At 41.9% G+C, this 288,358-nt stretch overlaps 3 protein-coding genes across 10 annotated transcripts; 2 read left to right on the top strand and 1 right to left on the bottom strand.

Annotated features, from left to right (window-relative positions):
- The first annotated feature begins 45,032 nt into the window (after positions 1 to 45,032).
- INPP5F (inositol polyphosphate-5-phosphatase F) lies at positions 45,033 to 124,913 on the top strand. 2 transcript variants are annotated; one of them, XM_054984112.1, is made up of 20 exons: positions 45,033 to 45,202; positions 75,991 to 76,071; positions 83,318 to 83,454; positions 84,695 to 84,823; positions 85,895 to 86,062; positions 86,277 to 86,333; positions 87,992 to 88,190; positions 88,369 to 88,548; positions 96,313 to 96,380; positions 98,816 to 98,940; positions 99,337 to 99,414; positions 102,453 to 102,573; positions 104,942 to 105,070; positions 106,524 to 106,641; positions 107,113 to 107,311; positions 108,297 to 108,368; positions 108,499 to 108,572; positions 108,763 to 108,891; positions 121,445 to 121,532; positions 122,383 to 124,913. In XM_054984112.1, exons 1-20 carry the CDS (start codon positions 45,106 to 45,108, stop codon positions 123,539 to 123,541), a joined length of 3,408 nt encoding a protein of 1,135 aa, XP_054840087.1. In that variant the 5' UTR covers positions 45,033 to 45,105; the 3' UTR covers positions 123,542 to 124,913. The 2 variants fall into 2 exon arrangements, with proteins under 2 accessions (XP_054840087.1, XP_054840089.1); XM_054984114.1 differs by lacking the exons at positions 121,445 to 121,532; positions 122,383 to 124,913 and adding an exon at positions 112,797 to 112,873.
- Positions 124,914 to 124,960: 47 nt separating this feature from the next.
- On the bottom strand, positions 124,961 to 156,618 carry MCMBP (minichromosome maintenance complex binding protein). Of its 2 annotated transcripts, none has more exons than XM_054984115.1 (16): positions 156,398 to 156,618; positions 153,361 to 153,455; positions 150,681 to 150,821; positions 148,764 to 148,805; positions 147,557 to 147,658; positions 146,331 to 146,460; positions 144,772 to 144,917; positions 143,461 to 143,561; positions 141,933 to 142,108; positions 138,463 to 138,586; positions 137,087 to 137,204; positions 136,133 to 136,298; positions 132,802 to 132,935; positions 132,122 to 132,286; positions 130,367 to 130,455; positions 124,961 to 126,071 (listed from the first exon to the last, which is right to left on the bottom strand). In XM_054984115.1, exons 1-16 carry the CDS (start codon positions 156,453 to 156,455, stop codon positions 125,945 to 125,947), a joined length of 1,914 nt encoding a protein of 637 aa, XP_054840090.1. In that variant the 5' UTR covers positions 156,456 to 156,618; the 3' UTR covers positions 124,961 to 125,944. The 2 variants fall into 2 exon arrangements, with proteins under 2 accessions (XP_054840090.1, XP_054840091.1); XM_054984116.1 differs by having other exon boundaries at positions 124,963 to 126,071; positions 153,361 to 153,446.
- An 89-nt stretch (positions 156,619 to 156,707) lies between these two features.
- Positions 156,708 to 204,640, top strand: SEC23IP (SEC23 interacting protein). 6 transcript variants are annotated; one of them, XM_054982472.1, is made up of 19 exons: positions 156,708 to 156,925; positions 161,442 to 161,980; positions 163,346 to 163,532; positions 165,264 to 165,457; positions 165,959 to 166,048; positions 167,488 to 167,608; positions 167,975 to 168,064; positions 168,774 to 168,915; positions 171,060 to 171,268; positions 171,773 to 171,891; positions 172,348 to 172,518; positions 174,106 to 174,201; positions 175,343 to 175,558; positions 176,128 to 176,283; positions 177,613 to 177,715; positions 180,103 to 180,288; positions 181,265 to 181,424; positions 188,781 to 188,889; positions 204,450 to 204,640. In XM_054982472.1, the coding sequence occupies exons 1-18, from the start codon at positions 156,745 to 156,747 to the stop codon at positions 188,860 to 188,862; spliced, it is 3,042 nt and encodes a 1,013-aa protein (XP_054838447.1). In that variant the 5' UTR covers positions 156,708 to 156,744; the 3' UTR covers positions 188,863 to 188,889; positions 204,450 to 204,640. The 6 variants fall into 6 exon arrangements, with proteins under 6 accessions (XP_054838447.1, XP_054838448.1, XP_054838449.1 ...); XM_054982473.1 differs by having other exon boundaries at positions 204,453 to 204,640; XM_054982474.1 differs by lacking the exon at positions 204,450 to 204,640 and adding an exon at positions 203,185 to 203,540.
- Positions 204,641 to 288,358: the final 83,718 nt, after the last annotated feature.

Genomic DNA, 288,358 nt, shown 5'->3' on the forward strand with positions numbered 1-288,358 from the left:
GGGTAAACTTGAGTGGAGTATAGGTTGCTGTCCTGCATTCTGGATACTTTAGTAGTATTGTATTTGGGAAGTGAGGTGTAAACACAAGCCACATGAGAATCCCCATGGGTGCAATTTTTAACATGTTAAGGAAAAAACAAAACTAAACAGCAACTGCTATTGGATTGCATCGTTTCTCTTCAGGACAGGACTTTTTTTTCTCCAGGCAGATAGCAACCGTGTCAGAAGACCAGAGGTGCAACCTAATACCTCCATCAAGCACAACAATAAAACAGGAGTCCATGGGTACCTTAAAGACCAGAAAAATATACATCATATAAAGCATACACTTTCATAAGAGCTCACTTCATCCAGATATATGGCACGTACATCCAGTACAATGCTGTAGCCAACAAAAAGGGATGAGATGTTACAAAAAGAGCTCCAATCAAAAAGAAACCAATCCACTCAGAGTGGGTCAGGACTATTCCCAACTGTTGACAGGCAAAGAAGGATTAACATAAAATAAATCTAATGCAGAGTTAAAATATTTTAGAAGTACCTTTTTATTTATTTAATTAAACCTGCCCAACACGTTGCATAGAATACAGACAAGAGGCTTTAAATCAGGGTCTGAAACATCTGCTCTCCACCCTCCCTTTTATTAATATTCAGCCCATTGAAGAGTTCTGGGGGGGGGTGGGGTGGAGAAAGGTTGTACGCTATTTTGTGTTGGTGTGGATAGTCCTAATAAAAGTTACTTCTGTCTTTCTACATATCACATTTCTATCCCACACTTCATCCAAGATGCTCAGGGCAGTATACATACACCTTCCTTCCCCCGTTTTATCTCCACACCAATCCTGTGAGGTAGACTGATGGTGTGTGATTGGCTCAAGGCCACCCAGTAAGCTTCCACAGCAGTATGAGGATCGGAATCTGGGTCTCCCAGATCCTAGTCCCGACACTCCCACCACCTTGGTTCTCTTTGTCACATGGCTTTTGATTTTGCTTTAGACTAACTCCGCTGGCTGCCTGCAGCCTCTGTCAATTCAGTACCAGGATTCGTTGCTGTGGCTTCTGTGCAGTCCCACATGGGATCTGGACATGCACAGGCCAACCGCAGACATTGCAAAGCTCCTAGAGGCATGAGACACTCAACCTTTCTTTTTGCATGCTTCCGCCCCACCCCAGGGGGTGCCTATAAAAGGACAGGCAAGCAGTTTCCTCCCTCAGTTCCCCTTTTGCTGCTGCTGAGGAAGGACCTTCTCTCCTCTCTTTGGTTCCTATTCCCTTTCAGATGCAAACTGCAGCCTTCAGGTCCATGATGTGGAAGGTAGTTTTCAAGAAATGCTCCCATTGCAGGATGACAATGGCCCTGTAATGATTTCAAGAAATGGGTGCATGTGTCTTTAAATGTTTGGTGAGATAGGTGAAGAGTGGGGGTGAAAGAGAGAGATGAGTGAGTGATATGATTGGTTGATGACAGACAGTGGGCGGAGTGAAGGCATTTTTAAGTTACTGAGGGAGAGAAAAAGATTCAGTTAGGGCAAGAGAGGCGAGCTGTGTGCAGCCTGAGGGTATTCATGTATTTGTGAAGGAAAGGCAACCTGAGTGGAAGCCTGAACTGAGTGTGTCTGTGAGACTATATATTCATTCTATTTGAAGCAGGCAAACTGTGTGTGCACCTGAGAGAGAAAGGATTGAGAGTGAAAAGAAAACATGCTAGCTGTGTGCTGTCTGAGGAGTTCTCTGTGAGAGAAATACAGAGCCTAGAGAAAGAGGCTAACTGTGTGTGAAGCCTTACAAGAGATCTGTGTGAATGAGTTTGGATGAAGCAACTAGAAGAACTAAGAACTACTTTTATGTAACCAATACGCTTCTTAAAAAATAAACTTTTATTTTGTTTTGTTATATCCCAGCGTAGCAGTCATTGTTATCTCCCATTCCTATCCTCAGGGCCACATAGAACCACAAAGGAGCCTGACGCATAAACACGTTACCAAAGGGAAAACTTAAATAAAATATATTGGAATTTAATATTCCTGGTGGCAGCTAACTACCCAGAGGGTGTGAAGGGAAAGATTAAAGCAAAATCCACCCTAAAGAAAGTGAAGATCATAACAGGCCCAATCTGGTAACCATAATAAAATGCCTAGTGTGTTTAGGTGAGGCACACAACACCATGGGGAGTATTGTATGCAAACAATTCATGCTGAAAGCACACCATGAAAGGGCATCATAGCTCAAAGCTGTTTTATGGGAGTTGGCCCTCAGAAGTTCCACCCCATTGAATCCAGAAGCCACTGACAAGAAAAAGGAGCATCCTGGATGCGCGTCTTCTGTTCCTCCAATGGCCCCAGCACCTGAGACTGGTTCCAAAGATGCTTCATCCTCCGTTCCATCCAGGAGTCAATGAGAGCTACCTGGTAAAAAAGCACAGATGAAAACAAAATATCTTGAGAAGCCTCATCCACCCACTGCAGCCCTGGCTCTTAGGAAGAAAGGGTCTTCTTCCTTGGCTCTGATTCACACTGTTCCATCAGATCCAACTGCTGTTCCGAGAACACCATCTCTGACTCCGAAATGCTAGTTGGCATCTCCACCCTCTCTATCTGAAGATGAGATCCCCAAACTTATAGAGATATCTACAACTTTGTCTCTGCTCCCTCTTTCTCCAGGTCCTATCTCAGGTGTCCGGAAAGAGTCAACGGCACTGGTCAGCGCTGACAAATGGTTGGAGCTGTTGCATCCTCACAGACACCATCATCGGTTCCAGTACTCCTTGTGCACCTCTTCCTATCATCAATACGATGCATACTGGTATGAAGAAACCACATGTTTATGCTCATCACTTTTTTTTATTATGAGGAAGATCCTTTTCTACCTTCCCACTCAGAACCGAGACGCAGATCAAAGTTTGCAACAATTCCATCTACAGCACCCGAGACCGTTGCCATCCGTAACCTGCCCTTAGCTCCATCGGTTCAGTTCAATGATGATTCCAACATCAGTTCTGATGTAGCCTCTGAACCATCACCACCTGACGTGCTCACAGAGGCACTGTATCACCCAGCCAAGACCTTGGCATATGTACAGAACAGATGGTGAGAATGGCAAGGTCACTGGCAATTGAAGTCACTTGTTCAGCTCCAATATCATTGGATCCGGTGTCCAGAATCCTGCATTCTGAAGCTGCAGGTCCTGTAGCATTTTCCACCATGCAGGGCATGCTTGATATAACAAAAGACATCTGGATTAGACTGGCCTCGACTTTTGCTACTTCAGAAGAGTGTGATAACATGTTGAAAACCAGACAAGAACCATCAGGATTACTTTTCACTCATCCTCCTGCCAACTGGGAGAGAAGGCAGCATGGTATAGCCTGATTTCATCAGATCTCGGAAGCTAAGCAGAGTCAGTACATGGATGGGTGACCACCAAAGAAGACTCTGCAAAGGAAGGCACTGGCAAACCACCTCTGCTTCTTACTTGCCTTGAAAGCCCCTTGCTGGTGTCACCATAAGTCAGTCCCCTGCCCCCAGTCTCTTCCCCCTACTGCCTCTTACCTGGCTGGCAGGGGGAAGAAAGGTGCAAGGCTGAGAGAGTGACTGTCCCCAAGGTCACTCAGTGTGAAGGTTGGAGTTTTAAATACCGTGTAAACAGCAGCAGTATGCTATGTAGTTTGACCAGAGTAATCTCTACTCCAACCTGTGGCCTTCAAAGTGCAGTTAACAGGAAAACAGGATAAAAATTAGTAACTTTTATTTACTACCAGGAATAGGAGCAACAAGAATGTTCTATAAAAAGGTTTAAAACTATTTGCAGATGACACAGATAATGCTTTTTGTGAACTCATTAAGTTATAATGCTTCATTTGTTCGCTCTTGGGTGCACAGAACAGTGATCAGCCAACCTTTTATTCTTGAAGTGAACACTGGCCTTATCTTAACCTCAGGATTCTTACAGGGTAAATGTGAGCTCCTTCCAGAAACTGATCTTTAGCCAGTTTCTCTAAACTCTCCCTAAAGCATTTGCCATACTAGCCTGCTTAATCACAAAAGACAGAGTCTGAGACATCCAAGGTCTCCTATTTATTTATTTATTTATTTATTTACTTACTTACTTACTTACTTACTTACTTACTTACTTACTTACTTACTTACTTACTTACTTATACACTGCCCTTCCTGCGTAAGGGCTCAGGGCAGCTTCCAATGATATTTTAATAAATACAATAAAAACATTAAAACCACTTAATCCAAGGCCGATTCCACATTACCTTATCTCCCGTTTTTCTTGTGCAATGATTGCACAGTCCCTTATGGCGCGTTTCTCACTCGGTCGTCCACATCAGCCTTCTAAAAGCAGCTCTCTCACGCAAAACTATGTTCACATCCCCCTAATCAGCACCTCTACCATGCAAAACAATGATCACATCCCCATTTCAAAAGACGGGATAAGGGGCGGGGAAAACCCGACCAGTTCTGGGTTTTTCTTTTCTTTTTTTTTAAAAAGGGGAAAAGGACGATATATCGACGTGCAATTATCTTGATTTAATGAAGACACGTTCCCTCCCTCGATGGTCATTGGTCAGATTGTCCCTATTACCACAGGATAATTAACGGCCAGCGTGAAGCGTGAAATATCCAGGGGAAAGGGGGTTCGGTAAGGATGCCCTGCGGCAGGATGCCAGAGCTGAGCTTCATAATTTCTTTGCAAACTTGGGAGCAACGAAAAGATCGGCAGCACATTCCGTGTTGTCCATCACCAGAGAATTGATTTCGCTGACCTGTGAATGATCAAAGTTACTACTGTGCTATTAGAGTTCTAGGTAGTACCTGAAAATGAAAGCAATATAATGAGATGTCGACCTATCGACACCATACATTTTTTTTAAAAAAAAAGAGTTGGACAAGGGCGGGGCGGAAAGTTGATCCTTAATTTGGAGGCGGGTCAGGAGAAGATTTGAAATCTACGGGGGGGGGGAGGTTCTTACTCGAAAGAAAAAAACCGGTGACAAAAGTGCAATAGGCTGGGGCGACGCAATGACGATTTAATGGCGACTTCAAAGACGACGCGTGTGAACTGATCAGGGAATGACGTGGCAGAGGCGAAAAACTGACGCGAGATCTAAGGTGGTGTGGAATCGGCCCAAATAAAAAGATTCAGGAGCCACTGATCAAACCAAGCTACTATAAAATCACAACAAGCCACAGATTAGTCGAAAGGATGTTCAGCCTACACCACTGAAGTCAGAACTCTATCTGGTCTGAGATGACAGTAATAACTTTTTCTCTCTCACTCCCCCTCCCCCAATCTGGCTACCTCAGCCATCAAGTCTTGACTGGCTGTTAGCTAGAGATGGGCACGATCCCCCAAAAATTAACGATCCAGCTGATCGTGGATCGGCGCTGGCGATGATCCCGAATTAACGATCCACACTGATAATCTCCCGTTCCCGAACCGTGGATCATGGATCATGGAGGCCAAAGTGGGGGGCACACTGCTATTCCCAGCTGTGTGGGAAGGTGGGTGGCGGCGGCGGCTGCCAGGCCTGGTGGGCACGAAGAGGCAGCGATGAGCTGCCTCCCCTCAGGTCCCATTCAGCAACACAGGAGGTCTGTGTTTGGCCGTCAGAACTGCCTATCAGGGTTTGCAGGGATGAGATTAGAGTGCCCATGGCTACAGAACACCCCCTTCCCCCTCCCTCCCCTGAGTGTCTTCTCCCAACTTGTGACTGCTTTGCTGCTCCGTGGTTGGAAGGAAGCCCTGCTGATCAAGGAAAGCTGGGCTTCCATTCGGATTTCCAGGGTGAAGGAGGGCAAACAGAGCTCAGGCTTTCCCCTGGCTCCGTTGCCAGGGGAATAGATTGCTGGCGCCTGAGTGTCTAGATCCCCGATCCGAGCCCGAACGCAACGATCCAGGCCTCTCCCGATTGCTGGATCATTGGCCATGGACGATCACGATCCGCCGGGTCACGATCGCGCGATCGCCATTATCGTGGTTTTTTTTCGATTGTAATGCAGATTGTGCCCATCTCTACTGTTAGCTGCTCTGTACACACACTGAACAGGCATATGAGATATTAGCCACTGACAGAAAAGGGCAGGACCACTGTCCATGCATCGCATCCAGTGAGCTTCCACTGCAGAGTGGGGATACAAAGCCTGGGTCTCCTATATCCTAGTTTGACACTCTAGGCAGTTGACACTACATTAAATAAGAAGATAGCTCTTGTAATGGATGGGGAAAGTTTTAAAATTTAAAAAATGATAGGAATAAATTTATCTTTTTCCAACGGAAAAAAGTAACAAGTGAGTCCCACATGGGTTTGTACTGAGATTATTATAGTTTAACTTTCATAAAAGTTAATAAATGCCAAAGAACACTCAGTAGGACAAAACACATGGTATTAGTATCGAGACACATATAAGTGCCAAACTGGTTGCATTTGCTTTCTTAAGGTCCTAGCTGAAATCTCTGAAAACATCAGCCTGAAGTGCTGTAGTAATAAAGGTAAATGAGATGTTAAGGATCCTAAGAAAACTTAGATAACTTATTTTTTTTAAAAAAATGTATTCTGTTTTGTTCCTTAATTCAAATGTATGAAAATTGTTTTATTACTCTAGCCTCAGATGTGTAATTAATTTTTATATAGATATTTACATCCTGCTTTTCTCCCCAGTGGGGAGGACCCAAATCAGCATACAGTATCATTCGCCTCTCCTTCGTTTTATCCTCACAACAACCCTGCGTGAGGCTGAGAGAGAGAGAGTGACTGGCTCAAGATCAACCAGCGAGGTTCCAGTGGTGATTCAAACCTGGGTTTACCAGATCCCAGCTCCTGTAGCCACTGCACCATGCTGGCAGACAGCACAGCATGCCTTGTTCAAACAGAACAGAATAAACAGCTATGTATGTTTTTCTAGCATGTAAAAAGTTAATAATAATAACACAAAGATGTCTAGATACTGCAGTGGTAGGTGCGTGGGAAATATTTCAGGTGGAATGTACATAAGCAGAGTCCTGATGATTTAAAGAGAGGATACAGTACTTAGTTGGAATACAAGAATGATGGTAACAATTACATTGTTTTTTCAGATTAATACTCAGAAGCCTGAGGCTTCTCGTATGCTAAGTATTGTATAAACATGCATGAGGTCAGACTGTTCCCTTGATATCTTAGAATCTTACAAAAAAACATTAGGCAAGGGTGTGTGCCTAATGATATTTATGAGAAAAAATTGAAGAGATCTGAGTTCTAGTCCTACCAGCTCAAATGCTTTTAAAATGTAGGCTGCAGTCTGAAACACACTTACTAGATTATGCCCCACTGGGATGAATTGGACTTACTTCTGAGTAAACATGCTTAGAATTGAATTATTAACCTGTTTCATGGCTGTCTAAATGTATTAACATCTTTATTGGTGCACATGGTTAGATCAGATTAGACTTTGGATAAAGAATCTATTTTATACTGATCTACACAAATGGTATACCTAATCAACCCTTTGGGTTCCCACTGTGGATAAAGGCAGTATATAAATAAAATGGATTGATGAATATAGATGAAGATGGAGAGCAGATAAAAGGTAAGTTGTTTAATAGGTTTGAAGGGAGGAAATACAGAGAAAGGAGAAGGGAAAGAGGAAATAGTGTGAGGAAGGGGATGCAGGGAAAAGTGAAGTACCCCACACAATTCTTTGCAGGTTCCCCACCAAGCAACTGGGCCATAGGGGAGAGGCAGCCTGAGGTGGAAAGGTGAAAATGGGGACAGACAACAGTGGGTGGGAAGGAGAGAGAGAAGCAGGAAAAGAGAAGAAGCTATGGAGGCAGAAAAGGGAAAGGGGACGTGGTGCAGGAGGGGAACATGATGAGATGCCCTTGCAAGTCCTTGTGCGTCCCCACTTGTACTCTCTTTATCCACCTACTGAAGTTCCTTAAAGGCATGGATTGCTAAAGTGGAAACTTTTAAGGTATGGTCTTCATGTAATCAAGGTGTTGCCCTGACTCTTCTGAGAATTGCTGATGTTGATCCTTTAAGGTAAGAGTCACTAACTTTTAATGAGCCACTTCTGAGTAATGAAAAATATCCCAGGCTACTCCTTCTCACCTGTTACTAAGTTTGTTCTATCCTAGCAACACAATATGGACTAGGAAGAGCAGCAGAAATGAAGCTTTTGGCTAAGTAGCATAGAGCATATGGAATAAAAGCTTTTTAAAAAAGAAAAGGAGCCCAGAACATATTTTTGAGATCTTTTCCTTCTAGGGCATATACAAACTACTCTTCAGTAGCCAGTGAGCTACTGGTGAATTAAACAAGCTACCAGTTGAAGACTCCTGCTTTAAGAGATGCTGTAGTTCAGGGATTAAGTGGGTGGGTTGCGAATAAGCAACTTGCTGGTTCGACTCTCACTACTGCCATGAGCTCAGCTGGTGGCCTTGAGTAATCCTCTCAACCCCAGCTATATTGTGGGGATAATAATTACACTGACTTTGTTCTGAACGTGGCATTAATCTGTCCAGAAGGACAGTAGATAAGCACACTCTTGTTGTTGTTATAGGTTCTAACAAGAGGTTGATAAAAAGGCAATTTATTATAGCCAGCAGGAGCAAAGTAGGCCTGTCCTTCGTTGTCCAAAAATTCTAGATAATGGGTCATCTTTTGGAGTGTTTCCTAGTTTGCCTGCTGAATTTAGTGTCCATGATCAGGAGGCATAGGCATAGTACTGCCCAGCTTCTCTATTTTGAGAAAATTCAGAGGTGTTAGGACTCTGTTCTATGATACTCCCACAACTATCTTGCACACAGTCAATACAATACCAATGGATGTGCTTTCTAGGGGAAGGAGAGCATTTTTACAGATTCTAAATACTTAACAATGCCCTTCCTGTTCAGTCATTGCAACAAAAATGCAGCATCATGGAAAGACACTAGGACTGCATGCAACAAATGGTTAACTACGGTGCTAAAAATTATTGCCAGAAAAGACTGTACAACTTGTACTATACCTATTCATTTCAACGCACTGACCATAATCGGTGAATATTGTACCTATCAGCCCACTGATCATCAAATATGAGGCAATCTAAGAGCTCCGACATATGTGGCAAGGAATTGAGCTTTAGAACAGCCTACGGACGAAGGTGGAAAACTTTTTAAAGAGTGGTGTGGTAGCCACACAATGAAGGCATGGTTCATTTAATGAACAGGGCACTTTTGTGGGCAGGTGCTTAAGTAGAAATTAAAATGTCTTTAAATATAGGCATCCTAGTTGGAAAATTCTAGCCTCGCCCTTCTATTCTCCTTTCAACTTTTCAAAAATGGAAATTACAATTATTGCACCATGGAGGTGGTGTAACACTTAATTGATGCTTGGAAAAATGTTTTAGGATTTAAGGGTGAAAGATGCTGTAGAAGATCAGACTTTATTAATTCTGTCTTAAATTAACACCTTCCCCTCAAGTCTAAAACCACCATTTCCTAGATACTACTCCTTTGAGTTGTTAGGAATAATAGTTGTGTTTCCTTTAGGGTACAATTACACAGTGCTAGATCCTGTTGTCAGATGTACTACTACACCAATTCTTTCCACCTAATCCTGTTTGGTCAGCACATTATATGTCAATAAAAGACTGGGAAAAGACTATGGTTTTCCTAACTACACAAGGTAATAAGTTGGTTTCTATTGACTTTTTATTTTGTACATCAACTAAAATGAGTCTCCACTCTCCAGCATCGTTAATACAAAGTTTACCATGTTCTTCCTCTGCTTTCAGCTGTCTATGAGGTCTGTGTGTCCTGCCTTGTAGAGAGCCATTCTTTCAACTGCTGGTTGTTGATATTCAATGGGATGCTTCCATTTTTTCTCCCCCAGCATGTCAGGGGCACAATCTGATACCTGCTAGCCGCCCTCTGTGCCCACTGACGTCAGCTAAATATCCCACAGACATCCTATGGGGATGCAGACAAAGAGGCCTTAATATCATGGCCTGAGAGATACTGCCCCCCCACCCTGTTTTTAACATCCAGCCTGATGAAGAACTCTGGAGAATTAAAAAGCTTTCATACTGTTTTGTGTCATTTGATTGATTCTGATAAAAAGTATTGCAGGACATTTGTCCAGACCAGTTCAGCTACCTATTCCCTCCATAAAGACTTGGTAAACTACTGATTAAGGAAGCAGATAGTTCATGATCTGGGGGAAGGGAAACCCTATTCATTATGATATCGGCTGAAAGAACAAATCTAATTTTGGACTAGTTAGAACCTGAAGATAAACCAAGTTGGTGAGATAATGCTAATCTTAGTGATAACACATTTTTAAAATGCACATTACAGTAAGAGCTGTAGAAAACTCAAAATGTTGTAGAGGGTCACAAATGCATAGTAACCAATGGTCTGTCTAAGATGGCGATCTATTTAATTTACACCTCTTGTTGTGTGAACACTAGAAAATTGAGGTCTCTGTGGGGGGGAGGGGTTGTAAAAGGAAATTGTCACGTTTGACCCATTTCAAAACCTAATAATGAACACCTTATTTAAAGAACTAGGATAGTGTCAGAATAAGAAGAGCAGCAACAAAATCCACATCTATTACAAGTGTCCAGTTGTTAAACGTAGTCAGAAAATCTACAGAACTCAGCTATTGTCTATATTTTGTATATATGACACTTTTAAAAATCATGTGTCCTGTAAGACCAGTTTGCACACTAGCACAATACATTTTAATTAGCTACAACTTTCTAACTACAATATGCACACAAAAAACAGAGTCTTGTTGTTCTGTATCCTAAATGTTTTGAAGAGAGTATGAACTCTTGAAGCTAGGTTTCCACAAGATTTTCTGTAGGACTGTAGTCTTCAGAAGCAGGCAGCATACCTGCAGTAACAGCTGGATGATACAATCCAACCATAATCTTGCTCTACTGGAAAATCAGAGGCATGTAAACAAATAAAGTTTCAAAAGAAGGCGTGCCTATTTTGCGAGGCGTGCATCAAGGTAGATGGGGAAAGAGCTGCACCAAAGCCTGTACTTTCAGCTTTCTCATGCAGAGTTCCTGGGGAAACCAAGGCAGTGTCTAAAGCTTCTCTCCTAAACTGCTGGAGGAAGTTGATAGTTGAATCCCTTTGTTGATAGATAACCCTTTAGGTTATCTGAGCCAGTATATTTCTGCAGAGTGACTGTGCTTTGGTTTTAAATGAATGTACAATTACCTGTGAGAATAAAGCATGCTGCAGTTCTGAACTGGAGCCAACTTGAAAGCACTACCTTAGCACAATTGCTGATGTGATTGTGTTCGTAGTCCTTTCATACCTGTGGGAGTGGTGCCCCTGGATTATCCTGACTCACTCACCTCCTTATTGTAGCAATATTAAGTATTTCATAACTCTTCCTTCCTCAGCAGAGAAAGGAAAGATATAGGAACAAGTGGAGCCTCTACCTCAGCTGCCCTGAGCAAAGCTTCATCAGGGCCGATTCCAGACGGCCCCCTGCCTTGCGAAACGTCGCGCGTCGTTGCGCGTCGTTGCGCAGAAAACGTGAAATATCGCGTTTTCTCGCGCGAGTTTTGCGCGACGTCGCGCAAAACTCGTGCGAGAAAACGCGATATTTCGCGTTTTCTGCGCAACGACGCGCAACGACGCGCGACGTTTCGCAAGGCAGGGGGCCGTCTGGAATCGGCCCTTGTGAGTCTATGTTGTCGTCCGTTGTCTGCTGTTAAGCTTAGCTCATTCTGATCTGGTGTGTATGAGCAAATAATTGGAGTTCTAAGAATTAAAACCAATACTAGATAATTAGGTCTGGTGGTTGTGTAAAAATTTCTGTTATTCCTATAAGTACCCTTAAGCACGTGCAACAGAAGTACTTGTACCAAGCCATACAATAAGACGAGCAGCTACAGGAAAAATGACTATCACTAAAACAAATGTAATAGTGTATTTAGCTTTAAGATGGGTAGCCATGTTAGTCTGTCTGTAGCAGTAGAAAAGAGCAAGAGTCCAGTACCACCTGTAAGACTAGCAAACTTTGTGGTAGGGTATGAGTTTTCATGAGTCACAGCTTGGTATCTGAAGAAGTGAGCTGTGACTCACAAAAGCTCATACCCTACCACAAATTTTGGTAGTCTTACAGGTGGTACTGGACTCTTGCTCTTTTCTACTGTATTTAACTTTATTGACCTAACCGCCCCTTTATTTTAACACAAAAATGTATATCTTATTTTAAATATTAAAATAACCTTACCTGCCATTTTGGAAGATGGCAGCTACAGGACAAAGTCCCCAAATTGGAATGTCTACCCCAGAAAATGTTAACCCAATAGTGCCCAGAAACACACAAACAATAAAATTCTGTATACACACATATTTTGTTGGGGTCTGTTATGGATCCTGGACTATGTGCTTTCCCCTCACTAAGATTTTAGAATTCTTTTTCCACAGAGGATAGTAAATAGTAAACTCCATGTAACCTTACCATGCCCCCCTTCCAACACAGCTCATCAACAAGAGAACAGCTGCACACACAGAGATTAAAATTGAGATTTAAAAGGAGGGAGGGAGGTGGGAAGCAGTAATATGGACCCAGCTAAGCAATGGGTGGAGAAGGTGAGTAGAGTTGCTAACCCCCAGGAAGGACTTGGAGATCTCCTGGAATTAGATCTTCAGACTACTGAAATCTGGAGAAAATGGCAACTTTTGGGGGTGGATTTTATGGGATTACACCCCACTGAGGTCCCTCCCCTCACCAAACCCCATCTATCCACGTTCCACCCCACATCTCCAGGAATCCCACAACCCAGAGCTGGCAACCGAAAGGAGAGGCATCACTGCTCAAATAAATACAAAAAAATCTTGCCAGATGGAGGTGAAGGTCTCAAGAGCTTCTTGTCTGATGTATGTTATTCTCTCCCTTATACAGCGTTCTAACATATCATTCACAAAGGGAGGAATACAAGATTCTTAGTGCTGTAAGATAATTTGTACCCTGTTCTGCATAGTCCAGGCAGGCCTGATCTCATCAGATCTTGGAAGCTAAGCTGAGTTGACTTTAGTTAGTAATTGGATGGGAGACCTCCAAGGAAGATGTGTTAGCAGTCATACCCCTTCACCTTATTGAAAAGGCAGCTTATGAATATGACACGTCATATTTATAAAATGAATAGGACAGATGTCAACCCCGACTGGAGTTGAAAATTTACTAGAAGGTGAGTCAGGCTGACTAACTGCCCCTCTAGGCCTCAAAGAAGCACTTAAGTAAAAGAAAGAAGTCTTCCAGAAGCTCCTGCTTGATCTCATCAACACCCTTTCATAACTTCCTCACCCACCTTTCCTAATCTGGGCTATTCAGAGACATGATAAACCCATCTGACAACCACGGGACATCAAACACCTTTCTCACCTATAGTCCCTCCCAGATATGTACAATCAAGCCTTTCCCACTTGTTATTTCACCTCTGGACAAGCCATCAAGTATTGTTTCAGGGGCAGAAGATGTAATTCTGCCCCAGGGTACATTTTGCTCTATAACTAAATAGCACCCTCCCGTATGCTATGTGTGTGTCTTTAGATCCTCACCCTCAGACACATATCTGAGCCTTCTTCCTGCCACGAAGCGCTGGTCACTCAAGCTGCTGTCTTTACAGATGTCCTCTCTCTCCTAGACTGGTAAATATTGCTGTACCCTGTGTCTCTCTCCCTCTTCTTCCCTGATTTTCTAGTTAGTCCTGTGTGTATGCTGTGTGTGATTTTCAGTGTGTTTACCATTAGAGCTCCTTTAATAAATACCATTCCTGTTGAGCACCCACCTGGTTCATTCAGAGAGTTTGCTAAGGGAACAATCCAGGTATACATTGGTGGAGATATCCTGGTTACCTCCTCTCGCTGCATCTCCTTGAATGCTAATTCCTCCAACTCACAAAGAGACCCCTCCCATTTAGGGTAACATACCAGGGTTGCTACGCAGAGGCAGGCAACAACAAACCACCTCTGTTAGACTCTTGCCTTGAAAACCCCAGCAGGGGGAGGCCACCATAAGTCATCTATGACTTGATGGCATTTTCCTCCACCAAGATAATTTGCTGCACTATCTTGTCCCCTTGTAATCCCCTTTTGCCATTGTTCATGGTATGTCATGCCTTAGATAGTTTTCTGTTTGCCCTCTTTTCCAGTTCTATAATCTGAGCCCTAGTCTGTTGACTTGTTTATTGAATGTTTTATGCTATCTGATTGTTTTTATATTTTGTAATCTGCCTTGGTTGCATTTTACCCGCATACATACATACTTGTTTCAAATTACTGTCATCCTCAGAATGGGTCTGAAAGAGTGCGCAAACAGGGCCTGCCGCCATCACGTTACAGCATCACATCTTCCATGTGATGCATATGAGGGTGAGAACATTGATCCTGCATGTAATGGATGAGCTTGTGAAGCCTCCCATTGTCTTGTTTTCAATTGTTTTAGTATTCACACAAAATATTCTTTCTAAAAGTACATGTATTTGATTTTAACTCTATGCTTGGAAGAAATATGCATTGTTTTAACCAGCAGAGGGCAGTTCAATACCATTTATACACAGAATGAGCTGCTGTAGTTTCTCTTCAAGACTGCTCCTTCCTGCATCTTTTTCTGCCTTGGCTCTCTACCAATGATGATGACTTGATAACAGGATTGCCAGCCTCCAGGTGGGGTCTAGAGATCTCCAGGAATTACAGTGGATCTCCCAACTACAGCTTTGGAGGGTGGACAATATGGCCTCACATCCCTGGGGAGCTCCTTCCCCCTCCCCAAACCCCACCTTTCTCAGGTTCGAGCCCCAAATCTCCAGGAATTTCCAAACACAGAGCTGGTAAGTCAATTTGTTAATAGAATGTCAATTGCTGTGCCACTCTTTTTGTTAGCATTAGATACTCACTTTGTGATATAGTTAGGAAATGTGCTTGATACTGATTGTACCACTCTCACACCATGTAATCCACCTTAAGTCTCAGTGAGAAAAGCGGACTATGAATGACATAAATAAATATAATAATAACAGTGTGCTTATATACCGTCTTTCTGGACAGATTAATGCTGCACTCAGAGCAGTGAACAAAGTCAGTGCATTATTATCCCCACAATACAGCTGGGGAGCTAGGGCTGAGAGGAATGCGTTACTCAAGACCACCTGCAGCGTTCTTGGCAGTAGTGGGAGTCGAACTAGCAGATGCTGATTTGCAGCCCAGCCACTTAACCACTGTGCTACACAAGAAAAAAAATGTGTTTTATACATCTGTTCTTCTCTTTTGAAAATGTAGTATCCTGCAGCCCCAAACGCTTGGACTTAAATTCCATCTCTTTTATTATCAGAACAAAGATTATTTCTCACTAACCCACATGATTTCCAAAACGCCAGCAGATGCTCCCATAGGTCACTCCCATAAATTCAAATGCATTTGTATGCATGGCAATTTCCAAGAAAATCCAGAAGCAACTTGGAATATTAAAGGATCCAAAAGCATATTGTGAATTAAAGCGAGACAGAGCCCTTACATCACATTCATTCATTTCCCTGGTGCAGAAGAGCAATGATGGTGCTAGTCAAAAGCAGGTTTAAATTGGAGGCAACAATAGCAGTGAAGGCCAGACCTGAGGAAGAAATATACAGTCAAGACCAAACAACAGTCTTCTTGGAAGCTCTGATTAGTGGGTAGTTCTTCTCTCCTTGCAAGTAATAAAATCTGGCTATACTGAAGCAGAAACAATAAAAGGAACACCCTGACAATATCAAACGTTTTGTAATTCAGAATGCAAATAGAATTTTCAGAGGCAGACAAATTATTGAATGCTTTTATGACCATAGTGGTTGGCTAGGTTTGTAATAGAGTAGGCAGTCCTTCAGGTCGGTTGGTCCCAAGCCATAGAGGGCTTTAAACCACCTCGAATTGTACACAGACTGAAAGCTAGCATAAATGGGCCACAACTGGAGTGATATGGTCTGTATGACCTACTTCAATCTACATTCTGACTGCAGCCTTCTACACTAATTGAAGTCCGCCTCTCCCCCCACCCCCGGTCCCCGCCCAGTGTTTTTCTAACACTTTGGGGATGACTAATTGTCAGTAAGAACAGGATGTTATTTTTTTCTTGTGGGTTTTGCTGTAAACTACTTTAAAAAAAGATTTTCATTCATTGTTGATTGTTTTTAAGCAGTTCTCAGGACTTAAATAACCATGCTTTCTTAAACAGAATAAGTGGATTTGTTTAGGAGTGCATTATAAAGCTGAACTGAACAAACACCATTTTTCCAGGAACAGACAGTTTTCTGTGCCAGCCTTTCTATACTTAGGAAGGAATTGAAAAGACACAGTCCAGAGGAGGTCCCCCCCCCGCCCCCCAACCATTCAAATATCATTTAAAAACCTGAAATTTGTTTTGTATTTGTCAGAGACAACATGGCAGTCCTTGCACTGTAGAAGCTTTCAATCCTCGCCTATTAGTTGTGCCATTCAGATACGGATGCAGAACAAACAGATGATGGCTTCTTTCTTACTAACTGGGATTCTTGATTATGGTTTAATCCTTGTTAAGAATCCTGGTTACTGAGTAAGAAAAAGTCCTCTAGGTTCTTCTACAAGGGAATTTTTCCCCCAGTGAAGAACACCACACCACTATGTTCTTAAGGACGGCTGAATCCACACTTACTGGCACATTACTAAACAGGCGGAGTGAGAGCGTCTTTCTGGCACGTTTTCTGACATCATCGCACCATGATGCCGCTCCCGTGGCGCGATGACATCATAAAACGCTCCAGAAAGGGGTCAAAAGAAAACCTCTTTTCATTCAATTTAAAGAGGCTAATGTGGGATGGCCTAGATGGAGGTTTAGTTCACACCCGATCTGGAGAGAGGGTGGAATACCTAAAAAATTAGAGGAGCTAAGCTTTGCATCCTCCACTTATCCCTTTCTTCCTGATATTTTGAGTGCTGTGGCTCAGCTGTGAGTATATTTATTTAAAACATTTATTAGCCACCTTTCCAATTTAAAGAATTCATGATGGTTTACAGTATAAACAGAACAAACATAAAAATATATCAAAAACACAGTTTAAGATCACAATGGCCGTTTTCATGCTGTCTATAAATTGCGCGAGACTCACGGAAGGCTGCTGGCTTTCTCTGGCGATTTTGGACGCCATCTGTTTACAAAATGCCACAAACAGTGATTTATGGTGTTTTGTAATCGGATGGTGTTAAAAATCGCGAGAGGATCTCGCACGATTTATAGACAGTGTGAAAACGGCCAATTTAAAACTACCAATACATTAAACTAGATTGACTAATGCCCAAGTGGGGATTGCTGGGCTGTAGAGGGGGCTGCACAGCTATCATTCTGTCAGTGCTTCTGTGCTGAAGCAAAGAAGGGAAAGAGGAGGGGAAGGTGGAGGTGCCAACAGCAGCAAATGGGGCGGGGCAGCCCCTCGCATACCACATACTGCTGTTTCCACAGCAGGAACACCTTTTTGTGCCTGCATGTGGAAGCAGCGGATGTCTGTTTAGAACCGTTTATGCTTCTGTGGCAGCTGTACCACTGTCTACCAAAGTCACATAGCCAGGAAGAAAACTCAGATTTCTTGACTGCAAGCCTCTACGAGGAATAAAAAACAATTGCTCTCCCAAGGTTATAGGAATGACATATATAATAGTACACACAAAGGCAGAAGTAAACATTTTTAACTTTCACATGATAGTGATCAGTGATTCCAGTTGGCAGAGGAATATTCTAACCATGAAATCCTAATCAGAGTTAGAGATGGGCATGAACAGCAATCCGAACATAAAAAAGCCACAAACAGCCCAATCTGCTGTTTGCAAACAAGCTGTTTGTGAAGCCCCATTCTAAATGAACAGGTGGTCATAGCAAGCCTCGTTTGTTGCTGTTCATCAAGCCAGACAGTCTGACACCCGCAATCAATTCCCTTGGCAATTTAGGCAGGGATTGTCTGAACTCTGTCTGAATTTCTGCTGTTGCCCTGGAAACCCCAATCTAAGCCCAATCTAGCTTGATAGGTAGGTCCTCCTTTCAAGTGTGGAGCTTCAAATTTGTTACAAGGGAGCAAAGACCAAGGGGGAGGGCGGCTCCCAGCTCTGGCTTTGCAGACAATGGAGAGGGAGAGACAGCTGCTGTTGGCATTTTGATAGAGTGCATTGGAGCTTGAATTTTCTTTGTGTGTGGTGGGATAGGGATCTACCCCTTCAAGTTCCAGGGCTGCTGCCAGGCTCTGGGCCAAGCTATTATTTATTATTAGTACCTTTCCTGGTGCCTGCTGAGGTCAGGTTTCTGGGAGTGGTGCGGTAGGGATCTACCCCTTCAAGTTCCAGGGCTGCTGCCAGGCTCTAGGGCCAAGCTATTATGTATTATTGGTACCTTTCCTGGTGCCTGCTCAGGTCAGGTTTCTGGGAGTGGTGCAGTAGGGATCTTGACCAAATGTGGATGATGGCTGGAGGAGAGCCTGCAGGCCACGAACATCCAACCACAAACATGTTCGTGAACAGGGCCTTATTCGTGGTTGTTTGTGAGTCCCTGTTCGTGGATGGCAATGAACAACGAACATCATGGTTGTTGTGGGTTTTCCGGGCTGTATTGCTGTGCAATACAGCCCGGAAAACCCACAACAACCATCGTTCTCCGGCCGTGAAAGCCTTCGACAATACAACGAACATCATGTTTGGTTTTTTTTCTGTTTGTGCCCATCTCTCATCAGAGTTACTCCAGTCTAAGCCCATTGATTTCAGCTAGGGAGGAAGACTCTGTTACCCTATGAAGTCTTCTTGCAAATTGGGAGAATTAGAGTGCAAGGAGAGACACCTTTTTGTCATTCAGTCCTGCACATTCCTGGAGTGGGGGCTGAAGCTAGTCTGATCTCATATTCCAGTAGTTTTCCATCTTAGCCAGGCAGCCTGCTTGGGTTTAAAGCACATGAGGAAAAGGACATATGATATTCCATATTCTTAAATCTTCTTAATAACATGAGGGCAGGTCTGATTGCTAACAACCCAGCTGATTGCACTGTTTGTTTTAAGAGTAGAATGTGGTTTTCCCAAAACAATGTGACAGGAACTAAAGTTCCTAGAAGATGTTGAGGCAATAATAATTTGTGAGGCCTAGTGCACCAAGGTTATCCATAGTTTTACAAAACAGATGCCCGTAATGATTTAGAACATTTCTCCCGCGCCTTTACAGTGGCGAAGAATATATCTTCACACCAGTCAGTCATTCATGCTTCTAGATTCATTACAACCTCAATATGCCTTATGTAATGACTTGTGGATTCCTTTCAGTGCAATAGATTGAGCTGAAATGCCTAGATACTTCTTCAGCTGTCAGTATGTAAGATTACAGTTTTTCAAAAGCAGATTTCAGGTAGCTACACTGATACAAAGAAAAAGAAAAAGCCATAAAAAACTTTCAAGGAACAAACCAAGTAACACAAAATATGTGCAAGCTTTCAAGTTCTCCAGAACTCTTCATTGAACTGGATTTTTTTTTAAAGCGGGGAGAGAAAAATTTGTTTAATATTCTATTTAGGATGCTTACAAAAGGCCATCTCCCCCCCCCCCCCCAGTTCATGGACTATATCTGGAGTAAAATATTATGCACTGTAAATAGTATTGTAATTTGTGTTAAATATATCCTCACTCTGCATAATGTTAGACTTTTCTACATTTTTAAATTCCAGTTTCCATATAGATTAAGAATATGACTGCAGAAAAATGCATATATTTATTATATTCATTTCCAGAAATATAACAAAGCACTTAGAAACAATTTTATGTCATATGTAGTTAAACATGAGAATTTTGCTTTGGAGGACAGCATGGAGAAAAGGAATGGAAGCTGGACAAGAATATCTTGGTATTTTGTAGGTTTCAATGATACTCTGCCAGTGATTCTTTTATTCTGGACATGAATTAGGTCATTTCGGGCCTTGGCATCCAGCAGCCATGTAAACACTAAATAAAGGGTCTGTAACGATGCTGCAGCCTTTGGCAAACTTTCCTCTCCTTTGTGAAAGGGATGGTGCCAATTCACAGCAGAACTTTCTATGCTTAGGCAGGATTTTTCTGCCAAGAAAGGAAAAGCACACATTGTTTTCTATTTATGGCCCATTGTACTACCCTGCAGCTCTTCTGTAACAAGAGCGATTTATAGCTTAAGGTGCTGAAAGCAATATTTACCAGATAAACAGATGCTCTACAGCATGAAAGAGTTCAAAGAAAATAACTAGAAAGAGTGAACAGGCAATGTCATGAGACAAGACTTCAAACAGTCATTCATTGGCTTGAGCAGCAGGACTGATTACTTAAACAAGCTTCATGATGCTGATTCCCACCCCCCACCCCCACCCCAGCCATACTGCTTGGTAATGTGCAAGGAAGATGCTAAGTAGAGATGGGCATGAACCGCGAAAAAACCAAACCGTGTGGTTCGTGGTTCATGGCATTTTCACGAACCAGGAACCACAAACTCCCACGAACTGGGGCAGGGAAAGGAGCATTTAAACCCCCAGATCAGCTGCTTGTTGAGGAGATCCCCGACAAGCAGCTAATCGTTTAAACAGTGGGGCTGTTTATATGGCCACTCCCAGCAGTGGGAAAATGGCCATTTAAACTGTGGGCCAGCCAGCCAAACCCCACCTACAGTTTAAATGGCTCTGAGCGGCAGGGAAATGGCCATTTAAAGAGTGGGTGGGGCTTGGCTGGCAGGCCAGGAACTCCCAGCCGGCCAGCCAAGCCTCACCCACTCTTTAAATGGGGAAATGGACATTTAAACTGTGGGTGGGGCTTGGCTAGCCGGCCGGAAACTCCTGGCCCAGCAGCCAAGCCCTGCCGTTTAAATGATCAGCTGTTTGTTGGGGATCTCCCCGACAAGCAGCTGATCCACAGGTTTAAATGCCCCTTTCCCTGCCGCCTTGCAGCGGCACAGAAAGGGGCATTGCTGTTTAAAATGAAGCAAATGAACCAGTAGACCAGTTCATGGAAGTTCGTGGAGACGAGCTTCCATGAACCACTGGTTCGTGAACCATGAACTGGGCTGGTTCGTGGGTTTTTTTTGGTTCGTATTGCGGTTCATGCCCATCTCTAATACTAACTTGAGCTAAAGTGGTGTGGTGGTTAGAATATCAGATTAGGATTTGGAAGACCCAAATTCAAATTTCTTCCCTCTGCAATGGAATCTCACTGGGTGATCTTAGGCGATTTACACCTTATAATTTCATCCTACTTTTACAGGGTTGTTGTTGGGAGGACAAAATGGAACCAGGAGAATGACAATGTATGCAGCTTTGAGGAGAACAATGGAGTATAAATATATACACAGATAGGTGCCAATTGCTTTTTGCTCCACTTGCTGTGCTTTCACCACAGGAAAAGTAGCTCAATTCTTTTTTCCAGCAGTGTGTTATTCAAATGAATACTTTCTCCTGTATGTATTAGCTGCTTCTATTTTCATATACAGCTTCAGCCACAGTGGCACAAATAATGATTTACACAGCTGCAGGCGAGCTTCCCTGCCTAGTAAAGGAAATGGGGCTGGTCAGCTGCTCTGCCCTGCTGGCCAGGATCCTGCCTGCTTATATTTTCCCACTGTGGCTTCTGTGAACTACAATGCTGCAGTAACAGCAGGAGAAGACTTTGCTTTCTTTCTTCTCTGCTCCTTTCCAAGAAGTAATGGTATTTCTACAGGAAAGCAGGAGTTATAACGGAGCTAACCATTTATACTGCCTAGTTCCGTGAACTTCGTTGTTCACTTTACTGTATGTGGTTGGCTGCTCATCAACTGTATGAGTTAGAACATTTTCAGAGAGACCATTTGGAAAAGAATTTCAGGGGCAATCGGAAAACTGACTCCAAGGCAGATAATCACACAACTAATAAAAGGTGAAAACAACAACTAGCATTCCCATTGTAATTACATTGCTAAAGTTATCCTGCTGAAACATACCACAGAACATCTACCTATCAACCACTTCATATCAGATTTCAGGGTCCAATTAAACAATGCAAAATAGTCAGAAAGAAGCAGCTAAGCAGATAAGGCTCTTGTAAACGACTGGCTATGTAGACGATGTCATCTGGAAAGACTCAGTTTCTTTGACCTCAGTCTGTGCTTTTGTGATGAAGTGCTTCTGTCAGGATGTTTTGTACCTCAGGAAGGTAGGAAAAACATGTTTGGCAAGAGCCTCCGAAACCTGATAAGGGCTTTAAACTAAATCCTGTGACTGAGGGAGACAAAAACACAAAACCTTGTATGATGTTAATTACTGATGAGCACTAATGATGAGTGGGGAGGGGCACATATGCATTCATTTGCAGCTGAGGACAAAAATGAAGCTGTCAGGACACATAAAGCATGGGTTCCTATGTCTCTACACTAATGTGCAGAATATGGGAAACAAACAGGAGGAACTCAGAGACTCCAGTTGGTGCAAAACGCTGTAGCTCAGTTATTATTGGGAGCTAGGAGAAGAATGGATATTACTCCCATTCTGCAGTCACTCCACTAGCTATCTATCAGTTACCAGGCTCAATTCAAGGTATTGGCTATTAACTACAAAGCTCTCCATGGCATTGGTCCATCATATATACGGGACCACCTCTCTATGTTCTCCCACAGCAGCTTTGCTAATCTGAACAGGGCCTTCTGCAGATGCCACCTTGCAGATGGGTAACATCAACAGCTGCCCATACATTTGCATTCTCCGTGGTAGCCTCCGACTTATGTAATGGCCTATCTGAATACCCTATTAAATTGTTTATTAAATTTCTTTGAAATTGACTGTACTAACTCCAACTCACCTGGCTTTCTACAAACTGTGCAAAACTGAATTATTCAAGAGGGCTTTTTACTCAGAAGGGCTTCAGAAGGATGCATCAGTAGAGGGACTAGGACCATAGACTTGATGACTATGTGATACTGTGTACTATTTATTGCTTTGTGTATGATCTATTGGCTAGTTCTGTTGTTTAATGTATCTGTCTTAGGATTGCTTATGCTCTGTTTTAGCATTTATTTAACTCTGTATTGGATTTCTGCTGGTTTTAAATCCTGCACATTTGCATTTATAGACCCTATTATATTGTTTATTTAAATGTCCTTGAAATTGGCTGTACTAACTCACCCTGTGTAATCCACCTTGAGTCTCGAGTGAGAAAGGTGGAGTATAAATAACATAAATAAGTAAATAAAAAAATAAATAGAACTTGAAGTCATCTACACGCTACCCCCAGGAAACTGGGTACTCATTTTACCGACCTCAGAAGGCTGGAAGGCTGAGTCAACCTTAAGCCAGCTACTTGAACCCGGCTTCCACCAGGATCGAACTCAGGTCCTGAGCAGAGCTTGGGCTGCAGTACTGCAGCTTATCACTCTGCACCATGGGGCTCCTTACTACTACCCTGGGTAGTAGTTACAATATAATTTTGGAATGTAAGATTCTGGATAAGGGGAAAACTGAACATAGACGGACATATAGGTTGGACTTTAGAAAAGCTAATTTTAACATGCTTAGAATTATGCTGGGTCAGAAATACTCAAGGAGAAGGGAGTTCAAGATGGGTGGGAGTTTTTTAAGAAGTGAGATATTGAAGGGACAATCGCAAACTATTCCAATGAGAAGGAAAAATGGGAGGAACCTAAAGAAGCCAAGTGGCTCCATAATCAGCTTTCTACAGATCTGAAAATGTAAAAAGACACATTTAGGAAATGGAAGGAGAGCCCTATAATCAGGGCTTTTTTTCAGCAGGAACGTCGTGGAACGGAATGCCGGCACCTCTTGAAAATTGTCACATGGCCGGTGGCCCCGCCCCCTGATCTCCAGACGGGGAGGAGTTTAGATTGCCAGCGGTGTGGAGGGCAATCTAAACTCCCCTCTGTCTGGAGATCAGGGGGCGGGGCCACTGGCCATGTGACCATTTTCACCAAGGGTGATTTAAACTTGTTCCAGCTGACCCAAAGTGACGTCATTGTGCAGTCCTGAGTTCCACCATCTCTTTCCCCAGAAAAAAGCCCTGCCTATAATCAAGGATGGATATAAACAAATAACCAGTATTTGTAGGGAAAGTGTTAGAAAGGCTAGATTTCAGTGTGAGCTTAGGTTAATAAGAGATGCTAAACACAACAACAAAGGGTTCTTTGGTTAAGTTCAGAGCAAGAAAAAGAACAAGCAAGTGGTAGGCCAACTGCAGGGAAAGGAATGGGGAATTTTAACAGGTGATAAAGTGAGAGCAAAACTACTCAATTCCTACTTTGCCTCAGTCTTCTCTTGCAAAGGAAACTGCTCAACCTGGCAAAAATAGAATACATTATGGAGTTACACCCTAGGAATGACATGAGGCAGTATATAATCACCTGGCTTCTTTAAGTGAAATCAAATCCTCAGGGCCAGATGAATTGTATCCTAGGGTAGTAAAGGAACTTGCTGATGTAATTTTGGAGCCCCTGTCTATCATTTTAGAGAATTCTTGGAGAATAGGTGAGGTTCCAGAAGATTGGAGGCAGGCAAATATTTTCATCTTCAAGAAGGGTAAAAGGAGGATCCAGGTAACTATTGACCCATCAAGGATGGGTCTATAAGCTTGATGTCTATACCTGGAAAGATTTTAAAAGAAGTAAACAGTCAGTCCTTGAACATTTAGAAAAGAAGTGTGATTACTAAGAGCCAGCATGGATTCCTCAAGAATAAGTCATGTCAAACTAATCTCATTTTTAGAGAGAATTACTACTTTGTTGGATGAGGAGAATGCTGTGGATATTGTTTATCTTGATTTCAGTAAGCTTTTTAAAAAATAAGGTTACACATAATATCATCATCATCATCATCATCATCATCATCATTTCATATTTATATCCTGCCCTCCCCGCAAGTGGGCTCAAGGCGACTGACAACATTTAAAAACAATTTAAAACATTACAACTGAATAAATATTAAATATGAAAACACCATTTAAAACAGTGACATTTTGTACTGTGCGGCAGCAGCATCAGGAAGACTTCAACTCTGTCTTGCAGGCCCAGCAGAAAGACAATAAATCCCGCCGGGCCCTGGTCTCAGTAGACAGAGTGTTCCACCAGGTAGAAGCCAGGACCGAGAAAGCCCTGGATCTCGTCGTGGCCAGGTGGGCCTCCTTGGGACTAGGGACCACTAATAGCTGTTTTTCTCCTGGTTGGAGAGTCCTCTGGGGAATATATTGGGAGAGATGGTTGACAAGTTGGTAAAATGTGGTTTGGATCCTATTACTGTTAAGTGAATTTGTAACTGGTTCCTCATCCTCTTGGAGAGGAGTGACAAATGGAGTGCCTCAGGGATCTCTCCTGGGTTCTGAATTGTTAAGCATTTTAATAAATGACTTGAATGAAGGAATACAGGGAATGCTCATAAAATTTGCAAATGATACTAAAGACTGGTAGCAGTTGCAATAGAGGACAGAATCAAGATTCAGGATGATCTTGACAGGCCAGAAAACAGGACTAAAACTAAAATTTCAACAGAGATAAGTGTAAAGTTCTGCATTTAGGTAGGAAAAATCAAAAGCATAATTTATTTATTTATTTATTTATTTATTTAATCGCATTTCTAGACCACCCTCCCCGTCAGACGGGCTCAGGGCGGTTTAACAGCAGCTTAAAACAATAAAAACATTATAAAAACATTAAAACATCATATCAAACAATTAAAATTGGCGGGTATAAAATATTAAAGTACAGCATTGTCCTGCATGGGTGGTGGAAGGGCTTCAGTGGTATGGCTGGTGAGAGGACAGCCTAGCCCCCACCAAATGCCTGGTGGAACATCTCCGTCTTGCAGGCCCGGCGGAAAGATAACAAATCCTGCCGGGCCCTAGTTTCCTCAGACAGAGAGTTCCACCAGGTCGGAGCCAGAACTGAGAAGGCCCTGGCTCTGGTAGAGGCCAGGCGGGCCTCCCTGGGGCCCGGGACCATCAGCAAGTTCTTAGTAGCTGATCGAAGCGACCTCCGGGGAACATATGGGGAGATGCGGTCCCAAAGGTATGCTGGGCCCTGTCCGCATAGGGCTTTATAGGTCAACACCAAAACCTTGAACCGGACCCGGTACTCAACCGGTAACCAGTGCAGCTGATGGAGGATAGGTGTTATATGAGCCATGATTGGTGCTCTGGCAACCACCCGTGCAGCTGCATTCTGAACCAGCTGCAGTTTCCAGATCAAGCCCAAGGGAAGCCCTGCGTAGAGTGAGTTGCAGTAGTCTAATCTGGAGGTGACCGTTGCCTGGATCACTGTTGTAAGGTCATGGGTTGATAGGTAGGGGACAAGTTGTCGAGCCTGTCTTAAATAGAAGAAAGAGGATCTAACAACTGCTGCGACCTGTGCCTCCATAGACAAGGAAGCAGCCAGGACCACCCCCAGGCTCCTCACTCTCGACACCGGCATAAGTGGCGCTCTGTCGAGAGCAGGGAGCCGGATTCCCGCACCCATGGACCCTAGACCCACATGCAGGACCTCCGTCTTCAAGGGATTCAATCTCAGCCGACTCTGCTTCAACCATCCAGTCACAGCTCCGAAGGCACGTTCCAGGACATCTGGGGCAGAGCCAGGCCGGCCGTCCATCATCAGATACAGTTGGGTGTCATATGCGTATTGATGGCACCCAAGTCCGAAATTCCGTACCAGCTGGGCGTGGGGGCGCATATATATGTTAAATAGCAGGGGGGAGAGTATTGCCCCTTGAGGGACACCACACACCAACGGGTGGCGGGATGACAACTTCTCCCCTAGTACCACCCTCTGTCCCCAACTGTGGAGAAAAGAGACAAACCACTGCAGAGCTGTCCCTCGAATCCTCACATCGGCAAGGTGGTGGACCAACAGGTCATGATTGACCGTGTCGAATGCTGCTGATAGATCTAACAATATCAGCAGCACCGACCCGCCTTGATCCAGCTGTCTATGGAGATCGTCCATCAGGGCAATCAGCAATGTCTCCATCCCATGTCCCGGACGGAAGCCCGACTGGAAAGGATCTAGGGATGAGGAATCATTCAGGAAGACCTGCAGCTGCTCTACCATTATAATTATAAGATGGGCGAGACTTGTCTTGGCAGTAGTACATGGGGAAAGGAACTAGGGGTCTTAGTAGATCATACATTGAATGCGAGTCAATAGTGTGATGTGGTAGCTAAAAAGGCAAATGAGATTTTGGGCTACATCACTTTATTCTGCTCTGGTTAAATCTCACTTGGGGTACTGTGTTCACATTTGGGCACCACAGTTTAAGAAGGATATTGACAAGCTGGAATGTGTCCAAAGGTGGGCAACAAAGATGGTGAGGGGTCTGGAGACCAAGTCCTTTGAGGAAGGTTGAAGGAGCTTGGTATGTTTAGCCTGGAAAGGACTGAGAGGCAATATGATGGCCATCTTCAAGTATTTGAAGGACTGTTATGTAGAGGATGGGGCGGAATTGTTTTCTGTTGCCCCAGAGTGTTGGACCAGAATGAACGGATTAAAATTAAATCAATAGAGTTTTTGCCTAAACATTAGGAAGAATTTCCTGACAGTTAGAGCAGTTCCTCAGCCAAACAGGTTTCTCCAGGAAGTGATGGGATCGACTTCTTTGGAGGCTTTAAGGAGAAACTAGATAGCCACTTGACAGCAATTATGATTCTATGACCCAATATGAATGTATGCAGATCAAAAGAGGGAGGGCAGGAAGGGATGAGCTGGTACTAGGTTCTTGTGGCCCTTTCTTATATGTCCATGGTAATGCTGATTGCCACTTTAGGGTCAGGAAGAAATTTTTCTCTCGGCCAGATTTGCCCAGGGACCCTGGAGGGGTTTTTTTTTTGCCTTCCTCTGGACACAGAGCATAAAGCAGTGGTCAACAGGGGAGTGGCAGGGGAGGTAACTGAATTTCTTGCATTGTGCAGAGGGTTAGACTATATGACTGTTGGGGAAACTTCCAGCTCTATGTTTCTATGTGCATGCCTGGATGGGAATTCTATAAGTTCCTGTTTGAATTCCAATATGGTCTAAAGGCAGGCTATAAAGGTAATAATTAAGAGCAAGACTGAAATGTTTATTCCTTGATTTTTGTGTCATTAATAGACATGGGCACGAACAGTATTACGAACAGAAAAAACCCACAAACAGCCTAATCTGCTGTTCTCGAACAAGCTGTTTGTGAGGCCCCATCCTAAACGAACAGGTGGTCGTTGCAAGCCTCCTTCGTTGCCTACGGCAGCCTTCGTCAAGCAAGACAGTCTGGAACCTGCAATCAGTCCCCTTGGCAACCGGAGGTAGGGAGGGACTGAACTCTGTCTGACTTTCCTTCTGGCTTTCCTTCTGGTTTTAACCCTTCAAAGTACTTCCAGCAGAGAGTCCCGTTTTTGCCACTGTGAAGAGAAAATGACAACCAACAGGGAGACCCGTGGATCATGCCTTTCCTGGGGTGCAATCTCTCTGAAACTTGGGGGGGGGGGTCTTCAGAGGACAGTGAGGACTATGTCCCCTGCAAATTTGGTGAGTATTGGACATTGGGAAGGTCAATTTTGTAACCCCTCAAACTAGCTGCCAGCAGACACTGCTGTTTTTGCCAGGACAGGGACCTTTAAATTATCAGCTGGCAGGCGGCAGGGGGGAATCCCCCCCTGCTGCCTGGCAGCTGATAGTTTAAAGGGATCTTTAAAGGGCCAGGTAAGTGGGTTTGAGGGGAGTGGGGGCTAAGTGGGGTGGTTGGGTGGGGTGGTTCTGGCCCCTACGAACAATGAACATGTCCGGGAACAGTTCATGTTTGTCCATGTTCGTTGTTCGTGGATGGCAACGAACGACGAACAGGGTGTTCGGGTTTTTTTTCCATTCATGCACATGTCTAGTCATTAATAGATCTAGAATTTCCTTACTTATGCTTTAATTCCGAAAGGTTTCATTTATGTGTTTGGCATTATGCTAATTTTCAAATTTGCACCTACCATACCCTATTGTATCCCTTTTCATTAAATATCCTGTTGATCATATTGTATTTTTGCTCTGTGAATGTCCTAGCTATTGATTATATTGTATTCACTTGCAGTATGTAATCCACCTTAGATCTCATCAATAAAGGTGGACTAGAAACAACAATAATTGCAAGTTTCAATATGTGCCTCATAGGTCCCACAATCCAGCCAAGACATCCTTTGGCAGCCTGTAAGGAGACACTTGAGCATCAGGAAAGACTTGCTCTTCCACCCATTTTCCTACTCTAAATCGTGTTATAGTGCAAGGACTGTGCAGTCCACAATCATGCTCTAGTTCCAGGCTCCTTTTCTTGCCACAGTGTCCTGTTGTTCTTCACAGTGGTCTGCCTCTCCCATATGAAGTTCCACATGAAGTGTAGAAAGAAGGGCTTGATCCACTCCTGGTACTCCTATAGCACCTGTCATGTAGAAGAGGAAACAGAATGTGAGATTGTATTGATTTACACTGTATAATGCACCTTGAGTCCCAATGAATGAATGAATGAATTTATTTGCAATTGGATCAGAGATTGCATGCAGCACCCTAAATGAAAAAGCATTGTTCCCCCCCCAAATGTATAACATTTTCTAAATGGATCACACAGTGCATTGTTGACCTATTATTTTACAGCTGTCCCTATTCTACTGTTTACCAAAGCCACCTGACAGAAACAAATTAATGTACCAAATAGATGCTTTCCTTGGTTGCTTTGAGCCTGCTGGATTGTTGGGAAGATGCATGGCGTTTATCGCTCCTCTGTCTGCCAGCCTGACTCCCAAAGCCAAACATGCTTGTTTTCATCCAGTGTTCTAAATCGGGTGACATACACTTTGCATGTTCTCACACTGCTGCCAGTTTTTAAACTGCACCCTCTCATTGTCCCTTTAAAGTCAGTTCAATCTGCAAGCAGTTATAAAGGTGATGTTATATAACTTTGTTCCATAAAAAGCTTCAGTTGCCCATTTCTACTCCTTAAATCTCTGTTGAAAGGATAGACGATGCCTGCCTCCCCCCATCCATTTGGCAAACTTATTCTTGACTGGGGATTGTAATTTGCAGAAATAAATTCTGAACACAGTGAATACCATTGACTGATGAATGCCTGGCCTGCTGTTATCCTGTGTGGTCAGGAGGTTGTGTGTACTTAGGGTTTGTGTGAATGAGGCCCCGATTCCAGTTAGGTTCTCATTTCACACATAAGGCTTTCTTTTTGCTACCTCTCATTCCTAGGAGGTGCTGGCTTATGCTCTGCACTTGATTTAAGGGAATACATGATGTACCCACATTAGCAGTGATCATGATCTCTGTACCTCCCCGGCTGATTTCTGCATTTTATCCTATCCTATCTATTCTATTTCTCCTGGCCTTTTGGCAACTCTAACTTCTTTCTCCCAGAGAGAAAAGAAGCTCTTTGCTCATCTTAACATATGCAGATTTAATAGTTACACATTGCCAGACACTGAGATTAAGCACTTGGCCTAGCAAAATAAAAATTCATGCAAGGTGGTTTAAGACTGAGTGACAACTTTAGCACTGTTATTGGGAAATATTGAACATTTATAGTTAAATACATCTTTCTGTAGATATATTTATGCAACTCCACTAAAGATTAGTTTAACAGAGCTAACAAATGTGCATCTTTTATACAAATGATGTCTAAGGAACTCAGAATATTAAATGTTTGGAAAGGTACTCCCAATATGGAAAACTTGGTTATTATAGAATGACCATCAGTTTTATCTGACCCAAGTGATGAAGGCAGGGCCTGATCTAGCGCTCCCGGCGCCCGGGGCAACGCTTGCCGGCCCTCGCGCGCGCACAGCGCGCGCACGCTCCCGACGCGGCGTGATGACGTCATCAAGATGCTTCAGAAGCGAATGGCGCGGTTGGCTTTGCAGCTCCCCACGCTGTCTTTCGCCTGCCCCTTTCGCCAGCCGCTCCCTGTCCCGCGGGGCAAGCAAAAGGCAGCGCGGGAGCCTGTGAGGCTGCCCGCGCCATGCACCTGCCCCACGGGACAGGGGGTGGCCGGCTGCCCCCTCTCCTGCAGGGCAAGTGAATGGCGTGGGCGGCCGCGCTGTCCTTTTCCTGCCCTGCAGGACAGGGGGTGCGCGGCAAGCCAGCTGCCCCCTGTCCCGCGGGGCAAGCAAAAGGCAGCACGGCTGCCCATGCTGCTGCCTGCGCACTCTGGGAGCTGCTTCCGGCACCCCCTCCCTGGCGGCGCTGGGGGCAGACTACCCCCCTGCCCCCCCTCTAGATCCGGCCCTGGATGAAGGGATCTATGAGTTGATGACGGGATCTCAATTTCTAGCAATTTAAGAGTTAACTTGCTACCTCATTCTCTCTTCTCTCTCTCACACACACATATACAATGTCCTTCGCACAGGTGTCCAAGGCAGAATAACAAGCCAGGTTCCAGAATAGACTCCTGCTGAAGGTCACTGAGGGACAAAGTGACCCAAGCCTCTCAGTTTACCAGGTGGTTTTATATTTCCTGTGAAAAATACTGCTGACTATTGAGATTGCTTTGAATGCACTTTGTTGCATATGTCCTGGAGGACAATCAACACCTCAAAGCATTATAATTGCTTTGGGCCAGCTGCTCCACATTGTAAAATGGTGAGGATAATACACCAAAATTGTTAGCAGTATTAGGGTATCTTACCCTGAACTGTGGTTACCATGTTCTTTTGCATACCACAGGAAAGAACCACAGTGAGGCTTCTACAGAGCACCGCACATTCAGAGGCAAATAGGACTATCTATGGACAGGCAGATAACAATTTTGGGGGGACATTTCTATAATGAATTCAGCCTCTCAGACATCCTCTTGCAGCCCATTCACTGAATTCACGTGATGTGATAGACCCTGTGTGTTCTTTTGTTGGTCCAGTACAGGGCCCAAGTTTTGTGACACTGGAGAGTATGCTAGTTTTGACAACACTAGCAGAGAGAGCCTTTGTAAAATTATATTGCAGGAAAGAGCATGCTTTTAGTAGGATTGCCAAACTTCTTTTACTGCCCTGCTCCATGTATCTGCTGGGTAAAGCAGATACCCAGATGAGTAGCAAGTCAGGCTGACATGTAAGGTGACTGAGATAGGTTCACATGATTAATTTCTTAGTGTCAGGCTCCTGTTACAGATACAGGATCACAGCCAGTAAAAAAAAATCAATCTTATTGCACCTGTGCAGCCCAACTTACGCTCTTGCCTCTAGCCCCTGCTTCAACAAAAGGAAGTAAGACTACTGGTAAAAAACAACAGGGTTTAACACCAATTAATCAAAAGAGGCATCTGTACAAAAGTAAGGCTGAACCATATCTCCGGTGGAGGCTTTTTAAAGGGATTGAGTTCTCATGCCCTTAATATGTCTGTGAAATGTAGACATTTAACAGTGGCATTTTCTCCATACAGGGTCCTGTACAAGCCCTTAGCAGCAGTCTGATACATAGACATTTAGCAGGTGATTCTTTTTCTGGCATTTAGGAAAAGCTTTGCTTGTTTAATTTCTGCTAGTCAGTCTTCAGGAGCAAGACAAGTTTTAAAAAGATGACAACCCTATATCCATAGAGCGCCGTTTCCCACTCTATTGTAGAGTGAAACAGACTTTTCTTTCTGAATTAAAACTGGAGAAACATGAAAGAAAAGAAAAAAGTACTGACACTACGCTTATCTCATTTGATTTATACCACTCTCAATTTAAACTATAGCAGGAAGATTAGAGGCCCTTTTAGGTATCCCACAGGAAATCTCCTTCAAAGAACTATTCAGGTTGCTGTCAAGCACTTAGATGGATGCCACCCCCCACCCAAATTGAATGTAAGCATGGATATTGTTCTGGGTATTAATATTTTAAAGGAAAGTAACAAATTCTTTAGAGAGGCTTCAAAGATGTGTTTCAAAGATATAACCTAAATGCCTGGCAGTACTTTAACAAATCTCTTTTCCATCTACGTGATTGTCAGCTGGGATAGCTCTTAGACTGTTACTTTTTGAAGCTGGGTGATTATTTCTGCACAAAAAAGGACAAGGGAGCTATCCCTTGATCACTATGTACTTAATTATCTTTAAAATAGAGGTGGGTGCCTGTCCTTCTCAAGTGATTGAAATCAGAAAGCCAATAAGGTGGCTCAATACTCAGTTAAAAAGATATAGTGACAGGTGATCTAAGCTAAGGGTCAGAGGTGCAGCAGCATGTAGTGTCACTGTTTCACTGCGAGAGCGTTCTTTTTAGTGATGATCTTACAGGAGGGTTCTGTCATGGTCTGAGATGCACTCCTGTGAATTGCTCCCTGTGTTCTATTTTTTAAGCCCCACAACAACAATGGACGTGTCCAGAAGTAGATGGAAGCCTTTTGTTATGGAAGAATTGAATACCTCGCCTCAAGATTCCACCTTATTTTAAATCTGAGTATTCTACCTTATTTTAAACTCTAGTTTAAACTTTTAAACTATAAGATTCTACCTTATTTTAAACTCTGAAATCTTATCCTGTTAGCAAATGTCAACATATCTTTATTTGCAAATATTTCTAAGAGCTATCCAGTACCTGAAAAATGCTACCTGGGTTGCACATGCTTAGTGTGCCACAAAACCAACTAGCTCACATGAGTGGATCCTGAATCCTCCTGACCCCCTCACTGAGGAACAACTTCTAGCATCCTTTTCCTTTAGTGAGATGAACAGTGTAATCATAAGAATATTTCCTGGGACTAAGATCCATTGAGGAAACTTCTGAGTTGTCCTGTTTAGCATTGTACAGTAATTCCGAAGTCTCTTGAGCTGTGATCCCCAAAGCTGCCAGGTTTATCGAACATGGACCACAAATCTCTTCTTACCTGCCACATGATAAAGTGTGCAGGCTTTTACCTATTTGCTGGCTTTGTATTTGAATAAATGAAGTGCAGCAGCTTTTGGAAATACCAAGGCACTTGGATGTTGCTTTTGCCAAAAGTGAGAGAAGCTACTACCATGTCCACTTTTGTCAGAAATCATATTCATGTCTGCTTGTCACAATTATATCTCTCTCTGGAATGAGTGAGGCTAAACCTGGGGCTGCCTTCCCTGCATAAACTAATCCTTCAGCATCCTCCGCATATGAATAGCTTATAAACAGAGGTTTTACAGTGGCTGTTGGTCATCTGTCTGGAATTCTTCAGCACTGGAAAACTACAACCCCATATAAATAATTTACATTCTTGTTGCCATGTTACATCACTCATAAAATATGTGGAGAAACTAGGGTGTCAAAGACAGCTGAATTTTTATTTACAAGCACTTGGAGGAAAATCTCACTGAAGTTTCTGAGTAAACAAGCATAAGATTGGTTGAAGTGATCGTGCAAACCATCTTTTGATTTCACAGAGGGAAAAAGTCACTAAGAAAGGTTCCAGTAGTGATGAAGTAATTTAGGATTTTTTAAAAAAATGGTTAGGATGTACGGCACAATGATTTGCCTGTCAATACCACTTTAAACATAGAAACATTTATTTTCATTGATAGAGGTGAGAGTGTGTATAAAATAATGATCCCACAGTTAGATGCTAAGTAGCTCCCACTTAAATGCCAACAATAGCTTCCTATCCAGTGCCATATGTAACACAAAGTCCTTGTTTTTATCTTCAACACCCCCGCCTCTGTGATATCTCTTTAGCTTAGTAATACCCACTCCTGCAGCTTGTGGAAAGCCACATTTGCAATGACCATCAAGCAAAAAAGCCAATTACTACCGTGTGCCCTGTGTGCCAACTAACCAAACACACATATACAATAATAAATCTGTTAACATTAAAATATAACAATAACCTTGTTAAATTACCAGATGAATTCTAAACGTGTAGGGTTGTCCGTCCTTATTGCTGCTGAACCTTAAGCAGTCCTTATTCATTTGGAGTGAGCGGAAGGGCTTCCCTCTCTGCCTTCCCAGTATCTCCTCAGCATGAGCAGCAAGAGAGAGACTGCCAATCCTCCTCAGGGAGAGCCAGCTTGCCATGGATAAAGAGGATAAAACCATCACTAACCCACTGTGGCTGGCTTTCTCCACTCCCAACAGTTGCCCGGGTGCAGGGATGAGAGTGCAGAGGGTGTGGGAGTGCTGGAGAGGATAGGCCCTTTCCTTCCATCTCTCCTACGAGACCTGAAGCTCCTAACTTACTCATCCTCCAGTTCCTGCAATGGCAGCTATTTCAAAATGTGAATCACTTGCCAACCCAAGCCTTACAGAGCAAGGGCACTGTTTACTTGGAACATGAGGCATGCGCTATATTGGGGATCAGTGCCCTGCTACGTTTGTCTTCTCAAACTTCTCTTTCCCACTGTCAAAATGTGTAAGCTCAATGGTGCAACGATCTGACCATTTCTCTTATGGGTAGGATCCAGCCATCTTTTCCACTGGTGTGACAATGAAAGCCTCCAGGAGGCTTTCACCAACCAATCACCACTCAGCAGTGAACTAGCCAAAGAGGAAAGTGGTGGAGGGAGGACATAAGTGGAAGCAGACAGTTACATTGCCAGATAGGGTGGGGTAAGGGGAAAAAAAGAGTAAAATGGAATCATGAAATCGGGATCTGTCTAAAAATTCCTGACACCAAGAAGAGAATTAGAAGGATATCATAAACCCATTCTAATAAGTCTCAAGCTCTTAATGAGATACTTTGGCTGAAAGCCAAGTCTAAAGGGTACAGTTACTGAATGGTCACTGTTATCTTCTTAGCTTGCGTTGCACAGTTCAGAGCCAGTGCTGGTGAACTAGGGATCCCAGGTCCCCTGATGGGGATGAGGATCCCCTGCTCTCACCCTCTGCCTCCCCCCCACTCACCTGGGCGGGGAGGGAGGTGCAGGAGCACTGTCCTGAGAATGCTCCCACACTTCGCAGAGGGCTGATTTGGGCCACAAACAGGCTGAATTAGACCCATTTGGGGCCCAAATTGACCAGTTGCGAAGTACATGTGAGCAACAAGGTGAGTGCCGCTCCCTCCCCTTGCTGGGAGGGTATGGGGACCCGGCAACCCTAGGTAAACCAATAAGATTTTTTAAAACCTTTCTGAGTCGATCAAAATAAATCTTCTTCAGGAATAAGCTGCAACCTATGTTTAACTCACTAAGCACAATATATCAAATTAAAGGAACCCTCAGATATGCTGTTAAAAAATCTGCTCTTTTATCACATTACCATTTTATCTACAATTACAGAACCTTAATAAACTAGAAAGGGGCACTGAAATTACTTGGCATTTTGGCCTATATCCCACTCCTATCCTCAGAGAATAAATATAATAGAGGTGTCATATTTTACCAGCTAGGGTTGCCAACTCTAGTTTGGGAAATTTCTGGAGATTTGGAGGTGGTGCCTATGAAGGTCAAAATTTTGGGGGGATTTCACCTAGATTCTATGGTTTACTATAAAATTTGTCCTTTGAAGCTGCCATTTTCTCTGAAGGAACTGATCTCTTGAGTCTGAAGACCAGCTGTAATTCTGAGAGCTCTCAAGGCCCCACCTGGAGGGTGGCAACTCTGTTTGCTGCCTAAAAGGCCTCTTACCCAAACCTTCCTACACAATTGGATGGGGATGAGCCTGAGGGAACTGCTTTCTAACCACTGCAAGTTAGAAAGCAATAACAAGGCAGAAAGACTGCTGGAGGAAGAAGCCAGGAAAGAAAAGCACATGGCTTCCTTCAGCATTCCTTCTGTTTTATCAACCCACACATTTCCTTTCTGCCAGCAACTGCCAATAAATTGCAAATTGCTACTGGCAATGCCAGGCCCATGAAATCTCTGTCTAGATGAGAATTCAAGCACAACGCAAACCCACAATTAGGTGCTTTGGTAAGGAGGTAGCAGAACAAGAGGCTTAAACTGTAAGATTGCACTGTAAAACAAAACAAAAAAACCCCAACAAAACCAAACAAATTAGATTGTTGAAGGTCCAGATCAGGACTGCCCTGTGTGTGCCGGACATGTTTAAGATGAGGCTTCACATTAAATGCTGGTAACAGCTTTGCTCAAGGAATGCAACCTTACAACAGTCCTTTGAGAACAATTAACCTTTTTAAAGGGATCAGATATAAATATTTAATCTTCAGTTATATCTCCTGTCTCAGTGGAAGTAGCGGAATACCTTCTACTCACCTCGTTCAGCAAGTAACAGAATAAACAGACGATTTCCTGTGACCAGATAAGAGGGCTTTGAATCAGAATGATTAACTGAAGGAAGAGAGGACAATGGAACCAATAACAAAAATAGCTAGAAATTAAACGGGGGTGGGGGTGGGGAGGGGGGCAATAGTAACATCTTGATTCTGACATTTCCTGCAGAAAGACATATGTTGTTAGGATGCATCCATCTTAGCAGCCAATGTAATAGCACAACTATAATATTATATTGGCCTGCATTGCAAAGACATTAAATGGCATTGTAAGTAGACAGGCTGGCATAAACAATATAAGAGCTCTAAAAAATGTTATACAACAGAAAAAAGAGACTACTTTTCAGGGAAAGACTGAGCAGTTGTGGTTTGAAACCTATGGTATAAAATCTATCAATGCATGCCTATTTAAGTCCTATACTGTCAAATGTGTATTTTCAGAAATGTAAAAATCTAACAGAGGAAAAACGCTATTTGTCCTTATGGATTATTCCAAGCTTATTTCTGAATAGCAAGAGTAAGCTTCATTAATATAAGACTAAATATAGTGTTATGTATTGGTCAAGCTTCTAGCTCAAACAAGGGTACTACTGAAGCCTGCACTGTCATTGGTTGTGTTTTGCTGGTAGCATCCAATCAGGGCAGCACGATAAAGACCAATCACTGAGCTGTAAGTAAGTTATAATGTATATAGTTGATGCAAATAAAGGGTTCCTGTTCTGCTTATTCTCATTGGATGTTAAGATAGTTGGGGCGTGGTTTGGGAATGAAAGTTGTGTATATATGTGTGGCTTGCCGCCTAGGTTTTCAGTGATGTTCTAATCAAATAAAGAGCTTGTTGAATCACTCAGTGTCTGAACCCACTATTTAACATATAGTATCTTTAGATTCTCCTGATCATTATCAAGTTGAACAGCCAATGTTTCATGAAGGGGAAAGGTTTTTTTTTATATATATATATAGTATTACCCTTTATTATCCTTGGAAGTATAAATCTAGGTGAAACTATAAGACCGTTAATATCTTCATCCAAAACTAATGTCTATCTGGATTTTTCCCTCATACCATGCATGTCAATAAATAATATTAGGAGACAAAATAAATTAAGGAATATTTGACTCAGAAAATGTCATTATGACCATGCAAAATTCTGCTCCCGTGAAGTCCTCAGAGTGTGTTTACACAGAGTCATCATCATCACCCAATATAAGCCAATGTGGAAGTTTCTCTCTCTCGCTATTCAGTGTTCCATTGCAAGGACCAGGGCTCATTTCGAGGGGGAACGCGCAGGAACGCAGTTCCGGCAGTTCCCCAAAGAGGTCACGTCAGGTGGCCCTGCCCACTTGACTCTCAGCCATTTTGGGCCCATTTCAGCCTGGATTGGGGCCGCAATGGCCCGGATCGGGCCTCTGACGGGTGTTGGATCACTCTCCCACTCAACAGAGGCCTGACCCTGACCATTTGGGGCCCATTTTGGCCATTTTCAGCCCCTTTTTGCCATTTTGGGCCCAATTTCAGCCCTGAATGGCCAGGATTGGGTTCAAAACAGCCAGGATAGGTGATGTCAGGGGGTGTGACATATGCAAATCAGTTATGCCAACAACACACTTCCAGTGATGTCAAGGGGCGTGGTGCATGCTAATGAGTTATGCTAATGAGTTATGCTAATGAATTCCTCCAGCTCTTTTTCTACGAAATGACCCCTGGTAAGGACAAATATAAAAGATCTGCTTGTCCTCTTTTTCAGTTTGCTTGTGGAACCAAATTGTACTGTACTCTGAATCTGTCAAGAGATGAGATCAGTGAAGTGGATCTCTGTTGCTGAATCTATTAAATTTCTCTTTGCCACAGAGCTGATGCTCTGGCTAACAAGAAGGCCAAGTTGCTTCTAGTCACCTGTGGGCTGAGAAGAGACTGCTGTCCCTTACTGGGCTGAAAGTCACACATGCCCAGGAGACGATGGCCCTGATAGAACAAGCTCTGAACAAAAGATGTCTCAACTTATGCCACACAGCTTTGGGGTGGGGGTGGGGGGAAACAGTTCAAAGGGGAAAATACTCTTTCACTTTTCTTTACTGGCAACATTCCTGAAAGCAAAACAAAACCAAATCCCAAACTAAATCCGTGTCCAGTCCATCTTTTTATTTGAAACTAGATTTTCAGTATGCCCTGATGTCTGACTTTTCTCTGCATGTCCATCCCTCAGTAGCAGATTTCCCCCCACATTCAACATTATTCTACTCAGTTCTGCTCTCTGTCAGCAACCTGTCACCTCTATATGTTTCATCCATTCTGTAATATACAACCCCATCATTCAGTTCTAAATTTAAGGAAGCATGAAGATGACTTGGATTTGCATGGATTTATTAATATTTATTTGAATAACCTATTGCTGTACATGGAGAACTGCAGAGCAACACAAGCAAAAAAGGCAGGTCTGTGATGGTTGAGATCCATGAAAGAGAATGAAGGTTTTTGTGCTGATGAAGGAAGCAGTCTATGTGATAGCTGGCTTTTGTGAACTGTTCTATTGCAACCCTCCATTGTCATGAGAGGCTGGGATTATGAGCTCACATGTTAAGAAGAATGTATCCTTCTGTTTGACTCACTCATTCTGATGTTGTTAAACTTATAAAGAAAAATTAACTCTCCCCCGCCCCACACACACACACCTGTTTAAACCTGGCTGACTGGATGTGTGGCGGCTCAGGGAAAACAATACACACACACAAATCATTCTGGTCACAACCAAAATATTTATTTAACTAAATGGAGGCAGTGTATAAGGTAAATAAATATTGAGTTCCCTTACTCCAAAAACCCTGGGCAGTAGCTGGGTGAGTAGTAGTGAATTTAGGGAACTGGATTCCTATCTAGCGAAACCTCTGGGCAGAGGAGACAGGGGACCCCGTGTTGTGACTACCTTTACTTGTCTGAATCCCTTAACCTGAGGAAGAGAGGTTTTGTATGGGAGGCAGTATGAAGAGATCACAACAAAGGCCTAAGTATAATTGTTATAATTTATATCAATAGTGCCATTTCCAACTAGTGTGTTCTGTTCAAAAAGTCTAACAAACTTTAAATCTGTATGTAAACTCTCGGTCGATCTGCATGCTTTCCAGATCCTTATGCCTGTAAAGTACCCCATCTGTTTTATGGCATTTGCATCACCATGGTGATTAGAGTCATGCTGATGTTAAATTGGCATAATTCAATGAATATTCAGGCTGGCTAGCTTGAAAACATTGCACTAGTATTACCTAATTGAACATAGCATGCCTGGGAAGCAGTTGAATTGATGAAAAACTCTGATGTACAAGAATCAAATGTTTGCAAAGAATAAAAACGCTTCTCCTGTTCCGTATATATCTGATACTTAATGCCATCTGTACTACTGCAAGTTTGACAGCTGTGTCATCAATTCGCTGCTCTACTAGTAAGATTAATTCATGCTAGGAGGAGCTCTGAATTCTTCATACATCTTTGTAGCTTTTGGGTTTCTTCCTTCAAACAGAAACTTGTAATTTCAAGTCACATAAGAGAATCCATTATTTTGCTTTATTCTATGCCAGTTTGATATGCCACTTGAAAACAAACAAGAGCATGATCTGATGAAGTGCCAATTTAGTTGAAGAGCTAAATATGCAATTGCTTTAAACAAAAGTGCAACTTTTTCCGAAGTTTACAAGCATGCAGGTTGGTGCAGGAGTATCTGTCCAAAGGTGGTCTCCTGCGAAGGGCTTTTTTTCAGCAGGAACTCAGTGGAATGGAGTTCTGGAACCTCTTGAAAATGGTCACATGGCTGGTGGCCCCGCCCCCTGATCTCCAGACAGAGGGGAGTTTAGATTGCCCTCCGTGCTGCTGAGCGGCGCGGAGGGCAATCTAAACTCCCCTCTGTCTGGTGATCAGGGGGCGGGGCCACCAGCCATGTGACTATTTTCTCCGAGGGCAACCCACTGAGTTCCACCACCTCTTTTCCCAGAAAAAACCCCTGCTCCTGCATAATGCAGATGGGACACAACAGCATATTTCTAAACTTGCAACAAAAGCAGAAATGTGTGCAGACTTTAATGATTAAAGCAAACTATTCCATTCACTATAGATCAGGGGTGGGCAATTGTTTTGGCTCGGGGGCCACTTTGTGGGAGTGGAGGTTAGCAGAGGGCCGCATCTTTTAAAACGATTGCATTCATTAGTTAACTTTGCATTTCAGAAAAGGTATACATTGTATCATAAAAATCAATAAATATAAATTAAATAAAATAGCGGTAGTTTTATTCAATTTATTTATTGTTTTACTGTTGCAAAGACAAAATTGAAATTAACCAGATCAACCGGAAAAGCGCGTATCTACACTGCGCATGCGTATTGACGTAGCCGTCCTAGTGGAAAATACGAGACAAATCTTCGGTCGCGCACGGGAAGGAAATCTCGGTTCAAGGCGGATTTTTCTGACTGTCTTGGCGGGCCACAAAAAACTCTGTAGCGGGCCGCATGTGGCCTGCGGGCCGCAATTTGCCCACCCCTGCTATAGATTATAGTAAGAACCTAATAACGGCTCTGCTGGCTCTAATCAGTGGTCCATCTAGTTCAGCAACCTGTTTCACACAGCAGACAACAAACAGGGCATTAGGGCCGAGATTTTATACCAATGTTGCCTCCTAGCACTGGGATTTACAGTGCTTCCCTTTTAGTCACCAGGGCTAGTAGCTATTGATGGACCTATCCCTCCATGAATCTGTATAAGTACACAGAATTATAAAGCCCAAATTCTATTCTTTACAATATTAGTCAGGGGGGACTGAGAAGTTATAAAGACCCAGGAACAAGTAAAACTGTAGTGTTTCTGTGGCACTTCAAGAGGCCACTCACCTATGACCCCACCAGCAGTGCTAATAACTGGTGTCTGCTCACCCATTGCCTCTTCCCACACTGCCACCATCTGGTCATAATGCCAATGAAGAGCCGAAGTCACATAGTTCCTGCAACACTGTAGAGCTAGTGGGGTTTGGCTTTGCTTGCTTCTGGCCACCAGGGCAACAGCTCACTGGGAACTTTCCTCATAAGTTAAATGGCCACTCTGCCCTAAAATCAATTCAATTTGTATGAAATCTGGTGTGGGAACTCTTCTTAGCAAGCTATACAAGGAAAATGATTGGATGAAAAAATAGCTGCTACAGCACATTTTAAATACCGTGGATGAAGGAGTAAGGTCTTTTGTTTCAGATCAATGCACATTTTGGCTTCAATTGCAGTCTGTGGATTTGCTCACTTCCTTGACTGATCTGCTCTGTAGTCTTAAGGACAGCCATAGTGTTTCCAGTCTATAATTATATGTGTATCCCCCCACCCCGCCCTAGAATGTCTTTTAAAATGCTTAATTCAATAATTATATATGCTACATATATACATGTGATGTGACCAGGGGTCATTTCGTAGAAAAAGAGCTGGAGGAACTTATTAGCATAACTCATTAGCATATGCTACACCCCCTGACATCACCTTTCCTGGCTGTTTTGGACCCAATCGTGGCCATTCAGGGCTTAAATTGGGCCCAAAATGGCAAAAAGGGGCTGAAAATGGCCAAAAAGGGGCCCCAAATGGTCAGGATCGGGCCACTGCTGAGCGGGAGAGTGATCCACCACCCGTCAGAGGCCCGATCCTGGCTGTTTAAGGCCCAATCCTGGCCATTTTGGGCCCAATCCAGGCCAAAACAGACCCAAAATGGCCGAGAGTCAGGTGGGTGGGGCCACCTGTCATGTGACCTCTTTGGGGAACTACCGGAACTGCGTTCCTGCACATTCCCCCTTGAAATGAGCCCTGGATGTGAAATGTAGTCTGTGACTAGGTTTGCCTGCTTGGTTTCTATGCTATACGTGCACTTCAGTTTTTGTCATTGGTTTGTTTGTGTGGCACTGTCGTAGTCTGGGTTGTGTTTGGTTTGTGAATGGCCAGAAATCATGTGGTAGGAGGCCTATCAGCATATGCAGTTTATACACTTTATAAATACACCTTATGATGAACCAGTCTTCACATACTACATGCACCTGTTGACTGTATAAATGGACTTTATCACATTGTTGCTATGGAGTACTATGCATTTTAAGAATGTGTCACAATTTTAACTATTGCTAACCAGGCTAATTATTTATTTTACAAAACATCTGTATCCCAACTCAATCTTCCTCTAACCGTCATTTATTTGTACATAAATAGCTGTATATCAGCTCATTTGAGCAATCCTTCTTTGCTTTATTTCTGCATGCTGCTGTCTTTTGATTTTATGCTGATGAGATTATAAATTGAGAGCAATTTCTAATTTTATTGTATGCTGCCTCAGGCTTTTTTCCCTTGAGACGTGTCAAATGCTTTAAATAAACAAGATCTATGTATTACCCTCCCATGTGGCTGTGCTGTATTAGAAAAAAGAAAAATGGTCAAATGTAGAAATCACTTAAATAAGAGGGAGGGGGAAAGACTGTTACACATGATCTCTGCTTTCTGACTGGATCTGAAATCTTCATTTATGCAGGGATAAGAGAACAAGTGTTCTTTTGCAGCAGAATTGTCATAAATTACCATAGTTTATAATTTCCATGTTCTTCATGCATTATCTGACGAAGTAGGCTCTACAGACATCCTAGTATATCCTTTATCCTGCTTTTCCTTCAAGAGCAGATTGGGTTACATGGTTCTTGCCTCTCCTTTATCCTTACAACCCTGTGAAATAGATTTCTGCTGACAGTAATTAGCCCAGGATGAGCATCATGGCAGAATGGGGATTTGAACCCACTGAGGGAAGAACCTGGTCCACTCTGAGGGGGCGGGATCTGTGAAGCTGGGTAAGTCATGTGATTTATTCTTGTAAGAATAAACCTTCTGGGGCTGTCCTTGGCCATCTGCTATGCCCGTATATGGACTCCTGATATTTGTTTAAATAGCCTGCTCCTGGACTATTTTAATGACTTTTTAAAAATTATTATTGATTTTGTTTTTGTGACTTTTAATGCATTTTTGAATGTCGTTAGCCGCCCTGAGCCCATCTGTGGGGAGGATGGGTATAAATCGAATTAAATAAATAAATAAGATATTCAGAGATGGCCTGGATGATGCGAGGGCAAAGGGAATCTTTGGGAAGCTGTGGTGCCTCAGTAACTCTGCCAGTATTCTAAACGTTACGTTTCAATAAATGTTAGTCGTGAAGGAGCCACAAGGCTCCTGTTTGTATTGCACCTGTCTAGCACACCCACCCCAGTGAAATCTGATGGATAAGTATTTCCTCCCTTCGAAACAGCCAGAGAGGAAAATAAACCGGTGTTGGTTTTAATGGGGTTGGAAGGTACCCACAATCAGAATAAGAGGTTTTGATTTTGCAACGCCTCCACTGTCTCTTCCATAGGGAAGTATCTTCCGGGCATGTAGCGAGCTCCTCAGAACGAGGGAGTGTTTCCAGTTCTGACTCCCAGCTAGAAGAACCCCACGAAAAGCGTCCCCAAGAGTAAAGCAGACGAGCATGATAACATGGCGAGAGAGGGGAGATGGCTGACTGCTATGGCTGTAACCGAACTTCCGTCAGGCCGCCGGACCTCTTCTATGCTCCCCCTCCTTCGTCGTGTTCGGTTGCAAAAGGCGACCTCCAGAGTGGCGCTGTCCCTTTAAAAGAAAAAAGGGGGCGGCCTGGCAGATGAAGTCACGTGGGCGGTGGTTTGTGCACCGGAACCCGCCGGCTCAGCTCAAGCACCAACAGGAACGGCGGTGGCGTCAGTAGAGGCTGGGCGGGACAGAGCGGGGGGAAAGGGTGGGTGGAGGTCGCGCGCGGGTGATGCGCGTTCTCGCCAGTTCCTAGAGGCAGCGGCGGTTCGGCAGAGGTGGCGCTGCTGCTGCGGGCGCTGGGAGAGCGCGGCGTCCCTTCCCTGCGAGGCTGGCTGAGGCGCGGTTCTCCTTCTCCCGCCGCTGCCTTTCTTCGCTTGCCCAGAATGGAGCTCTTCCAAGCCAAGGACCACTACATCCTCCAGCAGGGCGAGCGGGCGCTCTGGTGCAGCCGCGCTGACGGCGGCTTCCAGCTCCGTCCCGGTGAGTCAGGCCGGCGGGGGGACGGGGGCAGGCTGCTGTTGAGGCGAGGAGGAGGCGGGGGTCCTTTCCCGCCGGGGGAAGAACGTTCCTGTCCGCCTCCCCTCAGGTGATTCTGAGGTCGTTGGCGGCGGTTGTGGGTCCGGCTCGGGCAGCTGCGGTTTCTGAGGGCGGCGGCGCACCTGCTTCGGAACTGCCGCGGCGGGCTGTGGCGGAGGGGGCTGTGGGAAAGGGAGCGTCGGCAGTCGCTGGCGCGGCCCCGGGGAAGCTCCGGTGGGCAGGCGAACGGTGAGGGGATTCTGAGGGGAGCGAGCCTGGCTGGTCCTTGGCTGCAGGCGAAGAGGAAGCGGTCGGCAGGCGCAGGGAAGCCGGTTCTCCCGAGAAGAGGCCTGGAGCGGGCTGGTGCTTTGTGAGGTGGGTGCAGTGGGCATTGAGGACTGACTGGGCCGGGTATAAGACTTGGGCTGTTGGCTGGGTCTTGCAGTGGGCAAAGCGGTTACGGTGTTTCGACGTCGAACCACTTATTCTAACGTAAACTCCGAGTGATCTTTAGCAGGTGTTGTCCTTACAATGCTATCTTATGCAGTCCAAGTCCATTGATTTCCAGCGGCTTTAGATTTGAGTAATCGACAGACGGGACATTCTGCGAAAGATGCAATAAATTACAAAATGGCATTACTTGTGTGTGTGTGTATATTTGGCCAATCCTTATGCATTATGTTGAACCCCAGTGGTTCAGTTAACAATGTAATCCCGTGCCCATGGATTCAAATCAAAGCATGGGTTTAGAGTTGAGTGAATTCTTCACAGGGCTGCACAGTAGGAGAGCCGTTGGGGGCATTGTAGCACTTGCTGGCATAATGCTTATGGTTTGCACTGTAGGAAGCACTACTATCTTCTTTCCTCTCCCTGCAGGTAGTGTGTTGCTTTGCATGCCATTTTGTTTCATTCTTTTCAGGATGTTTCCTGTGGCTTGTTTGCCCTGTAAGCTAAATGTAGTTACTGTGTGAGGAGTGAATTGGTCTCTCAGATACCTTTAAAATATCCTGTACTGGAATATCTTGCCAGGCATGAAGATTGCTACACTCCCTGTCCTGTCCATGTATTATAGTAGGTATTAAAGTAATAAGGTATCATTACAACAGTAGTTCTATCCCTGAAACAGGAAAAGCGGTAGGAATTCTCTCTGTGTACACATTTTACAGTGATGTAAGATAAAGATAAGTAAACTAGTTGGTGAAGGGGGATTTAACTTACTCTCAGCATCTTTGGGGCTGTTTGACAGGGCTGTGGGAGAAATATATTAAAGTATTCTTCTTTAGTACTGGAAGATGGGAACAAGCAGTGTGCAGCTACTTGGCCAAAATGGGCAGTGGGATTGACCCAAAAGGTTTTTCAAGAGCATGGGCTTGTTGGAAAATGTATTAGTGATGCTGACTAATTATAGTGTTATTTGATCAGTTTGGTAATGGGCATGCAGGATTGTGTGGGTTAGATACATCTAAGGTAGAGCTGGTGTAGAAAAGGTTGATGAGAGAGTGCTTTTCACAAGGTCCTATAATGGAATGGTTTAGTGAAAAAATGCTTGTTCCAAGCGAGCTATGGTGAGTAAGCCATTCATATTTACATATTGATTCATACAAGTATAAAGTAGGTGCTAGGGGGGTTATAATTTTTAAAAGCACTGTGTGTAGATGAGGGCACTTCTGGTTTACTTCCCATATTAGAACAAGACTGGGAATAAATGTTTCAAATGCAGAGTTGCAAGACAAGGTGGAGGGAAGGTTTAGCCACACCTTACCTGTGTGCTCTATTTTCTCTCATATAGATCCTACCCTTGCTTTACGTTTTAATGGTAAGTAGATGTATAATTTGACCCCTGAGAATACTAGGGTGGTATTTCAGTGGGGTGATGTCAAAGTTTTTGATGTGGATTAAAGGTGAGTAACCTTGCTGGTGTAGGAAGGCAGGAGATGATCCCAGTTGATAAAAGGTACAGTTAACAAATGATTAGGGAAGCGAAATAGGCAAGCGTTTTGTCTGTCTTAGAGAAGAGTAAGTAGTAGTTAGACAGTTGTAAATTTGTAGAGGTCTCTTTTTCTCCATAGGCTCTTGGGCAAGGTTCAAATGGAAGAAAGTTATGTGCTATCATGTGTTTCAGGCACTGTTAGCATGACATTTTGCTATTGCTTTCTACAAAAGGTATGTAATGGGATGCTTTTCTTCTGACACTGTTGCAAATTCAAATTATTCTGGCTGCTTCTAGAAGAGTCAAGGCTGAAGCTGTGTCTGTAATAAGACTTTACTGAACTTCTTATTTCTGATGAGTATCTAGAAGTCACCGCTTTAGAAGTGGAATGCATGTTAAAGTAACTGAGCATCCATTCTTATTCCTATGTACAGAAGCTTCTTGTTTCAGTGATCGTTACACACATTCTCTATGGGATTTGATTTTCCAGTAATAAAATTATTAGAATAATACCTAAATATTGTTACCAAGTGGTGTTTATATACAGTGTTATGTATAACAAAATATTTCATGTACTAATGTAACATAGATGAGTAGTTTTCATTTGGAGGGGAGAGACTCTTTGGTTTTCTCAATGTGAAATGCCATACATTTGGACAAGTTAACCTCAACCTATGGAGGTTGGGATAAATTTATTGTATTCTAGAGTGTGCTTTCAGTTCATGTGTAACATCAGAAAGGCATAGAGGCTTGGCTGGGATTTTGCACATTCTGTGATGCACAGGAATTTATGGCAGATGTTCAAGGATTCCTCAACAGATACGTCAATGAAAAATATTTCCTAAAATGTGGGAAGTTTGAAAATCACAATGCAAATGATATACTATGCCAGCATTCTGGAAAACTTTGCTTTCTAATTTTTAATACTAAAAAGCTTTGTTTTTTTACTTAAATAACATTGTGATGGTTTGGTGAGGATTCCATTGCAGTCTCAATCAACTTAAAACTTATATGTCAGCATTCTGTGGTTATTAGCTAGGATTGGGGAGACTGTAGTTCAAATAGAACTCTACCATGAAGTTCAATCTTATGACTGTCAATTCAGTCATTATGGTCACTCCCAAGTAAACGTGCATAGGATTGCTCTGACAGACTTTGGATTGTTTAATATTTCTCCCTCGGCTTAAATTTGTGAGTAGCTAGGGGAACCACCTTTAAAGAAGAGAAGGATAACATCTAATGTGTTAAATTTGTGGCAATATTTTCAGGAAATTAAGATGTGCATATTATATGATATTATGCGGCAAAACTTGAGTGATTTGTTTAAAGAAAGTGTAATTAGAACAAAGAAATTATTTAAGCTCTGATTGTTCCAGTATTCATCAACTTGATTTTACTGTAAAAGAAATAGGAAGGTGTCTCTCATAGTTTGGCTGCAGGCCTGTTTTTTCCTTTTGAACAAATTCAGTCATGCAAGATAAGAAGTAGAGCATGTCTCCACTCTGTCATGTAGAGGGATATGGTGACTGACTTGCTTTCTGCTTAACTAGGAAATTCATTGTAAACAGTTCTTAGAGATTTGCAGCTTAATGTGCTTACCTAACTACTATTACTATCAAATTCAGATGCAATTATATATTCATGCATCAGCCACTCCCATACTCTTTGTGTGTTCAGATCTATATCCAGTAGCATTTGATGATTTTTTGCTAGTGCTCACAAACGTGACATTGGAATGTAAGCTAAAACTTTCATTGTTTCATATTAGTCTAATAGCACAAGGAATATACTAGAGCTAGAATGGGAAACAAGGTTGCAATATGCAGGTGACAGATACAGAAGAGGCTTAGTTCTTCACTTCTGTACTTCTTGATTTCAAGACAATTTCTGCTAGAAACATCTATAACCTAAATGGCAAGTATAACACTTTGAATGCTTTAGTCCAACGTAAGATTCCTTCCATAAGATTTCTTGATGTAAGTATTGTTGTTTCTAAGCTCAAAGTTACATATGTGAGGAGTCCTGATCAGATACTACTATTAGCTACTGGTTAATGCAGCTTTCTTTCTTTATACCATTTCCTCCTCCTTTGTTTGCATTTTGTACATAGCAACATAGACTACAGAATGTGATCACACTTTCGAACTTCTTCCATGTAAGAACTTCCTTGCTGGAAGGAAATTGTTGCAGCATATCAGGACAGAAAGAGGAGTAGGTTATCAGTTTTTCATTTGTGCAGACTAAAATACTTGTTAACCATAAGATGCAAATAATCTCTTACGGAATTGCGCTCCTCATAGACTTTACGCTGTTACTAAGAATATATATCTTGAGGAATAGGAAGAAAACTGCTGCATTAGTATAGTAGAGATTTCTCCTTTTGAATATAAAAAGATCTAGCACTTGTCTGTAAGAAATAAGCATAAAGTTGACACAATTTCAGTATCATCCTAATATGTGGCAAAGTGCCCAGCACTTGTTTGTGTCACCTCTTTATTGCTGAGCCAAACTAGTAGCACCAACTGATCTTACTTGTCTAAGTACAATAGGAATCAGTGTACTGATGTTTCATGTCTCCAGCAGTACTGAAAACAGCATTTGAATTGCAAATGTGTGTAAGATTTTGTCCACTGATGGTTTGTTCTTCCCAAACTTAGTAGTTGCTAATCTTATCTTGAATAGGGCAAATAATTTATTTTACAAAACATAACTAGGGATGCTTATATGTTTATGGTTGCATATTTATTTGAATGTTATTGTGACAAGTGACATATATAAGAGGATTATAACTTTGTGAATTGTTTGTAACTATTACTGTAAACTATATTGAAATGTGATATTTATTAACTTGTTTGTATTGCACAATAAGAGCACAGAGCACTTTACATTAAATAGTTTATAAAGTAAAAACCTAAAACAAGTTTATGAAAGTATATTGATCTTGGAGAGAGCTTGTGGTAGGGCGTTTAAGAACAGTTACTCTCTCTTTAAGAAGCCTCTTTCGTTTTGTAAACTACTTAATGCTGACCTGTTGTTCTGAACCAATGGTTCATGCTATAACTTGATGTCATATTACCGATGCCATAACTGTTTTGCTTTCACGGGCTTCTTGAAGCTGCAGGTGCCTTATCTAATGGACTGTAGAAACTCTGAGTGTTTCTGACCTTGTATACTACTCACTCCCATGCACTGCTGTGTCTCAGCTTTGATCTCTTGCTTTTTCAATGTCTCGACCTGATAGTACAAATATGTGAGACATTCTCAGGACGAGTTCGTGGCAAAAGTCCTGTTTTACTGTTGGGAGGGGGAAGGAGTAAACTTGTGAGTTATGAGGAAGGGTTTTCCTGCATGTTATCATTCCTGTCAACCTGTTTCTTAGTGCTTAGTTGCTAATCTTGCTTCTGAGTAATCCTACGGACATATCTGTGAAAATGATCTGATTTATGAATAAAACCATTTAACCAAGAGCCTGGAATTCTTGCTGCAATGATACAGGGGTCTATCTGCCATAGCCTGTCACCCATAGCCTGACACCGGACTGTGCTGGGCCCAACCATGTAGCTGGGGCCTGGTGATGGTGAGCTGGCCTGACCAGTCCAGCTGCAGCATTTCCCTGAAGTGTTTCCCAGACTTGGAAGTAGCAGCCTGCCCAGGGAAATTAGCTGGAGGAGAAGGAGAAGCAAGACAATGGCTGCTCTCTTACCTCTAGTGGCTTGCATGCTCTGTGTTGGTGCAGCTGGGCTGAACCCAAAAGGTGAGAGCTGAAGGAAGGAGCTGGGGCAGGGAGGATGAGGTAGTGCTGTGTTTCTCTTGCTATGGGTGTTTTGGGGGTGTCCCTTGATGTGGAGCGGAGAGGTGGGGGCACTGTGGACCTGGCCTGCAAGCAGTGCTGGCCTCTGGCCAAGTCCTGCCTGTTCTGCCGGGGATGAGTGGGCCAGCTTCCTGCGTGCCATTCCCTCCCCTTCCTCCTCTACTCTCCCTGCCTGCATCCAAAAAATACCAGACCGTGTGACTCAAAAATGGATACCTGGCAACCCTAAATCTAATTGAATGATCATTTGCTTTGCTCAATTTAAACCTAAATAGCACTGCTTGATGTCCCTAAAAACTGTGGCAGAGTAATAATACCAGCAGTCTATGACTATTTTGAATTATTTATACAAAGCATAACTCATTTGTCCCCAGGAATTTTTCAAACTACTTTTATTCGTGACTTTGAACTACCAAACTGGACATGAGAAGAAAAAAGTAAGCAGTATATTCAAATTGTAGTTTGTTCCAAATAAGATGGTTTTTTCAAGTTTGTTCATTGTAATCTTTTATAAATGCAAGTGTCACAAGGTGGGATCACACTGTCATAGACATGAACTCTCCCAGTTCTCAAATTAGATAAATCTATTTATTTGATATTGCCCTTGAACAAAACAGGTTACAGAAATACAATACAATAATAGAGCATATATAACAACAATCATGTAACAAAACAGGCCTGTTTTACTCAAGCAGACCTAGGTCTCAGTCTTTCTGACTTCTGTATGGTGGTCAGTCCCTTGAATTGCAGCAACTTGTAGCTGTGCTCTATGTTGAGATGCCTTCTGTTCTTCACAGGAGTCCTAAAACATTAATAGAGAGTTCATACAAAGGAGTGTTTCTGAGGAGAGAGTGCTTCTCCCTGCAGATTCAGGCCCTCCAGTTTTTGTAGTTTCTTCTGTGTTTGCATTGCTGTCTCTGCAGTATTTGATCTTACTAGCCAGTAGGCCTCAAGGAATCCTGAAGCCTTACAATAAATATTCCAGTAGGCCTGGTTGCCAGTTCCTTCCCAGCTTTAGGATTGTGCTAAGGAAAAATGGAGGGCAAAGAAAGGCCAATCATCAATGAGGAGGCTGGGCAATAGGAAAGAGTAATATATGGCCCCCCTGAAGGGGTAAAGTGTTCTTCCCCTAGAAGTTGAGTGGAAAGAGGTTCACTTACAGCAGGGAAGGTTCCCTTACCCAGGGAGGGTGAGTTGGACCCAGGAAAGGCCTGTAAGGGAATAATCAGTTAGCTGAGTTAGATGGCTTTATTGTTTTCTGTGGGTCCTTTGTGTTCATTTTGCCTTATTTGTTCTATGTATCCTGTCATACTGTTTCTCCCAAGCTTTCCCACCCCCCATTTAGTGATTGCCTCTGTTTAATAAAGCAGTTTACTTTACTTTGTCTGGTTCCCTATGCCTCAAGCTTAAGTGGTCGCCTGGCAATAGCCTCATCAGCGGAGGGGCGGTTAGAAAGGGCGAAGAGAAAGGAGGGGCTATGGGCCTGCTCCTAGTTGAATTACCAAACCAAAGTGGTGACAGCCAATAAGACCCTTGCCTGTTCCGGGGCTGAAGGGAACAGGAGGGAGGTGTGTGTGGCTAAATAACCCCTGGGAAGTGACTCCCATACCAGAAAAACCCACACATGGCCCCTCTTATAGCCACACTAGCTGTGGAAAGAAATATGCTAACTTCTTTTTATATGGAAGAATTACTTAAATGCAAGTTACTTTGTGACTTTAAAAAAGTAGCAAAAAATCACCCTTAGGTATTGGGCAGGGAATGTTCAGGTTTTCTCTAAGAACAGGTTTAGGAAAACTAGGCTCTCTTTTGTAGCTACCAGCAAGGCAAAGGCTCAAATAGGGAAATGTCCAGGATTCTGGAATGTGAACTGAGAACTCATGGATAGAATCTGGTTCTTAAACTGTAGTTTAGACATCCAAGAGCTAAGCTACAAGAGACGAATTACACGAGGACATGTATGTGAAGGGAGTTGCAATTTTAGCTGGGAAGATGAGTTTTAAAAGAGATCGGAAGGCTTTGTCAATTTCCCCTCTCTGCAGAGCCAGCAAAGATCTCCTCAGAGGGATTGCTAATTTCCTCTTTGCCTCCTGAAGGCTCTGTCAGTTTCACCTCCCCTTTTAGGAGGCAAAGAGGAAATAAATAAACCCTTTGAGGAGTGATGTAAATTTGCTGTTATATTCCAGGTAAAATATCTATTTTCTCATAGCTGAGACAGTGTAGTCAAAAGTTGATGCCTACCTTCTTAGGTTATATTTGTCAACTTGTGTTAAGAATCTTTTCCAGAAAATAAAAGTAATAACAGGAGTTTTTTCTTTATGAATAGTAGTAGGAATTTTTAGATACATTTTCTGTGCTGTAAGGAAGCATACATTTGGAGAAACTTGCTTTTGCAAAAAGTCAACCTGCAGGAAAATCCCTGTTCCATTGAAGGTTCTTGTATATGATATAACCATGTATATTGCCAGCTTGCTGTCTTGCCTCAGCTCAGTGATGTGCATGATGAGCTTGGTTCACAAATTTGCTCTTTTCCAGTTCTCAGGCTGATTCCTGAAGACTCTTGATGGAGTCTAAACTCCTGATGGTATTGCTATTAGTTTCACTGACACTCTCAGACCCCCCCCCTCACCACACTAAGGTGTGCATCCAGGTGTTAGATCATATGCATGAGGTGCTGAGCTATCCTTTAGCAACTGTAAAATCACTGTTTTCTTGTAAATGTGCCTTAGGGCAGGTGAAATTGCAGTTATCCATTGTAAAATTCCTAACACACATGTTATCAAAGAGTGAACAACGTATATTTGCTCCCACTGTATGATAGCTAGTAACTAAAAAGGAAAGTTGTATACACTACAGTTAAAAATTTGTTTATTGTATTTGGTCCTGGAGACATTCAGTTAATCACTGGCTTTTATTTTTTTACACAGAGGCTAACATTTCCTTCTTCCCAGAAGATTGTGGTACAAGTTTAAACCAGTTATACTAACACCACCTAATCTAACCAAGTCTGACTCATTCTTTAGAAACTGCATACCAGTGACCTTCATCAAAGCCTATAACATTCCCTGGATTTTTGTGGGGTGGTGGTTCTGGAATAGGTGAAAACTTGTATACTGTTTTGTGGTGTTTTAGTTTTTTTTAGGTTTTTTAAAAAATCTGGACAAACACAGGTACCTATAAAATGTCTACAACTAGCAAAAGAGCCCATAGCAAAAGTAAATACAAGCAGTTCTAGCAGTGTGGCCAAGGCCCCACTGCTGCCGTGGAGGCAGTGGGAAGGCCACACTGGGTGGGGGCTCCTCTGTGCTGCATCTTAGTCTCTGCTGGCTCCACAGCCCCGCAATTGCTGCAGAGGCAGCCAGAAGGCCACAGCAGAGGGGCCTCCCTTGCGCTGCACCTCCCCGCTAGCTCCACAGGCAGGCCTCTGAGGGGCCATCGAGGTGGTGAGGAGGCTCAGCACAGACCTGCCACTGCCATGGAGGTGGCGGGGAGGCCATGGGGGGTGGGCTCCGCAGTGCTGCGCCTTCCTGCCGACTCTGTGGCCCCTCAGAGGCCTGCCAGTGACAACTCTCCTTTTATCCTGGTGCAGGCACGCCATAGGGTCCTCAGCCCACCTGTGCCAGATAAAAGGTGAGTCATCGGGAATACCCAGCTCACCTTTTATGTTTAAGGATTTTTAGACAACTGCTTGTGGATGGATTCAGATATGATTTCTTCCTACCTCCCCCATTAGTAAATGAATTTTCATTCCTCATGAAGCATGACTGGATTGTTTGAGGCTTGTGATAGTGCACTATTTTCACTAAGCAGTTACTCTGCAACTTGATAGAGGCATCAGGCATAATGTGTTGGATTATACCAGACAATTCAATCTCTCATGGCTTGTACTGCGCAAGTCATCATAAAGATTAATATACTTAGCACAAGCGTTGGCAAAATACTGCATTGTCCTGAGCTTTCTGCATATTTAGAATAAGATCTTGTTGCAGTTCAATCTGAATAAAAAGTTTTTATGTACACAGACAAAACTGGTTGAGCAGTACTGGTATTCATCCTTCAGGGGAGTATTGTGCGGTATTCTGTTTATGTTTATACAGTATGACTGTATAAAATGCTGTATCTTAAGAGTGGCATATCATGCTACATAGAACCAAGACTTTGGTCACCTGCCTCACAGGAAAGGCTCAGGGCCAAGCGCTGGAAGTGTCTTCTGGCTACTTACCAGCTGCACAGCAGTTCTAAGCATAGAAGGAGGCCCACCTGTAAAGAAACCGCTTGCACCCATGCTTTGAGATGTGGTGGGATGCATCTATTTCGGATGCCACCACCTGATGATCTTCTACAACAAGGCCAATTCTTCTACCCAGATCTAGCTTGGTTCTGCCTCTTTCTTTAGAAGTTGAGCAGAAACTGTCAGATTGATGAAGTTACCGTAATCATGGTTACTGTCTTAGCTTTTTACACAGATTTCATGAATCATATGTATGTAATAAACTAAAGGGCATTTACATGGGATTGTTGCCACAGTCATGTTGCATGCCAGTTTGCCAGGCCCACAGATATGCTGACTTTTCTTCAATCCAAGTCCTCCCAGTGGTTACTTTGCCATACCAAATTTCTGCTGCATGACTCATGTTTATACAGTAGAGTTATTTTTCAGTTTGCAAGTTGCAACTATGCTTACAAAATGAAGCTTAAGGTGAGTGTTGGAAAAAAAAACTTTTTAGATTGCTGCGATAGGAATTTTGTTCTTGAGGGGCTTGCCACCCTCATGTCCCTCCTAGCTGTAGCAAGAAGGGCAGCTGTAGAGAATTCTGAAAAAAGGAATGGAAATCTTCTCTTGTTAGAATCTGTTACAAACTAACCCTCTTATCTGGGTCTTATGAGAGCAAATAACAGAGATGTTTTCTGCTGCTTCCTGTGGGTTGGGCTGCTTTGTAGCTGGGTCAAAAGTGAAATTACAAACATAAGTTTATTATTTTTATGCTTAAATGTTCTAGACTTTGAAAAATACCATATGAACACAGGTAACCCTTTGTGATTCAGGCTATAGCATTCAACAAAGACTCTTGATTTCCCTGTCATCACCACTGCAAATGCAGAAGCCACTTGCACTGGCACTGGCAGGTCCACATTGGAATTTAGTGCATACTTTATCTCCCTCAGCTGCCATTTTCTTGTATTTTTTCCATGTCACTAGAGGGCTTTTTGATACCTTTTTTTTTAAAGGTCATCAGTATTGCACTAAATGCAGTAACATAATGTGTTGCCGTGCTCTATTAGTTCTCTGAATACTCAGCTTTCATTTTAAATGAAAGAGTACAAAGTAAAAAGGGCTAGAGACTTTAAAAAAATAAAGCTGGAAATTCAGAGGAATTAATAGATTGTGGCAAATAATGTTATTGTTTATTTTCTAAAAGCCCTCTCATGGTGCAGTGAGGAAAACAGCAGCTCCAAGGGGCTGATGAAAAAATGGTGCTTATGTAGGTGGAATGTTCAAAATCTTATACCTTCCTAACCAGATAGTTTGCTAACAGACTCTTTTTGATTCCTGGGCAGAACTCTTTTTGCAAAAATGTTATAAAGTCATGTTTGAAAAAGAAAATACAAAGGATGTGAAAAACCTGGACAGTAGATAATTAGAATACAGTGTTATGTGGATGCTAAAAAACCTCTAAACTTGTGTTTAGAACCCAAATTAGAGACCAACCTCTGTGAAGATGCAATGTCAGTATAGATTAATTATTAATAAAGATGAGAGTACAGTGGACATCTGTAGGTAGCTTATAAATAATTCAGCATAAATAAATATGTTGAGGCAATCTGCTTTGGCAGTCAGGGTTAAATTATTTCTGTGAAGAGCATAAGCTAGCCCTTTGCATACAGGAAGTTCAGAGGCAGGAAATGGGGTTTGTATGTTGGGTGGGTGAGTGGGAGAGTGGTAGTTGTTGTTGTAGGACTTGATGCCTCTGCTTTTGGGAGCAGCAGAGGAACCTGGCCTCTCATTAATCCTCTCCTAAGTGTGGCCCTACCCTAAGGTGAGTTGGTGGTTAGGTATTTATTTGTCATTTATAGTCCACCTTTCTCACTGAGACACAAGGTGGATTACACAGTATGAGATTAGTACAATCAGTATCAAGTACGTTTTAATACAGTATCAAGGACATTTCCATAAAAAATTCCATAGGATAAATAAATACAAGTTTAAAAAGACATAGCATTACCAAGAATCCAATACAGAGTAGAAAAATACTGAAACAACATAATCACTTCTAGAACTGACATTAGACAACATGAAGCACAGATGGTACATAGGAATACATATTTAAAGCACCAGATAAAATCTAAGGCAACAGAGTGGTGAATTCAGTTTTGCATCATTTGCGGAAAGCCAGGAGAGTGGAGGCTCTCCTGACTTCCTCAGGCAGGTCATTCCACAGGGTAGGAGCCACCACAGAGAGATCCCATGTACGGGCCGCTGTTGATTTTGCCCATATGCATTCTGGTACCTGCAGGCGACCCTGTTCAAATGAGCAAAGCTGCCGTGGAGGAACAAAGGGAGGGACGCAGTCCCGTAGGTATGTCGGACCAAAGCCGTGAAGAACTTTATATGCAATAACCAATACCTTGAACTTAGCATGGTAACTGATAGGTAGCCAATAGAATAACTATAGGATGGGAGTGATGTTCATGCTCCTGCTCGCTCCTGATAACAGTTGAGCTGCAGCACATTGCATATCTTTCTTCAGTTTCTTGCCCTCTATATTTAAGCCCAAAGGGCCATAGCACAGGTCTGTGCTATGGGAACATGCTTTGAAGGAACCTCAGGCTTGCACATCTTCCTTCTTCAGTCACCATATCATGAGTGTATTTGTTTCTAGTTATATACTTTAAACTGTTGATCATCTAGGTTGCCATCTGCAGTATTTCCATGTCCACATTTTTTTTGAGATTTGGCAACTAGAACTGTATGTAATAGTCCAAATGAAATCGCAGTACAGGTCTATAAAAGGACATTATAGTATTGGTGGTTTTATTTTTCATCCTTTTCCTAATAATCCACAGTATGGAGTTTGCCTTTTGCACTGCATTTCATCAAGCTGTTCACTATAGCTCCAAGAGCTATCTATTTTAGTCTCTGCCAGTTCAGACCCAATCAGCATATTTTTAAAGTAAGGATTACTTTGCTTCTAACTGCATCATCTTGCCCTTACCTACATTGACCCTCATTTGCTACTTTGTTAGCCACTTACCAGATATAGAGAGATCCTCCAGGAGTTCTTTTTTTTTTTAATAAAAATTTGTATTGGATTAGACACATATAGAATTTATTACAATCATTCCCTTAAATTTTCCAGTTCTAACCCCCCCTTCCCCCCCCTTTTGTTGACTTCCAACAGTTTTCCAACCCCTTGTCTATTCTCCCTCTACTCATTTCAAACTTATTGTACTTATTATAATATACTTTCAAACTCTTCTAAGCTTATCTATAGTAACATAGGGCTATCTCTATTTTCTTCCCAAATGGGTAAAAATATGACAATCTTAACTTTTTTTCAATAATAATAATAATAATCATGTTGGTATTCTGTACTCTATCTTACTCTTTCTAAGTACTTCAAAATGGGGCAAACAATTTGTCCCTCTTTATGCATAACTTCAAATACTTCTATAAACATTGCATACATTTATTATAAATCAATCAATTTGACTTATACTCTATATGATACTCTTTACTTTCTTTTACATGTCTTGTCCTTTTTGATTAACTAATTTCTCCATTATAAAACTATCCAACAAACAATTCATGTATACATTCAGCAAAAGTCTATCAATTAGACCTATATTATGTATGCTAATGTATATTTATTCTCCATTGTACAGTTATCTGCTGACATAAAAAAAATTAATTAAATTCTATCCTTATAATCCTTATGATAGTAACACTATTGATACCCAACTATTCATACTACTGAAATAAAATAATTGCTTAGAATTTTTTCACTTTACTCTCCCCCCCCCCCGGTATAGTCACTCCCCTCTCCTTTTGTTATATTTCAGTAATTATCAAACTGCCACTGTCCTCCCACCTCCCATTTTTTCACCAAATATCATTTCAGCCTCTCCCAGTCCGTGTTAAACTGTCCCGGGTCAAGGTCTCTCAATTTTCTTGTCATTTTATCCATCTCCGCCATGTACAGCAATTTGTAAACCCAGTCCTCAATAGTTGGCACTTCTTGTACTTTCCATTTCTGCGCATATAAGAGTCTAGCTGCTGCTGTCATGTAGAATAACAATGTCCTGTGTTGTGCTGGAATATCTTCCATTCCCAAGTTCAGTAGCAGGAGTTCTGGGTTCTTATTAACTTGAAATTGTAAAATCTCACTCATTACTCTTATTATTTCCCCCCAGTACTGCCTAGCTACCTCACAAGTCCACCACATGTGATACAGAGATCCCTCATGCTTTTTACATTTCCAGCATTTATTAGATGTATTCAAGTTCCCTAGCGCAATTTTCTTTGGTGTCAGATACCAACGATAAATCATTTTGTAGAGATTCTCTTTGATACTGGTGCATGTCGTAATCTTCAATGTATTTTTCCACAAATATTCCCACGCCTCCATTGTTATTTCTTTATTAAAATTTATAGCCCACTTCACCATTTGCACTTTAACTACTTCATCTTCCGTATACCATTTTAACAGTACTTTGTATATCTTAGAGATTTCCTTTTTTTCTTCTTGTAGAATTGCTTTCTCTAAATCTGAGTTCTCCATTCTTATCCCTCCCTTCACACAGTCCGAGTAATAAAGATCTCTAACTTGTCTATATTGAAACCAGTCATAATTTGGAGACAACTCTTGTTGCGTCCTTATTCTTATTTTAGAAAGTTCTATTCGCGTTATCTCCTTGTACGTTAAGCACTGTTGTTCATTATCAACCGTTCTCGGATCTATTACTTCATATGGAACCACCCAGGAGGGGATTCCTTCTTGCAGGTAGTCTTTGTACTTCTTCCAGGTTGAGAAGAGGCTTCTCCGAATGTAATGGTGCAAAAACATAGAATCTGCTTTTACTTTATCGTACCATAAGTATGCATGCCATCCAAATAATTTTTTATATCCCTCTAAGGCCAGCAGTTTGCGATTTTTCAGCTTCATCCAATCTTTCAACCATACCAAACAAATTGCATCGTAATAAAGTCTCAAATTGGGCAATTGCATTCCACCTCTTTCCTTTGCATCCTGTAATACTTTCATTTTCACTCGAGGCTTCCTGCCTGCCCACACAAACTCCGATATTTTCCTCTGCCATTTGTCAAACTGCTTAGAGTCCCTAATGATTGGTATTGTCTGTAACAGAAACATCACTCTTGGCAACACATTCATCTTAACTACTGCAATTCTTCCCAACCATGACAAGTTCAATCTATTCCATTTAATCAAATCCTGCTCTATTTGAGTCCATAATTTCTCATAATTATTCTTGAATAGATCTATATTTTTTGCAGTCAGTTCAACTCCCAGATATTTCACCTTATTTGTTACTTCACAGTCTATTAGTTCCATCAATTGCTGCTGTTTTAACTTGGTCATATTTTTGCATAATATCTTTGATTTCTTTTTGTTTACATAAAAACCTGCCAAGTCTCCAAATTCTTTAATTTTTTCTATTACCTTAGGCATGTTTTCAATTGGATCTTCCACAATTAACATTATATCATCTGCAAATGCTCTGACCTTGTAGGAAAAGTATTTTATCTTTATTCCATGGATTGCATTGTCTTCTCGAATCTGTATCATTAAAATTTCCAAAACCAAAATAAACAACAGTGGAGACAACGGGCAACCTTGTCTAGTTCCTTTGCCAATAATCAGTTTTTTAGTCAACTCGTCATTCACCACAATTGCTGCACTCTGGTCTCTGTAAATTTCTTTCACTGCTCTTATGAATCTTTATCCCATTTGTAGCTGTTCCATAGTGGCAAACATAAAGTCCCAGTTCAAATTGTCAAATGCTTTTTCAGCATCTACAAAGAAGAAACCAACCTCCTTATCACAACGCCTGTCATAGTATTCAATAGCATTTATAACTGTCCTTAGATTGTCTCTAATTTGTCTGTTTGGTAAAAAACCTGCTTGTTCATCTTCGTTCTTCTGTGCCTCCACACATGGGGACTGCGCAGGCGCAGGCCAGCCGCCGGAGAATTTTCTAGAGCTTCCATGGCTCCGAGGGGACCGTTGATCGCGCGCCTCAGCGACCGTCTTCCCGCCCAAACGGTCACATGCTCCTCCAGCGACCAACGGCCCCCTTCCCTCAGTTCTCTTCTTGCCGCCGCTTGGAGAGAACGTAGAGCTTCGTGCTCTGTGCTTTGTGCTTTGTGCCTTCTAACTGATTGATCTTTGGCTTGTGTGACTTCGGACTCGGACCTCGACTATTCTTTGGATCTCGCTTTGGACTTTGACGTGAACTCGGTAATACGACTCGGACTGTTTTGACCCTTCTCTCGCGTGCCCCTGAAGATGGCCTCAACAGCTCTCTTCAAACACTGCCTTCAGTGCCACACTAAGATGGCCAAGACCGATGGCCACGACTTATGTCTTTTTTGTTTGGGGGAGACCCACAATGTGTCGGCCTGCAGGATCTGCCAGGGCTTCACTAACAAGGCCCGGCAGGATCGGAGGGCCCGACTGAATTCATCACTGTGAGGGGACCCCGTTACCTAAGGCCGGCCCTAGCCCCTCTGCCGAAAGGCGTTCAGGAGCTGGCTCAGTGGCCTCCGTGAGGTCGGGGTCGAAGCCGCGTCCCCCGAGTGCCTCGGCGTCGAGAGCGGCCTCTCCAGTGCAGGGTCCGGCGCCGCCGCCCCGCAGCGCGTCATCCACCAGGTCGGATCCGAGACCGACTTCGGAACTGAGGATCCTGGTTCCGAGTCCCTGGTCGGAACCGACGACTGGCTCGATCCCGGTCAAGGCGAAGAGGTCTAAGCAGAGGTCCCCTTCGAAGGCGAGGAGCGCGTCGGTTCCGAGGTCTTCTTCGGAACCGGCAAGAAAGAAGAAGACCAAACATCATCGGTCGCCGCATCCCGCTCCTCAAGAGGAGGTCATCGTGCTTCCTCATACGCCTTCACCTCATCTGGCCTTCCCTGAACAGGAGGAGGTCTCCGTGCCGGTGCCGGATCCGATGGCCTTTGAGACTGTGCATGCGGAGTTCTCTTCTGGGCCGGAGCCGAGCCCGCGGTCCCGTCGGAGTCGACCATCGCCTGCCCGTCGGTCGCCGGGGTTGGGACCGAGCCCGTCACCTCGTCGGAGCCGTCCATCTCCTGCCCGACCATCTTCACCTGCTGCCGGTCGTGAGCGACGTCGGTCTGGGGACAGTGTCCGGTCTGTCCGGTCCGCTGCGTCCCGACATCGTCAAGCCTCCTTCCTTCCCTCGCCATACCATTGCCAGTGGGAAGGGGCACCTGCCGGTTTCTCCATGTCGGAACCGAGGCCTTCGACGTCGAAGCAAGCGTGGTTTCCCCCTCCAGCCCAGGGTGAGGAATCCCAGCTCGGTTCCGAGGAGGGCGATGTGGAGAGCCTCGGCGACTACCAATCGGAGTCCTGGTCCGAGCCATCACCGGCTGACGATCTGGTGCCAGCTACGGGTTCACCGTACGAGGACCTCCGCATCTACTCCGACCAGATGGCAAGGATGGCTCAGGCCCTCGAGGTGGACATCTCTTCGGCAGTCCCCCAGACCAAGGACAAGCTCCTCAAGCGGATCTACGGGGATAATCCGGCATCTATTGGCTTCCCCATGCTTGAGGGTATAGAGGAGATAGTGGAGAGGGTGTGGAAGGTGCCCTGTGACCAGCCTCCAACATCCAAGCACATCAAGCAGCTGTATAAAATAAAACAGGGCACCTGGCAGGCGTTGGTAAAGCACCCTCCACCTTCCTCTCTGGTCACTGAGGAATTCAATCCCCGACGGTCAGGCCATTCCTCTGTGCCGGCCGATAAAGAGAGCAGGAAGCTTGATGCCCTCGGTAGACGCCAGTACACAGTCGCTTCACTGGGTCTGAGGATTGCCAACTATCAGACCATTATGGCAGGGTACCAGCTCTACCTATGGGAGAAGTTGGCATCCTATACTCGAGACCTCCCACCTGAGCAGAAGGCTGTGGTGTCCTTGCTGCAAACCGAGGCTGTCAGGCTGTCCAAACAGCAAATGAATGCTGGGAGCCACGCTGCCGACACTGCTGCTAGAGGGATGGCTTCGGCGGTGGTCCTCAGGCGCCATTCCTGGTTGCGGTCTACTGCCCTTTCCCAGGAGGTGCGTTCCAGGGTGGAGAGCATGCCCTTTGAAGGGGACTCGCTGTTCTCCAAGTCTACCGACGAGACCCTGAAAAAGAAAAAAGAAGATAGGCAGACGGCGCGGTCCTTGGGGCTGGCTCCTGCGGACAAGCCCACCTCCAGGCCACGGTACGCTCCCCGGTCCGGCCCTTACCACTTCCAGGGCAGATACCAGCAACAGCGGCCGGGCTACCAACAGTATCCTGCCTACCAGCAGCGGCCTTACCCTCCCGCACAGCAGCAGAGGAGGCGTAGGCCCTTCAAGCCTCGTCCGCCACAGCAACCGGCCCAGCAGAGAGATCAGCAGGGCGCCGGGAGGCAGTACTGACGGGTCGCGCCAGCCGTATCCCCGAACTTCTCGGACAGACTGAGTCTACTCCTCTCTGAGTGGGAGTCAATAACATCTGACTCATAGGTCTTAACTATTGTTGAACTGGGGTACGGGCTGGAATTTGTTGAGCTGCCTAGGTGCAGTTCACCCCTGACAGCTGTAAATAATACTATGGCCGAACTGGATGTGGAGATCGTGTCGCTCTTGGCCAAGGGTGCTGTGGAAGAATTGCCCTATGAGGACTCTGTAAGAGGGTTCTTCTCTAGGTTCTTCCTGGTCCCCAAGAAGGATGGGGGCTTACGTCCCATTTTAGATCTGAGGGGCCTTAATGCCTTCTTCAAGGTGACCAAGTTCAAGATGGTTACGTTGGCGACTGTCATCGCCTTACTGAAGCAAGGGGATTGGTTTGCGGTCCTGGACTTGAAGGACGCATATTTTCACGTGGGAATACGGGAGGAGCACAGGAAATACCTGAGCTTCGTTTACCGGCAACGGGTTTTCCGGTATAAGGTGCTTCCCTTTGGCCTATCCACTGCCCCACGAGTGTTCACTAAATGTGTGGCCCCTGTGGTCTCCTTCCTTAGGGAAGAGGGGTGTACCATTTTTCCGTACCTCGATGACTGGCTCATCGTGGCTAATTCAGAGTCTAGGCTGGTGCAGGACATTGGCTTAGTACTTAACACTTGTCAACGCCTGGGGCTCTTGGTGAACTTTGAAAAATCTAAACTGGTGCCCAGCTGCAAGGTTTCCTACATTGGTGCACTGTTGGACTCTGTGGAGGGTAAGGCTCTGCTCCCCTTGGAGAGAGCTAGGTCCCTACGGGGTCTTGTGTCCATGTTTAAAAGGAACCGTTTCCAGTCCGTGCGCACTATCCAGTGCTTATTGGGGCATATGGCAGCGGCCACCTCTGTGGTCCCCTTCGCTAGACTGCGTATGCGCCCTCTCCAGAACTGGTTTGTGCGGAGGTATGATGCTCAGCAGCACCCTCCGTCCCTCAAATTTTCCATCCCGAGGGTCATCCTATCCTCTTTGGACTGGTGGTTGTCTGATGACAATTTATTTAAAGGGACCCCCTTTGGGTATCAGCACCATGACGTCACGGTTACCACTGATGCCTCTCTGTTGGGATGGGGGGCTTACTGTGGTGATGTATGTGTACAAGATGTCTGGTCTGAAAGGGAAAAGACCCTCCATATTAATGTGCTGGAATTAAGAGCCATTCGTTTCGCACTTGTGTCCCTTACAGCACTGCTGAGAAATCGTCAGGTGTTGGTGCAGACGGACAACACGACTGCCATGTACTACGTGAATCAGCAGGGGGGCACAGTGTCCAAGGCCCTGTGCCAGGAGGCCACGCTCGCTTGGCAGTGGGCAATCAGGAATGGCGTGTCGCTCCGTGCTATACACGTGGCTGGGTCAGACAATGCCTGAGCAGATGTCCTCAGCAGGGTTCTTTTGCTGGACCACGAGTGGAAACTGAACGTAGAGTGCATTGGGCCGATCTTTCAGATGTGGGGTCATCCGGTGATAGACATGTTTGCCACTGCGGCAACCACCAAGGCCCACACGTTCTGTTCCAGGGCGGGAAGCGACCCCCTCTCTATTGGGGATGCCTTCCAGTTTACGTGGACGCAGGGCTTGCACTACATGTTTCCTCCATTCCCCTTGCTCCCCAGGGTCCTGTGCAAGATAGAGGAGGACGGGACGGACTGCATCCTGGTGGCCCCCTTTTGGCCACGGCAGGTTTGGTTCCCGAAACTCCTGCGGATGTCCCAACGGACTTATGTCAGTCTGCCCCCTCGGCAAGACCTTCTCCTGAACGGGAGCCTAGTCCACCACGATCCCAGGAAGCTGCATCTAACGGCTTGGCGGATCGTTCCTCCCCTGTAGGCTTTACTGACGAGGTACAGAGAGTCCTCCTGAATGCTCGTCGGCCATCCACTAGGCGCGCTTATGCGGCCAAGTGGCGCAGGTTTGAACTTTGGGCACTTGCTAAAGGAGTGGTGCCTGACAGGTGCCCCCTAGGGGTTGTATTCGAGTACTTGTGCTACCTGCGGGACCTGGGCTTGAAGGTTTTCTCCCTCAAGGTCCACCTGGCAGCTATATCTGCTGCTCACACCCGAGTTGAGGGTGTTACAGTTTTTTCTCACCCACAATCCCGCCAGTTCCTTAAGGGCATGTTCAATCTTTACCCACCTGTGTTGGCGCCAGTGCCTCAGTGGTCGCTGTCCCTGGTGCTCTCACGTCTAATGTTGCCTCCATTTGAACCAATGGCTACCTGCCCCTTGGATATATTATCTTACAAGGTGGCATTCTTGGTGGCTGTGACGTCAGCCAGAAGGGTCAGTGAGCTGTCTGCGCTGCGGTCTGACCCTCCCTTCCTTTTTTTCATCCCAACAAGGTGGTCCTGCGTCCCAGCCTCAGTTTTCTGCCCAAGGTGGTGTCCGCCTTCCACCTCTCGCAGGATATCTCACTGCCTGCGTTCTTTCCTCAACCTTCCTCTAAAGGGGAAAAGGCCCTCCATTCCCTAGACTTGAAGAGGGCCATAGCCTATTACCTGGATAGGACGAAGGGATTCCGCTCCAGTCCTCACCTGTTTGTATGTTTTGGGGCCAAGGACAAGGGTAACAGGGCTTCCTCACAGACCCTGTCTAGGTGGATTGTGGCGGCCATTAGCAAGGCCTATTCCCTTGCAGGGGTAGCTTTCCCGCTTCATATTAGAGCCCACTCCACGCGGTCCCAAGCATCCTCTTCGGCACTCCTCAGGGGGGTGCCCCTGGTTAACATTTGCAAAGCAGCCACATGGTCCTCTGCAGACACCTTTGTCAGGCATTACGCCATTGATGTCAATGCGGAGCAGTATGTATCTGTGGCCAAGGCTGTTCTGCACTCCCTTTTTTCCTAAGGGAGTCTTGGATGTGGTTACTAACGTACCTGCTGGGTACCCTTGGGTAATGTAGTGTATATATGTATACATGTGTATATATATTTTTCTGTATATACTTGAATACTGAGTGCGTATATATATATTTCTACACAGCTTGTAGCACTATATATATGTTATGTTGTTCTTGGTGGTTCAATAAAATTGTGTTGGACTTCACCCCACCTTCCTTTTTGTGTGAAGCTTGGTACACTCCCATGTGTGGAGGCACAGAAGAACGAAGATGAAAACAGGGTTAACATACCTGTAACTTATGTTCATCAAGTTCTTCTGTGCTGACACACAACCCTCCCTCCTACCCCGCTGTGAATTCCAATGCACGACAATGTGATGGCTGTAACGGAAATTGGTGTTTTTGAGGTGTTACGGCTAAGTGTATTGGTCAAGCGGCGGCAAAGGAGAACTGAGGGAAGGGGGCCGTTGGTCGCTGGAGGAGCATGTGACCGTTTGGGCGGGAAGACAGTCGTTGAGGCGCGCGATCAACGGCCCCCTCGGAGCCATGGAAGCTCTAGAAAATTCTCCGGCGGCTGGCCTGCGCAGTCCCCATGTGTGTCAGCACAGAAGAACTCGATGAACATAAGTTACAGGTATGTTAACCCTGTTTTCTTCCCCAATAACTTCGGATAGCCATCCCTTTAGTCTCTCTGCCAAGACCTTCGCAAAGATCTTGTAGTCATTGTTAAGTAAGGAGATAGGTCTATAGTTTTTAACATTAGTCAAGTCCTGTCCTTCTTTAGGGATCAATGATATATTAGCTTCACTCCAGGTATCTGGAATTCTTTGATCTCTCAGAACACCATTGATCACTTCTTTTAATAGTGATGCCAGTTCATTGACCATTACCTTGTAAAATTTAGCTGTAAGTCCGTCAGGTCCCGGCGCCTTCCCCAAATTTGTTGACTGTATTGCTTTCCTTATCTCTTCCTCTGTTACTTCACTGTTCAATTTAGCTCTCCAATCGTCCGAGATTACTGGAAGCTTAATTTTCCCCAAATATGTCGCTATTGAATCTTTATTCACTTCTTTTTTGTCATACAATTTAGCATAAAATTTATAGAAAGCTCTACTTATAGCAGTCTGTTCCAGATGCACTTTATTGTCCTCACATATTTTATTAATTGTCTTTTTCTCCTTTCTCTTCTTCAATTGCCATGCCAAGTATTTCCCAGGTTTATTTGCACCTTCAAACGACTTTTGATTCATTCTTTTAAGATTCCATTCCAATTCTTTATTATTCATTGCCGTCAACTGCTCTTGAAGGATTTTAATATCTTGATAGATTTTCTTTTTCCCTGGTCTTTTCTTTAATTGTATTTCTTTTGCTTTTATTTTTTCCATAATCTCCTGTCTCTTCTCCTCTTTTCTTTCGAGCTCTTCCATTTAATTCCATTAATATGCCTCTAATTACTGCTTTATATGTATCCCATACCTTGTTGGTTGGTATTTCTCGATTCATATTATGCTGTATGAAGAATTTAGTTTCCCTTCTCAACATCTCCATATTTTCTCCCTCTTGTAACAAGTCCTCATTTATTCTCCATCCTTTCCTCTTAATTCTTTTTCCAAACTTCCACATTACTGGGTTATGGTCTGAGCCTACCATGGGCATTATTTCTACATCCTTAGTCCAAAGCACTAAGTCCTTTGAGGCCCAGATCATATCAATTCGTGATAGGGTAGAATGCCTTGCGGAGAAAAATGTATAATGTCTACCTGTGGGATTCTGCATTCTCCACACATCTTCCAAAGTTTCCTGTTGCATGAATGCAAAAAAAGTCTTTGGTAATAGTCCTCTTTTCTTTTGTGCAGTTACTGATTTTTTATCTTGTTCTAAATTTGTAACTCCATTGAAGTCTCCTGCAAGGATTATCTGATCATAAGAGAGTTCATCTAATTGCTTCCTTTCTTTAAATTCCCTGTACATTCCACTGCTATAAATCTGGCTTCCGCATCTCTAATCATTAGCTTTGGCTGTAGCTCCTCTCTTATGTATAGTACCACTCCCCTTTTTTTCTTTTTTGAGGCCGCTACAAACTCATTGCCCAACTTGCCCAATTTAAGATATTTTACATCCTGATTTCTAATATGGGTCTCTTGCAAGCACACAATATCACATTTTTGTTTTAATAGCCAGTGGAAAATACTTTTTCTCTTATTAGGTGAATTAAGTCCATTTACATTCCAAGATAATAGTTTACACTCCATATTCATAGCCTTGTTGTTGGTAAGTCTTTTTCATTGTCTCTCATAAACTTTTCCATCTCAAATTCAGATCTGATGCGCTTTTTCACTCCTCCGAATTCGAAGGATATCCCCTCCGGTAATTCCCATCTGTATCTTACTTTCATGTCCTTCAAATTCTGAACTAGAACTTTATAATTTTTTCCGATCAAGCAGCACCGATCTGGGTAACTCTTTCATGATGATAACCGTCTTGCCATCAACTATCAATGGATCTTGAAACTGCTTACTCACTATCATTTCTCTTGAATTCCTTGGCGTAAATTGCACAATCACATCCCTTGGTAGTTTCCTCTGGGTCGCCAATCTGGAATTTATTCGATACACCACATCAAGGATAGCCACAACCTCCTCCTTTCCCAGGTATTCAGCTAACACCTCTGTAACCTGTTCTTGTGCTGTCTTTCCATCTATTTCCGGCAAACCTCGAAACCTCAGCTGCTTCTCCATGTACTTGCTCTCCGCAACTGCCATCCTTCCCCTCATCGCTCTCATATCCATTCGTTGCGTCTCTGTAAGATTCTCCACCACCTTCTCAACTACATTAACTTTTTGCTGCGCTGCTTGCAAGTCATTTTGTATTGTTTCCATTCCCTTCTTTACTTCTGCCAATTCATTTTTTACTGTCTCTTTGACATCTTTGACTTCCCTCACCAACTCCTGTTTTGTCTCCTTCAATTCCTTTAACATCTCCAGAAATTTTTTATCCAGGTTCTCAATAGCCGTTTGCCACTCTTTTTTCGACATCGTGGGGCTTGATTTACCTCGCTCCCACGAGTCTGCACGTTTCCTTAGCTCCGTGGCGTTTAAGTTTATGTCCCTCTAAATTAATTTAACTGTCCCGATTCTTAAAAAAAGCAAAAGATGTTTCAAGAAGTCCAAAATGTCGGGCGTCTTTTCTCTATGGTTTTTCTGTAGTCTTTTTGCAATCCAAGATGTCCTACTTCCTCTCCTGTTGAAGCCAAAGTCCTTCCCTTTTCAAAAATGGCGATTCCCTTCTTCCTGTCTCCAATAAGGGTCGTCTCTCTCCAGCAGCTCTATCACTGTGACGCACTTCCTGTTTCCCGTCTCTCCACTGCAGCTCTCGCGATGATAGAAATTTTCTCACAACCTGCTATCACTCTCTGACCACAGGTATGAAAAACAATTGTCCAGTTTCTTTAATAGCTTCATTTAACTTAGTCCTTTTTCTAAACTATTTCTTGCCGAGTCTTCCCCTCATTATATTCCGTCTGTTGCAGTTTAAAGTTTCACTTTAAAAGTTCGTTACTTTAAGTAATCCATCCCAATTCGAGAGAGAGTGATCTTTACCTTTTCAAGCGTCTTTCTGGGTTGTAATCACTGCTTCGATCTCAAATTCTTTTCCACCTACTTTTCCCCTGTTGAAGCTTGGGCATGTAGGTCTTATGCCAGCCGCACTGGCCCCGGTTCTGCCGCAGAGATTTTAGCCGACCTGTCTTAGGGTGGGACCTCAAGGGACGAGAGAGAATCCTTAGCGCAGAACCCCCCCTCGCCCGAGATCGACGCGCCCTGAGGTCTTTGAGCATTCTTTGCCTGTTCTCTGCCTGAGAGCAGGTGGCCGGGGGCTATTTGTGCCCCTCCGGCCGCTGAAACGGCAGCCTGGTCAGCTCTGCACTTAGAGCTGCGTTAGACCTCCATGGATCCCAAACCGGAAGTCTCATCCTCCAGGAGTTCTTCATAGGCCATTTTCACACATCTTACCAGCTCCGGTACGTCACGCAAAACTCCCGCAAGGACAGCATCGTCCTGGCGTGATTTCCCAGCTCTCATGCGAAATCATGGCAGGAAGACGCTGTCCTTGTGGGAGCTTTGTGCGATGTACCATACCAGAGCCGGTAAGACATGTGAGAACAACCTCAGTTTGTTTTGATTTTCACCATCCTGAAGAATTTGGTATTATTTAATGTTTTGCAATGTTTTGCCTTTAGATTTTATTTTTTCTGGCTAATAATGGGTTACACGAGTTAAAATGCAGGCCTTTGAGGAAAGGAGGATGGCAGCTGCATAGGTGAGTGAAGTGAAATCTTATTGGAAAGCAGCTGCACCCTAGGGGATAAAGTGAACTGCAGCTTTTTCAGTTACTGTTCTGAGAGAAAACTTAGGATTCAGGGTAAAGCAAGCAGCCTGTATAGAAGTCTGGAAGGGGTTTTATTCTAGTTCAGTCAGGCAATCTGTGTGAAACCTGAACTGTTTGTGTCGTTCTGGTCCAAACAAGTGAGCTGTGTACAGCTTGAGAGTGTGTGTTTTAGATAAAATATTGATTCTGCTAAAATACAGCAGTCTATGTGGAAGCATGAAAGAAGCTTTATTCTAGTTCAGTCAGGCATTCAGTTGTGAAGCCTCTGTGTTTTTCTGAGAGAAAATATTCATTCTGGTAAAAACAGGCAAGCAGTGTGTAGCCCAAGAGGGTCTGTGTGTTCCAGAGAGAAACTTCTGCCAATTTCAGTGAAACTGTGTTTCTGAGAGAGGTCTGTATCTGTGTGGTATTCAGACAAATTCTATCTGTGTGCCTGAGAGAGAAAATCTGTGTATATCTAAGTGAGAGATTGATCTTACTAAAAAGCAAGCTGTGTGGAAAGCTTGGGCATAGTGATGGCCACAAGTGTAGATGGGTTTAAAAAGATTAGACAGCTTAATTGAATATAGGTCCATACTAGCTGCTGATAGCTGATAAAAGCCATAAGGGAATATTATATTGTTTCCTCTCCCCAAATAGACCAAACCTCTTGTTTTCTTAATCTTTAACAAATGCTATTCATACCTTCACATATTTTCCTACATCTTATAGCTAGATTCTTGGGTAGTTGGATAGCTGTGTTGGTCTGTGGTACAAGAGTAAAAAATGCGTCTGGTAGCACCTTAGAGATCAACTAGATTTCCGGGGATTGAAAGGGAGAGTCAAAGCTCCCTTTATCAGACGTATGGAGTAGAAAAAGGTAGGAGTCTGTAAAATCCAGGTAGAAGGTTGGAGGGGTATTACAAATTAGATTGTCGGGAAGCTAGCTATAATACATGTTGTAAGTAGGTTGATACTAGGGGTGTGCAGTGGGGAAAAGATTGTTTTCCCACTTCGGATTTACCTGAAGCAGGAAAACGATCCGGAATAACCCAAAACCTGAAGCGGCAAGCTGCTTCAGGTTAGGGTTTTCGGAAATCACTTCAGTATGCTTCAAAATGTTTCGGAGCATACCGGAGAGAGATTCCCACCTCCCCCCTGAGCCCCCTTCCCCCAACCCCACTTACCTTGAAGGCCGGAGCAGGCCTTCTGCCGCCGCCGCTGCGGCCAGCAGGGCAGCGGGGAAGGCTGCAGCTGGTGCCTGTGTCGCCTGTGTGGCCGCAGAGGCCGAAGTGGCGACCGGCAGCAGGGCAGCAGCGAATGCCGCCACTGCACAGGCCGAAGCGGCAGCAAGCAACAGGGTGGCAGCATAGCTTTCATAGTCAGCTATGAAATGAGGGCACGCTCCACCACCAATTAGGTTTGTAGAACATAGGTGCAAAGTGAATAAAAATTAGCATCTGTAATGTGAGAAAAATCCTATCTCCTGATTAACCCCTGGGGGATCCATTGTTCTGAATTTACAAATAAACTCAGTTTCTGCAATCTTGCGTCATAATTTTCTTATGAAGTTTCTCTGCCTGCATTGTTGTGAGTGAGAAGTTGTTAAAGGTTGAGGGGGCTGTCTGTGGCCCCCAAAATGTTTGCCTACCAATGCCTGTATGAGAGCAGTATCATTGTCCCCCATATGTTGCAGGTCATTAACGATGTACTGAACAAGTTTGAACTGGGAGAGCCTTTCTAGACAATGAGGGTTTTGCTGCCATCTTGATACTGTGAGTTGCTGTGGGAATGGATATGAACAGCACTTAAATAACTGTTGGTTGTTTGTCTATTTTTAAACAGATGAGATCTGCAACTGGCATTTTTAGTGAAGATGGTAATAGAGACAAAATGGACACATGCAATTCTGGTCTTAATCCCTTAAAATTTTAGATATGGCTGGAGAAAACATCTAGTGCAATCATCCCTTTTGGTTCTGTTGTGCAAGAATAATCTCGTCATTCACTCTCCCCCTTTCTATTTCTTTTACAGTGGTAATTCTACAAGGTTCTTATCCTTTAAAAGAAGCCGGCATAGGGAAAGGAAGATTAAAGTTAAAAAAAACATAGACTGGGATCCAAAGGGCTTCTTGCATGAGCGGAAGGCACTTGTATTCTCCTGATGGGAGAATCCTTGATCCTTGGCAATTTTCCCCTCCCATCTCCTGCGTGTTGCATTCAGAGAATTTCAGGAACTCAGTGACTTTTTTTTTTTTGTTAAAAAATTTTATTGGATGGGTCAATACAATCAAATTAAAATGCATGTACAATTCATTTAACTCAGTGACTCTTCAGGAGTCATAAGGGGCTGAGTGATAACGAGGAGGTATGAAATCCCCATTGTATGAGTGGAACTCAACCTGCCTTTCTGAATCCATTCCATAGGTATAGGCAAATACATTTTTGAAGATTTGCAACAAATGTGAAAAATGTAATATCAGGACTTAAAATTAGATGGATGATGACTGGAGTTTTGAAGTTCTTTATAATAAAATTACAGTGAAAACTAAATTTCTGAATAGGAAAACTATTCATTTCTACGTCCCTGTGTGTAGGACTTCCTGTCTATTGCTGTGAATGGCTTAAGTCAGCATAAATGTTACCTCTGTGCACATCATCAGCACTGCTGATTTTACTAGATCTCTCAGCAGCAGTTGATTATGACCTTTTCACCCACCGCCTCGCAAACATGGGAATACAGGGGACGGCACTACAGTGGCTCATCTCCTTTCTCCATGGTCAGGGACAGAGGGTGGCTTTTGGGGAGGAGTTGTCATCCCGCCACACACTAGTATGTGGTGTACTGCAGGGGGCAATACTCCCTCTGCTATTGTTCAACATCTATATGTGCCCCCTTGCCCAGCTGGTGCGAAGTTTCGGGCTTGGGTGTCATCAGTACACTGATGACACCCAGCTATATCTGCTTATGGACGGCCAGCCTGGATCGGTCCCAGATGCCTTGGAGCATGCTTTTGAATCCATGGCTGGATGGCTGCGGCAGAGTCGGCTGAAGTTAAACCCCTCGAAGATGGAGATCTTGTACTTGAGTCATGGGAATGTGGGTTCGGTTCTCCAGCTCCCTGTACTCGATGGGGTGGTGCTTACACCAGCCCCAAGAGTTAGGAATCTGGGGGTGATTCTGGATGCCTCCTTGAAAATGGAGGCCCAGATCATGGCAGTTGCCAGGTCGTCATTTTTCCATCTTTGACAGATCAGGCAACTCGCCCCCTATCTCTTGACCCGTGACTTAACTACAGTGATCCAAGCAATGGTCACCTCTAGATTAGACTACTGCAACGCGCTCTAAGCAGGGCTTCCCCTGAACCTGATCTGGCGGTTACAACTGGTCCAAAATGTGGTGGCGGCATGGGTCATCACCAGAGTGCCTTGTACTGCACATATAACACTGGTATTGCACCAGCTGCATTGCTTACCAGTGGAGTACTGGATCAGATTCAAGGTTTTGGTACTAACCTATAAAGCCCTATGCGGACTGGGACCAGTGTATCTATGGGACCGTCTCTCCCCGTACAATCCCCGGAGGACACTTTGATCCAATGATAAACAGCTGCTACTGGTCCCTGGCTCCAGGGAGGCCCGTTTAGTGTCAACCAGAGCCAGGGCTTTTTTGGTCCTGGCTCCAACCTGGTAGAACACTCTGTCAAAGGAGATTATGGCCTGGCCGGATTTGCTATCCTTCCATTGGGCCTGTAAGACAGAGCTGTTCTGCCAGGCATATGGTTGACACTCTGGGCCTCCCTGCCAGCCACCTAGAGAAAGCTGTGCCCCTACAAAGGATATCTACTACCTAGCCTTTGCCATATATTTATGGAGGTGGTTGGGTGGTGGTTGCTGGTGAAATCTGCTGCCATATGTTTTTCAAAACTTGCTGCTGTATTGCTTGTTGTGTGTGTTCTTTTTTAAATATTTAAGATGTTTTATCAGTTTTAAAGATATTATATTTTATATTATTGTATTAATTGGAATCTGCCCTGAGCCTGCTGGTGTGGGGAGGGCAGAATACAGATAGAATAAAATAAATAAATAAATAAAATCAAAGCCTATGCAGAGGTCATTAGTTTTTTTGCAAATGATATACATTTCTGATTTATTCTCAGCTAATACAGGTCTGTACAGTTTGTTACCTAAGCAGGTCACTAGCCACATGTGACATCCTGAACCTAACAATATAATACAAGGGCAAACAATATAACAAAATTTAACAAAATTTAATGTATCAATAATGAATTAAAGTCCAAGGAATGAACCACACACAAAAATAATTTCATAAAAGTAAGTTCATTCCTTGGACTTTAATTCATTATTGATACATTAAATTTTGTTAAATTTTGTTATATTGTTTGCCCTTGTATTATATTGTTAGGTTCAGTTCTTGTGAGGGTTGCTCCGTAGTTGTTGTGGTTTTTACATGTGACATCCTGGCAGGAGCTTGCTTTGGATCCACTGCAATATGTCCAGAGGCTCCATTTGTTGTACCTAAGGAGCACAACTTTCTTGGGCACCTTAAAGAACAGGTTTTGAAGAAGCATTGCAGGCTGCTGCAGAAGGGGGGGAGCCAAGAAAGTTGCACTCCATCAGCTTCAAGATATGCCTTTGCGGTAACACTGTGCTGGATGTATGGTTGTTTGACTTAGTGGTATAAGTTGTGCAGGCTTGAATTAAGTAGTCCATCTGTTGGGATTGACTTGTGCATGCTCGCATTCTAAGTTTGATGTTTTTAGATTACTGTCAATTACAATATAACCTTTAATGAGAGTACTCTTAATAGCTCAAATATATGTGTATAGTGTGCCCTTCCAAGTAAAAATGTCTTTAACTGTGAAATGAATCTATCATTTAAATTAAATGCATTAATGTAAAAAAAAAGCATACCTTACCATAGGAGATAAATGAAAAAATGTTTATTAAAACACATGAACATTGTAGTGTATGGTGTGAATTAAGATGGCCTAATTTGAGTTAGTCATCACTGTGTTTTACTCAATTCCGTATTTTTATTGGCAACTATTTTCTCCCCTCAGCTACTGACCTTCTACTTGCTTGGAATCCGATTTGTCTGGGGCTGATAGAAGGAGTTATTGGGAAAATTCAGCTTCATTCAGGTATGGAACAATTAAAATATTTATCTTGTCACAGGGACAGTTAAAGTAGAGTTAACATGCTTTGTGCTAGGAAATATAAAGTCCTGTCAAATCTTCCATGTTTGTTTGATGGAACTGAAATGGCTATTGTAAGTAACCATGAAAAGTGAACAGGCCACATCAGTTAGTCTAACTAATGTGACTTTGGATCAGAATATAAAAATCAGTTCCTCTTAACACATTTCATTCATATTTGGACGACATGTCATGGGCAGAGAGGGAATGACATCTCGGTGTAGATAGTCACATGAAGATACTGGGGAAGTATCCATAGGCAGGATTTAAAAATAGTTAACATTTCATGTATGCAGAGACCTTAGTTTGAGAGAGTGATAAATGATATGCTATAAATAAAAGGAATACAAAATTAATAAGGCTTAGAAGGAGAAATTTTCTTTGATAGCAAACGTTCTTGAAAGCTTTTCTTCTTGTGTAGTACCCTCAAACATTGGCTGCTTCATGTTGATACAGCGAAACCTAAGCAAGTTCACTTTTATTAATAGAATAGCATAGGAAATTATACCAAAGAATCATCTTGTGAACACTGAAATATTTCATAAGTGAGAAAATTACTTAGATTTTTCTTGGCTTTTACCCTGGTTCTGCTTGGCCAGTCTTTTGTTATTTGTAATCTATATCAAATTATTCTAAAAATCTGATATACAACCCCATAATATTCAGAATCTTAACAGGGAAAGCTTTTTATCTTCCTGGAAATATTGCTGCAAATCCATTCCCCCCCCCCCAAAAGTTGAAAGTTGTGAATTAATGCTTAACTTCTTGATGAGTTCTGTTTCTCATTTGAGCCTAAACAGAGACTTGGGCTTACTTTAATTTCTAATAGTCATCAGGACCCACTTTTAGACAGTGTAATTGGCTTTTCTAAACATATATCTTACTAGTAAAGATTCGCCAACATAGGTACCAGATCCTGCAACAGACCCAGATGCCAACCCTGCCCTCATATCTACCCAGGAAATACGATTACAGGACCCAATGGCATCAGCTACACTATCGCAGGCTGTTACAGCTGCTCATTCTTCAACGTGATATATGCCCTCATGTGCCAGCAATGTCCATCTGCTCTGTACATTGGACAAACCAGCCAACCTCTGTGCAAAAGAATAAATGGACACAAATCTGACATTAAAAATGGCAACATCCAGAAACCAGTGGGAGAACACTTCAGTTTACCAGGACATTCCGTCAAGGACTTAAAGGTCACCATGGTTCAACAGAAACCTTTCAAAAACAAAATCCAATGGGAAGCTGCTGAATTGGAATTCATATGTAAATTTGACTCAGTCAGACTTGGATTGAATAGAGACTATGAATGGTTCTCATTATCAGAAGCAAACTGATTTCATTATCAAAAGCTACTGATTGCATCTACTCCCCCCTCCACCTATATATCTGACCAGTTTCTTCTTACCCTCCATGCATCTGATGAAGAGAACTGTGATTCTTGAAAGCTTATGCTACAGTAAAGTTGGTTAGTCTCAAAAGTGCTACTGGATTCTTCTATTTTGCTACTACATACTAACACAGCTAACTCCTCTGGATCTATGACCATGGAAAGCACCGCATTCAGCTGAATGGAGAGGACATCCATCAACCTCATGAAGAAACTGGCACAAATACAAACAGACATCATCTTCCTTTCTAAATGCAAAAAAACTGGACCTTCTACCCAAGGGACTGTATGTGAAGAATCCACTTACTGCACAGACTAAAGTGAGAAACTATGCAACATCTTATCCAGGAAACTGTTAATTCCCCTCATCAGACTGATGTACAGCAAACAACAAAGGATCAAGCAAGAGATCTCTGAACTAGACTCTTCCATAAAAAGCAGTCCTTCTACACAAACCAGGAGTTGGCAGATTTTTACCAAAACCAGAGAAACCATCTATTGCACACTACTTACTGAATTACAGAAGAAGAAGGAAAAGAAGCTCTCAAAACTCCTGCATGTAACAGGGAACAAGACCACTTTAGATCCACCTAGCAACATTATCGACCTCTCCAGCCACAAACGGAGCCAAGCAGAGGAATCTGTTCTCTCATGTGGACTATCTTTTTGCCCAGCCAGATCCACACAAACCATACAACTCTGTGGAGACCTGGAGGCCTATTTTAGACACCTAAGACTGAAAGAATTATTTAATCACTCTGCTGATCAAAACGCTGAACAGATACCATCACAGCAGCAATCACCCTCCCAACCAAGCAATGCACAATCATTGTTACAAATTCCAGAAACAAGTATTTCACATGGACACCCCCTGAGGGCCACAACTCCTCATTGGATTTTTACATTGTATGCTTCCATTGACATACCCAGGCTGAGATAATTGACAAACAACACCACTTAAAGCAGAATCTCAGCTGTGCAGAAAGAGATGCCATAAACAGTCTCAAAAATAACTGGTATCGTAGTTAAGGAAGCTGACAAAGGTGACACAGTCATCATCATGGACAAACATAACTACATACATGAAGCAGAGAGACAACTCTCCAACACAAAATTCTATAAAACACTACCTTCTGACCCTATGGAGCAATAAAAAAGAGAACTCAATAAAATATTAAAGACACTCCCCATGGACATACAAGAACGTATCCATATGGCACACCTCAGGAACCACAGCCACAACATTCTACCTACTACCCAAAATCCACAAACCAGGTAACCCAGGACATCCCATTGTTTCAGGAATTGGCACTATCACAGTAGGAGTCTCAGGATATATGGACTCTATCCTCATGCCACCAGCACACCCAGCTATTTACGGGACACTACTGACTTTCTCAGGAAAATACAGTCCATTGGCAACCTACCAGATGACACTATCCTAGCAATGATGGATATTGAGGCTCTGTACGCCAATATCCCATATGCGGATGGACTGCAAGCCATCAGGAATATTATCCTGGACAAAACCACAGCACACCTCACCACTGAACTTGGCCACTTCGTGCTTAATCACAATTACTTCAAATTTGGCGACAGCGTATGTCTACAGGTTAATGGCACAGCCATGGTCACATGCACGGCACTGCAATATACTAACATATTCATGGCAGACTTGGATCAACGCTTCCTCAGCTCCCATCCACTGAAACCAGTCCTGTACTTAAGGTTCTTGGATGACGTCTTCATCATTTGGACCCATGGGAAGGAAACCCTTCAGAGATTTCATCAGGACTTCAACAACTTTCACCCTACTATCAACCTGAGCCTAGACCACTTTACACAACAGGTACACTTCCTAGACATCACTGTACAACTACATAATGGACAGATAAATACCACCTTATACTGGAAACCCACCGACTGACACTCATACCTACATGCCTCCAGTACCACCCTAAACATACCACTTTGTCGATTGTCTACAGCTAAGCCTTATGTTATAATCATATCTGCTCCAGTGTTCTTGATTGGGACTCCTACTTAAGAGATTTACAACAAGCATTTTTGGGGCTATAGTGCCCACCAAATGAGGTGAGGAAACAAATCGACAGGGCCAGACTAGTACCCAGAAACAGCCTGCTCCAGGACAAACCTAAAGGAACTCACAACAGAACACCACTGGTTGTCACCTATAGTTCCCAGCTCAAACCCATCCAACGTATCATCAGTGATCTACAGCCCATCCTGGAAAATGATGCCTCTCTCTCACAAGCCCTGCTGGAAGACCTCTCCTTGCCTACAGACAGCCCCCCAACCTTAAACCATTTCTCACTAACAACCATGAATTGGCTAATAGAGTCACCAGCACAGGTACCAGACCCTGCAACAGACCCAGATGCCAACTCTAAAAATGGCAACATCCAGAAACCAGTTCGAGAACACTTCAGTCTACCAGGACATTCCATCAAGGACTTAAAGGTCACTGTAGTTCAACAGAAACCTTTCAAAAACAAAATCCAATGGGAAGCTGCAGAATTGGAATTCATATGTAAATTTGACTCAGTCAGACATGGATTGAATAGAAACTATGAATGGTTATCTCATTATCAGAAGCAAACCGATTTCCATCTGCTCCCCCCTCCCCTCCATACATCTGACGAAGAGAACTGTGGTTCTCGGAAGCTTATGCTACAGTAAAGTTGGTTAGTCTTAAAGGTGCTACTGGTCTCTTTACTATGTATCATACTGTAACTCTTTACTGATGTTAAGTAACATGCTTTAGACGGCTTCTTCCTTAACTAGTCATGTTTATCCTACTTCATTTGTTTATCTTTGCCCCAAGATAGGTTGAAACCTCTCACCTGACCAATCATCCATTATGTTTAATAAGCAAATACATTTCAGTCCCTTATACAGGGAAAGATTTGACAGGATTCACAGGGACCCTCTTTCTGCTCTAGCTCCTTCCTTCTTCCGCTTCTATAATATGTTGTAAAAATCTTCAAAATGATTTCCTTCCAGTAAGAATCTGAAGAAGTGAGCTTTAACTCATGAGAGCTCATACTGGAGTAAATATATTAATAAAGTATTAACCCATCACTGACATTTCTGGAGGAAATCAGATCTGTTCTTGATACAGGTATGTTGTCCTCATTCTCTTAGGCATTCCTTAGGATCTAGTATTTCTGTACTATTTCCGCCCTCATTCAGTGTTCTGTGTGCTGTTTCAGAAAAATGCACCCCCCCCCCCAAACCCGGAGGTTCCCCCTGACTGGCAGACATATCTACCAGGTCTACTACATGCTCTCTTCTTTGAAGAGTAATGCCTAAGACATTTAGTCCTCTTTTCAGTCTGAAATGAAGATGTTCTAAGAATGTATTAATCTCATTGAGGGGGAAGGGGGAAAGACTTTTTCAATATCCTTGAAGCTCTTTCAGGATATAACAGTTACAGTCAGTTACATAACATACAGTCCAGAGGAGTTAGCCATGTTAGTCTGGAGTAACAAAATAGAAAAGAGTCCAGTAGCACCTTAAAGGCTAACCAACTTTACTGTAGCATAAGCTTTCGAGAATCACAGTTCTCTTCATCAGATGCGTCTGACGAAGAGAACTGATTCTCAAAAGCTTATGCTTCAGTAAAGTTGATTGGTCTTTTAAGGTGCTACTGGACTCTTTTCTGTATAACACACAGTATTAACTGTTTAGGAGCCTTTCTGAAACTCTTGGATTAATAATGGAGTCAGAACTATATCAAACTGGATAAACAGAGTGAACTTACAGAATTCTGATATTGTACTACTATGGGTGCTACTTTTGAATGCTTTCCTTTGTAAACAAAATTGCTTCAGGTAGGAAAATAGCACACCGCAGAGAGATTTAGTCCTGAGAACTATTAACTGAAAGTAAACTCCTTTGAATAAAATGGGACTTGTGAGTAGACCTCTTAAGGATTGCTGCCTTAGTGTTGCCTTCTTCCTGATGGCCTTTATTTTGGGCATGTGCATTAAAATAGGACTCCCACATGTAATTAAGTGGTACATTTCAAAATTCCATCATGTTAGCTTGGGCAGTCGTTCTGCATAATACATAGAATGCTTCTTAGTTTAGGAAACTGAAGGAGATTAGAAATACATGTCGAAATTTTGTTTTGTATGTATATTTCTCATTTTTCCAGTTTTAATAAGGGACATTCCAGACTGCTTTGTTGCGCGATTATCTGTAGATATTAATGGTGAACGGAGAGACTACTTTTTAGGCTTGCTCTTAATGCATGCAAATACATATGTTGCTGATGTCTATGTAACTGAAGGAAAAACTACATTATGTATCCAATTGTTTGCTGCCTGTCCCGGTACAGTTAGGATGATGCCTCAGTTCATTGTTCGTAACTTTTTTATACATGACAACATACACTCTTCTGTTAGATAACAACAACATTCAATTTATATACCGCCCTTCAGGACAACTTAATGCCCACTCAGAGCAGTTTACGAAGTATGTAATTATTATCCCCACAATAAAACTCCCTATGAAGTGGGTGGGGTTGAGAGAGCTCCTAGAAGATAAAATGTTACGAATAATATTTGTTGTAGAATTAACTGTAGCTTCATTTTTGTGTGATGCTGAGCACTTCAGTTGAACACAGAGGCTAAGGCACTTAGCATTGGAGTAACTGCAGGTATTGGTTGATAGCTGTCCTTTGTTTAAATCTAGTATCTGATGAAACTTTTATAGCAGTCTTGGTGTGATGTTTCCAAGTTAATGATAATGGTGTGTTACTACTGTGCTGAAAGCAGGTTAGCAGCTATTTCTCTTAGTGCATGTGTTCCACTTTCGTGTATGTTCAAAAAGTATACCCTTCCTCACTACTCTTTTCACAATTATTTACTACTTTTATATATTGTCTTTCTCTCCAGTGGGGACCTAAAGCAGCTTGCATCATTCCCCTCTTCTCTGTATTATCCTCACAACAACTCTGCGTATGTGTGACTGTCCCAAGATCACCCAGCAGGCTTCCATGGCCTTCCAGATCCTAGTCCGACACTCTAGCCATTTCATCTCACTGACTCAGTATTACAATTGATTGCTTTTAAGGCTGTTTTTAGATTAGAAAATTTTGCATAGAGACCTGGCTCTTCTCTCACATTGCCCTGTAATGTGTGCTTGTCTTTTTCCCTCTTAGAGAATAGAAGCCTAGCCCCCATTGTTCAAAGCAATTAGGCCCAATTGCAAGGGGGTAGAAGAGTATTGAGCCTAGGAAGATGTTCTGGCTGCCCCTACAAGTGACATTTCAGCTCTTCCCACCTCATACAAGCAAAGACTTTGCCTCTGTCTGAAGGCTTGAAGTGCGGGGGGAGAATAGGAGAAGGTTGTGGAAACCTTAGTCCCTGTGCTGCCTTTTTTTAGTAGATACAAGCAAAGCAGTTGCCCACTCCTGCAGTCTGGCTAACACTGAGCTGGAATTGCTCGGGCTAGGAACAACCTGCTTGTATAGTACAAGAGTGCTCCCTCAGACAGACAAATGTTGTATAAAGCAATTTCTGCTGGGCTTCTGTCTTGGGTTTCCATAGAGACAGATTGATTGCCCTGTAGCTATATAACTTTTAGGCAAGATATATTGTATTTTGAGTTCAAATATTAAAATTGCCATTGTTTTATGAAGTTTTGAAAATGATTGCTTTTGATGCAGGACAAATATTGTTTGGAGGGTTGCTGTGCAGTAAACTAGAATTAATATGAATAGTATTTTCATCTGTTACAGTTCTAATAGATGTGGGTTTCTTACAGACCTGCCATGGTGGTTGCTTCTTGTTCGCCAAAAAGTGGTAGTTGGCAAGCTTCCAGGAGATCATGAAGTATGCAAGGTAACAAAGATTGCAGCAATACCACTTGCAGAAACAGAACCCCAGGACCTGGAGTTGGAGGTAAGATTATTCTGAAATAGTTAATAAATTAGAGAATTTATGTAAGCTGTACTTCATTAATGGGGGACCCACCATCTCATCTTGTAATACCCATACATGTATATAGAAATTATTCAGACATCTGGAAGTAGAACCTACTTCTGTTTGTTCCTTCGTTGTCATCTTCAATGCATGGTTTTGAATGTAGACAGTGCAAAATAATTCTTGTGTGAAAGTGATCCATATCTAATTACACTTGTGTAAAAGTGCCTGAAGTACTTGCTGTTATTGGAATGTGCTTTATTATGGGAATTGCTGTTTCTTAGTTGTTATTTGTGAAGGTTACTGATTTTATTAAATATTCCAAGAAGAAAAATACAACTATGTGACCTGTAGTTTGCTTCATGTTAAATATAAATGTCTAGATTAAAACATGTATCTCTTGTTTCTGTAATACATTAAAAAATCAATTAATAAACATACCTTTAACATACCTCATCTAAAACATGCCTCTACAATCATCCACTACTACAGTAATCAATAATCGTCTAGTTGTTGTAGATTTTCTGGGCTGTATGGCCGTGGTCTTGACATTGTAGTTCCTGACGTTTCACCAGCAGCTGTGACTGGCATCACACAATCACAGCTGCTGGCAAAACGTCAGGAACTATAATGCCAAGACCACGGCCATACAGCCCAGAAAATCTACAACAACTAACGTTCTCCGGCCGTGAAAGCCTTCGACAATAATCATCTAGATCATACATAAAACCTGAACACATCATCTGGATCATATAGGAAAAACCCATAAACTACTACTGTTTAAATCATAGTCGTCAATTAAATCATATATCTATATAGAACTAGCTTATATATGTGCTTAGTATTTCACTTCTATTTAAATATCTTTCTGTCTGTTTTCATATCTGATAATAATTGTTCTTAATTATTCTTAATTTTCAACTAAAATTACTTTAAAATTTTCTTTAAATTCTGAGATTGGCCTATTGTGTATATAAGATTTTGCCATTGATGCTTATTCATATAACTCATTCTTCCATTCCAGCAGATCTGAACATCTATCTGCCTTCCATTTTGCTGCAAATACTACTCTTGCCACAGTCACCATAAACTTAAATAGTTCACTATGAGTTTTTGTCATATTACTTGATAAAATATTTAATAACATATTTTGGGGATTCATGACAAACATATAATACATTTGCAAAGTATCATCATGTTCTATGTTTTTACTACTTAGCTCTGTAAAAAACATCATTTTGGGATAAATAAATCGGAGAAGATTACACAATCTCCAGATGACTCTAAATTTCTCTTGAAGACCTTCACTCAGATTAAATCAAATGTTTCGGCTTCTAATAAAAAGAAGGTAAGTTTTTTTTGTGGGCTTTCAAAGCATGCTTTGCACTTTTTTGTAAAGTGGTGTGAAGATTCTCGTACCCTGCTCTTCTTCCAAAGAATTCAGAGTAGCTTGCATGTGTTTTCCAAGCAGTCATACTGTTTCCACATTCTAAAAAAAAAAGCCCCTTGATCTGTCCTGCCTCTTTTACTATTGTTTAACCTTCCTTCTACCTAGAGCAGTATTACTCAGCAGCATGGAAACACAATTGGGTCTTGGACATGATACTTACAACCTTTTCCTTTATAGACTCACTTTAGCCCTCGTACTGCCATAAAACCATTCACCCCTTGGCATTCAGACCACATGACACTCTAATTCCATCCACTGCTGATAAGTCAAGCTTTGTGTAATGGGAGCGTGTGAAATCCTTCCCACATCTGGCACCATTTCTTCTCCCCTCATGCCTGCTATTCCTCCCCAATGCCTGGCAGTCTTTTTTGGTTTTGCAATTGTACAAGCTCACTTTTTAAAAATGTCCTAAATCTTTAGTAATATACCTACGTTTTTTTAAAATGACAAAGTGTGCTGAAGGTGGAGGAATGATGGGTGCAAGGGAAAACCATGAAGAAAATCCTGTACAGAAGCTCTTTTACCACTGCAAGTGCCTCTACATTCCCAGTAGCACAAGCTCTCGAGAATCACAGTTCTTTTCGTCAGATGCATCTGGACTCTTTTTGATTTTGCTACTACAGACTAACATGGCTAACTCCTCTGCATCTACATTCACAGTGGCAATGAGAGCAAAATGGGGAATTGCCCCTGTGTGGAAGAAACCATAGTGTTATGGACAAATTTGAAAAACATCTATTCTCCTTCTGTAATATGCTCTTGTTCCTGTTGAGCCATATAATCTCTAAATTACATAATAATAGTGAAGGCACGATATCTTGTCTTAAGACCGTTAGCCATTTCATGGCTTACCCACACATTTGATGAAGGCTAGAGAGAAGCAAATAGGAAGAGATCTGATAGAAAGCAGTCTGAAGGAGTCTATTTATTCAGTACATGTTATCTTTTCTGGTATTCTACTTTTTGTAGGTCAAAGAAAGTAAAGAGAAGGAGAGACTGGAAAGGAGATTGTTAGAAGAATTATTCAAAATGTTTATGGACTCCGATTCCTTTTATTATTGCTTGACTTATGACCTAACAAACTCTGTGCAAAGGCAGAGTGCATGTGAGAAGGCCAACTTGCCACTTTGGAAGAAGGTAAGGATATGCTGTCAAAAATTATGTCTTTTGAGAGAGTTATCAAACAAATTTGTGGATGTGTATCTGATGGTCGGTCATCAGTCTGGCTGTAAAAACAGGAACAGTTTGTTTCCCTGTTTGGTGTTTTTGCTCAAAATGTATAGAGATGGGAAGGTGCCATCATATTCTAAATATTCTTTCTAAAATTCACTTGTAATTTGTAACTTTTTAGGTTGATGACAGATTCTTTTGGAACAAACACATGATTCAAGATCTGATCAGTATTGGTGTGAGTAACATTCCTCATTGTAAAACTTGTAAATACTTAAAATAATTTTATTACTTTTAAAATCTCCAAATGCTGTGCATCAAGCTGTTCTACTTTTTTGTGGGACTCCTTAATCTAACTAACAAACAAAGGAATTGGCTGTGGTTCCTAAATGGATGATGCAGAAGTATATATCTAGACTAGAAGAGACAATTTAAATAGGTTAAAAATGTTTTTCCTTTTTCTGACCAAGTGCAGACATAATGCAAGCTTCCTCCTGTAAATCATGGCTTGGAAGTTGGAAACCAGCCTTGTGAACATATAGTCAACCATCCTCCCCTCTATCAAGTGGCTTCTCTAGAGTATTAAACATATTTAGAAGTTTTGGACACCTCAGATTTCTTCTGTGGGCCCATCTACACATGACATTACAGTTCAAAAAAAGCTGGAGGCTTGGTGCTGGAGAAAAGTCTGTGTGGTTCTCCTAAACTACTTTAATAAATGAAAAACAAAGGCTGCCCTTTTTCCCTATCAGAGATTAAAGTTGGCTGGTAGAATGGCATTTCTGATTGGGGAAACACCATATGGGAGTGGGAAGTGCACTCCTTCCCTGGCTCCATAACCCTAATCAGGATTGGGTGCCTACAGTGGTTTTGGGGGGGGGGCATATTACATATTTGGAACCTGTCACAGTAGTTTGGATCTCAACTGTTTAAGAGACCTGCTGTCAGTCCTTGGTAAGTAAATCCCCAAGTTCTCCACAGCAAACGCACAGGTGAATTGGTTGAAGTATCTTTTATTAGAGATCTATCCAGTTAAGGGTGCTCAGACAGTGGAATTGGCAGAACTGACGTATTGAGGGAAAGCATGGTTAGTTATAGGTTAATGTCCCACCCCCAGGTTAGTAGCCTGTTGAAATTCTGGCGCAAACGCCAGAGACGAAAAAGTATCAGAGTTTAGACTACAATAAGTAACAATAGCAAATTGGGTATGAAATCATCCCTGTTCTCAGGGAAGATACAATTTAGACTAGCTGCATCTGGCCTCAAGGCCATTGCCTACAGAAGTGAAAGTATTTACCTTCAAAGCAGAGATAACACACGGAACTTCCAAATAACAGGCATGGAAAGGTACTCAAAACTCTCCATAGGGTCAGAGGATTAATCAGTTGCACATAACATTCACATGGCATGTACTGCAGGCAAGTATACGTGACACCTGCTCATATTGCCCCAGTCCGGCTAGAAGGAAGGAGTTAGCTTGGAGGCTAGGATCAGAAACTGTTGGCTTCCAAAACAACTTACCTGAATCCTTCATCCTAGATTAGCACCAAGGAGTGACTTGATACGTTGCTTTCATTAGGTTTTAAAAACACAGTGCATCCAATCAGATCCTCTTTGAAGCCTTCCCTAAAGGAGTTGAGGTTTCTTGTACAGATGACTGATGCAGCTGGAAAGATGATACAGGCAGGCATCCTTCTTAAAGTGTGTCATTCTAAGTGGCTGCCTATGCTGCTGAGCTAGCCCTGATTCCTGGTGAATTTTCTGAGCATGTTTAAATGCAGAACTTAACCATTTTTGAAGAAGAGCAGGTCTTTGAATAACATTGATGTAGAAATGCTTCTGTTTATATACAGATCATTGGTGAAAGTGTAAATTTCTATGTATTAAACTTTACAGAGTTCTGAAGTGGATTTTTGGGTTACCCCAGTCATACAGGGATTTGTACAGATTGAAGAGCTTGTAGTTAATTATAATGAAGCTTCAGATGAAGAGAAAAGCAGTCCTGAGACACCACCTCAGGAGTCCATTTGTGTGGATGACATTCACCCATGTTTTCTTGTGGCACTTATCTCCCGCAGAAGTCGCCACAGAGCAGGTAATCACATGAAATGTTTGAAGGCTCCCTGTAATCTAAACTATTATTTAAAAAAATAGTAATTGGGAGTCACACAGACAAATACCTTGTTTATTAACATTCAAGTCCTATACCCTTCATGATTCTGTATCTTGTCATGAGATTTAGCCCCCTTCACGGAGCATTGTTTATTTTGTAGGGATGCGTTACAAACGAAGAGGAGTTGATAAGAATGGAAATGTGGCAAATTATGTGGAGACAGAACAACTGATTCATGTCCATAACCATACCCTTTCATTTGTTCAAACAAGAGGCTCTGTGCCAGTGTTCTGGAGTCAGATTGGTTATAGATACAATCCCCGGCCACGATTGGACAAATGCAAGTAACATAGTACTGATAACTTGTAGCTGTTTTTACAGTATATTTATTGCTAACTTTATTCATCCTTATGCTGTGGTAGATGTGATTAAGTCCCTTTTACTTGTATCTGGAGTGATATGATTGTTTCAGTGCTCCAGGACACTTCCCTCCACATGGTTCCGTTTTACTCGCTACACGAGTAGCACACTTTTCAGGTGGTTGGTGCTTCTTGTTTTTCACACACATATGGTTGCAGCAAGAAAGAGGAATGGGCAGAAATCTTACCAACTCTCAAGCTTGAGCTTTTCATCTCTCAGACCTTCATTTGCCCAAGAGTGCCTGAGAGAGATTTCTGCTGATTTTCCCTTCATGCTGGATTCTCCCATTTTGCTTCTCACATTGTCTCGCTTTTTGGAGAATGTGACATGGGGATCCATAGAAAAGGAGAAACAGAAAAAACTCCTGTTCAGACTCAAAGAAGGGTTGGATCCTACCCACTGAAAGCTGAAGGTGAATGGGATTTTTTTTTACATTGGCTGTCAGGGTGACAACCATATTGTTCCATGGGCCATGTAAGAAGCTTTAGTTTAACTAAATCTCTATTATTTAGTAGAGGTTGTGGTTGGGCTAAGAAACTTATGTGGATCAAATGAGAAGATTAGAATGTTTTCAGAAGAAAATCCTGTGTAACTTCCTGCCATGGGTTACCTCATGTGCCAGTCTTTAAATACATTGTTTTGAACTTAAAATGAATTAAAAAAACCTTTGCCATCAAAATCACCAGAGCTTTATTTTGCAAAGTAATTGATCGTCGTCGTCCTTCTGTGCAGCCCCACATTGGGACTGCGCAGGCGCAGGCCAGCCGCGGAGAAGATTCTTTTAGCTTCTAGAAATGTGACGGGGACGTTCGGGCCCACCGCGCATGCGCGTCGGTGTTCCCGCCAATTTTGAAGTACAAGTACCCGAACGTCCCCGGCATTCCCTCAGTTCCTTTTTCGCCGCCGTTCGAAAAGGTTCTTTAGCTGTCGCTCGTGTCTTCGGACTGTTCGTCGCTTGTGAGTTATCGCTTCATCTTCTGGGACACGTCTCCACCATGTCCCATTCCTCTCTATTTAAAAAATGCCAGCAATGTGGCACTAAAATGACCCACTCGGACGGTCATGACCTGTGCCTTATCTGTTTGGGCGAGGGGCACGTCGTGGAGCGCTGTAAGTTCTGCATGGCCTTCACCCCGAAGGCGCGGAACGACCGCAAGGCCAGGCTCCGAGCCTTCCTTTGGGACGCCAACCTTTTGCCGCCCAAACCGTCTGGATCGTCCGGGAGCAAGCCCGGCTCTGTCGCTCCCTCGCCGGCTCCGCGTAAGTCGCCGGAACCGCTCCCCTCGGATCCGAAGGGCCCGCCCGTTCCGGAGGGCTCGACCGCCTCCGGTTCCGTGAGTGTTCCGTCCAGTCGGAAGGCGAAGAAACGCGCTTCGTCGAAGCCTTCTTCCAAGCCTTTGGCCACTGCGGCTTCTTCGGAGCCCCCGCCAAAAAAGGCAAAGGCCAAGTCGAAAGCCAAGAGCCGTGCTTTATCGCCGGCCCCGACATCGTTGGCTGGTTCGCCTCCCAGATCGGCCCCTCCTGCTGAGGACGTCAGGAGTCTCCTGCACACCCCTTTGCCTCCTCGTACGCCTCCTCCGGTGGTTCCGGACGACTATGAATCGTTCCCTTGTTTTTCGGAACCGTTCCAGGAGTTTGAACGCTCCCTGCCATCTGCTCCGGTCCCGTCGGAGGCCTCCGTTCCGGCGCAGCCAGTCTTGTCGGTTCCGACGCCGTTTCACCGATCCGTTCCAGTGCCTGCTACTCTACCTCCTTGGCAGCCTGTCCCGGGCTTTGGGAACGTGGCCTCCTGGCAAGATTTCGTGGCTTGGATCCAGCAGTCCGCCCCCTTCCTGCCTGGCCCATCGGCGCCCTTGACCTCGGTTCCGGCGCCGTCGACTCTGCCACTTGCTCCGCCTGCTGCTCGGCCGCATCGCCATCTTTCGGCTCCCGAGCCTTGTACCACGGTTCCGACGGAGCGCCCTTCGGTTCCGACGCAAACCCCGGCGGTTTTCTCCGACTCCGAGGATGAAGAGGGCCTGGCGTCTCCATCAGAGTACTCCTCGGACGCGGCTTCCGACCCTTCCCCTGATGATGCTGTGGGGGAGCTCCGTTCGTCGTCTCCTAATGACGACTACAGAGTGTTCGCGGAGCAGCTAGTCCGGATGGCCGCGGCACTGGAGCTGGATGTCGCCTCTTCCACCTCAAAGCCCAAGAGCAAGCTGCTGGAGCCGCTGTACTCTGGCTCTCCTGCCTCGGTGGCGTTCCCCCCTGTCGAGGATCTCGTCGACAATGCCCTCGCGCTCTGGCAGACCCCTGCTTCCGTTCCGCCTACGGCCAAGAAGGTCGAGAAATATTATCGGCTCAAGCAGGAGGATTGCCCTTACCTCTTCACCCATCCGAAACCCTCTTCCATCGTGGCCGAGGAGGGTCAAGCTCGGTTCCGACGCGGTTCCTCGTCGGCTCCGTCGGATCGGGAGGGCAGAAAGCTAGATGGCATTGGTCGGAAGGTGTATTCTTCGGCTTCCCTGGGGTTCCGTATCGCCAATTTCCAAGTGATAATGGGCTCCTACAATCTCTTCTTGTGGAAGCGACTATCCTCCTACCTCTCTGACCTTCCCGACGATCGCCGTGCCTTGGTCAAGGCTCTCCAGGCTGAGGCATTCCGGTTGTCAAAGCAACAGATGACAGCTGGCAAGGACGCCGCCGACTCTGCTGCACGTGCGATGGCATCCTCCGTGCTCTTGCGTCGGCACGCCTGGCTTCGATCTACGGCCCTGCCCCCCGAGAAGAAGGCCAAGGTCGAGGATTTCCCGTTTGAGGGTCCCCAGCTCTTCTCAGAGAAAACGGATGAGTCCCTTTCTCTCATGAAGAAGAACCAGCAGACGGCCAAGTCCCTCGGGGTTGCGCCTTCGGTTCCGCAGACGGGTCCGAGATATCGGTACGGCAGGTTCCGGTCCTATCAGTCACCCTACCAGCAGTTCCAACAGCGCCAAGGAAGGTTCTCCTCCGGTCAATCCTATGGCCACCGTTCCTACTCTGGCCAGCAGCGCCACTCTTCGAGACGCTCCGGCCGGTCCAAGGGACGACATCAGCCTCCCTCGCCCAAGCCCTCGACTTCGGCGCAAAAGCCCACGGTCTTTTGACTAGACCAGGACGCTTCCCAGTTGGCCTGCAAGGACACTGTTAATATCTTGTTCTTGGACAGGCTACGGCCTTTCTTGCCCCATTGGCGACTCATTACTACTGATAACTGGGTCCTCTCTATTGTGGCCCGTGGTTATAAATTATCGTTTACCACTGCACCCCCTCTTTCGCACCCCCCTCGTTGTGCTTCTTGTTGTAATGTTGTGTTACAAAATAATGTTTTGGAGTTGGTTAACAAAGGTGCTGTCCGGGTGGTCGATGTCTCTGCTTCCCCTTGGGGATTTTATTCAAGATACTTCCTTGTGGATAAGAAAGATGGGGGGTCTCGTCCCATTTTGGACCTTCGGGCCCTTAATACTTACTTGAGGGTGGAAAAGTTTAGGATGCTTACTCTGTCGCGAGTATTGGAACTCTTGGAGTCAGGCGTCTGGATGGCCATTTTGGATCTCAAAGACGCCTACTTCCACATTTCCATCTTTGAGGGCCACAGAAAATACCTCCGTTTTACCTGTGGAGGCGCTGTCTATGAGTACACAGCCTTGCCCTTTGGCCTGGCCTCGGCGCCCAGGGTGTTCACTAAATGTATGGCCACCGTGGTGGCACATTTACGGTCTAGTGGCTGTTTTGTCTATCCATATTTGGATGATTGGCTCCTGGTGGGTCCCTCCTCTGATTCCCTCCGGGCCTCTATCGCCCTCACCTTGTCCGTGCTAGACGGCCTGGGGCTAGTGGTCAATTTGGGGAAGTCTGTGTTGTCCCCAGGTACGAGCATTAGGTTCATCGGGGTCCACTTTGACTCTCTGCTGGGCAGGGCTTATCTACCCCCGGACCGCTTGAGCAGGCTGTCCTGCCTGGCCCGCCACTTCGTGCATAACCGGTTCCAAACTGCCCTCCTGATTCAAACCTTGTTGGGCCTCATGGCCTCCTCCACAGGGGTGGTGTGTTTTGCACGCCTGCACATGCGGCCTCTGCAAAACTGGTTTGTTCGGGTTTTCAACCCCCTCGCTATGAGTCAACACCGTGGGTTTTCCATCCCGAGGGTGATACAGCGGTCCTTGGTGTGGTGGACTGTCCCTGAGAATTTGTCCAAGGGTTGTCCTTTTGGTCCCTTCCTGCCGGAGGTCACCGTCTTTACGGACGCTTCCACTCTAGGCTGGGGAGGGCGTTGTGGGCGCCTGTCTGCTCAGGGTGTTTGGTCCTCCCTTGAGGTGAACATGCACATTAACCTCTTAGAGCTTAGAGCGATCCGTTACTCCCTTGCTTCTTTTGCAGATGTCATTCGGAACAAGAGGGTGCAGGTCCTGTCGGACAATACCACAGCCTGTTACTATCTCAACAAGCAGGGAGGAACGGTCTCGCTCAAGCTCTGCAGGGAAGCGACTACGCTCTGGAACTGGGCCATTACCAACAACGTCCTGCCCAAGGCCGTTCATATTGCGGGGGAGAGCAACACAGCAGCAGACGCGCTGAGCAGAGTGTTTTTGCCCCAACACGAGTGGTCCCTCAACAGGGCTTACCTCCATGTGGTTTTCCGCATGTGGGGCACCCCGCTCATCGACCTCTTCGCCACAGCCCACAACGCACAGGTTCCCCTGTTCTGCTCCCGGGCCGGGATTGGCCATCGTTCACTGGGGGATGCCTTCCAGATACCCTGGTCTCCAGGGCTCTTTTATGCCTTCCCGCCCTTCCCACTCCTTCACAAGGTCCTGTCCAGGATCAGAGCCTTCCGGACCCATTGTATCCTGATTGCCCCTCGGTGGCCTCGCCAGGATTGGTTCCCCCTTTTACTCTCCCTGTCACAGGGGCGGTGTCTCCCGCTTCCACACGCCCCAGACCTGCTACTCAGGGACGGGGTGTGGCATCACGATGTGGCAGTGCTAAATCTGACTGCCTGGCTCCTCTGCGCCCCAGACTAGGCCTCTCTGCTAGGGTGCTTAACGTGATCTTGAATGCCCGAAAACCGTCTACCAGGTTGTCCTACCAGAGGAAGTGGTCACGTTTCTCTAGGTGGTTAGCCCCCAAAGGGGTTTCCCCTTTCACTTGCCCGCTGCCTGTCATTCTGGACTACCTCCTGGACCTGTGCTCCCAAGGCCTGGCGTTCTCCAGTGTTAAGGTGCACATGGCTGCTATCTCTGCCTTCCATGAGCAGATTGATGGGAGGACTGTGTTTGCACATTGGCTGTCCAAACAGTTCCTGAAGGGCCTACTAAAGTCCTTTCCTCCTAGGGCCCATCCTATTCCTCAGTGGAGCCTGACCCTGGTGCTCTCCCGTCTGATGCTCTCCCCTTTTGAGCCCCTGTCTACCTGTCCCTTGCCTCTGCTCACGCAGAAGGTGGCCTTTTTGGTTGCAGTCACTTCTTCCAGGCGGGTTGGGGAGTTGTCTGCTCTAAGGTGTGACCCCCCCCTTCCTGCAGTTCTTCCCCAGTACGGTCATGCTCCACACTAGTATGCAGTTCCTGCCCAAGGTGGTTTCCAAATTTCACCTGCGTCAAAAGGTGGTCCTTCCTTCCTTTTTTCCTACACCCTCTTCCCCAGAGGAACGTACTCTACACACATTGGATGTGAAACGTGCTTTATTGTTTTATTTACATCGCACCAAGTGTTTCAGGAAGTCTCCTGCCCTGTTCTTGTGTTACTCTGGCCCTCGCAAGGGCTCGCCGGCTTCTGCCCAGTCCATCTCTCGCTGGATTGTGTCTGCAATTAAACTTTGTTATCAACAAGCTGGAGTCCGGTGCCCGTTGTTGATTACTGCTCATTCTACTCGAGCACAAGCTGCCTCTGCTGCCTTCCTGCGAGGAGTGCCACTCCAGGACGTCTGCCAAGCTGCAACGTGGTCTACCGCTGACACTTTCATTAAACATTATTCTGTAGACGTGAATGCACGCCGTGAATCCGCTGTTGGCACGGCTGTTCTGCATTCTTTGTTCACATAGACACTCACACCCGCCCCCATTGGTGAGATGCTAGCTATTCTCCCAATGTGGGGCTGCACAGAAGGACGACGACGATAAACAGGGTTTCTCACCTGTAACTGTTGATCGTCGAGTCTCTTCTGTGCAGACACACATTCCCTCCCGCCTGCCCCGCTGTGAGTGCTTGGTTTACTCCATTGTTTCTCCGGCGGCTCAGGTGAACTGAGGGAATGCCGGGGACGTTCGGGTACTTGTACTTCAAAATTGGCGGGAACACCGACGCGCATGCGCGGTGGGCCCGAACGTCCCCGTCACATTTCTAGAAGCTAAAAGAATCTTCTCCGCGGCTGGCCTGCGCCTGCGCAGTCCCAATGTGTGTCTGCACAGAAGAGACTCGACGATCAACAGTTACAGGTGAGAAACCCTGTTTTTTCCTTGGAAGAATGCTAGCCAATGAAGGGTTGTGTGCTCCTGTTAGCTCATTTGCTATGTAATATAAATCTTCCATCTTCCTGGTCCCCTTCCATATTTGTAGTTTGTAGTACTTGATGATGCAATTTATTTAAATGGTAAGCAGAATTGAGGTCATTGCTATTACATGAGGAGAGAAGCTATTTTCAAGGAATTTATAAGGACTGCATTAATAGTGAGTCAAGCCCATGGTCCATCTGTCTCAATAAAGCTAATCTTACAATGTCATAACTTTGGTTTCTTTGGAGATTGCTTAGAGATCCCATGATGGGATTGTATATTCAAGAATTGAAGCTGTGATGGCTTTGTCATTGAGTTATGGTTTATAATAAATCGAATAATAAAATTGAATAATAAATTAACTCTCACAGCTTCTCATCTGAAAGGTAATCTTTTTACTTTTCTTAGCTTTGTTAAATAAAGAAAACACAAACTTAAAAAAAAACCTTCTAACATTCTTATGTAAGTGTTGTTTGAGGGCTTTCAAATAACGTATTGTCTGTCTTGAATATTGTTGTTAGTAATTCCTAGCATGCCCTGACCTGGATAGTCCAGGTGAGCCTGATCTCGTCAGATCTCAGAAGCTAAGCAGGGTCAGTCTTGGTTAGTAATTGGATGGGAGATCTCACACAAAGACCAAGGTTGCAGAGGCAGGCAGTGGCAAATCACCCCTGTTAGTCTCTTGCCATGAAAACCCCATCAGGGGTTGCCATAAGTCAGCTATGACTTGAGGGCACTCTCCACCACCAATTCCTAGCATATTACAAAGTTACATCTACATTAGGATTCAAAGAAATTGGATGTCCTTATGCAGAACACTTGAGTTTGCAGTAGGGTAGATAGGTTGTGATAGTGCTGTGAAAACAGCAGGGTCTGCACTGTATGCTCAAGATAGGGTGTCATCAGGCAGTTATTTTGCACCCCACAGTAAGGATTTTTAGACCACTTTTTGCGAACTTCTACTATTGTGTACTGCAAAGAAAAGTTTCCATGGAGAAAGATCCTGGTGGTACTTATTTGCCAGTACTGCTCACATAAATTATTTAGCAGTAATTTGCTCTTGTCCTTTAAGTGACCTTCCAAAGACCGGGACACATGTGAACTTGCTCTACTGTTCTGCAACAAGTGCATCTATTAGTCACCTAAGCTCTATTCACCATGTCGCTTTGCTTTAGGTGAAAAGGAAACTATCTCCTATTTCCGTGCACATTTTGAAGAACAACTGAAAACTTACACAAAACAGGTGAGTTTCAGATAAGAGCTTAAAACGCAAAACCATAGTAATCTTTAAATGCCTTTAATTTTTTAGAAATATTTTTTGGAAAATATTTCAGAATTTTGATAATTTGTAAGTTCAGAGCTATACTTCATATCTGATTTGAAATTACAATCGTGGAAATTCAGGAAGAGGTCCACCAATGCAAGAGCACAGTCATACAAAGTGAGAGCATACCCAGATAGATCTATTATTAACTTAGTGGAGGGCATGGAATGTGTGAGGCAGATGTTATTTGTGGATGTGCTGACTTTGCGTGGGGACTGCTCTCTCTTTCTCACTCTCCACAAGCCTGGTCCTCTGCCCTCATGATCCCCAAAGTTTCCTTTGGAATACGATGTGATTAGTGGGATTTTTTTCTAAGGACTGTCTTGGCTGTCTGCAGTCTCTGTATATAACTTGAGTTGTAAATCTGTAGACCTGCATTCCATGCTTTAGGATGAGAGTAAATCTATTCTTGTTTGCAGCTGAAGGTCTTTATGATCACAAAGCAAACTTCCACCTCCCCATCCCCTCAGTACTTTTCAGTCTTAAAAAAAGATGCAATTTTTAGAAAGGCAGAACCAAAATGTTTGATAAAGAAACCTGCAAGGCATTTGGGGGAAAAAGGCAGAATTTTTGTGTAGGCACTGGTAAGTGTCTGACCTTGCTGACTTCAAGCATTGCCAGTGAATGGGTAGAGGATCTGTTGTCTCCGAGTTACGCATCAGATGTGTCTGTGAAATAGTGAGTACAGCAACATTCTGGGTAACATTATTAATACTTATGAAAGAATAGAATTTGGTTGTATATATGTTCTTTTATAGTGGACTGCCTTGTAAATATCGTTTATGATCCTAGAAGTGTATAGAAATGGGTTAATTGCAAGCTGGCAAACTCATTGGGCGTACAAAGCATTTTTGACTTTATGAGGCATTTTCTGCACTGGATTTTCAGTTCATGATATTATCCATTGTTTGATGTAAACATCTGCAAAAATAGGAAAAAGAATTATTGGTCGGACACTACCATCTCAACTATACTTACCTTGGGCGAATCCTGGAACTAGTTGGTTTAAAGGACTTTGTAAAAGCAATAAATTTGTATTTCCACATAGAGGATTTTGTATTCAATGAATGAATTAATATTTATTGGGTAGTGATATTCATTATGTAATATTTATTGGGAAGTGATATTTATTAGAGATAAGCATAGGATATAAGTTTTACTTTCAGCACTTGCACTTTAATTATATATGGTTACTTAATTATGTACATTATATTTATTGATTTCATTTCTCGGTGAGTTTTCTCTTGTTTCTGTTGGCTTTATAAATACTTGTATTTTTAAAAAAATGTTAGATTGTCAACATAAAACACAATGCAGATACAATATATAACACTTCATCTTCCCAATTACAGGAAGAAAAAGGCCTTCTAATAAAACACAAAAGGAAATGCTTTCTCATATTATTCTGAAACATTACAGAGAGTGGTCCTGTTCAATAAGTTTACCCAACACTGACAGTTATTTCTTTGGCCTCTTTAATATGTTAGTTAATAAAACAGTATTCCACACCTGTTCATCCTCTGAGTGATCTAGCTTTTTCTGTTTTGCTGCTCATACCAATTTAGTAAAGCGTCCAGTAGTACCTTTAAGACTAACCAACTTTAGTGTAGTCTTAAGCTTTCGAGAACCACAGTTCTCTTGGTCAGATGCATGGAGGGTATGAAGAAACTGGCCAGATACATATAGGTGGTGAGGGGAGGGGGGAGTAGATGCAAATCAGTTGCAAAAGTCATGAAAGAGGTGGAGTGCACAATCCAGGCTGGGCGTGACCCCCCCTCCCCTCCAGGCATTCTATTCAGATTCAGCTATGGAGGGGAGGGGTCACACCCAGCCTGGATTGTGCACTCCACCTCTTTCATGACTTTTGCAACTGATTTGCATCTATTCCCCCTCCCCTCACCACCTATATATCTCTGGCCAGTTTCTTCATATCCTCCGTGCATATGATCTGACGAAGAGAACTGTGGTTCTCAAAAGCTTATGCTATAGTAAAGTTAGTTAGTCTTAAAGGTGCTACTGGACTCTTTTCTAACATGGCTAACTGGACTCTTAACAGACTAACATGGCTAACTCCTCTGGATCCATACCAATTTAGCAGTGGTAAGTAGGCTCAAAACCAATTCCACATCTGATAGGGCAACAACATGTGCTTTCTCATAACCTCGCAGAATTACCACCCGCCATTTTGTCAAGAAACAATTACTGTTTTCAAAATGGGTTGAATTTTTAACATGACCAAATACATGTAAAAATGTGTCATAAATGAACCATATCACCAGCAATGATCCAACATATAGTTGGAAGTCTGTGCAGAATGAGAGATGCATATTTTTTATTTTTGTTTCTTTAAACAGGTCATCATTAACTTGGTGGACCAGGCTGGAAGGGAGAAAATTATTGGTGATGCTTACCTTAAACAAGTTTTGCTGTACAATAATCCAAGCCTTACATATGTTTCCTTTGACTTCCATGAACATTGGTAAGATGGTAAACAATGCATAAAAATAACATTAACATGATAAACCTGAAAATATATCACTGGTGTTACTGTTAAGGTGCAAAGCTAGTTTTTTAAAATTTAAGCAGATTTTTAAAATACTTTTGTTAGTTCAGGATTCCAAGTTATTAAATATACTGTTATTTTGCAAAATGTCTTGATAAAACAAATCTTCAAATGCGTGGAAGAGCATGTAAGTTCAATATAACTGACATTAGATTTGGAATTTATCAAATAAAAATAAAAAAACAGATTCACCTGCTTTGATTCAAAGTAATTTGTATAAGACTTATTTGTAATTTGTAGTGTAATAAACTTAACAGGAAAATAAAAAGGAATACAAAACTCTCAGTAAACAGTTTTCTTCCTATTCTTTAGCCGTGGAATGAAGTTTGAAAATGTACAAACACTAACTGATGCCATATCAGACATAATTACTGACATGAAGTGGTGCTGGTAGGTATTCATATGTACCCTTGACTCTGAATGAAGAAAACTGTATAAATTTAAAGACAGGTGTTAATCTTTGGGGGGCGAGGGGCGGTGTGTGGGGGGGGGGGCGCTACACTTGAAATGGGTAATGTGGCATTTTGCCTCCTTTATGTAACTTATGTATTGTAACGCCTGTAATGGCACTTTGCTAAAGGCTCTGAAATTGCCTATATTTTTGCTGCCTCTGCCTTTCTTGTTGTTCCAAAATGGTTTTTGCTGCCATTGAAGCTTTCACCTTATATCTCTTCATTTAAACTTTATATTATAGGAAACCTTAGCTATTGATAGTAGTAAGATGTGGAGGTGGCTGTGAGGTAAAAAAGGATCCTTTATGCTTGGTAAAACAGATGTCTTGCTTAATCAGAAATAGAGTTTATTTATAAGTATATATGTGTAAGGGTTGTAGAGTATTTATATCTGTATTGGGTTCAGAGTGGGTTTATAAGTTTCACAGTTTCAGAACAGGTATAGATCTTTAAATTTTCAATCACATACTAAGTCACAAAGACTAATTTTCCACAGTGGCTGCTTACGCTAAAAGTATCCCTAAAAGAGAAGAATATGAATTTTGTGTTCAGTTGTTGCCAAGGAAAAACTCAGACTTCTTCCATCAGCTCTTCACTCATAGAATAACAGACTAACCCCTCCCCCCGCCAAAGTCTTCCTCACAAATGCAAGGAAGTAGACTGACTACTTTCAGCACTCTGACTGAAACTGCAGTTAACTCCGTTCCCTAGGGTTCAGCTACCATCCAGTCACTGCACACTTTGCTTACCCAGCCAGCCCTGGTCCTTGCTTTAGAAGCCTGAATTTTTAAGCATACTAACAAATATTCAAAACTCCCACTTTAACCATGAGGAGGAAAACACAAACTGTTTATTTGGCAAAACATTACAGGGTATAACTTGCTTAAGTGGGCAGAGAGCCTGGAAAAAAAATTGAGCAAGACTGAGAGGGCAGCATGATAGCCTCTGCTGTCATCTAATACAGTATGGTTCACTTGCACTGTAGCATTGTTACCTAAACAGATGGGTCTCCTTGTGAGTTGGAGAAATTAACAACAAGGCTGCAAGAGGAGAGTAACTAGGACCAGTGTATATGAGGATTGTTTCCTCTAGAGAACTCTTTAATAAGCAATTAGTTGTTCAACAGGAAAGGTTTTTTATTAAGTAAGTAATAAAAACAACTCCACACAATTCTTACCACACATACAGAGGTAACTGGAAAGTGGTGAGGAAAATGAGAAGCAGTTAGGAAGGGGTTAATATTTATAAATCTAGTAGAAAAAGGGGACATCCTTAGGAAAGCAGCGTTGATCCGCGGCAAGGAGAGAGACTCAGACTTGCATCCGAGAGTGAGTGTCGGAACCAAAAGCATACCCACTTTGGGGTGGAAAGCAGGGCTTTTTATAAGATAAATCCCTATCCTTTTGGCAGGATGGCACCTTTTGCCCATTACTATAATTCAAAAGGGTTGTCTCCACTCAGTAAAATGGAGAAGGTTTGATCAGGCAGATCAGAGAAAACTAGTGATACCAAAAACTGATTGATAACTCATGTATGTGGGACAGGAAGATCACTCAGTTTTCTGGGTGCCAGCAGTTAGGGAGGAGGTGGAGGGAAGGATGAATTCAGGAACTCTGGAAAGGTCACCACTTTGATATGTAAATCTGCACATCTCCAGGGGATTGCCAAGCTGTTAGCTAGCACTTTCTTGTGATCCAGAGTTCTCCCATCTCCTGGCCAAGAGATAGCAACCATATTCCTGCCTTACTGGGCAGCATGTGTTAAAGTGTAGGCCTGCATTGGCTACTAACAGTATGGGTAATATATTATGCTGTAAACTGATAGGACTGTGCTTGTTTCAGGAGCCCAGTTGGCACTGACCACAAGTTTGACTCATATTGCCTGATGCTGTTATGCTATTGAGACATAGTGGGCAGAAGCTGTTTTAACCCTGACGTTGGCTGAGATGAAATAAAACACAACACAAACATCAAGCACTCTAGTCACGGCAAATGGGCCTGATTAATTAAATGGAAGTAAACACTGTGTTCCCTCTCCCCAGTAGCTCTGGGCAGTGGCTGGGTGAGGGATAGTGAATACAGGGAGCTTTCTTACATTGGAGATAATTTCCCACTGAGAGATGCAATTGGTGTTTTAAGGCGTTTTTTCTACATAGTAAAAGTGTTCAGTTTGCTCTTTCTATTAGACCCTTCCAAATTGTATCTGAATTATGAAAGCACCACTAAGATTATGTAAGATATACCTACCAACAGTTTTTTCTGCTGTGATGATCCTCCCTTCCTTTTGCTTATTTAATAACATGCATTTTTCTTCAATTGAAGATTGATTTCCTCTTCATCCTCTCCTCTCTCTGTGCTTCAGGATCACTGTCTACCTTTATTTTTCAAATGACTTGCATTTGATAATATCAAATTTTGAAATATGGTAACTGCTAGAGGTAGGAAGTTTACTCCCTGCTAATTGAGAGTGAGCCAGCAGTATGTTACAGCTTCTTCAACTACAGAAAATAATGGGTTTCCTCTGAGCTCAAAGATTAAAAGGTTTTATGGTTGTCCAAAATGGGAGGTGCATTTTCACATCAGACTTACCACTCAAATTATACAAAGAATATAGGAAGCCAAGATCCATGGAAAAATTCCCAGAACTACAGTTTAATAAAAAGTTATACTACTGTTATGGGAGTTGCTTAGATCATGTGCATCTGGATGTACTCTAGGATAAAAACAACTCTTTCAAAGTTTTGTAGGGATGAGCCGAAATGAAAGTGCTTCCCTGCATAGACAAACTGGAGAATGGAGCTTTGACTATATATTTTGAGAGCTATCTCTATTATGGGCAGAAAATGAAATCTCTGAGCAGTTTTTCATATCTCTTGTGATATACAAAAATACTCCCATATGGAGATGGGCCCTGGAGCCAGCTTTCTTCCAGTAAAAAACAAAACAAAACTAACATACTTTCTTTCCTTTTTGAAAGGGTGGACCAAGCTGGTGTGATTTGTAAGCAGGAAGGAATTTTCCGAGTTAACTGTATGGATTGTTTGGATCGAACTAATGTTGTCCAGGCCGCTATTGCTCGTGCAGTTATGGAACAGCAGGTATTATGACTGATGGCATCAATGGTACTGTCAGGCTCTGGAAGGGGGCCGTTGGAGCCAGGGGTGAGGGAGCTTGCTCTCCTGGATGACCTGTTCACTCAGAAATGGGGAGGAGGGGGGTTCGCAGCACCCTTGTTCCCTCTCTCCCCTCTGGGCAGCCTCTCCCCCTCTCTCTTTCATGTCCAGAGGCTGCTTTGCTTTTCCTACCCTGTGCCCCTGGGAGGTCTGCCTTTTATAGGACCTCCTGGTAGGAAATCTCGCCCTTCTCCAGCTCCATCCTATCCCAGGTTGAACCCTCCTCCCCCAGGCTGACAGACAGGGCTGAAGGCACATAAAGTCTGCATTGGTGTGTCATGGTCCCACCTGGTGTCTGTTAGAGTACCTGAAAGGGAGAAGGGAGAGATACCAGTGTAAGGTTATGGTTCTTCATGCAGTGGTGCCTTGGAGGGGGGGCGTGGTCAGTAATGAGCACAAATTGATTGTTGGTAAGATAATACCGCAGGGGCCCTATGGCCCACTGTGCTCGGCTTTTCCTCCCTAGCACCTCTGGGGGCCCTGCCTTATATAGGACCTCCTGATAAGGAATCCTGTCCCTCCTCCAGGTTCCATCCTACCCTAGGCTTGGGACCCTTTTCTCCCAGGCTGACAGACAGTGACCTCGGATGCAGCCTGGGATCAGTGGTGGCATTGTCACAGCTCTCAGAGACCTGTTCACTGGCTGGCTCCTCCCGCACTGGCCTTGGATACGGTCCCAGCTAGGTTGCAGCCCTTGGGGCCCTACTTGTTGGCCAGCTCCTCTGCTGCCAGCTTTGGACACAGCCCCAGCTCAGTGGTGGCGTGGTCATGGCCCTCAGGGCCCTGCTTGTTGGATGGCTCCTCTGCTACTGGCCCCAAACATGTTCCTGACTTGGCAATGGTATGGCTGTGGGCCTCAGGGCTCTACTTGTTGGCCAGCTTCACTGGTGGTCCTAGGTCAGCAGCCCCTGCCTCTTCCTCTGGTGTCCCAGTTGGTAGCTGCGTTAAGTCTGGAGGGTGGGGGCTTTGCATCTCTGGACAGGTAAAAAATCCTTGTTAATGAGAACAATGTGAATTTATCACTGTAAGTGGCTGATAGTCCTTAACAAAAAGACCATGTGGAGATGCATGTATAATCTATTGGTGATAAAAGTGCTTCAGAATAAAACTTCTGCTACCATAATGTTACTGGAGAAAATGCTAGTTCTAAGTATGCCAGAAATATTTCTGTTATGACCATATAGGCAACATTAGCATGTAAATTTAAATCTCAGGTTTTGAAAAATCTCATAGCATTCTTGATCTTTGACAGAGGTAGATTTTGTACTATCAAAGAATGACAACACCTGTTACATAGTGAATTTTCTTAAAACATCACACTTAACTGGCAGTCCACTACCTTTTGGAAAATAACACAAAACTGACTTGACACTTTCATTTCTGAATGTCAAATGAGGTATTTGGAAAAACTCTTCCCTTTCTTCACATTAACCCCCCCCCCTTTCCTGGAAGGACTCATATTTCAGGAGTATAACTGTTAGTGGGAATTACTCTGTGTGTAACTGAGTACTTCATAATTGTGATAGTCATAGTCTAGAAAAAACCACTGGGCAAGGTCAAATATGCCCTAAACTGTGCTGAGTCTTTTACGCTGAGGAAGGCTTAACCATTGGAGTTGAGATGGCACTTCTGGCTTGACATTTAAGCTTCAAGTAACCCCATCTAACATTAAAAACATTTTGAGGTTACTTTTGTGGATGTGCATTGTGTGATTAAACAGTCAAATGTATTCTGTGGTACATACTTGTAAAGATGCCAGGCAACTCTCAAAAGACTTCATTTCAGGAGCTGAAGTTCTTTATTGATATGATGCTAGTTTCATGTACTTATGCCATCCTTGCTAGGACTGGCGGCTACAGACAAGCTTAAAGCAAATAAAAGTTCCCCTCGGCTGCTCCTAATCCCCACCTTCGTCCTGGCAGTCCTCGAACTCTGCAAGCAGAAAAACAGGCTGTGGGATTCATAGACTTCTCAAGGCCAGGCAGGCTCCCAGATTTGGGAGAGATTATAGCAGGAATCAACAACCATTTCCTGTTCTCAGTTTCCCATCCCAGGTACGAGAGACGGAATCACTACAACAGCATCAGCGTCAGCTGCAGGGGTATTAAATATGACAGGTGATCTTGAGCACCTGACATCACTTGGAGTAGCAAAAAATATTGACAAATGATAAGTATTCAGTATTTTTCTGTTGCTTTCAAAGAAACATTGTATGATCTATGGTTGCATAATGCTCTTGGAGAAAAATAAAGCTTGATGCTTTGTTAGTAACATGAAACAAATTAAATTCCAGCTGAAGAAGTTGGGTGTTATGCCGCCGGAACAGCCTTTGCCTCTGAAATGCAATAGAATCTACCAGTTAATATGGGCTAACAATGGTGATGCCATCAGCAGACAGTATGCTGGAACAGCAGCTTTAAAGGTAAAAACACTTCACATGAAATATTTTTTGTATCTTTTTTCTAATATTTGGTCTTGGGGCCAAACTGTACATTACATTACAGCAGCTCTTGCTGCCGCTGCTGCCTGCTGTTGCCAGCGCCGCCCGCTGCTGCCGCTGCTGAGAGAAACCCACAGCTCTGGCCAAAGCGGCCTGTGCCACTGCAGTGAGAGCAAGTGGTGGCAGCAACAGCGGGGGGGGGCGCTGGCGACAGACCTGCTGCCGCTGCTGCAAGCAGGCCGCAGCGTTGGCGGCAGGGAGAAAGGGGGCACAAGCGTGCTTTCTCCTGCATGCGTGATGACGGTGCTCCCGGAAGTGACATCATCATGCGCACTGTGTGATGACATCATTTCTGGGAGCGATGTCATCACAAGTGCGGGAGAAAGGGCGCTCCCCATGCGGGACAGAACATAAACTTAGCCCTTGGCAGAAAAAAGGTTCCCCACCCCTGAAACAGAGGAAGAAGATGGGATGCCAAAACATCTTTATAGTGTTTATAGAATTCTGGTGTAAACCCATCTAGTCCAGGTGCAGAACCTGAATTAATTGCCACGTTAATGTCTTCTAAGGTTATGTCCTCGGTTCCAGCTGTGGTATATTTGCCTAAAGACAATAATAATTAATCGCTGAAGATTGGACCTGATTCTCCTGATAAAGATTATTCTAAAACTTCACAAAGCTTATTCCCAGCATTTACTTTATGTTGATTGATTTAGTTTTGTAAGATGGAAAAGGCTGATCAAAAATAGTGGCTAACTGACCTAGTTCAAGTAAATCCAATTTTATGGAATAATTTGTTTATAAGAGGTTCAACTTTTCAACAAATCTTACTTTAAGAGAGAATGTAATTAAAGTGGCAAACCAATGGTATCTGTCACCGAATAGACTTTCTGAAATTTATGTCATGAAAAACTTTTGGGTTTATGGCAATGATTCCACTTTTTTCACATCTGGTGAGCTGTAAATATTGTAAAATGATAGTATTTCAGCCAGTATATATCATATGATTACTTGTGTCTAGGGTGTATTAGTATTGTGTATGTGTGTTAACACTTTTCGAACAAACTACTCATGTTAAATTAATTCAGAAAAAATTTAAAACTGTGGGTTTTGCCTTTAGGCATTTGCAAATGTATTTCATAAACAAATGAAATATTTCTAGTAGGGATGCTGATGTGTTAAAGAGATACAAAATTGTGTTATAGAAAATTGTATTGTCTGTAAAACTATCAGTATAATTTTTTGTGGAAATGGCTGCATAACATAACATGATATGTATTCTATATGAAATGGTCAGATCTTTTGTATTTAATATAAATGTAATAAAGAATAGATACCAAATGCCAGAAAGTCTTGAAAGCTGAGCCACTAAGTGTCGTACATGTGAATAATCAACACATTTGAGTATTTATTAATAAATTATTAAATGTGATAGGGTGACTTTACAAGGACTGGTGAAAGGAAGCTGGCAGGAGTTATGAAAGATGGAGTTAACTCTGCAAATAGGTACTACTTAAATCGCTTCCGGGATGCCTATAGGCAGGCAGTCATAGGTAAGTGTTGTTCTGTTTTCATAATTGCGTATTATCTAACTGGATTTTTGTTTTGACTTTAAAAAATTAAGCTTTGGTTTATATCTATAATTAAATTATATTTATAATATGTGGAAGTGGTTAGGAAACAATGTTAGTCTCAAATACACTAAATTGCTAAAAATCTCATTATGTCTACTTTAAGTAGTATTGGATTAGCCCATTTAGTTGAGTTTCTAGAAGTACTAAAATTAGTAAAATTTATTTTTATTTTTGATATAATAACATTTGTTGATATTTGTTAAAAATATAGTCTATTGTATTTTGGTTAAGTGAATACTTTGATTCTAAACCTTTCATTATTAAAGATATTTAAATCCCAAGGCTCTAGGGCATAACTTCTTCATAGCTTTTATTTCTACAGTAGTATTCCTTTCCTTGATATGTAACTTTTGGACCCTCATTTTCCTTATTGATGTTTTTTGTGTGTAGATTTAATGCAGGGTATCCCTGTAACAGAGGACCTATATTCCATATTTACAAAAGAGAAAGAACATGAAGCTTTGCACAAAGAAAATTTGAGAAGTCATCAGGAATTAATTAGCCAGCTATTACAAAGTTATATGAAGCTGCTTTTACCAGATGACGAGAAATTCCATGGTGGTTGGGCACTTATTGATTGTGACCCAAGGTATGTGGAATTTTCCAGAGTTCTTTTTATGTAACAATATGATATCTTCCATAAATGTGGAATGGAGCTGATGTACTAAATGAGCAATTTCTTTGTAGAAATCAAGGTATAGCAGACAAAGATTAATGACAAGATGGATAGGGGAGTTTTCGTTACTCCAGGCATTCACTATCTGGCATCTTGAAATTTAAAAGGCAATAGATAAACTGTCTCTTTAGTAGAGGTGGGCATGAATTACAACGTGAAGCAAAGCGAGTGAAGCTGACAGTGAGTGAAGCTGACAGCCCCCTTCTCCAGCCGCCTGGGCGGCAGGAGAACAGGGCTGTCAGTTTCACAGACCCCTTCCCAGGTTCAGTCGATATGGCTGAAGCTGGCTTCGGTTGTGTGATAGTGACAGCCCTGTTCTCCTGCCACCGTGAGCAGCAGGAGAAGGGGGATGTCTGTTTCAAACGCCTGGCACTGGCTTCAGCATCGGGCACCAGGCATTTGAAATTCCACGAACCACAAACTACGAACCGTTTCATGACCTGGGAAAAGGTTGTGGAAGTTCGTGGTTTCTGTTTTGCGGAATGTGACAAACCACAAATCAAGTGGTTCTTTTTTTCGGTTTGTGCCTATGTCTACTCTTTAGAGTGGGTGCTGATTACTAGATCTTGTGACAGTAGCTAGAACTCCTAATCATTTGGAATGGGTGGATTATATAGGATGTTATGCTACAATTCTGGGTGTGAGAGAGAATGGTATTCCTTGTGATTGGACCATTCCGCACAGAAAGTACATTAATGCTGTGGCACAAAACCCACTGATAGGGTAGTGCAGCCATGCCACAGATGTAACACATAATTTGCTTATTCAGAAGTAGATTAATGGTGTTCTGTCATCAGAGCCTTCTAATGAACACCTTTACTTAGAAGCTTAACATGTGTTGATGTATACAGTAAAATTAAAACACCGTTATAAAATAATTGTGTTCACTTCTGTTTAGCCTTGTTGATGCTACTCATAAAGATGTGGATGTTCTGCTTCTGCTTTCTAACTCTGCATATTATGTAGCATAGTAAGTAAGACTCTTTCTACTTTTCACATTGAAAACACTCCATGATATCTTAGATCCTTTTTAATTCATTGGGACTCTAGTTATGAGTCGATACAGATCTAACTTTGGGCATTGATGTTTCTTTGTCTAGTTATGATGATGAAGTAGATAAAGTAAATCAGTACCAAAGGCTGAGTCTTGACGATTTGGAGAGGATAGAAATAGGTAAGAGTTGAAAGTCATTGCATTTTCATGTATTTTGTTTGTCACATTTACTGAAAATATACAAGCAGCAGTTTGAAGGACTTTCTCCTCCTTAAATAATTGTGGGTTCATAGCTGAAGTTGTATTTTCCAGAAAGATAACTTTCTATTTCTAAAACGCTAATGTTTTTCTTTTTTTTATATAAAAAAAGGACCGGAACCAACTCTCTTCGGAAAGCCCAAGTTCTCATGCATGAGGCTCCATTATAAATACAAAGATACAAGTGGATATTTTCACACTCTTAGAGCTGTAGTGCGGAACCCTGAAGAAGATGGTAAAGGTAACACTTTCGTATGCCACTCTTAATATAAGTATTTTGAACACAGTAAAAAGAAGATAGAATTGATTACAGGAATTGGTGAAAATGAGGGGAAGTAAATTCATATTTCTTCAAGTCAAAAAGATAAAAAGCAATCATTTTTGTTCTTGAGTGTTAATAACCAGATTGCTGTTTCCTCATATAGTTTAGGACTAAGTTTAGTGTGACTTTTTTCATTGATGAGATAAGCCTGGAGTGTACCTGTTCAATCTGCAAATAGGGGTCTGCAGTTCATACACCACTTCGAATCCTGTGGATAGAAAACTATCAAGTTGGGAAGGAAGCTAGACTATGTATATGAGATTTTTAATGGAGAATCCACGTGAATCTGAACACACAAATTAATGCTTCATTGAAAACTAAAGCTGAAATTTTTATCAACACAAGTTTTGTTTAAAAAGGATAAAAATACAACCTGTCAACAAGTGGTAATACCTAAGGTTGTGTTTCCTTGGTTTACATGCTACTGTAGTTATATAATTTAATAGTAGAAAAGGTTTATTTTAATTTTTTTGTTTCTAGACTGTCTTTTCACCTAAAGCTCTATATAGTGACTCAGAGTAAAAATTTCAGTATCCTAGTATATAAAAGGCTAAGCATATTCAAGATAACTCACTTCCTACCCTGGTGCACCACCAGAGGGCGCTGCTGTGGAGGGAAGCCCAGATGAGGCAGCCAGACCTCCAGAGAGTACACCACAGTGGAAAGACTAGGCTGGCATCAGGTGTGGAGCATGCAGCAATGCCTGCTCCCCGCTTTCACCCAGCTGGATCAGGAGTAGAGCAGGTGGCAATGACTGCCCTCTGCCTTCACCCAGCTTGGATCAGGAGGGGAGTAGGTGACAATGTCCACTCCCCACCTTCACCCAGCTGGGATCAGGAGCGGAGAAGGCGGCAATGCCCGCCCCCCCCTCACCTTCACCCAGCTGGGAAGAGGAGCAAAGCAGGTGGCAATATCTACTCCCCACTTCACCCAGCCAAGATCAGGAATGGAGCAGGTGGCAATGTCTGCCCCCCCTTCACCCAACTGGGATCAGCCATGGAGCAGGAGGAAATGCCTGACCCTCTTCACATACTGGGATCAGAAGCAGAGCAGGTGGCAATGCCCATCCCCCTTTACTCAGCCTGGTGAAAGTGCAGAGCAGGAGGTAATGCTCGCCCCCCCATTGCTGGAATCAGGCGCAGAGCAGGCGGCATTGCCCCCCCTCCCCAGCTAGAATCAGGTGCAGAGTAGGAAGCAATGCTTGTTCCTTCACCCAGCTGGGATCAGGAGCGGAGCAGGTGGCAATGCCCATCCCCCGCCTTCACCCAGTTGGGATCAGGCTCAGAGAAGGTGGCCATGCCCCCCCTTCATCCAGCCAGGATCAGGTGCAGAGGAGGTGGCCATGTCCGCCTGCCCTGCCTTCATCTGGCTGAGATCAGTGACAGGAGGAGGGAATGCCTGCCTGCCTGCCCTCCCTCCCCTTTCTAGAGTCCGTTGTAGTTTTTCCCACAACACGCTTTGTTGCTAGTATATTAATATAAAGTTAGCATCAAATCATTTTTAATTTAAAACACAGCAAGAAACACAATTTAACATGTTCTGTACAGATTTCATTCCAATTTCAAAGCCTTCTGGAAAAGAAGTCTTCAGTGTAGTTTGGAATGCCTGCAAGGATGGTGCCAGACTCTCCTCAAGGGAGAGGGATTTTCACCAGATGAGGAGGTAGGCAGGGGACAGGCCTATAACATATTCACCTGGCTCTTGGTTTTTCTCCAGCTTCTAACTTCTCTTGTGTTGCAATCCAGCTGTGAACGCTGAGGTTGCCAAGTGCCAAAGTTCTGTTTTTAAAACCAGAAAGCCAGCCCTTTCCCTTGAGATAACTCTTGGGAAGGTTTGCTGCCATGAGAGAAATCTTTTGGAGGCTCTGGCTCGTTACCCATTTTGAACTTCCCCCTTTACCTGGACAGCTAGTGAAGTATGTGTGTGAAGGAAAAATTTTTCAATCTCACCTTGTCCTTCCATCCCTTCCTTGTTGGAATTATCCTTTCAGCACCAACTCCCTGATCAGCATGTCCTAAACTGCCTAGGCTTGTGCACAAGAGCTTTCCAAGAGGTCCAGTCCCAGTAAGCCCAAAGATCAAGGGTTTAAAAAGCTGTATTAACTACACATATATTCTTCCAAGCACATTTGGATATTTGGAAACAATCTACAAACAGGCAGAATTAAGGCAGAAAACTAGTAAAACAGAGAAGGTAGGTGCTGGCTAATCTCTACTTACAAAGTTTATACGTCCCTTTCCTTAGGGATGGGTCCATGACTGAGCTGCTAGAGATCAGACATGTGATACCTCCATCTTCCCCGATATGGAGTTGCAGCTGCCTGCCTCCTGATGCTAAAGTCTTAATACTAAACTACACCCCCAGGCTGTCCCATTTATGGAATTTGCTTCTAGTTTGGGAGCTCCTTTCCAGCCACCTACTCCCCAGCTAGCACCCTTTCTGACCTGGCAGAGGTGTTATCAGACATGGTGCTGAAGACACTTAGACGGATAGGTCTGGGTGACTTCAACATCTGTGCTGAATACTCAGTGTCAGTGCTGGCCCAGTACTTTCTCTTTTGCTCTGAGCCTCTGAGGGAAAGTCTTCGTTCGGAATTGGAGATTCAGCCTGAACCATGGACTGACCATTACCTGGTGAAGTCAAGGGTGAATATGGCCCTGGTATCCCACAAAATGCGGGGCCCAGCTAAAATGGTCCACCTACAAAGGCACATGGATCCTTCTGGATTCCAAAATGCACTGGAGGATTTTAGAACTCCAACTCAGGCTCCAGTGGAAGCTCCTTGAATCTATAGACAGGATTGCATCTCGTCGACACCTCCATGTCTTGCAGTAGACACCAGTCTCATGTTTCACCACAGAACTGGGTGACCCAAAGAGGACCGGAAGATGTCTGGAAAGATATTGGCAGAAAACTCATGTTGAATCTGATAAAGCACGCTGTGGAACCAATTGGAAGACTTATGAAGCTGTGATAAGTGCAAAGACACATTTTTCTGCAGTCGTTGCTTCTGCTAGTTCATGTCCATTACAGCTGTTTAAAGTATCTCAACATTTTTTGACCCCTAAATCGGAACCTTCACTGGTTCAAGAACGATTAGCTGTGGAAGTAGCTAAACTGCATTTGTGAAAGCTGCTTCGAGTACTCTCTAGATCCTTGCCCATCCTGGCTACTAAAATCTTGTAAAAACCACATAAAGTAGCCCTTGCTGTCTATCATGAACCAGTCACTAACTCAGGGCACCTTTCCTCAGCCTTTCAAAGAGGCACTCATCCCCCTTAAAAACCATCCTTAGACAAAAATGATGTAGCCAATTATTGCCCAGTCTAATCTGCCTTTTGGGGCAAAGGGATTGAGAGAGCAGTACCTGACCAACTCCAGGCCTTCTTGGACAACTATTGTGCCTTGGATCTTTTTCAGTCTGGTTTTGGGCTAGGCTATAGGACAGAGGCCACCCTGGTGGCTCTAATTGATGACCTCTGGCTGAATGTAGACAAAGGCCCGTGCCTCATTGTTGCATCTCCTGGATCTTCCTGTAGCCTTCAACACAATAGACCACATCATCCTATTGAAGCAGTTGGAGGCAGAAGTAGGTATCAGGAGATGTGTCTTGCACTGGTTTAAATAGTTCCTCATGGGATGGACTTAAAGTGTCGCTATTCCCAACTGTGTGGGAATTATCTTGTGGGATTTTGCAAGATGCAGTCTTATCCCCCATATTATTCAACCTCTGTGTAAAGTCTTTAGGAGAACTCATTCATAGCTATGGAATTGGATGCCACCAATATGCTGATGATATTCATCTCTATTATCTCTTTATCCAGATCCCCTGGTGATGCCATAGGGATACTAAGTTGCTGTTTGACAGCAATTGTCAGTTGGCTGAAAGCAAACAAATTGAAATTGAAGAAAAGACAAAGGGATGCTGGTTCGTAAAGCAGAGATCTTTAAGGATATTGTGCTTCAGTTCTGACATTTGATGGGGTCAGCTGACCCTTGCTGAGCCTATGGGTTATACTCAACCCAGCACTGCTGCTAGAGAAGCAAGTAAATGCAGCTGCAAAAGAACTTCCCAGTTCAGACTAGCCTGGAAGATAACCCTCTACCTTGACATGGCTGATCTAGCTACCTGGATTCATGCCACAGTAACATTGAGACTAGACTACTGTTATGCACTCTACCTCGGTCTCCCCTCAAAGTTGACTGAGCAACTCCATCTGGTAAGCGAACACTGCAGTTCACTTACTCTGAGGAGCTAGATGGAACATACATACCGCTCCCATTTTGCAGTCACTCCATTGGCTTCTCATCAGTTACCAGGCTCAGTTTAAGGCCTTGACCCCTCATATCTTTGCAACTGCCTCTGTCCCTATGTTCCACCATGGAAACTTTGATCATCTGGACGGGGACTTCTACAGATAACACCCTGCAGCTGGGTGAAAGCAACAGCTGTCTGCACACATACTTTCTCCGTGGTGGCCCCCACCTTATGGAATGGCTTGCTTGAGGTAGTCAGGAACGCTCCCACTCTCCTGGCTTTGCCCAAACTATACAAAACTGAATTATTCAGGAGGGCTTTCTACCCAGATTATCTGGCTATGTCATAAGAAATAGCTCAGAGTGATGATTTGGTTGGGACAGAGAATATATGCTATTGTGCATTGTCTGCTGATGCAGATGAGCACCCCTATGGAATTTCCATATTGTTTAACATGCCATGTAAATTAGTTATGCGTTTCAGAAAATTTCATCTCTGTGCTTGACTTTATGCTTGTTTTCAAATTTCCTGATACTGTACCCTGTTGTCTCTGTTCACTGAATATTCTAATTATTGCTTCATTGTGGTATTTGCTCATTGAATGTCCTAGCTGTTTGTGTTCTGTCTCACTTGCACTGTGTAATCTGCCTTGGATCTCAGTGAGAAAGGTGAACTACAAATAGATTGTTATTGTTACAACTATTTTACTACTACTACTACTACTACTACTACTACTACTACTACTATTATTATTATTATTCCTGGTCCGATCAGAACTTGGGCAACATGTTCAAAAACTTCTTCTAGGTTACCTGTTGATCAGTATCTTCAAAATTATTAAAGGAGTTTTACCCACTGTGTGAGAAAGTATCCTGCTTTGCAATCAGGCCCTGAGTTCAAAGAGATAAGTTCAGGAATAATTATCAGGACAATTGACAGACTGGTGAAAGTTTGGCCTGTTGATTCTGTGTTTCCCAGCTATATCAATCCGAATAAAAGTGGTGGCTCTCTTACTGGAATTTAGCTGGGGGCCTTATTTTATTTCACTTATACCTTTCTCCAAAATGGGGAACAAAAGTGGTTTATTCTTAGGGTTTTTTAACCCTCACAACAACCCTGTGAGATAGGTTAGGCTGAGTGTGTTATTGGGCTGAGGTCACCCAGCAAGTTTCCATGGCAGAGTGGGGATTTGAATCTGGGTCTATCAGATCCTGGTCTGACAGTTCAATCACACCATGCTGGCCCTCCCACTTCAAACAGGTAAGCCTGTTTTGTTCTAAAGGCATATTTATCCCCTAATAAGGCCATATCCCAACCAATCTAACCTCAGGTGCTGGTTCTCACATCCAGTAATCATGCAAAGATCTTGGAGTCCAGACAGGCAACTGTAGGTGGAGTTGGTGCTTCCGATAATCCAGTCCCAAGCTATTTAGAGCTTTAATTAAACTAGTGCCTTGAGTTCAGCCTGCAAACAAACTATGAGTCAGTGCAGTAGAAATATCACTGCTTTTTATGGTCATACAGGCCTCAGCAAGGATCCTTGATGCTATGTGTTAGGAGATACTGGTCAATTCATTTTCTTCAGGTTAAAAGCTTCGGCATAGTTAAAACTGAGACCTATTGAAAAATTTAATTTGCGTATAAATGAGCAGCAACTAATACAAAAATTTTGATTTGATATAATGTTGAAAGAAATAAAATATACAATAGGCATAAAAGACTCAGTGCATTAAACACAATGGTTGAACTCCTTTCTGAAACTGATGGTTCAGCTCTCTAAAAATGTACGCACATTTGCTGGCTTAGTTAAGAGCCACTGGACAAATACGGTTAAAACATTCTGAAATGAACAGAGTAAATAGTGTTTCCCAGTAAGCAGTTGTGCATTCTTCCCTTCCCAAGCTTGTAATCTTTTCCAGCCATCTCAGTTTTACAAAACTGTTTTAGGATCAGTTGAAATTTGCTGTCTTTCACACTTAGAAAAGGGCAGCATCCTTTGACAGTGTTATTCTTCCCACTGGGACAAAAGGCAGGGACAAAGCGCGGCTTCTTGTGACTACCAGTGGGAGAACTCCTCCTCCTCTTTCAGTAGTTGTTTTCTTGTCTTGATGAGGATTGCAGGAACAGTTGAAGAGCTCTGCTTCACAGTACTCTTAGACCAGCCTTTGCTTCTGCTTTTACCTCAGTTTTCTGTCCCCACTCTCCCACTCTTTGTTAGGGTTAAATTTAAAAAGAAACACTTAAACTCCAACAACCAGGATTTTAAGTGAGGGTGATAACTGAAAGTACTCTGAAGAAGCATTGAACTTTTTAAGTGAAAGATTTTCAGGATATATTGGCAGAGCCCAGATACAGGAGGGCCTCGTATCTGGAAAGACTCCCAAGTACATGTTCAATATTCTCCATAGTCCCCAAAACAATGGGATATAGCAAGCAGTATTGGATCTTAAACATGTAAACTGATGCATAAAAGACCACAAAATTTGAATGGAGATATTAAAGCACCATAGTGGGTGCCTTACAAAACCAGGGGACTTCATGGTTCAAGGGGAGGACCTCAGAGAAACCTTTATAAATGGAATTTGTCACCTTATTTCAAATTCTTCAAGTTCTCCCACCAGTAGAGAGTAGGGGTGTGCATCCTGAAAAGATTTGGGGGGAAAATATGGAAATACCAGAATTCTGATGCGGCAAGCTGCTTTGGAATTCTAGAATTTACTTGCTTTGGTATGCTCCGTAACGATTCGGAGCATACTGAAGTGAGGGGGGGCAATCCCCCCACCCACTTACCTGGCCAGCAGGGAGAGGGGGAGGGTGATAAGCTGGGTGGCGGGATGCGGCGGCGGCGGCAGCACACACGAGGCCGGGATGGCCTGGAGCCAGTTCCTCTGCCGCCGCCGGGACAACCCAAAGCCAGTTCCTCTGCTGCCGCACCCCCTCCTCTGGGCCTGCAGGGCAGTGGGGAAGGCTGGAGCTGCCTCCTCCGGCTGCTGCTTCGGAAAGCTTTGGTTCAGGATTTCTGAATCGGGGCCAGCGGAAATCCTGAATCTTTACAGATGGGGTCCGATTCAGGTATTTTACCCGAATCGGAAACCCTAAGCACAGATCCCTAGTAGAGACACTGACAACCCGGGGCTCTGTCATCCAGCCTTGAATGTGGGTCTCTACACCATTGATGGCTGCAGTGGTTGCCTCTCTCCGAACATAAGGCATCAGTATACACATTTACTTGAAAGGCTATCTCCTGTGAGCTCTGTCTAGAGATAAGTTGATCAGGATGTTGCAGCCACTTTACATTATCTGCATGAACACTGGAGAGCCTAGGATGTATTCTCACTGCATTCAGTATCTTGGAATCATAAGTTTCTTCCATTTGTATAACAAAGTCTTTCCCCCATTTTCTCATATAACTTGACAGCAGATCTTAATTCCAGTAAGGAGTGGGTCTGATATTTCTCATTTTTTAATCTTTATTAAAATAAAACATGATGCCCATACAATCTTTCATTGCCCTCAATCAGATCAAATAAATAATTTTTTGATCAGGTGTTTATTAGCTGCATAGATCGGACCTTTGGACACTTACCGTGAAGGGTCCTTCTCCTCTGAGGAAAGGAGGACATCTTGGGTGATTCCCACCATCCAATCAGGGAGGCAGGAACTAACTTTCTTCCTCTTCCTGTCTAGCCTGTGGGACCACCCTCTCTTCAGTTCAGGTGACTCCACAAAGCAGTAACATTGAATTTATCATTCAGCAACTGTCAATACTGAGAGAAAAAACACCTGTTGCATTAACATGTACTGTAAATAAAGCATAACACGGAGGAGGTAGAAGAATGAGGCAGCAGGGTAGAGAAGGACGGAGACCCAGGGAGGGCAAGATGTCCTCCTTTCCTCAGAGGAGAAGGACCTTTCACGGTAAGTGTCCAAAGGTCCATTCTCCCTCTGAGGCGGAGGACATCTTGGGTGCTCCCAAAGCAGTTTCTAGTTTCTGGGTGGGATGTGGTCTTCGTCCATGATCACGCACTGCAGTAGTTTTCTACTACAGTCAGTGTCCACTGAATCATATAGATTTGATTTGTAGCATCTTAATAAGGTCAAGACTGACAACCTTGTTGCTGCCTTGCAGACTTCTTCTACAGAAGTGTTCCTGTGTAATGCTGCACTGGTTAGTAGCACTCCTCAAAGAGTGAGCTGGTCTTCCACAAGGAACCTCTACGAAGAGAGTTTTTTAGGAGTTTCGATAGTGTATGTTTTGCTATTGGCACCTACCACTGCTGAAGACATTTTCTTCCCTAAATTGAGGGGAGATATATTTAAGAACAGTAAGACTGACTTTCTAATTTGCACTGTTCGGAGCAGATAGGCCTTGACCCTCCTTCTGACATTTAGGTTGTGTCAGAACCTCTCCCTAGTCTATTTAGGGTACAGGTAAAAATATGGTAGCCTTATCTCTTGCAAACTATGCAGTTTGGAATACGCTTTTGGAAGACAGTACGAGGCATCACCTTACCATTGGGAAAGATACAGAGTTCAGGTCTGACTAAATCTTCTGACAGACGCGAACATAATAAGGAAGATAGTCTTCATTCTCAGCCTTCTCGGGGGAACATCCTTGACCGGTTCAAATGGATGTTTGGTCAGGGCTGTGTAAAATGTCTACTGAGTGAGGGCTTCCCAATAAGAGTTGTAAATTCTGAGCATAAACTGTTTTCTGAATGCTAGGAGAGTGTTGGCCACCTCTCAGGAATATCCCCATCTTAGGAAGGTGTTCCTTTCTATTTCTACACGGTTAAGCAGAGTAAGTCTAAATGAGAGAGCCAAATCGGTCCCTGCTGTAACTTGACCGGAGAGGTCAGTAGGATGAGAGGTGGAAATATCACCATCTGTTGGAGGGTGGACAGGCATGGTCTGTTACTGGTAAGGGTAGTAATACATAGAGGAGGCCTAATGGCCACTGCAATGTCAGGGCATCTGCTAATAACACCATCCAGTCCCTATTCTTTTTAGGGACTGAGAAGAAGATTGAGTAGACCCCTTTCTGGTGGGCAGCTTTCAAATTGTATGGAATAGCCTTGTGAGACTATTTGTAAGGCCTGCCTGCTTGTCAACCTAGGCTTGATGGTAAAGAGTAGTTGGCCTCTCACAGGGACAGCTAGCAAGTCCTGTCTTAGAGATCTGGGTATTAAGGCTGGATCTCTTTCCACGTGTGGAGAACTGTCTGTTTGATCTTGGGACAAGGTAAGCATTATCCCCACAATACAGCTGGAGAGCTGGGACTGAGAGGACTGGTTTATCCAAGACCATGTGGCAAGTTCATGGCAGCAGTGAGATTTGAACCTGCAGAGTACTGCATCACTGTTCAGTTACTTAACCACTATACTACAAGTGGGGTCTTGAAAGGACCCCCCCCCCTTATTAAAGGGCTGCCTAGATTAACCCCAGGATGGTCATTTGGAATCTTGTCTGGACCTTAGTAGTGTGTGTTGTGAATAAAAGGCTGAGGGCCAATGGATCGCCTCTCAGATTGAGTGTTTTTGGCAACACATTCTTCTGTCCTAGGTCTCAGTCTAGATCTTTCCCAGGGCATCCCCAAATAGCTTGTCTCTCTGAAAGAGGTAAGCCAGGATGATATTTTTAGAGTGTGAATCTGCTGGCCATGCTCTTAGTCAAGCGTGCCGGCTTGTTACTGCTGTCAAGATTATAATCCTGGAAGAAAAAGGTAAATGTACCCAGGATGACGTCTGTCTTGAAGGTATTGGCCCTTACAATTCTGTTTGCCCCTTCAGTGGGGGCAGCTGTTGTTGTACAGGAGGAGTTGGATCAGTTTCCAGATCCATACTCCTGACACTCTTGAGGCAATTGAGACAATAGCTGTAGCCTTAATGGTCACGGCCTTGTGAGCTCTTGTTAGCATGGCCTCTCTCCTCTTGTCTAAGTGGTCTCTGACTGATCCTTACCCATCTTCTGACCAGAGCCCAGATGACTGAAGTGTAGCCACTGGAGTTTCCATCGCAGGTACCTGCAACAACTCATAACAAAGAAAGGTAGTGAGTACAGTTTGTTTCGTTTCGGGACCAACTTTGGGGATTATTAATTGGTATATGGTTTAGACCACTCAGCCTTGAACCTTCTCCCCAAATATTCTGGAAATGGAAGGACCTTTTCTGAGGAACCTTCACTAGGAAGAGACTCTTGTTACCCTGGGCTGGATTTGGTATTCCCAGTCTAAGGGACCTACTCCCCCAAAGGTAATTTCTACCGCTCTAAGGCTGAGAATGTCTTAGATAGTAAATACTGGTAGACCTCAGATTCAGACAGCTGGGCTGACTGTTCTGGTAGGGATATTTCCTCCTCTTACACATCTGAAGGAATTCATCCTTCTCCTTGTCATTACAGACTCTATCTGAGGGCGATCCCCTTGCTCTGTGGGGATCCCTGACTGATAAACATTACAAACTGCCTTATTCTGACTCAGACCATCGGTCAGTGTTATCTCCTCAGACTGGCAGCAGGTCACCAGGGTCTCAGGAAGAGGTTTTCCCCCTCATCTACCTGATCTTTTAAACTGGAGTTACTGGGGAACAAACCTGGATCCTTTGCATACAAAGCAGAAGCTCTTCCACAGAGCTACAGCCTTACTCAAGGAGGGAGGAGGAGGTAGACACCACACCACTATTTCCTCCCTCCTGGTTAGTCTTAAGAGTTAAAAGGTTCAAAGACACCAGCAAATTTTCACCCTTTATACATTACCCATCAGACAAGGAAAGGCAGGGCTAGATCCTGTTGTAAAAGCAGGGCTAAATCCAAAGGGGAAAGGCCTGCTGTAAAATCTTCAGCCAGGAGATTGGCATGGGCACATTCACATGGTGCCAGGGCTGAGGAGATTCCTGGAATCTTTATAGGGCCAAGGTGCTTCTGACTGGCAAAGTGACAGGATTTCCTCCCTCATAGTCAGTCTAATTGCTGACAGGAATTCTGGAGGTAACACGCTCAGGGAAACACTTACGTGGCCCTCCTGGGCTTGTCGGCTGGAGCTCTGGGTGTCTGGATTATGTTTCAGCCGTGTCTCTCCTACCAGGAGATTGGCAAGCGCGTCTTCGAGATTAGGCGGGAAGTCACTTATCGCGTTGTTTCCCGCCAGAATTGAGCTCTGCCAGGTGGTGCTGTTCTCAGCTGGCTGACTGAGGCACGCTGTTTTAACAAGCTCCCTCTGTGGAAGATGGGGCTGTTGAGAGGCCTGTGTGTCTTCCAAGGCCATTTCCTCGCCGGGGAACCCATACAGCCTCAGAGGCACGCTGGTGCTGGCTGGGCCTGTTTCCGCCGCCGGTAGGACGGCTCCGTGGGAACAGCCCAAATTCTCCTCCATGAAGCTTTCCTCAGAGTCCGATTACTCTCTAGAGACCATATTGTCCTCTTCTTTCTTTGGCAAGAGGAGTAAAAGAAGAGGAAATGGGAGGAGAGTAAAGTAATGAAGTACGTAAGGATTAAGGTAAAGAATGGTTTGAGGAAGGAGAAAGATAAGAGAGAGAGAGAGAGAGAGAGAGAGAGAGAGAGAGAGAGAGAAGGCAGCAGAGCTAGTCTGCTGAAGAACTGCTCTCCCTGGAGGCAGGAACAGAACTGAAGACAGGGTGGTCCCACAGGGTAGACATGAAGAGGAAGAAAGTTAGTTCCTGCCTCCCTGATTGGATGGTGGGAATCACCCAATATGTCTTCCGCCTCAGAGGGAGAAAAAGTATTCTCAGTAGTATGTGCATGTTTTAGTTGTCAGATTCTAAACATTTTGTTTACTTTTAGCAGTAGCTTTTGGTTAATCTCTAATAGTTTTTAAACAAAAAATCTTTGTAGATCCATTCATTTAAATATGCCATAGCAATATTCAGTTCTGATTTATTAAAGTTGACTTTATACTCTAAGCTGTTCCTAAATAAATGACATTTGTAAATATTTTTGATAGTCTGTAGGGTTCTGTTAAAGAGCAACATTGTTATGATTTTAACATGTATTTCCCCAGGTTTTTAATTCATATTCCTTAGAATTATGAGTTTTGTTGATAGTATATGCAAGGAGAGAAGGAGTGTAATATTGTTGAGTACTTGATAGCTTAAATTTTTGAGACATGAGCATTTTTAAGTAGATTTTTAAAAATTAACTTTTGTAAACATGTAACAAAAATATACTCAGGGATGTGACAAGCTACTAATTGTATTTTAGACACTCTTCAGTGCATTGCAGAGATGCTGCGAATTACTAAACAAGCCATGGGAGCAGACTTACTCATTGTTGAGCGAAAACTGGAGAGGTAAGTTCATGGTTTTCCCCCCCTTTCCTAGAATTGTCAAAGCCCCAAATCATCTGGGATATAATACTTGTATTGGCTGCTTGTACCAGTTGTCAGTTGAACTGATATTAGCAACTAGGGGTTTCTGAGCTGGTGAGCAGATCACTGCTCAATAGATTGAGCAGTGATTTGCAAAGTCCTTGGTTCCTTTGTCATGAACTCATTCAGTGGACTTTCCCCTCTCATTCTTGACATTCCACATCTGCAATATGCTAGTTTACCCTACAGGGGTGTTGTAAAGATTAAAAGGCTGTTTTTGTATTGAGTGCTTTGGATAATGAAAGTACTATATACATTTGTATTATTAATAGCCGCCTTTTATTATTTTTCCAAGTGGTGCTCTGTCATTTAGTGGTTTTTCACTATACCTAAAGTCTGTGCATTAAGATAGTTTCCTGTAATGAGTTGTGCCCTTCAAGTACATTCCTTACAAATGCTAAATCTGAGGACCTGTAGTATGAATTAGATTGTCTTCCTTAGCTGTGGTATTGTTGCTTCTGCTTCTTCTTTTAGGATGTGGGGTGGGGAAGAAGAGACTTTAGAACTTCTTCACATAAATGTTTCACAAAAGTTGGGAAAGCAAGTCTTGGAGCAGTTGCCTTGGTATGATATTCTGTTTTGCAGTGGGTTCAGAGTTTGATGAAGGAATACAGCCTTCAGAGCCCAGCTACAGTGCTTGAGTGCTTATGCCTCATTAAAAAAAAGTTCCTTAATAATAGAATATATTGTCTGCATGTTAATTGAGATGTTGGCAGTAGATCTGCTTGAATATGTGTAGCAGAGCAAGTGATTTATCTTTTTAATTTTGCAGAAAGACCAGTAAACCCCATGAAGACATTATTGGCATTAGATCCCAGAACAGAGGCTCCCTGGCCCAGGGGAAGAATTATTTAATGAGCAAGTTCTCCTCTCTTAATCAGAAAGTGAAGCAAACCAAATCTAATGTAAATATCAGCAATCTTAGAAAGCTGGGAAACTTTACCAAGCCTGAAGTGAAAGTAAATTTTTTAAAGCCCAATCTGAAAGTAAATCTTTGGAAATCAGACAGTAGCCTGGAAACCATGGAAAACCCCATGATTGATACTAAAGTCTGTGCAGAATCGGACATTGAAATCTCTTCAGATAATGACTCATTCCATTCAGACGATTTCCTTACAAATTCTAAATCTGATGAGGACCAGCAGTTTGTTGACTCCCTAGATAATCTGGGCCAGATTGATTACGTCCTGCCTAGCTGTGGTATCATTGCTTCTGCTCCTCGTCTAAGCAGTCGGTCCCAGTCTATAAGCAGTGCTGACATCAATATTAGCATTACTGTTCCTTCAGAAATCCACATCGAACAGTGTGGAGACCAATCTAACAGATCTAAATTTGAAGACCAAGCACTTCAGGAAACTCCATCCAATGAGGATGCTGCAGTGGAGTTTGCTAAGCCAATTGATGCATATTGCCACCGATTTGTACAAGATGCTCAAAATAAGATGACCAGTGCTTCAGAAATTGATGTCAGATCTCAAGAGTCCCATCAGGAAATGATTCACATTAATAATTCTAAGAGAATGGACCCTTGCTTCGGAAAAACCAAAGAGATTCCTTCTAGACCATCTAAACTAGATGTCCCACTTAAAGAGCCAGGCTCACAGTTCTTAGTGGGTGAACAGATTAATTCTCCTAGGCCTCGTAATAACCCAGGCTCTGCATCTAGTGTTCTGGAGACTGAAGCAGGGTTTTGTATGACCCCTTCACCAGCAGAGAACAATGGCAGCAGAGTAGTCTCTCCCTTTGCAAAGATCCGCAGCTCCATGGTTCAGGTGGCTAATATTACACAAGCTGGTTTGACCCAAGGAATTAACTTTGCGGTAGCTAAAGTCCAGAAGAGCCCTGCAGACCCAGAATCTGTAAATGAGATTCAGCAAAATGAACTGAGAGAAATGTTTACACAGTGTCAGACACGAATAATTCAAATCTAGTGACTGAGCTTTTCTAGTTCAGTTGTGTAAATTTGTTAAACAAAGGTAACAAAAGCCCTTGAGAGAACTGACTGCCATTGACTATTGGTATCAAAACTACCAATAACTATGTTTACAGAAAAGCTTGACATAGAGAGAATTGAATTCTGAACTGGTTTCAGAACTATTGAATGGTACCTGTGCTGGTGAAAGTAAATCCTGCTGAATGAGTAGTTCATACACCAGTGGTTGATGTGCATGTTAGTTTGAGTGATCAGTTGCACAGTTATCTTTTTTTGAGACCAGGTTTGATGGGTCTTCTGATTTCTGTACAGTATTTATACTGAGGACCTGGTACTGAATACCTGTTACCTTACTAATCTTGCACTGTACCAGTGAAATATTTTACTCACAGATGACATTCTATTTATTTTTCAGATTTTTTTTTAATGTAAGATTTTGTGTTCCTCAATGTTCTAGTTGCATTCCTAAAGAAGTGGTCTTTGAAGATAAGTATGCATACTAGGGGTTTACTTCTTCCTACCTCCTTTAACTTACTTCTATGGTATCTTGGTGCAATCTAATATAGTAATGTGCAAAAACTTGGAGTGCAGCTACTGAAAAGGTTTTTCTTTTTAAAAAAATCTCATCTGGTGTGTCTTCTGTTTAATGAACCTAGCTCCCTGCTGTTGACCAAAACCTTTTGAGGAAATACAAGGGTCTTGTCTTAATAAATAAATGAATGTCAAGTATATTCGAGACATTAGAATATTGTCTAAACCTAAGCACCAAAAATACTGATATTTAAAAACCAGATTAATCTAAAGGGTTTCAGAGCAGTTAAAGTAGTTATAATACATTGTGAGATCATGTCAGCCTTTGTTATAATACTGGTAGCGAATGAACCTGTACTTAATGTTTGTCCTGGGATTCTAAGTTGAATGTGCTGGGAAACGTATTCCCTCACTGCATACTCGTATATCTCAGAACAGTCTTGTGGATGATGTTCTATAGTAGAATGTAGCAGCAGGAACATTGGATTCTGCTATCTTGTGCTTCATAGCCTTAGTAGTCCTCCACTTCAGAGCCAGGATCTCTGTATGTTAGTACATGTGTACTATAGCTAGGCTGCACGTGATGTTCTAAGCAGTTAACAAGTGTCATAATGATAGTACAGTGTCTTTGAACATCTCTAATATAACAGAAGTGATCAACTTAACCTGATTGTCTATTTGTTGGAAGGTTTTGATACTGTTTCCATATTGTTATTTATTTCTTACTTTGTGATGAATGTTTGCTTTTTTTGGAGTGTCTACAAATTTGTGATTATTTAAAATTGTATTGTTTTAATGTGGGAGACATGAGAAATATTTTAATAAAAAATTGAGATACAGGAATTGTTGGACTATTTACTTCTTAATTTTATTGAATGGTGAGACCATGGATATCAGTATTAGCCTGTGATTTTGTTCTCCACTAGAAGAATGAAAAGAGAGGCTTTTCTTGAGAAGTATCTTATGACATCTTGCCATGTTCTTTGCTTTGGAGTTGTCTTTCAGCAGACGACCATACTGCTTTGGCCTTGCTCTTTCAGGAGGCAAGCTGCCAGGTTACTCCTAGTAGATTAAAAGAATTTTAAAGGACTCCCATGGGGAAAAAAAATGGGTTTACTTGCCTTTGGTATGTCTCAAGGTAAATACTGAGGTTGTCACCTAATTGGGTGGGTAACAAATGAGTTAAAATATATTTGCATATTGACTCAATAAAAGCACTGTTTAGAAGATAAATGAATATATTGTAGCAGGTATCTGTGGCACTTCCTTGTGTGGTTCGTGGGGTTTAAATGCTCCTGAGGAGCGGCCGCAGCGGCAAAGGAGGCCGAAAACAGCCTTCCCAACCCTCAAATGGCCATGCAGTGGTGGAAGAGACCAAAAATGGCCTTCCTGCAATTATAGCAAGTTAGAACAGTTACTTGCAATTAAGTTGCCATCAGAGTTTGCAGGAAAAAAATAGCTTGAATCTCACTGTTTAAAGGCAATCCAATTATGAAGCTACAGTAAGTACTACAGGTTATATTTTGAGTCTACAAAGAAAACCAGGATGGATTACCACCATCTTTTAGATTCATGCCCCAGCCTATGAAGACAATACTGGTTCTTTAGTATAATGGTATTTTTGTAGTAAAGTTTAATACCAAACGCTTTCCATTGTTAATGTTCTGTTACAAAACAAGCCCAAACCTTTATGTAATCAGTATTAACCCACTGAACACCATAAACTGTGTTCAAGTTGAAAAAGAACAGCCATAATCAGCTATAATTTTCTGGTACAAATTATCTACAAAATCCAATATAAACAAAAGCTCCTTTAGTGCTAGCTCCATATTGATTAGACTACTCTGGCAGTCATGTAGCTACTGTAGCTTTAGAGTTCATTTCCATTGACAGACTTCTGCTGCTGCAGCCTGGCTTTACGCAGTGTCTCCAATTGCTTTGCCCTTAGCCACCGCTCTCTTGACAATGTTGTCTGTCCAGCGCTGAGTGAAAGGAACCTGTATGCAATAATCATGGTTAAGAGAAGCTTACACAATCACAGTTGCGCTATGACACTCATACCTTACTGTTCAACTAACTTACAGACAACACTTAAGGTATTTTAACTGACAAACTCAAACTAATATACAATTATGAAATTGTACTACAAGCAACAGAACTTGGCTTCTTGCAAGTGGATCCTACATATAGAGTTAATGCATCTATTTAATCTCAAAATACCTAAAGTTCCAGCTTTAGCAAGTTCTCGGTTTGTGAACAACCAGAAATAATCAACTTCAGCATTTAACCTGAGTAGCAAATTCCACCATGGTGATGTCAAATACAAATCTCTGTTAAGGTCTGTATCACAAATCCCCCTGAAAATTAGGACATGGAGAGTTGCTTCAGGAAACAAAGGGGCTCAAATAGGACATAGCATCTTTCACGTATGCTTGCCCTAAGACATTCTAACATTGCAGCTCAATACTACATTTGAAATTAAACTAAGAATGAAAGGCACTGCAGGTTTCTCCACATCCAGCTTTTTCTTGGTTTCCAAAGAAGGGAGCTTTGACACTAGAAAGCTTATACCCTGAACGTCTTGTTGGTGTCTAAGGTGTCACTGGACTCTGTTATTCTTCGACAAGGCAAACTGATTTAAATTGATGTAAAATCACCATGACAAGTAACATTGATATTTAAATAATTTTTCCCATTCTTTGAATACTTAGTTAAGTACATGCATATTTTTTGGTTTTAAACATAAAATCACTTGAAAAGTGAAGGCAGCCTTTATGCAGCTTCAGAGGGTACCCTATATATTTAAATATTACTTTTTAAAAACAAACTTTTCAAGATACCCTGTCAATATTAGGGGTGTGCAAGGCCTGCCTGTTTCGTTAAACCTGATTCGGTTTAAACTGAATCAGGAAACCGTTTCGGTATTCAGGGAATACTGAAACAGCAAGCTGATTCGGGATTCGCATTTCAGCTTGATTCGGCCATTGTTTTTAATGAGAAAACCTCCCAGCTTTCCGGGAGTCTGGGGGGAGCGGCATTTTCTGTCCAAATCACACCAAATGTGGTGGAGACCTTCTCCTAACTCTCCTCTAACTACCCCCCAAGTTTCAGAAAGATTGGACTTTGGGGGGCCAAGTTATGCCCCCCCAAATAAGGTGCCCCCATCTTCCTACACTCTCCATGGTTCTCTATGGGGAAAAACAAGTCATCTTTCTAGGTGGCTTGGGGTGGCATTTTGCATGCAAAATGCCCCCATCCTTCAGGGGCCCATCTCCTACCTGTCCTCCCACCCTCCACCAAGGCCCAAGCTGATCCCACTTTGGGGGGCCATTTTATGCCCCCCCAAAGGTGGTTCTTCTGCCACACCACTTTGTCTTTCTACTGTGGGGAGGGCACAACAGGGCATAAAAGCAGTCTACTACACAAAAATAACTCACTTCACATCAGAGAATCACCCAAACACAATTGCTGTCAAAAACGGTGATGTGAGTTGTGTTATTTTGTGTAGTAGACTGCTTTCATGCCTTTTGGTGTGCCCTCCTACTGTGTAACCTAAAGCAGTTAAAGAAATGAAGTGTTTTTGACAGCAATTGTATTTTGGGTGATTCTTTAATGTGAAGTGAGTTGTTATTTTTTTTTGTAAGATACTGCTGGCATGCCCTTTGGTGTGCCACCCTGCTGTGTTACCTAAAGCTGTTCAAGAAATAAAGTATTTTTGACAAGAAGTGTGTTTTTGTGATTCTCTGATGTTAAGTGAGTTGTGTTATTTTTCTGTGTGGGGGACTGCTGGTGTAATGTGTCACAATGCTTTGCCTACTTGTACTTTGAAAGTGAGAAAATATTTTTTAAAAAACTTTATTCAGTGTGTGCTTGTGTTTTATTCTTTGTTGTGCAGTTGGTTCCCATCATAGGGAACAATGGGGCTGGCTGGCCAGCCATCTCTGTAGGTGGTGGGGGAATTTGGGGGAGGGTGTCTGTGGTTCAGGTGTTCTTTCACAGGGACAAGCTCACACTCAGGAGTGTGCCCACCATTGTGGCACCCCTGGGCTGTGCATAATTGCCCTGGGAAAGAGAGTTTAAAAGTTCCCGTCACAGGGAACAATGGGGGACGGCTGGCCAGCCTGCTCCTGGGGTAGTGGCCGGTGTGGGAATGTTGGGGAGGGTGTCTTTGGGTCAGTGTGGGGCTGTGGGGGGTGGATTTAAAAGGGGGACTGTTCCTGTGGCCATAGATGCCACATTCCGTGGGTTCCTGCTGTGGGAGATTTTCCCATAACAGGAATCAATAGAAAGTGCCTGGCCACAGGACAGGGGAGGTTAGGTTTTTGGGGAGGGTGTGTGTGGTATTTGGCAGTTTGGGTGCAGGTGGACTGTGGCTGTGGCCATTGGCAGCCCCAATCCCATGTGTTTCTACAGTGTGGAAGTCTTCCCCACAGTAGAAAGACAAAGTGGTGTGGCAGATGAACCACCTTTGGGGGGGGATAAAATGGCCCCCCAAAGTGGGATCAGCTTGGGCCTTGGTGGAGGGTGGGAGGACAGGTAGGAGATGGGCCCCTGAAGGTTGGGGGCATTTTGCATGCAAAATGCCACCCCTAGCCAGACAAGCCTCTCTTATTTCCCCCATAGGAAATAATGGAGAAAGGGGAGGCTAAGAGTAGCATCTTTGGGGGGTCATAAAATGGCCCCCCAAAGTGAGATCTGCTTGAGCCTTGGTGGAGGGAGGGAGGACAGGTAGGAGGAGGTCCTCTTAAGTCTGGGGGCATTTTGCATGCAAAATGCCACCCCTAGCCAGACAAGCCTCTCTTATTTCCCCCATAGGGAATAGTGGATTGGAGGTGGATAGGGGCACCTTCTTTGGGAGGCCGTAAAATAGCCCCCGAAAGTGGAATCTGCCTGAAGCTTGGTGGAGGGTGCGAGGACAGGTGGTAGCAAGTCCCCTGAAAGTTGGTTGCATTTTGCTTGCAAAATGCCACCCCAAGCCACCTAGAAAGATTACTTCTTTTTCCCCATAGAGAACCATGGAGACTGTAGGGGGATGGGGGCACCTTGTTTGGGGGGCCATAACTTGGCCCCCCAAAGTCCAATCTTTCTGAAACTTGGGGGGTAGTTAGAGGAGAGTTAGGAGAAGGTCTCCACCACGTTTGGTGTGATTTGGACAGAAAATGCCCCCCCCCCGATTCCCGGAAAGCCAGGAGAAGGTTTTCTCATTGAAAACAATGGCCGAATCGTTTCGGCAATGTGTTTCAGTATTACTGAAATTTTTCGGTATTCAGAAAAAGTTTCGGTAATACTGAAAAAAACTGAAACGGCCCTGATTCAGTATTTTTAACCTAATCAGAATACCAAATTGCACACCGCTAGTCAATATTTTTAGAGCCTGCAGCTTTTTGTAAACAGGTGCTGCTTAACACCATGGTACTTATACACTTTTTCCTGATTAAGTCTGCCCAGCATATCCGAGAAATGCTTTCTCTCATTTTAGTCCAAAGGGTTCCACACTTCCCAGGAGTAAGGGCTGGCAGCGGGCTGAACATCGTATGCCATAAGATTGAACCTGTCCTTGATTATAGGTACCTAGCCAACTGCAGTAGTTATTTGGTATAAAATGGGTCACCAGATGAATTAGTAAGGGACACTTTTAATTACTTCTCAGTATCTACCCCTTCACTACCAAGCTGCAGTATTTTCAAGTATTCAGCAGGTGATGATAAAGATGTTTTCACCACAGTTCTTTTTAAAATGAAAAAAATCTTTTGTAAGGACATAATTTGTGTTAAGAGTTTATTTGCATGATGTTTTGAATTCATATTAAAACAAGTTACTATTGAAAGATAATAATAATAATAACAGCGTTCAATTTTATATACCACCCTTTAGGACAACTTAATGCCCACTCAGAGCGGTTTACAAAGTATGCTGTTATTATCCCCACAACAAACACCCTGTGAGGTGGGTGGGGCTGAGAGAGCTCCAGAGATCTGTGAGTAGCCCAAGGTCACCCACCTGGCTTCAAGTGGAGGAGTGGGGAATCAAACTCGGCTCTCCAGATTAGAGTCCCATGCTCTTAACTACACCAAACTGGCACCAAATTATACTTGAAACTATAAAAGTAGACAATCTGACTTAAATTAAAAACCCAGTTTTTATTTTCATTGCTTCTAGGTGTAATATGCTTCAAGGATGCATATTAACAAGATTAGCAGGTCATGAGTAAAGGATTCTGTGGGCCAATACAAAGAATATGAGCTCTGGGATTGGTAAAATTTCAGAAAATAAAAGCTATAATACTCCTCACCTTGCTATGAGCAGAGTTCTATGGAGGTCATCTGCTGAGATACTCTCAGGGTCATTTTTACGCATTTCCACAAAATCATCTTCTACTGCCTATGAGAGATTGTTTTGGTTAAATCCAAGTAATTTAATTATACTATACAACAAATAAAATCAAATGTGATATTGTTTAGTGAGCCCTAGGCCGTTTTCACACATCTTTAAAATAGTGCAATTTGATGCCATCAGTTTACAAAACGAAGGCAGGCAGTGATGATGGCACTTTCGCAGCATTGCAGCCTTCCATGAGCATTGTGCTATTTTAAAGACATGCAAAAACGGCCCTGATAATGAAGGATTGACAAGTCAATCCTCAAAATATGCACCTGGTGTTGTATTTTTAAATGTTTTCTTCTAACTTGGAATGAACACAGTGCTAACAAACCTACTGAAAACAATAGTTCCTAGCTATAAAAGGGCAAAAAAAAAGACCCTGAGGCCCACTGAAAACAAAAACAGCTTTCCTAACAGCTAGGAAAGGCCAACTCAATGTTACTTAAAATCATACTTCAGTTTTGCTCCATTCAGCCTAGAACCAATCCTCAGGCTCAACCAATTAGATTTGTAAGGCAACATGGCAAATGTTAGCGGTTCCATCAAAAAAACACCTCTGACTGGGGTAAAAGAGGTATATGATTTCCTGCATGCCTGCTTTGGACAGGATGTTCATTTTCTTATTACTTAAGCGGCAAGTTGTGTAACTATTCACAGTGCCACGCAGAAAAAAACAGATGTCTATTGCAAAGTTTCCTGAGGAGCTACCCCTGCTCAAACCACTGGCAATCCACAACTTCTTGGCCTGGGACCTGCACAAGCTACTCAAGTTCCAACACAAGAAACCCTGCAACCTTCTCCATCCCATTTGAATCTTTTCTCTTAAGAGTAGACTTCCTTGTAGGCCATTATCTCACCTAGAAAAGTGTAAGAATACAGCAGCTGGGAATTGTGTACCTTTCACAAACATAGTGAGGCCTCAGAACTAACCCCTCTTTCAATCCAATCATAACCAAACTGCAAAAGATGATCTTGTCTACCTTTTGGCCCAAGTCAGTTTCCCATAAAAACAAATAACACAAATTAGATGTGCATACAGTACTAAAGGACTCTCAGCCAGATTGCAGTATTGTGTATTTCAGATGCCCTATTTATAACTTTTCTGTTATCCCATGGAAAAAGGTACCAAACATCACTATACAGAGATTGCTAAAGGCATACTCATTGTCTAGCAGACATAACATCTCTCATTCTGCTAGGAGAGCTGCCACCTCAGCTGCTTTTCTCCACCAATACCCCTCCATGAGACACTACAAGTGGGACAGCTTTGCCTCAGCTGAAATTATTTTTGGCAGACACACTACTTAGTGCCATCACCAAGGACTCATGTAGGATGACACTTAGATGACACTTAGATTTTAAACATCCCTCACATCCTCAACTGTTGGAGACTGAGACATAGGATTACCTATAAAGCTTTCTTAATACTGACGAAGTGTTCACTGATGGGGGCTCGCTCATTTGTTACACATTACATCCACATTTTGAGTGTTCAAGGTCCTGGACACATTGGGATAGATTGGAATACAAATGGTCATATTCCAAACCTGGCCTATCACTTATTTTTTTTTAGAAAGGAGTCATCTAAAAAGAACAATTTAATCACTAAAGTCATGCATGCTCTATTTGCCCTGTGGATGTTGATTAGGTAGAAAGCTTTCTGTACCTTGGTAACTTCATCAGATATACTATAATCCAGGAGTCTCAGCAGGCTGAGGTAAATCCGGAATTTATTCAGGATGGATGGCAGCACTGCAGTAAGAAGACTGTTCATGTGTTCTTCCATGTTGGGGGGAATTAGCTGTGGCTGTAGGTGCACCTGACAGTCGGACTGAAGAAAGAAACTGCATGGCATCACTTCTCAGTTCACCATTTTCAGTCCCACACTCAAGAGGTGTGGAACTTTAAAGACAAGCAAAAATGTTGGAAAAGCTATCCACTTTGTATCAGCCCTGAGAAAGTATAATTCTTCCAGAGTACTATCTGAAGTACCCTTGTTCTACTTTTTCAGAATCTCACATGTCTATACAAGACAATGTGTGTCTGTGCTGGGTTTGGGGGGGAGACAATAGAAACAGTTACTGTAATTTAGCGTCTGTTCTCTGCAGGAACAAATGACAGCTGTGGATAAAAACCAGAAGTCTTCTAATCTGAGTTAGATCATCGTGGTCCTATATTAAACAATCTATCATCTCTAAAGGGCAGTGTGAAAATAAAGTAAAAATTAATGCTAACAGTCTGCTGAAGCACAAAGCTAGCTGGCCCATCTTTGCAATAGTACATTTTCTCTCTCCATTAAGAAGCTAACACACAGGTAAGGCTTGCTCCAAACAAGCACTGCCATACCGGTAGGAGTGATCTGCCCTCTGAAGTGATGAGGACATTAATGTTGCATGGGAATTCCATCTGGTGGTAACTGAAGTCATAATCCACCTTCTGCCAAGTTATCAGATGGCCCAGCGCTGACACATTGTGTACACCTGTGAACACAACGGAACAAATCCTCTAATGTCTGAATGCAAAGTAATCAGATTTGTAACAAAGCAGTATTTTAAACATCTGGCAGGAATAATTACTCTGCAAAAAGTACTGGCATCCTGATAGAAAGACACGGATATTGCTTCCTCAGAAGCACTCCTGCATGATGTAAAGCCTAACCCTGGATTTGCTCCAATAAGGCTGCAAAGTGGAAAGAGACATTTAAAATGAACAAAGACATGTTTGTAGAGTAAAGAGTATGAGAATAACACTCTGTTCAAGCATGTAACCCGCTCTGTTTAGCATGTTTCCAAGTGGCTCATCAAAAAGATGTCTTTTTTGACAACACCTCAACTACAGTATGTCAACTATGAAGTCCAGCTGTTCCAATTTGTTTCCAGAAGCTTCAAATAGTAACAGAGTAGTCTAAACTAGGAATTTTTCAACTTTTCAACTACATGAATTATTTTTTTCATCCAATCAGGAAAAGTGCCAATATTCAAGAGGCTTCAGTTCCCATTTCTTTGGGCTGGTTCTTCTCCAAGTAATCTCACTGTCCCTCTTCATTCATTTTTACCCCATTTGTATTCAGCTAAAAAGTGTACTGAGGCGTGTGTGCCTGTCAAAAATGCTGCAGCGTTCATTTGCTAGAGTATTAGGTTCTACAGAATTAGTCCTGTCCAGCTGGAAGAGACAGCTGCATAAAAGATTCAAGACTGAGAGAAAGAACAAGTCAATTTTAACTGCAGCATGTCTTTCCTCTGGACTGAAAAAAAGCATTACTATACACTTTTCAATCTTCAAAAGAAAAAACAATACTGCAATAGCAAGATGGCATTAGGCACGATTGCTACTCTATGCTATACCTACAAACATCTGCTTTAAAGAGGACATAAAGTGCCTTAGCACTTAGTACACAGGTGGCAGCAGCTAGCAATGAAGGAGGTCTGCTGTTCTTCCCTCTTTGTTGCTCACCTGTGTACCCACTTTATGTGAGAGTATAGGGTAGCAAAAGTACTGGGTGGGGAGTAGACTAGAACTTTGTTACATCTCTTTTTATGCACTACAACTGTGAGGACAAAAGAGTGACAACGTTATTTTATGATGAGGAAACAAGTCTATAGAATGAATTGAGAAGAAAACCCACTGGTAGAAAAATTAAAATAGCCTTGAGTCCAGTAGCATCTTTAAGACTAACCAACTTTTTTGTAGCATAAGCTTTCGAGAACCACAGTTCTCTGAGAGGTTCTTGAAAGTTTATGCTACAAAAAAGTTGGTTAGTCTTAAAGGTGCTACTGGACTTGTAATGATTTCAAGTATATGTGTGCATGTATCTTTAAATGCTTGGTGAGATAGGTGAAGAGTGGGGGTGAAAGAGAGGGATGAGTGAGTGATATGATTGGTTGATGACTGAGAGTATGGGCGGAGTGAAGGCAGTTGGAGACTGAGAGTGAAGAAAGAACAGTCAATCAAAAGAAAGCAGGCTAGCTGTGTGCTGCCTGAGTAACTTTAAGCACGTCTGTGAGAGAAATATTGAGTCAGAGAAAGAGGCTAACTGTGTGTGAAGCCTTAGAAGAGATCTGTGTGAATGAGTTTAAATGAAGTAACTTTAAGAACTGAGAACTACTTTTATGAAACAGATACGCTTCTTGAAAAAAATAAGTTTATTTTGTTTTGTTATATCCCAGTGTAGCTGTCATTGCTATATCCCATTCCTATCCTCAGGACCACACAGAACTACGAAGGAGCCTAATGCTTAGGAATGTTACCAAAGGGAAAACTTAAATAAAAATCTTGGAATATAATATTCCTGGTGGCAGCAAACTACCCAGAGGGTGTTAAGGGAAAGATTAAAAGAAAAATCTACTCAAAAGAAAGTAAAGGTCATAACAGGACTCTTTACTATTTTGTGACTACAGACAAAGACGGCTAACTCCTCTGGATCTAAAATAGCCTTGACAATCACATGGGAGCCATGAAATAGATACAAGGCAAAACCCCACTAAACTGAAGCTTCATATCAAGCATATTTTTATTTCCGTTTTACTCAATAACTTAAGCCCAGAAACATCAGGATCAAGGCAGAAGTATTATTCACTCAAGTAGGAATTGTCAATACAGTGAACTGAAGACCACTCAATTGATTCAAGAAATGGGTTTAAATGAAAAGCTTTCAAGTTTTCTGGTCCAGGACTTAACGAAATAATCATCTTTTCTCCTCTACAACACTGGCCCACTAGGAACATCCCCAGTGAGCTATATGGAACACGGATGTTTTGCAAAAACAGAGCAACTAGCAAATCATCTTCATTATTACTAACTGCATAATTATACATTTTGTAAAAGAAAGATACCAGCAACACCATAAAAAGAGGAAACAAGGACAATGCTAACTGGAAGTAGAGTAAAGTCATTTTTTTTTTCAAAAGGATTGGGACAAAAGAAAACAAAGGTTATGTTAGTGTGAGAGAGCAGGCATTCATCCCAAGTTACAACTGGTTAGACACACAAGTCAATTAAAGTGATATACTTAGAAGCAAAGCACAGCAAGTGTGAGAAGCAGTCTTGGATGCAGGATTAGGGCCAATGCACCCTTCAATACCTCTCTCTCCAAGAGGCCCTAGCAGGCCTCACTTTAAAGAGGAGAGGGGGTTGAGCACATCCTGGTTATTGTCCTCCCAGATCTCACTCACAGCTAAATTTGACCAAAAGAGTGCAGGAGCCAGTCCTCCCTGGCATATGTCAAGGCCCTTAATGATGATAGCACAAGGCCTCTGCCTGCCCCTCTGCTCTTTTGGTTTCTTGTTCGGGCTGTGCACACTTGCAAGAGGCCTGAGGGAGGAGTGGCCCACCTTTGGGCTCAACTGCTGCCTGGGTCGACCCAGGGCAAAAGTGCCCTATCATCAGTCATCACTGCTACTGCCCGTGCACGCCAGCCTTTCCAGTTCTTGCTGTCAGGACTGACAGAAAAAAGGCCAGAAGTGGCAGCAACCCCCTGAATAGGTACTGGCTCCTTTCTCATGCCACCTGGCTCCTAAGATATGGCTGGGTGTGTTGAGGTTACTCCAAGACACAGGTCAACAGTGAGATAATGCAACAGTAACAACCACCATCATACTTTCTAAATCTAATTATTCCATTTCTGACTCACATGTTTCTAATACAAAATCGAGCATTTGCACAATACTCAAGTACCAACCTCGTGTGTCAAGCTGTCCTTGCTCAAGCAGAGTCTCATCTATGACAAGAGATGTGTTGCTTGCCAGCTGCAGTACTCCACTGACCAAGCGATTTGCTGTGTAATCCTTATGAGGCTTAAGCTGTAAGCAGTTCATGTTCTCTATGGTCATTTGCAGGCGATAGGACTGCCAAGAAAAATGAAAGCGAGTAGTTCTCTGAGCTGTCAACTCTAAAAGATCCCATCCTTGATGCAGCTAGGGCTGCCATATTTCATTAAAGCAAGAAATAGAGCTGCCTGAAACATGGATACAAAATCAAAGTCTAAAGAGCAACCAGAAACAGTTCTATTGAAAATAAAAGCATTAACACAGCATACATCTGGAGATCTATGTTTTATCAGTAACCTTTTAAAATCCCTTAATGATTATGTAATTCCAAGATTAAGGGGTGTTTTTGTTTTTGGTCTATTGGTCCTATGGAGAATTACTCCAGTCTAAACCCACTGAATTCCGTGGATTTAGATTGGATAACTGGGCATAGGAGTGCACTGTAAATCCTGAACACATTTCTAGTCTGTTGTATGTAAATAACATATTATCTTCATGCAGTCTACTATCCTGAACTGGGAGTTGTGATTATTGCAATTACAGTGAGCTTCAGATCAAATTAATGGAAGGCTGGTAGCCTGCTTAAACTGTTTCAATAAACAGCACAGGGCCTTATATTATCCATTCTAAATACACTAAAGCTCCAGCAGTAGCTCGCTAGATTTTAGTAAGCACTGGTTCACGCACATTTTATCATAATCCAATATGCTTCTTAAAAGAATCCTTCAAGGCCAGTCTATAGACCTAAACAAAATACTACAATTATTAAAACAGAGCGAAACTTGCACAAATGGCTGCAATTTAAACATGCCTCCAAACTACTGAACGATCAAATATCCCACAAAGTATATAAATTTCATTCTTACGGCTGGAACAAGTTGCTGAATAATACGGTATAAGTGCTCGGTGAAGGCACTGTTTCTTGGACAACCACTTAAGTTGATAGTGAACTTTCCCAGAGGAAGTACATCTCTTCTTGCATAACTAGATACACAACAGATAAGTTGAGTAACAGAGATAGAGACAGTACTGACAAAAGTTTATGATTTCTCTCTCTCCTATATTTTTGGGAGCCAGCCAGTTATTGCATGTTAGCAGAGTGTTAAATTGTTCTCTTTATCCACAGCTCTGAGAAATAGGTGTTGACATTTATATTTCCAAAGAGGCCACAGCTTCCTGGGCACAGAAAGCTTTTGGGGATAGGGAGAGCTTTCTGTCACAAAGATGGACAGTGATCTCTACCAATGTATATACACAAGAAACTTTGGGCACTGTTACCACATAGTGAACCATACTTGGGCAGCAACTCAACATGGAGCTCTACTGTTTCTCCTCACTGAGCGCTACTGTTGCATAGTGGCTAGGCTGTGAATCAGTACTCTACAGGTTTGAACCCCACTACTGCCATGAGCAAACCAGGTGGCCTTGGGTAAGCCACTCCTCTCAGCCCCAGCTTCTCAGTTGTATTGTGGGGATAGTAACACTGTTCACTACTCTAAGTGAGGCACTAATCTGTCTAGAACAGTGGTATATTACACAGTTATTATTATGCTACAATATTTGTAGTAGTGTGGCAAAAGGCTCCTGATGGGCTATCACAACAACCATACAAAATGAGGCAGAGCTTGGTTTTACAAAAAGTTGCTCATATGCACTTTTTGGAATCCTAGAGGTCTGGTAGCCCAAGAACTCAGCAACAGATTTTGCAGTGGGTTTAATAGCCTCTCCTGGACACCAAAGTAGCATTTCTAAGTTAAAAAGTATGCCACCTGAAGTCAAAACCAATACTCATGTTTAGCAGGAGTTACTACATTAATAGTTATTTGAATGAACTATAATGTAATTGTTCAGGGCACTAACAAAAGACATTTCCCCTTCATTCAAAGTCAAAAGTTTCACCTTTACCCAAGAAAAAACTTAAAATCAAGAGAACAACAATATGAGTGACACAAAAGACAAATCAGCTTGATACTGTGGTGGGCTTAAGACCACCCCCCCATACAGAATACAGGACACAAATTTAGGAAGTATCCACATACATTCCATTCACTTCCATTTGAATACAGTGCCCTCATCAAGGGCTCAGTGGGCATATACACTATATGTAACTCTGCAGAGTAATTGCTTTAGTACTTTCCCCGGTCAGGTTGCAAAAAGACTTCTGTTAGTGCATGGCTGTTATTCTGTCACTTTCAACTTTGGTTTAAAGGCAAGGGTAATAAAAAGGTGTCTTGTTACTTACACTGTGGAGATGAGATGCAATATAAGATATTCAGCAGCCAGGCTGTCTCCCAAGAAGGCATGAGTAAGAAATCCAAGAAGCTCTGCTCTGACTGGTGACAGTTCTGACATAAAACTAGAAACAACTAACAAGACAGCCACAGACAGTAGTGTCATAAATCTTATAGCAATCCTATTGAATGTAGGCTTTATTTACACAGCTAAATTCCATTTCAAGCCAGTGCAATGGTCAGCTCCATGCTCAGCATAAGAAATAGCTTGCTTGTTCTCAGCTTCAGAACACTGGGTTGAATACCAAAGAATCTCAAGCAGAATGCCACTTGCACAACAATCTTTACTATCTCCCCTTTAACAGAGCAGTCCTGCTTCTCCAAGCTGCTTTTTCTGTTTTGTCAACAGTTTCCATTTTATTATAATTCACATTTAAGTCATAAAGAAGGAATTTCACCAGAAAGGCAAGAACAATGAACCCATACAGCCCTCTGGGCTATCAGAAGGAAATACTCATTCAATTCCCCATATAAAACTGCAGGCTACTGCACAAGCTGTGTACAAACTTTTTGAAAACAGATTGTTAAATACTGTTTATAAGAGTTACACTGCATGGAGATGTCTCTTTCGATCATAGCTCTCAGTCACTAAATAACATTGATCTAACAACAGTAACCTTAATGGAGTCATTCTTTATTCTTTTCTTGTAGTTTGTTTCCTTTAGCATATTTAAAATAATTGTACTTATTAATTTTAAAAAATCTGTAATTTATTCTATAACTTTATTTGGAAGACAATGCACCACAGGCCCAAATGAGGCTGTTTATATACTGTTAATGTAAAAACAATCTTTTAAGATACGTAATCTACACAGAAAAAAATTACAAAGTTAGTGTCTGTACACCCAGAAGGCATAGAGCTGTGGACCAGTACCACAAGAATTCAAGGAGGAATTGTACTGACATGACTCCTCACAATGCCATACCATTCCAGGCCATTGAAGGTGAGCACATTGTCCACCTTTGTTCTACAGCCTCTATGCACTGAGATGCTTCCAACAAAGCTGGACCAGGAAGAAAAGAAGAAAGTGGCACCTGCCTCCTGCCAGTGCAGCCTAGCCTGTGCCCTCTTCTTTGTTTTATGTCCTATAATGTGTGGCAAATGCAAAAGACAATGGAGATTGGACCATGGTTGTGGAACAAGGATGCAACAGTGCAGGCTGACCACCATGATGAGTCTTCATGCTTTGAGTTTGTAAAGTCTACTTCTTGGTTTTTGGTGAGTGGGTGCCCTCTGCAGGATGGGACTAAAGGACAAACTGGCATATGAACACAAGGAATGGTAACATTTTGAGAGCGTCGTTCATTAAAGGAGTACTTCATTGTAACACATAACCTTTACTAAATATCATCCACTCTCAGGAAAGGTTACTTTTGTTAAACAAAATTTAAAGGTAAATAGAACCAAGGCAAAGTCAGAGTGTAATCCTAAATATGCACACTCAGAAGTAAATCCCACTGAGTTAATGGGACTTAATCACTAAACAGTGTTGGTTGTCGTGGATTTTCCAGGCTGTATGGCCGTGGTCTTGGCATTGTAGTTCCTGACATTTTGCCAGCAGCTGTGACTGGCATCTTCAGAGGTGTAGCACCAAAAGACAGAGATCTCTCAATGTCACTGTGACACTGAGAGATCTCTGTCTTTTGGTGCTACACCTCTGAAGATGCCAGTCACAGCTGCTGGCGAAACGTCAGGAACTACAATGCCAAGACCACGGCTATACAGCCCGGAAAATCCACAACAACCATCGTTCTCTGGTCGTGAAGGCCTTCAACAATACACTAAACAGTGTGTTTGGGATTGCAGCCCTAATTTTCATTTTTACCCCGCCATTTCTAGCAAAGCAATGCCTAAATTATATTATAAATTATATTATATTATAAATTATATTTAGCACCACAACCTTCTGTTAATGCCATCATTAGATTTTTTAAAAAATCTGGTTAAAACGAAATTTATGAAGATATATTTTCTTTTGTACAGAAAAACAAGACAGATTCTGTAAAAACTAGCAGTGATCTATGTGTTATTAGGAAACCAGATTCTGCTTCAGAAGTAGCATTTATTAGAACAGCAGTTACCACAGCAGAACTGAAAAGTGCATTTTAGTTAAACAGCATTATAATTAACACTCATTACCCACCATTTGGGATTGTGAATCCTGTTAGATTTGGAATTTTCACATGTTGCTACCCAAACCACCCAATTTCCTGAAATGAGCCACAGCTATACTTATGTAAGACACTGCTTGGGATTTTATAGTATTTAGACACTTTTCATCCACTTTTTAGTATTCAATCTGGACTCAAAGCAGTCAGGAACAACCACCAGGAACTCTACATGACAAATACTTTAACCGAGGTTACTTCACAACAAATCTAATCAACAGACTAACATACAAGTTACAGAGCCCCTGGGGATGGGCGGTATATAAATTGAAATATAAATAAATAAAATAAAGGGGAGAGCTTGGTGGTATCAAGCTCTGTCCTTGATAGAAAAAGTTGCTTTTCATGCACTTCCTTCCTTCCATGTCTGCTTCCAGGGGTTAGAGTGCAAGTAGTAAAAGCTCTGCCCTTGACAGCAACAGTCTTTCCCCAGTAACCGCCCCCCCCCATGTTAAGTTTGCATGAGGAGAAAGAATTACTAAGAAACACAAGTATATGCCATGACTTAAAACCTATCTCAAAATTTAAAATCAAACACCAAGGTTGCTTAGATGAGAGCCTGGAGGATCTTCTTGCTCACATTTTCCTTTCTCTCTTCATGTGCAGCCAGTTAATTAAATAAATCTGGGTTTGTGGAAAGCGTTATTCAAACGAGTAAACACTGTATTTCCTTACCCTGCCATACCCTGAAAAAGCAGGATTCCAAACTACCGGAATCTTTCTTCTATATTGCCAGCTCACTTTCCTGGTTTGCAAGGAAAGCATAAACAATAAACTGCTATTTTAATGGCAAACTACAGCTTGTTGCAAACTACAGCTTGTTGCACATGTGGAAACTTCACATTAGCTTACCTTGCATAAGAAGAAAGATGATTGGGAACATGTAAGGCTGAGGATCCCCCCAGGCTATACATTTTACATACAGAGTACACTCTTGAATTCACTGGTTAAATTAAACAATACAGACCAAAGATCTAACTGCATAAATCGCTTCTGCAAGAAAGGGGCTGAGGTGGAAGGAGAAACTAGCTTTTAGGAAGAAATAGCCATATGGGGTTTGGTTGTTTTGGTTTATGACAAACAAAAAGCATTTAAGTATGCTTAAAAATTCTCAAAACCTTCTTTCTAGAACAAACAGTTGCAGTGTTTATAAGCAGCTTTAAATATATAAGGCCCCTGGGACTGATTTCTCTGAGAATAAGGGAGAAACAAATTCCAATCTAATGAGAGAACATTTTTCTTTTACACTTACAGCTCTTGCTTTCCTCTTCATTAAGGCAGGCAGGCAATAATGGATTTATGTGCTGAAGTTTTTGGGCTAAAATGACATGTATTCTGGGAACTAAGGAGGCTGGAGGACTATGAACTCTCTGTTCTTCTACTGTGTCCATACAATCCATAGACTCCACTGGAGATGATGAATTTTCCCTAGAACATAAACAGATGAGCTTAATATTTTGTGCAACTGACAGCTGCTTTCAACAAATATAGCCATTCAGTATCCATATACTTGAAGAAGAAAAAGTGAAGATTGTACTCTTCTTCAACCATACCATGTTAAAGTAGGCTCCCCAGAATTTAACTTGGTACCATGCACCCAAAAAGGAGAAAATTAAAAATTCTATGGAACCTAAGAGGAATAAAAAGTTGTTCCTAATAGATCCTTGAACCTACAGCAGTCAGAGCCAGGATGGAACGTGAGAACTGAAGGAAAAAGGCAACCTGACTGGAAATTGTTTACCCATTTTGCAGACTCACAGGTCAGCAAGGAAGCTCAATGAAGAAAGACAAGTTACTACTGTCCCCTATTGTGAAACCTGCTGGTGTCTTAGTGGCATGATTTATATAACTCAGAACCCATAAAGCAGTAGTAGATATACTGGGCAAGGATAGTTTTATAAGTGTGCCTGGTACAACGAAATTAGACTGAAATATCCATGATGTGAACAAATAAAAGAAAGCAAAGGAACCAAATTTCAGAAAGCTTTAATAATAATTCAATTTATATACCACCCTTCAGGACAACTTAATGCCCATTCAGAGTGGTTTACAAAGTATGCTATTCTTATCCCCACAACAAAACACCCTGTAAGGTGGGTGGGGCTGAGAGAGCTAAAAGCTGTGACTGACCCAAGGTCCCCCAGCTGGCTTCAAGTGGAGGAGTGGGGAATCAAACCCAGCTCTCCAGATTAGAGTCCCGTGCTCTTAACCACTACACCAAACTGGCTCTTTATGAACACAATCTCAATATAGCTGAGAAGGAGGGGTCTCAGTATTTTAATACATAACAGACAACTATTCCACCCTCCAATGTATTTTAGACAAAAGTTTGAAAAATCATTAAGAAATCAGGATTAGCATAAAGTAGTGCTTCCCACTATTGAACTACTCAGTTATTTAAAAGCAATGCTCTTCCCTTGATAAACTCAACAGTGCATAGACACACATCCTAACATACACACAGTGGTCATTTCACCCAGTAGTGAGAAACTGAAATTGGATGAAAACAGGGACTTTCACTTTCTCCTACAAGGTATTATACCTGTCCGTCTAGCTGTGCATGCACTGTAGAAAGAAAAGAGCTTATGCAGTGGTCCCAAATGTCCAAATTATACAGTAACAAGCCCTGTTTGCTATGTGTTCTGAAACACAGTCACCCAGGTGTTGTCATGTTATATAAAAAGTACAAGTAATTATTATATGGAATCCATTTATGTGCACCCTCTGGTTTTGAAATAATAAATGATTAAAATTTGCATCATAAATAACCAAATCATTACCTGTCTTCATTGTTCAGTATGTTCAGGACTGGGTCAACTGATAAAATTCCACACACTTCAAGAACATCATTCACTTTGAAGTTATCCCAGTTTCCATACATCTGCATGAAGAGTATTTTTGTTTAAATAGAACTGACAGATTATAGGAATATGACGAGAACAAGGGCAATTGCTTCTCTTGCAAAGTCACAGAAGCAAAAATATAGTTGTAGAGACTGAAAAGAAACCAGTATCAGTCTACTGCATTGCACATTTTATTTTGGCTGCCACTTTCTATAATTTAGATCTTACAATATTCTCCCATAGATTAACTGCATTTAAACTATATCACTTCAGAAGCTCTTTAGTGCTAAACATTGTGTTTGAATATATTTTAGAACCACACAGTAGCAGTGACCAAGAGCTGCATGATGCTGTCCAGAAATACATTGTCCACACTGAAATACATTATTTCCCAGCCATTGCCACTGGAGTCCCATGCTCTATAGGAAAAAGGTCTGACTCAGACAGCACCCTCAGAAATGTGTGTGTAAGAGTGATTCCGCACACGTTGGATAATGCACTTCCAATCCTCTCTATAGATCATTTGGAATGGATGTTTTCATGTGTGGAACAAAAAATGCACCTCTAACGATTGATAAAGTGCATTGAAAGTGCATTATCCAATGTGTGCAGAATCAGCTAATGTCTTGTGATTTGGCACAATGTCCACGCCTAGTTTGGGACTGGGATGCTGGCATTCCCTGCTAGAAAAGCCAAGAGCTGCCCTGGCCCTCAGCTTTTTAAACGGAGCTGGAGGAGATTTTTGAATAACACATGGTTGTATGTGCAGAGGTAAAAAGGTAAGCAGCTTACTCCAAGTATCCAAGGAGCTGATTAACTGAACAACAGTATGAAGAAAGTGACAGAGATCAACCAAAATAAAAGGGAAAAACGAGTATAAGGGGATCATCACTACATATGCTATATCACAATATAGGTTTCATCCTCTAAGAGCTTACTATGAAGTACACCGCCTAAAATAAAAGTGGGAATATAGAGTCATATGATCTTCTCGAAAAATAGGATGAAGTATAATCACAAAAGTTTACAATGCGTAAGTAATGGCTTGAAGGACAAATTATCAACATACAGTGTCTATTAACACTAATGTAAGCACAACCATGTTTTTAAAAAGAGCATTAAGATGTACAAGATGTACCAAATATATAACATGCAACTGTCAAAAATGCAAGCTTCTATTCTCATCCATAAATTGGAGGACATTAACAAAGTGATCCTATTTTGGATAGTGCTCAGTAGGCCTCTTACCTTCACAAGACATGCAGGACCCTTCTCTCCTGGGAGTGGAAAATTTAAATCTAGCGGAGGTGAGCAGTTTATCATCTGATGTGTTGCAGAAGCTTCAGTTTCTAATCGCTTTGGTTCTCCACTCCCATGGATATCAGCAATGCTCCCTGGAACAGGAAGGAGCTACAGTTTCAAACCATTTCAAAACAAAAATCTTCTTCCTGATTTTGCAAATAGTTTTGAAATACGCTGAACATGTCTGATTTGGGCTAAAAAAAGTTGAATTAACCTGAGCTTTACTCTTCATATACCTTTCAGAGGATCTGAAAAAAATTACCTTCAAACGTGTTTAGATATAATATTAAAACATAGCTATAAATGGCTATTAATTCTGGGACTTCACTTTAACTCACAGATTAATCCTGTTGCTATGTTAAAAAAGACTCGTATGCCTACAATTCTCTACTGCTCTGCTTTAGCAGCAGGAATGCAAGCATGTCAGCATCGCTGCACTAGCACTGAATTCATAAGCTGCTATGCTAATGCTCTGATGTTCCCTATGTCCTGCTACTCTGGCATAAGGTCCATCCACCAATGGGAGCTGTGTTACCCTTAGTCTACAGGATGTACCCTTTATTTGGTAAAGACAGACAGAAGCATTTATTGTATGTAGCTAAAAGTCATTACAAACAACTACAGTAAGTTAAAAAAATGTTCAGTGAAGTTTAATTTCATAGAAGAATTTCAAGGTATTAATTTCATACTAAAAGTGTAATCGCAACAGAATGTCTGTAAACAAACCTTTATTTAGTAGTAAACAAACTTAAGTGTGTAGAAATGGGTACTAACTAGCAGGACAATTTTCATCCACAAAAGTTGCAGAAAAACAGGCAGATCAAAATACATTATCTCCTAGCATGACACTGCTCATTAGAGACCCATGCTTTAGAGGAACATGCATCACCAAGAGAGCATCATCAGCATGCATTAAATTAAAAAGGAAGTCTACAATCAGTGAAAACAGCCTTTTTGGATTAGACCAAAGATCAACCAGTCCAGCTTTCCAACAGCAACCAACAGCCAGATGCCTACACAAACAGATGCCTATACCAACAGAATCTGCAACATCTGGAATTCGTATGTATGCTGTCTTTGAACACGGAGACACAATTTATCTACCATGGCTAATATACACTAATGGATCTCTTGTGAATTTGTTTTACTTCATCTCGTTTCAATGCTTCAAACACAATGTATGTTATTTATAGGAAGCTAGCCATTGGGGGATGGTGAATAAAGTTGTCCAATTGTCCTTATAGTTGCTGCTTTAGCTTCAATACATTCACTATATGCTTGAAAACTAATGGCATCTCCATCTACTGGAGTTATACTCCTTATGTTACATTGTATCCCTGGATTGGCTCTCATCTTGTTATTTCAACCATCAGGAAATCACCACTGTACCTAGATGATAACCTGAAACATTCCTTTATACATTCAACAGGCCACACTACTATTTGTGCATATGGGTATACTGTGAAGTACCAATTCTGAAAAACATGTAAAGTCTGAGCTGATACCCAAGTGCTGTTCCCTCTGTTTAGATGGATGCAACTCCATATCTTCATCTTCCTCATAACTTCTCTTTTGACGACTTGGCGTGTAAGATGTCGAAGGGCAAACTCGAGCTTGACTCATACTGGAGTAGGCGTAATTTTTTTAAGTCAAAGACAACAATTAATTAGCACAAACTGATTTGGTATTTTGATTGTACCCAATTATATATAAAAAGTAGATATAAAAGTACTATCCTTTCATGATATATACCTTAAATAAGAGATACAAGGACAATTTGCTCTATAGCATATCTTTAAAATAAACATGTTCCACATTTTATCATGCAGTATTTCCTTATAATTTACAAGGAAAATCTATTTCCATCTTAGTGATTTTACAGAGACAGGGTTCAGGAAAAGCAAAGACAGGGACAAATCAAAAGGAAATACAGAATATCAGGAGTGAATGGGGATGGGACCTGATCTGGCCTCTGTGAGACTTCCTATTCTATAGTTAATTTTTTCATTAACTTGTGCATGCTATTATCAAAATTTCAGATCCAGAGAAATGAAAGTATCCTAAGGCCCTTAATGTCAAATGTTAAATAGCCTTATTCTTACCCATTCCTCCAAAAAGACTACTTCATTTCTAACTTATTGTCTCAGCCATTCCTAACTGCCAGAAGCAAGGCAACATCATCCACCTACAACAAATATCTTCAAGACAGATGTTTTCTGCTCCATTTAATGTGCTCTTTAATGCTGAGACTTTAACTCTCACTTATTTTCTTCAAGTTTAATCCCCAAGGCTGATCAGTAATTACTCATTTCCACAAGCTCTGGTGTTCTTAAGTGCTATTCAAAATTGCTTTGCTTTCCCCCTGTGGAACTTTGCTTTCTCCCTGTGGTACTTTAATCTACATTGTAGATTAAGCTTCACATAATTAACCACTGAGAAACTCTGGTACTTTTTGGATCAACTACAGGAGGGAGTCTAATTTCAGATGACTTCTGACTTAGTATAATTTAAAAAAACAAATAATCTAAAATAAGTCATGTGTTTCTATGAGTATACGTCAAAATTTTGCCCTTACATTTTCCCAGTACTAAGAATTGCCTCAAAATTGTTTCTATAGCAGGACATATTTTAACTATTTTCACTTTCCCATTTTAAATCATTAATCTCTAATATAAACACTGTATATTTCTGTGTGTCAGCAAAACATATAGTCAACAAAGTCAAAGGATATTTCTTTCACCCATGCTGACTCTCCAGGCACTGGAACACAATAAAATGTTTGTCTCTCTGCAGTAACTACATGCGAAGGGTTTAAGTCTATTTCTTGGTGAGGCTAGAAAAGAATACGAGATAAGAGTGTTAAAACATTGTAAATATATGAAATGTAGAATATATATTATACTTTGCTAATGATGAATATTGCCCACACTCTTGTAATAATGACATAATGTATATGCAGTGCATCAGTTTTGGAAAGGTGCTATGTAACTAAGATGTAATTGTTGCTTACCCCCAGGCAATTGTAAGGAAATAATTCTCAACCCTCTGCTATGAAATCACCCACTGAACTCACATGTTAATAGACCAGACTTTATTTCAAATACCAGAGTATTTTGGTTCAGTAGGAAAGATTACATGTATGTAAGCCTCAAATAGTTTCAAAGGTTTACAGTTAAAATGACAACTTGAGCATGAAAAACAGGAAACCAGTGGTACCTTCAAAACATATACTGAGAAATAAGTTTTTAGAAGCAAAAGTCTTCTTTCAGACATCTGAAAAGCAGACTATTGCCTATGAGAAGTGAACTCATCATGCCGAAAGAACTTGTTAGTCCTGAAGGAGTCAGAATATTTTGTATTGCTTTTGCTGCAACAGATGAATTAGAAAAGAAGCCTAAATAAAGTCTGCTTGCCTGTGGGGGAAAAAATGAAATGCACTAGATGATCCAAAAGTATACTTGGTTACTTGATAGTGTGTCCTCTCTCAAACAAGTGTCTCATAATGCAGATTGTAAATCCCTCTGTTATATGCAGTCTTATGAGAAATCAACTTTTTGCCACTGGCACATTTCGATAAGAAAGATATCCCAACATATTCTTGAATGAATGAATGTTTGTGTCCCTAACAGTGCAATCCTAAGTAGAGTTACTCCAGTCTAAGTTAGAATGGAGTAACTCTTCTTAGGATTGTACTGTAAAAAATGTTTAGGTTAAGTGCAGGGTAAGATGCATAGAATAAGCCATTCACATAGATTGTATGTACCGCAGATTTAAAACACACTAGGTTTAAGCCTAGCTTAATTTTTTAAAGTAACATTTTCTTTGAGACCCTGCAAGATTTTTATGCAGAGATCACTGCCAAGAGTAATTAATGCTTGACGTCACTAAACCTACAGCCATGAATTTCATGTACTACTGTATTTAATATCTGCACTTACCCCACATTCTGCTATGTCTCTGTATTTTCCAAAATGCATAACCTGTTAAAAATATGCACTGTTACTATACCATGCAGCATCAGTTCACACCTATTTCTGCACACACTAATATAACTTCCTGGTCAAAGCACTATTTCCAGTCAAGTGCCAGTCAAGTGTTATATGACTAAAAATATAAAATCAAATTAAACGTGGCAAAGATTATCCATATACAGAGAAATTTAATTTGGAAAATAAATGCAGTATATATTCTGTTCCTCAAAGCAGCCATTAAATATGTCTGAACTCCTAAAAGATAAAAACTAAGACTAATGTTGTTAGTGTCCACATATCTCTGTAATGATTTAAGGCTATGCCCAGAACTGAGAATCCAGAATTTTTCACAAATCTACAATTCTTAAAAGCCTGTTTAAAAGTATAAAGAAAGGAGACAAATTATACTAACTTCACCAGAGGACAATCCACTTATGTTCTGATATTATTTCTTCCATGGAACAAAAGTAGGTTCAGTTTACAGCAAGTCAACTACTACAGTTATCACTACAGTGCTCCTTAAATCCAGGGATGGATCTTTTTCCTTTTGTATAATCTTTCCTCAGATGAAAAGGGGGAAGAGGTGAACATTTCATCTAGGATATGCACTATACATAGATCAATCCCATTCAGTGCTTTTTTTCTGGGGAAAGAGATGGGGGAAACTCTCATCTGTGGCAACTCCAGGGCGGAGGTGGCGCCCCTGTCACTACATGCGTGTGTGCACAGCGCGCGTGTACTCCCAGGACTGTGCAACGACGTCACTTCTGGGAAGTGATGCCATCACGCAGGCCGTGGTCACCCTGGGAGTGCTCCTGTGCTCCATGGGGGGGGTGCTGAATTAGACTGAAATTGGGCCCAGAACAGCCACTGCCATGCAGGAGAGCACTCCCCTACCCAGCAGCAGCCTGATCCTGGCCATTTAGGGCCCAAATTGGCCTACAACAGCTAGGATCAGGCTGCTGCCGCATGGGAGAGCACTCCCCCACCTAGCAGCAGCCTGATCCTTGTTGTTTTAGGCCCAATCCTGGCCTTTTCAGGCTCAAATTGAGCCAAAATGGGCCTGAAACGGCCAAGATCAAGCCCGAATTGGCCTGGAACAGGCTGCTGCTGCATGGGAGAGCACTCCCCTGCCTGGCAGCAGCCTGATCCTGGTTGTTTCAGACCGGTTTAGGCCCAAAATAGACAGGATCAGACCCGAAATGGCCAGGATTGGGCTGCTGATGCAAGAGAGAACACTAACCCACCCGATTCTGGCTGTTTCGGACCTTTCATGGGCCCGAAACTGCTGCAATTTGGCCCGGATCGGGCTGCTGTCTAATGAGGGGAGCGCTCCCCCACTTGGTAGTGGCCTGTTCCAGACTGTGTGCTTCCCCCCTCTCTCAGGAACAGGCTTACCTTCGCACCAGGGGAACTGATCTCTGTCTGGAGATCAGGGGTCAGGGCCACCACACACACACAGAGGTATCAGAATGCCGTTTCTGAGCATTCTGGCAGAAAAAAAGGCCTCTTGCACCTGTGTCCATAATACCTTTGACTGCTGAAAGCAGGCTGACAGTGGGTACAGGTAAGCATAGATCGGCTGTTGATGCTCTGCATATGACAGAGGATGAACTGATCTTGTTTTATTTCATACGGCATTAGACAGAAGCACAGCAACTTCCTCTGCTCCTGCAAAAGCCATACAGGGGGGGGGGACGCCTTCTTCTGGCAAACACACAGAAGAAAGAAGGGACTGGTGATGACTTCTGAAAATGGCTGGCTAATAAGCCTAATTAAAAAAAAAACCCTCAACAAATCTCTGCAACTTGTGGGATAAGAACACTCAGAAAGAAGGCATTAAAGACTGCAATGAAGAAAAATATCAAAATTTTCAGTACTTACATGTGATTTAGTATGTGTGTCAATTGTTTCATAGATATTCATATAAAATTCGGGATCAAACATATCTTGAATCATACAGCGGAATTTTACTAAACTACTGGGCTTCAGGTAATGCAGAGGGACATCGTTCAATGAAGGTACCTGTAAAAAATTTCAATGATCATCAGTCTTACATCAGGCAAATAACAACAGAGTTCCATGTTCTTCCTAATCATAAATCTGATGAAATCCCAATTTAAAATAGGTTTCATTCACAAGGAATCAATTCATACAAATTTTGCTGGATTATTAAAGAAAGTAAACTATCTAGCAATTTTGCTTATGTGTTTTTCAAAATCAGAATAAATACAATTTTTAGACTCATAATATTTTCATTCCATCCATTATAGTGTTTAACTGCTAATTATCAGTACACTTCTCTAAGTTATCAATATACATATGGTTGAGAGATAAGAACCAATTCACGTTACTTTATTTGGGTTGAGGATTTATTTACCCAAGAACTTTAATATTCATGTATTTCGCTCCAACAAAACTTTTATAAAATTAATACAGAAGTTTCACCAACTAGTGACATCTAATGACAATGAAATATATTAGAATTAGCTGTGCAGGATATTATACTCCTCTTTGTTTATGCCGTTGCCCACCTACAATATGATCTCATCCTGAACATTTTTGGTAATACATTCCCCATAGGCAAATATATGCTTTAGTTCTCCTGTGGAAGAAAGACCACAAAAGACATTTCTAATGGACTTACTACAACACAGAGAATATTTTGTGTACCATCCATAATCCACAGAACAAGACAGCAAACTCTCATAGAAGAACTTCATCGATATTACTGCACATATGAAACCAACCAGCATGTAACTGCAGAGAACTGATCAGCGGTTAGGACACAATTGCCACCAATGTCATTAAATAGAAAGAGCACAGTAAATACCTGTACCACCTATGCTTCAAGACTATTTCTGTCCCAAATATTCAGAATCCTGTTTGCGGATACTACAACCAACCAGAAACCTCCTTATTTGCATTACTATGCCTTGTGGACTAAGGAAGTCTGTAGGCAGAGATGCAAAATTTCCTGAAATTGGTGGTGTTGGTGTGAGGAATATAAGCAATACTTCCTTTACTAAACTTCCTTTACTAAGTAAGACTAAACTTAATTTACTACTTTAACAACGTAAAATGCATAATTTATAACTTAACATACAAAACTGTACTTTTGTCATATTTATGGAATTTAAAAGTATAAATGCCTTAAGTTTTCTACAAAAAAAACTGGCAAAGATATCCAATATTTGAGAAAGAGTACTGCAAATTCACAATTGTAGTAAACAAAAGAAAGTGTATTATTTGGATAGAAACACTCATACAGTCTCAAAAGGACTAGCATCTTATCTGGATAACATGTCAAGTGAACACTGGAAACACCAAACTTGTTAATAATATATAATCAAATATATTAACTGTTGTGTGGCTAAAATATTTCACATTTAAACAAGTATTCCCATGAGAATATGTTGTTTAAGTCTATAATGTATATGAATTATTATATAATACTGTAAATTATTTTATAGAAAAACAATCTGTTTTCATGCTACAAATGGGTATTTTTTTATTTTACTTCATTTATATCCTGCTTTTCTCCCCAGTGGGGACCCAAAGCAGCTTACATCAGTCCCCTGTCCTCCATTTTTCCTCTCAACAACCCTGTGAGTTAAATTAGGCTAAGAGTATGTGACTGGCCCCAGCTCACCCAGCAAGTTTCCATGGCAGAGTGGAGAATCGAACCTGGATCACCCTAATCCTAGTCCATCACTCTAGCCATCACTCTAGCCGCTAAAAGTTTATAAAACCTTGGTGGCACCCACACTATTTTCTGTATTCCTTGTAGTGCTGCTGCAAATGCACAAGCATTTGCAGTCAGCAATGGAACATCTACATGTTGATTTTCTCTGCACTTTTCTTTTTTTAAAAAATCAGTAATTGATATATTATTGTAGCTAAACACTATAGCATGTCAATTACAATTTTTAAAAAGCCAAGAAAAGCCCACTGGTGGCAGGAATTACTGGCAGTGGAGGGCCGAGGAAAATGGCACTGGGACCTGAACAAACGCATGCCTTTCCATCCACAGTGTGCAAAAGTTCTCTGACTGCAAGCTTTCCCAAAACCTCCCCCCCACACACACACAAAAGCAGGGGAAAACCTGGACAGAGGGGATGACATCCCAGGGGTGCCCCACAAACTCCATTTCAGTTTACACAGGAAACCGGAGTAAGCTCTCTGTGTGGAAGACACATTTTGTTTAGAAAGCACACCACTAATTTCAAAAAATAAAACATTTCATAGGATTTTAATCTCCAGTCATCCCTAAAATTAGCTGATTTTTCAATCAGAAAAAACGAAGGGAAAATCCTTGGAAAAAAGCTGCTCAGCCCTGATTTTTTTCCGTTTATTTCCAAACCTTCACATCTCTATTTGCAAAATCCTTTTCAGTTTATCTGCTTTATGGGCTCAGGCCTACTTCAGAAGCCTCTTCCAAACCAACTAGTAAGTTACTTATATACAGGAAGCCCTGAATAATAAACAACAACAAAAATCTAGAGTTTTGTCACCAAAGTAAAAGGACAGGCACTTGAAGAATTCTTAGAAAATATATACTTACCCAGTTTGTTGCATTGTTTTCTTTTAACTTCTCTCTAAAGTATTCAGTTACTTTTTTCTCCCATTCAGGATCTGAATTATTTTGAGCTAAAGCCGCTCCCCCAAACAAAACAGAATTATATTAGTACTCTCAACACTTGACATACTCATTTATCTATCACATGTTTATCCCACCTTTCCTCAAAGATGCTCAGAGCAGCATACATGCTTCGCCTATATTTTATCATTGTAACCGTGAAACAGGCTTATAAATTACGGTTTGTAAGAACGAGAGGAGGGTGCATGCATATCTAATACACACTCCTCATTATGAATCAACTGACCCTCTGGATTTCAGATGGGGGCTCTGCTACACGTTTCAAATGCTGCTCATCCGAAAATACCATCTTTGATATCCATCTACTGCACAGACTGAGGGAAAACTGAAGCCTGTTTGTTTTCAATACTTCTCTCTTTTGGCATCAGGCTCAATTCCAGTAATTTACACATCAGGAATATTCTAAACAGATTCTAGTTTATATGAAGGCAGAATGGATGTGATTTTAATACAGTTCTGAAAACATTTGTTTGAAAAATTCCAAATAAAATAGTCTCAAATTCATAACCTTTTTAGCCACAAACTATTTCAATGTATAGCCTGGATAAGATCACTTCTGGATACTCCAAGAAAAAACAGCAAGAGGACAATTTAATGCCTAATCAGAGCAGTTTACAAAGTGTGTTGTTATTATGCTCACGACAATTACTGTGTGACAGTGTGTAGGGCTGAGAGAGCTCTGAGAAGTTGCAACTGACCCAACATCACCCAGCTGGCTTCAAGTGGAGGAGTAGGGAATCAAACCCAGTTCTCCAGATCAGAAACTTGCCACTCTTAACCATATTACCTTTCAGAAATACCTGGTAGTTTATGAAGTAATTTGTGTATAAGAAGCCTCTAGCTAAAGCTGCCAAATCCAAAAAATATTCCATCACTTCCAGTTAGCTTCTGCACATGCAATTCTACACTTTTCCATTCACTTTAAGACTAAAGGCAATCTGAGAAAGCTTTAAAAAACCTTCAATGGAGCCTACCTTATGTTAAAAATGTATTTTCAAACAATATTGTTGGCATTCTCTGATTCATTGTTCTACTTTCTGTTTTTTCATTATCACAATAATTTGGATTATTTTTTTCCACAAATAGTTGATGTAGTAATTATCTTTCTGTTCCAGTATTACCAGCTTCCATTGCAGATTGAAACACTCCTATGCACTACAATGCCAAACAAGCCAAAAAAGGGGCAACTTGGTTTGGGAAATGATGAATTTTTGAATTCTACAAAAAAAAAAATCCTTACACTGTACCATGAATTATTTTCTCTCTCTCTGTAATTGCATTGCACAACACTTACTCTCCAATTTTGACTCACAGGCCCAGCATTCAATCTGTCCCTACAACTTCTATAAATATTTTTTTGGTGCTAGAACATTAATTCCTTTCTGCTATTTGTCCCATACAAACATTTGTTTTGCATTTCACAAAAGTAGTCTTTGAGGTTGAAAGGAGAAGCATCATCATGAAAGACTCATATCCATGGGAACTGATAGCATTAAGACTTCACTAAAGAACTAAATTCAAAGGATGGATCTGTATTTTTACTGAAATGCCACAGGTCTTCATCTATGTAGTACCTCATACTGATCTAGGCTCTAAATATTATTATTTTCCAGAATTACTACAGTCAGTAAAAAAAAGGTAAAGGTAGTCCCCTGTACAAGCACCAAGTCATTACTGACCCATGGGGGACATCACATCACAATATTTTCTTGGTAGACTTTTTATGGGGTGGTTTGCCATTGCTTTCCCCAGTCATCTACACTTTACCTCCAGGAAACTGGGTACTCATTTTACTGACTTCGGAAGGCTGGAAGGCTGAGTCAACCTTGAGCCGGCTACCTGAACCCGGCTTCCCTCAGGATCGAACTCAGGTTGTGACTGTGAACAGAACTTGGGCTGCAGTACTGTGGCTTACCACTCTGCATCACAGGGCTTTTACTACAGTTAGTCTATGCTCCCAAATTATACAATATCACAAAGAATAAAATAGGGCAGATTTAAAAGGAAACAGGTATGAAACAAATAGTTTGAATTGACAGTTTTCTCCTTAAGTTTATATGAGACATGCATTTTCTTTAGCCTCCAACGAATCTTGCTAAACTAATATTAACTATCTGAAATTATTAATGTTATTTATTATTAATGTGAATGTTTTTGCCACAGTTGGTGGGAAAGTTTCAGTTCTTAAATATATAGAGGCAGAAGAACGTTCCAATTCCAGCTACAAAAGGGATTGTTCCGCAGCACCCGACACACCTGTAAGGCCGTGGACAAACAGAAGCCCGAAGTCTTGAACTGTCTGCCCCTGCCTACCTAGACACTCACCTCATCTCAACGCCCCGTCCTCGCCCTACGCTGACCTCTTCAAGAGCGCTTACAGAGCGATGAACTCATAAACAGAGAGACATGGCGCGGAAGTCTGTCTGGAAGACACAACCTCCGACTAGAAGGCCAGTCCCTTTCCTTCACCGGAAGACAGCCTGTGTATGCTCAGAGACCCTCTTCTCTGTACCACTCAACTTCCCGCGTTTTACGCCCTTACGCTTCGGATCCCGCAGAGCCAAGCTAACGAAACTCGGGAACGAACCCCGTCCCTCCAGCACCGCCTCCACCGAGAGCGGGCCGGGGCTTCGCTCTGTTCCGACGAGGCCTTAAGCGCACAATCAGCGCTTGGCAATACTTCAGCTTTCCCAGTCAGGCCCTTTTCTCCGCTGCCTCAGACCTCTTCCAGGAACGCTCACACACACTTCGCCGCCGCCCTGCCCTCCTTGCCTCGCTGGCCCCAGCCCAACTCGTCGCTCTCCGTCTTCCCCCGGTTCCCTCGCCCGCTGCAACATATCGGGTCCCCTCCGACCGCCTCCCCTCAGCACTACCAGCACGGCGTGGCTTCCACGTTGCCCCCATCCTGCCTGCCTGCCTGCCTGTTTATTTCCCCCCTCACCGAAGATGTCTTGCACGATACTGAGGGGGCAGTTCAGCCAGTCGGCCACGCACGGCATCCTCCGGTTCTTCTAAGGCTCGGCTTGGGGTACGCAAAGTGGGGAAGGCCGGCTTTCAGAACGCCGCGCGCCGGGCAATGGCTGCTGGGGGAGGCACCGCCGAGGCAGCCAGGCCGAGCCGAGTTCTGTCCTCCCTTTACCTCGCTTCTCTCCTCCTCGGCGCGGGCTTGGGCGGGCGGGAAAGGAAGGGGGAGGGCGTGGACGCTGACAGCGCCATCTTGGAGCGGGGCAGAGGTGAGGGCGGAAGAGGAAAGGCCGGCGCTGAAGGAGACGTGGAAGCACCGCCGTGATGGCCGCTCCGAAGGCCTCGGTGGCCGGCGGCGCCTCGTCGGGCGCCAGTGGAACGAACTTACTCTTCTCTTCCTCAGCCACGGAGCTTAATTTCACCGTCCCCTTCATTCCAGTAAGCCAAAGTCCTGCGCCGCCGCCTCCCCCCTCTGCCGCCTTGGGGCCTGGTCTTCTGCCTGCCGGTAAGAAACAGGGAGCTTGGAAGGGAACAGGTTTTGATGAAGATCGTTAGAGATACAGGTTTTATATTTAAGTTTGTTGTCTGCCATATCAGAAGGACAGGTAGCTGGTAGCATTTGCCCGTTTACAGATGGGTAATCCTCCTTTCCCTCTCCTCATCGTGTGGAACGAAATCCAGTGGAGAAGAGGCGTTGGGAGGGAAGCTTAAAGAAGAAAGTGTTGCAACATGTGGACTTGAAAGCATCTGAGCGGATTAGAAGGGGATTCCGGAGTGAGCAAGTGTGGGGGCTTCGCTGCGCTAGGACTGGGCCCATGTATCTGCCTTCAGTGTCGGTTCTCAATCCAGGATCTTAAGGAATTAGTATAATACCAGCTGTATTTCTCTTAGGTTAGCAGCATGGGGTAGTGGTTAGAGTGCCAGACTCAGGTTTGAATCCTCACTCTGCTGCGGAAACTTCTTGTGTGACTTTGGGCCAATCGCGATATGTTTCACAGAGTTGTTGAGGATAAAATGGAGGCGAGGAGAACAGTGGTCTCTATTGGAGGGAAATGTGTAGCATAAACGATGTAAAGAAATAAAAGAGCTATCTCTTCCAAGTCAGCGTGGTAGTCTTTCCATAATGCTTTGAACATAGCTATTTTCTCTTAAACCCTGCAAGGCTTATAAGTGTGTATGTGCTGTTATCTTTGAAGTAGGAAGGAAATCATGAAGGATTTGGGGAGAAATTGGGCATGGGAAAATAGTTTTGTCAATGTCGATGTTGTGACAATGGTTGCTTCTAGATGAGAGAGAATGCCTCTGCTTTTTAGGAGTTAGCAGGGTTGGTTGTTGATTTATAGTGATGAGGCATTTTCAGGGCAACAATTCTGGTATCGTAGGCTTTTTTGGGAATTCCTATCATGGACTTAGATACATACTTCAATCCAGTACATTTTTCTTTTTTTTTAAAAAAAGATGCCACTGCTTAACGATGTTCACTGCCTTAGGGTCCCAAGCCTAATGGCTGTTTACTGTTAGCCAAAAAGCCCTGCTTCGGTCACTCTGCTGTACTTAATTTCAGGATGGTTTTAAGATAGAGTTTTGTTTCCTATTTTTCCAAAATATGTCAATTTGTACTCTTGCTATTGGAGAACCTGAGCTGCTTGAAGCAGGTCCCAAATTAAATCTCTGACTGCTCCAGTTTAAATACATTAAAACCTCCAGGACTAACTAGATCACTTGGTCTTACTTGACATAAGGCAGAGGTTTTCTAAAGGTTTCCATGGAAATCTAATACCCTTTGTGCAACTACAGAGGCTCAGCCTAATTGTGGCCACAGTTTGACACTGGATTGTAAAATATTATTATGTCCTAGTGTACGATGAAGTAGTGAAATTATTTTTGTTAGTGTCTTTAATCCATAAATACTGGCATGGATTAAATGTGGTATCAGGCTAGATCAAGCACCTTAAGTTCATTTTTTAAAAATCTGATTAAAAAACAATCTTGGGTTTTTAGACTGGGCGGGGGGGGGGGGTCATTGTGATTATGCATTCCAGTTCCACCTTCCTCAGAGAACTGCACATTTGTGAGTAAACCAGAGCCATTTGGCATCTTAAAAATGAAGAGTGGATTCTTATTGTTTCACTTTAATAAGGAAGCAGTTAATTATCTTATTAATAGAGGTGATACAAGAGAATCAATTAATTGTAATTTATGTGGGGTGTGCCTCAGCAAAAAAAAAAATTGACAGGTCCCTAGTCCCTGCAGTGCCCCTAGACATCAGCCAAGTCAGCCTTATGAATAATATGGCCTTGGGCAGAACCTTCTCAGGACTGGATTCCATTTAGTCAGATGCACATGGAAACTAATTTCATGTTATTTTCAATACTCTTCCTTGGTAGTGAAAAACAGCATATTGTTATTTTTTTTTACAACTTCAAGTATGCTTACATTGGAGGTTGCTGATCTAGCATTTTGTAGGGACATCATTTCTGATTTTGGAAGAACAGATATGAAATCTAAAGTGGACAAGTAACACGCTTTAATAAATTGTGAGTGCTTTTGATCTATGGCTGTAGATGTTAATCAGGATAAATGGATACAGAGCAGTGTATGATGGAGCATGTGTAATTGAGGGTCCTCAGTGTTTCTGGATTGTGACATTAAAAACACAAATGTTGGATGCAGGAATGGTCTGTTTTTAACTGAATGTATCCCTCATTTTTGGACATGAGCAGCTACAGCAGCAGCACAAGGCTTGTGCTGCACTTTCACTCACTTGGCTATGCTCATAGCAGTAAAATCCTTACAAGCTTGGCTTCCAGAATCACCTTTATACTGATGATACCCAACTCTACTTCTCTACCCCTGAATTTTCGTCTCATGTTAAATCCTGATCCCAGTTGCCTATCTTGATATTTCGTCATCGATAGACGCTACGAGGCTGTGCTCCATGGGAGCACTCTTAACTTGTTTACTTTATCCTGGTGTTTTCTGTTGGATATTTCATCATTATCTCAAACTCAGTATGCTCAAGACTGAGTTTCTCATTTTTCCTTCTAGTCCTTCCTTTCCTCATATTCTCTCTGTGTTTCTATAAACAACATCACCATTCATCTTGTAAAATACCTATGGCTTGACTTTCTCTTTTGCTGTACTTAATGAATTCAGAAACACACTGGCAGCCAATTTATTTTTTTATTTCATTTGACTTCCATTCCGCTCTCCCCACAAATGGGCTCAGGGCAGATCACATCATTTAAAACACATTAACACAATTACACACATTTTCCATAAAATCAGTAAGAAACATTGTAAAAATGCCGTCACTTGTCATAGAAAAATGTAAGATATAATTTTTAAGATGTCAGCAGTCAATGCTGAGCTGATTAAAAACAGGATTGAAAAATAGGTTGGTGGACAAGCCTGGTGGGGGAGGTTTGGATTGTTTACCACCTCCTCCTCCTCTTCTCCTACTAGGCTGGCGGTGGCCTGGCCCAGCCTCAACCATATGCCTGGTGGAACATCTCTGTATTACAAGCCCAGCAGAAAGATAACAAGGCCTGCTGGGGCCTGGTCTCAATGGACAGAGAGTTCCACCAGGTTAACACCAGGACCAAAAAGGCCCCGGCTTTGGTTGAGGCCTGGTGGGCTTCCCTGGGGCCAGGGACCACCAGTAGCTGTTTTTCTGTTGATTGAAGTGTCCTCCGGGGCATGTATAGGGAGAGGTGGTCCCGCAGATACATCGGTCCCAGTCCGCATAAGGTTAATCCCAACACCTTGAATCTGATCCTGTACTCCACTGGTAGCCAATGCAGCTGGCACAGTATAGGTGTTATGTGTGCTCCACTTGGTACTCCTACAATAACGCATGCAGCTGCATTTTAAACCAACTGTAACCTCCAGACCAGACTCAAAGGAATACATAAGGTGAGTATCCTCAGTGTGTTAGTTTAGAGGTGACCAGTTTTGGGGTCAGGACTTGAAACTAAGTGACCAAGGCTTTCTTAAATACAGAAGTTTGTACCTTCAGGAAATACAAAACAAAAAGGGTGGGGGTGGAAAAAGTGCTGTCTGGAGAGATGGGGGATGCAGTTGGCTAATAGATTCCACCATCTGTGCAGGTGTAAAAACAGCACATGCAACCTGCATACATGCTCTTTTAAAGGAGACATCCTGTTATGCTATTTTTAATGGCTTCTTAGTATTGTGAGGGGTTTTTAATTGTAAGCTACCTTGATCACCTCTCTGAAAAGGCAGCTTAGGGTGAGAACAGGAGCTGGCAAGGGGTAAAGAGCAAGTACAATACAAGGGGCCAGCAAGGGTTCCCCCCCCCAAATCTAGTCCTCATATAGGTCCCCTGCTTAACATTATCTAATATTGTAAATTGTCTTGGATTTGTATTTCACTGCATTACGAGTATGTAAACCTTTGTCTTTAAAAGCATTTCACTCATTTCCAAAGAAAAATATGTCTTAGGAGTTTATTTTTTCATTGTTCCCCACGAGTTGTGGGAGGGACTCTGTGAATTCCCTTTTCCCTGATCTACTCCCTCCTCTGCCCCTATTCATACCTCTGGTTTCATGGCCTCCAAAAATATGTTAAAAGTCAAGCTTTTGAAAATGACAAGAAAAAGAATTCCAAGATTTGGAGTGTAACCAATTCAAGAATTTATTTTCACAACTTGTACCAGTTGCATTTAAGAGGCTCTGAATCACTCTCTGGAATCAAGGTGGGACAAAAGGTAGAAGTCTGGAATGTTTTCGGTATAAACCTAATACTCTAAAAGTACTGGTGGACAGAATAGGTTGGCTAATGACCTACCTTAAAGTCTGGTTTTGGAATTAATAGCAGAAAAGGTTAAATTGAGAAAATCCTTTTCTCCAGAAGGATATATTAGAATGGGTACAGAAAGTTCATCTATTGATCAGCTTTCTGGTTGCTAGCAGAAGAACATTAAAAATGATGAATATCACTAATAATGTTTCCAGTATAAATACCCCTTTTAATATTTCTTGCTATTTCCTTCATTGCAGATGATGCTACTGATGTTGGTGAAGAAGACAGCTTCCTTGGCCAGACTTCTGCAAATCCTAATCCCCCATCAACTTTCAGTTATTTCTCCCAAGTTCCTGGCAGCAGTGATCCCTTTGGAAGCATTGGGCAGCCGCCCCTGGGAGTAACAACTCCACCACAAACTGGGACATCTGTTTTCTCTAAGCCCCCAGTATCTCTCCCACTTCAACCTGGAACACAAGATGGGACAAATGCTTTTCCAGCACCTCTTCCCAAATCACAGTCTTTTAATACACCACCTACTTCACTACCTGGAATTGGTTCATATCAGACCTCCCAACAGACTGGTCCCCCACCAAACAGCTTCACAACTCCACCTCATGGTACACTACAACAAGGCTACAACCCATATCGCCACACTCCTTTAAGCAGTAGAGCTAATCCTTATATTACTCCTCCACAGCTGCAACAGGCTCAGATGCCCAGCCAGAGTGTTCAGCCTCCACCCTCTGTACCCCCTATGCAGATCTATCCAACTCCTCCAGGGGCACTGCCACCGGTATGAAAATTGTTTGTTAACGGCTCAGTATTCATGTAAAATGTGAAAGTTGCTGCACTGCAGTGCTTTATAGTACTTTAGTGGCTTAGGTCCTCCTCATCTCCCAATGCTTCTATTATATATTTCGGACAATAGTTGAAAATAATAAAATCTACTCCCCCCATATTAAAACAAGAGGCTTAGCATTTGACCAATCAAATAAGAGTTAAAAGTATTATAAAGCAGTTTTCCCAAATGTGTTTCCTGTAACCTATTTGCTTCTTTCCCTGATAAAATACTTAGATTTGGCTTTACTCTACCTCATAGGAGCAGGAGATGGATGTTTCAGAAGAACCCAGGAGGCATCGCCTTTACATCTGCAGGGAGCACCCATTCAGAAAAAGCTGCCTCCATCCTAGGAAGCTGCTTGCCTTGCAAACTCCCTATGTTTTTTGCTTGTACCCCATGCCAGCCATTTATTTGGCTTTGGCACTCACAACACCCATTCTATGGGGATGCCCACTCCCCATTTGCAGAATTACAAAATAACACACAGGCTCAAAAGGATTTGTACTACAATTTTTTTAAAGACAGTAAAAGAGATAGGTGTGTTAATTACAAAACAATTTGCTAGAAGATTAGTATTCATTCTATCCCAGAATCACAAAAAAATCCTTCCTCCCCACAACAGATATGGTGAACTTATAGTTATCTTTGCTGCTGAGCTCTTGTTTATGTGACACTGTGTTTGTGTGTGTATGCTTACTGTTCAGATGTGTCTGTCGTTACAAAGTCTGACTAGTAGGAGAAACTAGGCTGTCGGTGCTGTCTTAAGCAGAGTTGTGTCTTCTAAGCCTATTCACGTCAGTTGACTTAGAAGAGTGAAACTCTGCTTAGGAAGGCACTGTAAGTGACTTACCTAGGAGGTGAGATAGTGGAGACAGTGACCTTGACTCTTCGGGGACTAGGGAAGTAAAGGGCCTTTATTCGTGCCATTGCTGTCAAATGATGATGGGTTTGGCTGTCACTCACATTAGGGTGTTCTTGACATTATGAAGTGACAATAGTTGTTCAAGATTAAGAGAATTTGATTAGTCGATTCGCCAGCTTCCTGGTATAAAGATGCAGACAAAATTTTAAGTTTTTTGCATTTAACATAACTGTTTGAAAATTGTATCAAATGGGATGTTGATGTGGAAGCCAGTAGCCTTCAATTTAACTGAATGTAACCAGATAGTGATCAAACATATTTAAACTTTAGAACCATTATGCTGGATCTGATGATATGACAATTCTGGAAGTTAATTGAAAAAAGAGTAAGTTGAGAGGGAGCTGATTCTTGTAGCCTGAAACAAAAATATAATCTTATGTTGGTTTTATTTTCAGTCAGCATTGCCACCTCAAGCATCCATGTCAGCAGGTGCTCTGGTGAAGGCACCTCCCATCTTGTTACATAACCAGTATGAGCCAGTTCAGCCTCATTGGTTTTTCTGCAAGGAGGTAGAAAACAGGGAGATATGGATGCCATTCAGTGTCCTAGATTCTACAAATCTTGAGGAAGTCTATAATTCTGGTAAGATTTAAGTAGGTCTCTGTATTTTTCTTTTTGTAATGGCCTTTTGGTTTTGGCTGTAAAAAAACCCGATAAAACTCTTGATTCTCAATGAGAGGGGCAGAGCTTACTTATAGTTAAGAAAGGGACATACTTGTCCATTCTCATTCAGGGACTGCTTATTGGGAATGTTGTGTCTGGAAAATTCCACATTTGGAGATGAACATGACTGAATAAAAACTCCATGTCCTGCATTTGCTTTCTCAAGTAGTGCCCTGCCTCAGTCTTCCATGCCCATTTCTTGTAGATAGGCTGAAAAAAATAGTATTGTAAGATGGCTTCCTGGTCAAGAGAATTAGAAGGGGCAGAGTACTGCTCCAGTCATGTGAGTGATAAACATTACCTTGGTCCTTTTTGCACTTATTCTTTAAATCCCCATTTATGAGCATTTGCAGTAATCGCAGTGACTTCAGCATGGCACTTACACGTTCCACAATGTCCGAGGCAGATTCGGTTTGGCGTCTTGTTTTTCATTTTAGATGGGCTTTGAAGCCTCAATGCAGTTTTGGGCTTTGGGGGCTTTACAGTTCCTGTCACACTTTTTAAAAAAAACTTTGAGCAGGCATAGTAATGTTGCAGTGTTGGAACCCATCCCCCTCCCCCTGTATTTGTTGATTGGGCTGTCCCGTGACCACTGGAGAGGCAATTGGTGGTGGAGTTCTGGGGGAAAACATGTACTTTTAGTGCTCGTTCCACTCTTATTTTTTTTAAGCCAAGCCAGGAAAGCCAGCAGGGAATAAACAGCAATGTTAGAAATTGTTCCTGGCTTTGGAAAAAAAGAAGAAGAGAGGGTGCTTCCATATCCGGGAGGAAGGAAGCCAATGGAGAAGCAGCCTTATGACCCTTACATTGCTTTACTGATAAAAATGGCAGAAAAGGAGTTCAAAGTGCTGAGTTGGGTGGGAGTGGTTAATTCTGCACAGACCAATCAGCTCCCGGGGAGAGGAGAAGCGGAAGAGGCACTGACAGTAATTGGACCAGACACGACTTGGCAGCGGCTTCAAAGTAACATTGCAGTATGTCCACAGGGGGGAAAATCAGGGATACTGCAGACAATCATCAGTACTGCGTCCCATGACTACCTTGCAAGTGTGAAATTCCTGCAAATGTGGGAAGCGGAACAGATACTGAAACGCTTTAAAGTCCCAGTGCGAAAAGAACCCTTGTTAGCAATTACAGATAAAATTCAAATTTGAATTACAAAATTAATTAATTCAAAATGGAAAATACAAATATTTCTCTTGCTGCCTCTTCGTTCCCCTTGGTATTTCCAAAGTTTTCTTGTTCTATCCGTCTCCCAGTACTTGTAGTGCTGCCCTTTCCTGAAAAATGCTCGAATATTGGTAGTTAGTTAAAACTGGTTGGAATTCTTGTTTATGAGAATGCTAGTTTTTAAAAATGCACTTTTCTGTATTTGGACCCCCCCTCCCCCGCCCAGTAAACAAAGTGGGAAAACGGGGGAAAGACATCTAATAGTAATTCCAGAAATCTTTCCAAAAGGCCACTTTTCTCAATAGCATCTTTGGTTCAACCTCAAAATTTTACTGTTCTTTGTAAAACTTGGAGAGGGGGGAAGAGATGAGAAAAGGGTTTCTGTAACAAACTTTCCACTTGTTTCTAATAAATAGGTAAGTCATTTGGAAAAGAACAGTATGTATTGCTATGGTAAAAACATCATTTTGATATTTGTAGTGCAACCTGATCCAGAAAATGTAGTTTTAAGTACTGATGGAGGACGTTATGATATTCACCTTTATGACCGGGTGAGGAAAGCTGTGTATTGGGAGGAAGATCCATCTGAAGTGAGACGATGTACTTGGTTTTATAAAGGAGACAAAGATAGCCGGTTTATTCCTTACACAGAGGATTTCAGTGAGAAGCTAGAGGTAAGTATCCTTCAATGAACAAAGTAATGAATAAATCTTTGTAATTCACTGGGGGGGGAAAGACTTAAAGGCTTCATTTTTATGGAAGATAAAAATACAAAATTCTCATCTGCACACTGTTGATTGTATATGTAGCTGTTACCTGATAATAATTGCCATGGGTGACAGTTAAAAAAATTCTTGCTGGAGCTATTTTATAGGGCAAGAATGAATACTTTTGGAGTCTAAAATGTGTTACGATTAGTGATGCATGTTTAATATATAGTCCGCATAGTCCTGTTGAAAATATACAAGGGCTAGAGTGCTATGTTCTACCTATCTGTTCTGTTAACCCTGAAAAAGAATTTCTGGTCTTTTGATAACTGAAGTTTGCCATTTTTAGAGCTATCTATTACAGTTAAATGAAAGTACTGTATAATTGTTTTACAACAGTGTCCTGGAATATAACATCTAAATTCAAAATCAAGTTTGTGGTTTTATGCAGATAGTCTTCCTTTGTAGGTGGAATACAAGAAAGCTGTCACCACAAGTCAGTGGCATCGACGACTAGAATTTCCAGGAGGAGAAACAATTGTTATGCATAATCCTAAGGTAATGATTAGGGGTGTGCACCAGAAAAATACCCTTCTTGCAAATGTCTGCTTCAGTTTATTCAAAGCGGGAAAAAGCTTCCCCGCCAGGCAGCTGGTCCCGAGGTTTAAATGCCCCTTCCTGAGCAGCGGCACAATGGCACGGAAAGAGGCAATGTAAACCCTGGGTGGCTTGGATCAGCTGCTTGGTGGGGATTTCCCCGCCAAACAGCTGATCCGGGGTTTAAATGCTCCTTCTTGTGCTGCTGCACAGCGGCATAGAAAGGGGCATTGTAAACCCCAGCCAGCTTCTATCAGCGGCTTGGCAGGCTGCTGATCCAAGGATGGAATGCCCTTTCCCCGCCGCTTCACAGCGACAGGGAAAGGGCATTTGGATGTTCCTTTCCCTGTTGCTGCCAAGCAGTGGGGAAAGGGCATCCCCCCCCTTTGGATCAGCTGTCTGACGAGGTAGCTGATCCAAGGGGAGGGGTGCTCTTTTGCCCACCACTTTGCAGTGGCAGGGAGAGGGGCATTTCAACCCGGCAGGCTGCACTCAGCTGCTTGTCGGGGAAATCCCTGACAGACAGCTGATCTGGGGGTGAAATGTCCCTCTCTGTGCCACTGTGCAGCGGCAGAGAGGGGCATTTTGCCCCTTGACCTCTGTGCTGCTGCGCAGTGGCATGGCCATTTCAACTCCTTGCCCTGAAGCTTCCAGAAGCTATACAAATGGCTTCGGGAATCTTTGATTCGGGGTTTCCAAAATGGCCCTGGTACACTGGGGCTGTTCTGGAAATCTTGAATCTTTGTGAATCGGGTCCGATTCAGGTATTTTTCTCGAATCGGAAACCCAAATCGCACACCCCTAGTAATGATGTTTATACTGGTTTTTCATTACATTGCAGAGTAGCATTACTGGGCTGGGTGTGAGAGTGTTTAAAAGTCAGTATAATTTGTTCTTATATATGCCCTTCTTGAATTCTAAAAATGCTCCTGTATATTGTGCTTTGACCATAAGTCCTAGTAGAAAGGGTAAAACCTAACAGAAGTTCTGTTCTCTGCTCATAACTTCCCATCTTAAATGATTTAGTACCTTGGAGAAATTTGTTATTGCGTGGAGAGGAAGAGCTCTATAAAAACAATGCATTTCATTTATGAATATTGTATCAGTTATTTTTAAGTTGTCAGTTGGATGTAAATTCTAGTGGAATGAATACATTTTGTTGACAGTGCAACTTGAGATTCTGAACTATAGAACTGAACATTGCTGTCACCAGTCAGTAATTCAGCCTTTGAAGGGTCTCTTGATTCAGGTATATGACAATTGTCAAATCTGTTGTCATTTAGTTGTTGGCTCCCATTCACTCATTTTAGGCCAGTTCTAATAATCCTTGCATAATTTTAAATTAAAAGGCTTATAAAGGACTGAGAGTGCATGTATTCAGTTGCTGATATTTTTTCCAGGTTATTGTTCAGTTCCAGCCTTCTTCAATACCAGATGAATGGGGTACCACACAAGATGGTCAAACAAGACCAAGAGTAGTTAAACGTGGGATTGATGATGATCACGATGAAATTCCAGATGGTGAGTGGACTAGATTTTGAAGGACAAATCTCTCTTCACTTCTCCTTTGTAGTATACCTTGTTGGGGCTTGGAGAAAATAAAGTAGAGCTTGTATTCCCCCTATCCTAATTAGCATAGCAGTGATTGATCCAAATTTCTTAAGAGTTGTTTTTGGAAAAACTTTTTTGGGGTGGGGTGAGGTTGGGTTAATGGAATAGCTCCCTCCTCTTTTCAAGGATTTTGCTGGGGACCTTCCTGGAAAGCCTTATGGTTTCTTCTGTCATTCTTCCATTCATGTCCGGTAATAATAAAGATGTGTCATTTTTCAAAATGGCTGCTCATAAAATTTAATGGGATGCTGCTACTACTTATTTTCATTCTTGCAGGTGAAGTATCTCAAATTGACCACTTGGTGTTCATGGTGCATGGCATTGGCCCTGTCTGTGACCTACGATTTAGAAGCATTGTTGAATGTGGTAGGTTTTTAATACTAATATATTCATTTTGATTTATATGATAGCTCTAATATTGGTTTCTTCAGGTTAATCCTTATTACCTCTATCCAGATTTACTTGTCTCAAAGAATTTATATTACTCAGTGAGAGAACGACCGTCAGTGAAACAGTTTGTGTGTAAACCTGTGGCACAAGCTAAACACTATAATTACTAGCAGAGGCCATTTGAATGGCAATATTTCTCTTTGAAATAAACATTTTAAAAATTTGAATAAAAATGCATATAGGTTGGAGGGCAAGGACTAGCTGGATGAATTTTCCAAGGGGAATGGAAACAAAACCTGTATTTGATTAAAAAGCTGTCAATAATGAAATGTATAATGGATGAATTTGTGCCATTATTGTACATGGAAGCGATCACTGCCCCAATAGACAGGGAGAAGAACAGAGTGAAGATCTTGGGTGAACTGCTCCTGAAGCCTTTTCTCAGTTAATATGGCTTTCACTGTTGTGAATACATCTCACTCCAAAATGCTGCAGAATTTTAAAATTAAAATATGCTTGTATAGATGAATACATAGCTTTCAGTTCTATCGAGCGCATGATTTAAAGTCATGATTTAAAGTATTGGCTAGATCAATGGGAAGTACTTCTGGAAAATATACTCAATGCTTATAAAACATTTCAGATTACATTAGCCCCTGCTATTATATGTTTTTTCCTTTTAAAGTTGATGATTTTCGGACAGTGTCCCTAAAGCTGTTGCAGACACATTTCAGGAAGTCATTAGAAGAACTGAAAGTGAAACGGATTGAGTTTTTGCCAGTTCATTGGCATAGTGCTTTGCATGGGGATGCAACAGGGGTGGACAGGTAAGCCTACGTATAGAACTACTGTATCAAAATACCATTCTTGCCCAAAGCAATGTGTTCTGTCTTAAAAACAGCAGACATTCTATAATGGCAAGAATTAATCTCTGCTAATTTTTTGAATTAAGAACTTCTCAAATATGCATTATGAATAAGTTCATCACAACTGTAGTGGTCATGTGATGGCAATACTTTTTGTATTTAACATAAGAAGAGTCCTGCTGGATCAAACCAGTGGCCTATCTAGTTTCTACAGTAGCCAACCAGATGCCTTTGATAAGCCTCAAAGCAGGTTAATTAAGCATAAAGCTTTCATTTAGTCACCATAGTCAATAGCCATTGGTAGACCAATTGTCCATGAATATGTTTAGTGTATATTTAAAACTATTTGAACCAGTGACCACTCCTTCAATTTGTTACAATGAATTTCGTAAGTTAATTCTGTGTTGTATGCAGGAAAACTCCCTTTATCTTTCCTGAAGATACTACATATTGATCCTAAGTTCCAATTGTGTAGGAGAGGGAAGAAAAAATTATTTCTTCATACTCTGGGTAATCTTATAATTCCTCCTTAACTCGAATTGATCCTATTAAAAGTGAACCAAGTAATGGCCTTGTAAACTGTTGCAGTACAGAAAATGCAGTGTTGTAATTATCTTCTAGGATCACTGCTGGTTTGTATCATTGCTGGACTTGTTTGGTATATTCTGGCCACAGTTTTTGATCTGTAACGTGCAAATAGCAGTGGCCTGCCTCAGTGATGCATTGCTGCTGAATTTGATGATATTGGGAAAGCAATCTTCTGTAGCATCCGTGTCATTTTTATACATACCTCCCTGAAACTGGAAAGCCCACATGCCGTGAAAAGTATTTATTTATTTATTTACGTATACCCCATCTTTATCCCTAATGGGGACCCAGGGTGGCTTTCCTCCATTTTATCCCCATAACGGCCCTGTGAAATAGGCTGAGTATATGTGACTGGCCCAAAGTCACCCAGCAAGTTTCCATGGCAGAGGGGGGATTTGAACCTGAGTCTCCTGGATCCTAGTCCAGTGCTCTAACCACTACACACTGTACCACATGGACTACTTCATATATCTGTGTCAGCTATAATCTGCAGAGGAAATTGGTTCATGATCTTTAATCCAGTTTCTAGATGTGGCAGGCAGGAGACTATCCATTTCTTGAAAGGTGAAACAGCCAACCGGTTTTTTCACACTTGGGTGATGTGTGTCTCTATCCAGTCATCTTTTGGAAGGGAGGGATGGAATGTTGGAGGGAAGGACAGCTGCTACTGGTTGGTGTCTGCCCCAGCACGAAAGCAGACAGTAGTATCAAGGATAGCTCTGTCTGGTAGCATGGCAGAGTGGTTTAGCTCAATCTCTGGGAGAGAGGACAGAGTACTTGATTGTGAGGCCTGTCTCTGACAATGAGCAGTCCTAGTACCATTTAGCCTGACTTTTGTGAAAGAGCAGGCCGGTGTTGGTGGAATCCTGTATGTGAAAGGATCTAACCTGGTGGCCAGGTAATGAAAGCCTGTTTGTAACCATAAGTGTCAAAAGGAATTCAGATTACAACTTGAAGCCATAACTAGCTTAAGTGCCATAACCGGGCTTCTGTGACTGTGTGAAGACATGGGTTGCTGAACTGTACTTTAAAAAAACCTGTACATAAATAAATCTTTTAAAAAAAACTCTGCTGCAATGATCTGTGTTATTCTTCCTCATTACAAACATTACCTCACAGCAGCAAACTCAAAGTCTTTGTCCCTGCTACCCCAACTATATCTTATAACTGAGGGAAGAATTTTTTAAAAGCCTGATTCTCCAAGATCTTAGGAGGCTGTGTGGGTTCCCTTGGTAGATTTTATAGGAGCCTGTCACAATAGACCAATTTCAGGTATTCCCAAAGCAGCTTGTAGAGGGTTGATGTTAATCTGTGGTTAAACAAACAACTGACTGGTGGTACGTATGAAAAGGATAAAGATTGCACTAGGCTTGAGTTGTTGTAAAGTCTCAAATCTTAACTAGTAGTATGGAGTCTGAAAACATCCTCACAATCCTTGTTCACTTGCTAGATCTTTCTATTTTAGGAAAGCTTTCACATTGCTTTTGGAAACTACTCATTATTTATTTGCATTCTAGGAATATTAAGAAAATAACTCTACCAACCATTGGACGACTTCGTCATTTCACCAACGAGACTCTACTTGATATACTGTTTTACAATAGTCCGATCTACTGTCAAACAATGGTAGATAAAGTATCATTGGAAATGAACCGTCTGTATGCACTTTTCATGAGCAGGAATCCAGACTTTAAAGGAGGAGTCTCTGTTGCTGGCCACAGTTTAGGTAATCTAGTTAAAATGTGCTGGATTTAGATTTGAAGAATAAAAAAATCAATCCCGCAGTAGAAATATTATAATCTTTTAATTGCACAGCACTTGATGACATTGTCTTCAGCAGTTGCTTCTGTCTCTCTTCAGGCTACTTCCACAACATATTTCTATAGGTTGTGCTCTACTAACCCTCTGTTTACCAAACAGGACTGAAATGTATCTGTTTAGATCTGAACAGAAATCCATACTAACCAATATATACATTGTCTTACTACAGTACATAATCACTGAAATTCTATTTTTTTTTTGTAAAAAGAGATATAAAGCGTGCAGATCAGCTGATAGTCTTCACTTTTCCTTTCAGATTTGTACAAAAAGTGGGGAAATGCATTGTATTTTGTTTTACACTTTGATTACACTTTTCTGTTGGACAAAACTACCATTTCAGCTCCCTGCTTCTGTTTTCCTCAGTGAACCTAGCAGGTAATGTTATAACAACTTGTTTTGGTTTCCCTAGGTGCCTTAATTTTATTTGATATACTGTCCAACCAAAAAGACTGGACTTCCACCGTAAATTCTGTGATTCCCGCTGCTGCCAATGGTGCTGTGAAGGACACTGTCGAATGTGACCAGCAGGTATTTGTTGTAAGAAGTAATCATCCTTACAAATTTGTGTAGTAAGACTTCTAAAAAGTAAAAATAATCAGACCATGAAAAATGTGCTGTCTAGTCAGCCTCTTGCATTCCTTATCAGATGAAAATGTATGCAGGTACCTTATACTGACCATTAGTCCATCCAGTTAAAACAGTCTGAAATGCTTTTAATGTAGAAATGTCAAGGATTGAACCTCGAATCTTCCATATGCAAAGCATGTGCTCTACTACTCATCTGTGGCTTTTGATTTTGCCATCATGGATTGATGTTAGTGCTTAAGTTTATGCCCTTGCACTGCTGCATTTGGCTTTTCAGCTTTCTTGAAGATAGGGTGACTTACAGTTGGATATAGTTAAATGAACCAAGCTAAATGTAACTAAATTCCTAGCATTGTACTAAAGTTGTTTTCCTATTTTATTTCTCTTTTTCTTTTCAAGATGACAGTGGGTTCTAATTCTGCCAGTTCGTTGCATTCTCTTTCCAATGATGAACATTCAGATCATGACGTAGAGGAGAACTTTCCAACCTTACAAGAAACCTTGGAAATGCTGAGCTTGTCTGAGTATAGCAGCACATTTGAAAAGGAGAAGATTGACATGGAATCTCTGGTATAGCAATTAATTACAAATCATAGTGTAAGGTAGTAAGTAGAGATGGGCACGAACAGCAATATGAACTAAAAAAAGCCACGAACAGCCCAATCAGCTGTTCGTGAACAAGCTGTCTGTGAGGCCCCATTCTAAACGAACAGGTGGTCATTTCAGGCCTCCTTGCTGTTCGTCAAGCCAGACAGTCTGGCACCTGCATTCAATTCCCTTGGCAACCGGAGGCAGGATCTGCCTGAACTCTGCCTGAACTCCTGCTGTTGCCCTAGAAACCCCAATCTAATCCCAATTTAGCTTGATAGGCAGGTCTTCCTTTCAAGTGTGGAGCTCCAAATTTGTTACAAGGAAGCAAGGGGGAGGGGGGCTCCCAGCTCTGGTTTTGCAGACAGTGGAGAGGGAGAGACAGTTGCTGTTGGCATTTTGAGAGAGAGATAGGGAGAGTGCATTGGAGCTTGAATTTTCTTTGTATATGGTGGAATAGGGATCTACCTCTTCAAGTTCTAGAGCTGCTGCCAGGCTCTGGGCCAAGCTATTATTTATTACTGGTACCTTTCCTGCTGCCTGCTCAGGTAAGGTTTCCGGGAGTGGTGTGGTAGGGATTTTGATGGCTGGAGGAGAGCCTGCTGGCCCCCACGAACAACGATCATGTTCGTGACAGGATCATGTTCATCAGTGTTCGTTCATGGATGACAACGAACACCATGTTCGTGGTTTTTTTCCTGTTCATGCCTATGTCTAGTATAAGTTAATAGTAATTACTAATTGACATTGGGCATCTGAGATTGTTTACAAGAGATGGAAATAATACTTTGTGAGGAAAAACGTGAAATTAAGAATATATTTTGACAAGGTGGTCTTGGGTGATGTTACTTGATGTGTAAAAATGCACTGATCGTTAAACTCTTACATTGGTTTAGAAAATTTCTACTGTGCTTTTCAGCATGAAGCTCAAAATAGCTTTCAAGAATTTTAAAAATATAAAAATTAACAATAAAATCAAACATGAAAACATGAAAGAACACATTGAGAGATACTGCCAGGTATAAAAGGCTAGTGAGAATTTCAAATCCTGGACAGTCCATGAGTCTGTCTGCATGAGAAATGTGGTCTTAACATGGTTCCCTGTATCTTGAAATCTTATTTCCTGCTTGGAATACATGGAGTCTCTGGGTGGGATCCTACCACTTTCCTCAATTACTGTTTGCGCATTTCTCCAGCGCAAGGTGTCGTCTCATAATGCAAAACGTTCTTGTTTCAACACAGGAACGTCTTGTGTCAGCAGAAGGCACTTTGTGCTGGAGGAATGTGTGGGCACTGACAGGAAACCATGGTAGGATCCAACCATTTTGCTCTCTGGGCCAAGAGTCTTCCCTTCCCTCTCCCACTTAGTAGTCTCTACTCAGTCTCTACTGTACTGACCGATGTACTGTACAATTATGATTCCATAACTCTGTGGAACGTGTTACTTATAAATGCAGTTTTTTTAAATGTTCATCTGTGTTCCTTAAATGGGTTAAATATTTTTTGAAATGTTTACAACTTGTTTTTTAAAAATTGTGTTTTGGGTCTTCTCCCCTTCCTTTTTTAAAGCTAATGTGTACAGTTGATGACTTGAAGGAAATGGGAATACCTCTTGGGCCACGAAAGAAAATTGCAAATTTTGTAAAAGACAGAGCAGCAAAACAGGTAGGAAGCAATTGCTTTGTTAGATGGAGTTATTCTACAAGCTTCTGTTTTCTGGCAGTAATATTTCTGTGCTATAGAGCAAAGAAGTACAAACTACACAGAGCAACATAGATTTCATTTTTCTCTTATTTTTGGTATAAACATATCTTTCTAACAAGCTACGACAATTCTCTATTGACGTTGCAATTCTTAACACAAGCTTCTTATCTGTATCCTGCCAAGTGTAATAAAACCTCTTGTAGTGTGTCAGACTTGAACTTTAATCAAGATTGTCCCAGGAGTTCATTTAGAGCGAGGGAGCAAAAGCAGTACTATTAAAATAGATCATGGCTGCCATTTGAAACTTTTTCTACCCTAGGTATAGCTTGCAGCTAATAAGAAAGCATTGCTTAAAGTAGATAAGAAACTAGTCTGAACAATATACACTAGCATGTTGTATCACCCAGAAATCTTAATGGGTACAAGTGCCAATTGGCCTTGATGGAGACTGAAGGAGAAGAAAAGCAGTCTTCAGTGAGAGAAAAAGCTCATGGCTTATAGTATCCTTCCAAGATATCTCTTGAGCTTAATATTTATTCTACATTTTACGCATTTTCTTTGGAACATTTAATTTTTTTACTAGGATGGGTCCGAACATGACTAAAACCCAAATAACTTCATCATAGTAGAGTTAGATGAAAGATGTATAGTCACGTGCTCCTACTTTTATGTAAGAGGAGAGCAATTCTAGGAAGACATGGAGGAGTATAACAGTCAAAAAGGCATCAGATACAGAATATGCCATAGCCTTGTTTGTTCTTCCTGCTACTGCTTTTTGAGGAGATGGACATGATGAGCCCCAGATTAGTTAATTTTAATATAGGATCCTGCTGGAGTCAAGTTGCGAAAGATGTCTGAAATGAAAAATTGAACACATTGATACCATATTCATTAAAATGTCTTCCTTTCAATATTCTTGTAGTATATGAAGATAGCTTATTCTTGCAAAGAAACAAAACAAATCACAACCACCAAAACCCCAAACCTATTTGTGGTGTAGGTAGCATGACTTGCTTAAAGGAGGTTCTTTAGCAGGAAAGGATATAGCAGGTGTTAGCTGCATTGGCTTTTCCTTATGGTGGCCTTATCTTTACTTCAATAGGAACAGAAAAAAGCAGCATTAGAAAAAAAGGAAGCAATGTCATCCTTATTGCAGAACCAAGGAAAAGTTTCTCAGACAGGACAGAAGGTGGTTACTTTAGCTGTATCTTCAGAACCTGGTAAACTCCAGGATCCAGCCAAACGAAGACTTCCAGTTGGAGCTTCAGTTTCATCGGCGCACATAGACTATGAGTATTTTGAAGTGGGTACCGGTCAGGTAAGGTGTACAAATTAAAACAGTCCACTTCGATTTATTGATTTACTTCATTTATATTTCCGTTTTCTTTCCAGGGGACTCAAAGTGGCCTAAAACATTTTATCCTTTCAACTATCCTGTGAGATGGGATAGACAGGGTGTATGTGACCGATATAAGGTCACCCAACAAGCTTGCATGGCAGAGTGGGGATTTGAACTCGGAGTCTCCCAGATCCTGGTTGAACACTCAACCGCCATATCACTCTGGCTGTCAGTTTTGCTTTATCTGCATACCTAATGGTCTTTTGATCATGTGCTTCTTAGGGGATGTGGTACTGGGCTATATAGTGTAAGCTGTTTTAACATTGCTGAAGTTGTGAGTAAAGTAGGGAAGGGTGCATTATGAACTAGTCCAGCTGCTCCATAGTAGCACTGTTTAACAAAAGGTCTTTTTTGTTTAACTTACTCTTGTGGGCACTCTGTGGGCAGACAACCCTTGTTCTCGTTGTGGGCTAGAGACATAGACTTAGTGAACAGGCTAATATGTGAGAGACCTCCTATTTATCTTTTCTTTGTTCTCTTTCTTCTAGGTATCTGTGGTTTACGGTGCACTAGACTTTGAGCCAGAGATTTTCTTTGCTCTGGGTTCTCCAATTGGTGTATTTCTGACTGTAAGAGGAGTGGAAAGAATTGATGAAAATTACAGGCTTCCTACCTGCAAGGGTTTTTTCAACATTTACCATCCAGTTAGTGAAAAGTACAGAGCTTCAATCACCTCAGGCAAAGAGACTGCAGACTGATTACCCATTTAGTTCCTAAGTGCATCTTTTTAAAAACTCAGGGGGAAAAAAAGCTAGACTGAAACTGCTCTCTGGAACCTTTTCAAGTGCTGCTTCAGAGAATGTATAAGTATTTAGGAATGTAGACTACAGTTAATATGGCTGCTTTAAAAAAATCACATGCAGTTACCCATGATAAATCCTTTATGCAGTTAAATGAATTGAAATCCCATCACTAGGACTTGTTGGAACTGTCCACGGGATTACGGCCACATGTTTTTGTAATACTTAGATTAAGTATTTGTTTTGGGAATAGGTTTCCTGTCACATTGTTGTCTTTGATAACATGTTGGCATATTCCATATTCTTTATTCCTGCCAGGGAGTGGCCAGCACACTGGAGGTAATACTGTTCTTAAGTTTTAAAATCTATTCTATTACACTAACATTTATTTTTGTTTGGCTCTAGTTCTTACTTGCAGACCTAAAACATGCACCAGTCATTTGCCTTTACAGGCCCCGAGAAGAAGTCCTGTTTCCATGCTGTATACAACACTTTTGTTCTCATAGAATGCTCCATGAGGTTTTTGTGAACACATGGAACAATATTCAAGCAGGGAAAACCCCTAGTTTGCATATTACCATGCCAGGCAGAATTCTGTGAGCGTTTTCCAGACATTGAAGGAAATGAAGCTTCATCCTTGCTATAGTGTTCTCGATCACATCAAGTTCTTTGTAATACACTGGACTAATGAATCACACCACATCTGCTATAGTAGTGTTTCCCAATCTGTGGGTCCTGATATAAAAGTGGATCACGAGATCTATGAAAGTGGGTTCCACCAGGCTTTTGCAGTTTTGCTAATTTGTAGATGCTCTATTTTTTTTCCAAGTATCTCACCATACCAAGTAAAGTTGGACTTGTGGGTCACCCAACTGAAAAGGATGGGAACGGTATGCCTCACTGGGATTAGTGGGTCATATCAATATTTGCTGTAGTATGACTTAGTAATGTGTTTGGATTTTTACCATGCTTGCTTACTACTATATGCTAATTCATATGCTTTATCCTATGAATGGCATATCTCATGCCTTTGCTTTTGCTGGACCTTTAATATTCAAAACAGTATGACATTGTGGTGTGTGTATGTTGGCAACATGGTGGTGGTCAGGACTTCAGTTTGGGGGATGCAAGCATAAAGCGCTGTTTGATGTGTGAAACTAGTTTCATGGTTCTTTGGATGATGACCATAGGCATTTGAATTTTACAGGGTTTGTTTTTTGCTTTAATTTCTAGCTTGATCCAGTTGCCTACAGATTAGAACCTATGATTATTCCTGATTTTGAAATAAAGCCGGTTCTTATTCCACATCACAAAGGCAGAAAAAGACTTCACCTTGGTAAACAGTACTTCAATTTTTTTACTACTGCTAGAGATTATTATAATTTTGTATATGCTTCAGTTATTGATATTTTAAGGTAAAGTTTTACAGAGCTCATGTTCAGATGCCTATTTTAATTTTTAAAGCATGTAAACTTGAACATTACAATGCTAAGTTCACACATTATACCCTGCCATTCTGATTGTATTTTTCTACTTTGAATTTTTAGTATATCCAAACTGATAATCCTTATCATATAACTTACATCATTTTGGAAGACTTCCTCCCCCCCCCCTCCTTGTTGAGGCTTGAGAGAGTGAGTTTTTGAGGCATTCACATATACAAGTGGGTAGTTAAGGAGGCCAGATGGTGATATCTAACATCATGACTTTGGAACAAACTAGATGAAAACATGAATGGTGCTCCTACATTTAAGAGAAATTAGCTGTAGGGGTCTGCAGTTTAAATTGAGAAGAGATAATTACCTCTCGTGATGTATGTATTTCCTGCCTGCAGAGCAAATAACAGCATTTGGGGAGCTGATTTGGAGGTTAGGATTAGACATGGGCACGAACCAAAAAAAACGAACCATGGGGTTCATGGTTTGTGGGTTTTCACGAACTCCCACGAACTGGTACAAGTTCATGAACCAGTTCGTGGGGTTTAAATGCTCCTTTCTGGCTGCTTTGCAGCAGGGAAAGGGGCATTTAATCGTTTAAAGGGCCCTTTCCTGCTGCTTGCAAGGGGCAGGTCCCTAAACTGTTAGCTGGCAGGGGGGGAATCCACGTGTCAGAGTGTCAGTTTGCTTGTCAGTTCTCTAACCAGAGTTACGCCATTTTACTTTGCTATAATCTGTAGTTGTTTAGTTTTTCTCCCTCTAGGTCCAGGTGGTGCCCAGGCCGCATATATCCATGGGAGCGAAGAATTCTTATCAGCCCATTCCGGCCAAAGACCTTGACATCCTTGCCTTCCCATGCCTTTGTAGACAGGACTAAGGGGGGAGGCTGGGAATGGGTGTTTGAAGTGTTACTTTCATTTCATGTGTCATTCTCAACAAAGCTTTCGTTCAGCCAAGAGTTGCTAACCCTTGGAATGTGGACACCTGTATCCCGAGCGTAATCTTCCAATAAACCTTTTGAAACCAAGAAACCTTGTGCTTCTTGCAGAGGGGGGAGACGAACTTTGGATAACTGGGATTCCATAGTCTGACACCACGCTGGCCTGCAGGGTGGCGGAGGCCGAAAACAGCCTTCACGCCCCTCAAATGGCTGCCACTGCCATTTGAGGGACGGGGAGGCTGTTTTTGGCGTCCACTGCCGTGTGGGGCTGCTTGGGCCCGTGTGGGGACTGGGGTGAGTGGGGGGGGGCTGGGGCTGGCATTTGGGCCATTTAAAGGGCCCTTTACCAGGTGGCCGGCAGCGAGGGGGGGATTCCCCCCTCGCTGCCTGCCAGCTGATAGTATAAAGGGCCCTGCCGCTTGCAAGGGGCAGGAAATGTTTAAATGGCCATTTCCCCGGGGAAATGGCCATTTAAACTGCCACTTTAATATGAACCAGTAGACCAGTTCGTGGAAACAAGCTTCCACGAACCACTGGTTCACGAGCCATGAACCAGCTTGGTTTGTGCGGTTTTTTGCCTCGTATTTAGGTTCGTGCTCGTCTCTAATTAGGATACTAGGATGGGGGAAAGGGTTTGATTCTTCTTCACCTAAGTCAGGGTTCCTACAAAACTGCTGTTCTGTCTTAAATAACCAATCAGTCTTGTTCCCAAGCCTCTGTGATTCATGTCTAGTTGATTATCCATTTATAGTTCAGAAGGGCAGATTGGAAGCCATCAAGATCCTGACAAGGGGTCCGCTCCTGTAGAGCAGTAGTTGTTCAAAGTTGGATTTTGATTGTGGCAGTTCTGAGAATACATCCAGACTTTCAAACTCTCTCACCTGTGCCCTCATGACCCACAAGAAACCTGCTTAAAATGTTTTTTTTAAAAAAAGATCCATATTAGACCACTATTATTTTTATCCATTGCAATCACAAATTTGAAATGTGTCAAAAACCCCTCCAAGCCTGCCTGTTTGCAGCATCTCATTCCCTGCCTCCTGTTTGCTTGGCATCTTCACAGGTAAACTTTGTTTTTTTCAGCACTTGGGACAAAAAGTTGCCTACCCCCTGGTTTAAAACTTTCTTCTGATTTCATAGCCTCAAGTTAGTTTTAGAAATGGAAACAGCACTAACAAGCTAACTTTCCCACAGGTGACCGAGTATCTGATATCTTAGTTGAAATGTTATATACGGTGCTCCTTTCTTACATGCTATCTAAAATTGGCAGCTCTTGAATAATATCTCTTCTAACTATTAATTATTTTTAAGACTCTCATAATCACTAGAAAATGTTTCTCCTTTTAGAACTGAAAGATTCTCTGTCTCGCATGGGATCAGACCTGAAACAAGGCTTTATCAGCTCTTTGAAAAGTGCTTGGCAAACCCTAAATGAATTTGCACGTGCTCACACCTCCTCGCCTCAGCTCCAAGCAGAATTGGAAAAGGTGGCTAATCAGATTAAAGAGCAAGAAGAAAAGGAAGCAGTTGAAGGTTAGTTGGTGTATGGGTTTCCTGTCCTTTTCAGTAATTATCCGTGTTGCAGACAGTTAGCTTTTTGGATGTGAAAATGGTAAAATGGTAATTCTCACCTGTTATTTCTAGCTGTAAAAACTTGAAGCCTCTGGATAAATTCCTCAGCTCACATCATCTTTAAAAATATTTTATTTTAAACATTTATACTTAAAAAGAAAACTCTGTTCAGCTTAGCTCACACTCTAAGCATTCTGTACTTGGTCAAATAAAGTTCATTAAATCACTAGTCTGTTCACTTCTATGTTAGGGTACTGGAAAGCGCCGTCAAGTTGCAGTCAACTGATGCTGACTCCATATGGTTTTCAAGGCAAGAGACAAACAGAGGTAGTTTGCCATTGTCTGTCTCAGCTTAGTGACCCTAGACTTCTTTGGCGGTCTTCCCATCCATGTACTAACCAGGGCCTACCCTGCTTAGCTTTTCAGTATCTGATGAGATCGGGCTACCTTGGGCCATCCGCATCACTTTTATGTACTGATTACTAATAGGGTATGTCCAGTGAGGGGAATGTTCACTGTCCATGACTGAGATGCAAATGGATATTAATTTCCTGGGAGGGAAGGCTTCCTGGCTGCTTCTGACAAATGTTTCTTACTGCTGTGTCTGGATTTTTCCTCTCTTTGAGAAAGGGAGATGCTAAAAAAGGTAGGCAGGTGGAAGTAACGTACTGTTCCTGCCCAGGTCAAAAGAATTGCATTGAGTATGTCCAGTGAGAATTCTCTTTTTGAAACAAATTGCTTTTGAAGGTTCCCTTAGTGTCAGGGATAGACTGCCAAGTGTTATGAAGAGCTATAAAAAATTGTCAAAAGATTCATTGAATGCCTGAAATGTCCTCCAGGTTTTCCCCCTTGCTATCCTAACCATTGCTTTATTTTTAGCAAATAAGTTTTCATCTTGTGATGTACTTTGATCCTCCTTCTTTTTCTGTGGTATCAGAAAAGAACACTGAAAGTCCAGATATTTCAAAAGATGAAGATTTAGCCATAAAAGTTGGCCTGCTTAATGGAGGCCGTCGTATTGATTACGTTTTGCAAGAAAAACCCATAGAAAGTTTCAATGAATACCTGTTTGCTCTACAGAGTCACTTGTGTTACTGGTAAGGTTTGTTTTTACTTAAATATGATATGTGACAGTGCAAAGATGAGTAAGTTATTGTGCTTAAAATTACTATTATTGTCTGCTAGAAAAATGATAAAAACCGAGAGTGAGAGAGTGAGTGCATGTATAGTAAGTAGAGACAATTGAATGTTGAAAATGGTATTAGGACTATTTTGTTCATTTTGATCTCCTTTCCACTTCTGCCATTCACAGCACATCATAAAGTTGAGCTTTAAATACATTTGGCTCAGGTTTTACCTCAATAGCGTCTTTGTGTCGCTCTGAAAAACCGAACATACAGTGCAGTGTGTGTGTATGAACATAGACACAAACAGCAACACTATCTTCTCTTCTTACAAAAGTTGGTATTCCTGTTCTTGTGTCAGAGAACTCTTTTGGAGGTTTTTCTCAAAAGCTAGGATAATATATTTGAATCTCAGTCTTATAAGGTATTGTGAATGGTGGAAAGTGGGTAGGATCACTGTAAGAAACCAGTATGGTTTTGTGTGTAATAGTGGTGTAAAGTACCCTGGACGCTGCACTGCTGTAGCAACTCAAGGACCTTCTTATTCTAGTACAGTGGTAGTGACCACAAAATCTAAATGCTAAGTTTTATTCTTTCTAAAGTTTAGAGAGGTTATTCCCCTTTCTACCACAATGTGTCATTCAAGTTCTGTGCTGTAATTACAATATAGTTGTCAAAGTACACATCCTATGCATGTGTTTTCAGGCTTTCCCAAGATTGGGATGCTTATGGGCTAAAATAGATATTCAGATTTTTTGGTGAGTTGGCTCTGGCTTCCCTCACTTAGCTCATGCAATCTAAAGCAGCTGTAGGTAATGAATGCCATTTGAAAGATCAGAGGGAAGCTCTTCTCCACTTGGAACTGCACTTTCCGCTTGGAACTACAGCCGGCTTCCATGCCACTTTGGGAAGCTGAAGTGGCGTCAGCAGTGGAGTATAAGGGTGTGCACAGGAAAACCCAGTAAATTTGGGTTTGGTAATACGAACCGGAAGAAAAATTTCAGTATCCCCAAATACCAAATTCATTCTCTAGTTCGCAAATAGAGAGCAAATTTGGTAAAATCCAGCCATTGCTTCCTATAGGAAACTCAATTTGGGGCAATCTTGTGCCCTGGGGGAGGGTCATTTTTGAACAAATTTCACCAGATTTATAGGGGACCTACTCCTAACTGTCCTCCAACGATCACCAAAGTTTCAAGGAGGTTGGACCCTGGGGGGAGGCACTTTATGGCCCCCCAAAGAAGGTGCCCCCTTTATTTGTTTCTATTGTGAGGAAAGAAGTCCAAGCTGGCTCCCATTGCAGAAAACAGATGAGTGAAGGCTGCCATGGCCAGAAGCACAATCCCCAATACAAGCTCCACACCTGACAATACAGCAGAACCAAACTGATGTCCCTCCACAAAACCCCAGTTTCCCCTGAGCAGGCTGACCAGCCACTCTCCATTGATCCCTATGAGGATCAACATAACACTAGAGAATCATCCAAACCAACATGAAGCAAGGAGACAGTCTTGTAACTAGAAGCAAACTGAAGCAAGGGAATGGACCCCCCCCCCCCCAAACTGAAGTGACTTAGCCCACACCAGACAATCACATCCATTCTACCCAAACCAAACTGAACTCTTGCAACTTAGCCCAACAGAACTAGTGTCATTCACAGCAGCCAGGCACCAGGTTCAGCCAGTGGGAGAATACCACAGAACAGAACCAAGCAGTACCCAGCCACAAGCCAAATCTCTATGCCAACAGAAATGCCAACCAGACTACTCTAAAGAAAGAGCAACCTCAACTACAGGGGAAAACAGCCTCCCACCAAAGAACTAGCAAAAATTTATAGCACAAAACATCCACAACAGGGGAAAACAAAGAACCTCCCAAAGAACAAGTGAATCTAATAAGCAACTATAAAAAACAGCAAACAAAGCACCCCAACAACAGTTTAAAACACAAGATCCCCCTAAAGAAGAACAGCAGAATAAACACTATAATAAGTAAAAGCCAAACCAAAGCACCACCTCCCCTCCCCGCCCCACAAAAGCATTCGCCACACAGCAAAAAACCCAAATTACCAAAACAGGATAAAACAACTCCCCACTACCACAACAGGATAAAACAGCCTGTTACGACCCTTTACTTTCTCTTGGGTAGATTTTTGCCTTTAATCTTTCCCTTACACCCTCTGGGTAGATTGCTGCCACAAGGAATATTATATTCCAAGATATTTTATTTAGGTTTTCCCTTTAGTAACATGCCTAAGTGTCAGGCTCCTATGTGGTTCTATGTGGCCCTGAGGATAGCAATGGGATATAGCAATGACAGCTACTCTGGGATATAACAAAAACAAAATAAACTTTTATTTTTTCAAGAAGCATATCGGTTTCATAAAAGTAGTTCTCGGTTCTTAAAGTTACTTCATTTAAGCTCATTCACACAGATCTCTTCTAAGGCTTCACACACAGTTAGCCTCTTTCTCTGACTAAATATTTTTCACAGAAATGCTTTAAACTGGTCAGGCAGCACACAGCTTGCCTGCTTTCCTCTGACTCAAACTTTCAGAACTGCTTAAATTTACTCAGGCTGCACACAGCTTGCCTCTCTTTCCCTGACTAAATCTTTTTTCTCCAGTCTAAAACTGCATTCACTCCGCCCACACTCTGTCATCAACCAATCATATCACTCACTCATCCCTCTTTTTCACCCCCACTCTTCACCTATCGCACACCAAGCATTTAAAGATACATGCACACATTTACTTGAAATCATTACACAGCCCCCCGAAGAACAACAACAAAAATTAAACACCAGATCAGACTTCTATGCCAACAAACAGAACCCAACGGAACCTGCAAAAATTAACAGCAACTAAATGCCAACAACTAACTGTGCCAAGAAAATAAAGGAAGCACCCACAACAGGATAAAACAGCAAAATGAACCAAGTTCAAAAGCCAGAAACCAACCCCTCCAAAAAGAAACCAACCCCACCAAAGCCCAACCAAAGCACCCGCCCACACAGCAAAAAAGCAGTTTTTAAAATATAAACAAAACCTTTTCCCTTCCCATCCCAACCTGTCCCTCCCAGACATCAGGCCGAAGAGGGGAAAAGAACAGTGAGTCTAACAACTCTCTAACCAGGCAGCAGCAGTCAGCAGAAGTCCTCCAAGTGCTGCAGGTGTCACCGCAGGCAGCAGCCGCCACCAGGAATTCACTCACTCCAGGTCAGGATCCAGTCATAGTCCAAAGCAGACCAGAGTCCCAGACCACAGAGAGAGAGAGCCAACAGCAGCAGCATACAGGCAGACTGTCTCTCAGTCTCCAGGCCCAAAAAAAATAGAGGCTGCTCTGAGGCAAACTGCCTAATTTAACTCCTTGCAGCAGATTTAAAAAGGCACTCTCATTCTTGAGCATCCCATTAGCCAGAGAAGGAGAGCTGCTGCAGGATTGGCCACTCATTCCCCCTCCCTTCCCCCTTCCTCTGCCTCACTCCCCCTCCCATCTGGTTAAAAAAGGTGGGAAGCAGTGTTTCTTTGCTGTTCTTTAGTAAAGAAACAGCAAGGAACATCCCAGCTGCATTTCCTGATTTTTACTGAATAAATTCAGTAAAATTGAATTTGGTATTACCAACTTTATTTGGTAATACCGAACTAAGTTATATAAATAACTACTTACTGGAGCTGTTTCAGCTTCTGAATATGGTGTTGGGGAAACCCCCCACTACAGTTCTAAGGCAGAAAGGACTCCCTCTCATTTTTAAAATGGCATTCTCTGCAGCTGGCTGCAGGGAGAATGATTTGGGTCAGAGAAACTTAGAACCAACTGCCCCCAAACAGTAATGTCTAGCTTGTCCAAGGACAGTGGCATTTAGTGGGAAAAGCACAAAGCCTTAGTGATTGTTATTAGCATTAGAAAAAAAAATGAAATATTAGGTTGTGGTGGTTGCTGTGTGTTGCAGTTTTGCCTTTATTTTTCTTGAGATGAGGCTAATGAGTGCTTCCTATTGAACGAGCTAGTAAATTTAAAATACAGAAAATGCTATTGTAATTTTAAAGTTTAATATTAGGATTTTAATTGAATAGTTGGCGTATAAAAGGTATTTTATAATTAGCTGTAAGTGCCCACTTCCTTTTGAGATGCATTCTTATGCCTCAATCCATTTTGCTTGGTTTATTATGAAAGATAGCTGTGCATTGCGTCGTTTTTCTCCTCAAGATGGCAGTCTTTAGTTATTTTTATTCTACAAAATAAATTATAAGACTGCTAGTTGTTTTGAAATACTTTTTGAGTAATTGAGCAAGATGAGTCCAAGTAACTAACTAAGCTTCACTTGCTGTCTTTGATATTGTAGATATTGTTGTAGTAGTATAATTTTCCTTATCAATCAATCATGTTTACAGTGGTTATTTTTTACAGCTGGCAATATAAGGTTCGGCACATGAAAGGGTTATCTTTGAGAGCTTCAATTATATTATCCAGATTTCCATATAGAGAAAGTTCAGCATGAAATAAATTGTCTGACAAATAGGGTTGCTAATAGCTTAGAGGGGAAAAAATGTCCTGTCCCTTTAATAGATGCTTAGTGGGATGTTACTTACCTGCATGCCATGAGAGTCTTCAGTTGTCCATTTGCCCATCATGCCTCTATAAAATGGGTGCAGTATCTTTTTTCTCCAGGCTGTTAGCAACCCGGCCTGAAAGTATTGCTGTTTGAAGTTCTGGATGAGAGTGCTCTTTGGCAATTCTATATTTTGTAGTATAACCGTTGGATTGGACCCAGATTAAACTGGCAATTTCCACTTATTCCTCCCTCCTGCTACAGGCCCCCCTCATATATTCCCCAGGACAGCATTTCATGGAGATCAGTGGGCTGCATTGGGAGCGGGGAGCAGGAAGTTTTGTTCTGCAGCTGGAAATTTTAGTCAGGATTCAACCTGCTAGATACAGTAAACTGAGTTGTATATCTTGATTGATGGCGGGATCATGGATGGCACTACCTTGTACCAGGTAGTTGAAGTTATTTGGCTTTTGGTTCCCCCCAGATCTGTGTTTTTGTGGATGAGTCAGGGTTGACTGTTGAAATATGAAAGCTGAATTTTACCCAGAGTTGGAAAGAGATTAATGTAGCTCTGTGACTTTCTTAGAAAAGCAATGCTGAAATGCACAGTGTTCTGATGAAATAAAGAGCCCACTATAAAGCACAGCTGGCAGATGATGGCCTAATCATCAGATGAGTAAGATGGGGTGCTGTGTATATGGGTTTGTCTGTCCAACTGGAACAGGGAAGGAGAGGCAGAGTGCAGCTCAACTCTTTGGTTGCCACGTGAGGGGATTCTGCCATCTTCAGAGTTAGAATTAGAGACCTTTATTGAGGTTGACTTCTGCAGCCTCAGACTCTGAACTAATTGCAATGCCACAATAGCCAGCTCCTTCCAGGAATTCTGCCAGTCATTCAGCCAGGCTTCCAACTTAACCGCCTGTAGCTGTATCACAGACTGATGTTTCCCTTAGCCTCGTCCCTCTGCTCCATACCCCCCAGTCTCTTGTGCTGTTTCTTTCCAATTTGGTGCTCTTCCCAGCTTAGCTTGGTGAGACTCTACTCTGCATCCTTTAATTGTTTCATTTTAGCTCAAGCTAGGCAGAACCCCATCATTTGAATGCCTCTCAAGTGCTTGCAGTTGCCTCTCCATTCCTGCATGTACCCCTCTTTTATTTTTTTTATCCACTAGGGATTGTTCTCTTTCTCCTTTTTTCTGCTTCCTTCCTTCTTCCTGCTAGGTCCCATATCTCCAATATTTCTTTGACTTACTAGTAGTTTTGTAAGGTTTTCCTGTGTTACAAAGGGTTCATGCATATAGGAAAATATCTCTTACTTACCTTTATATTTATATACTGGAACACTGCAACATTAATACTTCTAATCCTAAACATAAAAGGTGAGCCGTATTCCTGACAACCCACTACAGTGCGCCTGTACCAGGATAAAAAGAAAGTTGTTGGTGGCAGGCCTCTGAGGGGCTATGGAGTTGGCAGGGAGGTGCAGCATGGGGGAGCCCCCCCCACAACCTTCCTGTTCCCATCGCCTCTGCTGTGGTTGTGGGGGTGTGGAGCCTGTGGGAACTGAAGTGCAGCACGGGGGAGACCCTCTCTGCAGCCTTCCTGTCGCCTGTGTGGTGGCAGCAGGGTCATGTTGCGCTTCCCTGCTGGCTCAGCGGGGGACTGAGGCACAGTGCGGGGGAGTCCCCCCACGGCCTTCCTGTTCCACTGCAGAGCCAGCGGGGACTGAGGTGCAGTGTGGGGAGGCCCCCCCGCAGCCTTCCCACTGCCTCCAGCAGGGCCTTGATCCTGCTGCTGGACCCTGTTGTATTTATTTTTACAATGTGCTCTTTGCTAGTTTACTATAATAGCATTAGTAGCTAGAAAATTACATTAAAGTTGAATTAAATTAATAAGAGCTCAACTGAAGAAAAAGTAGACTAATTGGGAAAATATCACAGTTGCATCAGTCTGGCACGCTAAAATATACCCAGGAAACCTATTGTTCTTATTAATCCTTTCCGCAAATGGTGTCACTTCCCCTTGGCAGAAGGCGCCTTGTACCAAAAGAAACCACGACCAGAACTGAGCTGAAGGATCCAATCCTAAATCTTTTCTGTGGCAGTGATATCTTAGACATAGATCGGCTAAGCTGGTGCAGTGTCATGGAAATGGCCAGTAATATTATAATTTCTAAGGCTGAACAACAGAAAGTTTATATTCCAGTTCCTACAATAGAATAGAAAAATTGTCATTTGGACCAGGATTAAGACCTTTCATGATGAAGAGAGGTGGAGCTGAAGAAAGCTGAGCCTGAAGGGGATCCTAGGAGGCAAGGAAGCAGCAGGCATTCCGGAGACAAGGTTGCTGAGTGGATAGAACAGGCAATAAAGTGAAACAAGAAAATACAAAGGAAACAGATGGAGGCTTGAGGAAAAATATTGCCAAGAAGAAAAGTAGATGTGCGGAGAGAAAGTGGGGTGGAATGCTGAGTTTCAAACAGTGATGTGACCTATGCAGTCAACTTTGGTGTTGGAAGATTCTAGTTTAAGTGTAATAAGCCTAAGCAAGCAGTGAGGAGGCTGAAAGTAAAATAAATGCCTCAGACTGTGGGAGGAATAGATTCGCAGGAAAAAAAGTATGAATGAGAGAAAAGTAAAAGATTAACGTTTAAGGTGGTAAACCTTTCAAGCAGCAAGATCACACTGATATTGGAAAAGAGAATGTAAAATAAAATGAATTATGTTTTTGCTCACAATAGACAATTTCTTGGAAAATCAGCAAGTATTTTTGTCTACAGGGAATCGGAAGACACTGCTTTGCTTCTCCTGAAAGAAATATATAGAACTCTAAATGTCTCTCCTGAACAGCTACAACATTGATGTATAGATACTTATCATTTGGAATTTGTAAGTATGCCTCAGCATTAATGTAGTGTAGTTCCATAGCAAAGAGTTGCTTGCACCTGAAATGAATTATACAATAAAAAACCTGTTCTCTGCACAAGCTGCAACTGCTTTTACTGCTACTTTCTTCTTTTGAGACCTCAATCTAAGTATAGTCTACTTCTAGTTTAGTATTTACTTTATTCCCCTTCTTCCAGATGAGTTCACTGGGCCACAATACTGACCTTTCTCCATGATCCTGGCTTACAATATAAAGCAAGCAGACTACCATTTACCTTGCAGATTCTCCAGATGGTCAGTCATATTGCAGAATGGAAACAAGGAACAGATCTTTCTCTTGTTCCCTGAGCTTCCTTATATCATTGAAACTGGAACCTTTTGCACATACTTCAACTTTTGAGCCATCCCATATTCTGCTGGCATATAATGCTATTATTAGGTCCTAGTCAGGATAGATGAAAACTAATTTTTTCATCCTGTTTTTAAAATTTTGTAAGCCTTAGCAAAACATAATAGAAAACAAGTCAGGTAAGTATACATATCATTGCAGGATTAACTTCAGAAATACTGACCTTGATTATCCAATGAATAAAAAATCCAAACATTTAAGCTTTTATAACACCAAAGTGCTGTGCTCAGTTGTCATAGCAGCATTCTTTAGCAAGAGATGTGTGTACTGCATAGAGCTCAGTTGAAGTGTGCGTTTTTGTATAAGCTTAGAGAGCTGAACTTGTACCGGGTGTTTGTTTATACTTCTTAATTAGGTGCCCCTGCCAGCTTCCCTGAGTGTACTGCAGACCAGTATGTGAAATATTAGGCACCATTGGGTTTAATACCTTAGTATTCTCTTTATTAGACCAATAACATGTTGCAGTTGCAGCAAGCAGACAAACACAACTTTAGGAATTTTTCTGATTACTCCAAGGTCTCAGTACTCTGTCTTAGATCTTACTGCTTCATGACATGTTTATGCTTTGCTTGTTAAGCCAAGATAAGTTAAAATATAAATTCCTGTAATCACATGCACTGCAGGACACTTAACAGATACATTAGATTTTAAGCAGAATGTGCTTTGAATAGCTTTTATCAACAAAAATATGTTGTATTTTCTCTGCGTTGGCTTGAATGCATTTTTAGAAACTGCCGCAGAATGAAATACATACATTTAACATGATCCCACTCCATTGAAGAGTCACAGCACCAGCAGAAGATTGCTCATTAGAGCCTTTGTGTTTTTACAGGGCAATACAATGGGTTCTGTGTCCACTTCCTAGCTATACAACTTGCCTCTCTTTGTTAGATATGCTGTCTAGGTTCCTGAGCACTTAACCAAGGACTTCTATTTCACTGACTTTATATTAGAAACAAAATGAGACTGCAAAAGTCCCATTACTCTAAAAGACATATACAGGCTTTGAGAAAAAATCTGGTCTTCAGTTAATGACTAATAGAAATACACAGTATGGATTCACCAGAAGATCTTTGCATGTACTGGAGTCCTTGTGCAAGTAGAGTTGTGAAAAAAAAATCACACTAGACCTTTGCAATGTTAAATATATTATATCCTGAGCTGTTTTTCGGTTTCTTGAAGATATTTTGCAATTAATTTCTGGACAGTATAAGACATAGGCAGGAAAGCACTAAGTGTTGAAGAAAGTTTGCACACATGGAACTGTTCTTAAGTCCATTTACATTTCCACTTGCTCATTGCCTGTGTCTTTATGTATGTAACAGACCTTGTAGTTACAGAAAACAAAGTATGAAATTTGTTGATACCTATATTGGGAACAAGAGCACCATTGCCTCTGTGTCTGTTTTAAACAAATTCAGGTTTGGGGCTTTATTTTAAGAGGCACTAAAGGATATCCATTGGGTATTCATTAATGTTAGCATGAACGTACTGCTGAGGCTGCATCCTGTTTCAGCATGAGATGTACGTGCACACTTATATCAGATGGCATACTAATATATATTTTCTTTGGGAACCTTTTGAAAGTGTCATTTTGAATAAGAGGGTTAGAAGACCATTCTTGTTCAATGTGTGTCTGTATTTGCATCATCTGAATTGCTTTCTTTCAACTCGTAGATCCAGAGGAGTTAGCCATGTTAGTCTGTAGTATCAAAATAGTAAAGAGTCCAGTAGCACCTTTAAGACTAACCAACTTTACTGTAGCATAAGTTTTCGAGAACCACAGTTCTCTTCATCAGATGTATCTGACGAAGAGAACTGTGGTTCTCAAAAGCTTATGCTACAGTAAAGTTGATTAGTTTTAAAGGTGCGACTGGACTCTTTACTATTTTTCTTTCAACTATGATCTTGAGCTTCTATAGTATGTAATCCTGGATAAAAGCACTTTTGTGTGCCAGCTACACTGTTTTAAGTAGCATGTTCTTTCCCACATATGTGCAGACAAACGTTCTTTCTGTCTCATACAAATATTCTCTCTCTGTTCTCTTCAGAGAAAGTTTAAGTGGGAGCAGAAAGGATGGAAGTATTCCTATTGTGTTCTCATAGAGCATTTATACCTGCATGGCAAGAGCCTTGGAGACTGGGACTAAACTAATGGAGAAGCTGAAAGGGTTGAAGGGATTGGAGGTCTGTGGCAAGCCCTGACACAAACTGCAAAAAGAATGAAGCTTTGAAATTGCTTATCTCTCTCTCATTCTTCTTTTTTGTACAGCCTTTCAAATCTTCCTTCTGGTTTGCCAGCCGAATTTTGAGATGGCAGCACCTATAGTCACAGATGAACAACTCTAGGATTCTCTATTGCCATCTTTGTTTCATTTTTTAAAATAAGTTGGGATGCAGGTGGGAGAAAGTGTCATCTGCTTTTGGGGGGGTATGCATGCTTCCCCCTCCCAAAACATTAATCATTTTGCCAAATGTCAATAACCCTTCGAGAAACACATGGTATGCACTTTTGTTTCTCTAATCTGTCTTGATCAATTGAATTTTCAGAGTTGTGTTTTCTATCAGGCTGTAAGTTTTATTTTTTAAAAAATTGTTGGTAAACAGCAGTAATCTTTTTATTTAATAAAATATACCATTTTCTCCATATCTTTCAAAATGTGAGTTTTAGCTTCAGGCTTTTTTGATGTATACTTACCTGAAACCATTGGTGAAATGAGTAATTTTTTAATGCTGGTAAGCTTACTGTTAATATTTTATAAAAGACCTCTGAGACCATTTTCTTTGACATGTGTGACATGATCTTTCTCTCTACATAGTACAGAGAGCTGTACAGACTGGACTTGCTCTGTGTTTCTTTGCACAGAGAGTAGAAAAAGATAAACCAAACAAAATAATTCTTGTTGGACAATGATGGTGGACAAGATACATAGTTAATATGATCGGATGGCTGGACTGGTAGAAATCATATATGTAGAACCCTGCAATGGATGTGGAGTCTTCTGAAGATCAAATATGAAGGAGCTTTGGCCTGGATAAGAACATTTCTTGCTTTCTCCTAATGAAATATGACAGTAATACAGAAAAGTCTCTACGTGCTGGACTTCTGTGAATTCTTTGCTGTTGCTTCTGATTTTCTTTAGCATATAATTTTTCAGTAATGAAGATATTATAACAACTTATTTCTGATACGGTTTTGTATAGTGGACTCTTGTGGAACAATAACCTTTTCGAAGTATATGGGTGTTTTTTTTTTTGGTGTTTCCACATTAATTTACACGAGGATTGTTGCCGTGTTGGTCTCAAAGAAAAAGTTACAAAATAGTTGAGGTGATATTTTAATCTCTTGATAGATAGAATAGTATGGCTGATACTTAAAGATCCTGTAGTGCCTGTGGCCTTCTTCAGCAAGCATTTGTTTCTTTCAGCAGTGGCATCCACTCTCTCAGAGAACAACAGAATGTTCTCTGTACAGCCTTTTTCATTCTGAATATTTGGTTCTCTGTTCATCACAATGAAATTTCGTTTCAGTCATTTGTTAAACCAGAACAAAGACTGTCAGAGGAACGCAGGATGAAGCAGCTTTTTGTCAGGTAGCATGACAAGTGGTAAAACCTTTCTATAAATCCTGGATTAAAGTTATCTTCTAACAGAATTCAGAACTCAACAATTGGTATTCAGATTGCATTCTCAGTTGTCCTGGATAACGTACTGAAGAATGAAAGATGTGCAAAGGTTTCCCAAGAATCGACAAGTGTTCAATGTGTAGAGTGTGCTGAAGTGAATGCTTAAAGGCAGACCAAATAAATGTAATATTTAAAATAAAATCAAGAGGCTGTTTGTTTATAACAATATTGTTAATTTAAAGGAAAAAGCTGTTGGGGGTTACTTTCCTTTTGCTTGCTTGATATTGTTTAGTGCACTGAAAGGAAATAGCTGTTGAAAGCTGATTAAACTGTTCCAATTGGTTGCATAGGATGTAGACTGTGTTTGGTCTTGAATATTTAAAGTTTGTTAACAAATTCGAATATTTGAAAGAATTCCCTGTTTACTCATTTGAATACATGGAAAAATAATTTTAATCACCTTTATTACGATTTAGGGTTCTGGTCTGAGCAGGTTGTCCGATCCAGTTACGTAAAGCAAAGAATATATATAATGTGAATATTTGTTAAGTTTCACCTTCATGAATAGAAACATTACATGTGTCCTCTGCGCTTTCAGATTGCAATCCTAAGGATATTTTCCTGAGAGTTGGCTGCCTGAAATAACATGGGGTTTACTTCCAAGTAGAACTGCTTAGTAATCCTCAGTAATCTTATTTCTGTGGTAAATGTTTCTGCTTTCTCATCCTATGGGTTCTATTAAATGTTGGATTCTGCATGAAATTACTCTAAGGTTCTAGTGATACTTGTGTAATGAGAGATGGAATTTCATGTGAAGCATGCACATAATGGTGGCATTGTTTACATCATAGAATGGGATTGTTGCTTTAGTTTCAATCGGGGTTGCAATTTGGAAAGATCTTTCTATTCTGGAGAGTGATAGTGCATACACAAATAAGCAGCCACATCCCTTTGCTTTTCATCTGTCAGGAGGTCATAACAGCACTGTGACAGCTACATCTGTAACCTTTCTATAAATTCTGGATTAAAGTTGTCTTCTAACAGAATTCAGAACTCAACAATTGGAAAAGTGCGCAGTTGCACACAGCTTCTCATTCCTTTGCGCCATCTTCTCAGCTGAAGCATAGGGGTGCTTCCTCTCAGGCAACTGCTTGAAAAGAGTAGGGTGGTGTTTTTTGTCCTCCCTTTGTGATGCTCTGCCCCTTCTGCCCGGAGATGGGGACAGGAGAGTGCTCTGCTGATTGGCCAGCCATCTTCCAGCCTCGTGTTTGCTGGGCTTGCATTGCTTGGCTCTAAGGAGAAGTAGCCACTGCTGCTGCCATGTCTCCTGCTTCATGCCTTCACCTTCCACCAGACACAGCGAGTGCCTCCGGGTCTGTAGCAACTGCCAGAAAGTGCTGAGGCACTTTCACCAAAGGTTGTGCTGCGTGCGCACGCACGCACACACACACACACACGCCGTTGGGGGAAATTTGCTTGGCATCCTGCAGATGCTGCCCCCTCTCCCTCCTCAGAACATTTTTCTACCTCGCACTGGCCATGTTCCCTTTGGGGGGACTTGATGGATGAATCGGGATTTAAACCTGTGTCTCCAAAGCAAGAAAATCTAACATCTAAACCTTTGTGTTATGTATCTTTCAGCGTAGTTATTATATGTACATCAACCTTTGGTGAAAAAAAGTTTAGGGTAGTGATCCCATTTTATCATCACAATAATCCTGTGAATTAGCATATTAAGAAAGAGTAGTTAGCCACGGTTATCCAGAGAGTTTTACAGCAGAGCAAAGATTACAGCCTCAACTTTACTAGATCCAAAAATAGCACTGCACCCAACCCTTTTATTCAATATCTCTCCTTTTATTCAACAATGGTATACCACAAGTAAGCAAGGAGGAAATTGTATTGCATTATTGCTAATACACCACTTAAAAATAGTTTGCGTGCCATTCTTTGCTTGCAAAATGTATTCAGTTGTGTATCAAGCTTCTTGTTCCCCCGTTTCATTTTGTAAAGTGAATGCACTCTGGTTCTGCAGTACAACAGCAGAATTTAAGTTCGGTGGCACCCTGAGACCTGCAAGATGTTCAGGGTATAACCTTTAGTATCTTTTATAGCCCAATCTTCCTTTCCAGAGATCAACTTGTACAGTTTTCTCTACTCGCCCCTCCTTCTCCCTACCTTGCAATACCTTTGTGAGGTGGGTGAAACAGAGAGGATAGTGGGATTTGAGTCTAGTGGGACCTTAGAGACCAACAAGATTTTCAGGGTATAACCTTTTGAGAGTCAGAGCTCCCTTCTTATCTGATGAAGGGCGCCTTCACTCTCAAAAGGTTACACCTGGAAAATTGTTGGTCTCTAAGATGCCACTGGATTCAAGTCTTGCTGTGTATAGGCATGTATGCACATTCACTGTAAAGGGCTTGTGTGTATGAGATCTTATAGCCCAGTTTTCCTTCCCAGAGCTTGTTTAATATGTTTGTAGACTGGTTTTTTTTTAAAAGGCACATTCGAAACTTTAATGCAAGTCGCTGTTTTGGCTCACGGAATATATTTTTGGCTCACAACACTGCACAGCTTAGAAGAAACATTGTCTATAAGTCTCTTTCACCCTTACATTTGATGGGGAGAGACAAGACTAGCAGCAGCCATATCTGTGTTCTCTTTGTAGGCTCTTCCCCCCCCCCCAATGAGAGAATGGACAGAAGGAGTTGGAAGAGACAAACCCATGCAATCTCTACTTACTTCTTAAATGTATAATGTTTTTATGTTGAGCTTCCTGAGCTTGGAGGTTTGTAATATACTGAGATATTGATATTTAATTTAATTAATTTTAATATTGGCAATACTTACTTTCGTTCCTTGGAATCAAAGTAATCTTTCTGATTGCTGTCATCAGCAATTCTGTTTTCTGTCATCATAGTAACCAAACATCAGTAATCAGTTTTTAATTAATATTCTGGTTGTTTGTAAGAAGGACATCTTTTGTTTAAAACAGTGCAATTTTAAGCCACAGAGATCCCACAGCTCCACCCCCCTGACACGTTTCCGGAATTGGTCTCCTTGCAATTAAAGAACTTACGGGGGGAATTAGCAAGCAAGGAAGATGGCTATGCGAAAGGCCGGTAACTACAGGATCTTGTTCACCAATGTTTACAGGGTTCCTTCCAAAATAGCAAATGAGGCTGATGCTTAAGTTCAAATAACAATCTTTTATTAGAAGGAAAAATGCATGCACATACAGAAATTCGTGGGAAATGGTCACAGAGAGAGAGAGAGAGTCCTAGGAAGCTAGCCAGAAGTTGGGATAGAGAGAGGGGAATAAGTATATCTACCTATCATGAAGAATGGTCCAGTCCACGGGAGAAGAGAGTAGCTTCAAACGCCAGCATTTTTGGCCAGGAGACCAAGAGCCTTAGGGCAAACCTCAAGGGAACAGCGCTTAGGATCCAGTACATGTGTTCAATTTGAATGAGGCCAGGGCACTACTTATAGAGTAAAACATGCCCTGAGGTGGGGTGGTCCACCTAGCAATTGGAACAAAGACTCCAACGGTCAGTTCCTGGGGTTAACAAAAGGTTTGATTACCTTGATTGGTAGCTGCTGTGGCGTGTGAAAGAGAATACAAAATTTGTTCTTGCACTGCACAAAGGGGTAGTTTGCTAATGAAGTCCACCGGAGCTAAGCTGATGAATTTAGTTGGGGAATGTACCTTCCCAGGAATGAATTAGAAATACTTATTAATGTCATTTGATTAGCTCCTCAGTCAAGGACAGGAGATCTCATCACGGAAGGAGGGAAAGAAATGTATTAAGTGGGATGACTCTACGAGACCTTTGTTGTGCTACATTCCTTAGGAGCTGGTGAGCCTGTAAATCCAATCACCACTGATCACTCCGCATTCCTATGCAGCATTCCATTCATGCCTGGGTCTCCCAGGTGAGACTCAGCAACTGCTAGCTGGAATTCCCCTGGCTGCAATCCAAACTGCCATTCTAATCCAGGGGCCTGGTGTCATGTATTATCACAGGTAGCCATATTAAATGGCTATTAAAGATGGCAGAGGCTGAGCTGACTGCTTACAGACAAGGGCAATGAAGAGCAGGTTCCCCCCACTGCTTGTGTCAGTCCCATTTGGGGTTAGCGGCTTGGGCAACCAGCTTCCTGTGGTTTCTTGTCCCTCACAGGGGAAAGGAGAAAGGATTGTGCCATTTAGCTACAAAGAGCAACATGCATGGAAATTTATATGAGGATTGGTGACCCTGCATAACAATCCAAGCCATTTTCCCTTCCCTAGTTCCTTCTTGCTTCCTCCCTCTCTTAATGCTTTCCTGTAAATGTTAATTTACTGGTAATGACAGACAAGGAAAGTAGAGGGTGGGAGCTTGCTGCCTTTATCTGCAGAGAAAAAGCCTTGGTGGTGGGGTGTGAGGGGAGAAAAAAGAGCCTTCGACAAACAGAAGAGAGATTCCCAGAAAGAAATTAAAAACTTCTTAATTAGCATTGTAATTAAGCTTTCATGGTCATCTAAGTATTTCTTTAAAGGATCAGTATATGTTTTTTTAAAAGCCCTGCTGTGTTTATAATATTTAAAGGAAACACAGCCATGGCATTAATGAGATGGATTGTGTGTTGTAGGAGACAACTTCTTATCACTGTGGCATTTGTTCTGTGGCTTTTTGCAAGGTTTCCAAGCTGTCCCCTGTGCTGTTGCTGGAAGTCGGGATTTTTGGTGTATAGCATGTTGGTATGTGGATGGTACTTGGCTCTATTTCTCATCTTTATCAGAGGCAGAAGATGTCCTGAATCAGTGCTTGGAGGTCAAAATGGGCTGGATGAGAATCAATACATTGAAGTTCAGTCCAAACAATGCTGAGATGCTGTTGGTTGATAATAAAATTGGTAGAGGAAAATGGAGACAACTTGTTCTGAATGGAGTCATACTCATTCTAAAGAATAGTCTCACAGCTTTGAGGGTAATTCAGAATGATTCCAAGTTTCAGTTGGACATAACATCTCCTTTGTGACCCAAAGTGCTTCTGCCAGGCTTTACTTGGTGTGCCAGCTGTGTCCTTACTTCAGCAAGCATGACTTGGCAACAATTATCTATACTCTGGTCACATCCATACTGGATTATTGCAATGCACTCTATACAAGGCTGCCCTTAAGAATTATTTAGAGGTTTCACTTGGTACAAAATGCTGTCTGGGACTGGTTAGGCAAGAATGTATCAATCCAATTCTGAAAACTTAATTGGCTGTCTATTTGCTTCTGAAACCTGTTGAAGGTACTGATCATTACACTTAAAGTTATGGTAGGGGACCAGGGTACTTAAAGGACTACCTTCTCCCTCATGTTCGTGCCTGAAAAGTAAGATCTTCTAGACACACGGTTGCAATGCATTCACTTACAGAAGTAAGATGGGTGGTCAAAAGGGAGAGGATCTTTTCTGTAGCGGTGCTCCATTATGGAACTCTATTCCAACAGAGTTTTACTTGTTCTTAGTAGGGATATTCCTGAACCAAAAGATAACCTGAAATTAGCTGCTTTGGGATGGCTTGGGGATATCTGAAATGACCCCCAAACACCCCTGAAATTCTAGGAGTTAAGAATATCTTCCTAGAAGTCTGATAGTATGTTTGTTTTGGACAAGCACAGGAGTGGGGAAGAAGAGAAAGCTGGCTTGCCAATCAACTGTTATTTGGCATCTGACACTGGGTCATAGGAAATAATGGCCTCATTATCTGACACTGGGTCATAGGAAATAATGGCCTCATTATTCTCAATGGCAGGTAGACCTGCTGGTGAACTGAAAGTTGCAGGAAGGGGACTTACCTGGCCAGCATTGGAAAATAAGTGGTCAGCTGGGCCGGCAGGTGGGCCCCAGCACTCTCATGAGGCTTTGCTGCCCTGACCAATCAGCTGGCAAGCTCCTGCATTCCTCAAAATGCTTTGCTGTCCTGCCAGATCTAGGTGGGCTCCTGTACTGCAAGATCAGGAGCCCATGCACCAAGCTGGTGGGACAGGAGTGCAGGACCCTGTTAAACCAGCTGATCACCTGTCATTTTCCAATACCAGTTAAACAAATCCCTTTTCTCCCCAGCTGTTAGGTCTACCTGCCATTAGAAATAATGGGGCTATAGGAAATTCTGGCCCAATGGCCAGTAAACATGGCCTCTGTAAACCAACTGTCAGATGTTAGTTGGCACCAGTGGTTAGGTAGGCCTAGTCTGTTTAAAACATAAAGGGATAGGAGATACCAACTAACAGTTGTTTGGTGTGGCCAGAGAATGTCAATGAGGGTCTAGAAACTTCAGAATAACTTAAAAGCATGTCCTCCCCAAAATCCAGATCTGAAATTAACATGAACAAATTTAAGTGCGCACACTTAGTTCTTTTCACCTTCCAGATGCATAAAATCTTAGATACTGATACAATATTTTAGGGACTGCCTGCTTCTGTGAAGATCACTCCCCTTCTGCTGATGGAAAAATTTCATGTTAACTGTTAATAGAACCATTATTGCAGGTTTGGATCCAGTGATGGATTTTGGCAGACAGAAGGAGCTGGTGATTTTTGCCATTGTCCTGACCTGCTGCAGACCTTTGACTCTCTCCCTGTATGCTGCCCCTTTAACCAGGTGCCCCTCCTCAGATGGAAATCCCTTCTCCCCCCCCCCAAATCTCTGGTGCATCCAAGCTATTATTTCTACTACTAAACATGTTTATACCAGTGGTGGAGCAGTAGGCCTGCATCTGGGTCCAGAAAGGAGGCCATATCACTTGTATGCACCAGAGGAATAATCAGACTCAGGGTCACTGTGTCAGAAGAGACTGTGACCATGAATTCCTTGAAGGGCCTCAGGATCCCCACTGTCTGGGAGGTGGTGACTCAATCCTCTTGGCTGCTCTCACCTTGTGGCCTGAACTCACTCTCCCCCCCCTCCAAGTGCTTCTCTCTAAGAGCCACGCCATGAGGGTGGCCTGCTGCTCCACCAAATGCTCAAGCATGGCGCAGGTGGAATTCTAGCGAGTAGCAATATTGGTGATCAGGCAAATGCTCTGGCATACTTCTGTCCTGCTTCTGGTGCAGTTTGTGAGTTGCTTTCACGTTGTGTGAGAAGTGACTCGTGAGTCACTGGCATTTCTGAGGGAGACACTGGAACTCGCAAGTTGTGGGGTCCTCAGCTGGTTCCTTGGAGGAACTCAGAGCAAGCGCATCCTTCACCAAGAGATGAAGTTTGTGGGCCGCACAGTATATGTGTTTGAGGCCCACTTTGGATGCCTCTTTTGTTTAAAGACGAGAAGCAGCGTTTCTTTGCTGTTCCTTAGCAAAGAAATAGCTGGGAATAGCCCAGCTGTGATTACCAAAGTTTACTAAATTTTATCAAATAAATTGGGTAAACCTGAATTCGATGTTACCAAATTTATCACCGAAGTTGAATTGCACACCCCTAGGTGCAAGTTTTCACAGTGAGCAGATGAAGTGGTAGGGAAAGGTTTTATGTATATATTTGCCTATACCTTGACAGAAAAAATGGAGGTGGCATGGGTAGGATTGGCATTAACTTTGAGAAGAAATGAAAAAATTATTTGGCATTTATATACCTCAATAAAGATGCAAAGTGCTTTACATCATTCTCCTCTTCTTCATTTCATCACAGTTATTAGAAGTGATGAAAAAACAATTGAAACAAGCTGCTGAAGTTTGAGATAGGTTGGGTGTAAAACTTTTAAAAAGCTACTCTCCTTATTAGTTCCCAATACGAAGTGGAACTTGTTATGCTGTATTCTGTTGAGATTTTTATTTATTCATTTATTATTAAATGTATAGTCGGCTGTCTCTGCAGACGAGACTAGTAAGCTCTTCGGTTTCTTCTCTAGAAAAAAAACCACTACTAATCTGTACAATGTCCTAAATGACTACACTAGATATTCAAAGCGGCTCAAAACCAGTGTAAGGGGTCCCTGAGTTTACAGTAGAGGGACAGCGGTGGTGAGGGAACTCTTTAATCTTTACCATTCTTCCCACATTTCCCTGTAACTCCTTGCCAGCCAGCATTCTGTATGTATTTGCCAAACTGTGATCTGCCATAAATGCTTAGTTTCAGAGAGGCATGATTTCTAGGGAGGCTATCAGGTCTATTCCACCATCAGATGCCTGATATTTTTGTGTGTTAACTTCTTTTGGCTTTTCAACTAAACACTTAACTTTGTGACTCTAAGAAAGCAATCCTAAGCAGATCTACTCAGAAGTATATTCTCTCTAGTATTCAATGAGGCTTACTTCCAGGAAAATGCCCTTAGGGTTGCAGCTTTAGTGTCTACATAGCCTTTTGAGCTTTTCCTGAAGTATGCCACTGTCTCTCTTGCAATTATCTAGATTTTTTTAAAAAATCTGGGAACAGCTGTTCCTGATTAGTTCTGATAACTTACTAACTTTCAATTTTATTTAACCCTTTCAGCACAGTACTAATGAATTGTTTTCCTATTTATCATTTGAAGCAGGAACTGAAAAAGTATCTCATATTATTGTCTTAGCTGGCAGGGGCAGGTGTACATCCTAGTAGGTTTTAAAAACTGCCCTAGACTAGGAGGCCCAAAGGGGAAATGGAAAAGATTGCTGGAAATAACCCAGACAATTTTTTTCTTGAACACAGAAATCAGTATTCTGGACTTGGCAGTGAAAAATACATACTTTCTAAGTGCCAATTTGTGGGTCTGGCAGAACCGGATTTGAATCCCTGCTCTGCCATGGAAGCTTCCTGGGTGACTTTGGTCCAGTCACACCCTCTCAGTCTAACCTACCTTGCAGGGTGGTTGTGAGGATAAAATAGAGGAAAGGAGTAGGGGTGTGCAATTTGGGTTTCCGAATTTTTTTCTTGCACACCCCCAGGAAGGAGAATTATGTAAGCCACCTGGGTCTACATTGGGGGAAAGGTGGGGTATAAATAAATAAAATAAAAATGAACGCTGTTAGCCTCATGTAAAGCACAAACCCAATACAGTTTGCTCTGATGATATATGACATAACAGCTAATTTTCTCTAATTCACTCATTTACAAAACCAAGCAAACTACTACTATCAATAGCATTTCCATACTACCAAAGATCGTTACGTAACCTTTTAAAAAGTCTATCTTTAACTATTTTAAAACTTAATCCTTTCTTTTTGTTTATATTTTGGAGGCTGCTGCTGCTTGTGTATGTGAATAGAGAGCAAGGGCAACATGCTTCCTATCTCTCTGCACATGGGAAGAAGAGCATTGAGATGAAGAGGCAAGGTCACTCGCTATGGGGAATATTCCTTTTTAACACAGGCACATTCAGGGACTCAAACATATAACATTCCACAGAAGTTTTCTTGTGGGGTATATTGGCCTGGCCAACACACATTACAAGCTATGAAGACTAGCATGAAGACTGTGTGGATTGTGGCAACTTGTTTTCTTTTAATGTGACTTTGTCCCATGTTTGCAGCCTAATAGGTCATGTTCTGCCACCTGGGGATTAACAGAGCGTTCTAAGTTTGGAAAGGCTGAAGACCACTGTACCAAGTCATCCACTTTAAACCTTGTCTCTATCCATCCTGTTTCTTCTGCCCAACTTTCCCCTTCTTGTTAAAACAAAACTGGAGAAGTCACAGATGTCTGGGAAATGAGCGCTTGCTTGCAGTCCTATTTTTTTTTACCAGATCTTCATGGTTCCAAACATGTTGACCAATTTGCAAATGATTTCTGACTTCATAAATAGATTTAGCAGTCCAAGTGGACTGGTTTCAAAGAACTTTTGACTCCTGATGAGCTCATTTGAAAGATACACTAAGAAGCCCTGTATCTTAGAGTTTCATAAATGAACAGCTTCTTACAAAACTGGACTTTAAATGGATAGAAAGTGCAAACATTTCAGATAGGGTATTTTTTAAAAAAGCTGTAAGTGTAGAACCACAGACAGATGATTGTTGGGTGGCATGAATAGCCACGCTTTTGTCCTAGGAGCTCAGCTAATCAGTGTATATCTGTAGGGTGCCTGCTGAACCTTTAAGAAAACTTCGATAGGCATCAGTGTGCATCCTCCTGGGCTGAGAGCACAGGTGGTATTATGTGGCTTTAACTACAAAGGGGGAAAGTATAAGGAGAAGAAATTGGGGTGGTAAGGAGATAGGAAAGTGCTGGTTTAATGTGGCCGGGTCTGTTTTGTAGAGTTAAAAAGCTTCTGATGATAAAAAAATCAATTAGTGTTCCTATTTTTTTTTAAAACCCAACAGCTGGAATCAAAGAGCAATCATCTAACTTCTAGCTCTCATCTTCAAAACCTAACTTCTGGCTAACAACCTCCCCATCAGATCTTAACTTCTCCACAGCATAACTCCTGTTGGCAGATTCAGTTGACTGCTCTGATTGGTTCCTGTGTATCTGGGGTATATTTATGTGCTCTACCTGTCAACGTGGGCTACATCAAACTTTGCAGGGGCGGGGAAGGAAAACCCATCATTTAAATTAAAAGAATTGTATAGTAAGTGTCTCTGGGAAGCCATCTGGTAAGTTATTTATTCAATAAATTATATAAACGTTAACACCGGGGATAGTAAGAATTATGCTGTCTAGACTTCCAGACAGAAAAAAGGGAAAATAACTAGCACCCTGCATGCCTATACTGACTAAAATGGCCAGTTTGTATTGTTCAGGCACACATAGCCACGCACTAATTTCAATGCCCCCCTCCAATCCAGAGAAAAATTCAGTCTGATTTACACAAGCATTGAAGCTATGTACCTTCTAAGGACAAATTCACATATTGTGTGTACACTTTTGCATGTGGCCATGTACAAATCAGAGTTGAACCAAAACTTGAAAACAGACACTTATTCTCCAGATGCATAAATGACTATGATCTAGTCTTCCAGCACCCAAAAGAAAGAAAACAGTTACACCTGAACTAACAGTCCTTAGGAATCAACCAAGAAAAGGACTCCAGTCTAATGACAAGTTAGAATTAGAAGTTAGATTTTATGTGTTGGGAGAGAAGGATTCATTTAACAGATGTGTGAATTAAAGATCTGAGACGACATCAGATCTTTGGTTAAGTTTCCCTGTTTGGGTAATAGTAGGCTAGCTGTATTTGTTGGGTCTAGCATGTAAATTAGTTGCAGCAGAATACTGAGTTAGTCTATCTTAAATCTGCCTGACACCATGCAACCTAACACCCTGCAACTGCTGTTAAGTGTAAATATTTACCTCAGTTTGTGTATTTTTTCTGAAATAAACTGTATAAAAGAAACTAAATAATGCCTGTCAGCTTTATTGCAGTTATCAATCCAAGCTTGGGTGGGTTTATACTCAAGCTAAGATACTACACCCTTGAACTGATTTTCATTGTCGTGTCTTTTGTGCAGTCCCACACGGGAACTGCGCATGCGCAGCCAGCCACGGAGGTATCAAAGCTCCAAAAGATGTGGCCTTTTCGCATGCTTTTTGCACCCCTCTTGAACTCCCTTATCCTTAAATATTTCTGACCAGGGCTTTTTTTCAGCAGGAACGCGGTGGAACGGAGTTCCGGAACCTCTTGAAAATGGTCACATGGCTGGTGGCCCCGCACAGCATGTGCCAAGGTGTCAGCAGGAGGCTGGCGGGTGATGCATCGGTCGGCAGGAAGGCCTACGATGCCAACGGGGATCCAGCCCAGATGCCAGGCCAATGCTCCATACAGCTGTAATCAATAAAGTTGTGGCCATTTCTAACCCACGCAGGTGTCTGGTGTGATTATTTAGCCGTAACGCAGACCGACATAGCCCCTAGGTGACAATCCAAATGGTCAAGGGTAGGAATCCAGGCTGGACCCCCAACCTCAGGATAAAGGCATAACTGAACTGACCATTTTTATCCCATATTCTCAACAACATGAGGTGATCTGATCAACCAATCAGGGCTTGGCAATGACGCTCTACACTATCTTCTTCCTGAGAACCAAAACTGAGTTCGGATAAGCTCACATGATGGAATGTTCCACCATGAAGGAAGATGCATGGAAGTTAAGATAGGCAGAAAGTTTTAGGCTAGAATCCTTTCCTTCCTTGGCATTAAGGTTTTTTTTTAAAAAAAAATATGGATTTTAGAAAGCAAATGAGAGTAGTTTCATTCAGTGCTTTGTAAAGTGCAACAAAAATATCATCGAGAGAACCTTGTTTCCCTTATATTAGTGTAAAACCACAGTAACTTTGGCCGATTCCAGATGGCCAGAAATTGCGGTTTTTCTGCGGAAATAATCGCTTACCGGCCACGCGTTCACTTTCGTCTCCATCCGCTTTGTCTCGCAGCGTGCCGTGCCGTCCCGCTTCCGGATGTTCGCACGGCCAACTGAGGTACCCGGGATTGGTTGTTTCCTCCCCGTCACAGTTGACGTCGGGGGCCTTCATTGGTTCGCATTTTGGGTTTTTTTTTTTAAAAAAAATTAAGTGTTTTGCGCAAATGCGCAAACGCGCAGGTATGCGAATATGCAGCGTTGACTTTTGTGCGCTTTTGTGCGTTTGTGCATTTGTGCACATTTGCACAGTTCGATGTGCGCAAACGTGCGACTGCGCAAATGGCGCCCATTTTTTTTAAAAAAAATTAAGGGAATATTGTTGCCGGCCGGCCGGCAAAGGAAGGAGGGAAAGGGGAGGGCCTCTCCGCGGCGACGAAGCGTCCAGAAGTGTGCAAACCCGCAATACCGCGTTCACACCATCCGTGTATAGAGCGCAACTGAGCACCATGGACCACAGGTAAGCCGGGATGGGAAATTGCAGGTTTTTACGAGTGAGGTCGCTGAAAAAGCGAAAGTACTCGCTCTATTTGTGCCCATCTGGAATCGGCCCTTGTCTTGCATGCACTCTAATATCAATGAGACAGGATTTGGAATAACAATCTAACTGAAATGAGAGCATAATGATGGCAACTATAATACTTATATTAAAGTTAATGAAGACAGTTCTTTATATGCAATTTAGAAATAGCCAATGTATGCCTTTTGGTTTACTTCCCAGATAAAAATGTTATGATTGTTTGCCAGTATAGAGGCTGCCTGCTTTATAGGATATTATTTTTGCTTAGGACAAAACAGATCAGAATATTTTGTGGCATAAAACAAGGAAACTCATTAGATTTAGGATTTAGATCCAGACCTTTGTAGCCTATTTTCCTGGTTGCGCTTTGAAGTTTAGTGTATTTTCTTCATCTTCCCTTGATGTTTGTCATTTTCTGCAAGTGCTGTAGAAAATTGCAACTTCATAGTAAACTATTTCTGCTAAGTGTCTGTTGAATATGAAATCTGCTTTCACAGTCCATGGTATTAGTTTTTGAATACTGGAAGCTTTTCGACTGCACTTTATCAGCGAGGAGAGCTGAAGAGGCAGGAAAGTGCATGAGCATGGCAATAAGCCAAGTTCCTGCCCATCATGAAAAACAAAGGCTGCTGTGTTCTTTTAGAGTTGTCATAAATAAATAGCGGTTACAGTGTCCACAATTTAAATTGAATTTTAATATAAATTTCCTCTTAATAAATGCTCCTGGACAGGACAGCATATTTATGTGACGAGATTACTGCTTAACATACCTTTAACATGCCTTACAAGGATGCCAGCCTCCAGGTAGTGGCTGGAGATCTCCGGGAATTACAACTGGTCTCCAGGCCACAGAGATCAATTCCCCTGGAGAAAATGGCTACTTTGGGGGGTGGAATTATGCCATGCCAAGGTCTTTTCCCTCCCCAAACCCCACTTTCTCCAGGTTTCATTCCCCAGATCTCCAGGAATTTCCCAACTTGGAGCTGGCAACCCTAATGCCTTAACTCTTGTTTTCCCTGAAGAACTTTGTCATGAACACGTTTAAGGGTCAGTCTATACAAAATATGGCAACAAACCCAGTCTGCGGTTAAAACTGCATTCTGCTTAGGATATGGATAAAGGCCTTAAAATCAGGACCCGAAACATCTCTTTTTCTTCCCCCCTCCCTTCATTTTGGTTTATAGCTTCTAGTCTAGTGGATATTTCTGGTAACACCACAAAACAGGGTACAAGCTTTTGAGCTTTTTCTTATGAACACTTAGTCCTACTCTTGTAATTAATTGTAGTGTGCTATCAAATGATTGTTTTGTTGTTCTAAGTGTAAAGAAACTGGTGAGAGAAATGTGTGTTCCGTTTAGATCATTAGTATGCTACTCTGGTTTAAATGGCTGCAACAGACCATGCTGAATATGATGAGTTTGTCCAGAGACAGAGACCCGCCCCCCGGACTCATCTTTTTGGCCCCCATGGACTGGCAGAGAATGAAAGGGGCCAGCCACAATCCCAGGGGAGCCAGATGAGGCAATGTAGGCTGCTGGTGTGGTGGCAAGGACCAAGAGGGTGGCAGGATCCTTGGTGGCTGCAGGCCAGGCAGTCAGTCCCAGCGAGGCCCAGGGAAAATTGGCAGGGCTGCTAAGAGCAGCAGGCATAGCCACCAAATCAGTGGCAGCCCGAGAAGTGGCAGCTGGAGCCTTGGAAGCTGTGGGACTGGCAAGAAGGCTGGCTGCGGCACCACAGATGGTTGCAGAGGTGCCCGATGCCGTTGGTGACACAGCAAGGCTTGCGATGGGCCCTGGAGCTGTGGCAGAGCCCAGGAAGGTGGTGGAGGCAACAGCAGGGCCGGCAGGAGCAGCCAGCCCTGGCCCAAACCAGGAGCAGAACACCAAGCCTCAGTGGGCCCAATGCGGCCAAGCCTGGCGCATTTTCCTCCCTGATTTCCTTAGTTAGCCTTGTATGTATGCTGTGTGTGATTTCTGTACTTCTTAATAAAAAATCCTTTCCTGTTGAACCTCAGTCTGATTCATTTGAGAGTTCTCTAAGACGATAATCCCCGTAAACATTGTTGGAGATTCCTAGTTACCCCTTCTCTTTTGCCTCCTTAAGGCTAATTCCTCCATCTAATTAAGGAGAGCTCCTATTTGAGTAACAAAGGCAAAGCTAATTTAGCTTGTGATGGATAGATATTGATTCAACATGTATCCATTCATCTATTTTATATATGAAAGGGGGGGGAATCTCAAGAGTGAGTTTTACCATTTGACTGAAATTGTATGTGAAAATTGCTGAAGTTATTATGGTAAGAATTTTGGAGATGAACCATTCCCCATTGCAGTGCTCCTACAGAGAAGCTTCAAAAGAAGATTCCAAGTGAGACTGCTGAACTTGAATTCATCAACAAGTTTAGGACAATGGACTGTCTATGGCTGAATAGGACCATAAGAATCTTTGTTCATTACAAATGCTAATTTTCTGTATTTCCCATCTCTATGTATAGCTCCCAGCTCTAATCAAGCTGATGAAATTTTGTATTGTACCTCTGCATCCTGACTTCAACTGGCCCTTCTTTCTAGCAGCCCTCCCACCTTCTGACCTGGATATAAGGGATGATGGATCTTCATTCTTATTTGTACATGACAAAATGAGCTTTAATTCAAAAAAACTTATGCCATGGGAGAATGTGTTGTTTTACACGGTGCTCAAATTTTGTTCTACTACTACAGACTAATACAGCTGAAGTCCATATTTGAATCAACCCAAACGCTCTCTTAAGCTTATTCATCTTTCCGCTGACAAGACAAATTGTTCAGTATGAAACAGAAGCCACCTTAATATAATGTTAACGGTAACAGTAACAGTAACAATCGATTGTTTACAAAGTATGTCATTATTATCCCCTCAACAAGATACCCTGTGAGGTGGGTGGGGTTGAGAGAGCTCCTAGAAGCTGTGACTGACCCAAGGTCACCCAACAGGCTTCAAGTGGAGAAGTGAGGAATCAAACCCAGTTCTCCAGATTAGTCCTGCACTCTTAACCACTACACCAAACTGGCTGTCATGTAATATGTAAGAAGAGTTATGCAAGAATAAAATCCAGATATTCTGACACACAATGACCAGCCTTAAGCACTCACATGGAAATAAGCCCCCTAAATGTACTCAGTCCAACTTTGGACAAAATGGCCAACTTGAAGCTGTCATACTTCATGTGCCAACAGAGCACACGAAGCAGCAATTGTAAGAGGTGGGTCACATGCTTCAGGGCTGGCAACTGGATATGCAATTTTCTCTACTGTCAGTCTTCAGAAGTCACTGCCAGACCACATTATAAGATAATTTTGCTGTTGCTTCTGTGTACTGACAGAAATAGACTTGGAAGGGTGAAGTGCCCACTTCGGAATTGCACTATTTATTGAAAATTCTCAAACAAGCTGTCATCATATATACCTGCCCCTAGGTTGTGAGACCAGGGTGTACATGGCCCAATTCAATTAGCATCTCTCTTTGAATGACAAAATATATTTCCTCAGTGCTTAAACTCAGGAAAGACTGCATTTGTTCAATGACTTTCAAAGTGTTAAGGGCCAGCCCATTGGTGTATGTGTGTCATGTGCATGTTTTAGCTTAAATACATAATTAGATAGCGAACCCAAGAACATAAGAAAACGTCTACCAAAGGCAGAGTAACTGGACAAAAAGCAACTAATGTTTTCTGAGAAAACATTGAGTGTGCCTCCCACTAGTTCTTTCAGGGAATATGTAATGATGACATACAAACTATGAATTACAAACTATGAATGACCCTTTTTGTGAAACAAGGAAGCTGTGCCTTCTTCCTGAGAACAGTGGTTCATCTAGCCCAGCATTCCACCTCAGTCAACCTGTTGCCCCTAAGTGCCAACCAATCAGGGCACGGAGGTCAAGGGCTTCCCCCACTTTTGCCTCTTATCTACTGAATCTCAGCTTAGTGACCCTAAATCACCCTGGCTAATGGCCATTGATGGACCTATCCTCCCCAAACTGAACCCCTTTAAATGCCATCTGTGCTTGTGGCTGTTGCTTAGTCTGCTGATGGTGAATTCCACCATTGTATATTGTTGAGAAAAGAATCAATGTCCTTCTATCCCTCAACTTCATTGGATGTCCTGGCAGAAAGAAAGTTCTTTCTGCCAATATCCTGGCAGAAAGTTTTCTCTATCCCATGCTTTGTTTTATAAGCCTTCAACCCATTCCTTTAGTTTCCTTCTGAAAAGAATTGCCTCTGACTCCTCAGCCCTTTCCTCTGGGAAATGTGTTTCCACCCTGTTGTTTGTGTAAGAAGACACCCTTCATTGGGGTTATTATTTATTTATAATATCATTTTTTATTTTTTAAATTTGTAGTCTGCCTTCCTTACTGAAATCCAAGGTGGGTCACACAGTGCAAGTGAAAATACAGTATAATCAACAGCTAGGACACTTACTGACCAAAGCCCAATGGTGGACAGCAGTTATGTTGTTCAGTGAAAGAGATACAATAGGGTATGATAGCAGAAGATTTTATAAACATAATGCCAAGCATAGAGATGGAATCTGTTTTGAAATAAGCAATTTCCCCCAATGCCAAATGAAGAACTGGAAGCTGCTAAATATATCCCAGCACTCTTGGAAGCAGGGAGACATACCACTAATAAGTTGCTTGCTCCCACCTGATGGACTCACAGCTGTGTCTTGTTGGGACTGGAGCCAGGTAGCCAGCCCTGGACTACAAGGTGCTGCTGTGCCCTCACACCTAGAGCCCATGTCTTCCCAGGTAGCCTGGCAGATGTGGTCACCTTTCAGCCTGCGTTGCTGCAGCTGGATCTGCCGCTACATGGCGAGCCAGGGCTAGTGAAAGCAGGTGGGCCCTGGATACCGCTCCTTGCTGCTGCTCCCCATGAGCTGGGCATGCCACAGCCAGGAAAGGTAGCCTCTGGACCAGAGAATCATATGATTCCATGATTCTCTGATCCAGAGGCTACCTTTCCTGGCTGTGGCATGCCCAGCTCATGGGGCGCAGCAGCAAGGAGCAGTATCCAGGGCCCACCTGCTTTCACTGTGAAAGCTACACAGTGCTAGAAACCCTGAGGAGGCCAGCATCCAGCTGCCAGTGATTGCCAAAATAGAGTGGCCCAGCCTGTTTGCTTCTCTGCGCCATGGGCTTCAAAGCGGAGCAAGCAACGGTGGCAGTGTAGCTGTCAGGCTCCCTCCTGGAGCTGCCTCCCTGAAATGAAATTGCCGCACTGCACTGGTATTCTAAAAGCCCACCCTTGCATGGAACTCAAAGTAAATGTAAGTCAATTCACCCACATGTTCTCCCACTGATCCATTTGTATATTGTACTCAAAGTTTTTTGCCCATTTTATCATAGTCTTTCACTCTTCTTCTGTCTCAGATTTCAACAAAAGTTTATACAATTTGGCAATAACATGTTCATCATTTGTACATAGTTATGTTTCTAATTCAGTCTTCTCTTGTAGAAATCCCCATGATTTTTTAAGAGCCTCAACAATAACTATTCTTTCATCCACATTAAGCAGGAAGTGACAAAATATATTTTCAAGTTCAGTAAATCCAGTCCGCCTCTTTCTTTTGTATCTTGTAATTCTTTATATTTAACTCTTGGCTTTTTCACCTGCCATATAAATTAGAAGTATTTTCATGCCATTGTTTAAATGGTACAACTGTGGTTAAGACAGGTATTGTCTGAAACAGAAATAACATTCTAGGTAAAACATTCATCTTAATCATGGATATCCTCCCCAACAAGAAAAGTTGTAATTTATCCCATCTTAACATATCTTTTAAAATGTATTTTCATGCCTTATCATAATTATTTTGTAATAACATACAATTCGCTTTTGTCAGTGTAATACCTAAATATTTTACCTTCCTTTCAACTTTAAGGCACTTTCCCCCATCAATTCTACTTGATTTTCTGTATTCATATTTTTTGTCAACATTTTTGTTTTCTGTTCCATAATTTTAAAACTTACCAATGCACCAGCTTGTCCATTAGAACTTCATTCCCCTTTAAGGGATCCTCCGAAATTAAAATCAAGTCATCTGCAAAGGCTCTTAACTTATATCTCTCTTTTTTGATCTTTATGTTCCCAATCCTCTCATCCTATCTTATATCTCTATTAAATATCTCCAAAACCAAAATAAACAGGAGGGGAGGCAGTGGACAGCCTTGCTGTGTTCTTTTTTGGATCTCACAGGATTTGGTTAAGTCTCCATTAACAATAATTTTAGTTATCTGTGAAGTATAAATAGATTTTGCCCATTTTATGAAATTTTCTCCAACATTCATATCTTCCAGAACTTTATACAAGAAAGTCCAGTTCAGATTATCATTTACTTTGAGTTCTATGCTTAAAGAGAATTTTTATAAGGTGATGTATAGATGGTATATGTCTCCAGAAAAATTAGCTAAAATGTGTAAAGGCATTTTGAATAAGTGCCGGAAATGTGAACAGTAGGAAGGGAAATTTGATCATCCTTGGTGAACTTGTAACAAAGCAAAAAAAAAAAATTGGACTCAAATTCATATGTTAATACAGAATATCCTGAAGATTAATATACAATTTAAACCAGAAACTTTCTTGTTGGGACTATCTTATTTTTATATATGACAACAGCGGCAAGGCTATTATATGCTCAAATGTGGAAGAGCCCAATATTGCCTTCAATAGAGGAGAAGATTGTGAAGATGATGGAGTTAGCCAAGATGGCTAAACTTATAGCTTTGATTAGAGAGAAATGCTGAATCCCCATTACCTCTGCGCGTCCCGGTGTTGCACTAAATGTTCGCTAAACACCCGGAAGTATAGCGTCTTTCTAGTGCGATTCAGAAATCGCGCTTGAAAGACGCTATACTTCCGGGTGTTTAGCGAACATTTAGTGCAACACCGGGACGCGCGGAGGTAATGGGGATTCAGCCAAATTGTCTACTTTTATAGCAAATTGGAAACCCCTTATGGACTTTGTGCATGAAACTGAAAAAAATGAATTGATGACTTGGGGTTTTGAATTATAAGAGGGAGGGGGGAGGGATTATGGAAATTGAGACGCTTATGCTGATAACAAGAGTACAACCATGCAAAACGTCTGCCATAGAAAAAATTGAAAGTGTTTCCTATATATTTCTTTCTTTTTTCCTTTTTGTATTTTTTAGCTTTTATTTTCTCTTTTTTTCCCAATCTGTGTATGTTTTTAAATTCTTTAATAAAAATAAAATTATATCTAAAAAAGCCCACCCTTGCAGCGCCCCAGGCAGTCCAGCTGAAAGTTGTTTCTCTGCTGCTGCTGCTGCTTCAAAGCTGAGTAAGCAGTGACGATAGAGAAGCAGCCCAGCCTCCCTCCTTCAGCTGCCTTCCTGAAAGGGCCATACTGCTTTGCAGTGGCATTAAAAATGGTAGCAAAAGCCCGCCACCATGTGCACCAAGCAGCCCAGCTGAAGACCATGGAAATCATGCCAATCAAAACCCAGTATTGCTCCTAGCTTCCTGCTTGCCATATGTATGGGCTCTATGTAGGGATACAAGATCTGAAATATGCCTCCAGTCTTTGAATATTTGCTTCCTAAAACAAGAACGAACATGTGCCAAGTTATACCATTTTACGCACTTCTACATACTATGTTCCTTATATGTGTAACTGAATGTGTATATACATTTGAAGCTGCCTTAAGTAACTCTAGACTTATGGGATTCCACTCTCCCTAGGCACCTCTATGCCTAATGCCAACAAATCAGTCTAGTCGCTTTCACTGTGAAACTGGCTTTAAAACTGGCATGATACACTACCCATGAGATTTTTTGAAGAGATGATCTCTAATAATGCCTCTGGTGTCTGGAATCATGAGCAGTTACAGATAACACTTATGGATTGGGGCAGGGTTATAATCTGAGGTAGAAAGATGTCAGTCAGTGAATGTGGGATAATATCTGGGATTGCCCTCCTCCTGTCCTCCTCCTCCTCCTGCTGCTCTTTCTTCCTGTTTTCTACCATTTTAAAAGGCAGGAGGCTGTTTCTTCTTTTGGTTCAACTATATATTGGAAAAACATAATTGTCCTTTTCTTGATAACAGCTCAAAACAAGCCTCAACAACTTCAGTGACTGAGCTGTGCGGTTTGGCATTCCATGGAACCTTAATGCTAATGCATATGCATTAATAGAGATGATACATCTGTTTCATCCTTCAAGGTTTAACGTCCACAGACTCTGGGAAGGGAAGTCAACCCTTGGCAACTCTTGCCATTTGCACATCAAAAAAAAAAAGACATCACCAGAAGACTGTAATTTACCAGGGAGAAGTACCAACTGGTAGAGACAGTTTGTTAATGAAGAGATTTTTCTACCCATCCTTTTACCCAGACAAGCACCTTGGAAGCTCACAATTCAAATGGTAAAATATGAAGACACTAAAGCTGGAATAAAATCTTTTAAACTTTCTACTAGAAATTTTAAACAGCATTGATTTTCCCCCACACCTCACATCAGATATATCTAAGTATTATCCAAAAATGTACCTCACAAATAATTGTATTTGGCATTTTAAATCTAATCGGTTACGCTTCTGACACAGTTGTTTGGTTGAAGCTCAGTTTAATTGCATTTTTCCTGTAAAAAGTTTTGAAAGCTCAAACCTAAACCTTGTAAGATAATAGAAATGTCACATTTTTATGTTACACATCAACTATAAATGAAAGTGTTGTGCAATATTCCATAGTAGACAAGAGATGTGTAACACTGGAGAACACAAAAGAAAATCAAGAAACAAAGGAAGAATGATTGATGGATATAACTATACTTATTGAATAGTGTTAGTTTTAGAATATGATGAAAGACAAGGTCAAATTTCAAAGTCAGAACATTTTAAAGCCAAAATGAAAACTTTTAATCATGATCAAAAGATAATCTGTGTCCTCTCCTCTTCTGCTCAGCATAATTATCATTATATTTAATAGTAAAGTAGCTGCCCCATGTTAAATTACAAAAGCACCAAACTCCAGGCTACCCACAGACAGTATAGGAGCTTTTATGCAGAAAATTGTCACTTTGTAAGTTCATCACCACCTCACCCAACGAACAGACTGATGAAGGCTGAATAAGACATGAGATGTGGCACGTTGAGATACATTTAAAGTAAAAAAAAGGAAGGATAAATTCTGCTGTTCCACACCCCTGCTGCTGTTCACAAAAGTGCAACACTCCATGTGTTGCACTTTTTGGACAAATGGGCAATTATGCTTACCAAGATCACATGCAGCATGTTCTCTCCTTACGCATGGCCATATGTATTTTTTTTAAAGGGGTACAGTTAGAAGAAGATTAACAGTGTGGTTGTTGCAGTTAAGCTGAATATAATAAAATTGTGACCCATAGTTATTCCTCCTTCTGTCATGTGTATTGATTCTAAAGGTTGAAACAATGAATGGGGTGTGGGTTGAATGTGGGAGAAGTAACTCTTTTGCTCAAGTCCCCAAAAGCTTACAGTAACCTAAAAAAAGGTAAAGGTAGTCTCCCCTGTGCAAGCACCGAGTCATTACTGACCCATGGGGGGATGTTGCATCACGTTTTCTTGGCAGACTTTTTTACAGGAAACCTAGAGGGGGGCATTTGAAAGAAAATTTCTCAATCATTTATTTTTCATGATCCCCTCCTATGGTTCATAGCTGGCCTCCAGCTTGTTTCACACAGAACAGATCACATTCATATTCATTCATTCATAATGTGTTAGCTCTTCTCTGGATAGCTCTCTCCAGAACTCAGATCAGTCTAAAGCACTCTATAAAAGCATTTATTGCTTATTGTAATAGTGAACTCTTGAAGATAAATGAAGATAAATTCAAAATCATATCATGGTGTTCTCAAAGTCAACAAAACAATTAAATAATAGATAGAAAATTGGTGCATATGAATTACAACAGGTCAACAAATTTAGATATCTAGTCAAATTTATCTTGGTCCAAGCATGGTCAGTATCTTAAAAAGAAAATTGACTTAGCTCTACTGGCTTTAAGGAAGTTCTTTTTTATGCAAGGAGTTCAATATGTGCCAGCACTCCTGAACAGAAACAAGAGGGAGGGGGGAACCCAACCTGAGAAACAAGTCAGGAACCAGAAAGGTGGAGTGACCAAGGAAAAATGAAATAAAAAATGATAAAATAAATAAATAAAGAAGAAATATAATTAATATTTATTACATAGAGTAAAAGCAATAAAAACCTTGCAATAGAGTTAAAAACTAGAAACCCTGTGAAACGGAGTCACACAGTTTGTTTGCACATAAAAAGGAACTAAATCACAGAATTGATAATACAAGCACTGAGACCAAATGCATTTTAGCCTGCTGGGCCTTCTTCAGTGGTCTAGCTAGTTAATACACACACACAAAAAAACTGGCATATAAATATAAATGTTGTTGGTTCAGGCCAGGTAGTAAAAGTATAAAACCTAAAATAGGAAATAAAAATAGACATATTGAAGTAGGTTCCAGAATGCTATCCAAATTATTCCAGAATATAGTTAAGTTAAAAGGTAATAGCCCTTACATTTATAGCCCCCAATATGAGTGACTTGTTATAAATATCTACTTGGTTGGCTTCACTCCGCAGAAGGGGTGCTGAACTAGCATTCTGTAGAATTCTGTAGAATTCTGAGGGTAAAGTGTAGATGATTGGGGAAGGCTCTCTCTCTCTCTCTCTCTCTCTCTCTCTTACACTGAGTCAGGCCTTGAGTCTTTCTCTCTCTCTACATATACATATACATATACATATACATATACATATACATATACATATACATATACATATACATATACATATACATATACATATACATATACATATACATATACATATACATATACATATACATATACATATACATATACAGAGAGACAGAGCCTATATATATATCTAATAGCTGTCTTACACTGAGTCAGGCCTTGAGTCTATCAAGGTCAGTATTATCTACTCTTCCTGGCAGTGACTCACCTGGGTTTTAGGCAGAGGTCTTTCCCATCATCTGTTACCCAGTCCCTTTAATGGAGCTGGTAGAAATTGAAACTGGCAACTGTTATCTGAATTGGTCTCCATGTGAGTAATAGAGAGTGGGGGAATTAGCAACAAGGACGATGGCTATGCGAGAGGCAGTGATTACAGGATCTTTTTCATTAATTTCTACGGGATCCCTTCTAATATAGCAGACCAGGGTGGTGCTTTAAATCCAAAGAGAACACTTTTATTGGAGAGGAAAAACACATGCACACACAGGAGTAATTAATAAAATGGTTACACACACACAGAATCCTAGGAAGCTAGTCAGAAGTTGGAATAGAGTGAGGGAGGGCAAAGTATATCTATCTATCCTGAAGAGTAGTCCAGTCCACGGGGAAGAGGGCAGCTTCAAATGCCATTGTTCTCGGCCAGGAGACCAAGAGGCTTGGAACAACCTCAAGGGAGCAGCACTTTGGATCCAATAAGTGTGCGTGATTTGAATGGGTCCGGGGCACTATTCTTATAGGGTAAAACGTGCCCTGAAGTGGGAGATCCCACCTAGCTGTTGGAACAAAGACTCCAATGGTCAGTTCCTGGGAGTAACAAAGGGTTTGATTACTTTGACTGGTAGCTGCTGGGGTGTGTGAAAGAGAACGCAAAACTTGTCCTGGCTCTGCACAAAAGGGCAGTTTGTTAATGAAGTCCACTGGAGCTACGTTGATTAATTTAGTTGGGGAATGTACCTTCCCAGTAATGAATTATAAATACTTAGGAATGCTAGTTGATTTTCTCCTCAGTCATGGACAGGAAATCTCATCACGGAAGGAGGGAAAGGAATGTGTTAAGTGGGGGTGACTCTGCACGACTTTTGTTGCACTGGATTCCTTGAGAGGATGAGGAGACTGCAAAACTAATCACCACTAGTCTCTCTGCATTTACATGCAGCATTCCATTCATGCCTGGGTCTCCCGGGTGGAACTCAGCAACTGTTAGCCCTGGCTGCAATCCAAACTGCCATATTAATCCAGGGGTCTGGTGACATTTTATATCACAGGTAGCCAGGTAGCGGTTTATGATATGAAAAGCAATCTAGTCTTAGGAAGAGACAGCATACAGAAAGTCCAGTTTTTAAGAGTTTCTTTCTTTCTTTTCATCTCCCTGTTCTTAGACCAAGGTCTTGAACAATAAAACTGAAAAACTTAAATAAACCCCATATCTAAAAACATTTCCCTTTAGCATTTTTCTGCAGCTTCTAGAAACTGAGCAACAAAATAAGTACAGCATAAGCCTTACCACTGAGTTACAACTCTACCCCACTTTTATCTCATGAGCAATCTCTATGCCATTCCAAAATGGTAAATATGTGAGGTTCTACCTGGCCAATCCATCCACTTTTCTTATTATTCTTATATAACTTCTAAATAATAAGAAATTAATTTCTCTAGTAATCAGGCTTATTATGTCAACTTTCCATTAAAATTCATGGTTACACATAGTATTCTCATATTTAACCTCATTTTAAACTGTCTTTCTCTTAACAAAGTTTGTACCTACTGTACAAAATTCTATGATGTTGTGTACTAATTCTTGTCTCTAAAAATATTTTATTTTAAATCTCAGTTTCAGTCTCATTCTGTTACCTGAATCGGTCTCTTTGCTAGTAAATAGGATTTGTGGTGGGGAGTTAGCACGCAAGGAAGAAAGCTATCACAAGCAGCCATGTTAAAATGGCTGTTAAAGATAGTGGAGGCTGGGCCGACTGCTTACAATGCTTCAACTGAACAACTAGGAAATTGGCCGGAAGGAATTTTTGGAAATTAAATTGTTATAATTCAGGTCCCTATGTGTCTGACAAGAACACTGAACATAATTTTATTTAACTATTAAATTAGGAATGTCAGTTATAACTTGTGTTTACAGAGAAACTTTATATTCAGAATTATATAACTACTGAACCATCCTGTATTTGTTCTGTTAGAATGGAAACAAATGTTTGTACCACTCACCAGTTTTTCACTTTTATGTTGATGAAAAACAAGACAAAATAGTCTAACTTTCCATATGACATAATTTCCCTGCAAGGTCACCATCAAGTCTATCGCTCTTCTAAGGATTGTCTGAACTGGCTGGTGATTCATCCATTTTTGGTTCATCGCCTTTCTCTTTCAAAGGATTAAGTGATCCTCCTGTCTCCTTTGGATATAGCAGTGATCATGATTGCACAGGGAAGGTTGAAATGAATTTTGGCTGGTTTTGACACTTCTTCATTTCCTTCTTATGTTCTTTTCAATAGGAACAGAATAAACCTCTGCTCTGAAGTCAGATTGGTGTAGAAAGGTGAGGAAATTTGCAAAGATGTTTCACTCACTTTAAAAAAGTAGTTCGCAGAGGGAAAGAATCAATTAGCCACTACCTGTTAGTGAACTCTGTGCAGGGGCGTAGACTTTCCAATTTCCCGGAGGGGGGGGAGGGCTGGGGCTGGGCCAGAGGCACTGCTATATCCAGTCCTTAAAAGAACTGAGGGGGGGTCCAGTGACATCATAGGGAGGAGCCAATAACATCACAGGGAGGGGCTTCCATTGCCACCATCTATAGAGGCGGAGCCATGGAGGATTTAGGGAGGGGCTCCTCACAAATTTAGGGGGACCCAGGCACCCATGAGGACCCTCCTAACAAACCCTGGGCTGGGCCAAACCTAGGAAAAGGTGGGAGTTGGCCAGTGGTTATAGTGCTATCTCAGCAATCTCCCTCTGTGTCCTGTTTTTGAAATTTACTTTTAGGATAGTCACTTTAAGATCTACAAATATACATGCCATGTGTACATGGCAAACTAATGGTCACAAATTTGACACTTAGAAAGTCAACACAGAAAAGCCTGTAGGGGAAAAATTTTTAAGTTTTCCCGGATGTTCATTTACAGGAGTCTTGATTCTGCCTTATTCATAAGGATGACTTAGTACTGAAATATACTAAATTGTGGCATTGCAGATGCCTTCACTTGGTAAATGTGTGGTTGAAGTCTGAACCAGGGCAGAATACAAAACAGTTGCTGTGCACTCGATTTCTGAGCAATGTACAGAGTTCAGAGTAGTAGCAATCTCCTCATTTCAAGCTCATATCTGCTAAGCGAGTACAAGCACATTTTGAGGCAATTCAGAATAGTGCTAGTCACGACCCCAAAGAAAACTTACAGTTATAATACCTAGGATTGTATATACCTTGCTTTCTTAGCACACTGCTTAAGAACTCCATGTTAAAGACACAGACATTCAGAACACATTATTAACAAAATCACATAATTAAGTGCACATTCCTTGCCAGTGTTCTCTCCAGGCTGCACACAGGGCAAAAGGAAATGTTTAAAAGGCCTCTGATCTGCATCCCTCCCCCACCCCAAATCTTGTTCATGAAGATGGGCTTTTTCATTGTTTCAGAGAGACAGCACTCAGGCTGCCATTTTAGGAATTGTCCATTTCGGCAATAGATACCACCTCTCCATTTAAAAATGGAATGGAAATTGAAAGAGGAGCTTAGGAGTGTCTGAAGCACCCACCCACCCACACACTACCATGATAAAACTAACTGTTCTCCTACACCCAGCCCCCCCTCCCAAAAAAAACAGCAAGCAAGCAAGCAAACAAAGCTATTTCAGCAAGGAAACAGGTCTACCCCTTCCCAGTGTTCAATTTCCAAAATACAATGTAATGATAAAGTAACTGAAAAGTTACAGAGAAACTGCAGAGAAAACATAATGATGGGTAGTTGGAGCATGCTGGCTGGTGTCAGTGTAAAAGAGAAAGAGAAAATAACAAACTTATACTTGCCTTAGTTTTAGAAAAGAAGTAAGAGTTATTCAAGAGTTATTCTCCGGCCGTGAAAGCCTTCGACAATACATCGAAGTAAGAGTTCTTTATTATAGGATTTCCGTGATAAGAAAGTGGAGAGAAAATTCCTTGCAGAGTACAAGCAATACACAGGACCTTGCAGTGTATAACAGGAGACATCCTGACAAGTTACTTATTTTATTTATTTATTTGTTGGATTTATAGTGTGTGGGGAGTGGAAAGGAGGAAATAAAGATGCTCCTCCTCCTGCCTCTGCACACACACAGAAGCTGATTTGTGTCTTCCTATTATTTTAAAGGTCAGTTGAGGCTCAATAGAGCTTCAATTTGGCTCATGTGGATCCAAGCCTTTAGTTTATATTAATAAAATCACTGAACTGGATGGCACCATCCCAGTACCCCTTTTTTACTATCAAGGTGACTTATGACAAAAGGATCCTTACTGGATGTTGACTCAGTTTCTTTTTGAATAACTACAACACCTATATGCTCAAGTGGGTTTATCTGTCTCTGAACTCATCATCCAGTTTTCAAGTGTAGGATAGTGGTTTTATAATTTGCTTAGGTGGCATTTTCAGGGTCTTGGGTGAATGCCATTGATCTATCTGAATTTAAGCCTCTTCAGTCACACAGCTGGAATTTTTAATTTTTATGATGGCCTGTTTGGAATCCCTGGGGCACCTAAGAATACTTAATCATGTTAAAATATAAAGCATATTTTATTAAAACAAAATAATTTGTTTAGTCCCAGTCTTCAAAAGCCTGTCCTAAATCATCATCATATAGGAAAAAATATGCCTACAATTCTTTGGAATAGGCCTTGACCGTTCAAGTGGTATTGAAAAAAATATAAGAGTATAGCATAGTGTATATAGTGCCTAATATCTCTAATCTATACTGGATAAGGACTTTATCTATGCTTATATCTATCCTCTTGATTTATAATTTTGTTTCTCATTTCTTTTTCCACATGGAGCAGACGGTTTTTTGTACAGAACATAATTGCCATGCAGGGATCTCTGTTCTTTGAAAATATATATAGAACTAAGGTTTGAAAGTTACATATCAATTTTTATTGAACCATTTTTCTATTTTGCATTTATACTAATGAGGATTTTTGCACAAAATTGCTAGATACAGCCTCCTTTTTCTCATTTGTGTGTCTGTCACTTTGTTTCACTTGAGAGAAAATAGATAGTTACCTTCCTCTGGCAAAGCACCTTTATTATTTAGTTATTGGCTTTGGTGAAATGTAGGCATCGCTGGCATTTATGTGTGCATGGAGTGGAAAGATAATGAATTCTAGGAAATATCTTTATTGTAAAAAAAAGAAGATTAAAGTTTCAGTTGTCCTGACAGATGTATATTACCAACAATGACTTCCGCCTGGTCACAGGGCTGTGAGACTTTTGAATGTGGTTCAGATAGGAGGACTCTAGTGTCCTTTCATCCAGCACTAGTTTGACTGTTGCTTGTAAACATGCCAGATGTTAGGATCTGGCATTAACAGTTCTGGGTTTTTTTGTGCGATGTTATCTATTTGTAAAAGCTTATAAGTTTTGGTCCAGAGACTACAGCCAGCAGTGAGCATTACAAGAGCTAGCCTCGTGACACCTGGCAAGTTTTACACAAGATGCTCTGCAGTAACGCCTGGCATGATAACCTCATCCTCAAAGGCCCAGAGAATCTAAAGTGGGTTGCCAGATGTTCCAAGCCTGACATCATGAAGAATGTGTTGCTGTCCTCATGACAATGTTGTGGGAAAGAGAAATAAATGTCAATGATGTTGTCTGTATGTAAATATTAGGTTTGTCAAGATTTATTTAAGTAGTCATATGAATACATGAAAAAACAGATCCTGCAGACACCAAGTTTAGCTTGTGCTTTTAAATTTGTTACTTCATTTATAGCCTGCCTTTATTCCCAATGGCAACCCAAAGTGGCTTGCATCATTCTTCTCTCCTTTATTTTTTCCTCGTAACAACTAAGAGTATATGACTGGCCTAAGGACAACCAGCAAGCTTATATGGCAGAGTGAGGAATCAAATCGGGGTCTCCAGACTCTAGCCACTAGGCAACACTGTTTCTCTGATATGATCTACACCAGCAGCCAAACTTGAAATACAGTGTCATGTATTTTTTCTTAGCACAGAGGATCTTTTTTTCTGAAAGCTCTTTTCAAAATATTCCTGATAACCATTTTCCTTCTAGTGGAAAGCTTTGACTGTAAATCAGATAGTATCAAATGATACGTTTTTATACATTCATCTAGTTGAAAAGATCTGACTCCTTGCATGACAAGATTATGAATGTATCCAACAACAAACTCCTCATTGTGTCTAATAAAATGTGCCAATTCCAGTCATTTTATTATATGATGGGGAGCTGACTAGTGTTTGCCTTATTTGTGCTTATTGGTGCATTTTGCTCAAATAGAGATGTCAACTGGAAGGACTGAGGACTGGGAGCTGCTTCATTTTTCTCCTTCACAGCCGGTGCCTCTTTGAAACAAAGAGATAAGTCTAGTCAGAGGAGGATATTTTGTGTCTTGGTATCCCTTGGTAAAGCAGTGACTGCATATCACTTGTTGGCCTTTAATTCTCTCTAGACTTGGATGAAAAGAACAGGAATGGTTTTATTAGATATTAAGAGTGGTAAGAGTAGACTGTAATTATCCTATTGTTCCCACTGAATGGGAGACCAATGTACTGCTTTGAAATAATCTACTCTGAAGGGAAGAGCCATAGATTTCAATAGCAGTTATTTTCAAGCAAGTTTCTGAGACTGTAGCCACAAAGTCAATTATGATGCTATCTTTATATTGAATGAACTTCTGTTTGGTAAGCTAGCGCAAGATTTTGAGCATGTGCTTTCACAAGTAATGTGAGTAATGTTCTTTTAGTGTGGTATTCATTTAGGGGCGTGCATAATGGAATTTCCAAGCCAAAAACACACATGGAAATTGCTGTTTTAAATCATTGTCTTGATTTTCTAGAAAGGTAACACAAATCCAAGATGCTTGGGCATAACAAAACACCCTCCCTGAAAATAGGGATTTTTTGAGTTCCGATGCTTACCAGCCATGCAGCATGAGCATGCATTTTTCTACTGATTTTTTGGACAATGGAGTTTCTCTCTCCCAATCAGACCCTTGCAAGGTTGGAGCACAGATCACACCCAGTCAATTCCAAGCTGCAGAGAGCTGCCATTCTCCTTCCATTCTCCTTTGTGGTATGGCGGGAGATTTCCCCCCTCTGAAAGTAGAATGCCTGGTATTGTTCAGGGGCCCAGATAGGGCTGCCAGGTCACCCAGTGGGGTGAAGGATCCCCCACTCCCAGCCTCTTTCCCTCACTGCCACTCACCTGGCCAGTGGGGGAAAAGGCCCCGGGAAACGGGCCCAGAAGGTAAGAAACCTCCCAGGCCCTGCCGATGGGCATGATGACATCACTTCTGAAAGTAATATCATTGAGCATCTCAAGAGCATGTGCACTTTGCTTGTGCACAAGAAAACCACCAAGGTGACAGCCCCCCTTCTGCCAGGAAGCCAAGGGGACCAGGCAACCCTAGGCCAATATAAATTAAACCTTTTGTCAAATTTGCTTGAAATGTGGGGGTTCTTTGATAGTCAGGCAGAAGACGTTCTGCTACAAGTTTATGGGATGGGGGTTGGTCTGCAACAGAAAACTTCCTTACTTCCTGAAAGGAAAAAAAATAAACAACAATGAAGGATGGGAAGTGCAGAGTTTTCAATGAAAAGGTAAAAAAATATTGTCAGTCAATGTAAAAGTAAGCAAATGAAATTAATGCAGGAAATGAAATTAATGTTTTTTTAAAATGCTGGTGAGTGACTGGAGCTCTCCTGCTGGCTATTGCTTGATGACCATTTTACGAATTAGTAGGGAGAATGTAGTACAACTGATCAGAAAGAGTCCTCCTTTGTGGGGAGTCTGTAAAATCAACTACCTTTGTTCAATCTGCTTGAAACTTAGAGGGGCTTTAGGTTAGAGGGAGAACTGTGCTATGTGCCGATTTTGTGCTAATATCTTTATAAACAGCTGCCCTAGGTGCTCATATACATTCCCCATTGAAAACAATGGTCCTGGAATTCTAGAACCTGAAGAAAAAAATCTCACAGATTTGAATCTGAACTGGTAAATGTCCTACCCCAAAATAAGCAATCACAGTAAAAAAAACCTCCTCCTACCCTGAAGCCCAAATCCAAAATTATAATTAATTTTTTCTTAGTATTCATTGCTTGTGAATATTTTCATGGGTGGTGATCTCTTATATAACAATTTACAATACATTTGCAAGAGAATGGTGTGTTTCCCTTGGAATACTAAACACACCAGAATTCAAGAAACTAACAAAAAGATGACATTTATCTACAAATGTTCCTGTTATAAGGAGATAATCTGTTGTACTTCCATACTTTTCTCAGTTTTAATATATTACATGTGAATATTAATGGGAGATTTAGAAGTAGATAGTCTGTTTTAAACTTAAACTTTTTAAAGAATATTTTTTATTTCAGTGATAAGATTAAAAGACCAATAAAAAGTGTAGAGAAATGAGAAAATAAAGAAAAGGGAATACAAAAAGAGAGAAAAAGAGAAAAACAAAAAACAGGAAAAAAGAAAAATAATACATTTCATTTTCCATTTTTCTCTACAACACCTACCATACCTTTATAAACATTATACTTGTAGTTTTGATACCTCCAAAATTTACCTTTTCAACACTGCCCCCTTCTATTCATTTCTCCCAAATTTATCTTCTTAAAAATCAAATCCACAAATCATCAGTTCATTTTTTCCCTCATCTTGCAGAAAGTCAATGAGGGGTTTCCAATTAACTATAAAAGAAGACAATGTTTTCTCTGATCAGAGCTGTAAGTTTAGCCATCTCCACTAACCCCATCATTTTCACAATCCAGTCATCTATTAAAGGCAATACTGTACTTTTCCATTTTTGTGCATATTTTAAACTTAAACATTAATGGTAAGCTACTGGTTTTACATTTGATGTGCAAAAACATACAGAGTAAGACCCTATTAACTTTCCCACTGGACCAAGAGGGAGAGTGGGCAATTTAGCCCAGATCCTCTGCTTTCTATAGCACTTTTCTTGCATGGCTTTTAATTCACATGAGTCCCACAATCCTTGACATAGCCTTGCTGGTGGTCAAAATGTGTGCCTCCTCCCATTTCTGCCAGAAGAGAAGATGGGAAGATATAGCCTATAAGCACTGCAGGTAAAAAATCTCAAAAACATCAGGCGAAAATAACTAAGGCAACACAGTAGCAGTTCAGCACAGATGAAACATTCAGTGAGTCATTGTGATGCAGTAGGTAGAATGTTGTGGCTTTGTCAAGAGAAAACTGAACACTAATTACTGCTTACTAGTGCTGCTCTTTGTGAAGATATAGAGCTACAGTAGATATAGGGGTGTTGCAATGAACCAGAAATAAGCAAAATAAGGCTGTCTTTCTAAGTATGCTGACTAAGGTGTAACTATGATTGCTTTCACTGGGTTATACTTTTGAGTAAACACACTTAGAATAGTACTGCACATTGCCTCATGTACCATACAGTGTGTATTAGGACATATTTTTCATACACTCCAAAAGGCAATTACTAGAATACAAGTGGGAAGGGAACTCACAAGTTCTTGCAAAAGGTCATCTCTTTTCTCCCTCCCTCACAATGTTCTCTTTCCTGCTGCAAGTGAGGATTGAGGAACCAGCAAAGAAATATCAAAATCAGAGTTTTTCATCACCTGTGGCAGATCAGCAATGGTCCCACCCAAGGCCACTACCCTGGCTGGCACACCTTCCCTCTCTGTCACTGCCCGACTCACCTCCCCTTTGTTCCCATTTTATTTATTTAACATTATTTATAGTCCACCTTTCTCACTAAGACTCAAGGCAGATTGCAGTGTGAGTTAGTACAGTCAATTTCAAGGACATTTCAATAAACAATGTAAAAGGGTCTATAAATGCAAAGATTTAAAACCAGCAGAAATCCAACACAGAATTAAAGAAATGCTGAAACAGAACATAAGCAGTTGTCCCTCACTACTCCCATCCAGGAGGCAGAGCTGAAAATGCTTGCCCTTCCTTACCCCACAAACATCTTGAAAAACAATCATGCATGACCAATGGGGCTGTTCAAACTCTTATGAGATGTCAGAGTTTAGGAAACGTTATCTGGCACACATAGCTTACTGCTCTGTTCTTAAAGATGTTTGGAGAACAGGGAGGGTATTAGCTCCTCTGTCTCCTGGGTGGTAGGTAGAATGGTGATGGGGACAAGGGTGACAGGAGTGGAGGCAAATGCAGCTGCCTGTCAACACCCACCAACTGAAGCTGCCCATCACCTTGCCTCATTGCAGAATCTCCATATCCATCATCGGCCTTCAAGGGCAACCTTTTGTGAGACAGTATGTTGCTCTTTAAAACTTTGATGACATCTTAGAAGGGTGTAATTCTGCTGACTTTGGTGCTGTTAGTTTGTTGAAGCAAAAAAAAGCCTTGTGGCACCCTAAAGATTAAGAGATTGATTGTGTCATAATAAATCTCTTATGTAGCCCATGAAAGTTTATGTCACAATTTTTAAGGTGTCAAGATTCCTTTCTGCCCTGATAATAAGATTTACCTGCCAGATTCTAGGGAGTCTGGTTTCCTGGGAACTCTTGAACAGACCTTCACTTTGTCTGCTGAGACAATGAAAAACCCACAATGTGGTTAGACAAGTGGTATACAGAGGGGAGCAACAACCATTAAAGCACAACTGTGTTACAGAGGAGGGTTTGCAGAAACAGTAATTATTCATTATACTAGAAATAAAGCCCATTGTGGGAAAAATACAATGGGCTCTAGAAAGGGGAGAGCAGGCAGGCAGGTATTCCCTCCTCATCCCTCACTGATCCTGGCTGGTGAAGGAGGGAGGTGGGCATTGCCACCTGCTCCACACCTGATCTCAGCAACATGAAGGGGTAGTGGGCTTTGCTACCTGCTGCACATCTGAGACAGGCCGGGTAAAGGGGGGCAGGCATTGCCACCTACTCCAATCCTGATCCCAGCCGGGAAGAGAAAATGGGCATTGCCTTCTGCTCTGTGCCTGATTACGGCTGGGTGAAGGGGGCAGGCATTGCTGCCTGCTCCAAGCCTGATCCTAGCTGGGTAAAGCAGGTTGGGCATTGCCACCTGTTCCCTGCTGGGTGAAGGGAGGAGCGAGCACTACCTCCTGCTCCTCACCTGATACCAACAGGCAAAGGCGGGTGGTGGGCTTTGCTACATGCTCCACTCCTGATCCCGGCAGGTTGAAGGAGGGTAGAGATTGCTGCCTGCTTGGCATATGATTCTGACAGAGTGAAGATGGGGTGGGCATTGCTGCCCACATGAAGGCACTGGGCAGGCATTGGCACCTGCTCCACTCCTGAACCCAGCTGGGTAAAGGGGGCGGGCATTGTCATATACTCTGTTCCTAATACCAGCTGGGTTAAGGCAGGGGCTGGGCATTGCCACCTTCTCTGCTCCTAATGCCAGTTGTGATAAGGAAGGGCTGGGCATTGCCACCTGCTCTGCTCCTAATGCCAGTTGTGATAAGGAAGGGGTGGGCATTGCCACCTGCTCTGCTCCTGATCCCAGCTGGCTGAAGAGGGTGGGCATTGTGACCTCCTCGTTTCCTAATACCAGCTGGGTTAAGGTGGGGGTGCACATTGCCACCTTCTTTGTTCCTAATGCCAGTTGTGATAAGGCAGGGGGTGGGCATTGCCACCTGTTACGCTCCCAATATCCACTGTGTTAAGGTGGGGGATGGGCATTGCTACCTGCTCCACTCCTAATACCAGCTGGGTTAAGGCAGGGGGCAGGCATTGCCACCTGCTGCGCTCCTAATATCAGCTGGGTTAAGCCGTGGGACGGGAATTGCCACCTTCTCCGTTCCTAATACCAGCTGGCTGAAGGGTGGTGGGCATTGCCACCTTCTCCGTTTCTAATACCAGTTGGGTTAAGGTAGGGGTGGGCATTGCCACCTGCTCTGCTCCTATTACTGGCTGTGTTAAGGCGGTAGTTGGGCATTGCCATCTGCTCCGCTCTTAATACCAGCTGGGTTAAGGTGGAGAGTGGGCATAACTGTCTGTTCTGCTCCTAATCCCAGCTGGGTGAAGGGGGGAGGGCATTGCCACCTGCTCCGCTCCTAATAACAGCTGGGTTAAAGCAATGAGTGGGCATTGCCACCTGCCCCGCTTCTGATCCCAGCTGGCTTAAGGGGGGCGGTTATTGCCACCTGCTCTGCTCCTAATATCAGCTGGGTTAATGCAGGGGGTGGTCATTGCTACCTACCCCGCTCCTAATACCACTTGGGTTAAGGCAGGGGGCGTGCATTGCCACCTGCTCCACTCCTAATACCCACTGGCTGAAGGGGTCTCACTTTTCAGGCAGGGAAACCTGTTTCCTGTGGTAGCAGCCGTGGTGGGGATTTGTAGGCACACCGAACTGCAGGCACCGGCCTGGCCATCATCGGAAATGGGGGCTAGACGGGCAAGAGGGTGGATGTTCGATCCGAACCTTCACTGTCACCTCTGCCTCCCTCCCTGGCAGGGATGGGTGCTCTCCGAGGGGGGGGGTGGCTTTTGGTGGCAGTGGGGATCGCAGACTCCCCATTGGCTGCACTGCTGCTTTCCCCTCACCTGCCTGTCAGGGGAACAATGTGGTCATTGGCTGGTGTGAGCGGGGTTGTCAGGGGAACGGTGGGCGGGTGCTCCTGGTGTTGGCTGCGCCTCGGCTTGCCACGCTTGGGCACTGGTGGGACTCTCCTGCAAAAGTCCATAGAGAGTTTTGAAGCGGCGCCCCATTTATATTGATGCGTGAGCGATGATGCTGCCTTGGGGCTTAGGACTGAGCTGTTGGAGAAACAAAACCCAAACCCAATCCTGCTCTATTCATGTTCGTGTCTTTTTAATGAATTAAACCATGAGAGTCAATGGAAATGATCACTGGAGCACAGCCAGAAGGGCAGCATGTTCTATAAATAAAAACAAATTACTCCACCTTCCAGACTCCCTCCTTGAATTATGCTAGATGAGATCAGTGTGTTCCTACACTCCTTGTTTTGAATCCAACGTGTCAATCAAAGACATCACATAAAGATGACCTTAAAAGCTATTAGGTGGAGACCTGTTACAATGACTCATTTTACTTCCATTTAGTGTTTCATGTCTCTAATAGTTTTATAAATATAAAATAGATTCTTTCACTGCAGGTTTAGATAGTTTAGAATGAGAAGATCATTACTGTAGAAACAAGAACATGGGTTACATGGCAAACTGTATTTTGATCTTTACTTTTTATCTTTCAGCTTTAATTAATAAACACTCGGCTGTTTATGACAGCTTTGTAGAGCTGATTGAGCACAGTGTCACTTGAGAGCCCAATACAGCCAGTTCTACTTCACTTCCTACTTGATGAATCAAATTGCCTGATGTACTATGGATATAATTGGTTCTAGTTCTAAGTCTGATTATGTAATCTCTGGGTAAAGAGAGCAAAGTCCTTTGCAGATCAAAGAGGGAAAAGATTCCTGTAACAACGAGAGTGTTACTGTTAGATGCTTGTAAACCATGGCATACAGCTTCAAGGCTGCAATTTCTCCCCAGCTGCTTTCATATTTTTTTCCCCTGTGGAATTGCAAAAGTATTTCTAAGCAAATAAACTTCTAATATGATAACTTTAGACTGTGAATTTTCATAGCACTGCCACACTGTTGAATCAGCGCCAATATCTTTTAATTTGGGGGTCAATATTTTCATGCAAAGGCTCTCACAGTGGCATGAGATCCCACATAATGGGTTTGTGCCTGTAAGCAGCAAAGTGGAATACCTTTTTGGTGCTGGCAGTGCTTGGCAGGGATCTATGGAAGGATCTAAGTTTGCTGAATAGAGTTGTCCTATATATATAAACTTACATGAAACTGCCTTAAACATTATTGAACCATCTAACTAAGTTTTATCTATTCTGAGTTTCATTGATTCTTCAGGGACTCAGGCAAAGAAGGGTCTCTTTCTCTCAGCCCATGCTACTTCATATCTTTCATCTAGAATCACTTGTTGAAGGATTACTATATTGATGTGATTGCAAAAATCCAACGTCTTATGGATTCTAGACAGTACATTGTTTTATATAGTCAAATTATTCTTGAGTTTTTTCTATTATGTTGCTAAAACTCTCCTAATTTTTTATCTTCCACATAAAACTATTTCTTTTGTGACGGTTTAAATGTCTAAACCTGTCCTGGGATTTGCCACTTTAGTGGGCAGCATATTAAAAAAATAATAATACCTTCATATTTTTGACAGATATTGAGAAAAAATATACAGAAAAAAGTACTCTCTGTTCTTTGAAAACATCAAAGTTTTGTTCATAAATTGTGTGTTTGGGGATTAAGTTGTTTTGACAAAAATGCTTCCTGCTTAGCCACACTTAATAAGCACATAGATTTAAAAGTATTCCAGTTCTTCCCCGTTTAGGCACTTTTGTTAGGCATCTCTTTCACTTTCTCTTGCCTTTATAATATAATATATAAAAGTCATTATCCCGCATTCTGTAGCTCTTGTCACTTTCTAATGGAACCAAGAAACAGCATTCAAGGGAGGGGTCTATGGATGAGGGCCTAGTTGGTCTTTGGTGGCCCTCTGTAGGTTCTAAAGAACAAAGTAGGCTAAAGCCTGGGACTGAGCTCTCAAGGATACAATATCACATCTCATGTGGCTTGTAGGATTAACATGGGTCAGGGTTGGTCTCTCTCCCTCAGTGTTTGCCATTACCTTTTACCACACTTGGGGCTGCACTTTAGTGGGAACAAAATCTGCCCCAAATCTTCCAACTACCCATGACCAGGGCTTTTTTTCAGCTGGAACGCGGTGGAACGGAGTTCCAGAACCTCTTGAAAATGGTCACATAGCTGGTGGCCCCGCCCCCTGACCTCCAGACAGAGGGGAGTTTAGATTGCCCTCCGCACCACTCCGAGGGCAACCCACTGAGTTCCACCACCTCTTTTCCCAGGTTTAAAGCCCTGCCCATGACTAGTGATTTAAAAAACACCACAAGGACCCTATCATGATTGTGCCTGCAGGACAATGAGATCTTGTTTCCCTTTGCAGCTTTTCAAATGCTGAAAGGGCTGTTTCCTCCTCCGCCACAACTGTTTAGGCATTTGAAAAGATGCTTCAGAGGGAGACAAGAGTGCCTTGGTCTGTTGCACTGCACGCCCTCACAAGCATTAAAAAATCTCCCACCCTAGGCTTTAAAAAGACTTTAAATTGGTGTTGTCTCCAAGTTCAACCTGGGGAAGAAATCACTTCTACTTTGGCCCTTAAACATTTCATATCAGAGGATATATGGAACTCTGGATAAATTAAAATGTAATCCAAATTACTACTATAGTGTTATGTTGGGGGGGGGGAAGTCATTTTCCTATCATTATTATTAGTTCAGAAAAACCTTTTCATGTTTTCCACTACTATGTATGTAGCTAAATGTACAGTTGTAATTAATTTTTAAATTTAGCTTCATTCACTAGCATTTTCACCATTTTCTGACTATGCCATTTCTAAAAAGAGTTCCAAAGGAATGAGAACAGGCATTTGTCATGTCAAAGGTGTCATTCAGGACTGTCTTTTGTATTACCAAGCAAGTCCTGTGATCTAAATTTCCCACATACCTTTTCTGCGTTGAATGTCTACATGAGAACTGTCATTCAACTGTCATGTTACTGTCAGCCATTAAGGGCTACTCTTTTAAAGACCTGTCAACAAAATCCAGAGATTTCTGAGGCAATTGTTGATGCTGAAGAATAAATGCTGGAAGCTGAGGAACCAAGTTTCTTATCTATTGGCTGAAGCCATGAACATGGATCCAGTGCAGCAATTCCATGGGTGAGAAGCTTTTCTGCTCAGAAAGTATTACTTTCTCATCACCTGATCCCATTATAGCCTACTCTCCCCCAGGAATGGCCATTGTGGGGCTGCAGCAGGAAGAGGGAAGTTGAAAAAGTCATACTGCATGGGAAGAAAGGCTTCCACCCAAAGAGACATTATACTGGATTCATGCCAGTTTTTTTTTGTTCATTTTAAAAGATCATATCATTGGTTAATAGGGGCAAGCAAGCATTATGAAACCTGTGAGCCAAAGATATACATGAAAATGGGGGTCATTACCTTCATTTCCCAGAATTGTAACACAAATCCAAGATGCATGGGGATTATGAAATCTTCCCTGACAAATCCATGACTTTTCCATGCTCAGCCATGCAGCATTAGCTTGTGTTTTTCTTTGATTCTACTGATTTCCTGGACAATGGCGTTTCTTGTTTCTAAACAAATATTTGAAAGGAAGGAACACAGTGCTTTCCCATCCAATCACTGATATTCTTCTCTCCCTCCCCTTCTTTGTGAGCGTGGAGAGTATTTTCCCTGAATGTAGAAAGCCCTGGGAAACCATAGGGCCTATAGAATTGGAACCCTTGGTCCAATTCACTTGAAACTTGGGTGTTATTTGATGGACTGGCAGAAGAAGCTTTGCTGTAATTTTGGTATTTAAAACAGCCACTCCAGTACCTCTGAAAAGTCCTCTGTATGGAATAACGGAAGGGCAATGATGATGGCTGGGGACATCTTGTTTAGGGACCTGTTGAATTTTACCCCTTTGCCCAGTTTGCTGAAACTTGGGGGTTCATTAGTGAACATACAGCAGAAGCTCCACTGCAATTTTGGTATCATTGGGTTGAGAAGCAGCCACTCCAGAATCCTCAAAAAAGTCCCCAATAGAGAATAATGGCAAACTGAAGGACCAGGCTGGATGGTTCAGTAGCAGAAGACTTCCTCAACTTCTGAAAGGAAATAAACTAGAGACCACAACAAGAAAGGATGGAAAATGCCATTTTCAGTGGAAAGATTTTTTTTTAAAATTATCAGTCATTGTAAGAGTAGGAAAATTAAATTAATGCAGACAGTTTTGTATAATACTGGTGGGAGGCTGGAGTTCTCCTGCTAGTCTGCCATGTGGCCGCCATTTTAGAAATCAGTAGCAAGAAGTGTGGGATGAAAGTTGGCATGGTATACTCCAATCCTGTCAGAGCTTGGAAGCTAAGCAGGATCTGTACTTGGATCGGAGATCACTGAAGAAAACTCTACAGAGGAAGGCAATGGCAAACCACCTCTGCTTCTCGCTTGCCTTGAAAGCCCCTTGCTGTGGATCACCATAGGTCAGTTGTGACTTTATGACACTTCACACACAAACACACACAGAGGAATAAGTGCTACTTTGGGGGGGTCTGTAAAATCAAATCCCTTTGTTCAATCTGCTTGGAACTTAGGGAGGCTTTAGATTAAAGAGAGGACTGTGTTCTGAACAAATGTATTGCTATTATGTTTATAAACAGCTGCCCCAGACCCTTGAATAGATTTCCCATTGAAAATAATAACCCCCAAACTCCATAACCCTCCAAACCACATAGATTTGTCCCCCAAATTGGTAATGTGCTATCCAGAAATAAGTAATCACAATATCACTGCCCCCTGACATCTGAATCCAAAATTATAATGAATTTTTTTAAAGTCACACCCATTGGTTAGCACAAATAGAAGAATCTATGTTATCAGATTCATATGGCAATTAGCACTTTTTTTTTTGCTGGTCTGGACAAATTAGAAGTATCAGGCAGAAAGGATGACGTAAAAGGTAATTTGAAAGGCTTCTGCTTGAAACCCTGAAGACCCCCTAGAGCCAGACATTACTGACCTTGACAGCCCAATGATCTGACTTAGTACAAGCCAACTTCATCTATTAAAATTAGTGCTATCTCCCCTTGTGCCTTATAGCATGTAGAGCACCATAACAACAGCATGTTAATTTTCAACTAAGATACTATTTTGATTTTTAATCCCAGTAATTTCACTAACACACTATTCTGATGCACATCTGTTAACTTGGTCTAAATGTTATTCCGAGATTCCTAGGTAACTCCTTCAAAATACATGCTGTCTCTCTCTTTCTGAGCCATGCATATAAGTGAAGCAGACAGCCCTAGAATTCTGGAATGTGGGATGTCTTGTTGGGTCAGTTCTGCCCACATTTTTTTAAAGGATCCTTCCTTGCTATTTTTTTCATGCAAATAAAATTGGTTTCGTGTCTTGTTGGTTGAAAAAACACAATTTGAGACACAATTGGATTCGAGAAACAGATTCTAGATGATAAGTAAAATGTAGTCAATAGATATTTTCTATCCAGAATTTGTTGACTTCTAAGGCTGAACATTTTTAAAGGATGAACTGAACTTTCATATTTGGAGTAAATAATTCCATAAGATAATCATAGCCTAAATCTAAAATGGCCCTCACTTATGGTTTGGTATCCATACAGCTTGTTCACATAGTATAATAATAAATAATAAAAAACTCTGCTTATATACTGCTCTTCTAAATAGATTAGTGCCCACTCAGAGTGGTGAATAAGTCAGTATTATTATTATCCTCACAATACATCTGGAGAGGAGGGGGGCTGAGAGGAGTGGTTTACCCAAGACCACCTACTGAGCTCATGGCAGTAGTGGGATTTAAACCAGCAGAGTGCTGATTTGCAATTTGATCACTTAACCACTATGCTACAGTAGCTTATACAAATCACATGGCATTACTATACAAACAATGCCTTGTGGTTCATTTACTATCTCTTGATGATGAACATGTCTAGCTCTGCCAAATACCTCTGCAGTCCTGAGAGTAATAGTTGTTCAATTTCCTGACTTTTGGTTGGTTAAAACAATATTTCTTGTTTCCTAGTTTAATCAGATGTTCTTAAGTGCTGCATTAGGATTTTTATAGAATGGAGGGAGAAACAAGGTCAACAGGTGATTTTTCTTCATTGAAATGCTATTTGCCAGTTACACCCTTTTAAACACTTCTAAACTGGTATTTTTTATTGCTTACGTTTGTAAGGATGGAAAGATTTTTTCATTGGTGAGTAAAAGCTATTTCTTCATTTTGTTTTCTTAACCTTTGTATAGAAAAGAGCCCCAGATTTTGAATTTCATTGATCTCTGATCTGTAGATCTGTAGATCTGATCTCAGGCACATTAAAGAAGGGCCTGTGTTTGTACTTTGTTGACTTGCTCCAAGATTTCCTTGAGCAGTTTTTACCAGTAAATGGACCACGTGACCTAATTTATTTATTTCAGGTATTTGTATCTTTTTCTTCTCTTATAAAACATGCCAATGAAATATAAAGAAAATACAGGAAATAGGGTTGCCACCCCCCTTATCTTTAAATTAGGTTGGGAGGTGCTGTCTAGGCAGTGGGTGTGTCTCTCTTCTTTTGTATGTGCTCGCTCTGAAGGTCTTCTGCTGACATCACTTCTGGTTTAAAACAGAAATGAGGGGGGCTCAGCAGGGCCAAATCAGTCCAAAACAGTGAAATTGCTCTGTTTTAAATTGGATGTCATGGGGCTCAGTGAGGGTGAGGACTCCTCAGAGGAAGAGGAGCCTCATGTAACTGGCCAAGCCAGCCCTGATGCAGCTGAAGCTGGTAATCAGGAGGAACAGCTGCTGGCAGATCAGAGTCCATAGCCAGCAGCTGAGCCAGCAACCCAAACACCTTGCAGCCCAAACACCACTGGTGAAGCCCAGCCAGCAGTTACCCAAAGCCCTCAGTCAGCCAGCAGCATCACTGTTCTCCAGTTCCACCACCATTGGTGAAACACTGTCAAGGATGCCCAAACCCCCAGCTTCACCCAGAGAGCGCCGTAGATAGAAGCAGAGGGTGGAGCTGCAGGAGAGGCGGCAAAGTCCACGCCTCCTGGCCAGACACCAGCTGCTTGTGGAGAGTGATGAGGAAGTAAGCACAGGATAGCTCCCCAGCAGATGGCTGCCAGCCCAGCCTACCTATAAAACCCTGCCACAGACAACCAGGAAGTGTGGAAGTAACATGTTGGAATCCTGTTGTGACCACTCTGCTGAACTGTGCTCTGCCTTTGCCTTGCTGTGTGACCACCAGAGTGTGCTTTGACCCTGCTTCTGGATAGCCCTTGCTCTGACTGGTAACTGACCTATGGACCTCTTGACTTGGCTTCTGGACTCTGGACTTGAAACACTCCCTTGGCTTTGAACTTGTGCACTGAGGATTCAGACTATCCTGCCTGTGCTGACCTGGCCCATGACACTGGAAGTGACATTAGCAGAAGGCCCAAGAGCTTATGTATGCTATTTTGTCATGTGCTCCACAGGCTCCAGCATACACTTCCCCCTCCTACTTGCCAGATCAGTGGGTTTGAGGGGTGGCAGGTTAGGGTGAGGAACTGCAGAGATTACCTGCCGACTGAATGAATTGATATGGGAAATTTAGGGCATGAACTACTTAGGGATTGGCAAAGTTTTTGAAAAAGGTTTGACTGAAATACCTTGATAAAGGAGCGAAATAGGTTTGGAAGCTGGCTCCCTGTTGAACACAAAGCTGATTTGTCCTTCAGCTGCATTCTAGCGTCAACTTTTCTTCAGAAGCTTTATATGTTTTTCAGTTTCTGTTCTTACTGATTTTGTATCTAAGTGTTCATAGGCTATGCTAAGCCCTTCAGGACTGGTTTAACTTTGGTTACATTGTTAATAGCTATTGACCTGAAAGAACTGCATATGTAACAACTTTGATAAGATTGGGAGTTTCTGATGTTGTATCAGTTGGATATGTCACTTTGCACTTTTGGATACTATTGCACTTTATCAATTTTGCAATTTCGCACTGAAAGAAACATACAAAAGTTTATTTTGTATAAATTAATTTTGGATAAATTAGAGGGTTATGATACATTTGCTGGGTCTGTTTGGTCTCTTGCCTTGACTGTAACTACACATCATCCTCAGCTCCTCCGAGCACACTGAAAAAACATGACAAGCATACAATACTTGAATTAAACAAAAAATGAGCATGCATATACAATCATCTGACAATGACAATGGGAAAAATGTTCAGGAGGATCAGATCCCTAGCTGACTTGGTAAGCTTGCAAATACTTTTCTCCTGAGCATTCTCAAATTAATGCTTGGGAACTGTGATTCATGTGTGGGGAAAGACACTAGTCCAGAATGAAGCCACATGTTTCTCCCTTTCCCTTTCTGACCTGAGCCATCTAGAAGAATCTAGGAAAAATACTCCCTAAAGAGGTGCTTTGATCCTACTGTGGAAATCACTTGGTCTGCCCATTTAGCCCATATGAATCCTGATCCTGCCAGGGGTTGGGAAAGCCAAGTGTTTATTCAAGTGTCCTAAATCGGATTGCAGTCTTGCACTTGCACTATGGTTTAAGTACAGGGGAAGATAATGCATTGCTTAGGCAAGCTTGTAATACTTTGTCTTGTACCATATTTCTGAGCAGATGCCACAGAACTTGCCGACTGTTTAGTGTGAGGATGAATGCTGCTGACTATGTAGATGCAAAAGCAGTGTGTAAACTCAAAGTACATTCCCAGATGCCTCAACCTTGGAGCATGCTTGATTTTTCCAGAAATCCAGCAGGCTCCCTAGTGCAATGATGGATGTCACTGATGGAGCAGACACAAAAGCAACGCAAACTGAAAATACACCCTGTTTTATATTGGAATGTTAAGCGGATGAGTGGTAGACTGAAGAGAAAATGGGCATTGCAAGTGGTATGTTGGTCTTTAAGGTGCTACTGGACTTGAATCTTGCTGTTTGGTTTTCAAGTACACTATTTGTGAAGATGGCAGAATCTCTGTTTTCAACTGACCTCTCATAGCCCTCCTTTTGCTTCTGTCCGTTCCTCCACACTGCATTCAACCACCAGTGTGTCCTCTCAGATGTCAGGAGATTAAACTTTTGTGTGGCAGGTCCATATATGATTAAATAAAATGAACATCACAGCCCACAACAGGCTATCAGTGTTAAATAAAGTAAACTTGAGGTGATTTTATGCCCAAAACAATTTTGGGAGAACTAAAGTGCTCTAATCTTGAATCATTCTATTTTTTAATTTTTATGTAGCTCCCAGAGAATCAATTGAATAAGGCAAGGGAATGAATAGATGGGCGAGTAAACAAATACATAAATGAAGTAGGTAGAAATGTCTGCCGCCCTGTGGTTTTCTGTAAGCAATATTCTGTTGTTTTAATAATCACTTTATTGTAAGCAGTGTGTAATGTTCTAATAAAAAGATATTTATCTTTTAGGAAATTAATCCCCTTCCCCCACCCACATAATTCCCCCACTGATTGCTATTAGGCAAGGCTGGGGTGTGTGTATCTCTTTTTAAAAACCTAGTTGGTAACAGATTTACAGTAAAATCCTAAGTATAATTACTCCATTTCTATATGATCTCACACTGGAGGAACTCTGCATAGGATTGCCCTATTACTGTTACTTTAATTTACTTTTTAGTTGCTTTTGCCTATGTTAGCAACCCAAACAGCCTAGTTTGAGAGGCTTGGGAGCTAAGCAGAGTTACCAATGGTCTGTATACTTGGATGAGAGACCACCGAGGAAGGCTAAGGTTGCTACATAGAGAAAGGCAATGCCAAACTACCTCTGCTCCTCTCCTGCCTTGAACAACTGATGGGTAGGGGTTGGAGTTTCTGTGAGTAGGTGATGACTCAATGGCATATTCTTCTTGCCTATAATATAAAGTAGAATTCCATGTGAACAGAATATGGTTGCCAGGTCCCCTTGCCCTCCTGGAGTGAGGGGTCGGGAACTTGGCACTCACCTCTCTAAGGTCTCCCAATGTGGTGTGAGGGTGTCACTTCTGGGAGTGATGTCATCGCGTTGGCCACAGGAATGCTCCTGCGTTTTGCTTAGCTCCCAAGCCTCTCAAACTAGGCTATTGTTTATATAACAATAAAACAATAATAAAATATTATAAAATATAGTATAAAAACAATAAGCACAATCCACAAGGACTTCCAAGATGCTGCTCTCAACCCACAATTTCAGTCACAAACTTGCTGTGGGCCAGGTATGGTAGATTTGATTAAGATGGCAGAAGCGGAGCAGACCAGGTGAGGAACCAGCAGGATAGTTCGCCAGCTCCTCAATCACAATCAGAATCATAGACCGGGTGGGACATCTCCATTTTGCAGGCTAGGCAGAACTGTAATAGGTCTCGCAGGGCTGCATCTGAACCGGGAGAGTGTTTCACCAGGCCAGTGGCAGAGCTGAAAAGATTCTGGTCCTGGTTGAGGCCAGGCAAACATCCTTGGGGCCAAGGATTGTCAGCAGATGTTGATCTGCTGAGCATAACATCCTCCAGGGAACATACAGGGGGAGAGGAGTCCACAGATATGCAGGTCCAAGTCTGCAAAGGGGCTTTAAAGACCAAAACCAGAACCTTGAACTTAAGTGCCGCCTGGAGCAGCACAGGTCAAATATGTGCCCTTAATGGGGTCTCATTAAGGACACAGCGCCACATTCTGAACCAGTTGAAGTTTCTGGGTCAGTTTCAAGGGTAGCCCTGTGTAGAGTGAGTTAGAGTAGTCCAATCTGGAGATGAGTGTCGCATGGATCACTGTAGCTAAGTCATGGGTAGAGAGGAAGGGAGCAAGCAAGCTCCCTTTAAACTGTGTTCTGCCTCTTTATTTATATGTATATATATGAATTGTCGAAGGCTTTCACGGCCAGAGAACGATGGCTGTTGTGGGTTTTCCGGGCTGTATTGCCGTGGTCTTGGCCAAGACCATGGCAATACAGCCCGGAAAACTCACAACAACTATATATATGAAATTTGTATATTTGCATAGTTGTAATTTTAATGATTAGATGTAGAGTTTTTAAAGTTTTTAGTGATATTTAATATGTTGAATTGTTGTTATCCACCCTGAGCCCGCTGATGTGGGGAGGGCGGAATGTAAATGTAATAAATTAAATTAATTAAATTAAATTAAGCTGCTTGACCTGCTGGAGATAGAAGAATGCAGATCTGGCAACCAATGAGACCTGGGCCACTATTGATAGAGAAGCATCCAGATTCAGACTCCTCACCATTAACATAGGTGTCAAAGGCAAGGGCTGGGAGCCGGATTCCCAAACTCAACAACCCACAGCCCAGATACATGACCTCCGTCTTCATAGGGTTCAACTTCAGTATTCATTCTGGCCAAATCAAGCTGTGTGGAGCCTGGGAGATTCTGAGTCTGTGTGTGTTTTGAGACAAGATTAACCAGCCAGGAGATTTTGGTCAAATCAGGTGATCTGTGTGGAGTCTGATCTGTCTGTGTGTATCTCAGAGAAAGTATTTATTCTGTCAAGATCAGGCAAACTGTGTGAAAGCCTGAAAGGGTCTCATTCTATCTAGGTCAGACAAACTGTATGGAAAAGCCTGAGTGAATCTATGTCTGTGTGGATAAGAGAAGTGTTTTTTCTGTTAGTGATGTCGAAAATAAGTCTTTGTTACAGGGTCTGTGAATATATAACTATTTTTGAAAACATCAAGCTTAAGTACTATGCTGAAACCAATATGCTTATCTGCAACCATCATGCTTATGTACCTGTAAACACATTCTACTTCTGATTAAGCAAGAAAAGATCCCTTTTTAACATCACAACCACCCTCACATGCTGACCGTTCTGTCATATTATCATAGAATCATAGAGTTGGAAGGGGGTCTTAGAGACCATCTGGTCCAGCCCCCTGCCCAGTGCTGGAATAGCCTAAAGGATCCCTGGCAAGTATTCGTCCTGGACCTGGCAAGTCTCATCACCCTGCACCCCTGGTGGATTGCAACAGCGCTTCCCAAGGCCCCATGCTGGGTGGGTGCATCAGCTCTTCCTGAGGCTCAGCGCAAGGCGGATGTGCTCGTGCTTCCTGCAGCCCATTGCTGGGTAGATGTGGTGCTAACAGTGGTGGCTCATTGCCACCTCACGTGGCCCTGGAGCGGATTGCAGCTGCCTCACCTGAGACTGGAGCTCCTTGCTGCCATCTGGGCCTGGAAGAGGCACAGGCCACCATGCAGAATGGTTCTCACTTCTGTGGCCATGGTATGCCACTGTGCATGAAGAGCAGTCAGATAAGTAGTTTTTTGGGGGTAACCCCCCTTTATTTTTTTTAATGATCCATTTTTTCCTACAACCATGGGGTGTTTCCCAGGGCAGAAAGATTCCATTTCTAGCCCAGTGGCCCCAGTCCTGGGATTTAAGTATCCATGGGGGGCACTTGGCTTTTAGGTATATATTAGTATATAAGATTATTCTTCATCCATATGGTAAGGAATTACAAAGAACAATACAGTTAAGAATGAGTTAATATTTGGAGGAAGAATATTTGTCTGGGAAGAAGAAGCTGTGTTGCTATTAAGATGGCTCTCGTACTTGTTACAGTTGAGGCTTCTAGGCTAAGGTTACCAACTCCAGGTAGGTAACTTCCTGGATATTTGGAGGTGGAGCCAGGAAGGGTGGAGTATGACAAGCGGGGCCCCTCAGAACATATAATGCCAAAGAGTCAGCTCTCCAAAGCATTTTTCTCCTGGGAGACTGATCTCTCTAGTCCGGAGATCAGCTGTAATTCTAGGTCTCCAGACCCAAGTTATATATATGTAAATAAAACCTGTTCAGTTCCTCCACAAGTGGCTGGCATTAGTTCTGTGAAATCTAGAAGATTTTCCTAAGTTCCCATTATAACCATCTATAAAAGCTACAGCTTTGATCACTCAGTGGTTGGCGCCAGTTTTAGAGAAACAGAACAACATAGTTCTCCATTATACATCATTAACCAACAGAATTCATTGGCTCTTGTTTCAGACTACTTTTTAAAAAAATTTCATGTAAGAATGTCAGAGACTGTTTGGTCACATATATAAGAACATAGTCAAGCTACAAGTGATGTGGTTCACGTGAAGTGCACTTGATTGACCCTGCAAGTTTAGCTGGGAAGCGTAATCGGAGACTCCTTCCTTCCCATAGCAGCTGCAGCAGCAGCAGAGCTTCAGCCACCCTTTATATGCCCGGTGCCTGCGCGTGGTGGCTTGTGCACCTGGCCTGGCTGGGGGTGGGGGGCAGCTGCAGCGGTGGCACAAGCACAGTAGCACTTTATGGATGGGCAGCAGTGAGGGAGAAGCAGTGGACGGTGGTGGGTGCCCCTCCTCCCACAGCCCACTGGAGCTGCGAAGAGCTGGAGCGTGGTTGCCGGGTGCCTCCTGACATGGGAGTGGAGCACAGTGCTGCACTCACCCAGCTCCATCCTCACCCCACTGCACTGCTACTCTCTCTGTCCTGTGGCTGGCGCATCTGCCCACCTATGCACATGGGAGCCCTGACTTCTGCAAGCAAGGAGGGAAGGCAGACAGGAAGGAAGAAGCAGCCCCACTGCCATCACAGCCAGGCCGCCAGCCAATCAGGCCTCCACGCCATGGCTCAGCCTCCTTACGGAGCCCTCCAGCCCTCGGGAGCAGGTGTGGGAGAGGAGTGGAGCCAAGCAGCTGGAGCTTCACTGCCTCCACAGTTGCTATGGGAAGGAGTCTCCGACTACACTTCCCAAGTAAACTTGTGTGGACCCCCCACGTGAACTGCATCACTTGTAGCTTGACTCTGAGCTTCCATATTTAGGAGCGATTCTCCAATAACCACTTGCTATAGTTGGGATGGAATGCTGCTGATCAGTTCCACTAGTGTAAGTGCTTTTCTCTGGGAAGGAGCTTTCTCTTAAAGCAAAATGCTCTATCCGTCTTCTGTCAGACAAAGCTTTGTTCCACTGGAGGAAAATGGCTCTGCTAACAGAATGGATCCATCATATCCAGCACAATCTGCTTGAGAGTTTACCAGGAAAATTCTTCTTGTTGCTTTCGGGAATAGTCCACTGGATTAGATGGATCTTTGTCTTGATTCACTCACTATGTTACATATGCTCATGTATCCTATGAGACACCCACAAAACCTAGTGGAAGGCATACAAATGTTGGTGGTGCCTCTGAAAATGGAGAAGCTGCATATTATTTCTTTTCATTAGGGTTTTTGTTCCATATCTACTATGCTAGTACACATACGGGGAAATTAATCAGTTCCTTTTATTGCAAATAAAAATGTAAATTGCTCACAATTACTCTGCATTTATATGATCCAATCTCTCAGCATTAAAAAACAAGACCAATAACCTAACCTTGGTTGGCCATTAATGAAGCAATTATAGTATACATAAAAATCTTTAGGAAATGTGGAAAACAGTAAAGAATAAATATGTCCCCTTCTCCAGGAAAATGGACATTCAAATAACTGATGGCACTTACAGACATTTCAGATTCACAAACAATTTCTAGTTTCAAAAGACTGTAATAGACATTTCAGTTACTTTTTTTTTACAGCTACAACTTCTATTTACGTTTTTTATCTTGTTCGTGGAGGAATGGTGATGTTTAGTGCATTAGGCAAAAATATGACATTTTTTCTTCAATACTTAGAGTGTGTTTATGCTGTTATTCATTGGGAAATGTTACCATAAGGTGACACAATGTAGACTTGTGCATGGGCATTCATTTTGTATCTTTGTTTTTTGTTATTCCAAAAGGGACTGTTTTGTTACTGGGTTGCTTGTATTGGGTTTGTTTAATTATTGTTTTTTCATTATCGTTGTTTCATTTTCACAATTCTATTTTGTTATTCTTTCCTGTGGGTTTCAATAGCAGAAGAGGCCTCCCCTCAGGTCTATCCCTTCTATGGTTTCTAATTGGGGAAAATTTAGAGGGATTGTAATACTCCCTTAGTACACCCAAAAAACCACATTTCAGATAATTGCAAAAACTAATAGGAGAAAGGAGGGGGAAGATTCCAAACAGTAACACAGAACTGCAAGAGGGTGAGGCAGACTGACAAGGCAAGGGCATTGGGTGGCGCAAGCAGGGTAAGGCATTTGGGCGGGCAGGCAGCAGGAAGTCCTTGGGGGAGATTTTCTTGGTTGTAGAACGTTTGGAGAGTAGAAGCAAGCAGAAGAGTCTAGACTACAAGTGAAAATTTGGTATAGCAGGACAGGCATTGGAAGGAGAGAGGAACCCCTACCATATCCTTCGGGATTGGAATATCTCACACATGTATGTAACTTTAGTGGCTGTTACATGAAGTCAGTCAAGAAAGCCTGGAGCCTGTCTCCTTGTTCCCTATAAGGAATACTTTGCTCTCTCTCTCTCTCAATGTCTTTATATCAGGAAAACATACAAAATTTTATTGCAATATGAAACAGAATCAGTACAAGTTAAAAACTGTATGATAAAATGAATGCAAAACTTGGAAGAAAATATCTCTATGAGTCAATGGGAAAATTTATGGACTAAAGAAATTAAATTTATAGATTGTCAAATGCTAAGGGAGAACGGGTATAAAATGTTTTTAGATGGTATACTACTTCTAAGGAAATTGCAAAAACTAGAAAGGACTGCAGTAGAAGGTGCTGGAAATGTCAATGTATGGATGTAACATTCTATTACATGAAGTGGACATGCAAGAAGGTGAGAAGTTATTGTTTATGTGTCAATGGTTAAATTATACATAATACATATACATAATACATAATACATATACATAATACATATACATAATACATATACATAACAGACCAACTTCAGAATTTCAGGAAAAATGGAAAGATTTTTTTTAACTATGTGGCTGAAAGATAAGAAAAGTTTTTTTAAAAAATGCTGAATATAAAATGTTGAGTATAATGTATTTGACATAAGTAGAGGGATAGATAAGAGAAATATTCTGTAGTTTTAATACCCTGTTATATATTCTATTTATGATATTATATTTACTGTCTAATGTTACTTTCTGATATTAAGTAGTTTTAATACTTTGCTACATATTCTGTTTTCAATATTATGTTTACTGTCTAAAGTTACTTTCTGATATATATTCTGCTTCTGATATTTTCTCTGCAGTCCAATGTTATTTTCTGTTTAAATAAAATAATATTTTTTAAAAGGAAAATGTTGTTTATGTAATAAAAGTGAAACCAATAGAAGCAGGGACTGCAATAACACTGTTTAGATGGGCAATTTGTTACCTTTTATATTGATTATGATAAGTATTAAACATGCTATTTTTGCAATTATTATAATTAATAACTAAATTAATCCATATATCTAACACAATCCCTTCACTGGAGATTAATAGTGCCTTGTCCTCAGGGCTTTTTTTCTGGGAAAAGAGGTGGTGGATCTCTCTATTATCACATACGCGCACACAAAACACGTGTGCGCTGCCAGAAACACACAATGACGTCACTTCTGGGGGGGAAGGGCTTTCCCTGCGGGGCAGCTGAGGGGGAGCACCCTGCTGAGCTGCTCCTTCGCTGCCACCTCCAGCCCACCGCACACCTCCTTCCTTCTCTCGCCCCTTGCTTTGCGCAGTGGAGGCTGCAGGAAGAGCAACAGGAGGGCGGCTTTCTCTTTCTTTCTTCTCCCTCCCAGCCTGCCTCTCAGCCAGCCAGGTGGCGGCACCTCAGGAAGGAAGGTAAAGAAAAGGAAGAAGAAAAGACATGGAAAGAGAAAGGGAGGGAGGGGAAGAAAGAAGGAAGCAAGGAAAGAGAAAGGGAGGGAGAGAGGGAAAGGCTGAGAAAGAGGCCGGGGAAGCAGGCAGCCCGGGAGAAGCTCCACCCAGGGAGATGGCCCACAGGTCTTTGGGTCCCGGGGCAGGCCACGTCACATGATCTTTTTCAGAGGTGCCGGATCTCAGATCCTGGGAGATCCTGCTGAAAAAAAGCCCTGCTTGTCCCTATCACAGGGGTGCCCTTTATAAGGACAAGCCATCACAGAAGATATTGGGACTAGTTTCAACATCACACTTCTGTACACATAACTTAAACAGGCTTTATCAACTTCTCTAGTATTTGACTTCTTCAGCCATCACAACATTTAAGTTTTCAAATTTGCTGCCACAAAAGGGGAGCACAGAAATCTCCATGCTGCTGGTGCTGGAGCGGGCAGAACTAATGTATTCTTGCCCTTATTTTGGCTCCTTGGGTATACTTTCTGAGCCACTGAGGCAAAAATGATACTACATTGAATGAGTCTTTGCTCTGACCCATCAGTGCTCTTTATTATTTATTTACTTATCAAATTTTATGCCTCCATTTTATTTCAAAAGGATTACCCAGGGCAGCTTATGATAAAACAAATAAAATACAATTTCTGTTAAAACAAACAGTATAACATGTTCCATAAAATCATAATTAAAAGTATCAGGCAGACCAAGAGGGGTTATGTTCTCCTTGAGCCCCAACTTCTTTCCCCCTCCATTCCTAAGTCTGGGTCCCAATATTCAGAAGCTGTTACCACCATCAAGAAATCCTGTCTTTCTTCCTTCTTTAGGCCACAGGCATTCCCAATCCCCCAGGGAACTGGAATGTGTGTGAGTGAAAAAGATGCCAGTTTGAACTGTGGTTTCCTCCCCCTTCTTTTTGCTACCTAGCTGGGTGCTGTCCATTCAGCACTGGCTCTGAGTTTTCATGTTCTAAAACGGCCAGCACATGGGTGGGTTTCCTTAAAGAGTCAAGGCATACAGTCAGTCGATTAAAGAAAAGGGATCTTTAATAGCTAAGCATGCAATCTTGCTGAACACAAATAATTGGGACTTATTCAGAAGGCAGTTCCTGGAGTCAGAGCACTAAGGAAGTAATATAAATATGTACTGCTAAACTAGTCTATCCTTCTAACAAAATCTGAGTGCAGTAGCACATAAAATACCAACATAATTTCCCAAGGTATAAGATTTTGTGAGTCAAAGCTTACTTTGTTGGATCCAAATAGAAATGAAGATCCATCCGCCCTTATATCCAAGCCAAAATATGGGAGGGATGTTACAAAGAAAGGCCAGTTGGACATAGACTGCAGAGGTACAATGCAAAATGTAATCAGCTTGATTAGAACAAGGAGGATCCTAGTCAGGGTGTGTTTGTCTTGATCCGAACTGAACTTCTTAATGAATTCCAGTCTGGCAATCTCATGTTGTAATTATGTTGTAATCTCCTTTTGTACCTTCTCCCTAGAAGAATTGCCACTCTTAGGTCAGCAATGGAATATCCTGGAAGATTTAAATGTTTTTCTCATTGGTTTCTGTGATTTTTATTATCAGATTTATGACCATTTATTCTTTTCTTTGATTTTTTGTAGGAACTTACCTGTTTGCTGATGTAGAGAGTAGACAAGATTAGAAGGGCATTGTTGACACTTGATGACACATACAATGTTGGAAGATGGACCAGCTGGTGTTGTTAGGTCTGGTGATTGTGTTGGAGTGTATATGGGAACAAAGTTGACATCTCGGTTTATTTATTGTCAGCTTGATTAGAGCAAGAAGACATACACTGAGGTGGAAAATTCAGAATGTTTTAAAAATATTGTTTGGAACACTCTATGTTAATGAAAAACAGAGTTTAAATTTGATTTCCTCAAGTATGCCATGTAAGAGTTCTTTGTATCTCATAGTACTATTGGTCCTATAAAAAATCGATCTCCTTAGTCATCTATTAAGCCTAGGCAATCATTATCTGGGCTTTTATGAGTGATAGGAAGTAAGGCAACAAGAACATAATTTTTGGGCTCATTTTTGGGTTTAATCAGAGCCTTCATTACTGTGATGATGGTAATTAAAGATGTGATGCTGCCTTCACTTACTTTCCTTTGGTCCCTTATAAGACAGTGAGTTTTAAAAAAAAGGATAAAAATAGTGCTTCTTTAAAAATACACTATTATTAAGATTGAAATAGAAACTGTAAATAAAAAACTGTAAGATTTTACTTATTATTTTTAACACCCCCCCACAGGATTCTGGACTGATTTCAAGTGTTATCTGTAAGGTCCAAGTCCACAGGCTATCTTGGATACTACTCAACCCTTGGTCAAAGAAGGGATTGCAGGGAGAGACTTGCTAATTTGACGAGGGAACCTCTGAATAGCAATTGGCTGTAGCAGGTCAGGAGATATTCCCTGACTTCTATAATATATTTCAGATCCATTAGTTGCTGACTTGACCTCCTGCCAGAGGTTTCTGCTTCCTTTGTTCACCTCTGTTATGCCTTGTCCTACCTCTATGTAGAGCTGAATTGAATAATCACAGAAATGAACAAAGCTAGACTTCCAGCAACACCTCTCAATTTATCCAGCAAGCCTTGTCCACAGTGCAATTGTCTTGTGCTGCAGCTGAGTAGGACCACAGCCCACTTTGGTGAGCTCCTTAGCTTCTGGGTCCCTTCCACCCCATCATCCTTAAGCCTTCTGCTTGTCATTTGGTGGAATGGGGATAAAAAGAGCTAGACATTTTGAGGTATTACATTATACAATGCTAAATCTGCTTTCACTGTAGAAATTTATTCTTAAAAAAACCCTTCTTACTAATATTAGATACTGTGTCCCCCCCCTCAACACAGATGCCTAAAGCCCCTCCCATTTTAATTTTTATAATTTATTAGTTGTTCAGAGTTCACAGTGTGAGTAATGAACAAAGATCAGTAGACACCAGGAGTTTGTGAGCATTCACAGTACGAAGAACAAATATGTTAACTAAACACAAACATGAATAGGGCTATTTGCTGATAGTCCGACTACTGTGAATCCACAGAAATGAATTTAGTGAACTTTACTTAGCTCTGGGCATGCAATAATGCTAGCAGACACTTGTACAAATGTGATGAACACCTGTACTTGCACAAAGCAATAAAGCAGCCAAGGCAAGAAGATCCTAGGTGTCACTAGCTGCTGTTAAAAAGAAAGTGAAAGTGGTGTCCTGGATAGAGTTGGACATGAACTTGGCTAGGAATGCCTGGATTTGAATTCCCAATGAACTCTAGAACTCACAGGGTGGCAGGTAAGTAAGATTTTTATAGATTTGCAGCATGGTTCAAACACCCACTGTTGGGTAAAGCCAAGATGGGATTGCAAAAGAATTGTGTGTTTTAGAAGCATTGCTTTGTGGCTATTTTATTTTCAATACCTTATAATTACTAAAGCAATGTTAATCAACAACACAGTTGTTGGTAGAGGAGTTCTGAGGCATGGAATTCCCCCCTCTCCTTTAGAAGTTTCCATATTTACTTCAGTGGGAGAATGTGATTTGCTATGTAAAGCTGCCTTGGGCTTATATGAAAAAAAAGTACATACATGTTTGAAAAGAAATTAAATAATGTACAGACAGTCCATTGAAAAGAATGGGAAGTCTATACAATGATAAAATCCAGGAACATGTACATGAAAACTGGGTCATGATTTATATCAGCCCATAAAGACTATAGAAGTAGTATTTATTCTTGATGGCAAATCTGACATTCATCTTTTAGAATATCTGTTAACAGACACATCTAGTTTAGCAATCTGCTTTTCAGATCACCAGTAAACAGGGGCCTGGCAGACTGCTGAACCCAGAGATGAATTTCTTTTAACTCTAAAATTAATTACCACTAGACTATATATACAGCAAACAAATTTAATATAGGAGGCACTCCAGATGGTAGAAGGTAGGCACTTATAAATTCAGAACATTCCTCATTATAATTACAGTACTATGCCCAGATTCAGACTTGCACTTAAGGGAATTTGTAGATGGGATGCTTTACAATCTGCTGTGAGGCATAATATTTGGAGCTTTTATTGTCACAGGAAATGCATAATGACTATTAAAAAAAACTCAGAGACCCATTAATTGTTAACTGTTTTAAAGCTGGCAGTGTTACATATTTATTATATTTGTTTTGACCTGTAGACTCTTGTTTGACATAAGTATTTTAAACAACAAGATATTGCTCTGATCTCTGAGGCATTTGTGTCTAATTTCCCTTAGAATGCTCAATAAGGCTTTTTCACAGAAATGTTCTTGGCACCGTGATTTTGTGGACGGTCCAGACAGTTGCATGATTTCCCCTGGATCACAAGGAATTCTAAATGAAACTACTCATTTAGAAACAGGCACATTATTCCTTTTCCTCTGCCAAATAAAGAGAACATGGGACACCCTTGCTAAATAGTGTGGATGTGAATGGATTATTGTCAAACATACTATCAGAGTATGAAAGTCTCCAAGTGTAGTACACAGTATACATCTTGTAATATAAATCAACAGCATAGTCCATCTTTTCCAGTAGCACATGTCTGAAATGTGGAACAAAATTTCCATTCTTTATAGCAATCCACTGACCTCTTTCCCCCTCCCTCCGCAGCTCCTCTTTCAGGCGTATTGTGATGCAATCAGTCATTACTGTGAACATAAAGCCTAGTTCCTTACATAGTCTACTGCTGCATATAGTTTGATGGCCAAACTAGACGTGACAGTATCCCCAGGTCTGACCACTGCCATTTTAAAACCTAATTAGCAGGAGTGTGCATTTTGAAAATTTTCTTGATATTTTCAAATCTGTGGCTGTTGAGTGAAATGCATAGGAAACATGGAGATCAGCTGCAGCATCCACAATGTAAGAGATCAGCAGCAGCAAGCAAAAACCTTTCCCTTTTAGGCGAGGATAGGGGGACCTGTTTTGGGGGGGAATAACTTGCCCCCCCAAAGTCCAAACTTTCTGAAACTTGGGGGGTTGTTAGAGGGGAGTTAGAGGAAGGCCCCCACCAATTTTGGTTTGATTTTATGGGAAAATGCCTTCCCCAGACTTCTGGGAAGCCTGGAGAGGCTTTTTCCCATTGAAATGCATTGAAATGCATTTCCGAAAACCCAAAACAACCCGAAACGATATCCGAAACTCAAAACCCGAAATGGCTTGCCATTTCGGATTTTGCTGTTTCCAGATCAGATTCTCATTTCGGATATATCCAAAACGAGAATCCCGAAACAGTGTGCCTTTGCACACCCCTACTCAGCACAGAGGCCAGCAAAGGAAGAGTGGCAGCACAGCAAACCAGCAGGCAAGACGGTGGGGGTTGGAAATAGCCAGGGGAGGCTGGCAGCAGAGTGACCACAGGTGTGGCTACCTAAGGCAGCCAGGAAACTGGCTAGGTTATTTGGGGCAGAACTAGGAAGTGAGAGTGGGAATGGTGAAGGGGTAAAAGGGAAGTCCATCCACAAGCCAGGGTGGAGAGGAAGAAATTTTGAGGAGAGCCCAGAGCCTATCTAAGAGAGCAGTGAGGGATGCCTGGCCGACGTTAGCCCACCCCATGCTCTTTTTCTGAAACCTGGGTCACCCAGCTGGGACCCACCTTGTCAATGAATCTACAGCTGAGCCAGCTAAGGTAGGGTCAGAGCAGGAGTGAGCCGCACACACATAAAACAAAATACATACAGTATTTATACAAATGAGATGTTAAATATTACTTCTGTTTTCAATAGCCAATTTCTGGAAGGACTGAATAAATAATAATCCTATTAGAATTAAAGAAGGGATATTCATTTTGCAGCAAGCAATAGAGTAATAAATAATACATACTGATTTATTGCCAAATAGTAAAAGGCCATCCTCAAGGCCCAGAAACATGCTTACTTTCCCTCAACGTGTCTTTTACATTAGCTGACTCTTAAAAGAGTACAAATTCTTTATCCTTGCCTTGGGCTCCTTTAGGCTTTGTATGTTTCCAGGTAGAATGTTTCTCATCATGGTACGAGAATCTCCTGAAGTGCCACATGGTGAAAAACCTCAAGTGCCATTGTTAATTTGCAGCATCCAGTCTTTGCTTTTCACTTTTAGCTGTCCAGTAAAGAAACACTAATCATAATGTTTCATAATCCTGACAATAGCTACATTTGAATGGCTGTTAATAACACAGGTCTTAATAAAGTGCTCTGTACAACCAACAAATGTGCTTTTATAGTGAAGCATGTTGAATATACCAGCCATATAATTGACACTCGGGGTCTAACTTATAGAGAGTAACTAAAAGAGACAGAGTAAGACATTTATTTATATCCAGTCTGCCCCAATCACAAAGCAAGGGAGGATGTCTGATTTTTTTGAAGAGATGATGGAAACCAAACTCTCCATCTACCTGCCAGCTGTATCCCATCCCCCAAAGTGCTTTTCTCACAGCTGAGGTACTTCTAGTATCAGAACTTGGCTGAAAAGAAAAGGGACCAGATTACTTGATGATGAATTGCAGTCAGGCTTGCCAGCTGCTCCTTCTTTCAAGGAGTTGTCCCTTTTTATTTATTATAAAAAAATGAATGGGAAAGAAAATAAGCAGCATAACCACAAAGAGCAGCTTAAATACTTTACAAAGGTGATGTAATTGTGTTATAGCAACATTCTTGCATGGGTAATATGTAGTTTTCTTAGTGCATTCCTTATTTAAGAGCTTTTCAGGGGACAATGCAAGCTGCAGATGAGGGCAGAATTTCACTTCTTCTACTTTCATGTTCCTTTTCAAAAGTAAGACTCCCTACTGCTCTATATCTCTCTCTTGGATACACAACTTAACACAGTGAGTGTGTCAGTGAAGCTCAGAGCAACACCTTCAGGAGCACAGGCTTGGTCAAGAGTCTAAACTCCTGGAAGAGTCACTCAAGGCAGAATGGTCACAGCTGAGGCACCAGACTAAGATGCATCCATCCCTTTTAGGAATCAATGGTCACATCACCAGAAGAGAACTGAATGTTCTAATGGTGATAGGAGCGGAGGAATTCTTGAAGTTAGCTACTGGGCAGCAGCAGTAGTGGAAGATGACATTGGCAGAGGATCTTTCACAGACAACGGCAGTGTCACTTCAACTAACCCTGGTTAGTACTGTGAAGCAGAAGAAGGCAATGGTAAACCACTTCTGCAAATCTCTTATCTTGAAAACCCTATGATGAGACAACCCAAAATGAAAAAAAATATAGTGCTGGAAGACAGGACCCCCAGGTCAGATGGCACTCAATTGGCTATTGGGAAGAGCTGAGGACAAGTATGAATAGTGCTATTCTTAATGATGGGACTGGATTAAAGCTGAAGGGATGTTCAGTTGTGGATGTGAATAGATGCAAAAGGAACATCCAAAGCTGTGCGATACAAACAATAGGAACATGGAACGTGAGAAGCATGAAGCCAGGTAAGCTAGAAATTGTAAAACAGGAAATGGAACGTTTAAACATTGCAGTCCTGGGGGTGAGTGAACTAATGTGGTCCAACTCAGGACATAATCAGTCAGAAAAACTCAAAGTGTTTTACTGCAGAAATTATCTCAAAAGAAACAGTGTTGCTGTGATAGTGAGGCTAGACATAGCACAAGTAGTCAAGAGCTACAACGCCAAGTCTGAGTAATATCAATCAGACTTCAGGGAAAGCCTGTTAACATAACCATCATTCAAGTTTAAGCTCCAACTACAGATTATGAGGAGGAAGAAATTGAAAATTTATACACATTCGTCTGGGAATAAATTGATTGTACACCTGAACAAGTTACGCTGATAATTATAGGTGACTGGCATGCAAAAGTAGGAGATAAAGCAGAATCATAGTTGGAAAATTTGCACTAGGATCATGAAATGAAGCAAGAGAGCAGCTCATAGAATTTTGTGAAGCCAATAACCTGTTCATTGCTAATACATGCTTCAGGCAACCAAAAAGACGATAGTATACATGGAAATCACTGGGTGACCGATACAGGAACCAAATAGATTACATAATTGGAAGCAGAAGATGGAGAAACTCTATTCTCTCTGCTAAAACAAGACCAGGAGCTGATTGCAGTACAGATCATGAGTTGCTAATATCAAAAATGATTCTAAAAGAATCATGGTGCCAAAATACAATCTAAAAAACATTCCTGAAGAATTTAAAGACCAAGTAAGTGTCAAGATACTAAAATAAACAAACAGATGAGGCAGCTAGCAGTGACTGATCAGAGTCATCAGTAGTAACAAAGTGATGACAGGTAGCTATCATGTGATACCAGCCAGGTGATGTACTTCTCTGTAAATGTCAAGGACACCTGGACTGGCACAGTGAGTCAGCACTGTGTTGGGCTAGGCTACTGAGTAATATATAAGGATGCAGAGTCTTTTACTGTAAAGAGCGCCAGCTCTGCAGATTGCTGGTGAAGCACTTTGTCAGCCAACATAATAAAGTACGTAAATGTATCCACCTGTAAATTGTATAATACACCATTTGTACTGAAGCTTGGTGTGTCGTGTCTTCTCTTGAACCTGCCACTGGAGGCCTGTGTAGCATAATCATACCGCGACAGTAAGGAACAGATTTGTGATACTAAGTTTAATTGATCATGCGCCAGAAGAACTATGAGCTGAAACCAGAGATATTATCAAGGAAGAATGTGCAAAGACTATTCCTGTAGCCAAAAGAAAGGAAAAGCCTAAATGGATGACTGAGGAAACTCTAAAGAAAGACGAGAGGCAAAAGCAAAAGGCGACAGAAATAGGGTCAAAATTCTAAATGCAGCTTTTCAGCAACTTGTATGCAGAGACAGAGAAATCTATTATAATAAGCAGTGCAAAGTAATCTAAGACAACAACAAAAAAGGAAGAACAAGAGATCTGTTCTAAAAGATCCAAGGGAAATTCAAGCCAAGGCTTGGGATGCTGAAAGATCAACACAGAAATACAGTATTTGATCAGGATAAAATAAAGGAAAGGTGGAAACATTACACTGAAGAACTATACAAAAGAGATGGAAAGATGACAGATACTTTCAACGAAGAATCTTTTGATGAAGAACCAGAAATCCTAGAAAGTGAAGTAAAAGCTACACTCAAAGCAACTGAAAGAAACAAAGCATCTGGAGTAGATGGAATACCAATAGAGCTACTTCAAGCCACAGAAATGGAGTCCATCAGAATCTTAACAAGAATTGGTCAGCAAATATGGAAAACAAAACAATGGCCCATGGACTAGAAACACTAAGTCTATATTCCAATTCCAAAAAAAGGGGATGCCAAAGAGTGCAGCAACCATCAGAATATCATGTTAATTTCCCATGCAAGCAAAGTGATGCTCAAAATTCTACAGCAAAGACTGTTACCATATATGGAATGAGAAATGCCAAATGTTCAAACTGGATTCAGAAAAGGAAGAGGCACCAGAAATCACATTGCAAATTTATGATGGCTAATGGAGCATACCAGGGAATTTCAGAAGAAAATCAGCCTATGTTTTATAGATTACAGCAAAGCTTTTGACTGTGTAGATCATGAAAAGCTATGGAGAGTGTTAAAAGAAATGGGGGTGCCACAACATCTGATTGTTTTGATGTGCAATCTATACTCTGGACAAGAGGTTACTGTCAGGACAGAATATGGGGAAACAGAATGGTTTCCAATTGGCAAAGGTGTCAGACAAGGATGCATATTATCTCCCTATCTGTTCAACCTCTATTCAGGGTATATCATAAGGAAAGCTGGATTAGATCTAGAAGAAGGTAGAAGGAAAATTGGTGGGAGGTGTCTGGGGTTGAGCAGTCCCGACACCCCGGACTTGTCACAGCCCCCTTACCTGAGGGGTGACGGCACCCCAACGGCAGGCTCAGGGTGCCCAGAGGACCCAGGGAAGGCAACACAGCTCCAGCCAGCAGCAAGTGCGGGGGGAAAGAGCCAGTGGGGGAGGTCAGCCAGGGAAGCGCAGCCACGCCCAGCCCCAATGAGCAGGCAGCACAGACGCCTACCGGGGCGGCACCTCATGAGCAGAGGCAGAGATGGCCAAGGCACATCACCTGGAAAGGCCCAGCCAGCCCCATGCTGCGAGAGAAGATGGAAAGGTAGGGAGGACTGGGAACGAGGGGAGGAATACCTGGGAGCCTCCCCAGCTGGGCAACGCCCTGCCCCGCCTACAGGGAATGACAGAAGGGCCAGGAGAGGCCAGAATGGGAACACTTGAGGGTATACCCAGCTGGCGCACATCAGACAGTGAGGCTAAGGGAAGCCCTATAAAAGCAGGCTCAGCCAAGAGTTTGTGGTGGATTGTGGAGGAGTGTAGAGGAGTGTAAGAGCGAGAGAGCAGCAGAGAGGAGGTGGAGGAAGGAAGAGGAAGAGGAAGAGGAAGAGGAAGAGGAAGAGGAAGAGGAAGAGGAAGAGGAAGAGGAAGAGGAAGAGGAAGAGGAAGAGGAAGAGGAAGAGGAAGAGGAAGTCTGGAGTAGGGGAGGGGCCAGCTGTCATGGAAGGCAGCTGTGACTCTGTCAGGTTGAGCGGGCCTGCGAGAGGATTGAGAGGGTGCAAGGGTGAGGTATACCCCCCTCCTTCCACAGAGTGGGAGCCTGCATAATCCCTGATGGTACCCCTGATCAAAAGTCAGGCAGGCCGGTGTCTCACCGGGCGACGCCTAAGGCAGAACCTGACAGGAGGAACATTAACAATTTGAGATATGCAGATGTCACCAGGGCTTATTTTGAGGCGGAATGCGCAGGAATGCAGTTCCTGCAGTTCTCCCAAGAGGTCACGTGTCAGGTGGCCCTACCCACCTGATTTTTGGCCATTTTGGGCCTGTTTCGGCCTGGATTGGGACTGAAACAGCCCAGATCAGGCCTCTGATAGGTAGTGCATCACTCTCCTGCTCAACAGTGGCCCGATCCTGACCATTTTGGGCCCCTTTTTGGCCATTTTCAGACCAGAATGGCCAGTACTGGGCCCAAAACAGCCAGGATAGGTGATATCAGGGTGTGTGTCACATGCAAATCAATTACGCTAATGACACATTTCCGGTGATGGCAAGGGACGTGGCACATGCTAATGAGTTATGCTAATGAGTTCCTGCAGCTCTTTTTCTATGAAATGACCCCTGGATGACACCATGTAACTGGCAAAAAATAGTGAAGATGAGGATTAAAGGAGAAAGTGCCAAAGCAGGATTACAGCTGAACATCAAGAAGATAAAAGTAATGACTACTGAGGAATTATACAATTTTAAAGTTGACATTGAGGAAATTGAAATTGCACAAGATTTTTTATTCTGTGGCTCAATTATCAACCAAAAGGAAGACTGCAATGAAGAAATCAGAAGAAGATTGAGACTTGGAAGAGCCGCTGTGAGGGAGCTAGAGAAGATCCTCAAAAGTAAAGATGTCTCTCCAGGAACCAAGATCAAGATAATCCTAACTATTATATTCCCCATTACTATGTATGGATGTGAAAGTTGGATGGTGAAGAAAGCTGACAGTAAGAAAATTCATTAATTTGAAATGTGGTGCTGGAAGAGAGTTTTGCAGATACTATGGACAGCCAAAAAGACAAATATGTATGTGGGTACTAGATCAAATCAAGCCTGAATTCTCCCTAGAAGGTAAAATGACAAGACTTAGGCTATCTTTCTTTGATCACATCATGAGAAGACAAGATTCTCTGGAAAAGTCAATAATGCTAGGAAAAATGGAAGGCACTAGGAAAAGAGGAAGACCTAAAACGAGATGGCTTGACTCAATAAAAGAAACTATGTCCTCCAGTTTATAGGATTTGAGCAAGTCTATTAATGATAAGATGTTTTGGAGGTCTTTCATTCATAAAGTTGCCATAGGTTGGAGGTTACTTGACTGTACATAACACACACACACTGCTCTATATGTGATGGGATCAACACTGAGGTTAGGTTTCATGGTGCCACATGAAAAATACAAACAGGTCAGTTGTGCTTCCCCTCCACCCCATTAACAGGCAATCTCCATTTTCTGTCACTGTGTTACTGGGACTTACTGCAAAGTACTAGTTACATTGCAGTATTTTGTATTGGAAACCCATGTCCAAATTTCTTATTAGGCATTCAGCTTACAAGGAATGGGATCCTAATATGCTCTTGAACAGAAGGACTTCCTCTTGCACAAGGAGGAACATCTGATTTTCATGGATTTCTCTCTCAAGCTGTTGCTATTTTGATAGCACAAAACATGGGAGGAAATGGGAAGGATCCATTCCTCAGTTAAGACACTCTACTTGCAGTTTTTTGGCTCCAGCCAAAGAGATTTTAGGAAAGCATTACATGCCATTTGAGCTTACCAGAGTAAGATATGGGGAGGGGGGCAGGGATTTGGAGTGGAGGGTTCTACCTTGGCATCCAATAATTTTTACTTAGGCTCACAACTTCCCCCTCTCTAGGGCTTTTTGGACGTTATAATTTATTCTTCAGTATGGAAACCTTGGCACAATCATTTCTCTTTTTTCCCCCTTATCATAAAAAATTGTAACTATATTTTCTTAGCAGTTCTAAAATAAGCCATTTCAAATAATGAGGTCTTGACAAGGTCTGACATTTGGTTTTTCACTGCCTCAGACTAATTTTTTTTATAACCAGGAAAATCCCATCTAGTTCTCTCCTGAAACCAATGCTAAATCTAGCAACAAATAATTTCGCAACCCATGACCCCATGAGGAGCTTGATTGTAAGCCAAGAATTATTGACAGTTCTAAATTGTGCTTGTAGGTTTTCTAATTTCTTTATGTAGAATCCTGAGGGCTTTTAAAATATTACTTTTGTTGGAGAAGCTCATTTTAAAAGGAGAAAAGTCTGTTTCTTATTTTAAAAAAAACTTCAGCGTTTCACTTGCAACTAATTGGTTAAGAAGAGAAGAGAGCCCATTTCACACAATCAGCTATGTACACTCGGCACAACCCATTATAATGAGGTTCCAGCCATTGTAGCATTGAATCATCTCTTTACTGTCTCCCTTCCATTTGTTTTCAATAGGCCTATATTGACAAAGTATATAGATCTTTTTATTTACTATGATGCAACATCCAATTAGTATGGAATTTAAAGTAATATAATTTTTTTGTTTATAGCAGTCTACATTATTGGAAATAAGGATCTGGTATCTCATTAATTGAATGGATATTTAACTCAAAGGTCCTGGCTTTACTACTACATTTACTACTGTCATCAGTATCATTATCTTATAAATAGTTACTACTGTTCTTATCTCTAGAAGATGGTAGTTTGCTGTACTTAGAAAGTCATATAACTTGAGGAAAGCTTCCAGATTCTTTACCTTCAGTACTCTGCCCTGGCTATAAAATGGATACTACCAAACTAGATATGTGCTAGGAATTCCATTGACTCATTCCACCCCCGACATCTCCGGGAAAATATTCCATTCAGCCAATTACTACGGGTTAAACGTAACTCCTCCACCCCAATTGATTTTAACAGGGATGGAAGGAGACTCTGTGGACAGTTTAACAGAAGGGGTTATCCGAATAAAGTGATAGAAGCAGCTTGGAGTAGGGCCAGCAATATAAATAGAGCATCGCTGTTTGAGCCGAGAAGAGTAGAGCAGGGAAACCGGATAGTTTGGGCTTTAGATTTCACTCCTAGGGCCAATCAAATTAAAAAGATAGTGTATCGCCATTGGCCCTTGGTAGAGGGGATAGAAGGCTGTGAGAACACGCCGCGAATTGGCTTTCGCAAAACTCGGAGCATCAGGGACGAATTGGTATGGGCTGATATTAGAGACAGTGTAAAGCCCCACGACCTTCCACTAGGCAATTTTAGATGTGGCCATTGCCAGATTTGCGGCATTCTCAGTGTGGGCAGGGAACTTCACATTCATGATAATAAGTTGACGGTTCACCATTTTGCTAATTGCCTGTCCAAGTGGGTAATCTATGCGTTGGAATGCCCCTGCAGGTTATTATATGTAGGATGTACAACAAGACCAGTTAAAGTGAGAGTATTGGAGCACCTGTCACGGATCCGCAATAATGTTCAGAAAGCGCCATTAACACAACATTATAGGGAACAGGGACACCCAGATAATGCCCTTAAAGTCATGATCTTGGAAGTTGTGGAAAGGACTAGTGGTGGTGCAGGGCAAACAATGCTTCTCTGCAGGGAAGCATTCTGGATTCAAAAACTGGACACAGTAAAACCCAAGGGACTGAATAATGAGTTATGTTTAAACTGTTATCTGTGAGACGTAATGTATTGTGGTACTGGTTAGATTTGAGGCATGGGAGGTCATAAGGAAATCCAGGGAATGGAAATGGTATGTTGAAATGCATGGTCTCTTTAAGTAATAGTGATACCAATCAGCTTTGGCTAATTTAAACAAGGGGCAGTTAGCAGCGAGGCATGTGGAAGAGAATTTGCGATTTACTAACCAGGTGGAAAGAGAGATATGATGGTGATAGTTTTCCGTGGGATATCAGTGAGTATAAATAAGCATGAGCTATAAAGAAAAGGGGGTTGAAAAGTAATATTGAAGTTGATAGTAATTTTATAAGGTTATGGTAACTACAGATGGCACGCTCCTGATGAAGGTGGCACGAAATCTGCGTCCGTAGCCGGCCCCAGATTGAGCGTGGCGGTCTTCACTCCCCACCCCGGAGTCCTTATCACCTGGGGAATGACTGGAAGGAAAATTAATTGAATGTGTAAAAGAACTTTACGTGAACTGAGTTGTACTGCAGTTACCATTGCTGCACTGCGCTGCTGTTATTTATGTATTTGTACTTGAAGATATCATGTAATTATTGTAGAAATAAGAGGCATTTGCACTTTGTAAAAATTGTTTAATCATGTAAAGTTGCTTTGAGCACAGTGAGTGCTAACGTTTCTGTGGACATTGTTCCTTGTCAGTTTCCATTGTGCAGCAGAAACAGCCATCCGTTTTTTCCAGGAATTCCATGTTTGGCATCTCCCAATGATTTACAAAACTTAATTCTTAAATGTATGGAGAACCAATTTGGATTAGGACCATGCTGCACACAGCTTAAGCTTCTCTCTATCTGAAATACCCAGCTAGGATAAATTATGCATAGCCCATCTCACAACTTTAACAATCAGTGTGATTAAATGATACTGTGTAACAGCAGTGCAGAATGGCTATTGAACTATAAAGCAGAGCCTGTGTAGGCTTGGAATGCCATGGGGAAGAGGTGCTCTTGCCTCTCCAGTTATTTTCCCATTTGTGATACTCCAAATGAAGTATTCAGAATGGAAAATAGCTGAGACAGGGCGGGAAGGCAAGAGCCATCATCCCCCCTGCAGTGGTGTTCAGAGCCCAAAGAAACTCTGCTTATTTCTTAACAGCTATTCCCTGAAGCTGCTGTGTGGCTGTGGGGAACCTGAGGTGGAGCCAGGGAACCTGGACCCAACTCTTTTAAAAAGAACAAATGTCTAGTCTGGCTCACATTCTCCATCAGGTCCTGCCACATTGCAGTTCCCACCCCACTGCCTGCAGATACATTGATGTAGGAAAGGGGCAGGGAAGCTAGATGGGGCCCCAAGGCACCACTGGACACCTGCTCCTTCTGGCAGCACAGCCCACCCCATCCATCCCAGCTCTGAGCCAGGAATCATTCGCTGGAATGTGTGAAAAGACATCCCTACAGGGAGTTGCAGCGGGGGGGGGGGGGCTACTGTCATCTATAGGCGAGCAAACAGACAGGCAGTTTGATGTTTTCCAGCATATATTTTATTAAAAGGTGAAGAGGTTGTCTGGACATGTCCTTTGGCTGGAAAGGGAGCACAGGCAGTTTGTGCGGCAGTCAGAGCTGCAAAATCCATTCCTTGTCCTGCCCTCAAAGGATTGAGGTTGAGATGCAGGCTGCCTTGGGAAACTGCTTCCTAGGCTGGACCTGAATGGTACTTGAGGAAGATCACTGGGGTCTGGAACAGCCATGCTCCTTGGTCTCCCTGACGAGTTGCGATCTGCCTGTAACAGAAATAGACACATGTGGCAAGAAACCGAGCCATGTCCAAGACCGAGCCCAGTCTGCCATGTTCTGGGAGGGTGTCCATGGTTGGGAGCAGCAGTAGCAGCAGCAGCTCAAGTGTCACAGTGCAGCCCACAACCAAGTGATGCAGGGCCCTTTGGTGAGAAAGTGCTCTGCATCAGGATGGTCTGGTCCCATGAGGGAGACAGTCAAGGGGCTGAGCACTTGCCATCAACCGGGAGTTATGAATACCCAGTCACCCCCACCTGTGGCCACACTTCCTCCTCTTCCAGGAGGAACTCCAGCAGAGGGAGTCTGAACAGAGCCCCCAGTTGGGTAGCTGGAGCCCCCCTGAAATGGCTGTGTCAAGAGCAGTTCCGTGGGCAACTGCCTCCATGACAGGCAGGCACGCACTGCTGCTGTCACCCCATCAGTGAGCCTCTCCTGCAGAGGCTGTAATTTGGGAGGGTGCAGGTGAGGGGGGAAGCTGGCACAAATGAGTGAGCTGGGGTCGCCGTTGCCCCAGCTCCTTCTTACCTGTCAGTGCCCCCTCACCCCTTCCTGAGCTGGGACTCCAGAGTTAGATAACCTGCAACGGGACTTGGGTGGAAGTTGTTAGTCAGACATTCTGGACTTAGCTCTTCTTTCCTTGAGCAAGTGCAAAGTACTCCCTGATTTCCTTGAAGTCCCCCCAGTGCACTCATGCCCTGCCACTGTGGGCACCCTCTCCTGCCTTGCTCTCTAAGTCCCCATAGCAGGGGGCTGCCGGGCTGAACCTCCTTACTTACTTGGGTTCCTGGGGAGCTGATTGAGTGTGCAGAGGGGGGCTCAGCTGCCACAAGGGCACACGCAGATTGGTCCATGTAGTAGTTGCTATCCTATGCTCCACTGGGCTGCATGGGTGGGGCTGGGTGCTGGGGAGAACCGAGTTTTTCCATTCAATGGCCGCCTATGGGCTATGCCACCTTTTTTCCTGGAGTAACTTTCAGCCACTGCAGGGGCGTGCCTGCACCTGGAGCAGCTTTTGAAGCTGACTAACTTGCCCCCTGTCCCCCAGTACACCCCCTCTGGTGCTGGTGCAGGAACTTGTGCTGCACTTACGCCTCCATTTGGCTGCCAAGCATGGCTGCTGGCAGCTTCCCACAGCCGTGGTGTACCTCACCCGGCTGCCAGCAGAGGGGGATTATGCCCGTGTAAGTGTGAGTTATGACAGCGTAACCCTTAGTCCTCTCCCTGAGTGCTTTCCACACCCCACTTAGGATTGGGCTGCTCGTCTACCATAGTAGCAGAGTTTTGGCTTCTTACTACTCTTCACCTAGCCTATTTTTGTGTAAGGCATCTCCACCTGATGAGCAGGCTTTGGACACACATCCAATCATTGCAAGTCATACTCCAATATTTATTTATTTATTTATTTATTTATTGTATTTTTAATCCACCCTCCCTGCCAAGTGGGCTCAGGGCGGAGCACAACATTTTCATTTACATAAAAGCAGATAAAAACATTACAATAAAATTTAAAACACTATATACAATAAAAACTTCTCCTCAGATGGCAATGGAAGAGTTACTTCATTTCAGACATGGCCCATATATCCATATCTATAGATACATATAGGGTGGTGGACAGATCTTTTCAAGTCAAGTCAAGTATGGCCGGCAGGGGCTCAGCCTAGCCTCTGCCATATTCCTGGCGGAACATCTCTGCCTTACAGGCCCAGCGGAAGGATAATAAATCCTGCCGGGCCCTGGTTTCATTAGACAGAGAGTTCCACCAGGCCAGTGCCAGGACTGAAAAGCCCCTGGCTCTAGCCGAGGCCAGGTGAGCCTCCCTAGGACCAGGGACCACCAAAAGTTTTTTGTGTGTAGAACGAAGTGACCTCTGGGGTATATATAGGGAGAGGCGGTCCCGCAGATATGCTGGACCCAGTCCGCATAGGACTTTATAGGTCAGCACCAAAACCTTGAACCAGACCAGGTACTCAACTGGTAGCCAATGCAGCTGGCGTAATATAGGTGTTATATGTTCCCCTATCGGGACTCTTGCAATCGTCCCTGCAGCTGCATTTTGAAGCAGCTGTAATCTCCGGATCAAGCCCAAGGGAAGCCCTGCATAGAGCGAGTTGCAGTAGTCTAATCTTGAGGTAACTGTTGCTTGGATCACTGCTGTTAGGTCGTGGGTCGACAGGTAGGGGACAAGCTGCCGGGCTTGTCTCAGATGGAAAAATGAAAAACGGACAACTGCTGCGATCTGTGCCTTCATGGTCAAGGAGGCATCCAAGATCACCCCCAGGCTCCTCACTCTCGCAAGCGGTGCTCCATCAAGAGTGGGGCGCCAGAGTCCCGTACCCATGGACCCTAGACCCACATGCAGGACCTCCGTCTTTGTGGGATTTAGTTTCAACTGACTCTGTTTCAACCACCCAGTCACAACTTGGAAGGCATGCTCCAAGACATCCGGGGCAGAGTTGGGCTGGCCGTCCATCATCTGATATATCTGGGTTCTGGTACAAATGCCAGTAATGTGCTCAACGGAAGAATCAGAGAATCCCAAGGTGACAGCCCTTTTCAGTTGTTACATTTTTGGCACTGCTACTTCACGTACCACTATAGCATACTAGCTATGATCCTCCCAATATGCATGTTTGCCATTTTGTGGGAATAAGGAAATGAACATATTTACAAGCTATGATACATATGAATGCATGCCATTAACAAACCAAAACTGAACATATGCAACAAAACTGAACCTTTCCCTCTTTACACAAAAAGGTAATCATACATATTTAGAGGATTGTGCATAGCATGCTGTCAAGGTCCACCATGGGATCAACAGAAACATAATGGGCTGGCACCTGTTATCATTTTGAGTTATGTTTCTCATATCTCTGATTTAGTGCTAAAACAGCCCTTAAAATAACCGGGTGGCACAGAAACATTTCTCAGAGGTAACATAAGTACAATTCTCTCCTTACTATACAACTGAGTTATCCACCATTCAATTTTTTTCAGATACAAGTATTTCAAAAGGTCAAAATCTGATTTCACAAAGTCATTCCAATTTATATTAAATCTTCCTTTTTTGGGGGGGGGATAAATCAGGAGTTAATCTAAACTATATTCTGCCAAGCAAATTGCAATGCCATAAATTGCTTTCATAAAGTCTGAAACATCCATTTCAACTGCTGCAGGTCAGAAGAAATAATATCCATGGGACCCCTGACTCAATACTATAAAATCTGTTTCTTTGATAAAGTGTTTTTTTAAACTGCTAACATATGAGCTGCACAGGACAGGTGTTTTAAAATGTAGTCTTAGTGTTTTGTGTGTGAATAAATGTTCATCTGATTCCTTGAAAGAAATATGGGTGGTTGGTTTTGAAGATCTGCCAAAGGTAATGGGTAACCTACTGTGCAATTCTAAGGATACCTTTCCAGAGATTAAGCTCCACTGAGTAGACTTGAGTAGAATTCTGAGCAGGCCAGTTTAGAATCGCTCTTCTCTTCTACTGAAAATGCCATACTTCTTAAGACTCTATGAGTTCACTAGCTAGTGGTCTTCCTTTCTCTCTTGATAAGAGAGTACTCAGTCTAGACTAATTAAAAGCCTGACTGGCTTAGCTCAGCATGTCTCAGCAGAATGGGAGTTCTATGGCTGTTAGTTTCATACAAAAACAATGGATTTAATAATAAAATGAAAATATTTCACTTCAAGAGAAACGCTGATGGGGAACTGGGTGAGTGACTGATGCTGATTTCAGAAAGCTGATATAAATTACAATTAAAATTTCCATAGCATTTCTGTCCTGAAATATTAGAATTTTGGAATCTGACTTCAGAGTTCCCTCAAATTTATTTATTTAAAACATTTATTAGATTATGGTGATGAATATATTTACTTAAACAATGATTGATTTACAAGGTTTTTTTTGGATTAAAAGAAGCTTGATGAGAAGACAAGCAAGTTGTCTGGCATTCACAGGTTATGATTTTGCATTTTGGGATTGATTCATACCCTCATCTAGTCAAGGATAAAATATACACATTCGAGAGGTGGGTATGCACTCCTCCAATATGTGTGAGTTAACGTTGGTTCTAGGCCCTTTCTTATACTTCCATCATATGGTACTTGATACACTCCACTCCTTCACCACATGTACTGGATTCCTGGCTGGGTGAACCTGTAAACGAGTCATTAGCTTGATAAACATTAACAAAATATATGCTGCTGCCTCTATCCACCCATATTTTGAAGATTTAAGAACATAAATTTTCTTAAGAGAGCCAGTTTGGTGTAGTGGTTAAGAGAGTGGGACTCTAATCTAGAGAACCGGGTTTGATTCCCCACTCGTCCTCTTGAAGCCAGCTGGGTGACCTTGGGTGAGTCAGCTTCTAGGAGTTCTCTCAGCCCCACCCACCTCACAGGGTGTTTTGTTGTGGGGATAATAATAGCATACTTTGTAAACTGCTCTGAGTGGGCATTAAGTAGTCCTGAAGGGTGGTATATAAATCAAATGTTGTTGTCGTTATTGTTGTTGTTATTATTATTGTGATGATGATGAGAAAGAGATGATGATGATGATGAGAAGAAGATGAATAGGGGTATGCACCAAAAAATTCTGGGAAGACAGATCATAGAATCCCGGATTTATTCTGCCACTATTCTTTATGGGGAAAACAATCTGGGGGCTATCTGGAAGGCAGGTATTTTTCAAGCAAACTCCACTAGATTTTCAGGGATACTTCAGTCTTTCCTCACAGAAAAATCTTCTCTTAGGGAATGTCCAATTCCTTAATCATCTTGGTTGCCCTCTTCTGTACTTTATCTCAGCTTTGCAATGTCCTTTTTAAGCTACAGTGATGCTGCATGCATTTTTCCAAATGAGACTGCACCACACAGATACAGTGCCCCATACAGGGGCATTAAAATATTGGCTGTTTCATTTTCAATCCCTTTTCTACTTGCCTCCATTGCTAATTTATCCCTACTCTTTGTTAACCAATTTTTAATTCATAAGAGTACCTATCCTCTTATCCCATGACTGCTAAGCTTACTCAGGAGTCTTTGGTGAGGTACATTGTCAAAAGCCTTTTGAAAGTCCACATATATAGTGTGTACCAGATCACCATTATCTACATGTTTGTTCTCTTTCTGAAAGAACTCCAGAAGTTTGGTGAGGCAGGATTTCCCTGGTCTGTAGTTTCCTGGTTCCCTTCTTGACCCCTCTTTTAAACATTTGTCTAACATTTGCTACACTCTGGTCTTCTAGTACTGTGGCTGATTTTAGTGACAAGTTACATACAGGTTAGTAGATCAACAATCTCACATTTGAATTTGTTCAGAAATGCCAGGTGTATGCCACCAGGACCTAGAGCTTACTGGTTTTTTATTTTTTATTTTTCATTTTAATAGGTCTAGAGCTTTATCTCTCATCAATTCAATTTGACTCAGTTCTTCAGACCCCCCTCCCTAAAGATAGTGGCTGCAATCTGGATACGTGCTTCATATTTTCCACAGTGAACACAAATGCAAATAGCAATACTTAGTAATACATTCATTTCTTGAGATAGATCAAGATGAGTAGCTGTGTTAGTCTGAGCAAGAGTCCAATAGCACCTATAAGACTAACAGAATTTGTGGTAGGGTATGAGCTTTTGTGAGTCACAGCTCATTTCTTCAGGTATAGCTAGAATGTGAGTCCATCTGCCTTTTTATCTTGGAGAGTGGAGTGATTACAGAAGCCAAATGATAATAGCTGGTGAATGACAATAGCAGCCATAATTGAATAGGGTGGGGTGGTAGAGAGGTATTGGGTGTTGAGAAATTTGCATTGGTAATGAGACAATGGATGCATTGTCTTGAGCATTATCTGTTGCAATTCAGCAGTCTCTTTTTCTAATCTCCCTTTGAAACTACTTTGCAGGATAACTGCTACTTTTAGGTCAGCAACTGAATGACCTAGAAGGTTAAAATGTTCCCTCACTGTTTTTTTTATTCTTGTGAAGGGAAAGCGAATAACCTCATGATAAAAAACATTATTTGAGCAGAGCCCCTGCACAATATAACCCTGGTACCACAAAAGAATAAAGAACATGCTAGGAAGGAGGCTGAAAATTATTTGGAATAAAATTCTTGGGATGAGCTTCCATAGAACTCTGTAAGTACTCTAGGAGTGGATTCTTTTTTGTGAGAACTGGATTGTTCTGATTGTTCATAAAGCTGGCAATTGAGGGAAGGGCAGTATTACTTTCTAAATAGAGAGTTGTTGCGGGTGAAGCATGTTTGATAGTCACATTATATGTCGAGTAAATCTGCATCCTAAATGTTAAGTGTATGTTTGTGTGGCTGAAATGGTAGACAAGCTATACTGGTACTGTAGTGAGGAAAAATACATGTTCCATATGCCCAGTGTGGTACTTTTTCTACATAATCTAGGACTTGTATTGAAAATAGATTCTATCTCAGGTGAGCACTAGCACTATGATTTGGCTATTTTGGGGAGGAAGGGGTTGTAACCAATGCGAGCCTCTTGGTTCCTGAGATCACATGGCTTGAACAAAAGAGGGACGAAAGCAATAAATTGATAGCCATTAAGAAAAATTGGCTGAAAGAAAATATCGCATATGACCTAGAGAAGGGGGAATTCTGTGAAGTACTGGAGAAGAGTGGACACATAAGGGAAGTTTTGGATGCTATGGGTTAAGCAACTGAATGAAGTGACAACAAGCATGAGGAGGTTTTCTGGATTATGCTGAAATTATCAGCCCAAACTTTGGCTGCCAGGCTACTAGTTCAGATAAGTTTATTTATTCATTGACTTCATTTATACTCCAACTTCAGGATTAGGAACTACACTGGGCCTGGCAGAAGCTGAGAGCTGTGCTGGGCTTGGTGGCAGCAGCAATGGTGAGGGGGACCTAAAAATGGAACTGACACAAGCCTCTGAGAGGCCCTGCCCCACCTTTCTCCTCAGTGTGGACCCAAAGTGGTTTATATCATTCTCCTCTCTACCATTCTGTCCTCACAACAAACCTGCAAGGTAGGTCACGGCTCATTTCGAGGGGGAACGCGCAAGAACACAGTTCCGGCAGTTCCCCAAAGAGTTCACATATCAGGTGGCCCCGCCCACCAGATTGGAGGCCGGATCGGGCCTCTGACAGGTGGTGGTGGTGGATCCCCCCTGTGGACATACCCCCCCTGTGGACATACCACAATTTTATTTTGAAGCTGTTGCTGAGTTGGCGGCTCGTGCGATTAATTCAGTGTGAACTCTATACTTGCCTTCTGCTTCTCTTCTCCCCTCTCTCCTTTTCCCCAGGAGCTGATTGGTCTGTGGGGAATTAACCACTCCCATGATCCTCAGCTCTCTGAACTCCTTTTCCACCATTTTTATCAGTAAAGCAAGGTAAGGGTCATAAGGTTGCTTCTCCGTTGGCTTCCTTCCTCCCTGGTATGCACACACTCACTCCCCCCCCCCCAAGCCAGGAACGATTCCTAACCTTGCTGTTTATTCCCTGCTGGCTTTAAAAGCCAGGAAAGGGTTAAACACTCCTTTTTCCCTTCCTCCCTCTAGGGTATGCACACACTCTCTTTTTTTAAAGCCAGGAATGATTTGTAGTGTTGCTGTGTTGAAATGTTACTGCTCATTCTCTCCTGGCTTTAAAAGCCAGGAAAGGGTTAAATGGCTGCTTTCCCCTTCCTCCCTCAGTAGTATGAGCACACTCTTCCCCCCCCCACCCAAAGCTAGGAAAGTGTTGTAATGTTACTTCTCATTTCTCCTGGCTTTAAAAGCCAGGTAAGGGTTAAATGGCTGCTTTCCCCTCCCTCCTGTTGTCTTCTGCCAGTGTCAAAAAGGTTTTGCACAGCCGTTTGCAAATCAAAGCTGCTGTGAGGGAAAGGAGCAGAGGTATTTTAACCCTTTTCTGGCTTGGCTTTAAAAAAAATAAATGAGTGGTACATATTTTCCCCCAGAACTCCGCCACCAGTTGTGTTGAAACACAGAGGACAGCCCAATCAGCAAAAGTAGGGGGGGGAGGGAAGGGTTCCAGCATTGCAATGTTACTAGACATGCTCAAAGTTTTTTTAAAAAAAATGTGATGTGAATTGCAAAACCCCGGAAGCCCGAAACTGCATCAAAGCTTCAAAGCTAGTCTAAAACGAAAAACAAGATGCCAAATCAAAACTGCCTTGGACAGTGTGGAATGTGGGAGTGCCATGACGAAGCCACTGTGATCGAGGTGAATGCTCATAAATGGCAGTTTAAACCATAAATGCAAAAGGGGCCTATGTTTCTCTGATTATTTACCTTGTGTAGAGTTGCTGGCATCTGTAATATTACAAACTAGTCACTAAGGCTTTTTAATAACTTGAACATCACTCACACTGTTAATAACTATAGTTGAAAATTTTTCATTTGTATCAGTCCTAATCATGAATAAAATGGTGCCTGCAAAAATTATACTAACACTATTGAAAGAACAAACAGTCACAATTATTCAATTTAGCTGCTTGTGATTTATCATCAGTGAAAAATGCATGGAAGCTGTACAATATCTCCATTTGTCATTGATGGCCACAGTCCATATGGTGCCAGTGACTGGTTTTTGCATACAGTGCTAATTAACAGGCAGATTTCTTTGCTATGTAAAGCTAAGCAGCACTGTTTGCCATCCAATAACTTACTCATGGTTATAATTCTCACAAAGTCACTAGTAATAATTCCAGTGGATACATCAGGGGATGCAAGCCTTAAATGCAGGAACTCTAGCACTAAAGCAGCAATTCATTCCAAGGCATGCTACTTTTGCATTCACTTTTATAAGGATTGAATAGAAACAGTTGCTCTGGGATTGTGCCTTTTGCTCCACAGTGGTAAACAACATGTTGTAATGTGAACTAATGCTAGAGTAATTGAATGAATTTTATTTATATAAAATCCTGCAAAGTCTCCAAACTCTTTTATCTTCTCCATTGGGATATTTTGAAGAGGGTCCTCCACTATCACCATCACATTGTCTGCAAAAGCCCTCACCTTGTATGTATATCCTTTAATCTTCAAACCTTTAATTTCATCGTCTTCTCGTATTTGTCTAAGTAAAATTTCCAACACCATCACGAATAACCGTGGAGAAAGTGGACATCCTTGTCTTGTTCCCTTTCTTATGTCCAGCTTTTTTGTTATTTCTCGGTTGACAACTATGGCTGCAGATTGATTCTTATATATCGCCTTAACTGCTTGAGTAAACATCTTACCCATCTGTACTTTTTCCATCATTGCAGACATAAAATCCCAGTTCAAATTGTCAAATGCTTTTTCAGCATCCACAAAGAAGAAACCAACTTGTTTTCCTGGATTTTTATCATAATATTCTATCGCATTCAATACCGTCCTCAGGTTGTCTTTTATCTGCCTATCTGGTAGAAAGCCTGCCTGCTCCTCCCCTACAAACTCCACCAGCCAGGCCTTCAGCCTTTCAGCCAATATTTTCGCAAAAATCTTGTAGTCATTGTTTGTTAAAGATATTGGTCTATAATTTTTTACATTGGTTGAATCTTGTGTTTCTTTTGGTATTAATGTAATATTAGCTTCATTCCACATTTCTGGCAGATCATCACCTTTTAAAATTGCATTCATCACTTTTTGCAGCAACTCTTTCAAATCTTCTGCCATTACTTTATAAAATTTAGCTGTAAGGCCATCTGGTCCTGGCGCCTTTCCCATCTTTGTAGCTTGTATCGCTTCCACAATTTCTAACGTTGTTATTTCAGCATTTAATTTGTCTCTCAATTTCTTGGGCACCGTTGGTAAAGTCAACTTTTGAAAATAATCCTCTATTGAATTCTTATCAATTAGTTTCTTCTGATACAATTTTGCATAATATTTTTTAAAAGCCCTCTCTATTGAATTTTGATCAAACAGTTCTTTCCTGTCTTCCACAATCTTACTAATTATTTGTTTCTCTCTTTTCTTCTTTAACTGCCACGCTAAATATTTCCCTGGTTTGTTAGCTCCTTCAAATGATTTTTGTTTCAGCCTTTTCAACTCCCATTCCACCTCCTTATTTTCCATTGCTCTTATTTGTTCCTGCAATATTTTAATTTCCTGTTGTATTTTCTTTTTACCTGGTCTTTTCTTTAATTGCTGCTCTTTAAATTTGATTTTTTTCTTGAATTTCTTTCAACTTCGACTCTTTGTTTTTCTTATTTTTGGCATTTAAGTCCATAAGACCTCCCCGAATCACAGCTTTATACACATCCCATACTTTATAAATTGCCACTCCTTGATCCACATTGTACTGTATAAAGCTTTTAGTCTCTTTCTTAAGAACATCCACATTAACATGACTGCTTAACAAATCCTCATTTATTCTCCATCTCCTTTTTCCCCCTCTCGTTCCAAATTTCCAGAACACAGGATTATGGTCTGAGCTAATTTTTGGCAAGATATCTGTTTCTTTTGTACATACAGCAAGCTCTTTTGATGCCCAAATCATGTCAATTCTTGAAAAAGATTGATGTCTTGTTGAAAAAAAAGTATATTGCTTAGCACTCGGATTCTATTTCCTCCATACATCCTCTAAACCTTCCTGTCTTTGAAATTCAAAAAAGGATTTTGGGAGCTTATCTCCTTTGTTTCTTACCAACTTCGTTGTTTTATCAACTTGTGGCTCTACCTCTCCATTAAAATCCCCCGTCACAATCACTTGATCATATGTCATCTGTCCAAGTCGATCCTTAATTTCATCAAAAATTGTTCTTTCACCCTGTTTGGCGCATATATTCCCACAATCAGGGCTTTTTTGGCATTACAATCAAATTCCACAGCCAAATATCTCCCCTCCTTATCATTAAAAATCAATTTCGGTTGCAATTCTTCGTTAATATATAGCACAATCCCTCTTTTCTTTTGCTTAGTTGTTGCCACAAATTGCTTCCCTATTTTTTTATTTTGTAAATAGTTTACATCCTGTTCTCTTACATGGGTTTCTTATAGACAAATCACATTACATTTTTGTTTGGCCAACCAATGAAATATTGCTTTCCTCTTTGAAGGTGAATTAAGTCCATTTACATTCCATGATATTAATTTGTATTCCATAATTACAGTCTAGTTGATTTTGGTAAGTCCTTTTCAAATTCTGACAAAAACACATCCATTGCATGTCTTGATTTGATGACTCGCCTCACAGATTGAAACTCGAAGCTCAACCCTTCTGGAATTTCCCATCTGTATCTTATATTCATTGTTTTTAATTTTTGAGTCAGGTCTCTGTATTTTTTTTGGTCTTGCAAGACCGATCTCGGTAACTCCTTCATAATTCGAACACGCTTCCCTTCAAGTACCAATGGGGATTCATAATGCTTTCTGATAATCTCCTCCCTCATTCTCTTGGTGGTTAACTGGACAATAACATCTCTTGGCAAGTTTTTTTGCTCTGCATACATGGAATTAATTCTGTAAACAATGTCTAGGTTGGCAGCTACCTCTTCCTTCTCTTTACTTAAAAATTCCGCAATTATTTCAGTGACTTGTTTCAATGCAGATCCAGCCATTACCTCTGGAATACCGCAAAAACAAAGCTGTTTTTCCATAGCTCTGCATTCCATTACTAAAACTCTATCACTCACTCCCGCTGCCTCTGCTCTTATACTCTCCGTTTTCTCCTCCACCTCTTGCACTTTTTGTTTTGTAGTTTGGAGCTCTGTTCTTATTTCATCAATACTCCTTGTCAATTCTGCAACCTCTAATTTTATTGCCTCTTTGATCTCTTTAACTAAATTCAATTGTGAGACTTTCACTTGCTTCTGTAATTCCTGGACCATTTCTTGTGTTTTTTGTATATTATTTGTTTCCTTATTGCCTTCTGCTATTTTTTTGTCTAAACTTTCAATCGCTGCCTGCCACTTTTTATGGGACCCCATGAATCGGCTCTCTTTCTCAGCTCCGTCTTTTCTATTTTATTTTACTTAATTAATTAAGTCCAATAATATATATGGGAAAGAGGAAAAATAACTTAATCTTTTGCAAACCTTCAAAATGTCGGGCGTTTTTTCTCAATGGTACTCTCTATGGTTGCCATCAACTTTTCCCTTGTCCAAAATGGTGTATTCCGCTTCTTCTTTAAAATGTCAAGTACGCTTTCTCTATACTGAAGCCTTCTGAAGCCTTCTGCCCTTTCCACACTCAAAATGGCTAACTTCCGCTTCCTCTTCTGGTCTCTTGTTCTGCTTTGTTTTTCTTCCTCTGATCCTGCCATCTTCCTGCCCTTCTAGCCACCACTCACTTGTATTACAGGCAATTACAGGCAGTCACGATGTTTCAGCCTCTTCCCAGACTCTCCCTCTTGCGTCGTTATCTCCCAAACTGCATGTATGCAAAACAAAAGTTCTTTTTGCTCTTTTTAAGCTCTTTAAGTCATTAAAATCACTTTCTTCACTCCCCACCACTTTTTAATGCCTTTTGCTTTAGGAATTTGTCTCTTTACTTTAAAACGTTTCAGTCTTTGAACAGAAATTAAGTCCGTTAGGGGAGATAGTGATCTTTACTGTCTCTCACTCTCCTAGGGTTGTACTCACTGTCTCTTTGGCTCCCTTCTGGTTAAAATCTGTTTCTGAAGCTTGGGTACGAAGATCCTATGCCAATTAAATGACTCCAAAGGTTGCTGCAGAGATATTAGCTGCCCCTCTGGGAGGGGATCTTCAAAGCAGTTGGAGAATCCTTGATTCAGACCCCCCCTCTGCTGAGATCACACCCTCTTAGGGCTATCGAGCATCCTTGCCCAATTTCTACCTGAAATTGGGGGGCTGTGGGTGATCAAAGCACCCCACCAGCCCAAAAACAGCAACCCGGATGGCTCAGCTTCCTGAGTCACTTCAGATCTCCATAATCCCCAGCCGGAAATCTCCGAGTAATTGAATGAATTTTATTGTGAGCAAATGCTGGTTGCGTAAATACATTGGAGACTAAATTTCCATGTCTTCGACCCTATCCCGTGCCCACTGCCCCAGGTTATACTATGCACCATATCTATGGAACTTCATTGTATATATTTAGAAAATTGTTTCATCTGCACTTTGATTGTCTACTCTTTAGACTGAAAGGGTAAATGAATATTATTGCTCATATTTTGTGTTAGCATTATAAATTCCAATGACTTAAACTGCAGTTGAAATGATGCATGGGCTGGTCAGAGGATATGATAATGTAGTATTGATTAATGGAATGTAACAGCTTTGAAAAATAAACCTGGACCTTATACCTACAAACTGGACCAATTAAGAGTAAGAGCTTTATTATTGCAAATCGTATGGTTTTATAAAAGAGGTTTTATAATGTTGAATAGTGTGCATTCGCAATAAGAATATAAAAAGAGCCCTGACAAGTCAGGTGAAAGGTCCATCTAGTCTGGAGTTCTATGTCCAATGCACCCCTAACTTTATTGCTGTCCTTCTGGCTCTGACTGAAACCTAGGAACATGTCAAATACTGACATCACATGACAGATGATTAAAACCAGATAATAAAAACACATTAAAATTCTGTTTGTGTTATATTAAAAAAAGATGCACTATGTAAGCCAAGAAAAGAAACATTGTGAGTGACCTAAATAGCAATCAGTTAATATTAGCAATTGGCTAAAATATATCAGTTTCTAAATAAAGTGATTCATCAAACCACTTATCAATTACACGACTAGTTTAGTTGACAAATAATAGCTATGGTTTTCAATGACAAAGTTATTGGCCATCCATAAAACATTATCTAATTATCCAACAGGGTCTGAACTGATAGATAAATATTTAAACTCAAGAATGGCGAAAGCCCCCATCAATTTCACTCAGAGGCACTGCTGGTTGGTTCACTGTTTCCTAAACTGTCTGTTGAGGACCATTATTCTGGCTTACTTGTTGGTTTTGGACCCGCCTTTCCTTACCTGATGTACATGATTAAAGCATTATGAACTGAACCTCATCTGCATTTGTTCTCTGTGGTTGTGAATGATGCCACAATACTCTATGCATGCATGCAGGAGGACAAGAGTGTACAGGAATGTTTAATGTTTCTGCTGCGGTCCTATTGGCAGTTCAGAGGATCCCATCTAAAGAGGGTAACTTGTGGGCTGTTCAGTAGTTGAAAAAGAAATTAGAGCTATGAGCCTAAGAACACTTTCCTAGGTATAAGTCCTATTGAATAAAATAGGACTTGTTTCTGTATAGATCTTCTTAGGACCAGTCCCTATGATTTTGGCAGCGTCAATGCATGAAAAGTTAATTTCATTCCACTAGGAGAGGGCAAGATGGAAGGGAAAAGAATCAAATACCACTGTTTGGGTTTGTTGTTACATAAACAGGTTTAACATTGTCTCCTACTGTTATCTATGAAGGAGTCAAAAAGCGGAAAAAAAGAAAAAGAAAATATTATTTCTCCAGGGCTCATTCATAATTTGTATATGAGCTGAAGGTGTTTGCAAGTGTGCAGTATGTGAGTAACCCACTCTATTTCTACCACCTAGTTACTTGCCAGGGAGGGAAGGCAGCATGGTAAAGATTTCAGATCTCGAAAGCTAATCAGGGTGGTACATGGATGGGAGACCACCAAGGAAAACTCTGCAGAGGAAGACACTGGCAAACCACCTCTGCTTCTCACTTGACTTCTAATGCAGAGCAGATGCTTCAAGATCTAGAGATTTTGCTCATGTAAGACCAACATCTTCCAGCGGTCCAAAAAGCACCCAACACCAGATGAAAGTGCTTCACTGCAGTGGAACACATCCGTACTGAATAAAGAGGGGCACAAATGGAAACAAGGCTTAGGATCCATGGCACATCTTGAGCAACAGAGTGGTAAACAGCTTGAATGTTGAGTCTGATAATAAGGAAATTAGGTTTAATTTCTTGCTGTACCATTTAGCCTTGGGAAAATTGTTATCTTTTCAGCTTAAGCCATCTCATTAGATTGTTATGAGGGAAAAAAATAACAATCCAAATAATTTAAGTTTGTAAAACATATCACTTGACTTGTTAAGGTCCACTCATGTATGCACGGAGAAATAGATTGCCTATGAGTATGAAACTGAAACTGTATGGGAAAGGCAATAATAAATACAAACAGAACTGCTTTTTAGAAAGGGGGATAAACAGAAGTCCAATAATTTCAGTTGCTTAATCAAATTCAGAGGACATTGTGCTCTGATCTACGCTTACATTATTGTTGATATCTATAATCAAGACCAGGTTTTTACTCTTCACCCTAGGCAACACTTCAGACACCCTAGGCGACACCCATTTTTATAATCCATGATAGTCTAATGATGACTTTAGTTTCAATAGTAATTTTGCAACGGTGTTGTAAAAATAAAATGGTTAAAATGGATGAAGTGCTTTGACAATAAAAAGCAATATCAAAGTGCTATTAATATAATAAGTAGAATGCTCAAGATACCTTAGTTTCCTCCCTAATGGCTAGTTAATAATAATATTATAATAACATGCAATTTATATACTGCCCTTCAGGACAACTTAATGCCCACTCAGAACAGTTTGCAAACTATGCCATTATTATCCCCACAACAAACACCCTGTGAGGTGGGTGCGGCTGAGAGAGCTCAAGTCTATTCTAAAGTGACTAGCCCAAGGTCACCCAGCTGGCTTCAAGTGGAGGAGTGGGGAATCAAACCCGGTTCTCCAGATTAGAGTCCCGTGCTCTTAACCACTACACTAAACTGGTTAAACAGATTCCGGTGGGGAAATTGCAGACAGTATTCTGAATATTTTGTTTCAGTGCATTTTCATATTATGTCTACCTGGAACAGTATTTTGTAGAAGAGTAATGGCTTTTATCCAGTAGCCATATGAAGTTCCTCTCATAGGTTCTAACGGTACTGGTTATTCATATATTTATTGTGTTGTGGAGGTAAATTGTAAACTTTAGAATAGATAACATGCATCTCTAAGAGCTTTATACTAATGATTCTTTTGTAAAGAATGAACATCATTCTAGATGGAAGGCTGGACAATCAAGGAAAAGGAAGGTTCCAGCCTACTAATTTTTATAAGGTGCTAACTGTTTAGACATATTGGATGGACTTAGGACAGCATCAGGTTGAAATGGAATAGCTTGGTGTGTCCTCTAATTACTTTATGTCAGGATGTTAAAAAACTATCCTCTCCTGTTCTTGCTGTGTTGTTGATTTCAGAAATCTGCCTTCCCTCCTGCTTGGTAAAACCATAAATCAAATGCAGGACAGATGAGGCAAGGTGTTAAAAAAAAGGCACCCAGTATTGCAATGGAAATTAAAAGGAAAGAGGAAATGTGAAGAACAAAATAGCTACATGCAGTTAACAGCTATAAATTAGAGATGACAAGGCTAGAATATTTGTTACCCAGCGGTGGATTCAGGAGCCAGTAAATGCAGAGGTTGTCAGGGACATTTTTAAAGCCATTTTTCTGTAACAGTAGCAAGTGGTGAGAGAATATGGCAATAAGGTATTTCTTACCATTATCAAATTCCTCTCAGAAGTGCTAAGCATTATCCATGTGTCACTCTTGTAAGAAACAAATATTAAAATAAGATAGTATCTGGATTTTAAAAAAAAAGAATGGGAGAAGTTGAAAAATGATGCCATTTTAAGTTAGCCTTAGGAACTGTAAACAATGTGACAGTTAACTGGGTCCTTCTAGAATAAGCAGAGTTTATTCCTAAATAAATATTAATATCATTTAAAACAGATGCTAGCTAAGCCTAAAAGCAAGAACCCAAGTTTTCATTAGAACTTGTAGATTTCCCCTAAGGACCTCTATAATGATAGTAGATATTGGGAAATATATATCTGTGTACCAAAATGACTGACCACATATTACGCTGTGTAGGTGGGATGGAGGAGCTATGTTTTCTCTGAATCAGTGAACAGTATTTCTGGGTTTATTTGCAAGCACTAAGACTGTTCAATTCAGCGTTCATACAGATCTTATATTTGGCCCAGTTCACAGACTGAGTCTGCCATACATGTTACTTACACTGATCCCACCTTGATGGACTACATGCTCCCCGATCCCTTGGAGAAAAGGAGCTACAAACGAGGAAGTACAGGGCTATACACAGAAATGATGCTTTATTTAAACATGGTTGAACTTTTTGTTCCAGCTGCTGTGATTAACAGAAGATCATTACTTGTTAATGGAACAATCAGAAATGCAGGGAAAGGTTCATTTAAGAGACAACTGTCCATTTTGGATAAACAGTCTGGCAAAAGTATTGAGTTCTGCTAACCCCCTCCCAGTGAAAGGAAACCAAATAATTGCCCAGAGAAGATATCCCAACAGGAGCAATTTCTGGTAATCCTGACAAGTAGCCAGGTTCGGAGAATAAGGACCCATGTGTACATTTCCTGCACTGCATAGGCTTTAGAATCTCACAGCTGCCTCTATAACATCTGTAAACCACACTAACAGGCCTACACTTTAAGACAAGGCAGGAAAACAATTGCCATCTCCTGGCCAGGAGATTGGAAAAGTACTGAACTGTGAGGTCTTGGGAAAAGGCAAGCCGACAACCCCACAGCGCGCCCCCCCCTTCGTGGAAAATCTACAGATCAAAGAAGTGATTATACCAGAGTTCCTGATCCCAATCCCTCTGATCTTCCCCCTCACCTCCTCCCTAATTGCAGGCGCTCAGGAATCGGGCTCTTCCTGTCCCACACTCAGCGAGGCATCAGTCAGCCTTATGGTATCAGTAGATGGGCCTGATCAAACTTTCTCTGGTTTTATTGCCTTACAATGCCAGAGACAACCTGTTGAATTATTGTGATGGACAAAAAGCTCCATCTTGCCCCAAGGATGGATTTTTTCCTATAAAAAGGGCTGCTTTCAGCCTCTGTGTGTGTTTTTTCCTACGCACAACCTCAGAGCCAAGCTACAAGTGACGCATGACACAGGTTGGACACTTGTCAGCTTACCTCAAGTTGTGATGGGAAATATAGACGTCCTGGTCTTTCAGCTTGGCTCTCCATTTAATTGAAGTTTACAGAAACCCCCGTGCATACACCCAGCGGAGGGGAAGGGGGGCACCTGGTGACAGCCTGACACCTGCACTCCCCTCCTGACCACATGTTCTCCCATAAACTGCCACTCTGTAAACTTCAATTAAATGGAGAGCCAAGCTGCAAAACCAGGATGCCTACATTTCCCATCGAAACTTGAGAGAAGCTGACAAGTGTCCAACCTGTGTCAGGCGTCACTTGTAGCTTAGCTCTCAAGACTTCTTGTCTCAGCCCTCTCCCTCTTCTTACCATGACTTCAAAGCTGATCCTCTATGGACTCTTCTTGCCTTCAGGATTAGTAAATACAGCTTTTTCTCTGCGCTGCTTTCCCGCTTTCCTTACTGTGTTCTAGTTAGATCTGTGTGTGAGTGCTGTGTCTATTCTGTGCAATTATTCTTTTATTGCTTCTTTAATAAAAACTACTCCTGTTGAACATCTGCCTGTTTTCTTAAAGAGTTCTTTAGAAGAAGCAATCCTTGTATACATTGATTAAAGGATCCTGCCATTACCCTTTTCTTGCACCCTCTCCTTGCTGCTAATTCCCCCACAAAACTTGCAAGGAGAACCATCATTTGGGTAACACATCCTTGTGAACACCAACAGTATTTGTGGTTATACTTCATGCTCATAACATCTGCCTGGGATGGGCAACACCAGTTTCGTATATAACCTCAACATTTGCCCTACCTACATAGCTGAAAGTGGCATCAGGCAGCTGCAAGATGGCATCAACCAGGCTATTGCAGATAATGTAGAAACTAGAAGTGATGCAAACTACAAGTGACACATTTTGTTTAGTTTTAATATCACTAGGGAGGTAAACGATAGTGATGCAAGTAGGCAAATCCCTATAAGTAGCAATTTTGGTGGTCTGCCTGACAAAAGGCATTTACCCCAAAAGATATTAATCTTCTGCTATTATTGTCCCCTCCCCAACTTTGTCATGACAAACATTTTTTGAATATAAATAATATATATACAACTCATTCTCTTTTTCATTAGCTACACTATTGCAAATCTCTCAGGAACAGAAAGGGCCCATGGACTCCAATTTGGGAAACAATTGTCTTGGCTATCTTTGTTTCAAACCTTGAATTGCATAAAGTGTTTAAATGTTAGGTCTCATCTCTGAAGTTGTCTCTTCAAATTTAGTAAAACATTAAGGGAGGGGCTTCCTAATGAGATACAGCCCAGTTCTACATGAATTTACTTGGAAGACAGTTCCATGAGTTCAATGGCTTAGCACCTAGTATGCGTGCTTAGGATTGCCCTGTCTATTACGGCCCTTCACTGCTGGTTTCTAGACTTGTTTATTTTTAGACTTTATTTATTTAATTATTTTACCCTGCCTTTCCATTGTGATTTAAGGTGGCTTACAATTCTAAATTGAAACCATCCATAACAAGATAAAATCTCACTAATCCCGCTTTCTAAGAAAGTTTCTGAAGCTCGAACCTCATTAGAAGTCCTAGCAAATAAAACATCCATATAGCACCTCCTAAAACATCTAAGGGTAGCATCTTCTTCAGGGAGTTCCTATTGAAAGGGAACAGGCTGTTTGTAATCTGAATGTCTCTGTTTTGAAATGCCTGTTTTCCATGTAAAAATACACCTACACATCTACCTCCTGTGTAGTGTCGTTTTCTGTGACTTAATACATTCAAATATCCTGATATTCATAGTAATTTTTTAAAAATATCTTCTGGTCTGTGCCACATCTCAGGTCACTACAACTGGATTCCTGACAGAAAGGCTGTGAGTAATGAAATGACTTCCAATGGAATGGTGCTCACAGAGCTTGAATATCAGAAGTGCTGATATTCATAGCCTGGGTAAATGAGGTTTGTTTATTAAGTAAAGTATGGAGAATGTTGCTGCCTGGTTCCAAGGAAATAATGCATAATGAGTGGGTGATAGGAGGTTTTACATGCAGACAAAAAGTGAGACAACTCCTTGGTATGAGTGTCATTTCTGTGCTTTTAATGCCATCTTTTCACCTGTCTGTTGATGGAACAACTTTCTTAATGCAGAAATCAGTTGATGCTTCACTTAGAACGGAAAGAGGCTTCTTTCTGCTATAATTTCATCAGCATGATTGGCTAAGGCAGAGGTCCCTAATGGGGTGCCAGTGTGTGCCATAGTCTCCACTGAAAGTTTTCCTGGTGCCTGCCAAGGGTTTTAGAAAGCGGGCAAGGCTAGGCAGGGCTTTTGATTGGCCATTGGAGATCTGATCGGCTGTGCAAATTTTTTTTTAAAAATGTTGCTTGGAAAGCAGCTACCACCACAGCACAAAGATCTTCACTATGATTGAAAGTAAGCTGCGGCAGACATTTTGTGGCTGCGCCCACTGCAGAATTCCAAAGATGCTCACAGGCTCAAAAAGGTTGGGGACCCCTGGGATACAGGCATACCAGGCTCCTCTATGAACAGGGACTGAATGTGATATATTAGTATATCTATATCTATTTCCTGTGGTTTAGATGTTTGCATGTGTCTCTTGGTGGTCTATACAGCTAAAACTAAAAAAAAGGTGATTCCTCAGAAAAATCCCCAAATAGTCCAATAATAAGGAGGAATCTCTATGACTGACTAGGTTGCCAAATCTTGAAAGACACAAATATGACAAGGAATGTAGTCTGGCCCATGACCCAGGGGCAGGTCAGTGGGGTCAGGATGGAGACTACATACCCAAGGAAAGAACTAGGGTTTAGGAATTTCCTGGAGATTTGGGGGGAGGGGGGTGGAACCTGGGAAGGGTGATGTTTGGGAAGAGGAAGGACTTAATCAGGGTATAATGCCATAGAATCCACCCTCTGGAATAGCCATTTTATCCAGAACTGATCTTTGCAGACTAGAGATCTGTTGTAATTCTGGGAGGTATCCTGGTCCCACCTAGAGGTTGGCAACCCTAGGCAGAATTGAGGGATTACAAACTAAAAGCCAGGAGAAAACACTATGTTTATCTAAGGTGCACAGCTATTCCACATGATTATATGTCAAACCAAGCAATGCACCCACAGAGAGCAGTATGGTGTAGTAGTGGTTAGATGACAGACTAGGATCTGGGTGACCCAGGTTTGATTCCCCCTTCTGCCATGGAAGCTTGCTGGGTCAGTATAAGCTAGTCACAAAATCTCAGCCTAACCTACCTCACAGGGTTGTTGTGAGGAAAAATGGAAGAAAGGAGAATGCTATAAGCCACTTTGGATGCCTGAGAGAAAGGTGTGATAAATGTGTAATCTGCCTTGAGTCTCAGTGAGGTGGACTATATAAATAATGTAAATAATAAATAAAGTAAAAATAAAGTAATTGTAACAACAGGGCAACATGGATAAATCTATCAAAATCCAAATTCTTATTCTGCCATGATATAACACTGGATATTGGTCTGTTATTTGAAATGTACTAGTTTTCTGTTAGCCTTCACCATCAAATTCTGCCAATCTTTGCAGAAGGGTAGATGTATGTTTTTATATTCTGTATTTACAGTCTGCAAAACAATGAAATATTATTAATGAAGATTTTAAGGAGCATTTGTGTTAATTCATGTTTATGGATTTTTACAACCTGCTGAAAAACCACAGATCTCTAGATCAAAAGGTGTTTGATTTTAGCATGTTAGTATAGTGTATTTTTACCACAAGGCATATGTTTAAATATGCTATATGCATATTTAATTTTGTTTGAAAGATTCCTGAATATGGATTAATTTAAAACCAGTTTGTTATTTTTACCCACTTGATATATTTTGTTCGTTTGGATTCCCCTCCCCCAGTTTTGTTTTTGTTTTTCCTTGAAGTGTATGGGAGCCAAAACGAACTAGACTTTTATCTTAAGACTTTTGAATTTAACTTTAAACATTATTTTACAAAGTTATGCTATATAGAGAGAGAGATTAAGCTTTAAACGGACCTGTTTTAAAACAATGGGATGTAATTGGAGGTCTCCTCTTTGAGGTTAATGGCTGCTCTAACTTATTTAGGGAGTTTTATGCACCAATACAAATCAATCATTCGTACCTAGAAGGCTATTCTTTTAAAAATCTCTGACCAGTGACCTAGAAAAGCAAGTTTATTTGAATATATTAAAACTCTATGACCTCGGTTCCAAGAAATTAGGCATAATCATTTTTCAGGTTTAGAACTATTGTTTCTAACTGTAGACATTTTTTTACTATCTGCTTTCATATAAATTTCTAAAGAACTGGATTTAAATTGTGTATAAATTCTTTCTGTAGCCTACTGAGAGTGATATTCGACTGCACAGGAGTCATACACTTAGGCATACCCATTTCCCTCAAACTGGAGTGATTCAGGAACAGAAAGGATGGATATGCATTGCTTTAGACAGTTTATTAATTTTTATTTCTGCTCAGAGAGTTCAAACTAAAGTAAAACTATAACTACTAGACTCCATTCTTTTTATAACACCAACCATTGTCATATACATAAAAACCATTTATATTTTGTGGTTCTGTATTATATTTTGTGGTTCTGTTAGGAGGCACAAATCTTCTAGAATTGGAGGGAAATTAGGTGTTTTAAAAGTAACAGAATGATTCAATTAAGTTAGTACAAACTGGCTGATCTCCAGCTCTGCTGGGTACAAATTTAAGGAGAAAAATTATTCCAGAGGCCACATTAGACAACTGCTCTTTTTTACAGCTCCCCACCCCAGTGACGCTAGAAGTTTTAATTATGGGATTAGTTAAATTCCCTAGAGATTTCCTTAGAAACATCCCCTTTGGAAGGTCAAGGTAGAGATGCCAACCAACAAGTGGGGCCTGGAATTATCCTGGCCTTACAACTGATCTTCAGCCCACAGAAATCACTTCCTCTGTAGGAAATGGCAGCTTCAGAGGGGATACTTTACAACATCATATTCCTGCTGAGCTTCCTCCACAGGCACTGCCCCAGATCTCCAGAAATTTCCTAAGCTAGAAATTTCGCCAGTTGGATACCCCCTTTGATGGTCTTTTATAGCTTTTATAGCAAAACAAGTAGATTCTCTTATAACTGAAAATCATAGTTCTGCAAAACGCAACTATACTGAAAAACCAAGTTTATAACTCTTCCCCATTTAAGCCCTAGAAGCAAATATAGGGTTTTAATTCTTTCTGTAGTCCACTCTTTCTTTGCCACCGATTCATCTAGGAAGTATCCAGACACAACTATGATGGCCTCCTGTTCTCGGAAAGCATGATCTATTCCTACTTAACAAAAGGAATGGTTTTTCTTAGAACTGGCAACCCTCAGGAGTTTTGGGGGTGTGGAAGTAGCAGATGCAGAGGAAACTGGGATTGCAGTGATATCTTTTTCAGGTATGTACCCAGAAGTGAGCTCACAATGGTGAACTATGCTCTAGGAGTTCACCAAATCACTAGGGTTTTTACCATAGAGATTAGGTAAATTCCTAGAGCATTGTACACGATGTTACTTTTGGATTCATACTTCCAAGTGATGTCACAACATTGCATGCTCCCAGTTTCCTCCCATTTTGCCCCACTGAGCAGCAGTGGGAACCTGGGAGCTGGGACTTGTCTACCATAGCGGACAACCTGATCTCCCCAGTTCTTCATCCTGCAAGTGTCATAGTTTTAATTTGGAGTAAGGTTGGTCATCTCCCTTCTCTTTCTAATGTAGAGTTACCAACCTCACAGTCAGGTCTGGAGTTCTCCTGGAATTATAACTGATCTTTACAAAGAAATCAGTTTCTCTAGCAGAAACAGAAGGTGTTTCTGTGGCATCAGGTCGCTGCTGAACTCCCATCCTTCATCAAACTCCACCTTCCCCAGGCACCACCATTATATTTCCAGGAATTTCCAAGCCAGTGTTGGCAACCTTATTCTACTGATAACAATACAGCTTCTCAAGATCTTGTAGTTGTTCAGCATGACAGCAGGAGAACAACTTTTCAAATATTTAGAAATAATGATACACAAAGATTGGGCTATTGTGGCATCTCTTTCAATCTGTGCTCACTATGCAAGGCAATTTAAAGAATGGTATTTTTTAATCCTATGACAAAGGAAAGAAGAGGCAGGGTGGCTATCTTTCTAACAATAACCTGCAGGTAGTAAGAAAGTGAAATGTAGACTTATTAAGCACCTTCAAGGTATCTGGTTTCATTTCTACAAGGCACAGCAGCTGGATTTCCTTCAAAATAAATATAGTCTAGCAGGGACAAATGAAATATTTAAATGCCTAGAGGGCATGGGCTAATGAGCACAGCAGAAAGAAATATCAAATGACTACATGGTATGGATGTCAGCAAAAGTTCTCATTTCACATTGGACAAAAGAACATATTCAGATAAATAAGAAGAAATGTATTTTTTCTCTTCAGATCAAAGGAATAATTTTTAGTCTGAGAAAAGGCTGTACTTTCTGAAATATTTAAGGGGTGCGTTGTTAAAAAAAACCCTGATCTTTCCTCGCGTCTGCTTCATCCAAGAATTTAGGCACAGCAATGAAGAATTTTAAGTGTTATCAGAACAGATACCTATGATGTGAAGCTAGCTTTTCAACTTTCAATACAAACATATATTTCAGTAAGTAGAATGCTGACTCTGCTGTTGATCATTTCCTCTCTTCCACCACCTGTCCGTCTTTAAAATGGTATGTGTTCATCTTTCACAACATTACTATAAAATAAAATCAAGCTTCAAAAAGTTGCAAAATGGATTGAGACTGAGAAAGAAAGTGTATAACATATCATGGATGCTATCCAGTAAGCACCCTCTAAACTTAACTTTTCTCTGTTCAAGATGAACCACTTCAAAAGTATGTACAGAACCCTTTTTAAAAAGGTTTTTGCTCTAGGAAAGAAAATTGTTAATTTGTTTACGGAAGAGCAAAGAAAGAGACCAGGAGCTGACCAACTCCAGTTCTTCTTGAATAACTCTGGTGATCTGAACACTTTCCCATCTAGATTCAGGCCAGCCTATGTGACAGAAACGGCTTAGGTGGCTTTTGTAGATTATCTCAGTGTAGCCAAAGGCCATACTTCTGTGTTGTTCCTCCTAGATCTATATTCAGCCTTTGATACAGTAGACGTCTTGGCTGAGGTGTTTGGAGGCAGAAGTGTGTATCAAGGGTTGTGCTTTGGAATGGTTTGAATAGTTTCTCGTGGAATAGACTCAAAGGGTTTCTGTTGGAGACCAGCTATCTCCAGAATGGGAATTATCTTGTAGGATTCCACAGGGTGCAGTCTTATCTTCCATGTTATTGAACCTCTATGTAAAGCCTTTAGGAGTGTTACCTCCTCATGAGTTGGAGGACTTAGTATACAAGGAGACGCTGTGAGGGAGGTAACTGCAAGAACTTCCTCCAATGTATATTAGGATCGTTCCCTCAGAGGACTCTCTAATAAACAGGCAGGTGTTCAACAGGAGTGGTTTTTATTAAAGGAGCAGTAAAAGAGCAATTGCACAGAATACAAACAATGCACGCACACAGGGCTAACTAGGAAACCAGCGAGGAAATGGGAAAGCAGCACCAGAGAGGGCTACAGTTACCAGTCTTGAAGAAGAAAGTTCCATGGAGGTAGCAGTGAAGACGACCAGAGTTTCACAGAGAGAAGAGGGAAGGGTTTAGATGTATCTGAGCACACACACAGCACAGGGCTGAGAGCACAATTATAATGCAAAACATATCCCGGAGCAAAACTGACATCTCTTCCTTCAAAACAATAGCTTAATGGCTGTCTCTGGAGGTGAGACAATAAAATGGGAAAGGTTTGATTAAACCTTCCTGGGTGTTACTAAAGATAAGAAAGGTGATGGATGACCTGCAATCATTGCATGGGAGGAGTTATCAGGTCCTTGATTAACTCTAATTAGGAAGGGGGAAGATTGGCAGGGTGTAGGTGAGATTGACTCAGGAACTCTCGGAAGACCTTTTGTCTTTACACCTTTGCACATCTCTGAGGTGTGGGGCTGCCTCACGACTCATGGTTCAGTAATTTTCCATCTCTAGCTGGAGTTGGGAACTGTTCTGTCTAGCCAGGAAATAAGCCATGAGCTTGAAGCACATGGGGAAAAGGCTTGTGATTTGTCCATATTCATAAGCTGTCCTTTCAGTGTGAGGGGGGATTGGACTACTAACAGTAGAACTCGTTCCTAGCTATGAAATTCTCATTCCTAGCTATGAAATTGGATGTCATCAATAAGCAGATGGCACCCAGCTC

This window comes from Eublepharis macularius, chromosome 6 (genome assembly GCF_028583425.1).
Source record: "Eublepharis macularius isolate TG4126 chromosome 6, MPM_Emac_v1.0, whole genome shotgun sequence".
NCBI classification, from domain to species: Eukaryota; Metazoa; Chordata; class Lepidosauria; order Squamata; family Eublepharidae; genus Eublepharis; species Eublepharis macularius.

Coding starts and splice junctions, on each gene's coding strand:
- INPP5F (XM_054984112.1), top strand. CDS start 45,106: ATGGAGCTCTTCCAAGCCAAGGACCACTACATCCTCCAGCAGGGCGAG. Junction 84,824..85,894: donor CGGCTTCTAATAAAAAGAAG/GTAAGTTTTTTT, acceptor TACTTTTTGTAG/GTCAAAGAAAGTAAAGAGAA. Junction 102,574..104,941: donor GTGCAGTTATGGAACAGCAG/GTATTATGACTG, acceptor ATTAAATTCCAG/CTGAAGAAGTTGGGTGTTAT.
- MCMBP (XM_054984115.1), bottom strand. CDS start 156,455: ATGCCGTGCGTGGCCGACTGGCTGAACTGCCCCCTCAGTATCGTGCAA. Junction 150,822..153,360: donor AAAACAATGCAACAAACTGG/GTAAGTATATAT, acceptor AATTTTTTACAG/GTACCTTCATTGAACGATGT. Junction 137,205..138,462: donor TTGCATCTCATCTCCACAGT/GTAAGTAACAAG, acceptor TTGTGTATCTAG/TTATGCAAGAAGAGATGTAC.
- SEC23IP (XM_054982472.1), top strand. CDS start 156,745: ATGGCCGCTCCGAAGGCCTCGGTGGCCGGCGGCGCCTCGTCGGGCGCC. Junction 168,916..171,059: donor GATGCAACAGGGGTGGACAG/GTAAGCCTACGT, acceptor TTTGCATTCTAG/GAATATTAAGAAAATAACTC. Junction 172,519..174,105: donor AGATTGACATGGAATCTCTG/GTATAGCAATTA, acceptor CCTTTTTTAAAG/CTAATGTGTACAGTTGATGA.